At 46.0% G+C, this 288,358-nt stretch overlaps 2 protein-coding genes, 1 long non-coding RNA gene and 1 pseudogene across 4 annotated transcripts; 1 reads left to right on the forward strand and 3 right to left on the reverse strand.

The window, feature by feature from the left end:
* Positions 1-49,905: 49,905 nt before the first annotated feature.
* On the reverse strand, positions 49,906-219,093 carry LOC120837630 (annotated as a pseudogene).
* LOC121836145 lies at positions 150,687-156,389 on the forward strand. Of its 2 annotated transcripts, none has more exons than XR_006077803.1 (3): positions 150,687-150,812; positions 153,631-153,792; positions 156,263-156,389. It is a non-coding gene; the product is annotated as an uncharacterized LOC121836145 (long non-coding RNA). The 2 variants fall into 2 exon arrangements; XR_006077804.1 differs by having other exon boundaries at positions 153,649-153,792.
* A 25,004-nt stretch (positions 219,094-244,097) lies between the features above and the next one.
* On the reverse strand, positions 244,098-245,069 carry LOC120837632. The gene has a single exon (XM_040207138.1). It carries the CDS (start codon positions 245,067-245,069, stop codon positions 244,098-244,100), a length of 972 nt encoding a protein of 323 aa, XP_040063072.1.
* Positions 245,070-256,615: 11,546 nt separating this feature from the next.
* LOC115331829 lies at positions 256,616-257,587 on the reverse strand. Its single transcript, XM_029994084.2, has one exon. The coding sequence runs from the start codon at positions 257,585-257,587 to the stop codon at positions 256,616-256,618; it is 972 nt and encodes a 323-aa protein (XP_029849944.2).
* Between the last annotated feature and the right edge of the window lie 30,771 nt (positions 257,588-288,358).

Below are 288,358 nucleotides of genomic sequence, written 5' to 3' on the forward strand. Positions count from 1 at the left end.
TCTCAGGTTGTGAGGTACTTGCTTGATATTATTTTTTTATGTTTAATGCCATGCTCGCCTTACTGGCGATTTGGTTGACGTATGCTTCCCAAGAACAGGTACTGGAATAAAATGCACGTAAATATTTAACTTTAGACTTCTCAGAGAGTAGCTCGGCGACGAAGAAATCGAGGAGAGACGAGTTTCTGTCCACGGGAAAAGCGTAAATAAACAACATATTTTTTATATTAAAAGCCAGTCCCCAAAGAGTACAGCAATGAGATGCCGAGTTAGGCCAGTTAGTTTATTGCACGAAAAGAAAAGCGCCAAAAACTGGGACAGAGTAAAGAAGACGACAACACAAAACACCTTGTGTTGTCGTCTTCTTTACTCAGTCCCAGTTTTTGGCGCTTTTCTTTACGTACACCAATGCTCCATTTTCGCGGGGTCGGATATCAGACAGTGTGCGTCCTGGTCAGAACAAATGCTTCTGTATAGTACGCAATCATCAGCATACAGCCTGACACGAGAGAAGATTTGCTGTATAATACCGTTTATAGATATGAGAAAGAAACACGGACCCAGCACTGACCCCTAGGGGGCTCCCGATGTGGTATACTTAGATCTGACGCGATTTAACACCAGACATTGTTTTTTTTTTTTTTGTTATTAAGATACTCTTGAATCCATAAAATATTTGAGCGCTCAATATCAAAAGATTTTAGTTTCCTACTTATTCTGTCGTTGCATATTGAATCAGACACTTTTTTGATATCCAAAAATAGGAAGCCAACTTGCTCTTTGTTGTCTATGGCTCTAGTCACATCCTGAAAAAATTGAACTAACTGGGTTTCACAAGAACATCCTTACTTAAAACCGTGCTTGGCGAAGGATAAGGCGTTTTGATTGTTCAGAAAATGCTTAATATTAATAACTTGATATGCTCAAATATTTTACTACGCATGCTGGTTATGGATATAAGTTTATAATTCTCAACAAGAGACTTTGAACCAGTTTTATAAACGGCAACTACGGTGACCACCTTCCAGTCCTCAAGCAGAGAGCTAATTGACAGTGAATGTTGAAATATATCGCAGAAATAAGCAAGTATTATACCTAGACAGCGTTTTAACACCCTGGAGGATATACCATCAGGTCCGATCGCAGATGGCTCATCCAGTTGGGTAAAAAGCTTTTGTGTTCCAGATCCACTAATCCCAATAGGCGGCATCTCTCCACCAATAAAGTTACTAGCTGCAGCCGTTACTCTTTGTTTCGTCGAAAATATTGATTTAAAAAGAGCGAAATCATTCTGCTTTTTTGTTTGAAGCTATGTAAGTTACATTGTTACAAGTCACTGTTGGCGGTCCGTGTGTGCTAGATTTACCCCTGCCACATCTTTTCAAAGACTGCCAGAACTCCTTTTTATTGGTCGTCATTCGCGCTACCATTAAAAAAATGTGTTTCTTAGAAGAGCATAGCAAATATTTGTTTGCCGCAGTTGTGCGTTCTAACTTTCTAGAATTTTCGTCGCCACTAATTTTCTTGTATTTGGCATAAGCACGCCCCTTCTCTTCATGAGCTGCTTGCTATAAGTCATTATTAACCCAAGGTTTGTTAAATTCTTGTTTGCTCCGGTTCGTCCTCGACAGAATGTACACATTCAAGGCACTGAGCGGTCTGTCTGAAAATTAACCGCAAAGTGTTTGTGTCTGTCTCATGCATCCGATCAGTGGAGAAGGGGTAGAAGCTTTCTAGACAACAAGTAATGCTTTCGTAATCACCGTTTTCTTACAAAAAAACCTTTTCGTGCAGTGTCATCAACGTAATTTTGACAAAAGGGGCAAAGAATTCCAGCAATGACCATATTGTGTCACAATTAATAGTGATCACTCATTCCAAGTACCACACAAACGCTGTCAACGACATCAGGGCAGTTAGATAGCTGTAAAGCAAGTATATTATCACCTTGTTTGTCGACGTTTAGCGCACTTTCAAAACTGTCATTCAAGCGTTCACACACCCAAAAAACACTCATTCCACACAGCTGTGTGAAAGGAGTGTTCTTTGGGTTTGTGAATGCTTCAATGACAGTTTTTTAAGTGCGCTAAACGTCGACAAACATGAACAACCAACTCGCCCAATCTCAAGCTCTCACATATTATCACCACGTGGTGGGACTGTAAAACATCGCAGAAAACCAAAAGTGTGAAGAATATAAAAAAGAACGATTCACAGCTTACTGATCAAACGTTTTGCACAAGCCAGCGACCCACTTTAAACCAGAGAGGTGAAAATCCCCTCCAATATTGATGACGTCACCATCAAAACTCGACACCATGTCGCCAAGGGCAGCTATTGCCCTGCTTCCATCAGAAGGTGGCCGGTAGAACACTATAATTGTGATATTAGTTGACACCGTCAGCTGCATTCCGTAACATACAGCCTCAGCTTCGTCCGTCACCTCAGCCAAGGCAGAGCTATGAAATGAGTTGTCTACCAGCAAAAAGAAACCACCACCACGGGATATCCGGTCCTTTCCATAAAGTGTGTAGCTGGGACGAAACGCTTTCTCGTTACTGATTGAGGGATCGAGCCTGGACTTGGTTTCGAAAACGATACTTGGTTTATAGCCGGTTAGGACACCCCCAACTCATCTATTTTTTTATACTTCGGCGATTCATTATTAGAAGAAGGCTATTCTGTTCAAGCTCATAGTGATGTTGCGCGCTAAATGCAGTGATGTATTCTTTAAACAGTCACTTATTACGTGACGCTACGATTTTATCGATTTCTGAATTCTAAACACAGGTCTTGCCATTAATGATGAGCTTGTCGAACGCCATATTAAACTTATTTTCTATACTTACCGTTTTGGTTTTAGCTGGCGCCCGCAGGTATCTTTTTTCCCCACAACTGCTGAGTAATCTCGGCAAATACTATAAATTGTTCTGTTTAGCCTCCTTCATTTGAGAGTAGACGTTCTTTGTATCCCAAATGCGTAGCGAGCGATTACAGGTCTTTTTTTTTTTTCAAGTTGGTAACGACCTATTTCGTGTGTTCTGAATGGTTTGGACCTCAACATTTTGTTTTTTCTTGCAAAATTCGGCAACCAATCGCTCAGACTCATCCCTCCACTCAGATGCCATTATGCAGGCCAAAAATAAAAGGTTGCTTCTTCCTTAGCTATTTTCAAGCTCGTCTACCGATTTGAGCGAATTCGAATAAGCCATGATAAAAGCGTTCACGCTGAAGGTTGCCCGTGCTCATATTTTGATGCCATATCCTCGAAATGTTTCATGCCGATTTTTACTCCGACCAGTCTTCCCTCCAAAACTGCAACCGAGCCTTCCAATTTGTCTTGGTTTCGGTCGATGGCGGCCAGTTTAGCTAGAATTTGACCTTACCCCTCCCTCAACATTTCGAAACAAATCTGCAATGCTTGGCCCGCGACCTTGGCTCGAAAAAAAATTAATTGACCTTACCTCTTTCGGCTTCGACCCCTTGGGGGGACCACCATTAGTCTCTACGTTCCGAGCTAACAATAGAAGAAGCAAAGGTAAAGGGCAACCCAACCAAACATGCGGAATTTTCGAGGAACATGGGCCCACGGTCGTTGCTTATACTTGGTTAATGCAACCAGAATGACCTTTGCCTTGGAAGCCGGCATGGTATACAGTGGTTTGACACTAACACAAGGGTGGCCAGGCTGACCCGGCTTAAGAGCCGCAAACAGGACCGCGAAACTTCCAAGAGCCGCGGGGGGGAGGGGGGGGGGGGGGGAGGGGGCGACCAAACCGCAACCTGTCTTTCGATCTAAAACGCGTTACATTTTTCTTTTCGGGGAAGTGCTCGTGTGACCGGGAGGGAGGTGGGAAAATGTGTGTGTGTGTGTGGGGGGGGGGGGGCGCAGCTTGGCCTCGCCGGCCCTAGCAGGAGAAAACAACGAAGCAGCCTGCAAGCCGAGCGACAAAGATGTAAGCCCTGGTGACGACAAAGTGCCTGGTCCACCTTCGGTGAATCCTAACCCGGCTCCGATTAAGTTGTCCGGACTATCTTCAGAATCTTGCACAAACTAGTTGGTACAATGATTAACTTAAAAGGTGAATGGCCGTTCTCGCAAATCGTACGCCTGATAGCTGGTTGACGGAACCGACGGCGCTTGGCCGCACATCTGCCATCAGAGCAGCAAAGGTGTGCTCCGGTCGTTAAGGCTGCAGTTGTGCCTTCAAAATTCGCTTTCAGCTGCTACCAAAGGCACACAAATTTCTCTTGGGAAAATAGCTGCTCTACCCTCTAGATATTCAACGGCGATATTGCATTCCATCCGGGACATTGGGACATTGGGACATGCCATCTTGGGAAACGGTACACCGCTGTTTTCCGAAGTCCAGACAATACACAGGCCAAAACTATTGCCTGCCACGCAAAGAATGGTCACCGAAGGAGTCCGGGATACCAATCAAATCTTACAGTTCACAGAGATGACAGTGGATTGATCAGTGTGAGCTACGGAGGCTGTTATGGGAGCGGCTGCCGCCCCGTTGCCACTCAGTGTTATGAGTGCTCCGTGGCGTGTGTATTTGCGATATCTGCGTATGTGCGCAAGGTAAGTCGCGAATTAATTTTTTCAAGAACGTATCGCGAGAAAACTAAAAGTAGTATTTAGAATTTAAATCTTTCGCGAAGTGCTGATTTGTTATTATTACCAAGGAAAACAAACGTTGCTAAAATTTCCATCTGTTTCTATACACTTTTTATACAATTTATATCCAACCTTCAGACACTAACTTCTATAGAAAGTCCACAAAAAAGGCCCAAAAGCTGCATACATTGGATAGAAAAATGAATACATTTCTTTAAACTATCTACTGCCTCTATACACTATTTCCTGTTAAAAGTATGCAGAAAGTGAATAAATATTTTTGTAAAAGCAGGCCCTCTCTAATCTCGTCGGCGCCTGTGGGACTTCTTTTTTCGCGTAACAAGCAGAGTTTGTGCGACTTCTGAGGGCCTGCATTTCACGGTCCAATTACCAGCTGAATTCTCCGTGGAGGTAAGTTTATGAAAGAAACCAGTCTATGCATTCAGAGACAGCATTCAGAAGCTGTGGAAACCGAATACAGATGCTGATATCTCAAGTAAAAAAATAAAATTATTGGTTGTTTTATAAGTTATGCATCTATACTTTGCAAGCCACATATGTCAAGAAGGTGTCATGCTATTTCAGCTAGGTTGCTCAAATCACTGAAAAGTTACCTGTTGCAGACCACCTTGCCGAGAAAAATCAAGCTTTTGTATCTAATAATAAATAAAGGTTAGTTTTCAATTTGTGAGCTTGACACTTCACTGTAACAGTATGAGCTTCGTCCAGTATCTACCAGCAACCCAAGGGATGACAAAAACCAAAGCTATATCTCCCGAAACCCAGAAGTATAAGGAAAAAAAGGGCAAGCATGGTAATCTCAGTATTTTGAAAGGTGTCCTCGAGGTTTCCAGTTTTTAAATTGCGGCATTGTGAGTGGGTTTTAAGTTCAGGGAGTCTCAAAAGAGCAAAGACAGGAAAGGTCTTTGCATCGATTTGTGTCCCTTGGATATTTGAAGGTGTTCAGTACAAAGGGAATGAGATAGACATCTTAAATCATCCGCTCTGTTGAGTAAAGCATAGGGTTGCACTATTTTGTTTAAAATTAATTTCCAGTTGGTAATGGCATTGGAGAAAAACTACGAAGCTCAAGTATGTAAACGAATTCTTCGACTACCTGGACGACTCTTTTAAAGGACGCGACATCCTGTCCAGCACCGGCTTCACCATCTGGGACCAAGTGCACCAGGGGATCGCACTGCAAGCACACGGAAGGAGGGCACCGTGACCTCGAAGTCAAGCTTGTACATCTTCCAGCACGGAGTATTAAAGGGGTGACCTGACCTGCTAATTGGTACTGTTGACCTCATGAAGGTAAAAAGTTCATGGATCTAAAGCAGGAGTCTCCACATATTTTCGATGAGCGGCCGGAAAATAAAGGGATATAAGAAAGTGAAAAAAACAACAACTAAATAAATGATCCTAAATAACCAGTTATTAAATACAAACTTTCAAGTCAGAGAAAAAAAGCAAAAAAAAAAAGAAGAATGTAAGGTATATAAATGTGACTAGTTTATTTTAAAACCTAGTATTTAACTAAAAACTATGAAATTGCACAATATGGAGACTCAGAAAATTCACCAGGGGATAAGTCAAAGCTCATAGAAACTTTGGCATGATCTACCATGGCAGAAGACTAATTAGAATGGCAGAACTGATGCTGGCAGCATGCAATATATGTACGACATAGGACTCTAGGTACGGTATACATGGGAAATCACAGGGAGTTTCACATTTGAAGTTGCACAGGTAAGAAACACGGGACTAAGTGTGGTGATGTCCAGTGTCCAGTGAATAATATTGCCGCGCGCGCAGCTGGCCAAGTAGGCAGCCCGTGCGTGGCCCAAAGGTTATCGCGCCTGCCTCCCACGCGAAAGGCTAGGGTTCAAATCCTGGGAGCGACGTGTCTTTTGTTTATTCCTGCAATTTAGTGTTCTGGAGAATTCGAGAATCATGTTGCTTGTTCCAGGCCCGAATGTTCTACGCGTCGAAGTTTCTACGCCGATTATTCCAGAAGACCACGCGTGTACATAGGGGCTCCGCGTGGCGAGCCACAGTCAGTTTCGCCTCAGCGTTCGATCCTGCTGCTTCGCCGCCTTTGACGCCCGCGACGCTCTGTCGTTATCTTTCTTTCTCCTTTTATTTTTGGGCACAAGTTCGCCCCATTAAACGTTTCAGTTTCCCCAGTTATTCTTCCTTTCATTTTGTTTATTCCTGAAAATATGACGAGAGGACACTCCTACGATAAGCAATTTTTTCAAGTTTTTGCTTTTTTCTGGTACCAGCTTTCGCTGTTGGTGCACGTTGCATGGCGGTTTCTTTAGACCCGCTTATTTTTTCGCAGGTTGTATTGGGCCTACAGGAGGCGTGCCGGGGCCGGGCTTCCTTGGAATGATAGCAGCCTGCCCCGGGAGGGTCGAAAGAGCTTTACAGGCCGGATTCGGCCCGCGGGCCGGGGTTTAGAGACCCTTGATATAAAGGAATCACCTGACTAAAAGTGCACTAAAGTAGTTCCTGACTTCATCATTTTATCACTTCAAAGTAGCCAGCCGACTTCATGAAGTTTGAAAATGCAGACTCTGTTTCTGTAACTGTCCCACGTCAACATAATTTAGAGATGCTCTTTTTTTCTGTATTCTGGCGAGAAAAGATAGCCAAAGAATATCTCACATCCTCGTCGCAATGGAGGGAAAGGGTGCGAGACTGATTTCATTTTTATATACGCAATCAGTTTCATAAGTGTATAAAATAAGAACAGAATACATATACACAAATCATTTGTAAATCTTTAAACTTGTTAAAGTGGGTAGTTTATGCTTGAGGCAGGCAAATATGAAGCGAGAACCTGGAATGGTGCACCTGTAAGAAATCTTTTGGACCTGAGACTTCGGCTTTGACCCAGCAGCCCACAACTCACCTCTATTATTTTTAGAGTTTGTTTCAGTTTTTTATTCGAGCGAAGCCGAAGCTATAACACCGCGGCATTTTGTCTGACCAGTTACTGAACTGCCTTGAAATCGATAAAGTTCCTAGCTGTCGAAAATATCTACAGATGGTAATCGAAAGACTGGCGTTTTCGCTGCACACACATATTTACCAATGTATGCGGCAGTCCCCATTCATAAAATCTAGCAAGTCTCAACATTAACATATTATATTCGTTGTATCACACAATGGTGCGTTAGCCAAACGGGCTTATTTTGAGAAACATCTAAACAATACAGCATGTTTAGTCAACTGTGCTCACGGGTCACTTCACGGCGATCAGCCGGCAACCTTTTTCTCTTTTACCTTCCTTGAACGCTGAGCAGAAATGTTTGAGTAATAAGCTCTAGGGCTTTGATGCCTTGTTCTCACAGTGAAAGGTAACGCTAAAGAATATGCATTATGAATAGTGAAAATAATGTGACAACTGCCAAGAAAGACCGGAAAAGTCGGTAGGCACAAGCCTGGTGGAGAGAGACAGTAAGCTAGTTTCCACAGCTCAAGATAATGGCAGAAATATTCGAGTTGCTAAGGTATGCGATAGTCACACTTGGAAGCTTTTCGGAGCAGTAGTGTCCTTACTTTCTTTCTAGCTTGCATATTAAAGTGATATAATGCTTACTGATTCATATATGTTCACAAACCTTTTTGGGATTGCAATGGTTCATGTTCACAGTACATTTTTTGGCCATCTCAGCAAGGAATCATTTAGAGACAGATGTTGGTGTTCAGGCCTGATGATTTTATTTTCATGAAGTGCAAGAATGGAAAACATTAGATTATGATCTGGAAACTGCTTTCATATACTCGAAATTTTTACCACTGCTACACTGCTTTATACAAAGAAGAGCAAGCAAAAATATAAAGGCCACTGCTGCGAGAGTGGCTATATCTGTCATTGAGCTCGTTTTATAACGTGCTCAGGTAAAACACTAGACTAGGTTGCGTGGCCGGGCAAGCGGCTTTGCCTGCACATTATATTATGCATGAAACAGAGTTTATTTTACTGAATGTTTCTTTTCTCATTAGTAAAACTTGGTTCAATTGACTTATTGCATTTCATAATTGGCGTAGACATGAAAGACTAAGGAATGTAAGGTCGACCACAAATGCTTGAGAGCAGTCCAGGCAGTTTCCAAGTGGTCCATTCAGAGAAGCTGACATGGTAGCAACCCCCATGAAAGAAATGAGACACATCCTTGACGAATCTACTCTAGACTCAGAGCACACCAAAATAAATATTGCCATTCCTAGGAACGTGGAATTACGTGTATTTTGGAACAAAATTGAAATACAATATTCTAGTTTATTCTATTCTATTCTAACGAAATATTTCCATGGAGAGGCACACCACCAACAGCCTTCGTGTGAGAGTGAGCCCTATCTACAGCGACAGTGCAAAAGCCTCACATGCCACCGTCACTAACACTGGCGAGTAGTCAGTCATTGGCTGGCATACTTAAGTATTGATGAAGCAAGAATGAATTATCAAAGAATGGACTAGAAATGTGGATCAAAATGGGAGAGTGCCTTGACATTCTTCACGATAGCTGAATGACCCCCATCTTTTTTACTGTTTTTCCAGGTGTCAACATCCCATCTGGGAAGTAGACGTGACGATTGATGTTAGAAAGTCAGAAAGTTCTTCCCTTGCGCTCTGGCTTTTGTTTGGTCTAGTCTGTAGTTTGAGCAAAACAAAAATACAAGCATGTTAGTCATTGTTTACTCCTGTGTAAATTTAATGGGGCGAACATTAGCTGAGCTTGGACAGTGTGCAGAAGGACGGCATCGGTACTTCTTTGGAAATTCACTCGTACTGGTTAATGTGAAGCGCCATTTGTTTACTGTGAGAGTTGGTTCACTGCATAACACGTAATAGCCGTTCAAATAAAATTCTTGATATGAAAAAAAAAAAAAAACACGATCGCTTTTGTGGTAATTTTATAGCTCTGTGCCTTTCTTTCTAGTGCCATGATTGCAACTCTGGACTGCAACTACTATACTAAATACAATACTGCGTCTCACCTAAGTGCGAGCGAAGCGAAAATTACAAACGCGAGGATCTTCTGAACAGCGCTTGCACTACATAAACGCACAAGCATTTCAGCTATGATCAAAGCTTGGGACTCGCCCATGTAACTTTAACTTGATCGCATTTAAAATAATGCGGAGTATAGTCTATACATCCTCCGTGCAGTTTGAAATGGAGAGTATCTAATCTTACATATCACCCAAGTATATCGGTTTCGGAGAATCGCGAGACGCTACTTTTAAAGCTGCTTTTCACGTAATAGCCTATCGACTCCTCGACGCAAGATTTGCAAGGAGCTGCTACAGGGCGAAATTCGCGTTGCTTGAACACGAAGCCGAAGATAAAAAGCAACTTACCGGCACAACTGGATGGCGTTCTCGTAGAGACGGGCGTTTGACTCGCGAGGCTGGGCAAGCGCCTTCCTTTTCATGCTCTTCTTCGTCTTTATCCTGGGATCTTCGAAAGGCCTCGAGCAGGTGACGGAGTAATCGTAAGTTGCACAAAGTTGCTCCATCTTGCGAACTCGGCAAATTTTGACAGGGCTACAATAAACGAAGGACTCATGGTCGCCGCGGCACGGACTCCATTATCGGCATAGATGTTTGTTTACCCCACACCACCCTCGTGGCAGGTGCGAGGGCGGAGCTTAGTCGGAATCTTCATCAACATCCTCTCCTCCCTTCGCACCTTCTTTCCCATGCGCAGAACACGAAAATAAGACCACTGGCGAGGCGCACATTTTGCTTCATATGGCTTGATTTCTTCATTTGGGCGGGTTGATTCTGAATTAAGGTGATGGTTCCCGTAAAAGCGGCCCCACTGCTCTGTGAATTGTGCAACCGGCGTGATTGCGACCATGGTGTCAATACGGAGAAGATACCTACAGAGGAAAGAATTTACAAGTCATTTGGTCGGAGGCAATTTCGTGGTCGCCTTGGATCGAGGAGCATCTCGTGCACTGCTAGACATTATTAGAGACGTTACTAGTGCTCTTTATTCTATGTACAAGTATTTACACGAGATGTGCTCTTGGTACAGACCGGGAATCGGCAGCTAGTTGGGGTAGGCCATCAGTTCCATGATTGCTTGCGAGTTGTTCTCGAGGCTGTCTGTTGGTTGTCGTCATCGTTAGTGCGACACCAGACGCACACGAGGGAACCAGATGATGTCTGAGATGCAGCAGTCCTCCCTCCTTAAGGTGAATATCGGTCAACAGGTTTCTTGGGTCTTGTCGACCGCCGAAGAGCTGGGACGGCCTCGTCTTCCGCTGCATCAGACTGCGCTGGTAAGGCTGCATCTTGATCGGGTGTTTCAGGCGTCTTGCTCACCGGTGGTGCAGGTGCCGTTTCAGTTCTCCTGCTGACGTCTTGACCGTGGTTTCTTTATCTGTCCCTGGAAGCCACTTTTCCCCTTCACCAAAGTTGCGTGCCCAGACGGAGTCGCCAGGGCAAAGCTTACTCGCAGTATCTCCCTCTGAACAGAGAGGAGAAGAGACAGGAGGCGGAAGGAAGGTATCCAGGCGTGAGCGGATTTGGTATCCTAAAAGCCGCTGGGACGGAGATCTTGCGTCCTCTAATGGCGTCCCACGGTAGTTGAATAGCACCTTTGCGAGGCGCATAGACAAACTAGCGGTCTGAAGTTCTTCGAGGCCTTCCTTGATGGTGCGTACGGCCCTCTCCGCGAGGCCGTTCGATTGTGGGTGGTACGGAGCTGTGCGCAAGTGTTTCACGTTGTTGTCGGACCAAAACATGGCAAACGCTTCGGATGTAAACTGAGTGCCATTGTCACTCACGATGGTTCTCGGTATGCCAAGCCGGCTGAAAATGTCACGTAGTGCCGTGATTGTGGACTCGATCGTGGCATGTTGCATAGCAGTTGCCTCTATCCACTTCGAGTGCGAATCCACCGCATCAAAAATCATCGCACCATTCGCACGCTAGTGATGGTCGACGTTCTTCCTTGCGGTACTGGCGTGAAGGTCCCGGTCACCAGTTTGTGCAGTTCCGGCTCTGACTTCACGTCTGAAGGCTTCATGAGCTTGCCACTTTGTCTCGCCGCCTCCACCGCCAGCACGATGTTCTCAGTTTCCTGCAATGTCACCTTGGGCCTGGAAAATAGTGGCTTCTGAACGTCGATATTTCGAATTCCGCAGATTATCTTGTCTCGTAGCATGCGGTCTAACATGTCGCCGAAGTTGCAGTTATCGGCCAACTGCCGAAGTTCCACGATGAATTCTTGAGCCGACTCTTCCCCTTTCTGAACCCTCGTGAAAAATTTGAGGCTTTCAGCTATCTCTTTCGGTCTCGGTGCGTAAAATTCCTCGAGAATTTCAATCGCTTGAGAGTAGGTTAACTCTTTAACCTCCCTTGGCGCGCAACGCCCACTCAAAATGACGATTGCTCTTGAGTTCAGTGCCGAAACGAGAAGCGCTCTCTTCACGTCGTTCACGATGCCGGTTCCCTCGAAGTAGGACTCAATCTGGATAATATACGAAGTCCACTTATCGTTCGTCTCGTCGATGCGTCAGGCCGCCCTTATGATTCATCCGTATAGAGTTCAGTTGGCCTCGCTTGTAAGCAACCTTTTGGGATTTTTCGGAAATAGAGGCACGCTGCGTCCGAAGGAGGATAAGTTGCACCCAATAACGGAGTACCCACCCTTTAATGACGTCAAAAACCTGAAGAGGTATCTCGGGATGGTTTCGTTGTATACAGATTTCATTCCGCAATGTGTTGAGGTAACAAAACCTGTGAACAAATTACTGTAGAATAAAACGAAGTGGTAATAGGGGAAACAACAACAAACCACATTTGGGTGTATTTCAAGGGCTGTGTATGCAAACACGTGCCACACTTCAATCGTCCGAATCGCTTTACAGACCGGCCCAAGCGTTTACAGACTAGGTGCGGTTTCTTTGCAGGAATGTGACAGCGTTCTTTGTCCCGTAGCCTTCGCCAGCGTACGCTCACGAGATCGGAGCGAAACTACTCAAAAAGCAAAAAAGACTGTCTGCTAATAATCTTTGTGCTTAATAAATGTCATATGTACCTTGACAGCACTTCGTTTTTGTATTCAAGCTTACCACATGATTTTCTTCTTACTCAAAGTGTTCAAAACGCTGCAGGACGACTCGCTCGACTGGCATTTTCGCTGCTGCGCTACAAGTACACTATCATGTACAAGCGTGGAGTGACTATAAGTTTCAGATGTTTTGTCCCGCGATCCACTTCTAGGGCAGGAAATGCAGGTGAATTTCGACTTGGTGGCACTGGCCAATGCTTAGACCATCACACCGGATTCGCGGTGGGGACTCCTTGTGAGGAGAGAGGTATTCTGAGCGGCACAGCTCTCCGATGTACTTTATCAGAAAATGACACACATGGCAGAAGGCGAAACCGCGTGATGGGCAACCACCAAGTTTAATGCAGTCGGTCTAAAGCAAGTACACCTGCGAGTGCATTGCTTGTGACGTTGTTTGTCCTTTTCCCTTTAGTCGCTACGGCGATCAATATTTGCTAATAGCAACCGACCACTTCACTACGTGGGTTGAGAGGTTTTGTTTGCTCGATCTGAACTCTTGGAAAATCTGGGACTGTCGTCTTGAGACGTTTGCGCACTTTGACCGAAGCTCATTACTGACAACGCGTCCTATTCTTTGGCAAGGTGTTCCTGCATGCGTGTAAGGCACTGGGGATAGGAAACAAACAAACTTTGCCGTAGCATCCACAGGCGAATATTACGGAATCAACCGCAACCTGAAGCTAATGCTTGTAGCGCATTCAGAGCGACACTAAACGAGGACGGAAAAATTGCAGAAATGGCATTCGCTATCGGTGTTTTAGATTATGCGATATGGTAGTAGGTAACGAGAGGAAAAGTAGGTAAAGGAGCGCAGAACCACGAGATCATGAACGGCACGAGAGAAAGATAAACCGACACCATTGTGACGGACGTGCCCGGGTTCTCTTCATTAACACTGGTGCCGAAACCCGGGAAACGTGATTGACCGCAACCGAAGAACCCGGGGCATCGTCCGCTCAGCCGTCACCCGAACGCTAACTGAAATAGACCATCTTCTCCATGACGAGAACACGACAGAGCTTGACCTCCGACTACAACTGGACTACCTGCATCAGAAAGAAAGCTACCTAATCCACCTCGACCGTGGCATCCAGACGTCCACCTCAGATGACGATCATGAGGACGAGCTTGTGGGAGCAGAGGAGTACCGTCTTCGCATCAGTCATAGCCTCACGAGCGTCCGACACGCCCTCGACTCTCGATTATCCATGCCACAACCCACGAATATCATGGCCAACGTCCCTGACGACAAAACCCAGCCCGGCGGCATTGTTCCAACTCCGACCCCAAGGAACCATCGAACGGTCACCCTACCGAAACTGCAAGTACCGACTTTTGCCGGGAGCTGTCGCGACTGGCAGGGGTTCTGGGATCATTTCAATTGCACGATCCACACAAATTCCGAACTCCCGCCAATCGAGAAGTTTAGATACCTACTCACGTATCTCACAGATGATACGAAGCGAGCCGTGGTAGGAATCTGACTCTCAGAACAAAATTATGACCTCGCGGTACAGACACTACGAGACCGATTTGGACGCCGGGACATCCTAATTGATGACCGCATTGATTAGTGTGCCTACATGTCTGTCTGTCTCAATGTGCCAGAGCGTGACGCTCTCGCGCACTTGGTGCGTGACATGGGTGGTAAAATGGCGTCTGTGCATTAGCCAAAGCTACGCGCTTGAGCTTAGTGACACCGGATTGCGCGCACTTCAAAGTGCATAAAAAACGATTGGGAGGAAAAATGGTCGAGATGTCACCACTCAAGCAAAAGCGTGCGCGTGTTTGAAGGCACTCTAACACTGATCGGCTTCTGAGCTTGCCTGTGGTCAACACTTCAACCAACGCAGTACAGCTTCGTAGACCCTACAATTCGATACGCTTCCCAAACACATCCCTTCAAGGTGTTTTGGATGTCCCGCCATGCAACTACACTGTCGTCCTACATCGTGCTCTCATGCGGTGCCTTCCTGCTGACATGGCTATACTATATCGACAGAAGTTGAGAGGCAGCACTGACACCGTCAGCCGACACACTTGATATGTGACCGGAAGAGCAGGTCCGCGTCATCATGTTATTTCTACAGACTCAAGTGGAGGTTCGTGAAGATGTCCAAATGGAACACCCAAGTTACTCACCCCGGTATCAGTCATCGCCGATACCATGTCAAGATTCCGTACAGGCGAGCCACCCTTCAGCACTCGCGCTCTCGACTGAGGCTATTGGCTACCGAGTGGCCACGTGCCCTCTTTGTGATATCACCCAGCACGCGTTGCAAAACTACCAGGCTAGGCTTTCAAACACAAGAAAAACGAACCAAGCTTGCGCGAGCACGCCGCTGCTTCAAATGCTGCAAGCGAAATCGCATCGCTCGTGTTTGCCGTTCGTGCAAGAACTTGGCATGCACCACGTGTGGATGTCACCACGTGTCTATACTCTGCGATCTATCACGCTCCACATCAGCTGCATCGTACAACCCACACCCATGAGGACTTCTTGAAGGTACCGCAACAGTCGCGAGCGCCGAACCACCAATTTTCGCTCTTCTGCTGTCTTGCGGCAAACTGCTGGAACGCGGGCCATAGGGACACCGAGATGCCTCCTACTGAGGCAGTTACTGGACAGTGGGAGTCAGCGCACGTTTATCCGGCAGGACATTTCTGAAAAACTGGGCTGTGAAGTCGTTGGCCAGAAGGAGCTTAACTTATACACATCTGAAAACACAGCCACCAAACGGTCCTGTCGACAAGTGGTTGTGACCCTCCATAGCCATCAAAGCAACCAGAAAACATCACTTGACTTGAAGCACTAGAAGTCCCATACCTGTGCACAGTATCACACCAGCAGCTAGATTACAATCTACTGAGGCAACTTCATTCCAGCGGACTTCAAGCCGCACATATCATTCCCGCTGGGGCTTAAGAGGGCATAGTACCTCCAAGCCCATGGAGAATACATGTAGATTTTTGAGGTTTTCAAAACATTCCTAAATGAGAACCGCTCTTTGTATTTGCTTGAAACTTTTACGACAAAGAGATTAATACTTAATTGGTTCATTGGTGCAGATCATATCTCTCAGTATGTAGTACAAATATATATTTTTAAATCGTGAAATCGACTCAAAACGGGAGTTTTGACATTTTTGGGTTTAATGACGTTTTACATAATCATCCATTTTTAGAAAACAGTTCTGTTCGCGCAAGTGCCTCTAACGTTTAATACGGAATCGATTGGTATCAAAATAATTAGTGTAGGTTAATCCGTTTCGGAACTACATCGATATTTCCGAAAACGAGTTTTTTTCTTTCGGAAAAGAAAAAAAAAAAAAAAATGTTGTTGTGTTTTGCACTTTTTTTCTTTTCCCGGTAGATGGCGGTCTCCGTCCGTAGTTTGTGTAGTTCGGTGCACACATTTTTTTTTTGTATTTTGTATTCATACGCGATCTTCTTTCGTTCGAGCGATAGCGAACGCGGTTCAGTTCAACGCTGCGGCGCTTGGCGTCCTGTGCGTTCAAATTTTCGCCGTTCGGAAGTGTTGCGTTCGCCTCTGGTGTCATGGGTCGAAAGCAGGCTTCCTACGGCGAGCGAAAGCTAAAGAAGTCCCTAATTGAGAATACTCGTAAGCGACAGTGCGAGGAAGCTTCGCACGTTGAGGTTCCTGGTGAGATCGAGCCATCGTGTTTCAGCCCGGATGGTTTTGTTAGCGAGAGGAGCGAAGGTGGTCCTCAAGCCCCTACCGTGCGAGGCTCGCCGTAAGGTGTTCTTCTGCAGCCGTATTCCGCGCCCGTATCTGTTTCATTGTGCACGCCGAGGCGTCAGTGTGAGTGTCTCGCTTTCCTGATTCTCGGTGTATAGGTCTCTGTGTTTTCGCACGTGGCAAATTCACCTTGGAGCTTGTGGGATTCGACTTGCCTTACTGCACCACGAGGTCGATCCCACTCCGTAGCTCGATGTTGAGGACTGATACGGCCGGGTCCGTCCGGAGGCTGCCGTGGACTCCGAGGAGAGGATTCACTCCAAAACACAAAGATACTGAAGAAGCGGGTTTATTTGGCTCCTGTGCCACCACGCTGTGCCCGTCGGCAAAACTAATAAAAGAAAAGAACGGAAAAAGAGTCGGCGCTGTCGCATTAGAGAGATTCACCTGGAGGGGGCCCACGCTGCCGCATTAGGCAGATTCGTGGAAAGGGGAAAGCTCCAAAAAGAACGAGGCTCCGTGGCCCAGAGCCTTCCCCGGACGAGAGTCAGGGCCGCCGTTCGCGGCCGCTTATCTAGCCAGCGGAAAGTGGACGCGCCCGGGGTAGGTAGTGTGGCTTATCCCGCAGATGGGCCGCGTCCACAATCATTTCCGAAAGGAAGGGGCTCCTAGGGGAGGGTGATAACTCACTGTTCTTCTGGAAATTCACAAATTGCCCAAAATGGTGACATGGGTAATAATTAGGGTATGTTTTTTCCGGTGTTTATTTTTGAGCAAAAAGTCGAGGCATGTTTTTCGGTGCTTATTTTTTAAACACCAGTTTATTATAATTGAACGTCTCGTGATGACTTAATAAGCGTTGATAACCGAGGAAGAAAAAAGCGATTAGACAAGAACATTTAAAATTTCCAATTCTATTCCCATATCTCATACGCTCTTCTCGTGGGAGCATCTATTCCTACGAAAAATGCCTAAGTCATGTAGCTGTGAACGCATAATCAGTGTACAATATTTTGTCCTAGAGAGAGCTATTGCACACGCTCGAACGTGCTTCACAGTCCAGTAGACGAAGTTGGTGGCACCCAGAAGGCGAGTTTTTTAATGGTCTGTAGTAGGCCAAAGAAACAAATAACAATCAACGCATCTCGGTTCCCCAAGCGAAGAGACGCGTTTCTAAGGACAATGGTTCCGGACGACACTAATGTTGTTGGCGTTGTCTTCTAAGAACCACACCGACCCATGAATAGGCACTGGAAGGATGGAGGATTGACGAGATAAAATGTTTCACAAACTTCTACAGAGGAGGCGTTTCAAAGAAACTAGCCGTCGCTAGGGCGGAAACAGTCACCGACTGGAGAGTTTTGGTTTTACCCACGCCGAATAGAATATTTCGAATCACCTGAGTTTTTCGGTTCTAACCAATTTATTATTTTCGTCACCGGCGGATGTTTATCAACTCAGAATGATAAAGCTTGTCCTGAAAATTATGTTTTTCTTTTTTTTTCTTGGTGAATAGAGGTGATTTGTTGAGTTCAAAACTTCGCATTATCAAAATAACAAACATCGAAACTCTGAACACCGGATAATGAAGTTGCTAAAAGGCCAAAACGCCGGAAGGCAACCTTGAACGGTAACAATATATTTTTGTAAGGCAAACGGACGAGGGCAAGAAAGAAGAGAGAATGAAAGGGCCGGGGAGGGGAAAGATAGTTCGGAAGAATAGAGTGAGGAGCAGGTTTGTAAAGTACCTAGGTACAAGTAACTGGAAATCGGTATCTAGGTACTTTTGTTGTATCTGAGGTACAAACCTAGGTACTTTAATTTCTCACTATCTGTATTTGTATCTTAGGTAAATTTTCCAATAACTTGTAGCTAAGTGAAGATACATTTTTACAGTTACTTTTCTATTCACTTTGTCAAAATGGTAGAAACTATACTTCTTAAAGTATTAACACACTACCATCTGCCATGATTGACGTTGAGTTGGGTACGACATCGGAGGCACGGACTTGATCGAACGACGTTTTAGCGAACGAAGCCCCGCCTACGATGTTTCATCGAACGACACACTTCAGTGAATGTAGGTGTTCATTTGAGATAACGGTGGATTAGCGATGCCGTTCTAGCGACACCAGTTTATTCAATCGCTTCGGAACTCCGTTTAGGGGAAATAGCGACCTGCTTCCATCATCTCAAAATTAAATCGACTTCAATGCGTGTTTGAAGTTCCTCTGACAGCTATACAAGGAAGAAAACTTGAACGACGTGCGCTGTTTATGCTGCCCGTATCCTGTCCTGGTGGTGGCACTGTTCTACCATAAATACAATCTATAATTGCAAATAAATTATAATTAGAATCGTAAAGCAATGTAACATCGCGTATATAATACAATTTCCGCTCAATAAATCGGACTCAAATTTGGCAGTTATGAAAACTGAAAAAGTCCCGAAAGAAAAAAAAACTCATTTTTCTTCTGACTAACTAAAGAAAAAATAAAACGAAGAAGCTTGAAGCCTTTCGCTCGTCGTCGCGAAGGTTAGGTGCATATGCACTAGACTCATGGGTTTCTTCATGCGGCCGACGTCTTCTGGGCCCGTCGGCGTCAGCACCGGCTCTGAGGGCAAGAACTTCAATAAGCGAGCTTCGGCGGTTTTAGTGTGACATGGTAAACAGTGGAAGCTGTGGCCTCAGTGAACCAATTGGAGCGTGGGGAAAGGCACGTGAGGACTCAACACCGATGTCGACATCGCATTGACACCAATAAAGCACATTTATCGAACTCGTTTTTGAGTGTATCCTTATTATAAAAAGCTTTACTTCCAATATGTTTTGACAAACTTGGGGAAATTATATAAAGACAGTATCTTTAAAGTAACTGTACCTGTACCTAGGTACTATCGTGGACACTGTTAGCTATAACACGGGAGCGGCGGCCGTCCCGTACCCCCAGCGCCCCATAGCAGGCGCCGTCCGAAACTCCGCGCATGCGCCGTGCGGCGGACTCGCTCTTCCCTTTTGCGAGCACACCCTCGCTTTACCCTCTGCTAGGCGCAGAGCAGGCGATGCTACACTGCTGCTCGTGTGGTACCCTCGCTATAGCAAACTGGTCTCAAACTCATTTTCAACAGGCGATTTCTATTGGGGCAGATTGCAGAGTCATTAGGGCGTAACCCCTGTTTCTTGCTTTGTCAGAAACAGCATTTTTACCGATATGCGTTCGCAAACCAGTATGAGCGCAGCAGGTGTGATACAGAAATAGACTGTTGTACTCCATTTCACCTTAAGTCCGACCGCTGCGTACGCATCAAAACGACAGAACCAATCAAATAGCAGCAAAGGTGCAACGTCACGGAGTGCCTCCCCGGGGGACCCAATAAAGTGCAAAAAGTGCTTTTGTCGCTGCTTGGTGGGTCATATCGTCCCGTAGCGTCCGCAGCACTTAGACCTAAAGTGAAACGGATGATAACTGTAAGTTTGTCTCATAAAAAAATTTAATCTGCCGTGATGTTACATTTAGTATACGATGATTATCCTTAGCCAGCGGAGTCAGGGAATCAACCGTGGGCACCTCATACGCGGTGGTTCGCTGAACCATGTTCAGCGAAAATTGGCGAGTGCTGTGGCATCGTCTGCTCTGTTCCTAGCAGACGACAAAGCGAGGGTGTGCTCGCAGGCGGGAAGAGCGAGTACGCCACATGGCGCATGCGCGGAGTTTCGGACGGCGCCTGCTATGGGGCGCTGGGGGTACGGGGCGGCCGCCGCTGCCGTGTTATAGCTAACAGTGTCCACGATAGTACATCTTTAAGCAAGTATCTTGGTGTGTACCTAAGTACCTTTTAGTATGAGTAGCTGTAACTGTATCTTAGGTACATTTTTAAAGTAACTCTTACAACCCTGGTGAGGAGAATAGGGAGTTTCAGCAGATCGTTTCCGCAACCCGCTAAGCGCCAGTTAAGCTCTGCGTCATCCGCCACGAGACCTTGAACTATGCAGAAAAGATTGGAGGCGTGCATGCTCAGTTGCGGCGCCTTCTTTGGGGATACCAATGCGGAGGAGAAAAACGGCCAGCTAAATCTCGCTATCTCCAATGCTGATTGGTAACGTCACACAGAGGAAACAGCGGCCAAACGTTCCGGGCGTTGAAAATCAACCTCCTTTCGAGATATGCTCATGAAGGTGGTGCATATGTTAGGTTTGCAGCGACGCATAGCAAACGCCTCAACGATCGCGATTCCTTTCAAACCCTGGCCCACGCAAATGATAATCTACAACGCGGTCAAAAGCGATTTCTTGGGCACCCTGATAAGTCGTTTTTGTTCGCACTGCGGATTATCGGTTTCCCGAAACTAGCGAATAAAAAAAAAAAAAAAAGGAAGAAAAAACTGTGTCAGAGTGGCCGGTCGCTCCGGTGAAAAGTAAATCCGGTTGCTGTAGCTATTTTACTATACGAAGTTCGTACTGGTGTAGGCCTTTAGCGAGAATGAATGGAAGTCTGGAATAATAAATAAAAACGTGCTCTCCTGGCTTGGTTGAGTTGCCGGCTGACTCCACTGCTATAGGTATTCACTGGACGCCATATTTGAGGTAACTGTTCACAGCGCATGCCGGGTTGCCCGTGAGCTGACGGGAAACTCTTCCCGGGCATGATGCCCTAAAAGAGTTTCCCGTCAGCTCTCGGGCAAGCGCAAGAGAAGATCGGAAGGAGAAATTCTCTTATCACCGGGACTCTCCTTTGTAGCTTGCAGGCTTCCCCAAATGTCGCTATTCTCCCTTTAGAAGATTATAGAAGATAAACTTGCCACTCAAAATTCACACAAAAGCATCTTTCCCCTTTCTCTCTTCCCCGGTGGTAAGAAAGCAGCAGCGAGCTCAGCTATGACGGCCAGTGAATACTCCTTATTGAAATAACGGAACAAAGATACGATATTCGATTATTTACTGAAATAAAACAACAGAGCGCTAAAGACTGATTTTAGAGTAGCCAGAAATATTCTAAGAACGCGAACCACTTCATAACGGCAGCCACGAGCTAGAGTTTGATGTTTGGTAGAGTCTAAAGATGGAGAACGGCGACCTCCGGGTTTGTTGTCTGCTAGCAGAGTTGGGCGCGTGCCCTTTCTCTCGTTTTACACCGCCAAACCTGCTGAACTTCCCGGATGTGTGGAGAGGGTGCTGCGGTCTAACAAAATGGCGCCGTCTGAGAGCTGTAAATGGAATGGTCTATATATATGGCCTCGTAGGACCGCCGAGCTCGTCAAATAGCCCCAGCGAAGCACGAGGGATCGCTCTCTTGCGGCAACACAAAAATATTCCGTAATATAATTTTTACATTCGTTACTTTCACAACACCATGGTGCCTTGTATTTTATCCTTTCCTCGTTCATATTTCTTTCTGCGCATTATGGTTGTTATGGCGACAGGAGCGACATCACTCTTGATTTTGAACGTTAGCTGAGAGCATGCAGATACCCATAAATTGGGGTGGGTAATGGCTCAGGATATTGCAGTGCGTCCCGGGAGTTATGTTTTTATATAGTAAATATATTTGTTTTGTGGAGTTAGCAACCCACCGCAGTTCTCCAGCCGTGATGCATTTGGAAGGCTGCCAGGCAGTGAGGGAAAAATGTGACTTCGGTTACCGCGTCTAGTTCGAGGTCAGCGGGGCCAAGACAGCAGCGGAGAGTGGGGAATTGCGGGCGCTGACATCGTCCGTCCTGAGATACAGAACGAGGCGAAGCGCGCTCGCTTTACATCTACGCTTTGCCTTTGTTCAAATGTTCGTCAGGGTGAGTTGCTTCTGATGCAGTGACTTTCGCTGGCTGTTTCTGCGGAAATAAAGCAAAAGGACACTAAATATTGTCATTGCAAATGATGTCTTACCAGCTTTTGCGTTTATGACAGAGAAACCTTGCTATTTTGTCTCACCGGGACCGACAATGTCTGCTTCTGTGCATTGCCATTTCGAGGCGACTGCAAAGCATGGGAAGATGCTGGGCCTTTTCCTCCATATTATTATATTATCTCTATGTTCGATGTAGACCATCGCGATGCTCGTAAGAGCCATCCATGCAAAGTCCTACTTTTGTCCCCCGCCTGGCTCTGTACAACCACAGAGCTCGTCAAGCACCACAAACAAATTGGGAGCGTTCGCGCTTTCGCAGCAGCATCAGTTCTTCTGAAAAATCTCCTTCAATAGATCTAGAAGCCTTGTCTATGCTTTATTATTTTCAACCGCATATAAACGCGACGTTCCACTTGTAAAACGTCCAACAAGTGAAAAATGTTCGATGGCATCCGTTGTATTGCCGCGCGCGCAGCTGGCCGAGCAGGCAGCGCGCGCGTGGCCTAACGGTTATCGCGCTTGCTTTCCAAGCTGAAAGCCAGGGTTCGATTCCTGGCTGCGGAGGCACATTTTTTGTTGACTCTGTAAAGTAATGTTCTGGTAAATTCGTGAACCGTGTTGCTTGTTCGAGGTCGGAATGTTCTACACGCCGAACATTCCACGCCGATTATTCCAGAAGCCCAGACGTGTACATAAGGGGCTCCGCGTGGCGATCTGCAGTCAGTCTCGCCCCAGCGCTCGATCCTGCGGTTTCGCCGACTTCGACGCCCGCGACACTTTGTTATTATCTTTTGTACTCTTTTATTTTTGGCACAAGTTCGCCACATTAAACGTTTATTTCTTCCTGTTCATCATCTATTCAAAGTGATGCCGTTCGGACTTTGTACAGCACCAGCAACCTTTCAGCGCGTCATGGACACCGTGCTGGCAGGTCTGAAATGGCAGAGCTGCCTCGTCTACCTGGACGATGTCGTGGTATTCTCACGAGATTTCGACGACCACCTCAGACGACTTCGAGCCGTGCTTCAAGCCATCAAGACCGCCGGCCTGTCACTCAAGCCAACAAAGTGTCGGTTCGCCTATGGGGAACTAAAGTTCCTCGGCCACGTCGTGAACAACAAAGGTGTTCTACCTGACCCCGAGAAAACCCGCGCCGTAGCTGCATTTGCGCCGCCGTCTGACAAAAAGGCAGTAAGAAGATTTCTCGGACTCTGTGCCTATTACAGGCGCTTTGTTCGAGACTTCGCCAAACTATCCGCACCGCTGACACACCTCACGAAGGACGCCGTAAAGTTCGGGTGGACAGAAGAACACCAAAGGTCATTCGACGAGCTCAAACGAAGACTCCAGACGCCCCCGATTCTTGGCCATTTCGACCAGTTTGCTGAAACCGAGATCCACACTGACGCCAGTAACACCGGACTGGGTGCGGTACTAGTCCAAGTGCAGGACGGTGCAGAGCGAGTTATCGCATACGCAAGTCGGACGCTGTCTAACGCGGAGACGAACTATTCAACGACTGAAAAGGAGTGCCTTGCTGTCGTCTGGGAAATAACAAAGTTTCGCCCATATTTTTATGGAAGTCCGTTTCGCGTGGTCACAGACCACCGCTCGCTCTGCTGGCTGGCGAATCTGAAAGACCCCTCCGGACGCCTCGCTCGGTGGAGCCTACGACTGCAGGAGTTCGACATGACCGTGGTGTACAAGTCCGGCCGGAAGCACAATGATGCCGACTGCCTGTCGAGGGCCCCAGTCGAGGCCGGTCCTTCCTGCACCAAAGAGGACGACGATGAGTGTTTCCTCGGCGCTCTGGATGTCAACGACATGGCAGCACTCCAGCGAGACGACCCTGAGCTGCGAGCACTCATCGAGCACCTAGAGGGACAAGGAAGCGCCGTTCCGCGCGGTTTTGTACGAACACTGCCAACCTTCTCCATCCGACAAGGTGTGCTCTACAAGGAGAACTTTAGCGACAACAGCACGGCGTGGCTGTTGGTGGTCCCTTCCAGTCTTCAAGAAGAAATTTTTCAAGCCTGCCACGATGACCCGACGGCGGGACACCTTGGTTACAGCAGGACTCTTGCCAGGATACGCGAAAAGTACTACTGGCCCAAGCTTGCGAAGACTGTGCACCACTACACCCGATCTTGCCACGAGTGTCAACGACGGAAGACGCCACCGACGAGACCGGCAGGACTTCTTCAGCCTATTGCGCCGCCATCTGCCCCATTCCAGCAAATCGGTATGGATTTACTCGGACCTTTCCCACCGTCGACGGAAGGAAACCGATGGATCATCGTCGCAACGGATTATCTCACGCGGTACGCCGAGACCAAAGCCCTTCCATCAGGAACGGCTGTTGAAGTCGCGAAGTTTTTCATCGAGTCCATCGTCCTCCGGCACGGCGCTCCCGAAGTACTGATCTCAGACCGTGGATCATCATTCATGGCCCAGCTGACGCAGGAAGTCCTTCGTCTCAGCTACACCAGCCATCGTCGCACCACGGCGTACCACCCGCAGACCAACGGGCTAACGGAAAGACTCAAAAAAACCATCGCCGACATGATCTCCATGTACGTCGACGTGGAGCACAAGACATGGGACGAGGTGTTGCCGTACGTCACATTTGCCTTTAACACGGACGTACAAGAGACCACCGGAGTGACACCCTTTCAACTGGTGCATGGGCGCAAGGTAACGACAATGCTGGACGCTATGTTACCCCACGAACCGGCAGTCAACGCAAGCGGCGACGCCCAGGTGGTTGCCCAAAGGGCAGAAGAAGTCCGTCAGCTCGCCAGACTCCGGATTAAGGCTCAACAACGTGTCGACACTGGCCGCTACAACCTTCGTCGTCGGGACGTCCACTTCCAGCCCGGAGAGAGGGTGTGGGTATGGACACCGATCCGCCGCCGTGGTCTCAGCGAGAAACTCCTGAAGCGCTACTTTGGACCCTACAAAGTGCTTCGTCGACTCGGGGATCTGAACTACGAGGTGATGCCCGACGGAACACGGACTTCCTCACGCCGCCCTCCACGACCGGAAGTCGTCCACGTCGTGCGACTGAAGCCGTACTACGCTCGATAGGACTGTGGACCCTAGGTGTTCCAAATGACACTTTAGTTTACCGTCCTTTTTATTTGCTTTGTTTTGTTTTTGGGTTGCATCGGGACGATGCACTTTTTTAAAGGGGGGAGTAATGCCGCGCGCGCAGCTGGCCGAGTAGGCAGCGCGCGCGTGGCCTAACGGTTATCGCGCTTGCTTTCCAAGCTGAAAGCCAGGGTTCGATTCCTGGCCGCGGAGGCACATTTCTTGTTGACTCTGTAAAGTAATGTTCTGGTAAATTCGAGAACCGTGTTGCTTGTTCGAGGTCGGAATGTTCTACACGCCGAACCTTCCACGCCGATTATTCCAGAAGCCCACACGTGTACATAAGGGGCTCCGCGTGGCGATCTGCAGTCAGTCTCGCCCCAGCGCTCGATCCTGCGGTTTCGCCGACTTCGACGCCCGCGACGCTTTGTTATCATCTTTTGTACTCTTTTATTTTTGGCACATGTTCGCCACATTAAACGTTTATTTCTTCCTGTTCATCTATTGTTTTTGGTCACCACCCGTGACAGTATATTCATTACCTCCATAACATCGTGGTACCTCGTATCCTAATCTCCACCTGACATCACGGTACACCTCACCCAATCAGGGCGCGGCGACCGCAGCGACGCTTGTGTTCGCTCTCGGGGCTAATACTTGTGTGCAAATATAGACCATTCCATTTAGCGCTCTCTGGGCGGCACCATTTTGTTCGACGCAGCGCCCTCTCCATACATCTGGGAAGTTCAGCGGGTTCGGCGGGGTAAAACGAGAGAGAGGGCACACGCCCAACTCCGCTAGCAGACGACAAACCGGGAGGTTCCCGTTCTCCCTCTTTGGGCTGTATCGGCGGGCTCTACCGAACATCGAACTCTCTCTCGTGGCTGCCGTTGTGAAGTGGTTCGCGTTTTTAGAATAGTTATGGCCACTCCAAAATCAGCCTAGAGCTCTCTGTTGTTCTATTTTGCTAAATGATCAACTAGCATATCTTTTTTCCGTTACTTAAATAGCAGTTGGGTCAGCCGGCAGAACTACCCTCAACTTCTCCGTGTATTGCGGCAGGAGAGCACGGTTTATTTATTATTTCAGACTTCCACTCATGGTCGCTAAAGGCCTCCACCAGTACCAACTTTGTATAGTAAAAAAAGATACAGCAACCGGATTTACTTTTCGCCAAAGAAACCGGCCAATCTGACACAGTTTTTCCTTTTTTTTATTTGCACGCTGGTAACAGCGTAATTGGACCCTGTGAGTCTTTATCTAGCATAATATTACACGACAACTGGCATACCGAAATCTGCGCATCTGCGCTTGAAAGATCAAAAATTACGCGATTTTAAACAGAGTTTTCACGCCAGCCGGACGCTAGCTACAGCCCACTCGGCGCAGCGGACGACATCCGGGGTGAGAGGGGGAGTGCATTTTTTTTCTCTTTTACCCTCTCTGCTATGACCCTAATGGAACGGTCTATACGTGTAACAGTTTTGCAACGTTGGAAAGCATCGGAATGACTCAAGATAACTGCGGAGTTGATACTCAGGGAAGATAAGACGGGGACTTTGGTACCTGGAAGAAACTAGGGTGCCTACATGTTTCCGCGGAGCGGCGGAAACATGTAGGCACCCTAGGGGAAACAGACCGTGGCATTTCAGACAGGGGAACAGCCGGGGGACAAACGTGCTACAATCGCATACCCTTCCAAGGTCATCGCTTGGGCGACCACGGGCTCCCAAAAAACCTTTCTTTTCTTCTTTTTTTTTTTAGGGGGGTGGAGGGGGGGAGAAAGGGGGTGGTTTAGGCGCTGATTGTCTTCCTCCTTTGTGGCTTTTGACAGACGCAAAACGAGACTGGCGGAAGAAGCGCATGATTCATTTCTTTCGATGGAGGCGTTCTGTCTGTGTATGCAAACATGATTTTTTTTTCCCCTTCAGTAGTTATTTTCTCTTGACTCGGGTCCCAGTCAGGGTTGCTAGTTTGGGCTATTAATAGCCGAATCGGGCTACTTTGTCATGCATTTGGCGTCGAAATTTGGCGGTTGGCTATGTGGCTATTTTTGGGATATTTCAAATCCTAACACGGCACTTTTTTTTTCGCTTGGTTTAGTGTACCGGGTGAAACAAGGAGACGGTAGGCTCTTTAAATCGACCGGAAAATTCGCTTTCTTCACCTATCGCGCTACGACTTTGTACAGCGTTGCCCACAGATGGTGCATTTTTTTTTTGTAAAATTTGCAAAGAGCGAACTTACCTGAGGAAAAAGTAAAGAAAGAAAAAGGCTTAGCACCTATGGAAACACAGCGACGCCACCGGTCTGCAATCAACACGGCGCCGTTTTGCATGGTAGACAAGAGATGGCGCAACGAACGCCGCCAACGAACGAGCATACGGGCGCCGAGAGCCGGCCGAGGTATTCCTCAAAGGCTCCTTAGCAGACGATCTTTTAGACACAAAAACGGCGCGCGTTCCGCAGGCGGTGACAGTCGCAGAAACAAAAAAGACAGGCGCGGTAACAACAAAGAACTGCAGTTCCTTGTCTGCTAATTACGCCGGCTCTCGGCGTCGTCTGCTCGTTCGTTGGCGGCAGTTGGCGTCGCGACCGCTTGCCCCATCTCTTGTCTACCGTGCAAAACGGCACCGTGTTGATTGCAGACCGGTGGCGTCACTGTGTTTCCATAGGAGCTAAGCCTTTTTCTCTCTTTACTTTTTCCTCAGGTAAGTCCGCTCTTTGCAAATTTTGCGAAAAAAATGCACCATGTGTGGGCAACGCTCCACAAAGTCGTAGCGCGATAGGTTAAGAAACCGAATTTTCCGTTCAATTTAAAGAGCCTACCGTCTCTTTGTTTCACCCGGTAGATGTACCAAATACATTTCAGCATAAACACAAAGCGACAATCCACCCTTTCTGGATTCCCGCTTTCAGGGATTTCCTGCCTGATGTTTGGTGGGCGTCATGTCAGAACCTATTAGCTCAAGTGAGCTATCGTGACCTAGATTCAGCCCCGACGACATCGCTTTTGTATTAATTGTTGCTTAGTTTATGCTCCCAAGTTCTTTCTGCTTCCTACTGGCGTCTCTTATTTCCTCGAGTTTCCCGCCATTTTCCTACAGAATGCACCTCATCCGAGGAAAATTGATACTAAAGGCAACTCAAGACATCCTGCAGAATTTGATGTCACCCGATAACGCTTGCTATACCGGATTTAACAAAAGGAGGCATTTCCGCGAAACATGGAAGTTTCTTAAAGCACAGTGAACCACAACAAAAAACAGATTTGGGACAATGAATATTTCGACCAATGCCAAGATCAATGCGCAGGAGCAGCCCTGTTTCCGTTGCGATCCGAGCTTGCCATCGGGCTCCCGACTCTGCCCATGTCGAATGCCGCCGTGGAGAGAGTATTCAATCACGAATCCCTCACAAAGTCAGGCCTAAGGAAGAACACGTCCCTTTTAACTCTTCAAAATATCCTCTATGTAAAGGTTGCTGTCCTTAGGAAGAACGAGTTCTGTTAGGACATCAACCGTATTGAAGAAGTTTTTGCCTCTTTTAACACGGAAATCATATATGTGGCGAATAAGCCGGGCACGAGCGAGTGCTTCATAACTACGTGACTAGAAACGCGTGTGGAAAATAACGTACTTTTTTCTGTTTGAAATAAAACGTTCAATACAGTTCAAGCTGTCGTAGATCTTGCAAGCTGCTCCTAAACCCTAGATATACGGACGCAGTGCCTTCGAATTGATGTCGCACATTCAAGCGCAAAATTGTTTGGGCTCTGCCGAATATGGCTACTTTTGGGCTACATAAATATCTTGCATTTTTCTACTTTTGGGCTACACCATCTGGCTTTTGGCGGTTTTAGTAGAAACTACCTGACAACCCTGGTCCCAGTGGGTGCTTTGTCGTTGTATGTCCAGTATCTTTTTATTTTTTTATCAGTTTATGTTAGTTTTTGCGCTGATGGGGTATCAAGGTAGACGAAAATAAAAAAAAAAAGAAATTGTGCCTCGACAAAAAAAAAAAGAAGTTGTTGTTGCAATCAGGAGCGTTTTCAAAGCCCGGAGCACCTCGCCTTCGTTCCCGTGACATGTCGCTGGCTTTCGCGTAGTACCCCTCAATTCTGAAGGCCACTGTGTCCTTCAGGCAAGACGAATTTAGGAGCCTGCAGTGTTACCACAGGCGCAGGATTGAGAGCGTAACCAATGCACTTGAAGAGAATGGGAAGGGGAAGCTCTCTTCTTATCGGGACTCTCTTTTATGGGTTTCCACGTCGCGATTGTCCTACAAAATAAACTGCCACTTATTTCTCGCTTGTGGCTTCTAAGCACTGCGCGCAACTAGTGAGATTTGCTATAGCCATAGCTGATTAACACGATGCATATCTCTAACGCACAATGGTTTTGCGAAATCAAGGTTTCGCTGAAATGGATAACACACACGTACAGTTCGACGCGCAATACCTTTGACGTATTGACTTGCGAGCGATGCCCCCGACACGGCTAATCTCTCGCGGTATTCGAGACCTAACATATAAATTTTGTTGCCTTAGCTGTTACTATTTCGCGCGCATTTTGCACCATATCGAAATAAAAGCGCATGATGAAAGTGACGCTCGCTTTGAGCTCGATGGAAATTTCACGCCACTCGTTGTCTTTGCTGGTACGTTGAGCGTTTTCCAGCGATGAGGAGCGTTCATGAAGAAAAAAAGAAAAAAGTACGATTTCATCCTTCGTGCACTCATTACTTCTATACAGACTTGTACACGTTACTGAAAAATAGTAAGGAATTACATTTACAATTACTCAAGGCTAAATTGTAATTTATTACAATTACAATTACCCTCTCATAAAAGTAACTAACCGTTACTCCAAAAAAGTAATCCGTTACTTTCGTGGCGTTACTTTTGACATTATTGTCCTCAAGTAAGAAACAAAGGGAAGAAGGTTATTGAAGTTCTTATTGTTGCAACATGTTCCATTTAATGACCTTTAGTATTTTGAGCAACTGCTGGCTCTTGAAAGTCTCGTCAGACATTTTGTGTTATTTCTTACTCAATATGCCGACTGCTACGCTGAACACCATTTGAGCTGAGGCACTGGATGGGAGTGCCATCTTGTTCCTCACGAATGCTTCATGCTCTGCTTTGAGCTTTTTCAGCGAAGCAAGGGAAGTACTATTTACCTCGAATGTAGAGCAAAGCTTCGTCGTTGCAGCCGTTGCTTGCTATTCGAGAGATTCAGCAGATCCCTCCGATACCCGCGATAACGGTACCCGATAACGATATGATGCATACGCAAAGACGGCGGCGAAGTATCGGATATCGTTATCGGAGTCATCGGACCGATCTACTAGAATTCTCCATTGTCTAAATCGCGAAGCTGTGGAAGTCATCAATAGCAAAACATAGTTGTAACAGTAAGGTGATAATTAAATAATAAATAAGGTTTGGTTCGATATTCTTCTTCCTTTGGTTCTGAACAGTCCGAGCGTCACTTGAGACGTTGGTGAATAAAAAGAAGTTTCCAGTATACAAATATAAGCGGCGCCTCACGAATTTCACTCTCTCCTCAAGCCCAGAATATCAAGTCTACATTAGCCACCAATATGTTTTATTTGTAAAAATATCTGCTTGAGATAAGACGCGTCCTGCTGGGGCAAAGCAGGACGAAGAAGAAAGGAAGACTATTTCCATTTTCTAAGTGCTCGCAAAAAGCTGACTTACAAAAAGGGTAGGGCAGACGGAGCGTTGTCTCGTGTTGTGGCATTATGAAAATGCTCGTAGTCACTATAACCGAGAAGGACAATGTTAATTCTTTTCAGTGCACTTAGCGCCTCGAGCTTCTCGAAGAGGCGCACAATCACTTGGTGTCCTCCTCTCCCCGTCTTTGACCGCAAAGAAAAAAAACAAAGGGACTAAAAAAAACCGGAAATAACTTTCCCCCCCCCCCCCCCCCCCCCTTAAAAGGCTTTGCGGAACTGAAGAGTGTCAAGCCTCACTTTGCGCTGGTCAATTCGTGCGACAGTGTCATTGCGCTCGACTTTACAAAAATGAAAAAAAAAACTATTTAGAATTGGGCGGGGGGAGGGCGTGTCCTGACAAAAAAAAATGTAACGGATTACAAGGAATCCGTTACGTCAAAAATGCAAGGGAATTACTTTAAAATTACTCTTGAAAATATGTAATTATTCCGTTACTATATTACTGATAAATGTAAGGGATTACAAGTAATTTCGTTACTTGTAACGGATTACGTACAAGTCTGCTTCTATAACACCGAGCCGCCTCGTATTCTTTTGTTTTTCTTTCATGGTACTAATTCATTTCTGCGCATTACGGCTGTTACGACGCTAAGTCTGTCTGTACCTTTGAATTTCAACTTAGGCTCAGATCAGGGACGAACCAGTTTAAATCAGGAAAATATAATTAACACGGTAATAAAGTAAATCCATCATATCGATCGGAAATACGATTTGACACATTCCATCTGAACACATATTGTGCGCAGCGAACGCAATAGCGAGTCAGCGTGCAAAACGCCGCCACACTACGCTACCATAACATCTCAGCGATTTTTGCATAGCAGCGAGCACGGAAAAGAGAAAAAAGTTATTCATTCAGATAAACGAAGCAAATTTATTTAAAGCCCGGACACTCCGTACGTCCAATCAAGTTAAGGTTATCAAGACTCGACCATGTCATTTATCGAAACAGGTAAAAGACGTTAGCAAAAATGGTTAGACTGAATAAGTGAATCTAACGCACGTATTTTACCAACCGACGGTCGCGCGCCTTCAATACCATTTCCAATTGTTATTGCGCACCTTGGGGAGCAATACATATTTACATTGCCGCCCGAGGTCTTCATTGAACGTGTAGTGCTGACCAAAATAAAAATGCTAACCTGACTCTCAATCGCTCACCGCAAAGGACGATTTCGAAGAGGTGGTACTGTAGGTCACTTCAAATTAAAAAAAACAAAAAACAAAAAAAAAACAGCAACCAATCTTTAGAAACGAGCGTCGTAAAAAGGGGACCGACATTTTTATTCCTACCTCCGAACAGAAACGAGCGCCACCCACTGCATCACACAGCGCAGAGGCCGGACTCGGCCACCGCGCGTATTATCACTGACGTCCGATGCAATGCACACTGAGCTGACTGACCAGACATACCAAGCGCGCGCGAGGGAGGAAGAAACTTCCTCCGCCGGGGAGAAGGCCGCTAGGGAGCCGGACGGAGCGAACGAGCTTCATGTGGCCTACTGCGTCGATACCTATTTTCCATTGAAAAACCTGAACGAAACTACAAACGCACCATACCAGCGATCTCCGCTAGTCAAGTGGACCCTGTGGACACCCGAATTTCAATCGTAAGTCCAAAATTCACCATTTTCTGGCGGTCTGAAACCCCGAAGCGGAGAACACCCCGCTAGGCCTAACGCGCTAAACCAGGCGTTGTTGGGCCGCCGGCCTGGAGATAACCGTTCCGGCACAAGGCCGATGCGAAGCGACTGAGATGGCAGCCGGTACAGCTGCAATGGAATTACAAGACGACGGAGGGACCGCGGCCACGGTATTCAGTCAAGAACACGGGAAAGGATGGCTCAGAGTTGTTCGAGACCGGGGCAAGCTTCGCTACCGCGACGAGGAAGCAGACGCAACGGGCATGCACGGAGCGAGGAAACCCGAGACGACACCACGCTACCGCACCACGAAACGTGCCGTAAAGCAAGAACCGCTACCAAAGAACGACTACAAGATCATTATGAAGCCGAGAGAAGGCCTGAACTTTGCGAAATGGAGCAACATTGCCATCGCCCGCAACCTGAGTCAAGCCAGCGAGCTCCCAATTGAGGCCATGCGCGGCCGTGTGATCTTCAGGGTGCAACATGATCAGAATACAGTCATCATTAGCACCGCAGACATCGAACTCGCCACGCGACTGTGTGACATCGACCAAATACGTCTGGGGGACCACGACTATGCGGTCCACACGTATTCGGTGACACCCCAGGACTCTGCCAAAGGGGTAATTCATGACCTGAAACCTGAAGTCACCCAGGAAATACTCCTAAAGGAACTATGGAGCAGAACCCACGAAATCATATACGCCAGACACATGGGAAAAACCGACAAAGCTATCACCATCTTCAAGGGAACCACGATCCCCCGGGCAGTGTACCTATATGGAGGTGAATACTGCTGCAAACCCTACCGACCGACCAAACAAGTGTGCCGCATCTGTCTCAAACAGGGACATCAAGCGGACGTGTGCCCAACGCCGGACATACACATCTGCGTCACCTGCGGACAGCCAGAACCCACCGAGGCACATCAGTGCACACCCAAGTGCGGCATCTGTCAAGGCGAACATATAACGGGCAGCACGGAGTGTACCGAGCGATGGCAGCCGACCAAGATACCAAGATACGGAAGACCCAACGCGTCGAGGGTCCAGCATCAGGGACCCCAGCGTCAACCAATTCCAGAACACCAGCCCGGCAAGCAAAACGCAGAAACCAGCGCCAGAACAAAACAGACAACGAGCCATCAAGGGCAAAAGAGCCAAGCACGAACCCCAACGGTACCATCTCCCAATGCGGGATCTCCTACTAAATCTTGGGCTGACGCTGTCATACCAGGACCTAAATCGGAGCACACCACGTCAAACGCCACACCAAGCCGACCCACGACGGGACAGCATACCAGAGAGCCACCTACGAGGCAACACACCAGGGAGTCAACCACGGGGACCAGATCCCCCGAGAGCGACGAACCCCTTTCATCAACGAGTAAACGACCGCTCACTGAAGCACGTGGGGACGGGGAGCCGGACCTAATAGAAGAATTGACTCCGGGGCCCGCAGGGGGAGCTGTCGTCCAGCAGACGGGTGACAAGGGCCATCTGACTGAGCAGCTGAGCTGGGCAGCACGGTCCCTACCCCCCTTTACCCCCCCGACTGAACACACACATGAACCCGTGAAGCTCACAGGCAAAACAGAGAAAAGTACGACCCTTAGAATTGCGAAACTCCGAGCGGATTTTTCCAGACTAGAGCTAAGCTTCGAGACTAGAGTAAGCGAATTCGAGGAAAGACTCAACAAAATCTTAGAGCAGAACAATACCTTCACGGAGATGATTAATAGCCTGACAAACTCGGCAATCGCCCCGCTACATCAGCAGCTACAACAGATGCAGCAGCGAAACCAACAGATGCAGATGCAGATGCAGCAGCAGAACCAACAGCAACAGCTGCTTCACCTCAGAATAGAGGAGATCTTCGAGATACTCCAGAAACACGTCGCCCCTGAAACCGTCAGGCAACAACAGCAACAACAACATGGCGGGACAGCCTAAACAATGAAATGCGGAAACGATAATCTGGCAGTGGAATTGTCGATCATTCAAGAAAAAACAAGGGCTATTTAGACAATATATACAGCACTCTCAAAAATCACCGGACGTGATCGCGCTGCAAGAAACTGGAACCACTCCCGTTCTCACAGGGTACAACACTTACACAACACCAGGAAGATCGCAGATAGCCATCCTAGTAAGTAAATCTCTCACAGTCCTCCAACACGACCTTCTGGACACAGGAATTACCGCGATACTCATATAAATCCTACCGCTACGAAGAGGCGCACTCAGCACCTTCGTATTAAACGTCTATAGCTCGCCCGCCGACCGCAACGCCAGATTCGAAGCCCTCTTCAACTGGGCCCTCAAAACGGCGAAAGGCCGGCTCATCATAGTCGGAGACTTTAATGCTCGTCACCCGGCATGGGGCTATCAAAAATCACAACCGAAAGGAGCTAAACTGCACGATACTATCAATCAAAACAGGCTTACGATCTTGACAGACCCCAGTCAACCCACGCGGATAGGCAACAGCGTATCACGGGACACGTGCCCTGACCTCACGCTCACCTCCCGAATGCCATTGGCCGAATGGGAAAACTTAGAAGAAACACTAGGTAGCGACCACTGTATCATATCTACCACAATACCCAGCGGAAAACACAGAAAGACTCTCCGAACGATAGCACTTACGGATTGGACAGCGTCTAGAAGTGCGCGAGAAAACCACGAACAGGCACCAATACGCGACTTGGATCAATGGGTGCGTAAGCTACAACACGACATCGACCAACACACGAAACGGATCACGCTCACGGACCAAACACCCGTGGTCGACGCACGTCTACTACACATGTGGGACGCCAGGCGCGGTCTCATCAAACGGTGGCGCCGTCAGAAGCTCAACCGGAAACTACAACTTCGAATAGCCAACCTCACCGCTGAAGCGGCAGAATACGCGGAGGAGCTCACTCGTAGCAATCGGGGACAAAGGTGCAACATGATGCAAGGCACACTCAGCACAGCAAAAACATGGAGCCTCCTGAAACACCTACTCGACCCCATGAAAACCAAAGCAGCCTCCCAACATACCGCGCGGAAGATCATACACCAGTACAACGGAACCGACGCCCAATTACTCGAGGAACTCAAGCGTACATACATACCAGGAACGAACCCCCCGGCGATCACAACTGAATACACAGGCACCGACAACCCCGAGCTGGACCGAGAGATAACACCGCAAGAAACCGCCAAAGCCGTCCAAGAGCTCACCAGAAATACGACTCCAGGGAGAGATAAGGTTCAGAATCGCCTGCTCAGAAACCTAGATGAACCCTCAATAATAGCCCTGACCGACTATATCAACTCTCACAGGGAACGGCGGGACGTACTCAAGGAGTGGAAGCACGCGGAGATAATATTGTAGGGAAAAAAGTTCCCTACCTATCTTTATTTACAAAATTATATACACGTCCAGTCCGGTCGGGAGCTGCCGGTGTTCTGAGCTCGGCGTCTCAGCTCGTTCTGCCTTGTCCACCTCTTCTTCCTTCGTCCAAACAACCGGTTGCTACAGGTACTCCCCCTCCAACAAGGAGGTCGTTGGAAAACGCCGAGTTGTGGTGGTAGAGGTGCCCACGTGACATGGCGTTTTGGCTGGTCAGGATGCCTCTGTGGCTTGTTACCGGAAACCATTCGCGGTAGTAGTAGGGGTAAGTGTTCGTTTATGTCCTTCGAAATTCCCGGTGTGCATGTCCTTGATTCAAGTGAGGTGGTTGGAGGTGTAGAAGCAACAGGAGTGTCAAGGTAGGCTGGCTTGAGGCGATCGATTGACACGGTGTCTTTTCGCCCCTTTAGATCAAGAAGAAAATATTTGTCCCGACGATCAATTACTCTGAATGGGCCGTCGTACGGATGTTGTAGAGACTGGCGACTTGCATCGTGGCGGACGAATACGTGAGTGCAGTGGGCGAGCTCAGTCGAAACGTATATCGATTTACGCTGTTGTGGACGAGGAGGAGTCGCGCGGAGGGCCCGCATAGCCGTCGTGAGTTGCGTGGCGTAGCTGGCGGGATCGCTATTGGTGCCGTGATCAGCCGGGATGATCAATTCCCCTGGAAGGCGAAGGGGTGCGCCATATACGAGCTGCGCAGCACTACAACCGATATCTTCTTTGAAAGCGGTCCGGAGTCCCAAAAGCACCAATGGGAGGTGGACGCTCCAATGAACACGGTCATCGTGTGCTATTAGAGAAGCCTTGAGCGTGCGATGGAAGCGCTCTACGATGCCGTTAGCCATGGGATGGTATGACGTGGTCCAAATACGCGAGCACCCTAGTAGTCTCATGAGCTCTCGGAATAAAGCGGACTCGAACTGTCTCCCTCGGTCGGTGGTAACCGACCGAAGGGGACAGTTCGTTTCACTGGACGCTGAAAGTTGGTAGGGCGAGTGATAGACCCGAACTCTCGTAGCAAACTTTCGTACGGCGAAGTTGGACTGGAGCAGTTAGGCCTGTCCGGAGGTCGTGCAGGCATACACGCGAGGTGTGTAACAATATTTGTAGTAGCATCTACGAGGCGCTTACGTTGCATATCAACCAGTAGGTTAAAATGACGTAAAATATCGGCACCGATAATAGGATAAGACACGTCCGCGACGAGAAAAACCCAGCGGAATACTCGACGCAGTCCGATGTTGAGGGACAAAGCGTGCTCACCGTAAGTAGCGATTGGAGTCTTATTGGCTGCTTGTAGAGTGGTAAGTGTCTGCCTGCATTTTGTTTCAACCGCAGAAACTGGTAGTACGCTCACCTCCGCGCCGGTGTCAACCTAGAATCGCAAACTGGAGCCGCGATCTGTTATGAAGAACAAGCGGCTGAGCTGCGTACCCCCCACCACTCGCCGCCTCTAGTGGTGGGTGCGGGCATTTCCCGAAGCAGAGCATGGTCCTACGCAGTTTCGGGCGCGGTCGCCGAAGGTCCGATGGTACCAACAAATATCTGAATGTCTTGATACTGCTCGGGTTTGGGAGGGCGAACTGTATCGGGGGCGGGACGTGGATCGCTGGCGATGTTCCGATTGTGAACGTGAAGGGAGCGCGGCTACTTGGGCGGTGAGGGCCTTGATCGCTTGTTGGATATCCGTGCGAAAAGAATCCTCCGTTGTTTCAGCCGCAGAGATGTTTGCCGGTGCACCGAGCAGATGCGATTGCGTGGCCGCAGTAGGAGCGACTTGCGGGGCAGCGTCTTGCGGTGCAGCGACTTCCATCACGGTGTCCGCCAACTGGGCGAGCTGAACTAATGCGAGTCCTGATGCAGAAGTAAGAACTATTCTTACGTTGTTAGGGAGTCTTTGCAAGAAGAGCTCCCGCAACAGGGCGGGGTCGAATGTCGCTGCCCGCTCTCCAAGAAGTTGTTGAAGACGTCTCAGTAGCTGGGATGGTGTGCGGTCGCCCAGCTCTTTAGATGTTAGTAGCCGCTGGAGTCGTTGATGCTCGGATGCCGAGGTGCGTTTGATGAGCTCAGCCTTCAAATTGTCGTACGGGTTAGTTTTGGTGGTTCGAGGATGATGTCTCGAATTTCAACGGCAGTTTCGGGAGGCAACGCCGCTACCACATGGTGGAACCTCTATGCTTGCGAGGTGATGTGGCTGGTTGTAAATTGGCTCTCGAGTTGCGCGAACCAAAGTTGTGGGTCCGCTGTCCAGAATCGGGGAAGCCTGAGCGTGCGGACGACGGTGATGTCCAGCGGTGTTGCCTCATCGGTAGCCATGACGGAGGTGGCTTGCGGATCACGTCCGGGTCACCAATTGTAGGGAAAGAAGTTCCCTACCTATTTTTATTTACAAAATTATATACACGTCGAGTCCGGTCGGGAGCTGCCGGTGTTCTGAGCTCGGCCTCTCAGTTCGTTCTCCCTTGTCCACCTCTTCTTCCTTCGTCCGAACAGCCGGTTGCTACAATACTAATACCCAGACCTGGCAAGCCTCTAAGCCTCAGCAGATTAAGACCGATATCACTGACATCGTGCTTGGGTAAGCTCTATGAACACATTGTGCTCAATCGCCTGCAGCCACACCTCGAGAGCGCAGGGGCTTACCCTCACACAATGTTTGGATTTTGAACACACCTTTCAACACAAGACGTCCTACTCCAACTGAAGGAGGAGCTGTTAGATACATTATCTGCACACGCACCGGAAGCCATCTTAGCACTCGATCTCAAGAGCGCTTTTGATAACGTCGGCCACAAACTGATCCTAGAAAACCTCGCCCACACGAACTGCGGCGAACGGATATACAACTATGTTAGAAGCTACCTCAGCCATCGCACCGCCACAATCGGTATTGGGTCACTGCGTACCGACACCGTCGACACCCCGAACCAAGGAACACCCCAAGGGTCCGTCCTGTCGCCGACCATATTCAATTTGGCCATGAACAAGCTCCCAGACAGACTCAATGCAATACCCGGCATACGCCACGCCATATTCGCAGACGATCTTACTATTTGGACAACCAGGGGCTCAGAAGGAGAAAAGCAGGAGGCACTCCAAAGCGCTCTGGAAGCTGTACAGGCATACGCGCAGCTCGGCAACCTAACAATCTCACCGACCAAATCCGAACTCATGATCTTACAGAAGAAAACACCCGGGCGCAGCAAACCCAGCACTCATATAGAACTATATCTCGACGAACACACAATACCCTATGTGGATAGCATGCGCATTCTAGGGCTCCACATGCAGAAGGATGGCAGTGCCACAACGGCCATCGACCACCTCACGAGATCCACAGGTCAAGTGATCAGGATGTTGTGCAGAATCACCAACCGCCATCGAGGCCCCAAAGAGGAGGACACACTCCGACTGGTCCGCGCACTGATTGTGAGCCGGGTCACGTACTCCAGCCCATACCTACCCCTGAAACCGTTGGAAATAGAGAAGATCGACATACTACTCAGACGAGCCTACAAAGTGGCACTGGGTCTCCCACCGACAACAGCTACCGAGAAGCTACACGCCACAGGAGTTACCAATACGACACGTGAACTTATCGAGGCCCACCTGACGGGACAACAGTATCGACTTCGGCGATCCGTTACCGGCAGACACCTGCTGTGCAAACTCGGATTTCTAGGCAACACAGATGGTGACCCGACACTGCCCCTACCGGCAGCGGTCTGCGACCTCACAGAAGTCGCACCGATACCGAAGAACATGCACCCTGACCACCACAAAGGAAGACGCGAAGCCGGGGCAAGGGCACACGCCAGAATCTACGCAGACCACCCAGCGGTTAGATATACGGACGCCGCAGACTACCCCCAGAAACAAGCAGCGGCTATCAGCGTGATCAATCAAGACCTCGAAACCGTCGTCACTGCGACAATCAAAACTGAACCGACCAACAGAAGCCGAAGAGGCAGCCATCGCACTAGCCATCATCAACAGCGACCCATACACTACAATTATAACGGAATCCCAAACAGCTTGCCGAGCCTAACGGACGGGCTATGTATCTAAATCGGCGCACGTTGTACTCTCGAACCACCAAGATAAGCTCTCCCCGGTCAAATTGGTCTGGACCTCTGGACACGAGTCTGCACCCGGCAACCAGCGCGCCCACGCTGTTGCTCGAGCAAATACCTTCCGAGCACCGGACTGCAGGCAAACAGAAGAGAGCAAGAGCGACGGACACCCACTGACCCAGTACGCGGAAATCACAGAGTACTATCGCCTAGAACGCCAAAAGCTCCCCCCGCCGCACAAGGAGCTCACACGAGAGGAGGCTGTTGTCTGGCGGCAACTACAAACCAACACATATCGACACCTAAGTCTACTTCACCGATGGTACCCTGAACAATACAACAAAGAATCCATATTCTGCGGCACATACGCCAACCTATGCGGAGGGCAAGTTCGTCTGCTTCTCGCGCAGGGGGTAGCGGTGACGTCAGAACGCCGAGCCCTGATTGGCTGACCGCGCCCCCCTATCTGAGCGTCGTCTGCTCCTTTGCAACGTCGTCTGCGTCTGTCTTACCTTTCCTGCGACTTTCGGAAGTGCAGAGGCCAGATTCACGAAACGATCTTACGCCAAAAATGTGCGTAAGACAAAACTTAAGAACAAATTTGTATTCACGAAACGAAATTTTCGTAAGTTTTGCGCAGGTTACGACAAAATCCTACGACAGCTCCGAAGCTGTCTTACGCACTTCTTACGATGAAATCAGCATGGCCGACAACGTCGCAGTCGCGACGACCCACGGACATTTATTTTTTACGTGCGGTTCTGACGCGTCCCGACTTCAAGCAGCAAGAAAAAAGTAAAAAGTACTTGAAACAGACCACGACGAACAAGAACGCTGGATCCACAAACACCCGGGAAAAGCTCCCACGGCCACGATCCCACCGAACGCGACCAAACGAGCTGGGCAGTTAGGCCTAGCAGGCTCTCCGCGACTCGGCGGCCGTCTGCCCACGACCGGCTGGCGTGCTGAGTGGAATATGCCCGCGCGACCCTTGTGAACCCTTCCCGTATAATATTTTGATTGCTGACCTCAATTTTAGATTAAGGGGTCAATTTCTTCCTCTTGTTATCTCCTTGTTTCCCGAGGCAACGGTGACTCTCGCCGATGAAAAAGCGGTGAATCTCCGACAGACGCAGCAAAGGTAAAGCAGCCATCGCTTTGACCGCTTTGACTAGCAGACGTAAAGCAGACGACGTTAACTGCGCCAACCCGCCGACGCCGTTAAAGAGTGAGGGGTCTCGCCGCACACGAATGGAGGGAAAAAGTATTTGGGAGGGAACTTGCGGACACTAACACGCTCACTCTCGGTTCTAAGCAAACAAACCTCGGCGCCCCGGGACACCTCGCCAGTGAGTCCTTTGACTTCCCTCCTTGATGCGCGTCTGCTAGTTTTAGACAAAACCAACGTACCGCTCGAGTTATTTCGTCTGCCCTCTCTTAAAGGCGAGGTCGAGTTCACTCCGAAAGTCGCAGGAAAGGTAAGACAGACGCAGACGATGTTGCGAGCAGACGATGTTGCAAAAGAGCAGACGACGCTGAGATAGGGGGTCGCGATCAGCCAATCAGAGTTCGGCGTTCTGGCGTCACCGCTACTTCCTTTCTTATGCGCAGAAGACGAAAATGAGCCCACTTGCAAGGCGTATACCACACTGTATGGGCATGCCAACGAAACCCCGCGATTCCCCCTATCCCACACCCCACCCCTTCCCAATGGGAGGCCGTGCTGCTCAGCTCCAGCCTGGATGACCAGCGTAAGCTGGTGGACCGGGCCCGCTCGGCGGCTAAGGCCACAGGAGCCCTGGACTAAGGGCCCCTCCCCCCCTTCAAAAAACTGAATAAATAAAGTTTATTCTCTCTCTCTCTCCTCCGCCGGGAGAACACGGCACATTTTGGGGATCTATTTCACGCAGCGGATAACGCGGGCCTTTTCACACTTCGATACTGGCGCCATCTAGAAGTCGCGCGTTCAACCACGTTACGAGCCGCGCGCCATCTGGTGGCTGAAACGGACGAATAAATAGAGGTACCGCGCCCCCTTAAGCATCTGTTAACATCGGCTACGTGACCTCACACCTATACGTGACCTCACACCACGTACGTGACTCGAGGGCGGGACGTCGATGAGCTCCCATTGGTCACTGGCTAATGCCCTGTGGGCGGGACCGTCCATGCCCGCGGCCTGTCATTGGTCACTCGGATAGGAGAAGAAGAAGGGGCCCCGCCCAACTGCTCTGTGATTGGACGGGTTGGGCCCGCCCTGCTGCGATGTGATTGGTCGGATTCGGTTTGGCTCCCCCTCCTGGGCTTTCAGTGACAGCTGTGTTAGCTGGTGCACATTTACTACTACTTTAGCAGGTGCCGAAACCGGCGCATGATATCGTTTAGTCGCTTCACAACTTCGTAGGGGCCTTCCGAATTCGGTTGTAGTTTCGGGCAGCGACCTTTTGTGCGGCGTGGCTGCTGCAGCCACACCTTGTCCCCAGGCTGGTGTATGCGACCCGAGCGGGTTCTTGCACTTTCACTACTTAGGTGCAAATGTCTTCGTGGAAAATCGTGCACACAGTTCAGTTTCGTCCATAGGTGGCGGGAGTAGTCTGAGTGGAGAGATCTGCGTGTTGTGTCACGCGATGGAAGCACTGGCGTGCCAAAAGTGATTTCCGTAGGCAGCCTTAGTTCCCGGCCCATTTACAACATTGCCGGTGCCGGCATGTAGCTTGTCGCAGAGTGAACGGCTGACCGGTAGGAAAGTAGAAAGAATGGAAATAGAGTGTCCCAGTTGTCCTGGTGCTCGTCAACGAAGAACGAAATGTATTGCTTGAGTAAGCGGTTGAGCCTTTCTAACATGTCATTCGACTGAGAATGTAAGGGCATGGTTATCGTCTTCCTTACTCCGAGTATCTCACACATGCTCTTGAACACTTGCGACCCGAAAGTCCGACCCTGATCAAAATGAATTTCCAGTGGTATCTTGGAACGATGTCTTCCGTAAAGATCCTGGTTACAGTGTCTGCGTCGTAGATTCGTACTGGAAATGTTTCTGGCCATCTGGTAAAGTAGTCAGCAATGACTATGACGTACCGATTTCCATTTGTCGTTTTCGGTAGTGGACCTACAACATCAATGGCCACTCTTTCAAACGGAACACCGACGTTGTTGGTTACCATCCTCCCTCGGCTTCGTGATGGTGGTCCTTTACGCGACGCACAGTGGTCGCACTTTTTACACCATTTGCGCACATCTCGAGTTGATCCGACCCAATACAACCTTTCTTGAACTCGTTGCAAAGTCTTGTATATCCCAAGATGTCCGCCAGCAGGGCTGTCATAAAGTTCACGCAAGACGGTGTCCACACGGACTAGAGGTAAAATGAGCTGAAGCGTGCTGTTTGTTCCGTCTTTGCTCTCCCAGCAACGATACAGCAATGCATCCTATAGAATCAGGGAATCCCATTGTGCCCAGTATGCTTTCACCACGCTGTTGTATGGTGCAACCACGTTCCAGTTGGGTACTGCAAATTGCTGTCGTTTTCATGAAGCACGCGGAGAACACCTGCAGTCCAGTTTGTCGGCTCTTGGTCATCTTGCTGGCGTTCTACCATCGCAGGGCTCGTAGTCGTTTGGGAAGACGACAACGGTCGGCAGTCTAATGGAAGGCATTCTGCTTCTTGCGCTCGCACCGCACAGACGTAGAATGGCTGGCTCCGATGGAGCAGTGATAACGGCCAACTCTGGCCGCGGCTTATCTGTTTTTTCGTCGACGGATGATTACCGTGTAGTTCTTCCTGCCCTGCCATCAGGAATCTTCGCTGCCAACACAGTCTTCCTTCACTGCGACGTGACCGGTCGCCCTTACCGGGTGGAACATTTCAGGGCCGAACTCGAACGCATGGGCGTCATGAAGGAGACCGCAGCGATAGGTGCCTACCAGATGAATCATCTGTGGATGCTGTCACTTCACTCGGCGGCGGCCAAGAAGAGGCTGGTCGAAGCGCGAGAGCTTACGGTGAAAGACAAAAGATGTCTTGTGATCGACCCGGACAAGACCGAAGTCCGTCTGAAAGTGCACTGGGTGCCTTTCCCAGTCCCCGACGACGCCCTGCGCAGGGTCTTCGAACCATACGGGAAAGTACAGGAAATATCCCGAGACACGTGGAGGGCAGAAGGCTTTCAAGGAATACAGTCATCTACCAGGGTGGTTCGCCTCGACATGAAGCAGGGTGTCACCATCCACAGCCTTCCACACCAGCTCAAGGTATGCGGCGGTAACGTCTTGATTGTGGCTCCCGGGCGCGCACCGCTGTGCTTACGGTGCAAAAGAACTGGCCACATCCGGAAAGATTGCAGAACACCCCGGTGCCAGCAGTGACGCAGATTCGGACACGTGACCGAAGACTGCGTCCGCACGTATGCCGCCGTCACGGATGTTACCATTCGAGACGAACCGCATGACTTCGAGATGGATGAAGACGAGGCAGAGGCCACAGCACGTAGCGAAGGGCGCGAAGAACTACAAGCTCCGACTGGTGACGTCCAGGAGAGCTTAGAAGCCCACCCTGCCACCGAGCCGGCCGAGGCCAAGATTTTGTACGAGGTCCTCCCGGACATCTCGGAGCGAGGAACCCAGGGCACGGAACTCGTTGCAGCTGTTGACTCCACAGAAGGAGCGGCGGCGAACTCCGACACCCTACTTGCGAACCAGGCTCCTCCACAAGAAGCAACTGCCGCCGACACCGTCGACCTGTCAAAGATGGACGACCTCCCAGAATTCCCACCCCTTGGCCCCTATCCTCCGACGGACCCTCAAGACAAGCCACGCAAGGCTGACCAGAAGTGGAAGGGAGGACTCTCCAAAATAGGACGCTTTAGTCCTATGCCCCGCATTCCCCCGGACGACCGGCGGCGCCCAGACCCCTCATAGGCGACAACCGGAGGAAGCACTCCGGGAAGGCCAAGTCTCGCTCGCAACACGGTGAACTTGACTTCATTGTACTTTCTGGTTCTATTTCATGTTCTAAACTATGAAGCAAGCTAAAGTTGCAACGTTCAACTCGGTTAGCTTAATTTCGAGAATAAGGAAACAGTGGCTGTTAAATTTGCTTCTGAAAGAGAACGCTGACATAGTTTGCTTGCAGGAGACCAAACTTTCTTCCGATGCCCATGTAGATGACATGACGCTTTTCTTTGATAGACACTTCTTTTCTTATCACGCGAGGGCGGTTGGGCACAGCGGCGGTAGCACTATCATGATACGTAAAGACAGAGGCTTCATAGTGTACCCCGAGTGGGAATCTGACAAGAACGGGCGGGTTTGCTTGGTGGAAGTTATCTGGCGGCATGAGTCGTTAAAAGTGATATCAGTATACGCCCCCAACGAAGCGTCGGATCGAAAAATTTTTTTCGACAATCTCCGGCAATATTTGGACACGCCGCTCAAAACAATTGTTGCGGGGGACTTTAACTGCGTTTTAAATGCACAGGATTGTTCGCGCGGCTTACAATCAGACTCAAGCCTTGCGGAACTCAGGAAATTATTACGCGACTTTGATCTCGTCGATGCAACCGACGGGTGTAAAGGCCCTCTTCCTGGATACACGCACTGGCAAGGCGATTGTCACGCACGACTAGACCGGGTATATATGTCCAGTGAGCTTACAAGTTCGGTCACTGCATACAAGGTGTCCCCAGTAGCCTTTTCTGACCACGCAATGGTCACGATGCGAATAGGAAAGGCGGACCGGCGAACGAGAAAGCCGCTCTGGTGGAGCTCTTGGAAACTTAACGAAAGTCTTCTTGACGACGAGAATCTGTCCTCTCAGATAAGAAATATTTTATCAGAAGCAACTGCGGAAAGGAAAGTTGACGCGGTAGTGTGGGAAGAGGTCAAGGAAAGAATTAAACTGCTCTGTCTCGAACACGGACAAACACGGGCAAAAAAAGGGCGCGAAACAAAGTATGTGCTAGTACAAGCCCTTGAAATGCTAATTGCTGAAGAAAACAAAACCCCTGGAGTCTTCAGGGAAGATATACGTGATTGCAAAGAGCGTTTGCTTCACCTAATGGAAAGCGAATACAAAGGCGCAATGATCAGATGCCGACTCCGAGCACAAGAAAGGGAGGAAGATCCTTGCAAAATTTTTAAAACCATAGAAAGAACGCGAGCGAAGCGTAGCAGGATAGACGCACTCAGTGTCGACGACAAAGTGCTAACAGAACAAGAAGACATTGAGAAGGAACTCGTAAGAGTTTTCCAACAACTATTTACTAGGAAAGACGAGGCGGCAGACATCCCGCTGGATGAGTGGTTCAAAGAGCTCCCAAAGATCCCCTCAAGTGTAAGGAAACGCATGAACAAAAAGATCACGAAAGCTGAAATCGAGAGGGCTATAAAAGAGCTACCAACGCAAAAATCCCCCGGGGTGGATGGTCTAGGCTCAGCCTTCTATAAAATGTTCGCTGATATTTTAGCTCCAATGCTATGTGACGTGTTTGCTGACATCCTTCAAAGAAATTTACTTCCACCTTCTATGCGACAGGCACTAACGGTCCTTATTAAAAAGAAAAACACGAACTCTGACTCTCTCACATCGAGCAATTTAAGGCCAATCAGTCTCCTCACCACTGATTACAAACTACTGGCGAGAATACTAGCAAAACGCTTGGAGATGGGTCTTAAGTTTGTTGTAGGTGACCACCAGGCCTATGGCTTTAAAGGGAGATCCATCACCTCCAACGTTCACACTATGCGTATACTTACCGAAACCGCTGAAGCGACAGGCTTATCCGCAGCAGTGCTACAAATTGATTTAAGTAAAGCCTTCGACAGGGTTTCGCATTCTTTTCTGTTCAGTGTACTCGAGGCCTCTGGTGTCGGGAGAACTATAGCCAAATATATTAAGCTGTGCTATAAAGATATATCCACGCGATTATTGATCAATGGAATAGTAACTGAAAAGATAGCAGTGCAAGCCTCTGTTAGACAAGGCTGCCCGCTCTCGCCAATACTTTTCTCACTTTATCTTGAGCCTGTGTGTAGAAAGATTATTAACGATAATAGAATTCAGGGAGTCTCCCTTGCCAGAAATGCAACGAAAATATTAGCATACGCAGATGACGTTACTGTTGTTGCTGCATCTAGACATGAGGTTGTCCTCGCCGTACAACACCTCCTTGATTTTTGTGAAGTGTCTGGGGCTGAAATGAATCACGAGAAATCTACAGGCACGTGGCTAGGAAATTTTGATGTAAAGCCAGAGCGTTTTATAAATATTACCTGGAGCTCAAGTATCCAAAACTACCTTGGTGTTAGTCTAGAACCTCACTGCTTAAGTACAGGCAAGGGAGGAATTCATCTCAACAGTTTGAGGGCCAAAGTGCTGGACTGGCGCGGCCGAAACCTTTCTATGCTAAACCGTGCCTTTGTTTGCAACTCCGTTTTTTTTCCCTACCGTATGGTATGCGGCTCAGGTTGTGCCGTGTCATGCAAGCGAAGTCCATAAGATGCATCGTTTTTGTGCTACCTTAGTCTGGAATTCTAGTTTTGAACGCATGAGACGCGCAAACATTTTTATCAGTCAAGCCAAAGGAGGTTTCGGAGTCGTGAATCTTGAGATCAAGCTAAAAGTTCAAAGGTTTTTATTTTTTCGTGACCAGCGTAACTCGGTCATAGTAAGATCATTCGTAAAACTTGGCGGACGCTTTTTAGCCCCCTGGCTTGTTGTAACCCTGGAAGGAGCGACGTCAAGGGCAGTACTGAGGTCCTATAAAGAAATCGCTGATGCCATTAAATTTTTTGAAGCGCGCTTCTCTCGGCAATACCTGAGCAAAGTGAAAAGAAAAGCGCTATATTGGGACACCATAGACACTGTCTTTCCACCGCCACTTTATCGCTCCTTCCAAGGGACCAGTGAGAAATCCACAGTCTTTAAGCGCCTCCGAAATTATCCCGTCCGAAAAGCTGCAATGGACTTCTTTATTTGCTTTCACACCGAAGTACTGCCAGTGAAGACGTGGCAGGAGAAAAAAAGGATTTTTTGTTCCGTGGAATTTGAACTGCGCACTGTGTCCAACGCCAGAGACTCTGCAGCATGTCTTCGTCTTCTGCCCAAATGCAGAACTGTTCTGGGCGGACTTACGCTCTAAACTGCAAGTTGATTTGTACATGGACTGGCACAGTGCAAAATACCTCGAATTCGGCACTGGCCCCGACTGTAAATGTTATGAAGTACTTGCTTTGCTCGGGTTGCATGCAATATGGAAATCCCGCACAGATCACCTCTTGATTCTTGAAGGGGGCAAGCCGGCGTGGCGCCACTTTGAAGAAAGCTTCATGAGTACGACCAGCCTCGTTGAGGCAGCGAAAAGCTGTGAATTAGATGGATGGTCTGATTTGGCAGCGCGTCTCAAAGCGCCAAGGTCACTTCGAAGCCAGAGGTGATGGGTGCTGTTTTGTCAAACTGGAACGCTGAGCACTCCCTACGTCAATATGTGTTTTTAACCATGTACATAGTGCCCATTTTATGTAAATAAAAAAAAAAAAAAGTTTAATGGAAGGCGCAGCTTGCTCTTCAGGCATGGGGGACAGTTGCCAGACAAGCAAGGTCACCGCGAAAGTACTTCGCCGTTTGCATGTCCCTTGCCGTTGTCTAAAATTGCACGTTGGCTATACAAGATGACGTGTTCGTGACTTACGCCCAATGTAACATTTTAGACAATTGGTATCAGAAGTGGGATTCGAACCCACGAATGTGGGCGTGGGTTCAGATCCCCCTTCTGATACCAATTGTTAAGAAAATCAATACTTTTTTTTTAAATCCCAGTGTTCGGCGGTCAACGTTCACCGCCATCCGTCCTTTTTGCTCGCGCCTTTTTTCTGTCCTCGTTTTTGTTGTCTTCTCATTCGCAGCACCGCCACAACAATATGTTTAGACCGAAAAGCGACGCCTGCGATGTATCATTAAGCATTGCAAAACTTCACGCTTGCATTGCTTATTTCTGCATCGTAGACTTCGCTTTTTGGTCGAAACATAGGTTTCCACATAAATATATGCTGAGCTGTTTCCACAAACAGCAGTGATTGGCTGTCCGCGTGTTCTGCGGGAAAGAACACGCACAAACGTTTTTGAGAGTGTAGGTGTCGCGGATCATTCAGTAGAAGGGTGTGCACTTGGGCTAGTTGCTGATCCTTGTTTTTGAGGGTAAAAGCGCTAAAAACAATGGACAAGTAAAAGAAGTAAAAGCGGTCTGTGTTGTTCGTTTCTTTTACTTGTCCGTTGTTTTTAGCGCTTTTACCCTCAAAACCAAAGATCATTCAGTACTTTGGAGTACTGATCTCGGAATTGCACTTACTCTCTACACCGCTCTTTCTAAAAACGGAAAAAAAATTCCGAAAGAAAATTTTTTTTCCTTTTACGCTTCTACGCAAGACACTTTGAAATAAAATAAAATATAAAAATGGAACGAAGCCAGCGGTGAAACCAATATACAAATCAATAAAAAGTTTTATTTTATTTTAGACAAAAAGGATATATATACGCTGAATATTACAACTTGATAGGATATTAATATTTAGCCAAAGCCTAGGACGTTAATTCAGTTGGTGTCTTAAACCCTGCATATAACTACGATTCTTGCCTCCAGAAGAGATGCCACCGCTCCTTTATTCGTTTTAGTCCTCTTCAGGCAATGTGAACGACTCTCTTCCTTTGAAGGGGTCACACTGCTTGACGCACTTGTTTCTGAAGCACATCTGAAGAACAAAAAAAAAAATCATATTAAATGGGAGTTGAATGTTTTATGGAGCATTCTCCCTTTCTGAATTATATAGTTAACATTCGCCCGTCGTTGATGACTTGGTTCATTCGGAGATGACCAATGCAATCAAACAACTGATTAATTATTGCGTGCATTTTTAATTATGTCAACGTATGCAAAATATGGATTTGATCATTATGGGCTCCCGGTTTTAGCGCTGTGTGATTTTAGTTTAGCGAGGTAAGCTTGGGCGAAAAGGTCACTTTTTAAAGTTAAGCATAAATAACATAGCAGTTATTTTTCAGATCTAAAAGGTTTTGAGTCGTAACTCGTGGTTAAACCTAAATGTATATCGTTATCATTTTTTATCATTTGACTGCTAGGCATGTCCTGCGTAGCGGAGAAGTTAAAGGTTATCTTCGGCGAAATATTGATGATAATTGATTTTTATTACCGTGTTCTAGATATCCGCCCGTGAGTATGTCCAAAAAATATTTAATCAAGATATTAATTTTCTTTTGAGAAAATGAATTTTGAATTCACACCTCCGAATCACTTGCTGCGGCTCCCCTGTGAGCAACGAGCGAAATCGTTCGTGACGCCAAATGTTGTTCCCGAGAAACGCCGCTCCCTACTCCATGACGTTGTGCGTTCTACTGGTAGTGAGCGTCTGTGGTTGCGAGGTGCGTCTAGTTGAGGCATTTTTTCTGCATGCGATGGAGCGAAATAGGGATTGGCTGTGTGGTGGTAACAGCGCCTCGAAGAAATGCAGCAAAGTGACATCTTATGGGCTTCCGAATTCGAAGACTTTGCGACAAAAGTGCATCCAAGCTGCAGTCCCACGCGAACGATGGCTCCTAGTGTTCACGTCAGTCTAGAAAGTAGTTCCCACCTTGCTGGCAAATAAAACCTTCGATGCCATTCTGCTTAGAAGCGGCATTTCCTTCCACATGTCGGGAAATCGCGAATGCAGACCCCACGGGTGCTCCCCTCGGAGTCAATGCCGGCGGATCGAAAGCAAAAGGTAAATCGTCCGAAATCTCGAGCTGGAAATCTTAGAACATTTGCCAGTTTGTGCTTGACTAAGACAAGCTCAATGAATCGTAGTCCAATATTTTGCATAGACGATCGCGACGGCTTTTATTTCCCACGAGCGATCGGGACTGCTTCTGACGCTGGGCAAAAACAGGCTCATGCTGCCTATGTGCTCATGTTTATACATCTAACGTCACAACAACTTGGCAGAACAGTAATTGTGCAGGTTATGCCAGGTTTCAATTATATCTTATAGCTACGATTAAAAATTATATCGAAATCTGACTTGGGGGAAACGACTTGCTGCTTTAGACTCAGTTTCTTTTTTACTTTCAGAAAATATGTTTAGTTGAAAACATTCAACGTGACGTCGGAGCTTCCGCTAAAACTGGCTCTAAGATAACCCTAACTAACAGCACAAACTCTCTTCCAGTGGATTGCGACGTGCTCCGTTTTGTCTTCAGTTCTACCGCCAGTGACAGTTTCAAAAACTCAGTGTCCGGCTTATTACGTTACTCTAATGTTTTGATCAGCTTATCCCGCCACCACATAAGCCGAGGAGCCATTATAAAATGCTGGGAACTTCATGCGCCTTCTGTCTGTAGATCAAGCCCTTAAACTGAACTGTTGCTTCTCAGACTACGTAAAACTCTTGCACACCTAATGGTGACAGACGGGCGGAGGTAGGTACGGAAGGCCCCTCACTCCTGCCGGCATTTACTGGTCTTCTGTGCGATAACTTTTAAAATCAACCTACCGCTAAGATCGCGAAAATATTTTGAATTAACGTAGAAGCTTCTTGACGCTTTTTTTTGGTTTCACTCAGCGAAGGAATTAATGGATGCCTACTCCGTTAACTTTGTTAGCTAGATCCCCAGGGCAAATCTGCGCCTAAAAAAAGCCGATAAATTTTTAAATACTTTTCTAAATTTTGTTGATGTATCATTCTCTATCTTCACAATATATGACACGTGACATGTGTCTTTTTCATTTTTAACTAAACGGACTAACCGTCATAAAAAACAGTGACAGAAATGGAGATGAATTAAGATGCCTTCTAAGAAAAATATGGAACGTCCAGTTGCCCGCAAAGCACTTGAGAGAGTCGATCGCGGCAGTCTACGTAGCAAGACCGGTGAGTGACAACAGCTGAAAATGTATTTTTTTACTAAAAATCAGTGCGCTGCACTACTGAGATCAGTAGATACAGCGCCAAAAAACGACAGGAAAAAGAGAGGACTAATCGGGCAAGAGAGAAGCCAAAAACGAGACCGGTAATTATTCCGTACTTGCATGCCATGTCCCATAATTTAAAGAAAGTTGCACAGCTGTTTAAAGTACCCGTAGTATTTTCAGCTCCGGAAAAGATGGCACGCTTGTGCCGTAGAATCAATGATCCCCAGACAGACATGGAGCAGTGCGGCACAAAACACAAAACCAAATATGCTGAGTGTGCCGTCGGAGTGGTTTACGAAATTCCGCTGACTTTCGGCTCCGTGTACATCGGCCAGACTGGTAGATGTGTCAATGATCGTGCACGGGAACATGCGGCAGCTATGAGAGCAAGCCCGTCTGGTAATCTAGCTGTTCATCGTAGTCGCTGCCCGTGCTGACCAGTTTTGCATGATGTGAAGGTTCTGGCGAAATATAAAGATAAAATATGCAGAAAAGTGCACGAGGCGTTTGAGATTAGAGCAAAGGGAGATGAATGCATTAGCGAGCCTTCCCTTGCCCTCTCAGGCAAAGAGTTTGATTATATCAAGAGGTCTTCTGGATTGATGGGATGAATAGGCATTTTTAAAGGCCTATATAAAATGTGTTTTTTCCTAAACAGCACCTCGTCCTGTTTAATCTCCTCTTTGTCCTGTCGTTTTTTGGCGCTGTATCTACTGATCATGAACCAACTAGCCCGAATTTCTACTTTACACTGAGATTCACGTTTAACCCCGCCCAACGCCAAAAAACAATTTGTTTTTAGTTTTTGTTTTCTTTGGGGGGAGGGGGGGGGAAGGGGCGGGTTTTTATATATAATTTTTGCCTCGTCATTCGCAGAACGCCCTCCTTGGATTTCAGCAATCGACTCTCCCAAGTGCATTGCAGAGAAGTACAGAAAGTTTCCGAAAAAAGAGAACCAGGCTTTTCCGCCATCGTAAAAACATTATACATAAACAAAACTGAAACTTCGTGAGATTGGAACGTTAGCGGCTGGGATAGAACAGGAAAGTTGAAGAGCGTGATTTTACTCGGATAACGAGACAAATGATAAAAAACGAAATTGTTCCATGAGCCGATATTCGCCTAAGCCTAATATTTTCAAAACAAGAAATGACATTGTGAGCGTCAGTATTATTTATTTCAGTGGAAACAAAACTTTTCGACATTATATATATATATATATATATATATATATATATATATATATATATATATATATATATATATATATATATATATTCTTTCTTGCTGATAACTGTTTATCAATCACATAAATTCTACAAGCGTCCACAATTCAGCAATGTCATTTCCTGTTATAACGATATTAATCATAGGTGGACGTCGGCTAAGAATACAATTCATTTTCTCTCAAATATACTTTTTATTTAGGTAACATCATGTGCTCAACATTTCGCGTTTTATTCCAACCTCTAGCGTCGCGATTTCACGGAGTTAGAGTCTTCTGTAGGGCGTAAGTTGCTTACCTAGACAAAAAATAAGCAAAAAACAGTTTTTTCTCGAGAATTCTGTGTAGGTTTTCCTGATTCCGAAGTGCGAAAGAAAAAAATGAAAAAGATAGGTTTGATTTTTATTTATCAGATGTTCCGTAATGGAAGATAAAATACTCCGCTCATAGAGGCAGGCAACAAAGCAGAAACATGGTTTTCGGGGTGGAAATTTGAATTATCCGTAACAGGGCGTGAAAGAAAAAATGAGCAAGTGCCTGGTGTTTAATGATTATGACTTATTCAGTTTCATTAATGTATGTCGAAGTCAAGAGAGAGAAAAAAACACGTTTCTTGGTTTCTGTAACATATCAAAACATAGCCAATTGAGCAACGTCCTTTCGCGGTTCAGTCGGCTGTGTAACAGTAACTGACACAGGCTAAGTGTAATGTCAAATAAAAAATCATTGCCGTAAGTTCGAAAGACTGACCAATTACGAGACGCAAACGTTGACAGCGATTGATATGTCTTAAATTTTAATAAAAAAACTACCGCGTTTTTTTTGTTTTTGTTTTTACCGCGTGCACCGTACTTACCATTCCATCCCCACAGGACATTCCATCTACTGCGGTTTCCTCAAAACACTTGAAATTTCCGCCAGGCAGCAATTGAATTTGCAGTTGATACCGGAATTTATATCCTGTTGTTTCAAAAATTAAACAGGCATATTGAAAAATCACGAAATAAAGGGGGATTCATTTAGAGTATCATCTTACAAAATGACGATACGCTAATCAACAAACCCTCAAAGGGGCCATGAAACGATTTTTCGACTTTCACTAAATCCAACTCAGGATCAGTCCGTAGCGTTAATAACCGTATAAACTTGCCTTAGTATTCCTTTCAAAACAATGGCAGACGCCAAATAAATTCGAGAAATATGAGCATCGTTCATCAACTCAACTCGGAGCCAGGACCAGCGGCCACGTAACATTGTGCATATCACATGCCACCAACGTTATTCATTGCGATGCGCTGGGGTAGGCACAATAGGAAACCCGTGCTGAGCTCCAGGCACTGTTAGAGTTGGACTATTCTCATCACCGCAGAGGTTGGACACGAGCCACTATCCGAGTGTCCTCCGAGGAATCGATTGTTACGAGCCGAGGTCGAGTACTCACGCAGTCCTTGCGTCTAATCCACGAGCCGCGCTCGACTGTCGTTACGCGGGTGGTTTCGATCCACAATTACGTCATCAAGCTTTGCGAATTAAAGACTGAAAGAAATAGTCTGCTTTTGCCTTCGCGATTTCACTGCGACTAAGAAGCTTCTGAATCAGAGGCGTTCCCGTGCGAGTATACTTTGGCCAGGCTGGCACCAGTACGGCCCTGTAAAGTTAGGAACAATCCAACCCGATGTTGTTCCATGACCTTTTTAAGGTTGTTTTCTTCGAGATAATTATTGGGTCACATAGGAATGTCTAAAATCAGACAGGGTTTTGTTATAAATTATTTTATCACTATGGATTGTAAGCTCTTGCGACATTTTAGGAGTCAGATGTTGGATCGTTTCACTTTTATTTGAAGTGCCCTAAGGCAGTGTTGGAGAAAATACTCGATAAAAAGTATTCAAGTTAAATTAATAAATACCTGGTTCATAAAGTATTTAAAATACTACTCAACTTACTTTCGCTGTAAAGTATCTTGGGTAGAGTACAAATACTTAGAACTGTAATTCAATTACTTTTGGTGATACTTCCGCATTCCGTAATTTGTATCGACGTCAGTCACGGCGACAATTATATAGCTGAGAAAATCTGGGTTACCAGAATTGTTCATTAGCACGCAACAACACAAAACGGAAAAAGAAAAAAAAAGTATCGTAGGGCTATTTTATGCAGTCCAACTATAAGGAGAAGGGTATTGTTACGAATGGCAAATCATAAGGCGGCGAATAACTGAAGAAACTAAACGTTTAATGGGGCGAACTTGTGCCCAAAACAAAATAGAGAAAGGCTAACGTCGCAGGCGTCGATGTGGGCGTAACAGCAGGATCGAGCGCTGGGCGTGACTGACTCCGGACCGCCACTCGGAGTATACCGCGTGGGCTTCTGGAACATTCGGCGTAAGAAGTTCTGCACGTACAACATTCGTAACTCGATCAGACGACAAGGTTCTCGAACTTGCAAGAATATCAAGTTGAAACAATAACTAAAAGAGGAGTCCGCTCCCTAAAATTGAACCCGCAGCCTCCACGCGAGAGCCAAGCGCGGTAACCATTCGGCCACGCGCTCGCTGGGCAACGCGCGTGGCAATATCATTGATAGACGTTACAAAACATTTCTGGGACAACAAGAAAGAGACCGCATTTATTGGGGAGAAGATCAGACTGTGGCGCCTCAAGCGGTTAACTTTAGAACTACATGAATGGGGACGACAAATACAATGACTTACCGCTCGGCTGACTTAACCGAACGCGGTGTCTGCGTTCGGCTGGAGTTCGGGTTCTCCGGTGAGGGGTGGGAGGGCCTTGTTTCTTACCGCTCCGGTAAGCTCGCATCCTCTGATGACTGTTTTCAGGAGAGATCCGGCGCTTAACGTCACTTTACCAATTGTTGGTACTTTTACATTACACTTTGCCCCGCGCTTTATTAAAAAAGATAAGATGAACATGCCCACAAAGCCTTTGGACGTGTGCACAGGCCTTGTGTTGGGTAAACACCGTGGTGTGGGGGTGACAAACGGGTCAGGGCGCCTCGCCAATAGTGACATCGCGGAGTATCACATCCTGCGGCGTACCTTAGACGCATCGTTTAACTACAATCAATATTCCCTATATGCGGAGTTCACAATAGCCGGAGTAGAAATACGAATATGCGGGAATGGATAACAAAGAGAACCCTGCATAATAGCCACGGCACTGGTCGCACCTTCTTCAATTAGATTGCGTTCAGAAAGGCACTCAACTTTTGGTGACACTTTGTTGGCATTTTGAGAGGTCATCTAGCTCGTAGTTCGTTTCGGTATGGATGCTCGCTTACAAACAGTGTTCGCGAGAGGAATAGGTGACGGACTGACAACAAAACAAAAAAGAAACAAAAAAAAACCTCGACGTTTTGCCCTAGCCGGTTCATATATACAAAAAGCAAAACAAAAATGTATTTTGTGTGTGTGTGTGCGTGTGTCCACTTCTCATTTTCTTCTATTTGTTATTTTCTTGACACTCAAGTTGTACATTGTTGTCGCAGGTAGTTTCCCGGTCTGCGTTGCGCCTGAGGGTGGCATCTTTATTTCCGTAAAACCACACCTTTTGTTTGAGGATTTTTTTGGGGGGCAAATCTATGAAAACAAAAAGCGCCTTTAGGAAGGCGGGGGGAAAAGCTTCATTGTACGAACTTTGGGCTTAAATATGAGTCACAATCGGCAAAAAAGCGATGTTTTCACGAGCTCAACCAAAGTCACCGTAGCTAAGCGGAGCTAGCAAAAGGATTTGGTAGCTCAAAAGAATGTTCACGTTTGCTCGTGCCACGCCCACGCCACTTCGTACTGAAAAACTCGGAAATTGGTGGAATGTCAAAAATGTATTTGAGATAATGAGTACAAGATACTCGGAATTGTAATTAAAATAGAATATCAAATACTCTCGATCAAAAGTATTTGCAAGAAACCAAGATACTTCAAGAAGTACTTGAAATACAGTATCTTGAGTAGAGTATTTGAGGTAGGCACAAGTCTGCTCTAAGGAGAAAAAATGTCGCCATATTGCGTCATGAAGGGAGAGTCTGCCAGCGGCCTCGGTCCGTATTCGGTTTTTGAGCTCGGAAGAGATATCTAGCGGCCATGGCTAAGTAAATTCATCGACTCTGTTAGCCCAATCAAGCCGCCACTTTTTTTTAGGTTTTTTCACAGTATTTCAGGGCTGTCAAAAATTAGTATAGTGGTGGAACGTGCTCAGCTGCCAAACTATCCTAAGTGGTAAATGTTGATGGCCGTGGGTAGCCTTTGGAACTAAAATACAAAAAAAAAATGCCAAGTCCGGTTCGCGCTACAAGTATAAAACTGCCTACACCACTTGAAGACATGTCTCATGTGCAGCCGTGCGTACTTTATGAGCGTTTTGTTTGGACAAAAGTACCATTAAATATAAAGCTAGGTGGTGCCGTGTTCATTCACTAGCTTAAAAGCGCCAGCTTTCAACTAGTGCATCAATCCGGGCATGCCTTCTGCGTGCCCGGATTGTTTAGAATTTACAGTAAACTCAATAAACCTAAAAAAAATCCGTATTTGAACAGAGCATCCCAATACGCTACGAGGGGATCGGTATTGGGCGATAATATAGAATATCGTTTATTTTATCCTCTTTGCCTATTCTACTGTGCGTATAGTATTGTTCGACAAGAATAACTCTCACATTAAATAAAGGTCGTTTTACACCCATGAGTTTGCTTGCAACTGAGTTCGTTGCGCAGCCCTGTGCTCCCTTGGAAACTGGAACGCTGGCGCAAATTAAGAGGTAGTCATCTGGAACTGAATTGAACTAGAGCGAAGGTTTTGCAGTACTTCCGAATCAAACATAGAAAGGGTCTATTATAAAAAGCCGGTCTCGTTTGGATACAGACAGTGGGTGTCTCAGCTCTCAACCGTGCCTCAGCTCTAAAATGACCACTGACGCAGCATTTGCCTATGTCAGAAAAAAAGCTACGTTAGAAAGAGAAAAAAAAAAAAAACTAAATTATACTTGTTCCACCGTACAGAGATAAAATAAATTAGTAGAGACGCAAAAACACGTCTTTACAGCTTGCAAGTAGTTGGTAAACTAATATACACATATCACGGTGAATCCAGTATTCTCAACATCTGCTCAAAAATGACCACCAGACTCCAGATTCTGCAAGGCAGAATATCCTCCTCACCATGGGGAAGGACAAAACAGGCAACGGTGGACAGAGTAGAAGGGGGGAGAGGAGGAAGCGCGGGAAAAGTTGAGACTGTGAACTGATCGTCGGTTTTTAAAGAGGTCATGAAACGATTTTTCAACTTTTTCCTGTTTAGCTTTCCTCCTCAAATCATAAATCGCGCATTGTACCAAACAGTTCAAGAAGACGTAAAGGGGGAAGTTCCCTTTTGCACGAACTCTCGTTTGTGTACCCGGAAACCGCCATTCTTCCCCTAGAAGTTTAGCCCGCCGCTCAAAACTCGAGCAAAAGTTGCTTTCCCCATTCTGTTCACACCGAAGCTGACAGTGCTGTGGAAGCTACATGCTCCTTGGGCCAGCCACAGTTTTACCACGTGATCACGCTCCCTCTCGCCTCCTCACGCGGAGAAAATGAGGTCCGGTGACGAAAAGGAGGCGGCTGATTGGTCCGGCAAGCGCGTAGCTTCCACCGCACTGTCAGCTTAGTGGTAAAGGGAACAAGTGAGGTCCCGTGTCGTGTGACGTGCTTTGGGGACGGGTGTCGCGCTTTGGGTACAGTGGATCTAACACAGTGAAAAGGCAGAGAGCTTTCGAATGCAAGGAGGTGCGACATAGCCCTCTGTGTTTTCAAATTTTCGTACTGAAAGTCAGGAATTTTGACTTTCTACCTTCTTTTTTTTTTTGCCCACTAAACGATAAGCTATTAGTAAAATACCAATATAAATTCATTAGTCCCAACCCAAAATTGGTTTACAGACCCTTTAAAAGGGCCATAAAACAAATTTCCTCTTGTTTTGAATAGTACTCAGAATCACTCCTTAACGTTAGTAACCGAATAAAATTGCCTCAGTTTTTTTCTCTAAGCAATGGCAGTCGTCAAATAAATTCGAGATATATAAGCATCGCTCATTCCCTCAACTTGGAGTAAGAAAAAGCATCAACGTGGCCTAGTGCCTCTCCTCTGCCGCCAACGTAAATCGTAGCCACGCGCTGGGGTAAGTAAAACAGAAAACGCGTGCTGAGCTCCAGGCATTGTAAGAGTTCAGTTATTATCATAACCGCAGTGGTTAGGAATGAGCCACTACCCGAGTGTCCGCCGAGGCATTGATTGTTATTAGCCGAACTTGAGTGCTCACGCAGTTCTCGCGTCCAATTCATGACCCGCGCTTGACTGTCGTCAGGACGGTTGTTTCGATCCCAAACTTACGTCATAAAGATGTATGGATAGTTGGGTGAGTTGGTGGGTATTCATCGTAGAAAACAGCGCGAAAAGCAGACGAGGATGAAGAAGAAACACGGGACGAGCGCGGACTATCATCTAAAATATGCTAATAGGAAAACACATGAAAACGACCATTCATTTTTAATAGTATGCTCCCCCACCCCTCCTCACCTCTTGGCCTGCGTATCACGAGAAAATTCAAAGGCGCCTGATGGTACGTGATAAACGCGATAAAAATTTATATGATTCTAGCACAAATCCAGAAACACCACCTCACTATCCAGCAGTGCCAAAGACGGTTGGCTGACACAGGAGGCTCCCGCCCTTTTTATTTGGAATTTAGACACTTGGTCCGTGCGCTTGAACAATACTTGGGTGTCACTCAATCTTGGCTCGCACTTACAGTCGCGGCAATGCATCACAAGATGACAGTATATCCCCATCTTCAATGAACTCAGGTGCTCTCTTAAACGGATGTTCAAACAGCCCCCGTTTGACCAATATACACTCGCCCGCATGAGAAAGTTATCTTATGCACTGGTCCAACGGTGCGTGATACCAACTGTCAGCTATGTTTTATGGTGCAACCCTGACTATTCGGTTTCTCCCACTGATCTCTATGTATATATTTTGGATCGCATTTTAAAAGCTCCACCTGTGGACGGGAATGCGGCCACGGTGGGCCATCTTTTTTATAGAGTTATATTATCTCTAGCCAACTTAGGTAATATGGTGGACAGCGCAATGGCGACAGGCTGCCATAAAATAGCCGTGGATCTAGTACACTGTACCGTGGGTGATATTTCGTGCTTGATTGAAGTAGTTCGACGAAGCAGATTCTCGAAACCCGGCGTGAACAGTAGCCGCATCTATTAGGACCCGGTGAAAGCTCTACGAAAGCGCAGCACCGAGGGAAAGCAGCGCAGCTCGCATCGAAAGCAGACTAAGTACTTGCGTCTGCTTTCCATGCTTCTTTCTATGCGACTTTCGATGTGTGCTGTGCTGCTTTTCCTGGGTGCTGCGATTTCGTGAAACTTTCACCGGGTCCTCTAAAACCGGGCTACCGTTCACGCCAGGTTTTAAGAACATGTTTCGTCAACAATTTCAATCAAGCACGAAATAGCACCCACGCTATTTTGATGGCAGCCTGCCACCACAACTCCCACAACGCTGTCTGCTATGAATGGATGATAGTGGCTGCACCAGCTGTACATTAGCTGGAGGTAATATAACTCTACCAAAAAGATGGCCGCCAGTGGCCGTATTCGCGGAGCGGGCAGACGCGATCCATCAATAATCATAGATATCAGTGGTTTTTCAACTTACACGCCTTTCTATGACGGGGGGCAAATCTGGCTCAGCTTGTTTTTGGCCGAAAAAAAGGACACTCACTCCGTATCTTGCCGCGATCCCCTTTAACCCGTGTGAAGCGTGGTGAACGTAAGCGATGGTTGCCGCCACCCTTTCTGTTATTCGCTTCCCACTTAGCGCAGTTTGTTGCTGCATTAGCCCTTATACTCTTTTTTACTTTTTCGAAGGCTGCGTCTTTGGCATTGCTGGATAGTGAGGTGGCGTTTTAAGACTTGGGCTGGGATCGTATCACTTTTTATCGCGTTTAACGCGTGCCGTCAGGCTGCTATGAATTTTCTCGGGATACGCAGACGGGGGGCGTACTAGCAAAGATGAATGGTCGTTTTCATGTTTTCCTGTTAAAATATTTTAGTCGACAGTCAGCGCTCGTCCCGTGTGTTTCTTCTTCGTCCTCGTTTGTTTTTCGCGTTCTTTCCTACGGGGACGTCATAAAGCTCTACTAAGACAACACTGAAAAGAATAGTCCCCGTTTATGCTCGCAATTTTTGCGCGACCAAGAAGCTTCTGAATCAGTGGCGGTCCGTGCGAGTATACTTGGGCCCGACTAGGACCAGTAAGCCTCTGTGAAGTTATGAACATTCCAACCCAACATCATTTCATGACCCCTTTAATAAAGCAAAGCTCTTTTTTTTACTTAACCGAGTGTACGACAACAAATAATCCTGGCTGATTATACTGGAGCGACGTAATGTACACAAAAGGTTCGACAACAGTCTGTTTGTCCAAAAGTAACATAGAACTCTTGTTGATCGCTGCATGAACCGTACTGACCCGTGCTTGACTGCATGACTGTGAATCTTCAGGTTGGTTTTTAAAGCACTTAACTCTGCCTCTGGGGCAGCATTCAAATTTACACTGTTTTATATTGTTCTGTTTGAAAAGAAAATATCCATATATTTTAGAATTAAGCATACATTGCTCAAGTTTCATATTTTACCATTGTATGCACCACGGCGCAAATGAAACAAGCGTATAATTATTAGGAAATCTTAGGGTTATAGGCCTCCTGCGCTGAAGCTTTGAACAAACTTTTGTGCCCTCTTTTTGCATTGTACGAGCTGGCCTGATTGGGCCTAGCACTAGTTATGGCGCGTTGAGTGAGCAATTTGTTTTTTGCGGGCTGCTGAGGAACGGAGAGCCATTTTTGGATTTCCAAAATCCGCGTATTGTCTTGCGGAGTTAAACTCCGCAAGACAATACGAAATGCCATATTCATGTTACTACCGCTAGCTTATGCTCTCTTATTTTTGAATGGTGACGAGACAATATTTGCTGTCCCGACGCTTTTTTTTATTTTTAATTTGGAACGCGTTAAACGTAGTGTCTTGGCTCACCTTCGTAGCTTCTTAGTTTTGACCTGTGCTTTGACGACATTGGAATCGGTGTTGTTTTTTTCTGTTTTTTTTTAGACCACAGCTCTTAGCCGCCCGCTTCCGGGTTGAGCGGCGTCGGCGTCGGGCACGGTGTAGGCGCGTAACCCCGTGCGTTACATTATGGCACGTCTTAGTTTCACCGTAAAATTTAGCGGGCTAATTTTTCCGCTAAATTTAGCAGGGAAATTGACGTTGCGTGATCTCAGCACCACATCAATTTACCTTCCAAATTGAACTGGGAAAATGGCGTCACGACTTCGTGTCACGTCACCCATGACCAAATTCAGCGGCTGAAGAAGAGACGAGGAAAGGAGGAGAAGGAATGAAGGATGAGTAGGGGAGGAAGAGGAGCAGGAGGAGGAGGAGAGGGTACGGAGGAGGAAGAGGAGAGGAGGAGGACGGGAGAGGAGGAGAGGGTATGGAGGAGGAGGAGGGGCATAACCTCCCCTCCTTCTCCTCAAGAGCTGCGCTATAGACCTATTTCTCAAGGGCGCCGCCATCTTGAAATATCGTCACTTCCAGTATGGGCGAAAACATTGTTTTGCCGTCGCCACGCCAATGTAAGATATTTAGGGTATAAGCGTAACCGTCACCCATTCTCGTTTTGTCTTCCTTTTAATTTTGTACTAGTTGCAGCTTGAAATGCTTTAATATTTTTTCGTCACCCATACCAGATATGCCTACCAGGTGGTGGGGGACGAGAGTATGCAAAAAATGTCTATACTTTCGCATTACAGAGATTTGTAAACATCTTCCATTTTTCTATGCAAGCTCGCGTTCAACACCAGAGCAGGTACGTTTCTACATGTGACAGTTGAGATGCTCACGTTTGTACTACGCGAAACAGGTCCTAAGTTTTGCGCTATATAGCTTCTAAGGAGCTGAGTAACGCAATCCTTAGATCCACGTGTTTTGCCGACCACATGGCCGACAGAGCATCTTGGCGCGAGTCACGTGGTACTCAGGGTTCCAGGAGGCGCCCGCCGTACGGAGGAATACATGGAGATGGAAGCTACACGACTGAGTAAAAAATAAAAGCCGAGTTCACACTTTTCGAAAGTAGTCTGTCGTGAAGTTGTTAAAGCACGAGACACTTTATCAAAGTTTTCATAAGATTCTATGCGTGTGAAGATTTTGAGAAGGCGATTTCCAGGGCAATGACGTTCGAACCAGGTGATTTTTCTCACGCGGCGGAGATAGAATTTTCGGGTTGGACGGAGCGGGTCACGTGAACGGGATGACGTCGCCGTGTCGTCTGCTGCATAATGTCGCTCAGAAAATTTAGAAAAAAAAAATTACTTTCTTATGTGGCTGACAACTTAGCGCGAATTATTGTAAAATATTTCTTTATTATGTCAAAAACAATTGTCGTTGCGTACGTTCCCAAAATATTAAACTAAAACGATTTTTTCACGTTCCCCATGCATTTGTAACCGGAGTTGAAACCTCTGGGCGTTCGCTGCTCGTCGCTGAGAGATGGTGTTATTAATTGCACTACTCTGCTCCGAAGGATCTTTAGTCCCAAGAAATCCCCTTTCGCAGCGTCCCCTGGTCAACGCAGGAGGCGTATATGTGCTCATAAATGTTTTCGGTTTAAAACAAAAAGCATTACATTGGCTGTAAATTAAGTTATGGGTTTGAATAGTGGGCTCTTGGAACTTACCAAAACTTTAAAATTCAGTTGCTGAATTTTACACCTAAAGTGTTCGCAAGATAGGTTCAACGTATAAGATAAAATTTGGTGCGATATCAAACGGGTGCGGTTCGAAGTCAGCTTTACAGCTTCGAACAGAAAGTTGAGTCATGTAGAAGTGAGGTTTGGCTTTCTTGGTTGCATCGTCGTTATATCGAAATGTATTAGACTGTCCAATAAATATGTAACTCGTTGTGGTGCAGCTTATGGAAAAAACAGATATTCCTCTTTGAGGAGTGACATCGATCAAGCAGATGCACCTGCATCCTAATAGACACTGACCTACTAGAGTATTCCAAGTTATTTAAATAACGGGAGCATAGACTTCCATTTAAGTTATTTTTGATGGAGTTGCCTTACAAATGCCATAAACCTAAGAGTTCAATATTAAGCCGAATTTCAGCTTAAACTGCAGTAATTTACGCGCAATCTCGGAGTGCCTATATTTTTATGAAGCGTCCTTAAAGTTCTAAATCTATCCTGTGAGTACCGTAAGATGTACAGGTTGCTCCAATATGAGTTTGACAGCGGTGTTCAGGCTCGAGCTGCTCAAAAGTGGCACAGAGAGTCCCGGAGACACACGTTAAGCTATTAAAATGTCTGGGAAAGAGCGCAAGGGACATTTTCTATCGTCCCGATTGGGCGGTCGGTTTCAGGATTAGCATGCCGGAGGCACCTCTTGCGGCATTTAACTCGTTTAGCTTGCACTTCCGTGGGTGGTCCAGCTCACAATAGAGAGTTTTACTAGACCTTTTCCATACTTTTGTTTACTGTACCTCCGCCAACGCATCTTCGGACGCATTGTATCGTTATCGGATACCGTTAACGTAGGAATCAGAGTTGTCTACTAAGACTCACTAACACCAAGACAGTACCATTACGGCCGGTTCTATTGTCTTATTTTCTGATGTATGCAATAGTAGGCCTATATAGTTCAAGAAAAGGGACCAAATACACATAATAAAATAAAAAGTACAAAAGGTTTCATTCATTCAAACAAAATGTCTAAACCGAAGGTCCAAGGGCGTAGGCTTGCGACGACAAGCGTTGATGAGATTAGTGATTTATTACCGCGGGATATCTGGTGTGCCGCACCTATTAGATCGTGATATGGACTATAGTTCATCAGGGTCAGCAATATATTTGGGTCTCTGCGCCACACAATAGTGATGCATGCGTAAAAGTTGTTTCACTTGGTCTGATTTTCATATCGAGTCGAAGATAGATTAACCTCTACTTCACAGTCTAGAGCTTGTTTCTCTCTTACTTGTGTCATAAGGTCATTTAGGTTAACAATTGTTTAATAACATATACGATCTGATTTTACGGTGTAGTTGTAATAAGGATTCATACCTGCCGTACGGTGATGTTACAAAAGCTTGGATGTTTATGCTCGCAGTAACTAGTCATATTTAAATTCGTCCCAGGAAGCACAGCTGCATTTGGCATTGTAGGTTTCGGAGTTGATTTAATTTTGCGGCAATCTTCGCTTAATGTTCTGAAAACAACAACAACAAAAAACCTTGCACATGAAGAGAACTCTCCACACAACTTAAAGTATTTTAGACTTAGAGCATTCATAAATACCGGAAAGTTGATAATGGCGGCTGTTGGCATAGTATTGTAGTGAACGGCCAGCCCGAAGCGGACGAAGAACAGCAGATTTTGAGACTGAAGGTATAGGAACCAATCTCGTCGAAGCTGGTTGGTCTTACCGAAGTATTTTAAAATAAAGTATTAAATATTTATGTACAGTTGAGGCCACATAAATATTTAATACATGATTTTTAAAATACTTCAGTCAGAACAAGCAGACCTGACGAGATCAGGTCCTAAAATCTCCTCTTCTACGTCCGCTTCGGGCTGGTCGTTCACTACAATATATTGATTTGAGCGTACAATACTTAATTGAAAAAAAATTATTACACTACAAATAAGAAAATGTCCAAAATCGCGCTTAAAAACAACACCATAAACCCATTTTGGATAAAATTTGTTTTATGCCTTAGTAAAGTATTTGAAGACATCGCTTCTTGCGCCATCTCTCGGCGAGTACACCCAAACAGTAAATAAATAAATAAATAAATATCTTTGACAAGATTCGAATAATGCAGAGTTCTCCCAGAAATTCGAAGATAAGTTATAATTATGAGTCCAGTAAAAATCTCAGTACCATATAACTGCTTTTATAGGATCCTGCTAAAAAATTGCGATTTCCTACAATGACTTCTATGAAAATCACCATTCCGTTTTTAGTTCTATCACAGTTATAAAACAAACATTCTATTATTTTTACCTTACCGCGGAAATATATAGTAGGAACTGTGCTCTATGGAATTTCAAATGCATCTTACCTATAGGTGAATTCTCATAGCTTCTATGAGAGATGATTAATTAAATCTTATCTCTCGCTCTGTATCCGTATCTTTCCTGCAGCATGACAAATGCTGCCCAGAAGTGCACTTTACACTTGAGTGATTTCGTTTATGTAGATGACGTTTTCACGAGCTCATGATTTTTCCACTCTGGTACACTCTCGTGTATAGAAATATTTATCGGGCTCACTAGTCCTCCAGGGGGAAACCTGGAAGACCTCACAGCCCCTCCGCAAACGTGTCAGCAAGCATATTGTCAACTTCCTCGTTATAAGTATCGATCGGAGAAGTAAAAAAAAAAAAAAAGAAAGAAACAAGTTGGCCCTATTGCGTTTGACTAGAGCCGTTTGTGGGCTCATTTCACAAAAAAAAAAAAAAATTGTCTACGTTCATTGAGTGATCAAGCTTCGTAGTTAAGAGAGTTTAATAAAATAAAATTTCCCAGCGCGTCAAATCCACTGTCGCCATGGTCAGACAAAAAATTTGAAGTCAGTCAGTTCCGTCCCAATTTGGCACGTTTGAAGCCTGCCTCCTAAGGTTTCTTCCCTCTGTATATTTAACAAGTGGCAAGAAGGCGTTCTACCTTCATCATAACTGCGTGATATACAGGACTTATATACCCAAAGGAAAAACAGGCGCGCTTTCCGTGAGCTAATGAAAGTGTGGTTGAAGATTTTACCAACGACGCCACCGCCAAAGCGTTCAGGCAGAATAGACTACGGGAACATTTTGAGAGGACTTGACACTGAAGTTGAGTGAAATCCCGTTGGCGCGTATTCCTAAGTGCTTACTCTATTTCAGTTACACTCATTTTCCCTATTGGCCATGCAAACCAATGAATGTGTGCTTGACAATTTAGTGTCATGTGACTTACTTGAGTTCAAGAAAATACATAAACGAGGGGCAAGTGCAAGATAGGAGATTTTCAAAATTCGCTCTCGTTGTTGAGATAAGAGGCTCTTAAGGGAGTTGTTTCTAAAAATCTTGTTAAGAAAAAGCGAATCTGCCTGTGCTTTCGGGGGATGTGCGGTTCCAGCAGAAACCTGCAGCGCCCAACCCTTATAGTTTAAAATTGATTGAAAGTCTACTGAAAGTTTTGTGCTGCATCATTCCTTGAGAAAAACCTGGCATTGGGCAGGGGCGTTGAGATGATAGGCGTCGAAGGTGACATTCGCAAGAATCTTGTTCAGAAAGAGCGAACCTACCAGTTTCTTGGCCGAAATGTGCCTCCGCCAGGAACCTTGAGAATTTGGCGTATTCAATCTATAGTGATTGAACGATGCACTCAAATAAGTGTATTAAAAGATTATCCGGAACATTCTTAGATTAGCCCTGGTTGTTTAAATAAGAGACGTTGAAGATGTCTACTTCGAGAGATCGACCTTCCGAGACCTTCCGAGAGACCTTCCGAAAGAGCGAAGCTACGAGTTTTTAGGGGGAAGTGCGCTTCCGCCAAGAACCTTCAGAAGTCCACGTATTCGGCCTACTACATTGCAATCATGCACCGCAATATGCTTATTATATGGTTCCCGAAGTTAGCGACACTGACTTTGTAGGGCTAAGAGGCGTTGTATGTGTCCACTTCGGAAGAATCCAGTTCCAAAAGAGCGAACCTGCGATTATGTTGGGGCAAGTGGCCCTCCGGGAGAACCCTGCAAAATTCACGCTTTTCGGTTACGATATTTGAGTTATTTACCCAAGCAGTTTTATTTCATGATTATTCCGGGAACATTGTGAGATTCACCCCAGTTTTTGAAATAAAAGTCCCTAAATTTCGGTACTTCGAGAAAATCCCTTTCCGAAGGAGCGAACTAGCGATTGTTTTTGGAAACTATACTTGGTCTTGGAACTTGAAGGAATCAATGTATTCGGGTTGGAAAAATTGGAGACGAAGTCAATAATTTCACAGCCTGATTTCCAGGGAGCTTTGCCATATTGTACATGGCCTGTGAGTAAACAGCCAATAAATTGAACTTGTTTTACAAAGCCTCAGCAGAAAGACAGAAGAGTGATCTTTAACCATGTACTTGCTCAACGCAAAGCAACCTAAAGTAATATCTCGGGTTGAATGCAATGTAAAATAAATAAAACGGAAAGGGCTGCTCAGACTCCAGTTTAGTCACCCATGTAACGGCATGTCCGCCGTGTCGGGAGTGCGGGGAAACAAACGGCTCAGAATATGAAGACGATGGAAATGCGGTATGCTTGCATATCGGCTCAAAATACTTACAATAACGTATGTACAAGGGCTAGTACTAATATGAATGGTGATCAAGCGTCTCGATCGAAAGACCGTGAGCGCTTCTTCGACTGGAAATGTATGTACAGATGTGGTGAACTTCGATACATTTTTTTTTTTTTTGATGAAGGTTTACTGTGTGTCAACGGGGAGGAAACGTTCGAAGTTTCGCACACCGTTTCAGGAAGGAGTCAAGAGGTCATAACATACAAAGGAATAAACAGCTGGCGCATCGTAGTACGGGTCGGAAAACCCGAGACTGCCGTTGCGAGAAGTGCACACTGGCGGGCTTGGAGGCCAAGATACCAGGCATATTGGTTGTATTCGAACGATGTGTGGGCTATTTTGTTGTACGTACATCTGGGTGGCTCTGAATCCTACTAGCCACCAAACAACCTAAGCGTCCGGTGAGTTCACGTAAATCATGTGATGCCGTCGTTCGCTGAAGCCCGGCCGCATTCGTGCACGTGTTGTCCTGAATTGCTGGCGTCATTGTTGATTGGGGTAACTTTTAATGCCCAGCTCTTAGGCGCCCGTTTCCGGGTTCAGCGGCGTCGCCGTCGGCTTCGGTGTCGGTGTCGGCGGCGGCGTCGGCATTGGCGTCGGCGTATCTGCGCACGTTGCATTATAAAAACACTTCCCGCTAAATTTAGCGGAAAGAAATTTCCGCTAATTTTAATGGGTGAATTTTTCTGCTAAATTTAGCGAACATATTTCCAGGCTAAATTTAGTGGGAAACTTTCCCCTACATTCCCCTCTAAATTTGGCGGGAATATTTGTCTGCTAATATTAGCGGAGAAATTTAGCGAAAATTTCCCACTAAATGGGAGAGCAGCAGGTGAGGAGGAGGGGAGGGTATGGAGGGGGAGGAGGGGCATACCGTCCCCTCCTCCTCCTCCTCCGCAATAGCTGCGCTCTAATTCGACATTACAGAGAATTCTAAACGTCTTTTATTTTTTTTAGGCACGAGATTTCTTGATGGTCTGGCGCCAAGTCAGTTAATTAGCCAGTTAAATCACGTGACGCGCCGGCTGGTGGCGTCAGGTCGGATGCGGCTATTTTTTCGACGCCTCCATCCATTCATGTGTTTGTTTTTTCACTAAAAAAAAAAAAACAAAAAAAAACGAGACTGATAAGGAAGTAACTGAGGTCTCGATAGACGCTTGCAAGGCGGCCTCTGGGCTCCGCCTTGTTGATGCCTGTGTGGGTAGATCGATTGACCGACAAGCATTGATGAGGCGTACTCACGGCCTCAGCAATGGTTGACTGTCAGTCAATCTACCCACACCAACAGCAAGACCACGGCGCGAAGAGGCCGTACTAGCCAATGTCTACAGGACGTTGGCAAGTACGGCCGGTTGTTATAAATGTGTCGTCAGTCGCTGTTTTCCCTGCCGTTTTTCGCTGAGTCAACTGTGACTTTGCGCTACCAAATATTGAACTATACGAATCGCCTGAGCCATTTCTGCTAAGACTGACTTCGCTGATCCACCGCTGCTGATCTCGGCTCGGACGTACGCATCGCATCCATTGGCTGCTTCACGGTACCGCGCCTCGCTTCTGCGCGTTAAGAAGAGGAACTGTAGCAGCACACGTTACTTAGCAGCTGCGTCGGCACTCGGCTCGTCTTTCTAAGACTGCGCTCCTTTGCCAAGTTGGTTCCTTCTCCTTACATAAACTATTTGAGCCTTTCGGCTAAATCGCCGTCGCTGCTGCCAATTGGAATTGCACTTCCATTTTTTTTTGTGTGTGTGTGATAAGGTGCGATTTACCAACTATGTCAAAAGACCTTACAAACCGGGATAAAATGATGACTGAATGGAAATTGATGAGAGAAGCCCTAGAGAGAGACTTTCGTAGTGAAATACGGGATCTTCGTACTGATATAAGAGAAATGAAGCCCAGCATGGACTTCGTCAATGCTTATTACAAGTATACTAAGGAAAAGCTTGAAAGCGGAACTACAGTCAACAAGAAACTAAAGAAAGAAAACGAAGAACTGCGAGCAAGATGCCTCGCGCTTGAAAGAGATATGAGAGCAAACCAAGCGAGCATCGTACGATGTGAAAAACTTTCTCGCGCCTACAATGTTGAAGTTAAAGGTATTCCGGTGGCCGAGAACGAAAATCTTAATTCGAGAATGCGTAAGCCAGGGGAGGTAATCGGCGAATCGATTGGTAAATCGGAGGTTGAAATCTGCCACCGTGTCCGCACTCGATAACGCGGCAAACAAAGCATTATCGTGCAGTTCATCCGTAAGGAAAAGCGTGACAGGGTACTTGCAAGCGCCCGAGTAAAACGGTTAACGAATGAAGACTTGGGCCTTTCTGAAAACAGGCCTGTCTTTGTGAACGAGCATCTGTGCCCGGCTTTGAAGAAATGGCTTGGTCAGGCTATCGCTAGGAAACGCAATGTCGACTGGAAATTCGTGTAGGTACGAAATGTTAAGATTTTAGCCCGTCAAGCAGAAAACGCGCATATCATATCGATTGGACACTGCGATGATCTTTTTTAAGATCTGCTAAGGAGGAACTGCACGGTGGTAATTTGATTAGATTTGACTCATACATTAGTACTCAAACATGGCAGTACCCAATTTCTTTCTACCACAAGATATCTGTAAGGACGCAGGTATAACTGTGTGTAAGTTTTTGAAGCTCTTTCATCTAAATGTTAGATCACCTACAACTAAGTTGGACGATCTTATGATCCTGTTAAAATCATTTAACTGTTCATTCGACGTGGCAATGCTTTCCGAAACTTGGTACTGAGATGAGACGGACTTTTTTATTATACCTCAATATCAACATTTTTATCAAAATTTTTTATCTGGGCGTGGGGGTGGTGTCGCTATGCTAGTGACGAGTGATGACTTTGAAATTGTTGGAGAGTACACAACCGTTACAAAAGATTACGAAAAATTATACGTAAAGCAAAACGTTTACATGTTTTCTGTTGTATATCGCCCACAAAGCGGCAATGTAGCCCAATGTTTTTTTACGTTTCTAGATAAACTGCTGTGTTATGCGAACGAATGAAAATATTCTCGTTTCCTTGGTGGAGATTTCAATATAAACTTATTAGAAGACACCACAAGCGCTACTGACCTGTTGTTATTATTAATGGCATTTTCAATGGTATTATGCTTCCCACTCGCACTACGTCGACCACATCAACGTTAATTGATTTATTTGTTGCTAATTATGACAAGGAAAAGGTCAAGGCCGGCGTAATAAGTTCAGACATTAGTTACCATTTGCCCATATTTATGTTAGTCGACACAATACGAGAACCACGCAAACATGAAACTACAATAACCATTCAGGACATTACACCAGCCACACTAGATATGTTTAGACAGAGGCTAGTTAACACGGATTGGAAGCATATATTCGGCCGTGCTGACGTTGATGGTGCGTATAACAAGTTCATTGAAAAATTTAAACAGGCTTATTCCGAATGCTTTCCGGTCAAGGCCGTAAAGCTCGCCACAAAGGGAAGGATACCTTGGATGACATCAACACTTAAAAAAAAATACACGCAAGAAATACAAGCTTTAGCAATCATTTCTGACAACTCGAGATAAAACTGTATTAGAAGAGTTGAGAAAGTACAGAAATAAATTAACTACAGATATTAGAAGAGCAAAAAGATGTATTACTTTAGTTTATTCGATGCTGAGTGCCTGAGAAAAGCTGATCTGTTGTGGAAACGTTTAGTGTTTTTAATACGTCATATAGCTCAAATAAGCTTGAAAGCCTAGACCGGAATGGACAAGTTTTAAGTGGCCAGCACTTGGCGAACGAATTTAATAATTTCTTCGTGACCATAGGTTGTAGCACTTACAACTCTTATGCGTCACAAAGTGTTTTATCAACAACACAGTCACTATTTTTTCCCCCTACGGACGAAGCTGAGGTCTATTCCTCTGTCATGTGTCTTAGCAACAGTCGCATTCGTGATGCGGATGATTTACAAATTCTACCTGTAAAATATATGATCGATATTATCGCCCCACGCCTAACGTATATCTACAGTTTTGCCATGTCATCCGGTACATTCCCCCAACAAATTCCAATTGCGAAAGTTTTAGGTTTGTTTAAAGGCGGAAACAAAAATGAATGAGGAAATTACCGACCTATATTCATTTTACCAGTGTTTTCAAGGGGGTTCGAAAAAATAATTAACTCTCGATTTGTAAATTTTTGTGATAAACACTCCCTTATAGCAGAATGTCAATTTGTCTTTCGGAAAAAAAACGATCAACAGACACAGCGTTATGAGTTCATAAAGAAGAAATACTCAGAAACTTCGAAGAAAAAAAATGAACGCTTGGAATATTTTTAGAATTTAGTAAAGGTTTTGACTGTATTAACCACTCAATTTTACTATAAAAATTGTTTGGTTATCGTATTCATGATCTTCCACTCGTCTTAATAAAATCGTAACTAAAATATCGCTCTCAGTTTGTGCTAATCAATGACCAACGCTCAACCCTTTTAAACATTTCATCAGGAGTACCGCAAGGCAGTATTCTGGGACTACTTCCTTTTTTTATTGTATGTCAGCCACATAGTGAACATTGACTCAGGATGTAAATATATAATCTATGCGGATAATACAAGCATACTTTTTTGAGACATATGCGAAGCGGGTCTGATGGATAAAACTAATGCGTTTCTTTAAAGTTGAAAACTTGGGCAGAAGTAAACCGTTTGCATAATAATATATCCCAAACAAAAGGCCGTGATGTTCCGCCCACGAGGTCCGAGTAATGAACTGTACGATCCTTTTAATTTTGATTCTTTAATTATTGAATTTGTAAGCCGTATTGTTTTGGAATTGTTTTTTCGGGAAACATGCTTTGGACTAATCATGTTATTATATCTGTGCTAAACTGGGAAAATGGTGGGAATTAATAATAAACACAGACATATTTTTCCAGCAAGTGTAAAGAAGGTTCTATCTAATTCATAATTTTATTCTCATCTGTGTTATTGTAATCTAGTCTGGGGAAACACATATCTTTCTCAAAATTAAACACACTACATTTACTGCAAAAAAAAGTGATTAGAATAATTGCAAATGTTCCCTACATACATCCAACACAATCATTGTTTAAATCATAAAAAATTCTGATATAAACAACAGGTCTATGATTATCGATTAACCATCGCACATAAATATGCGGCATTGGGGCGCTCAGATATTGTTTTTAAACTTTCTGATTCAAAAGAAAAATTAGACTTTTATTCATGTAGACATCACCAGCCTTGGCAGATTCCGAAGTGTAGGACCAATTATGGTAAACAGAGAATAAGTTTCACATTGCCTGTTTTATTGAATAGCTACTTTGATAGACATATTGATATTGTACATCTGTCCAAAGGCACTATCCTTGAACTGTTCATTTAGTCTTGCCTCTTGCCCATTATATGTCATACTTACACACTTTGTAAATAGATCTTTCTGTGCTCTGTCGTAGCTGCTGAATGGGGGGACCGGAGCTTAGTTAAGCTGCATTTCTGCAGCTTTTTTTTCCGGCCTCCCATTCACCACATGTATCTGTGGTGAAAAATAAACTTGTATTGTATTGCATCTCTGCTGATATAACCAGGACGCCCAGTCGTTTTTTCAACGTTTAGGGGCGTGCTGCTTACTTCGCACGATAAGCAAGAACATTTTTTTAGGGGCGAAGCTCCTTAGGGTTTAGACTTGTCCGTCCGTCCGTCCGTCCGTCCGTGCTCACATAAAACAAAAAATGTTTGCGCAGTCGAGAGGATTCGAGCCTCTGCGGGGAGACCAGGATGGATTTCTAGTCTATCGCCTTAACCACTCGGCCACGACTGCGGGACGAGTCGTGGCCGAGTGGTTAAGGCCGTGGCCGAGTGGTAGTAACTCAAGAGCTGGGGTTTCTGTCATGGATGAAACGTTGCATGTAGCCGCTCAATATCTATACAGGACAGGGGGCTGCGGTCAAATGCGTATGTAATCGCGTTAAACTTTGCATGCATTGGCTCCACGTTTATAGACGAGAGGGCACTGCGGTCGAATGCGTATATAATCGCGTTAAACTTTGCATGCACTGGCTCCACCTTTATAGACAAGAGGGCACTGCAGTCAAAATCTCAAATGCGTATATAACCACGTTCCATACCACACATTTTCTTTCTGACGTGAACCGATGACTTAAGCGGTGGAGATGCGTTCCCATGCCTTCTAGCGGATCCAAGCTGATCCGCTAGAAGAACCACTGGCTCTGCGTTTCACCGACCATAAAACAGTAATAATGAAGTAGAAACGCAACCAGGAACTCAGCACTACCTATGAGAAATAAAAAAATTAGCACCATCAGCACTACCTATGAACAATAAAATCAGTATCATCAGCAGCACCAGAGCTTCGCCCCAATCAACATCATTCGCCACGTGGAGATGCGGTCATTTTATTTTATCGTTTCGCTATTCTCGAAAAAAAAAATGGAATGAAAGAAACTGAGAGGCGCTATCTTTTACGACGTATAGGGAGTACACAGGTGTCTATCAAAATTACCGTCATCTGGATGATCGTCGCAGAACAGCAGTACGAGGCTGGGTCTGCGGCGCGTAAGTCATTCTAGATTTTGCTACATACGAGCAGTATTAGAAACCTTGTTTTCTCACGTCAGGAAGATTTAGGCCAGAGCCTTTATAGTGAAGCCGATCATGCAAAAGGGGACGGGATTCTCACGCCGCGGTAACACCATCACTGAAAGATGCGAATACGGAAAGCAAGAGCGTCTTCGGCGCCATGAAACACAAGCGCAGGCGTGCCAGTCAAAAAGCGACACCCAAAACGCCAAGAGAACTTGCGATGACAAGGCAGCCAAGCGAGCGCAGTAAATGGTTAATATCGCGATAAATAAAAGCCCATGGAAGCATGCGGATTCTGAAAAAACGCACGAGGTGCCTGTAGCGTCAATTGGTGTCCAAACAGGGCACTACAAAACGCACGACTCCGACAAATCGTGAAAATTGAAGCGGGCGCGGTTGCTTCAATTTTCACGATTTGTCGGAGTCGTGCGTTTCGTAGTGTCCTGTTTGGACACCCCTTTAGGCCGCTGCTCGGGCCTCCGACGCCAAGAAAGACCGAGTCCCGCTCCCCAGGGCCAAACCAGAAAAAAAACCCAATTTATTCGTCTTCCTTACATATATATATATACAGCCGGGAGCCTGGCAACAGTCTGCGATATTTCTAGAACATTGCGTAATCTTTAGTCGACCCGGCGTAGCCTTGACCGTGGCCTTCGACTCCGACTCAGCGGCACTTCCGGCCGCCGGCTAACACAAAACCCCGTGAGTCTCGAAATGACCGCGCCCGCTCGGTAACTCGAGCCGGCCGCATCTGCTGGTAACACCACATTTCCCTTTCTTTTTTTTTCTTTTTCTTTTGCATATTTGATACACAAAGAAAACACAAGGTAATGTCATGCACTCGCGTAACTCAACAAAAGTACAAAAGAAAGTGACAGGACATTTGACAATCGCTATGTACAGTTTTGAAAGGTTAACAAGCAACCGCATAGCGGTGCGGTTTTCGCACTTCGGGTCCCGAGCGTGTCACATTAATGGAAGGTGAACCACGGGGCAACGAGCTATGTGACTTGATACCCTCATCAGAATTGCCACCCTGCTCTTCTTGCAACCCAGAGAAACTAGAGCCCGTGGTAGGCGAGTCAACGCCGCCGGGAATATCGTAACTGCCCTCGTTTGGTTTGAGGTACACGAGAAATCTCCGGTTTCGTTCTAATTCCGATCCTGAGGGCATCCTAAGAACGTACGACCTTGGCCCATTTGCAGGCCGTAGGACTGTGGCTGCTTCTTTGCAGAGTTCCACCCACACTTGGCCACTTGACCGCAGTGGAGGTAGCCCCCTAGCCGCGTGACGGCGATCGAAATTTTGTTTTTGCTTTGCTCTTGCGGCACGGTCTTTTTGGCGAACACGGTTATGGTTCACAATCTTAGGCTTCAGCTTGCTGGGATGCAGCGGAATCGTAGTCCGCAGCCGTCGGCCCATAAGCAGTTCGGCCGGACTTTTCCCTAGGGGTCCCGGGGTGTCCCTGTAATCTAACAAGGCGAGGTAGGGGTCACTAGACTTTTTGATAAGGCTCTTTATGGTTTGAACCATCCCCTTTACCTCCCCGTTAGTCTGCGGGTACCTCGGGCTCGACGTGACGTGCTGGAATCCATACTCCCGCGCAAAACACTGGAATTCTGAGGAGACACATTGCGTTCCATTGTCCGAGAAAACTACATCGGGTACTCCGTGCCGTGCAAAAATACTTTTTCAAGTGGGTGATTACAATGCCATTGGTGATTCTGGTGGGGCGGGCTAGCTCTAGGTATCGGGACAGATAGTCGACAACCACCAAGTAGTCAGCACCGTCGATTTGGCACAAATCGACACAACCCTTCTGCCAAGGCAGTTTTGGCGTTTCGGTCTGAATCATAGGTTCCGCGTTCTGTTCGCGGGATTCCGCGCACACCCGGCAGTTGTTTACCAAAGCGGAAAGGTCCAAGTCCAAACCCGACCACCACACAGACTCACGTGCCCTCGATCGACATTTTACAATTCCTTGATGGCCGTCGTGCAGGTGACGCAGAACCTCGGCCCTTTGGCACCGAGGAATGATGAGCCGTGTGTCCTTCATCAGCACTCCATTACAAATGGTGATTGTCGCTCTTGCTTGCGAGTACGATTGTAAGAGAACCGGCAGCGACTGATAGCTGGGCCACCCTTTCCGGCAGAAGCGAACTAAAGTTTGACAGATTTCATCTGCCGCCTGGCCTTGCTTTACTTTTGCGATATGGCTAACTTCGGCCACGCTAGCGATGCAGCCCTCCACGAACTTTGTGAGATCCGATGACGACATTCCGCTCGAATCTGTTCGCCTCTCTCGGAGGGGTAATCTCGATAAAGCATCCGCAGTGACAAGGTTCTTTCCAGGCACGTAGACGACGCTAAAACTGAAGCGCATGAGCCTCATTCGAAACCGCTGAACTCGCGGAGGAAGCAAGTCAATTGGAGGTTTCCCCAGCAAGGTCACCAACTGCTTGTGATCCGTTTCAAACTGCACTTCGAGCCCTCTCACCTCTCCGCCGCCCAAGTCAAGGCAAGAGCCTCCTTCTCAATCTGAGCAGAACGCGACTCAGCCGGTGTTAAAGACCTTGAGGCAAACGCCACTGAACGGCGTTCATTCTTTTCTTGCTCTTGGAGCAATGCTGCGCCTAGACCAAATGCAGAGGCGTCTGCGGAGAATATTGTGGGATACCGCGGGTCGTATTTAGCCATGCAACGGTTTGAACATATTATTTCTTTTATGCTAGCAAGTGCATCTTCCTGGGCTGGACCCCAGGTCCTATCGCGACCCTTTTGCAGTAGTTGCCGCAAGGGAGCACTCGTTTCCGACAGATGCGGGAGAAATCGTGCGAGGTGATTAGCCATGCCAAGAAACCTACGCACATCAGCTACTGTTCGGGGCGTTTCTAAGTTTTTGATAGCAGTTACCTTTTCCGGGTCGGGTTTTATTCCATCCCCGCTAACGAGGCAACCCAAAAACGAAATCTCGGTGACCCCGAAACAACATTTGGATTTGTTCAAATTTACGCCCGCCTGTGCAAGTGTTTCAAGCGTCTGCTGGAGAAGCTTGTCATGCTCAGCCTTTGTGGCAACATAAACCAAGATATCATCCATGAGGTTAACAACGCCCGGTGCACCCGCCAACATTTCTGACATTCTTTTTTGAAAATATTCGAGGGCCGAAGTAATTCCGAAAGGTAGACGTTCGAAGCAGTACCTTCCGTAGGGAGTTATAAAAGTGGTTAAGAGCTGGCAGTCTTTTGACAGTTTAACTTAATAGAACCCTGAGTTGGCGTCTAGTTTTTAGAAAACAGCTGCCCCACTCAATAGAACCAGAGTGTCATCGACGGTGGGCAGTACATAACGCTCCCTGAGGACATATCGATTCAGCTGAGTTAGATCGACACAAATGCGAACATCGCCCGAGGGTTTCAATACTGGGACTATTCCAGCGCACCACTCTGTAGGTCCTTCTACCCTTCTTATCACCCCCTAACGTTCCATGTTTTCGAGTTCGCGCTTGACCGCGTCCCTCATCGAAATGGGAACTCGACGTGCCACATGGACTGAGTGCGGAACAGAGCCCGGCTTAAAGCGGATAGTGTACTCTCCGGTGAAAGTTCCTAGACCCTGGAACAGCTGAGGGTAGCGAGACTCATAAGCTTCGCGAGATCCCACTCCATTCACAAATTTTACTACTCCTAGTTCCTCCACCGCGGAAGTCCCAAGAGTACTATGCGCAACGACTCAACGACGTATATTGTCTGCCTTATCGTTGCCTGTTTCCAGTAGATGTTCGCGGTGAACTTTCCCAGAACCTTTAGGCGTTCGTCGCTAGGACCGGTCAAGACAACACCTGTTCTATTTAGTCTCGACGGGATGCCAGGAAATGTAGATGGCACCACGAATACCTCTGCGCCCGTGTCTACCTTCGCGAAAACAGGGTTCTCAGTAATGGAAACCTGAATGAACCTGGCTTTCGCCAAATCATTTCCAACAGACCCGAGGAAATGCACCCCGTTGTCCGTTTGAAGCGATGAAACTCCTACCTTCCTAGGAGTGACAGCTTTCTTGCGGCAGACCACACTGAAGTGTCCTTTCACGTTGCAGTGGTGACACTTCGCTGACTTGGCTGGACAGGCCGACCTTGGATGCCACGCTTTTCGACAGAACAAACACCGCAGGCCACTGCCTTGTCGAGGCGTCGCGACGCCCCGACGGGTTGAGTCTTGCGTCTTGTACCGACCCTGTGCCGAGCTGGACTTCTTGGCGAAGTCCAATTCCGTTTCCGCTGCCGATATGACTGCGTTGTCACCGGCCCCCGGTCGAAGTTCCTGCTGTTGCTGGTGGACAGTTTCCTTGAGTCACGCTTTGGCAAGCGCGGTCGCCAGCGTGAGGTCTGCATCCATCTGGAGGGTTTCGGAGAGTTCCGCGTCCCGAAGTCCGATGACGAAGCGGTCGCGAATCATCCGCTCCTTGAAGTTTTGGAAGTCGCACCTCTCTGCCAGAGTGTGCAGAGCCGTGACAAACTGGTCAACGGTCTCGCCTGGCTTCTGACTGCGGCGGTGGAAGCAAGCGCTTTCGCACACAATGTTGCGGGCCGCGACGAAGTGACTGTCGAATCGTTCTTTGACGACCTGGTAGTTCTTCTCGTCGTCGGCTGACGAGCCAAAGGTTTTGAAAATTGCCCTTGCCTGTCGCCCCATTGTGTACAGCAAAGTTCGTACTTGGGCTTCCTCGCAGCGCTCATTCAAGCCAGACTCAAACCGGTAGTCGTCGAAAGCTTGCGACCATGTGGGCCATTCCGCCGTCTTGTCGAAATCGAAGGCTGGTGGCTGCTGGACGGCGAACATGCCCGATGAATGTGGCTTCCGCTCGTCGCCTTCCATGCCTGCTGAAGTGCGAAATTAACTGGCCACTTCTGACACCATGTAGCGTTAGGCCGCTCCTCGGGCCTCCGACGCCATGAAAGACCGAGTTCCGCTCCCAAGGCCAAACCAGAAAAAACCCCTTTATTCGTCTTCCTTACACATATATATACAGCCGGGAGCCTGGCAACAGGCTGCGATCTTTCTAGAACATTGCGTCATCTTTAGTCGACCCGGCGTAGCCTTGGCCGTGGCCTTGGACTCCGACTCTGCGGCACCTCCGGCCGCCGGCTAACTCGAAACCCCGTTGAGGTCTCGAAACGGCCGCGCCCGCTCGGTAACTCGAGCCGGCCGCATCTGCTGGTAACACCACAACGGCCGAAGAAGGACTCACTTGCACGCCGTATTGACTCAAGTCGAGAGAGGTATATTCCCGGTGAATCCTGCGCAATTAACCTTCTGAACTCAGTGTTGACTAAGAAAAAAATGTTCGGCCCTACAGGGATAAACAGCAACTCCTGAGACTCGTTTGTCTCAATAGTTGATTTTTTTTTTTTTTTTTTTTTTTAAAAAGGACAGGTTTGACCTTCATTGCGAGGCAGTCGTCGGAAAAATAAATATAGAAAAGTAATAGCTAAGAAGTTGAAAAGCTAAGTGGTATTGTCCGAATGTTTTGTGTTATGAAAGCTTAGAAACAAGTACATTGATACCGTCAATTACTGAGTCGAACTGAACGCCAACGAAAGCAGACGTGAGCGAAATGATATTTTTTCCATAAATAATACAGAGGCACTCCTTACTATGCTATTAGAAAATTAATCAAACATCTCTCGTTGGTTATTTATCCTTAGTTCTAGCGTAGAAAATCGCGTAACCGTTTGTGTGCATTCACTGGCGCTAATAATTTCGACAAATCTATGAGTTTGCGCTGTGGCGAAAGTGCAGAGGAAGAGATAAACTGATACGCGCAATTGCGCGCCGAAGCGATAGCCAATTCTGCCAGTTCCACCGCGGTTTTATTTTCATGTTTCGGCGAGTGTTTTATTACCAACGAAGTTCCCAGGCTGAAAGGTTTTCAACCCGTGTTTCATGGCAATGACCCAAAATCTCAGGTCAAATTAAACAATCGACAGACTTAGACACACACAGAAAAAAATAACAACTTTGCTTTGGCGCTTTGATTGACTGGATTAGCTGGGATGTTGCGAGGGCACAATGGGAGCTTGTGGAATTTTGGTTTGACCCTGTAGCGAGGAGCGTGCGATTTGGCACCCTGTCAACCTTTTACTGTCTCCGCAGTGAGAACAATAGAGGAATTTTTTTTTGTTTTTTTTATCGAATACAGATAAGAATAAAACAAAAGCCGTGAAAGCTACACCAATGCGGTCCTTCTAAGTGAGTTATACCGCCAGGCGGACAGTATCTTCAAGTGGAATGAAACAAAAAATGAGTAATAACGAACATTCGCTATTACTTTTTTTTAATTTTTATATGTTATTAGCCCCGAGAGCGAACACAAGCGCCGCTGCGGTCGCCGTGCCTTGATTGGGTGAGGTGTACCGTGACGTCAGGGGGAGGACTCCGCTCCGCGATCTCGCATCGGTTCGCTTCCCAGCACCGGTTTCCTGGTTTGGCGTTGTGCGCCGCAAGCTCCTCGAGGAGTTAGACTTCATTTACCCGGTGTACAAGATGCTGAGTTAGGCCGATATTGGCGTGCTTCCGTACATTTTATTAGCCTGCTTGTCACTTTTACCTTTATAATTGGGTTACAAATCCCGAAAGCTATCGGCGGAGGCAATTCCGCCGATGAACCTCCCCGTCCGTCAACACGACAAAAGAGAATGTTGCGAGGCGTCGGTGAAGCGGTGGTGTGTTTCAGACGCTGGAATTCTGTACCTTGCATGTTCATGATGTAGGACGATATTACATCCCGCTTTCAAGGCATTTGAAGTGGCATTTATATCATGGGCCTTTGGGTAGTCGGCAAATTAGCTCGCGACCCCGACTCTGCGCTGCCACTCTGCATGTGCTGGTTCGCAGGCGTTTTAAAGGCCCCGTGTCTGTTTATCTTTGAAGTGCTCGTGGAACAGGGTTGGTTTACATAAATGTAGTTTCTTTATGAATTAATTATATAGTTTATATACGTATGCAGGCATATTCCTTAGAAGATGCCCAATTACTGGAAATTCTTTTGTATGGTAGCAGCAAAAACGGCCAAATCGCCCCCAGTTGCCTGTATGATATGTATTGAACTGCCCAAAATATGCACAGCAATAGTGCCGTAATTTGAAATGCTTATACTTTTTTCCTAACATTCTTTATTCCAGTCTTGGGTATCCGGAAAATACACCGTTTAGTCTGAATCGTCATTTCCAATTAAAAGAGACACTGCTACAGGTCCCCAAAAGCTTCCTCAGCCTCCAAACTCCCTACAGCTGGACTCTCTGACAAGAGAGGAAAACAGGAGTAAAAGCAAGCATTCGAACGTTTGACCAGTGGTAGATGCAGCACTAGTAGCAGAAAATGTGGAACCTGTGAAGGGCGACAGTCCGCGTGAGAAAAGCTTCTGGTATTTTAGCTTCAGGACAATTCGATTTAAGTAAAATATCAATTTTAGAGCCCAAGGGACTAATAACGAGCTAGACACCTTCGCTTACGTTTGTTATACGTTAGTTGAGGGTTGATATAAGCAAGTCCACACATACCACCCGTGTAGTCCATTGAAATACTATCCGAATCCAGCAAAGGTCAAATGCGAGCAATGTATATACTAAATGTTCCTTGTTTTTTTGTTTTTTTTACTTTTTCACTGCACTTGGGCTGTCTTACTTGTGATTCTCTCCCCATGGCCCAGCTTGGGCTGTCTTACTTGTGATTCTCTCCCCATGGCCCAGACTGTATTTAGCATGTGTGTCGAGCAGCATGCAGCTTTCTGCTACGGCGATCTTGTTTAAAAACAGAGATACAAAAACAATAGTATACATAACATGCCAATTCATTCAGACCATCAGCAGCATTTATTGTGCGAGATGTCAATCTATAGTGATGTTCCTGCAATTGTGGCCATGTTTTATTATTATATACCAGCTGTGATTCATGCGTTGCCTGCCTTGTCCACCATGCTTAAAATGTTCCTTGAAGTTTCGCCTGTAGCTACAAGCCATACCTCAATAAAGGCACATAAAAAAATTTACACTTCCTGCGAAAACACGCCAAAAAAAGATTAAATAGAAATGAGCGCGCCGACAGCTAGCGTCGTCACAGCCTCCACAGGGCGAGCGGGGCGAGTTGGGGAAAATTTTCTCCTCGCCGTGACGTCACCCCGGTTCGCCGTAAGGGGGCGCCACGCGAACTTCTCGGGGCTAATAGGGCAGATGTTTATACCGAACAAATGAAGAAACGGAATGTTGAAGGGCAGCAAAGTTTTAAAATTCCTGGATTGAGCACGCACTTCAAGGTATTCATCGTGAAATCTGTTCTGGAAATCTGTCGGTACCGAAACAAAACACGCGATGCCCACCGAAAGGACAACCCTCATTCGACGCCGGGTGTGCACGTGTAAATGACGAAATTTGCATCATTGTTTTACGCCACAGCGCCGTAGTTGATTTGCACAGGGTGCTCTCCGGCTGCTGAACTTAATCAATAAGCGATCTTAACTGCACCGACAAGTTGGTTTCTTTTCTTGCGCTATATCAATGAAACACATTTTTTTCCCCTTCGACTAATATGAAGACGTCAAACACTATCTATCTGAGACGCAAGCGAATAATCTTGAGGTGACGAATTCATTTGCCTGTTAAAGGGACACTAGAGACTCATCAGTATTGTTCGTATCATTAGTCAGTTTATTCGAACGAAAAACATACAAATTCGTATGTGATCTGGGCCGTTCATGGTCATGGCAGAGTCGTGAATTGTGCTCCTCAGGACGGGTGCAACGTTTTGGCTTTGCTCTTGCTGCTTTTGAAAGGAACGCACGGGCGGCATTGCTAGCTCAGCTGTCCTGTCTTCAGTGTTCCACAAAGCAGTTCTGAAATGGCTTCTCCGGTGTGCTTCAAGTATTCAGTCACAAAAAAAGAGGACATGGCCCTGGCATGAGCTGAGATGAACGGCAATTCCCGACTGGCCACACGGCTGTATGCAGCTCGTTTCCTGCATCATCAAGATGCCAACGTGCCCAGTTTGCAAGCGTCTTCACAAAGTTTCGGAAGGCTGGTTGTGTACATCATGGAAGGCACAGAAAGGCCGCTGTTGTAAGTGAAAATGATAAAACTGACGTCCTCGCCTGCGTGAGAGTCCACCATCAGAACCCGCGAGATTGCGGCTTAGTACGGCAGGAGCGTCACTTCCGTCTGAACGTGCTCCGTAAGCAAAACCTCCATCCGTGCCGTCGTTGGCTACACCAGCACCTCACTGATGCGGACTTTGAAAAGCGGCTTGAGTTATGCAAATGGGGCTATAATTAAAGCGACTAAAGTCAAAATATTTTCAACGAAGTAATATGAACCGATGGAGCGAAATTCTTCCGCGACAAAACTGAACCTTCATAATGCTCATTACTTGTAAGACGAATACCGTAGTTGGTTAGGAGAAGATAGCCATCAGGCTCATTGCTCTCTCAAGTCCTGGTGCTGCAAACTCGGCAACAAGCTTATTGGACTTTACTTCCTGGAAGGTGATATTATTGAGAGAAAGTAGACATTGGATGTCGTTAATGAATTTGTCGATGAGTTTACCTGCGCCCTGCCACTGCGAGACCTGCGACACGCGTGGTTTCAGCACGACGGAGCATAACTGCATTTTTCGTCTGGCGCTAGAACTTGGGGTGACAAAAAAGTTCCAGATCGGTAACTTGAACGAGCATGGACAATGCTTGGCCTCCCAGATCGCCCAATTAGACACCATTTGACATTTGTCTTTGGGTAGTTAAAGCCCAGGTTTCCGAACCTCGGGGCATTATGGGCTCGAAGAAAATAATCGCCGATGCCTGTCACAGTTTCTATCCCGAACTAATACAGCGAGGTGCGGGTTCAGTTGAAAAGCATTTAATGGTTTGCGTTGGAGCTGAACGCAGACACTGCGAGAATTTTCTGTGACTTCACCTTTCGGACAGACGTCATTTATTTATTGTGACTGAAAAAAATGTGCCTGTCTTACCCGTGGCATTTTTTAGTTTGGATGTTTTCGCTTCGAAGATAATAGCCACCAGGCGTCAATATAGACGTGTAAATTCACACGGTAGTACAACAGTAAAACAAGCAAATAGAAGGGAAGAGCTTAACATGTTTCAAACAGTATACGTTATCATCAACACTTATAGAATATTAGAAAAACACTGGGCGCATTCCAACGTTCATGACATTTTTACAATAACTTCTGCGACTGAGATCAAAATTTGATTAGAAATATTTTTAACTAGAAGGTTACTAGACGTACAGCTCCTAGTTGCTAGGAGGTGTTACTAAGCGTGACACCTCCTAGCAACCTGCACAGGACTACAGTAATCTAGATATCCTGTTTCAGCCATTGACTTTTTATGCGTGGCTGCACGCTATGGGAATGCCTTCCCGCCACTTTTTCACCTATTTTTTGTTGGCTTCTTTTTCGGCGCTTTTTTAACCAGGATCTTTGTTTATTACTGAGAGCTGTCCACTCTGTAGCAGTAGGTAAATCAGCGCGTCAAATTATCATTCACTTCTTCATTATCCACTCTACGCGCAATTATTTTTCTGCCGATAATGCTCGTCGCCTTCTCGTTCTGAAATTCACGTCGAATCATTAACTTTTTACTGAGGAGTTCTTTTTTTAACCTTATTGTAACAATGATTTATACGACTTTAGTGATATTGGCAGCAAAGCGAGGCAACTTGTCGCGACAAATAAGGTAGCTTATCGTTTTAGTTCTCCAGCCACAGAACACCGATTGCAATCTGCTCTTGCGCGCTGTGACGCAATATTGACACGCGTGTCGCCGAACATTCGCTTGCGTGGCAGGATGGTTAACGCATGCGAGAGTGCTAGATACAGAATGTTAAGTCACTCAGAATCTTTGTCTATTAGCGAGAGTTTAAGGTAAGAAGGAAGTAAAAAAAAACTAAAAATAACTCATTATCTATACTCCTAATGCGGAAACCCGCGCCAAGAAATCCAAACACAAAAACTGTCGTCGTAGTCGTCGATGCTGGATCGACAGCAAATTCGAGCAAATGGCGGACGATGGACTCGATGCCGCGTTAATATTTTCATCAGACGCATCGGCTAGAAGGAAGGAAACCAATATTAGTTGGAGCGAATGCATAAACCCCACCGAGATGAATTTTGTGTTTACTTGACTTTACAAGCAGGCTGCCAGGCAACTGGCGGGCCTTGCCGGTTTAGTTTTGGTTTGAAGCCCAAACGAGGATGAGATTTCTCGCCCCGTCGCAAACACTGCGGCTATTTTAGTCCAACTTTTATGTTATGGCTAAGCTCTAATAAATTTGAAATGAAATTCTGAAACTACGTTGAACTCAGTCCTGAATTTAAACGTTCATTTGATATGTAGTCAATTAATTATGCAATAAAATAATTATTGTTCTAGTGTACCTATCATCCCTAGAAACTTTGTCCCGTGGCAAAAAGTAAAATTTGGGGGTTTTAGGTGCCAAACCAACGACGGGCATAAGCTACGCCCCAGCGGAGGACTGAGGATTAATTTGGTTGACCTTTCAACGTGGAACTGAAATCTCGGTTACACGGCACCTTCTCCGCAATAAGCCTCCGTCAGATTGCGAGCACCTTGGCCGGGATTTGAACAATGTCCCGTGGCTAAAATAACCCTGACTTATGGTACATATCCAAATCCAGTACCACAAAAAAAAACAAAAAAAAAAGTATCTAACACACTATATATTGTCCCGAATAACAAATGATGAGGCGGCGAATAACTAGGGCAACTAAACGTTTAATAGGACAAACTTGTGCCCCAAACAAAACAGAAGAAGGTTAACGTCGCAGGCGTCGATATCGGCAAAACAGCAGGATCGAGCGCTTGGCCGAGACTGACTCCGGCTCGCCACTTGGAGTCAGTCTCGCCCCAACGTTCGATACTGCTGTTTTGCCGACATCGACGCCTGCGAGTCTAACCATCTTCTATTTTGTTTTAAGCACAAGTTTCTGCCATTAAACGTTTAGTTTCTCTGATTATTCGCCGCCACATTATTTGACGCTCGTGACATTTTGGTGGAGGTACGGGGTATTGCATTCTATGCCCGTAAAGCGTTCCCCTCCGGAGGCACCCCAGCCGAGTGAAGTGCTCAGCCCCGGAAGGCTACCATGGCCGATGTCGTCTAAGCCCAAACAAGCCGTCGTACCAGGGGTCAGCCCCACGAATTTGGTCTCTTTCCCGAGAACCGGAAGAAGGAGATACCCTACGATGACCACCCGCCCTTCGTCGTCCTGTCCGTTGCCCCGCGAACACCTACTACCTTTCTTGGCGAGATCAACGAGGACGTCAAAGACTGGATCAACCAGTGCGACTGCGTGGCCTGCCACAACGGGTGGAGTGACGAACAGCGCTTGCAGAACTTTTATTTCTCTCTTGTAGGTTCTGCAATGCGCTGGTTTGAAAACCGCAAAGCACCCTCACTTCGTGGGACCTTTGCAAAAATGAGCTGACGCGTACGTTATCCAGTCAACACCGACGCGAGAGGGCCGAAGATCTGCTGCAATCGAGGACCTAGGGTTCCAATGAGAGCGACAGGAGCTTCGTGGAAGACCTTCTGCGCCTGAGCTCCCGCGTCGACCTTCAAGGAACCGAAGAAAAGAAGCGGCGTATTGTGATGCGTGGAGTGATTGTCGACATCTTCGGTGGACTCGTACGCAACTATAACCGTTCAAGGATTTGTTACCGAGGCGACGAACATGGAGCGCGCCATCCATGAAAGGGCAACCCACTACCTGCGGCACTTTGGCGTAGTTGCCCCCTCGCCAGTGGGATTGGACGACGGCTCCAGCCTGACTGGAATTTGAGAGATCATTCGCGATGTCGTACGTGAAGAGCTAAAGAAGCTGCAGCCTACTGCTGGACGCCCGGCCTCACTGTTGCTCACCGTGGTCGTCCAAGAGGAGGTTTACCGAGCCTTCCAAGCTGAAGTTCCCATCCACACGACGCCACCAGAGGAACCGACGTTCAGCTACGCCGCCATAGTCCGACGAACGCCGCAAGCTAACCGCCAGGCCACGGCACCTCCCGACAAGGCCCTGCGATGCCGCAGTATCCTCGACGTTAAGAATGAAAAGTACAATACGTCCGCCTGGAGCGATCCTTGCCAAGGAAGACAGACGTGTGGAGGACGACCGATCGACGCCCGTCGTGCTACCACTTTGGGGAAGCCGACCATATCTATCGCCCTTGCCCAATGCCTACTAGAACTTCAAAGCGTGAGCGCTGGCTTTTTTCCATGCTCTGACGTCACCGCACCTTGCCCGACGATTTCGCGACGTTAGTTTGCCGCCTGCCCAGCAGATGCGGCTAGCGGCGCCGTCGCTGCTTTCGCTCGCCCGGCCGGTCGGGCAGCGGCAATACCACCTAGAACACAAGGGCTGCGCGTTTCCTCCTCTAAACGTCATCACTAGTAGATCCCCTCAGCGCTCCCTAGCTAGCCCGGATGAGCAACATCGTCTGCTACATTGTCTGCAACATCGTCTGCTACATTGACTGCTTCAGTGGTTTGTGTAGCAGATAATGAAACACATGCTCATGTCGAGTGTCTTTTGCTATAGCATACGATGAAGTTAGACGTTCACGTGCAGCGTCAAATGCATGAGTGAAAGTGCCTTACTGCTGTGCGAAGGGCCGCAAAGCCCTCCGCTGGGCGCTGGACGCTGGCACTGGACGCCATTTTTGAGGGCGCTGTTCATACTCCGTTCATTCCTAAGCAGAGAACGCAGCCAAAGCCATAAGCACGAGAGTTCGAGGTGGTTGCTTTGAAGCTTTCTTCGGCAGAACGAGCGCACACTCGAGAAATGCTCGTCCCGAAGCCAGGAGCGCGTGCTAGCCGGCGCTTCTGGCCGAGGAAGTGTTCGCATGCACGTTACAAATGGCCTGCAAGCTCTCTATCAGCTCGCGCTCAGCAGACGCGCACGCAGCTGTGGCCGCAAGTGAATGCGACGTAGTTGGCCGTGTCCCAAAATTTACTCGATCTTACTCCAGGATAAAGTGTTTATACCTTGGCGTTCTAAAACCTACCCGCGTCCAGCGTTTTTCAATATCTGTCTTGTCACGTGACACGACCCGTCCGAGTAACTCGGATCCGTTTGGGTAAGATTTGGAACGCAGCCGTAGTTCTGAAGCGGCCGATATATACTCTCGCCAAGCTTCGGTGTGTTTGCCGCTTGGGGCGGGTCGGGGATCTACTAACGAAGCGTCATGCGCAGGCCTTGTCTTCTAGGTGGTATTGGCAGCGGCGTCAACGGTCACAACTGTCAACTTCAAGCATTCTTTTGTTCGGTGCGCGTTCGGTCGCTGTTTACGTGAAACCGTGTGCACTGTGGTTCCGATGTGAGCGAACAGTTGTGACCGTGTCGGCTCTGTGCACTGGCTGGTTTACGAAACAAGATGGGCCGTTGCTGTGTTCCCAACTGTCGCGGGAATTGCGACACCGAGCCGAAGGTTCGTGTCTTCTCCTTTCCGAAAAACGACGACAGAAGAACTAAGTGGCAACGTGCGGTACGTCGTGACGACATTGCGATCGCCACCTTGCGTGATCCCAAGGTAAGATTTTGTGTTTAAGAGAATTCAAGCTTTTAGTAGCAACGGGGGGAGGGAAGGGGGGGGGGGGGGCGATTTAGTCGTGCGTCTATTTTAACGTGCCTGTCATGCCGCTTTGGAAACAACAGCGTAGAGGAATTTTTGTTTCTCACTTGCGCGAGGCAGTGCATCGTCGGTAGTGACCATCGCTTCGACCGTCAATAGTCCCTAAAACTGTTTTAGCATTTTCCTTTGATCTAAAAAGTTCATAAGCTGCAAAACAGATGGTTTTATTTTATAACATGCCGCTTTCGTGTGCTTCGAAGTTATGGCGTGGTTGCAGTGCAAAATCTTTTCAGCATGCGGTGCTAACCGGCATCGCAAACCCGCTTTTGGTTATATGATTGCATTTAAAGAAAAATGTGTTACTAAATAAGCGTCAATGTTTCTTTAAGTCATCGGGCCTTTTCACGCCACCCTTTGTCTTGTTCGGTGTGAAATCGCCTAACTGCTTGCTACATGGTCTAGAGCATGCCACTCGCCAGTCAGGCAGCCTCCTAGATACTAAATGCTAAAAAGAAAATTCGGTTTTAAGAAGTTCGACTGCACCCTCTTCAAAACCACTGCGGAATAAAGCAGATTGCTCAAGGCTTTCTCATATGCATTAGAGAACATGCACCATATGAATTTCAGTTGTCTGTCGCTCCTTTAAAGGGGTACTCCGCCGATTTTTGAGCTACCTCAACTAACTATATTTTCTGACTCCCCGGCCTTTGCCCTTTCTGGTATGCTATTTTGTATCGTGAAATTCATATTAGTTATTGCGAAATCGGCAAATGAAAATGATGCAAAAACAAACATTCAAATATACCCGCCCTTTTCAGGGCCGTGACGTCACTGGAAGTTTAGCTTGCCAGTCGGGCGAGCAGTCTAAAAAATAGAATATGCCAATCATTTGTTCCGTGCTGGAGCGCGGGGACTGGAGCGAGCTTCCAAAGCATTCATTTGACACCATGAAACTGCTTCGAATCAGTTGGGAACAAATTCTACAGTCCAAAGAGTGAACCCCTGCACTTCCAATGACGTCACTTTTTCAATGTTGCCAGTAGAGACTTTCAGTTTGAAAAACACGGTGAGGACTAAAATTGTAAATTCAATAACTTCGTGAAAAAAAATTAGTTTGACCTAATATTTGGGATACTATTTTGGCGATGTTGTCTGGCGAGTTTAGCAAAATTTCAAGCAAATCGGGGATCATGAAGAAATCGGCGGAGTACCCCTTTAAACAGTCCTGTCCCTCCTGCCGTTATTTGAAGGTTTGTGAGCTACATTTCAAGAAAGAGTGCCTGAAAGATACCACTTCGCATACTAACTCGGATGGAAGAACTATAGAAGCTCCCATGAGCCTTACACGGTTGACACCAGATTCAGTGCCCACAATATTTCCCAATAGCCCTGCTTACTTGTCTGACTGTGCGCCAGTTCGAAAAAAGCCGGAAGTCAATAGGAAGCGTGTTGAGGCAACGCGGCTACAAGAAGCCATCCAGCACTCACTATCAGCACACAAGGAAGCGGAGCAAAAGAACAGAGTGTCGTCCTACGACCAGTTACTTTCACGGCTTCCAGAACTTCACGTCGCAGACTTCTGGCTGATACAGGAAGCTAAAAGTGCGGTTCTGTTTGTGCACATAGATGACAGCATGGGACACTCGGAAGTCGAACGCTCCGTCGTTGTTACGGACATCCCCAAAGTGACTCCCTCTTGGCGACGAGTGAGGTTGTGCTTTGAGGAAGTCGCCATTCCCGAAAGATTGGACGACATGCGACAACTTCAAAGTGTTGTAGACAGTGGAAGAGCTTAAAGCCCCAGACGTGTGCGAAAACTACGAAAAACGGAAAGCTTGCATCGAGTTAATTTTTTCGCTTCTGGACGACCTCGCCAGCAACGAACTTTTGCCACAAGAGAAAACGGAAGCGCTAGCATTCCTGATGGAGCAACTGCACCTGCTGCTTAAAGGAGCAGCTTTCAGGTATTCTACGAAATGTCTCGTATTCTCAAGCATATGTTACACTATCTCACCTCATGCATACAAATTTGTTTGTAGGAGTCAGAAGCTAACATTGCCTCACAGGTCCACAATGATGAAGCTTTGTAGCAAATACGATGCAACCCCAGCAAATGAGCATAATGATGAAGGATTCCTGCGTTACATAAAGAGGGCAGGCCTCCTAAAGCCACATGAGAAAGTAGTAACATTGATGATGGATGAAATCCACATTAAAGAGTATTTTAAGTAAAAAGGAGGCTCTCTTGCCGGAACCGCATCAAACACTTCCGAAGCTGCGAAAACTGCGCATGTCTTCATGACTCAGTCCTTACTTTCAGCGTACAAAGATGTGGTCCACATTTTGCCAGTCTCTAGGATTGATGCGAGACGGTTGCGCGAAGTATTACAAAAGGTTATTCTAAAACTTGAGGAAGCGGGGCTCACTGTGATTGCGGTGATCATTGACAATAATACAATAATCAGAAAGGTGATGTCCTTGTTTAAAAAAAAGAAGACGCTAGGTATACTTTACCCAGATCCACCAGATGGTTCACGGCCATTGTTCTACATTGTAGACGCTGTACACCTGTTGAAGTTTATCCGGAAGAACTGGATCAATAAAAAAATACGGACACCTGCTTTTTCTATCCAGAGTTCTCAAGCACAAAGTCGCGGGTGGAGATAAAAGGAGCCTCATTTAAGACGCTTCGTGATCTACATGCTTCTGAGCAACAAGATTTGTCAAAATCTCGCTATGGGCTGACGTACAAAGTGTTACATCCATCGAACATTGAACGCCAGAATGTAAAACTTGCCCTGAAGGTGATGAGTTCATTCGTTGCGGAAGCCCTGAGAACACGTGGAAGGCAACTTGGTTTGCCGTTTGCTTCAAAATCCGCAGACCTTATTGATGTGGTACATCGGCATTGTCAATGTGCGAACTCCTTGCAAGGGCAGGCGCCTTCGGGACCCCAGTCAAGAACCAGTCAGAGCTTTGAAAGACATGCAGTTGGAGTTCCTCAATGCTTTCATTAACTGTCTTGACATATGGGGCAGTGTCAAAATGGATAGTGGTGCATTAACAACAGACACACACGACGCTCCGACTGACATATCGTACTCACTTGTTGAAGTCACGAGTGCTGCCTTCAGGAGCTAAACTTTGAGTATGTTTCACTAGTCAAATTCCAGACGGACAGTCTAGAGGACAGTTTTGGTTGCTATCGTCACCTCTCTGGGACCAATTACCACATCTCGGTCCAGCAGATATTCGAATCCGAGACAAAACTGAGGCTTCAGGACTCGCTGGTCTTCCCAGACATGCAAGAATTGTGCAAGCTATCCGGTGTGTCATGAGATGCACACAAACTGATGAAAGACTACAACATAAAAAAACAGAAAATGACTTAAAATAAAAGTAACCCAGTTTGCCAGCTATAAAATACATAGCAGGTTTTTGTGCGCATGCAGCGCTCAAGTAAATTCCCTGTGAGGCATGTGCGCTGAACCTCCTAACGGAGGAAAGGGAACTGCAACTGGACAAGAGCGTTCTCATCGAAAACCTCACGAGAGCTGGCCTCAAGTTTCCACAGTCGGTTGTCCTCAACGCTATTTTGTACACGCAGCTTGTGCTAGAAAATCTCACTTCACACCCTTTCATGCTGAAGGAAACCAAAGAGAGGCACTTCTAAGTTTGTCAAGGCACCTGCTTTTGGACAGCGAAGACCTAGACATTTGCAAGAATGGGCACCACTCTTACACAGTGCTTAGCAACATCCTGCGGGCAGCCGCCAAAAAATTACTCAAGATTTATGTGCAAATGAAGACTGACCAGTTGAGGTCTAAAAAAGCTGCAGTACATCTGAAGAAATTGCAAACTCTGAAGTGAATCAGTGCACGCAGGGACAAAGATAAAGACGTGCGTTACGAAATGTATATTGTATCACCTTTTAATCTTTATGCCACAGATATTTGCCCCTGCCAGATGGCTAGGATGAGAGAAAGCACACTGAAGGTAAGTTACGAGACAACGTGTCTTCAGGCTTCAATTACCATTAAAAACTATTTTTATGCTCTGCAAACTAGTCAAGGTTTCTAAATTAAACGAAAAACACGAGAAAAAATTTACGCAAACTGCATATATATATCTTTTTTTACACTGCAACTTTAGCCGTCAGCAGCAGCCGCTTTCCCAAACACTCGGTCAAAGTGCGTAACGTCACGGATGGGACGCGCAGGCCATGAAATTCTAGCAGGCATTGCCTTGCCCCTACACTCTAAAAAAAGGGAGGAGTAATGGAGGAAAAAACGAAGTTCTTCCTTGTCGCTAACGTAAGGAAGGAAATTGCACCCGTTCCTCCATTTCACCGATTTAGATGCAGCGCAACGTGGTGGCGCTTTAAAAAAGGACGAAAATTTCTCCCCCATTTTCGCGGCGGCAGCGGCGGTCGAACCACCTCGAACATGTTCAATAGCGGTGACGGCAACTTGAGGGCTTGGTTACCGTCACCTAGACCAATCCCACTACTGCCCATGCGCGGTGCTAGGAGAGAAAAAGCGGAACTGCGGGGGTTAGCAAAAATAAACTAGTTTAACAAAAAAAAAAAAAAAAAGCGAAACGCGTAGCGCGGCGTGTATCTCGCGAGAATCATGCCGTATGTGCCCACTTCGAGATCGCGCTTGTTCATGGCGGATGAAACCTTGCTGCTGCGATAATTACAGGTGGCGACTTATCACTGGTGTGGCAAGTACGACCGTTTTCGTCGCGTTACTTGCTACATGACAACTACATGTAGAAACCCTGGAACGAGGGAACAAAAAAAGGACGGGCAGACACGAAATGATGTCTATTTATTCCTAACCAGATCGCCTGCCTATCTGCTTTTACTTTAATAACAAGTAGGACACTCAAAAAATAAATTGTTTAATCTTAATTTTTTGTGTGATCGCCGCTTTATTTGACTCGACACGTATCTATGTTCCTAGCTCCATCGCTCCCCCTGAAACACATAATCTTGAAATAAAGCGTACGTACCATACAGAGAGAGGTAATCTGTGCGACGTTTATTTCAGTTCTGTGTAAAACAACAGCATACCCAGTCGATAGAATCGAGCACTGCGTTGCGGCGAGCGACTGCGTCCGACACAGGGAGGCTCGTAAACGCCGGAGCAGACGACTTCGACTTGAGTGGGAGGCGGTTGTGGTACCGTCAACAACGGTACCACAACCGGCTTGCGGGAATACGCTTTTTTTTTGTTTGCCATGTAAGGCAATGGTTTGTTAAACCATACCCTTGTACAAGAAATGTCACTAAAACGACGATTCGGCGAAGGAGCGAAGCGACGAATCCGGGAAACAAGGATAACTATTCATTCGGGAAGAGTCCACTTCGAAGAAAGGGTAGTACAGACATTCCATCCTCGTTGTGGGGCGTAGGGGGGGAGGGAGGCCGGATCCGCGGTCTTAAAGGAACGGATGATTCACCACAGCAGGCGGTTCACCGCCACTCTTTTAGTCTGTACGGCATCTCGTGCTACTGTGTGCTACATATCAAATAACGCACTCGCAAAAGAAAGATAAAACATAATAATAAAGTGAAAGAAAAACCCCGTCACATTTTTGTTTTCTTTTATTCCGCCGACTTAGTCCATTATCGTGCGGTTCGTCTCGTGTCACGAAACGAGCGCTGCTGTAGTAAACGACCAAACGAGCCGGCGCCAACAACGTGGATCTCAAGTCTACTCGTCGCAAATGTACTGAGCGTACTTTTAAAAGAAGCAAGCATGAACTTAAGCTTACTCGATAAAAAATTAACGTTCTATTTAGATGGCGACATGAATGGAAGATTAAACACAATTGATGTACAAACTTTTATTTTAGCTTTAGTGTAACTTGCATTGCGTTAACTCTCGTAACGCTATATTCTGCAACGGGTTGCAAACGTTCTCTAAAACACAAAAACGCGGCTGCGCTACGGTATATATAGCGGAGGCCATACCCATAACGGATTGCTTATAGAGTAGCGGAAGTGAATGAACAATCCAAAACTCTCAACACGGGCTTTTTAGTTTTGTGACTTGGGGAACTTGATGTTTTCAAGCGGTTGCATTATATCACCAAAGACAGTTTCATTTTAGTTGTCTGCTGCGATACCAAGGTCATAGTTCGTGGGTCCTTATCACTTCGGCACTTACTTTTTATAGGAAAAACGCTCCAGGTTAGAAAATCTAAAGATTATTAAATTTCTCTAATACGGATGACAATGCATGACCCAAGGTATGTTCTCTTCTGCCGCAATGTGTCTTTTTAAAACCAGCATTATTTTTGTTTGAAAGTGTATTGAAGTACTTGGGCAACAATTAAAATTAATTATTACCCCACCAAAACTGAAAATAGATTACACTGGCACTGAACACTCCAATCAACCAATAGCTTGGTTGCAAATTTCAGCGCCAGTGTACTGCATTTCAACACTACATTGCCAAGATGAATCTTTGAACTTATTAAAAATATAATTATTACATTTTAGTTAATTAGCCTAATGATCTACATTTGCTTTGATCAGGGTCTTGAATTAAGAGATGGAGGCTATTCCAAGAGACAATTGAAATAATGTATCCAGTACGAGTAATATTTGCTCCATCTTTCCGTGTTTATGCGACAAATGATGGCAGTCACCGGCCAAGTCGGATTCAAAAATAAGTCTGCCATATATATAGAGAGAGGGCGAACTCGGCGCACGTGGAGAGGGGGAGAGGAGGGCGTTCGGTGTCGCTGCGTTGTTGCTTTTGTAGGGTGGTCTGCTTGTGTTTAGTGTACTCTGTGTGTTTTGTATTCTGTGTATTTTGTGTGTTCAGTGATGTATTTACCATGTGGCGTTCAAGAGTCGGGGAACATTGGAAAACAAATTAGCGCTTCACCAACATTTTTTTTTCTGTTTTGAGCGCCATCTGATGGAAGCTATTTGATTTACACGAGGGGAAAAAGTTTCCTCCATTGGGCGAAAAAAGGTGGCTATTTTTCTCCCTTTTTAGGAGAGGAACGTTTTCTCCACGAGCAAAAATAGTGGCAACTTTCCTCCTGTTTTGTAGGTGAAATTTCCTCCCATTGTAGAGCAATATATGATACACGCGAGTTCCTCCCTACCGAAAAATCCGGTATAACTTTTTGCTATACGGATTATGGAACCGGAAATCTATTTGGATTCTATCCGGATTCTATCTGGAATTTAGGTTTTCAGAAATTATTCCTTTGTCTGCAATCTGGATTCCGGGTTTCCAGAAACAAATTTCCGGTTTCATAATCCGGATAGTGAAAAGTTATACCGGAATTTTCGGTAGGGCTCCTTTAAGAGAAGAACTACCACCCCCTTTTTTTAGTGTGTGCCGGCAAATACAGCTGCGCCGCTTCCACCCAAGTGACCAACGCCCACGGTACGGTGAGCGGCCGCAGGAGATTGAAAAGCCGTGGCGTCACAAGAGGTGGGGGGGGGGGGGGGGAGGGGGGAGTCCTCCCCGGGCGCAGCGCTCAGGGGGGTGTCGCGGCGGGCCATTAAAGCAGGGGGGGGGGGGGGGTGCCGCGGCGGCTGCCGTTCCGGGTGCCGCAGACCCTAGTGACGCCACTGTTGAAGCGTATCTTCTACGACCTCATTCTTCCCCGTTGCCTGCTCCTCGCCGTAAATCCCGGTCGCCGTCACCAAAACGCCCAGCTTCGCCGATGCACCTACCCCGTCGTGAGAGCCCGTCGCCCTTGTCGCGCTGGGAAAACTAAGCGAGACAACCCCTGGAGATGGAGTTGCCGTGGAACGACGACATAAAGAGCCTCCGAAAGCGCCTGAGGCCTCCCACTTGACCGACGACGCGCATCGGAGCAACGCTTCTGCAACGGTGCCCAACAGCCTCAACGTGACTATCGACGGCCGCGACGCTTCGGCCCTCCTGAACGCCAGAGCAGAGGGCTCCGACTTGAGTGGGAGGCTTTCACGCCGTCTTCGGAAAGTGATGACACCGTGAATTGGCCTTGAAATATGAACCGCCGGTGGGAATCTCATCACACAAGTCGGGAGATGCACTTCTCGCGTCGAGATCCACGGCGAGACGTGCCCTGTGAAGCTGGTCGTTCTGCAAGAATATGCGAGGATGTTATCCTCGGAATGGACATTCTATGCGAGTATGGCGCCGTCATCGACCTCGGAACCGGCTGACGCTACGAAAACCTGTTCCACCACAGGAGGAAGACAAGCGACGCCATCCGAGGTCCGAGTCCTCGCAAACCACGTAAACTTACCGCCGAGGTCGAGTGTTTTCGTACCAGTCGAGATCAAGAAAGCTTCCTGCGGCAACGTTCTGCCTGAGAGAAGTTTTCAGTTGCTTCTGGAAAGAGGAATTTGTGTCGTACGAGGAGAAACAGAACTTCAAGAACCTGCTATGGTCCTGGTTACTAGTTTCCGAGAAGATCTGCAGTACCTTACGAAACGTATCGCCGCGGGCCACATCGACGAACTAATGAACTCAGCCGCAATCGCTGCACTTTCCGAAGAGCCGACTTCATCGCAGCACGAGAGTACACCACACTCGGCACATGACATTGACCCGAAGCTTCCAGGTACTGAACGAGGACGGCAGCATGACCTACTGAGCAAATTTGGCGAGTGTTTTGCAGCTAGTTAAGTGTGCGAAAGAGAACGGTAGTGAAGCACCGCATCGATACCGACAACGGCGCGCTCCCTGTCCACCAGTCGCCGTACCGACTCTCCTTAAAGGAAAGGAAGGTGATTTTAGATCAAGTCTAGGAAATGCTCGACGACATCATTTAACCCTCAAAAAGTCCGTGGGCGTCACCAGTCGTCCTTGTAAAGAAAAAGGACGGAACCGTGAGGTTCTGCGTGGACTATCATTGACTAAACGCTGTGACTAAGGACGTCTATCCGCTCCCCCTCATCAAGAATACGTGAGACTGACTGCGCCATTCCCGATTCTTTCCGTCGATGGACCTGATGAGTGGCTACTGGCAGATTAAAGTCGACAAACGCGACCGCGAGAAAAATGCCTTCGACACTCCCGACGCACTGTACGAGTTCAAAGTCATGCAGTTCGCGCTGTGTACAGCACCAGCCGCCTTCCAACGTGCGATGGACACTGTGCTGGCAGGTGTGAAATGGCAGAGCTGCCTACTTGGTCAGCTGTGCGCGCGGCAATATTTGTAGGGTTGCATTTCGCGAATTATGTTTCAAATTCAATTATGAACCATTCAATTGTCGCAGGGATTGGCTTAGCTAACCCTTTCCCCTACTTGTGTTCCAGGGAAATATGCAATGGGCTTAACTAAAAGGCACGGTAAATGCACGCGGTTAAGCAAAGAGCGTTAGTAAACCTCGCGCTCTTAAGTGGCCTAATCAGCGTATAAACTGTAAGTTTCCACAATGTCCTCACTTGATAAATGCCCTCATTTGCATTAGAGAGCAATTAGAGAAGTGTCCGCTGTTGCTTCCGTGAGCTCTGGGCGCCATGATGTACCCTTCTTGTGCGTCGCATCTGTGTTGTGGCATTCCGGGTATTGTCGTATAAGAGGGATCCCCGTCGTGAACAGCTCCAAGCCTGTAAGGTATTGAAATGTCCAGGAATAATACCAAAGCATAATGCCTTCGTCGATGCTCCAGAGGTTTTATTTCCGGGAAATTTTCTCTTTTATTTGTGAATGGCGAATTTTCAGACCTTTCTGGAAGATCCAATGAAAGACTAGAACAACGTCCCCTACTTCTCCCACGTCACCTCTCTCTCTCTCTCATAAAACACCGGAATTCCCCTGCATTGCCCTGAGCGATGTGGACGTGGTATTGTCGCGCAAGGTGGACAGAGATTGTCGCACATGGGATTGTAGTAATATGTCCAGGATACAATGGAGGAGCCACATATGTACGGAATGGTCTATTGCCAAAATTTAGGTTATCCTCGGGAGCAACTATAAGCGGCATTGAAGCCAATGTGCTAAAACAACAGTGCTTCCAAGCGCCTGCTATTCTGCCAGCAGTTCCCCACGAAATAGTCTTGATTTTTGTTTTGTTCTGTGAACAAATCATCTGTCTACACTCGGTAAATCAACGTACAGTCGGGGACAAAAGTCCCCAGGACGCGCGAGCTGCGACTGAAACGAATCGCTCTGCCATCTGCCGCGGGTCGCCTGGTTTCGAGATCACAGAAAAGCGCATGCGCGTCCTACTGTGCCTGCAAGCATGTGTGTTTTCCCGCTTTTCTGCGTCGCGGCGCCTAACTCGGAATCGGGCGCGTGGTACCGCCTCGGAGATAGCGCTTAACGACATGGCACCTATGCTTTGTTTCACCTTCGGTCCGAGCGTGGCCGATGTTATGAGCCGAAGGGCCAATCTAACGGCGAAAAAGGCGCACCGTCACGGCGTGCTCTCCGCAGTTGATAGGACCAGAGGTGCTCGTCGTCTTTCAGTGCATGCTGCTCTTCCGCCGGCTCGTCCTATCAAGAGCGGAGAACGCCATGACGTTGCGCTTTTTTCGCTCTTTGACTGGACCTTCGGCTCATAACAACGGCCACGCTCGGACCAAAGCTGAAACCAACGAGGTAGAGGGGCTTAGAGTGATAAACCGGAAGTTCGGAAGTGGCACCCCCCCGGTTGTCGCCATATTTTACGCAAATGTGACCACTCGTCATGTGACCTCCCAAGAGCCGTGACGTCACAGGTTAGATGGCAGCGCCCAGAGCTGGCGGATGCGAGTTTGTTCGGTGAGCGGTAGCCGTGATGTGCAGCTGCTTTCCGACGACGTCGGGCTTCTTCGTGCTCGCTGACGCAGGTATAATGTGAAAATATGAAGGAATGAGACTTTATACCGTTTTTGCGCAAGATCGCTCTGGATCATCTGGATATTAACGCCTGTGAGACAGCATCGTCGTACCGGTGCTCGGATTCCGGGATGCGTCCGAGGACCGATAGAACTTTGAGTGCTTTTAACATGAAATTTTCGCATTCTCTTAGCTTTGAACGTTGAAATATCTGAGAATCTACGCGAAATGTATACGTCGCGTTAGGGCCTAAGGGAAGTTGTTTCAGCCCTCCGTCACCGAACAACCATAGCAACTTTTAGCGAGGAAGCTCCTGCGATTCTTTTGTGCTAATCCACGATTCTACATTCGATCGCTTTTCTTCCTTTTTTTTTTTTTTGTGTGTGTGTGTGTGTGTGTGAGTGCGAAGTGCACCCTTATTTTCAGCTACGAGGATGGCGTTTTACTGAGTATGGGGAGGAATAAATCGTTGCAGGCACCTGCTTCAAAGCTATTCGACTTGCTATAAGAACAACTGTTTTGGTGCATGCATAGATTAACTGCGCATTTTTTCTGTTTTGTAGGATTTATTGCAGCTATACTCTTTTTCATCAAGAGTGCATTGTATTAGTCGGTCAATTATTTAATTGTTCTAATTACCTGGGTAAGATGATTCATATTTGTGTTCATCCCTTGCCTGGAGAGCAGTCTTGTTGAAAAATGTTGACTACCATTCCTTTCGGTCTCTTCAATAGACTCTTTTTAAAAGTGTGGGCTCTCTATACTTCGCATCACCGTAACTTGGAAAAGGCCAACCGCCACAGCCCCCTCGAGCCAATCAGAGAGACGGAGCGAAGGTGTGTGACAAATCTGTGCAGACAAGCACTCTGGTGATATGCTGTCATGTGCCTCTCTCCAATGTGTGTATTGACTCACCGAGACCGTAGCCTCTGCCGTCTGCCAAATTCTGGTAAAACAAATTACAGTAGCTACTACTGTAATTACCCCAAGCTTTCAGACTTTGGGCATTTGTTCGACAAGAATGTTATGTCCGCCATCCCTGTGAATTCGGCTCAGCACGTATTGGACTCAAATGCTGCATTAGCGTTCGACGTGAACTGGGGCCCATTCGTGGGCTTTGCGCCGAAAAAAATGGTGACAGTTGTGTTGCTTGATAAGGTTCTGCAAAGGGTCTATTGTGTCATACATATAGGAAGTGTCATGCTATATAACAATGCATCAACACATACTATTAAACTATATGCTCAGAGGTGTGTTTGTTTTTCCATTTAACAAGTTACAGCAGTGTGCTTTAATGCTATTATCATGTGTGTAGTTTTAAGTATCCTCTCTGCAATGCCTACGAAGGCCCCTGGAAGGAATAAATTAATAAATAACATTTTCACATCACTGGAGTTGGTTTTCGAATGCACCACATGTTCAGGAAAGGTTGAACGAGTGCAGCCCCTTGCAAGGAGTCTGCCAGTCTGGTATGACCCCTTAAATAATATTGAAGGGTCAGAGATGCGAGTGTCCTCGTAAGGTCCAGGGCGTGCAGTGGACACAATTCTCGGTGTGTAGACGCGAAAATATGTTTATCTGGTTAGTGTATCAAATATGTTTATTTCCACTTGATTACATAATTATTGATTCTTAGGAAATGGTTCCATAACGAGTTCTTTCTGCGACAGTCTCGTGTCAGGCGTTCAGTCGTAGTACCTGTGGACCTTGTTGTCGGATGACGCTCCTGGCACGTCGGTGTTCAGTTTGGTCGAGTGGCAACTTTGACCGACTGATGCTGTCTTGTAATCATACGTCATGTGCGGCCACTGACGTCTGATGCACTGAAGCTGCAGGGCTGGCTTCTAATCCGAAAATGTTCCTGGCAGTTTTCGGCATCAATGCAGCAAGCTCGGGCATGTATTACTTACGTGGCTGTGCCTTTTGCTGTACCGTTGACTTGATAGCTGGCAACAATTTGTGTTTGCTATCCAAGTCTGGTGATGCTTGCAGTTCACTTTTGAGAGCAACCAACCATTCTATTCCTTCAAGTCACTCAAGGGCATTCTCCCTCAAAGTTGGAAATTGTGTGCTTCGTGGAGTGGACACAGAAAATTGATGTCAGCAAATTTTTAGGTATTGTCCTTGGACGACAACCAACACCAAATCCACTGTCACTGCATCGCCGCTCACCTGCTTTGTCGTTCTTACCTCTTGTTGAGGTGATGGACATGAGGAGCTTCGGGGTAATCAGGAATTCAGAATCTTCGATTCAGCACCTTCGGCATCAGGGACAAAGGTCGCCGAAGGTAATCCTTAATCTCCCGTGGTTGCTCCTCGAGACGTAATCGAGGGTCGTTTCGCACGAACCATCGCAGACCAATTCATTGGTACGGGCTGCTTTGGTAGACATGGTCGGCTTCATGCAGTGGTAGCAAAGTGGTTTTCGGTCGCACATTCGCATCACCTACGTTTTCCTTTGTGTACTTTGTTGAGCACAAACCTACACACGATGTCGGGAATGCTTCGGCGTTAGAGTGTCTCATTGAATTGGCATTGAATACTAAGAGGCAGCCGGTGGCGGTCGTCGTGCCATTGTGGCGTAAGTTGCCCTTGGTTTGTCAGATGCCGCTTCGCTCGCAGAAGTCTCGGTTGAAATACCTGTCTAACTTGTTCCGAAACAATCTCGGCAATCAAAATAAAAGCCAGGCAACTGATGGCAGGAAGTAGCTTCCTGATCTCCTCCCAGACAACGTCGTGGATGATGTCGTGGATGCCTGGGAGGCTGGCGTCGAAGTAGTAGCTGGACAACTCGAGTGTCGAGACGCCGGGAAGTTGTTCATAGTGACAGGCTCGGGCATGCAGTGCACATTCCATGTTGGAAGCCTCGGTGATATGAACACTTCGACTGTTGTTGGGGGTTGCGGACAAGGCTGCCGAAGGTGTTGTCCCTCACTTGAGGGGCATGGGATCTTTAGGTTCTTGTCTTCTGTAGCATCAAGGTCGGCGTGGGCGTGGGCGTGGGCGCTCGATCAAGCGCAAAACATCCTCCACGAGTGCAATGGCGCTCTCGTTGGGGCAGTGTCCTGGACAGAATCAAGAATGCGGCTCTCTCTCGTTGATGTTGGCTGACAAATGCGTGCTTCAGCTCGATCTTGCAAACTTCCCATGACGTTAAGGAGGATCCATGGTTCTCAGACCAGCGCCGGCAGTCTCTTCCACGAGAAGTATAGGTTCTGCAGGAGCTGGTTGTCTGTCCACCCAATGTGGCGGGCGACACTGTCATATTGTTCAATCCAGTCCTTGACGTCTTCATACACCTTGCGTGAAAAAGCGTCGGAGTGTGATTTGCGACGGGCATGCAAACAATGGTGGGAGGGGACACGGTTTGCTGCTACAAGTTTGTCATTGTTGGCTTAGTCAGCTTCAGATTTTCTGACAGGAGACCGAATTCTGGTGGTTTTTCCTGGTAGCAGCAACTGGCTCGGATTTCAGGTGCTTCGTGGTGTATTTCCGAGATTACTTTTTGTGGTATTCGGTCGTCTTGCGGTTGTTCTGCCAGGCTCGGGTCAGGACTTTGCTTACGGCTCGACGGGGGTGAAAGACGCAGGATAGTCCGCCAGCCGTGTCCCATTATCGAGTAACTCGGCTGAAGAGCCGCCGGGTTCACACAGAGTGAAGGGCTATGGGTGCCCAGCACCTCCACCAGAACATACGCTTACAGCTGAGCATGACCTGCAGTGTCCCAGAATAGTGAATATTGATAGAAGATAGAACTGGAACAAGGATCCGTGACAGTATAACAAAACTCACAGAAGAGAATCTATCCTGACCACTGAAGAAGCTGCATTGCTTTAGTGGCATTCTGTCCGAATAAATCCTCTCCTTCGGGGTTTGGCGACTGCCGTAGACGAACTGAACTGAAATGGATGTGGGACCACTTTTCTGGTAATGAGCCACTGCAGACTGTTGCCACAAAGCGGCGTGAGCTGGGTACGTAACACGCTCGATGAAATGTCCGGACAGCTTGCAATTCGCGTAACGAGTGTGGATGAAACGTTTGTGTTGACGAAACTTGCGACAGACCAGCGGGATCAATACCAACTGCAACGCCTGTGCTCCGTGAAAGTGCACGTCTACCCCGGAACAATTTCGGAAGCAGCACAGCATCACCTAAAGCATGGCACAGGAACTACCAGCTTGAAGGCAGCTCTTCGGTGCGCCGCACACCTGTGCTCCGTGAAAGTGCACTTCTACGCCGGAACAATTTGTAAGCAGCACAGCATCATTCAGCACGGCACCGGAACTACCAGCTTCAAGGCAGCCTTCCGGTGCGCCGCACAACCAAAGTAAGCCATCGGTCATTTGATCGAAGCTGCACCACGATTGCACACCGCCAAGCACTACTCACGCAATTTCCGTCGCTAAACTGTGTATCCAAATATATTGCACACGCTTCACTGCAAACCTCGAAGATTCCGATGGTCAACGAGAGCACAGAAACGTCGCCTTAAATTTTATCCTAGCGGTATCCGGATCAATCCGAGGTCCGAGCAACGTAGGTCAGATTGTCTCTTCCGTGGCAATATCCCGGTCGGTCACCAGCGAAATGCACACCGTTCCTCCGTATTTTCACGTTATACCTACGTCAAACACCACGCTGAACTCTGAACTCGCTTTCGACCGGCCTCATATGACGGCTTCCGCGTCTGAAATCAACTCGCCGAGACGAACGACAACCAACAAAGTATCCGACAAGCTCCGGCCCAGCTGGGGCCAGCCGCTGCATGGGCGCTGCCATCTTTCCTGTGACGTCACGTATTTGGTTTGGTCATGTGACGTGTGGTCAAATTTGCGTACAATGGCAGCCGCTTTATGGGGGTCACTTTCGAGTGCAGACCGGAACCCCGGTTTATCGCTCTAAGCCCCTCTACCTCGTTGGCTGAAACCAAGTATATGAAGCAAGGAGTCACGGCTGCTCAACTGAGCGACACGCTCAGCTGGTCATAAAGCAAGATGCGCTGACACGGCGAAATGCGGCGCAATGCCGCAGGCGGTATCTCCAGTTTCGGAATGCGTAGCAGATGCTCGTCAGCCGCAAGCGCTATCTCCGAGGCGGTACCACGCGCCCGATTCCTAGTTAGACGCCGCGCCGCAGAAAAGCGGAAAAACACACATGCTTGCAGTCACAGTAGGACGCGCATGCGCTTTTGTGTGATCTCGAATCCAGGCGACCCGCCGGCAGATGGCAGAGCAATGCGTTTCAGTCGCAGCTCGCGCGTCCTGGGGACTTTTGTCCCCGAATGTACCTAGTGAACTTGAAAGGTCGTCGTGAAAAAAGTTGTTTTAACATTTTACGGTACAAGTGTAAGCGGGAGAGCAACCTCGCAGTGGTGCAGAATATATCTGCCTAGATGTGACCGAACCGACGTTTAAATAAAGCACTAAATCAATCCTGTCCTAATTTACTTAAGCGATTCAGATAACAAAATACCTTCCACTCTATAAACTGAACTGGAAATAACAGCAAGAAGATAAACAAGAGAGAACTGTCCTATTTTTGCCTTTTTAGATCGTAACAGCAAAGTCGAAACGAAGTATGTCGTTTTTTTTTTGTTTTTTTTTGGCGCCGGCAAAGTTAGTTTTGAACCATTCTTGCTGAGCAGGACTTGCATTGTATAGTTTAGAATGGTTCATAGTTACAAAATAAGAACCAGCAAAACATTTTAGTGAACTGTATTATGTCGCAAAGTCATATAACGCTTCTGCTCAGTAGCTTTAACTACACTGCCACGGAACGTTGGGCCGGGTATAGTTCGTGGGATTCATTAAATTAATTCATATTGAATGCTCAATGATACTCGAATTCGTAGTATCTAATATTTGTAGTCAGAAGATTGTTTTATACTTATGTATGAGCCAGTTCGTGTGCAATAAGTTGAATGAAAGAGTATGTGTGTGGTTGATCCTCCACCATTGCAACGCGTTCTCTCATGCTGCAGAAACCATTAGACATCGCCAATCCTAAAAAAAAATCAAATTTAGTGACTTCAGTTTGCACCACATTTTAGGTGTGCAGCCAAGCTATTCGTCACTCTGCCATTGTATTACCTCAAATTTTAATCTATTTATACGCCTAAAAATCATGTCCAGGAAGAAGTCTAAATAATTGTCATTGGACAGGCGCAGTTTTTTATAGAGTGAAATTTTGGGAAACAAATCTTGTAAATTCTGCGAATGTTAGAACGCGGCCTCAAGGTAATTGTAATATGTTCGATGTAGTCTTTATCACAAACATCGAACACAAAAATGAGTTAAATTACGGCTTGCGTGCGGCAGTCGTGGCTATCCACGACTGCCGCACGCAGTCGTGGATAGCATGGCATGAGTGTGTACACGTGGCGGTGAATGTTTCTAACGAACGCTTGAACACCTTTCACCTATATGTTTCACAAGGTTGGGAATGCATCAGGTAATGTTTTTTTTTTTTTTTTTTCTGACCCACCTCGAGTGGTTTATTGCAAGAAAATCATCTCATGGAAGTCCTCGTTAAATTAAAAAAAGAACTATGCTAATAATGACTGACCTGCGCGGGATGTCGGTTCCGGCAATGACTATTGTACGCGAAAAACACGTGTTATCTCCGTGAAAGCCACGACTTTTTTATAGAAGGCCACTTGCTGGACGTTTTTTCTAGCTAGTGCTGCGTAGGACAGACACCGGGAGGCCGCCAGTGACGCGGTGTACTTGCCCAACTGATAACAGTGATAACTATTTTCGGTGGAAGTTCTGCAGCGTTTCGTCTCAAGACCGAACATACGCGTAGCCTTCTTATTAAGCCTGATTGAGCTCTTTTCACTCGATTCAAAGTCGCAATAATGAAGTGCAAATTAGGAGAAAACCTTGTTGTCCTTTTCGTAGGGAAGGACATTATTTCCTTCCTAAAGAAAAACAGGACATATATACGGTTCTCTATTGTTGAAGAAAAAATATGGATATTTTTTTAGTAAGAGTTCCCCATTTTACTCATATGGTGGAAGACGAGCGCGACGTCTTTAAAGCTCAAATTGAACCTGTCAGCCGCACTCATACAGGAGGGAGTGAGTGCTACCCGTGGTCTAGGCATACTTCGTTTCACCTTAAGTCTGGACACAGCCGGCGCTACAAAAGTCATGATTTGGGGGGAAAAAAAGGAAGAAAGAGAAGTAAAGAAAAAGAAGAACGCTAGTGTTGGTGCGAGAGGCACTTGAAGCTGAACAAAGAGCCGCGACGGTCGGCCGCTTGAGCGGTGCGCTACCCGGCTTCGTCCCGGCTTCAGCACAGTGACCATCAGCGCAACCGGCTCCGTCCCGGGATCAAGGCACCCGTACCCGAGATAACCAACCCCCTCCCGACATCGCGGAACGCACTACTTCACCAGCGATCAAGGGGCGAACATTCAAGGGCACCAGCGACCCGAGCTAAGACCCCAGGGGTGACTAGACTGCCTACCGAACGTGCTTGAACGGTCGAATGGTTTCTTTTCTTTTGCCTTTCTAACGTTTCTTCTTTCTCAATATTTACTTCCTGACTTGAACATATCTTTTACTCATTCATTTGTCTCAACCTCCCGAACGAAACTGACAACGAGCTGATGCGACCGATCAAACAGCGTTAAAAGGCAAGATTTTGACGTTGTTTTATGGGTCAGTGATAAATATAGGCTTAGCGATCATAGAACACGTACACAAATACGACGAGCACAAGGCTGTTTCATTGGTTCCACCAGCTCGTAGCGTCGGGGGTGTCCGGACTTGGGGTGAAACCAAGTATATACCTCCCCTACAGGGAACCAAGGGAGGCGGCTTCGAATGGCTGTGGCCGGAAGATAAAGGTTATTTGTCTTGAAAATACTAGTCTGTCGGGGCCCTTAAAAAAGTTTTTTCTTGCTAATATTGCCGACAACGTTGTTTTCTTAGCAGACTCCGGCTAATAGTAAATGTGTACATGAGGCTTGTTTGTTATGTTTACAACATACTGCAAGAGCACGTTAACATCAGAACGTATAAAAAGTGTTCATAACCAAAGGACCTGTCGATTGAAAGTATTGGGCGGAGGAGGGAAATGACACAGTTTAATTTCCTGTCGAAACACATCAATAATAAACAAAACATGGATTCTGTCAAATAGTAAAAACTAACGCTCACCCATTACGTTATTTTTAATAGATTTATATACTTTATCCGCCATGTCCCTTCTGAAAGTAAAACACGTATTGCACTTGCTTACATGTTGTATTATACACAGCGCGAGACTGTTTGAGCAAACACGATATTGGCGCTTTTTTGCAGTATATGTTTAAGGGTATTTCAACGTTTTATTACGTATATTAGGCCTAAGTAGTACTTCCCTTCACAGTAATAGTTCTCATGACAGCCTTCATACTCTGTTAGAGTTTTTTTTTTTTTAATTTTTAAGAGCTGCTTAGAATAACCTAATTTCGTGACGCTAAAAACGGCGTCACTGGAGCACCGCGTGACCCCCGGTTGATGCTGTGCAATTAGCAACTCCCGAACCAACTGCAAGACCGCCTGAGCTATCTCTTTGTGGCGCGGGAGAGCAGTCTTACTGGTTGACCCGCCGGTGAATCATGACGCATAAGAATCAAGAATGCAAAAAAAAAAAAAAAAGAACCTGACGTAGGTAACGTCTCAATAAGAGACAAGACATTGAGTAACATTCAGATTGCCCTTACGATGTGACAAGGACGACAATATCTTCTGGACCTCTTCCATAAATTGAAGCCATCCAATTCAATGTTTCCTCTGGGTTTAAGTATTTTTTTGGGGAACAGGAGGGACAGTCAACATCATGTCCAAGAAACACATAAAAAATATCGTCCAACTGGAAACAAATTCAAATAAACATTTTCAAGCCATTGGCTATACTTAGTACACAGTATGAGAGCACCTACCGCTACTTCAACAGTTGTCAGTAGAAACTGAACCGTTGGTTCCGTCGTGTCTTCGTATCGCAAGTTAACCTCCACAATTTATATAGAAAAGCAAAGTGAAAAGTTAAGCTTCTGCCAGAATGAAACAGTACGTACCTTGTGTACTCTGCCTGCCGTTAGTGTAAACAAACTAATGTCTAACAAAATTGTGCAGGAGTTCCCGAAGAACGAGAACCGTGTTTTTCGGCACGATTAAATAATCCTTTCATCGCAAAAAGCTCCAACCCCGCGAGAATGTGACTGTAGTGGTAGAACGCGAAAGTTTGAGAGCAAGACGTTACCTGGATAAAGAAAAAATGACCGCATCTCCACGTGGTGAATGATGTTGGTTGGGGCGAAGCTCTGATGGTGCTGATGATACTGATTTTACGGAACGTGGTTATATACGCATTTGAGCATTCGACCGCAACGCCCTCTAGTCTATAAACGTTGAGCCAATGCAGGCAAAGTTTAACGCGATTATATACGCATTTGACCGCAGCGCCCTCTCCTGTATAGACGTTGAACGGCTACATGCAACGTTTCATCCACGACATCCCCAGCTTTTGAGTTACTACCACATCTCAGAGCCCCCTACTCGTCCCGCAGTCATGGCTGAGTGGTTAAGGCGATGGACAAGAAATCCATTGGGGACTCCCCGCACAGGTTTGAATCCTATCGACTGCACAAACATTTTTTTAAAATTTTTTTTTTTAAGAAGACAGATGTAATGGCAATCGATGTGAGCACGGACGCCGGACAAGGTCGGACCCTAAGGAGCTTCGCCCCTAAAAGATAATTAAAAAATGAAGACTCCAGTTCATGCTGTGGAGGTGGTTAGAAGTAACTGCGCTGTGCCTTTGTTTTTGTATATGAAACACTTCGTAAGCTACCGTCGCCACGGCAGCTTATGCAGCCGCAGTCATTACCGTGACGTCGTTCCACACTCTGTACTCTGCCGTTTCCGCAGTAGCTTGTGCAATCGCAATCATTACCGACAAACGCATGCGGGGTTCGCTACGTGCTTATCACTGTTCACGCGCGTCTTATCTTCTATCATGTGTTTTTACACTTGTGGTTTTCTTATTGAAACAAGTGTCAAAACAACTTTATAGATGATAAGGCGCACGGAATGGTTTGATGTCGACGGACACAAAAAAGCGACCTACGAGTCATGTGCAGCTTCGCTGTGAAATTCTCCAGGAACCGACGTCCACCTAAACCTAACATTGCCAATACAAAACTCGACATTGTGGATGATTGTGGAATTTATATCAGTGGAAAACACTTTTCGGAAAGAAAAGGGATGTTTTCTTTCTAAATGGCAAGTTATTTTTTAATTGAAATAGATGCTCCAGCCCCCCACAGTGAAATTTCTCGTTTTGACAATTTAAAGTTTAGATTAACGTCGACTCACAAAGAAGTTTTTTTTTTTTTTTTTTCTGAATTACCATCTGATTTAGGTAAGGTAATCTTGTCAAATTTTCGCGTTCTATCGCAACCCCTAGCGTCACATTCTCACAACGTTCGAGCTTTCTGCAATGCATAGCCAAAAAAAACCATGTTATATTTTCTTGAGAATTCCCTGTACATTTTGTGCACCAACTCTTCGAAGCCAGCTTGGGCGGTCCGCAAAAATGTGTTCCTTCGGGTATTTTCATTGAGACTACGTGGTGGAAGCTTGGAGTGAAAATATAAACGGTTGAACTTAACCCATTTTCGGGGAGTCTACTGCAGCATCCGCAATGTCTTTTCTCGCCCAGCTGTACTTTAAGCTGTGCGTGCCACCGACAGATGTAAGAAGCGTCGAGCGCGCAGGTGCCGAACTTAGCAGGCCTTACGATACTTTTTTCTACGCCGGCGCGCGTCTCTCAACTATGCAATTCTGTAAACGGGATAATTTATTTGTAAACAGAAATAGAAAACCAGAAATCAAAGTGAATCATGACTTCTTATTTTTGATACAGAGATGATGGGTCAAGGCGCCGCACACTCCCGCCATCTCTCGGCGGCGCACACAACCAGGCGAGCATGGTCATGACATCGTCTGCGAATGCTCTTTACAGTTTAAGCAATACTTTTTTTTTACGAGGTAGGTTTATTTGTTATTCATTCACCACCTAGCCGCATCTCTGTAATTAATCGCAACGCGATACGTCGAGAAACCGATTTTTGTGGACTCTCTCAAAAGGGGTTCGCTTTGATGGTAAAGCCTGCAATTGGTCGAAAGTTGGCTTGATTCTTCCGCAACGAATTGGAACATTACGAGCGAGAATGCATTTAGAATGCACTAAATTCAAGGTCCCGAAGTCAAGAATAAAACCAAAGAATTGAAATTTTTCTAACCGTAAAATAGAAAGTATATCTTTTGAATAATCTTTCCAATCTTTTGTATTTTTAGCATTAATAACATCTTATCACGAGACACGATATTTCTGGCGTATTGTTTGTGTTTGAAAAGTTACCAGGTTCGATATTTTTAAATATAATTTCTCTAACCCAGCTCCAAATTCCGTGTATCGAGCAAAGAACACCGAAATATGAGGATATTTGATGGCCTGTTTTGTAAATAAGACTGAAGGATATAAAGCCGCTGTGAAGCAGAATTAGGCGTAATATGGGTTTGAACCCCGGGTCTTCTTAATATTGTCACGGGTAGTGACCAAAAATAACAAATAAACAGGAAGAAATAAACGTTTAATGTGGCGAACTTGTGCCAAAAATAAGAGTACAAAAGATAATAATAGAGCGTCGCGGGCGTCGAAGTCGGCGTGGCAGCAGAGTCGAACGCTGGGGCGAGACTGAATTCTGCTTGCCAGGCGGAGCCGCTTTTGTACACGCGTTGGCTTCTGGAGCGTTCGATGTAGAAGGTTCGACGCGGAGAACATTCTAACCTCGAATCAGCTAGACGGTTCTCGAATTCACTAGAACATCACATTACAGTGTAAACAAAAATGAGTAGCCGCGGCCAGGAATCAACCCTGGCCCTTCGCGTGGGAGGTAAGCGCGATAACCGTTGTGCAACGGCCGCGGTGCCTACTTGGCGCGCGGCATTACTCCCCCCCTTAAAAAGTGCATCGCCTCGATGCAACACAAAACAAAGCACATAAAGAGAACGGCAAACTAAAGAGTCATTTGAAACACATAAGATCCACAGTCCTATCGAGCGTAGTAAGGCTTCAGGCGCACGACGTGGACGACTTCAGGTCGTGGTGGGCGGCGTGATGATGTTCTTGTTCCGTCAGGCATCACCTCGTAGTTCAGCTCGCCGAGGCGACGAAGTACCTTGTATGGTCCAAAGTACCGTTTCAGCAGTTTCTCACTGAGGCCGCAGCGACGGATGGGCGTCCACACCCACACCGTGTCTCCGGGCTGGAAGTGAACGTCCCTGCGACGAAGGTTGTAGCCGCCCGCGTCGACGCGTTGCTGGTCTTGAATCATGAGTCGGGCGAGCTGGCGGGCTTCTTCGGCGCTTTGAGCAACCGCCTGGGCGTCGTCACTCTCATTTACGGATGGCTCATGGGGCAGCATTGCGTCCAGCATGGTCGTGACCTTCCGACCATGTACCAGCTGGAAAGGGGTGAATCCAGTGGTCTCCTGAACCGCCGTATTGTAGGAGAACGTGACGTAGGGCAACACCTCGTCCCACGTCTTGTGTTCTACGTCGACGTACATAGAGATCATATCGGCGATTGTCCTGTTGAGTCGCTCGGTCAGTCCGTTGGTCTCTGGGTGGTATGCAGTGGTTCGACGATGGCCGGTGCCACTGAGACGAAGGATCTCTTGAGTCAGCTGGGCCATGAACGAAGATCCACGGTCTGTGATGAGGACTTCAGGGGCGCCGTGCCGGAGGACAATGGACTCGATGAAAAACTTGGCGACTTCAACAGCCGTGCCTGCTGGAAGGGCTTTCGTCTCGGCGTACCGTGTGAGATAATCGGTGGCGACGATAATCCAGCGGTTTCCCGACGTTGACGATGGGAAAGGGCCAAGTAAATCCATTCCGATCTGCTGGAATGGCATAGACGGGGGAGAAATCGGATGCAGAAGTCCTGACGGCTTCGTTGGCGGTTTCTTGCGTCGCTGACACTCGTGGCATGATTGAATGTATAGGTGAACGGTCTTCGGTAGCCTCGGCCAGTAGTACTTTTCTCGAATCCTGGCGAGCGTCCTGCTGTAGCCAAGGTGTCCAGCCGTTGGGTCGTCATGGCATCCTTGGAATATTTCGTCTCGAAGGCTGGCAGGAACAACCAACAGCCATGCTGTGTTGTTGTTGACGAAGTTCTTCTTGTACAGCACCCCTCGCCGCATGGAAAATGTATGCAGGATTCTTAAGAAAGCACGGGGAACCGAACTCGCTCGTCCCTCTAAGTGATCGATGAGCGCTCGCAGTTCAGGGTCGTCTCGTTGGAGTGCTGCCATGTCGCTGACGTCCAAAGCGCCGAGGAAACACTCATCGTCGTCGTCTTCGATACAGGCAGGACCGGCCTCGACAGGAGCTCTTGACAGGCAGTCGGCGTCATGATGCTTCCGGCTGGACTTGTACACAACGGTCATGTCGAACTCCTGCAGTCGTAGGCTCCACCGGGCGAGGCGTCCGGAGGGGTCTTTCAGATTCGCGAGCCAGCAGAGCGAGTGGTGGTCCGTGACCACGCGAAAAGGACTTCCATACAGATATAGGCGAAACTTCGTTATTGCCCAGACGACAGCAAGGCACTCCTTTTCAGTTGTAGAGTAGTTCCTCTCCGCCTTAGACAGCGTCCGACTCGCGTATGCGATGACTCGCTCTGCCCCGTCCTGCCTTTGAACTAGCACTGCGCCAAGTCCGGTGTTACTGGCGTCCGTGTGGATCTCTGTATCAGCGAACTGGTCGAAATGGCCAAGAATCGGGGGCGTCTGGAGTCTTCGTTTGCTCATCGAATGACTGCTGGTGTTCGTCTGTCCATTCGAACTTTACGGTGTCCTTCGTGAGGTGCGTCACCGGTGCGGACAGCTTGGCGAAGTCCCGAACAAATCGTCTGTAGTAGGCACAAAGTCCGAGGAATCTTCTCACGGCCTTCTTGTCAGACGGCGGCGTAAATGCAGCCACAGCGCGGGTCTTCTCAGGGTCAGGGAAAACACCTTTGTTGCTCACGACGTGGCCAAGGAACTTAAGTTCACCATAGGCGAATCGACAATTTGTTGGCTTGAGTGACAGGCCGGCGGTCCTGATGGCTTGAAGCACGGCTCGAAGTCGTTTCAGGTGCTCGTCGAAATCTCGTGAAAATACCACGACGTCGTCGAGGTAGACGAGGCAGCTCTGCCATTTCAGACCTGCCAGCACGGTGTCCATGACACGCTGGAAGGTGGCTGGCGCAGTACAAAGCCCGAACGGCATCACTTTGAATTCGTACAGTCCGTCGGGAGTGACGAAGGCAGTTTTCTCCCGGTCGCGTTCGTCGACTTCAATCTGCCAGTAGCCACTCTTCAGATCCATCGACGAAAAATATCGGGAGTGGCGCAGTCGGTCTAACGTATCGTCGATGCGGGGGAGCGGATAGACGTCCTTCTTCGTCAGAGCGTTCAGTCGACGATAGTCCACGCAGAACCGCAGGGTTCCGTCCTTCTTCTTTACAAGGACGACTGGGGACGCCCATGGGCTTCTTGAGGGTTGAATGATGTGGTCGTCGAGCATCTCCCGGACTTGATCTTGAATCACTTTCCTTTCCTTTAAGGAGACTCGATACGGCGACTGGTGGACAGGAAGTGCGTCGTCGTCGGTAACAATGCGATGTTTCGCCATTGGTATTTGGCGAATCTTCGATGTCGTGGCAAAACAGTCGCTGTATTCGGTAAGGAGATCAACCATTTGCCGGCGCTTCGTAGCTGGGAGCTCGGGGTCGATGTCGAGCGGCGGCGGCGTGCTGTTCTGCTGTGACGACGAGGTTTCTACGGAGATTGCGGTGACCACGACTGGCGCCTGAAGCTCCTCAATGTGGCCCACTGTGGTACCCTTCGTTAGGTGCTGCGGCTCCTCTCGGAAGTTCGTTACAAGAACAGTTGTACGTCCTTCTTGGAGATCCGTTACGCCTCGTGCAACGCCAATTCCTTTCTCAAGGAGCGGTTGGACGTTGCCTTCCAGAAGAGCTTCACCGTGCATGGCTGCGTCGGTTATGACGGGGACGAAGAGACTCGACCGCGGCGGTAAGTTCATATGGTCGGCGATAACTCGGATCGCGGTTGACGTCGTGTTGGTCTCCACCGACGGTAAAACAGACTTTCGCAGCGTCAGCTGGTTTGCCCCGAGATCGATGACGGCGCCATACTCGCAGAGAAAGTCCATTCCGAGGATAACGTCTCTTGAACAGTCTTGCAGAATGACGAACTTAACAGGGCACGTCTCACCGTGGATCTCGACGCGAGCAGTGCATCTCCCGACTGGTGTGATGAGGTGCCCTCCGGCGGTTCGTATTTGTGGTCCATCCCACGGCGTGGTGACTTTTCGAAGGCGGCGGGAGAGCCTCCCACTCAAGACTGAGTAGTCTGCTCCGGTGTCCACGAGCGCTGATGCGTCGTGGCCGTCGATGACGACGTTTAGGTTATTGGACACCGTTGCAGGGGCGTCGTTTCGATTTCTGGTAGCGTTTGAGTGGGGGCCCTCTGACGTTCGTGGAGGATCTTGGCGTCGATCGTCTTCGGCAACTCCACCTCCAGGGGTTGCCGCGCCTAGTTTCCCCGGCGAGGAGCGAGGGGTGGCAGGCTTTCACGTCGGGGTCGGTGCATCGGTGAAGCTGGACGTCGAGGTGACGGCGACCGGAACTCTCGGCGTGACGCAGGCTCGGGGGACTGGGGTCGTCGCAGGTACTCGTCGATCTCCCGAGGGCGTTCACCGTACCGGGGCGCGGGTCGCTTGGGTGGAATCCGCGCAGCCCGAGTCGTCGGTATGGGCATCGGCGGTACACATGGTCAGCTTCCCCGCAGTGGTAACACAGCGGGCGTCGGTCGGCCGTCCTCCAGACGTCTGTCTTCCTCGGCGCAGGTCGCTCTGGGGGAACGTGCGCCTGATCTTCCTGCCGTCGGGGGTACTGCGGCGTTGGGGCGTCTCTTCGGGGTGGCGCCGTGGCTTGGCGGGAAGCTTGCGGCGGTCGTCGGGCCATGGCGGCGTAGCTCAACGTCGGTTCCTCTGGTGCCACCCTGGTGACGGGAACCTCTGGTTGGAGCGCGCGATGCACTTCTTCTCGGACAGCCTCGGCGATGGAAATGGTTGGCGGACGGCTGGTGGTTGGCAGCAACCTTCGCAGTTCCTCCCAGACAACATCCCGGATAATTTCGCGGATGTCCGTACCAGGCACGTTTTCACCGCTAAGAAGCGCGGTTGCAGTGACGCTTGGCTGCCGCTGGTAGTGGGAAGCGCGCGCTTGGAGGGCGCGCTCGATGTTTGTCGCCTCGCTGACGATGGCGTCGACGGTTGCCGGCGGGTTGCGGACGAGGCATCCGAAGATGTCGTCCTTCACGCCCCGCCTCAAAATGCGCAGCTTCTTTCCCTCGGTGGCCTGAGGGTCGGCGCGGGAGCACAGGCGGAGCACGTCTTCCACAAAGCTCGTGACGCTTTCATTGGGGCCCTGGGTCCTGGTTCGCAGTAGGTCCTCGGCTCTCTCTCGGCGGTGGTGGTTGATGAACGTAGCCTTCAGGTCGGTCTTGAAGATGTCCCACGACGTCAACGAGGACTCATGGTTCTCGTACCAGTGCTTGGCGGTTCCCTCAAGCGAGAAGTAGACGTTGTGCAGGCGTTGCTCGTCGGTCCAGCCATTGTGGCGGGCAACGCGTTCATACTGGTCAATCCAGTCTTCGACGTCTTCGTAGAGTTCACCGTGGAAGGGGGCAGCCGTCCGCGGTGCGACGGGCATGTAGACGACGGGAGAAGCGGCGGGGGCTTGCGACTGTTTGGCCATCGTCGTCTTCTGCGGCTTGGGCTTGTATGCTAATCATGCCAATCACGGCCGCAATCCGCCATGTCTTTCGGAGGCACCGAGACAGGATGTATTCGAAACGGGGTGTTTTGGTGGCAATGGTAGGTGTTGTTCCCACGTGGAACGCGGTAGGACATTGTCGCAAACGTGTTAAACCCTCTTTGTGCTCTAAAGGTACTCTTATTGTTTGTCCCGAGTCACGTACATGCATGGTTCTTTGTATTTGTACTTCAAAAACACGGTTAATCAATCGTTCTAGATAAATGAAATAAAGGCTAGAAAACCGCCTAAAAACATTTAACATCACGCCGCATTTTTATAGCATTTTTATTGCACAGATTGAAACGCTGGCAACCTGGCTACGACAGCAATAATAAAATGTGTCCAAAACATTTTACAAAATTTAAGAGAGTGGCAAAACGCCCGCTTAAGAATTTTTGAAAATTACAAAAAAATCTTTTGATATTTCCTTCTGTGCAACATGTAGTGTTTTTAAAGGCATCGAATTGTAGCCCATTTCTCGATGTCCGACATTTGGGAGTGTTCCGTCAACAATATTGATGTGCGCGAAGTTTTCGACAAATTACGGCAACTTATATTTTTCCTTTCAATCATAACTGTATGGTTTATCCCACGAGGTAAATGGGCTTAGTAAAATAAACCGGGATCCAGGTCCGCAGACAAAAGTAGCCCCAACAGCCCCCGAACACCAAAGGGGGCCGACGCTATTTTATGAAAATGTGAGTAATCGCCACGTGACCTAACCACGTGACGTAAGAGGTAAAATGGCAGGGCCCAGGCAGTGTGGGTCCCATCTGGGTTGGAGCCTGTCGCATGCGTTGTTCGTTGTCCTTGGTCTGAGCAAGTTGATTTCAGATGCGGAAGCATTCATCTGAAGTCGGTCGAAAGTGATTTCAGAGTTCAGTGTGATCTCTCATGTAGGTATACCGCGGAAATACGGAGCGATAAAACTTTAGGGAGCCTTTCGCCGGCAAGAGGCGGGGATGCTTCCACATAAGAGTCAGACGTGACCCTCCGTTGCACGGACTTAGGATTGGTTCGGATATCGCTAGGATATATTTTAATGCGACTTTTTTTTATTCTCGTTTGACTATCTGAATGTCCAATGTCTGCAGTGAAGCACGTGCGATGTAGCTGGATACACAGTTTAGCTGTGGCAAGTGCGTAATTCGTGCTCGGCAGTGCACAGTCGTGCTCTACATTGAAGCTTATAGTTACCCTGCAGTGCTAGATGATGCTGTGATGCTATTTGAATTGTTCTGCCGTAGACATTAACTTTTACAAAGAACAGGTGGTGCAGTTCAATGCCGGGAAGGCGGTCCCACATTTGTCTCTTCGTCCGCGGCAGTGGTAGAAATAACGAAAAAGAGGATTCGCCACTAAAGCAATTCAGCTTTTTTACTGGTCAGGATAATTTCTTTCCAGTAAGATTTTTTTTTACCACGTTATTTAACGGAACATTAAGGTCAAATATTAACCCCAATGCAGAATGTATGCTCCTCACCCTAGCTCACCTCATGCCAATTTTATCCAGAAGTTGGAACGAATTGTAAGCCAGAAAATCCTGCTAAATGGTGCATTCAGAACTATGAAATTAATATTTCGGCCAGCTTCGGGCAACAAAAAGAATAAGTGACCGACCACGTAGAAGTTCTGTAGCACCTGAAATAAAAGGTTGCAGTGCAGAGGCAAAGCGCCCATTCTTGTTGGTTTTATTTTTTGATGGGTGTTACAGAGGCACGCGTTTCTGTAATGCACATTAAAGATTCAAAATGAACACCCCATCCCCCCCCCCCCCAAACCACCAAAAGGGACGCGATATGACGTTACAATGTCAACTGATTTCGCAAACTTGGAAACAGCGAGAAAAAAAGAAGGGACCAGAACGAGAAGTGAACGAACACAACGCTGAATGCAACTGATGTTTCTTCCTGCGAGGAACAGAGAGGAAAACATAAAAGATGCAAGATAGATAAAATATGATCCATCCCCTTGAGGCTTGCCCGAGCACTTAAACAAATCTGCCGAATTTCTTAATGAAAGACACTTTGTCATCCGCCAAAGCCACGAACGGGGCACTAACACACGTGTCCGCTCCGTAGGTAGAAATAAAAAACGCCTCATCAATTTCTCTAGTCACTTTGTTGTGGTGACGAGCCAGCATCTTAATCTCTGTGAGAACCGGAGAACACGAACACCTATCACAGTGAACTGCAAAGTGTCCCGTCGGTAAAGATCGAAGGGAAAGCGAATGCTCCCTGGCCCTAACATTGGCACACCTCCCCCTCTGACCTATGTACACCTTACCACACGACAAAGTGATCAGATACACGACACCCGTAGCGGATGTAACATACCGGGTTCGGTGACTAACCACACACCGAGGCTCAGATAACCCAACACAATTAACTGCGGCGCAAAGAGAGGAGGATTTTGAAGGAGCTGACAACACAAACAGGTACGTCAAACTTCTCATCCACCTGCTTGATTCTATGGGAAAATCTGTGTACATACGGCAGAACAACCGTCGTGGAGGACATCCTGCTCCTTTCCCTCAAACTCAAAAGACCTCTAAACACTTTGAGAAGTAATTCTGCAACACCTACGACCACAACCAGCGGGAAGCCAGCAGAATGCAACTTGCTGGTCTGAGAAGAAAAAAGCTTTTCTCGCAGCTATGGTGACAAGATTTCACCGAAGAGGAGCGTAGACAGGACACAGAAATAGCCCTTTTACAAGTTTTGAATGGGCAGATTCATACCTCAATAGCCCCTTCTTTGACCGGGGTTCATACGACCAGCAAATATGCACGGCCTGATCTTAAGAGACATGTCCGAAAATTGAATGGCACCCTCAGAAGGTCTCTTTAGGTCCATGTTAGGACCGGGGAGCATTCACTTTCCCTTCGATCTTCACCGTCGGGACACTTTGCAGTTCACTGTGATAGGTGTTCGTGTTCTCCGGTTTTCACAGAGATTAAGATTCTGGCTCGTCACTACAACAAAGTGACTAGAGAAATTGATGAGGCGTTTTTTTATTTCTACCTACGGAGCGGGCACGTGTGTTAGTGCCCCGTCCGTGGCTTTGGCGGATGATGAAGTGTCTCTCATCAAGAAAATCGGCAGAGTTGTTTAAGTGCGCAGGCGTGCCTCAAGGGGGTGGATTATGTTTTATCTATCTTGCAATAAACTTCGGCTGCCAGTCAGCGCTGTCTTCGTTCACTTCTCGTTCTTGTCTCTTTTTTTTCGCGCTGTTTCCAAGTATGCGATATGAACCAACAGCCCAACTTCACGCCTTGTTGCCGAACTGATTTTCCACCGTCGAAGCATCTGTGAGCAAGCTCTGCGTATTTGGCAACTCGAATCACGTCCACGCATAGGCTGCACATCTGAAGTTTAATCATGTGACACTTCACCATATTTTCCCTTTATTGCGCGACCGAACTGGAATCTAGCCTGCATTGAGAACTTTTTGATATCTGGAAATAACACGCTACGGCTCAATTCGTGATACGAGTCGGTTGTGAATTGTTTAAGATATAATGATTTATTTTGGTAATTTCAAGTTAATATAAATGTAATACTTCTTGTTAACATAAAATATGTGTCATGTTGTGAAGCCATAAACGTAAGCACTGGCCGCCGTTGATTTGGCGCAATCGTCCGGATTCCCAGGATCAACAACAAAAGAAAGTAGCGACCACGCCTTAATCACGGGCACCAACAACGAAAACTAAGCGGAACCGGAGGTAACCACGACACATGATTCTACCCGGTGCCATCCTACTGAAAGAACCATTTGGCGCCTCTATGAAAGTAAACGGGTTTATACCGGTGACAGTTTAGCTACACCGGTCACCAGTTTGTCAAAGGGGTCGCCCGTATGGCTCAAAGGGGTAACCCGTATGAGCCATGACTGTCCCCCATTTGGGCAAACAGGTCACACTTTTTGGCAAACGGATCACTCGTCTGGGCAAATGAGCGTTTCGTTTCGGCAATGTTGTCACACGTTTGCTCAAGCCGGTGAAAATGTTGCACAAACGAGTGACGGGTGACCGGAAAACTGTACCGGTTTAATCAAACAGCTCTCCGGAGCCCGTTTGATACTGAACGTACGGATCGGCGGCATGAGCACGCTTGTTTCAGCCGTTGCAGCCTATGTTTCCCCGGCAGCGCCCGGCAGCGCCGATTCATCGATTTCAAATCGTGCGCGTAATGCAAGTAAATATATTTATAGTTCAATTCCGCTGATGTTCACTTATACTGGAACTGCAAAAAGCGAGATTTTGTTTCTTTTTTTTAAAGTAACTTCGCGATGTTTGCGAGCCAATATTTTTGACAGAACTTTAAAACTTTGACGTTCTTTGTTGTCTCAATTCCCTCATTCAGCTCATATCTCTCTCGCAGAAGACGCGACCGCGTGAAAGAATATACTTCTAGACTCTGTTTCGCCTCAATTGAAGACGCAGTGAAGGCAGCGCGCGAACACATGACAGCAAGAACATCGAGCATTGCGAGAGTACGCCCGCCGTTGCAGCAGTCAATCTACGACCTCGCGCTGAGTGTTTTCTTCACTCGGGCGCAAGCCGAGCTTCTGACGGGCTCCCTTTCCAGCGGTCGAGCGTGCTGAAATGAGCGCGATTCGCCTCCTCTCCGAGTCTGCAAACACATCGTGCTGGAGTACCTGAGGAGAGAGTGCGAGGTGTCCCGGTGTCCTGCGCCTTGACAGCGCCCCCTCCCTTTTCTCTGGTCACTTCTGTCACGTGACTCGACGGGGAGAAGGGCGCCAGCCGCGCGCACCTGTTGCGCCTGCTAACACTACACGCTATTAAGCATAGCCTCCGAGATTCGGAAGCGCGCGCGCTGGCAGCCGGTTTTTTCTTTGTCTACTTGTTGTCCGCTGCAATTCGAACTTCGTTCGTCCTACCTCCTTCGACCTGCCGCCTTACTTTGCAGTCTTATTAGAATGTCTCTCCACAACGTATGGGATGTGCACCAAAGTTATCAGTGTTCGAAAAGTCCTACGCGTATATCGGCTACAAGCGATTCTTTGAAGAAGCCACGAATTCTTGCGGTTTGGCTGGGTTAGGCAAGTGACAGCTTGTGCTCCGCATCGTGTTGAAACTTCAACGAGCCCTTCCTTCTCGTTTTTGTGTTCGTGTGGATGTCCTGCTGTGACCGTGTCGACATATATCTTGGTTTACATCTTTTAAGTCCGCTATATTATGATAAGTACACTGCAGCCTATATGTTGGCAACGATTGACCGTACTTCTACGCGTCCTCTTCTAGATTATCTATAGACTTATGCAGCATCTATTCTCGCGGCAGCCGGGAGAATAGACGCCATATTAAACTGATTGTAAATACTTACAGGTCCCGACTTCTTGTGGTGTACAGAAGACTACGCAGTTTAAAAATAAAGTTTTTGAGGAGTTATGTAACCTAGTCCTTTTCACTTCCTCATATCAACTCCGCCCTAAAGAAAAATGGTTTGTTTCACCATCACATACATTTACTATAACCACACACTAAATTACCAATTAAGTACTTTATTAAATGAATTATTTTTAAAAGGTGTTGATATTCATGCAATGCCGCTGGCAGAGGTACGAGCATTATTTTAGGGTTGTTTTTTTTTAGTTACAGCTAAGGCATTGAAATCACTGTAAAATTGTACTTCACTGTACTACAATGAATCTGTTAATTTCATTTTTTTTCTCTGGCTTTTGTTTGATCTGTGGTCTGCACATTTAAATTGTGTCCTTTCTCTCAATGTAGCTATTTTGTTCGTTTTTGAAATGGCTTGGGAATCGCTTCCTGTAAAGGGGGCCAGGACCTCCATCAAGCTGCCGCAGCAGCTTTTTGTCTTAGTCGACCGTTTCAGTGATGAAACAAAATAAATACTTTATTATTTTATTATTATAATTTCCCCTAGAGTCAACGATTGCAGTTTAGAATAACTTCGGTTATTGTTTGCTTTTCCATCTTTTCAAATGTATAAAAGCTTAGAGTGCCTCTTCACAACTCACAGGTCGCTTGCACGTTTGTACTTGTCTACGGAATAAGTTTTAATAAACTTCTAGGAGAATTAAAAAAACATATTTTGTGTCTGTTTCCTTCCCATTTGGAAGCACCTGAGCGAGCACATTTTTTCTACAGGTCTCCTCCATGTTATAAATTGGTTTATCAGTTTCGGGACGTCTTTAATTACCTTAAGATAACCAACCTTTAAAACAATACCCATTTAGGGCTAGCGAATAAGTCGCCTGACTAACCGAAGGGCGCGTTCAAATGTGGGGTCACGTGCCAGGTCAAACGGGCACCTGTATTAATTCGAAAGCATTAACTGTCTCATGCAGCGAGCCGACTTCATCAGCTTTGAAACCAGCAAAACGGCACCTTAGTGAAACCACGCGGAAAGCTACCAGTGGGTCCTCTTACACTTCGGTCCCATTGGCTAGCGCGCGTCGACGAGGCTATCATTGGCCGCTGCGCGTCAGTTTGTGTGGTGTCATCCTGACTGTGTTATCAGACTGTTGCGTTATCGCTGATCACAGCGTTCGCTCGCCTCTTATCGGTTGTATGACGAGCGGCAATATATACGGCGCGTTGAATAAACCAAGCGGTTCGTTCTGATGGGAACTACGTTTCCGTCTGTTCCTTCCTCCTCCGCAAGGAAGTCGACAAGTTTTAGCATCGCTTACCTGATGGCGCTGCGTGTCCGCGAGGTAGCGGCTCCACTGTTCCACGTCCAAGGTCAGCCCGTTGTACGCCGCAGAATAAAGAAGAGCGGCGTGCGTGCTTTTGCCTTCAAAACGCATAAGTGTTCAGGTATACCTCGAGACTTTTAAACAAGCACCCGTATTAAATGGGCACCGTATCAAACGGGTATTGTTTCAAATAGACGCCGTCTCAAACGGGTACCTTTTCAAACGGGTACCCGTATCCCATATTCACGTTTCATCCGAAAGAATCGACAAGTTTGCCACCCATTTGGTTCAAACGGGTCGACCAGTTTGCCACCCGTCTGGATTTCAAATAGTTTTTTTTTTTTTTTTTCAGTAGGGAAACAAAGCAGGTGAGCGACAATGCAAAGCCAGTCTATTTAGTGTCGTTCGTCGTCCAACTATAATAAGGAATTTTAGCAAGTCTTGTTTGGAGCGCACGGTTCCTAAATTATGAACGGTACAGTTGCTCCGTTCTGTCAAAACGTATATAAAATTTAACGCGTTTTAACGAACCGTAAAAGTCGCGCAACGCTTTAAATGACGATCATGATTGTGTCTGACCGACATCGCCATCTTTTAATAAACATCTGAAGCGGTAGTAAAGTACTACCGAATCGCCGGTGTGGCGATATGTTCTGCTAAGAACTGAAGAGCCAGGACAGTAAACGTCTTTACTTCATGATGGCGGACCCCGAACCCCGCTCGCGCGCTCGGCTCCAGAAGAGTGTGCGTTGTCGTCGTCGTCTGGTCTCAGTTCCCATCACATCTTCCCCCTTAAAAGGAAGACTGGAAGGGCTGAACCTTTTTCCTATCTCGAGTCGGGCGCCGTGGAAGTGGCACAGGAGTTGAGAGGGGCTGGTTCTGGTTTGTTGAGGGACTTTTAGATGAACTTGGGTTTGCGGGAATTGAGTCAGTGGGATTCTGGCCCGGTAATGGGTCCAGCCCTCGTTCAGCTAGAGCTCCGTCGCAGGGAACCTTGCCCTCTGATGTTGTAGGTGTGAGTGGCGCCTCTGGGTCAGTCCATTCCGGAAACCCAAGTGGGTCTTCTTTGTGCCACTGGCGAACTTGGTCAAGATGGCGACGCACCAGGTCCGAATCGGCTTGTATCGTCACCATGCGTGAGCCTTCGGCGCTCTTGACGATTCCCGGCAGCCACTTTGGGCCCTTACCGAAGTTTCGGAAGAATATCTTTCTGCCCGGTTTAAAAAATGGCGGAGGAGGCTGACTCCCGTCCTGTGCAGTCAGCTCCGACCTCTTGTCCGGAAAGCACGTGTCCAAACGTGACCGGATGGGGTAACCCAAAAGTAACTGGGATGGAGTCTTGCCCGAAGCCACAGGCGTGCGCCGATAATTGAGAAGCAGTCGGCACAACTTGACGTCCAGTATGGACCCGCTTGTCTTCTTCAAGGCATCCTTAACAGTACGTACGGCTCGTTCGGCGAAGCCGTTCGATTGTGGATGATAGGGGGCCGTGCGGTAGTACACCACGTGGTTCCTCTTTAGGAACTGAGGGAACTCTTCACTTGTAAATGATGTACCCTTATCCGTGACGACAGTCTGTGGAATTCCAAAGCGGCTGAACAGCTCCCGAAGTTGTCGGATTGTGGATTCCGACGTTGCATGATTGGTAGCTGTAGCTTCAATCCACTTCGAGTATGCGTCGATGACAATCAGGATCATCTTTCCGTCGACGGGCCCGGCATAATCCAAGTGCAACCTCGACCAGGGTTCACCGGTCACCGGCCAATTGACAGGTTTCTGTGCTGCTGGCATAGAAGCCGCTTGAATACATGTCTCACATCTCCGGGTGAGGTCTACGATAGCCGAGTCCAATGAGGGCCACCAGAACTTTGAGCGAGCAACCGTCTTCATGGCCGACGCACCTTGGTGGGTCTCGTGGAGGAGCTTGAGGACAGCTTCGCGAGCCTTTTTTGGAACGACGACTCGGTTTCCCTAGTACAGCAAGCTGTGATGCACCGAAAGCTCGTCTTTCCTGCTCCAGAAAGGTCGAAGCCCCTCTTGCTCCATAAATACCTTCCGCGGCAATCCGCGCTGAACATAACTGATGACGCTACGCAACGTCTTGTCTTCCACGGTCATCTGTGCCATCTGTTTCGCTGACACCAAGCCGTTATCCAGCTCCTCCAAGGAAGCAATTATTTCAAGAAGATCCTCCTCTTGTAGTTCCTGCGAATCAGCTTGAAGGGGAAGTCTTCTCATGGCATCGGCATTGGCGTTGCTTGTCCCTGGCCGGTACTTGATGCGATAGCTGTATCCACCCAGGATGATGGCCCACCGTTGAATTCTAGCCGCAGCCGTCGTCGGCACGGCCTTGTTATGATGAAAGAGACCTACCAAGGGCTTGTGATCTGTAACCAGAGTGAACTCCCTACCCAACAAGTAGTTCTTAAACTTCGTGACAGCTAACACCAATGCCAAGGCTTCTCGTTCCAGTTAGGAGTAGTTCTTCTCAGCACTCGTCAGTGTCCGAGAACGAAAACCGACAGGCTTCACTTGGCTTCCACAACGGTGGGAAAGGACGGCGCCAATTCCCTGTGGTGAAGCGTCACATTCAAGAAGCAAGGGCTTCGTAGGGTCATAGTGAGCGAACATGTTGGACTCACTCAGGATCGTTTTTGCTCGTTGAAACGCCTTGTCTTCATCTTTTCCCTAATGCCATTTTACTCCCTTCTGCAACAGTGTGTACAAGGGGGACAACAATGGCCATGTTTTGCACAAACCGGTTATAATAAGTTATGAGGCCCAGGAACGAGCGAAGCTCGCTGACGTTCGTTGGTGCTCGGGCATGCTGGAGGGCCTCCAGGTTCTTGCCGGTTGGATGCAGCCCTTTTGTGTCAATCCTGTGTCCGAGGTAGATAACTTCTGCTTTCCGGAAGCAACATTTCTCCTTATTCAGTTTCACTCCGTTATCACGGAGCACTTGCAGTACTCGACGTAGCCTTTCACCGCTGTCCCCGTTTTTTTCCGCTACCAGGACATCATCCAGGTACACTTGAACTCCAGAAATGCCTTGTAACAAGGTCTCCATTCTCCTCTGGAAGATTGAAGGGGCCGACACAACACCAAAAGGTAGCCGGTTGTAGCAATATAGGCCCTTGTGCGTGTTGATGACCGTCAACTCCTTGGACTCCTCGTCTAATGGAATTTGGTTATAGGCTTCCCGAAGGTCCAGCGTACTGAAAAGGTCACCGCCATTCAGTGATGCGAAAATGTCCTCAATCAGTGGTAACGGGTACTGCTCCATCGGACAAGCCTTGTTCAAGGTGAGTTTAAAATCCCCGCAGAGCCTGATACAGCCGTTTTTCTTTACGACCGGCACGACTGGGGTTGCCCATTCAGAATGGGTAACAGTAGAGAGGATACCGTTCTCCACCAGGCGGTGGATCTCGTCGGTAACCTTCTGTCGTAGCCCGTACGCCACAGGTCTGGCCTTCCAGAACTTTGGTGTTGCTCCTGGGCTCACGTGCAAATGTACTTCCGGTCCTTTGATGAGACCCAAACCCGGTTGAAAAAGTTCTTGGTATTCTGCCAATACCTGATTCAAGTCTCCATGTTGCTCAGTCTTCATGGACGACAGCTGAGTTGGAAAAAGGCAGAAGGCTCGAATCACGTCGCGGCCAACCAGACTTGGTCCGTTAGATCTTATTAAAACCGTTAACTCGGCTTTTACTTGACGTCCTTCATAACTGACCGTCAAGCTCAACTTCCCGATGATTGGCACCCTACCGAGGTAGCATGACAGACTTAACGTTTAAAAGTCCCTCAACAAACCAGAACCAGCCCCTCTCAACTCCTGTGCCACTTCCACGGTGCTCGACTCGAGATAGGAAAAAGGTTCAGCCGTTCCAGACTTTTTTTTAAGGGGGAAGATATGATGGGAACTGAGACCAGACGACGACGACAACGCACACTCTTCTGGAGCAGAGCGCGCGAGCGGGGTTCGGGATCCGCCATCATGAAGTAAAGACGTTTACTGCCCTGGCTCTTTAGTTCTTAGCAGAACATATCGCCACACTAGCGATTCGGTAGTACTTTACTACAGAAGCGTTCTGCAGCGTGCAGACGTGTGGCTCACGTTTCACGGTGCGCACGCGCACACTGTTGTGAACAAGACGGCCGAGGTAAAATCTACCAATCAAAATTTCAAGAAGTCTAAAATTAGATTGAGTAAAATGTGCCGGAACGACCGCAAAGGTATAGATTTCGTCTGTTCGCGGTCGCCACGGCAGCTCGTTAGTCCAGAAGACGAAAATCAAATCACACACGTAGTTTAAAATATTCACAATACCTTGCCATTATGAATAGTCTTAGAAAATATTTCGTTCAATCAGAGGTCGGCATTTGTGGTTGAACTTACTCCCACTCATAACTAGCTCAAAATAAAAACAGTAAAAAAAAACTCACTTACCCTCATGGCCGCACTCACATTCAAGTCCTCACTCACAAACTGCAGAACTCATGAACTCAACCAACTCATGAATTCACCCAACTCATGAACTCACGCCTTTCACCGAACTCACCCCTTCAACGTAGTCGCGGCGCAGGCGCTCGTGTTGCTCGCGGGTTGCGCGACCCTTACGACCACGCCACGGTCGCTGCCGCCTCCCGCCGCTCCGGCGCCAGCCATCAGGTCACCAAGTGAAGAAATGCTTTGTCATTTTATTAGTTTCGCCTCGACTCCTTCCACGCCCTTGCCAAGTGTTGAGATCGGCGCGCTTTTTTGGAGAATTAATGGCGCACTAATGCGAGCTTTCTGAAGTATTCTTTACGGTGTGCACTGTTTGTTTCAAGCATTCGCGACAACTTCGTGCAAGAATGGAGTGAGCATCTGGATCGTTCTTAATTCAGGTGTGAGCTTCTGTTACGCAAACATCCACTATTGCGGGTGTGTATTTTGTTTTTGCGTAGAATATTGCGAATTTCTCCTAAATGGTAGGAAGGTTTAATCGGCAATTCTTTGGCGAGTGGAATTATTTCGGAACGGTCGGCCTTTATTAGTGACAAGCCGAACTTTTCCCGAATCGAAGATTCGGCGACAAATCCATAGCCAAAGTTTCGCCGATTTTTCTAAAGGTTCGGCAAAAGTAAGGAAAAATACATTGTTTTCAGACTTAAAAGTAGTTATTTCTCTTATTTTTCGGCCGAAAAAAGGCTTTTTAATTGCATATTGACACAATTATTAAATAAAGCGATATTCTACAAGGTAACAGTGTCGGTGTGATGTTTGTGCGTTTACTGGCAATTTTACAGTGATGTTTTGCAGAAATGGTGTAAAAAAAGATTGGGCAGTATCGGGCACTGTCACGATACGCATGATTCGGTTTTGAGGCCTCGTCAGCGCAAGCCTCCAAAACGCATTGTTGAAATGAAGGCGGTAACGCTGTGCTCTTACTTTCTCTGCAAGCCACCACTTTGTGCTTGGAGACGAATGCAAAGGCTGCTGAGACTTCACCAGAAGAGATAGTTATAATATTGTAAATCACTTGAAGCCAGCTTTTCATGAAAGTGTGTGTCCCATATTCGCAACATATCGTTTTTAACTTTTAAAATGCCGGTTTCTAACGCTGCGACACTCGCGGAAGTTTAGGAAGATGGGAAGAGTTAGAAATGTCGCATGTGCAACGTCGAGCATGATAGTTATGTGTTTAGGTTTAGACGGATAGATAAAAATAACAAAATAACTCTAATTAAAAAATGTTTTTTTGTTTTGTTTTGTCCCGAACTATTTGTCATCCGAAAACAAGATTGGACTGCTTAAAACCATTGTTTTGGGCCCAGAGGCCAAGCCCTTTTAGGGTCAGTTGGACCTTTTCGCACCCGTAGATAAGCAGCGCGACCTGAATTATGTTCGGAAGTCGTCAACGCAAATACTCTGAAACATGTCTCCGGGAAGACACTTAGATATTTAATTAACGTTTATGCAGTAGAGGGTTACGCTAAGTGCACTTCTATGGGGTACCTCGATTTGTTTGGGCTATACATTGAAGAGGGTATTCACTATTTTCACACAAAAAGCCTGTTTCTTAAGAAATTTCTAATAAATATGACATCCAACCGCTATTTCTTAAGACTACCAGATATTTCAAAGTGCTGTGTCTCCGAGTCGGGTCGAATGCTTTTCATGTCCTAAAATAGTCAGATGAGGCGTTTTCAACCAAAACAAAAAATCTTATTTACCTCTCCAGTTAAACGAGATTATCCTACCAAAAGTAAAAGCGCTGTAAGCCACTTTGCCTGCCTTCAGTCAGGTCCCATTCCTTACGAAAATGGCATATCTAGACCTATATAAAGCACACCAGTTTATACAAGGTGTGTGGCGAGATATGCCCAACTTTTATATATCGACTTCTGGGTCTGCCAAATAGGGGCATATCTGCCTCCTATATAAGGCCAGATATGTCCTAATCAAATGAAGCAACCTTTATATATATTCTTGTTTTCTAGAAACTTCTACCAAAAGTGACTTCTGGTTTGTATAAGAAAAATACAAATTGGATATTGAGCATGTACCCACTTTTAATATTTTTTGCATGAGCTGCGCTTTACGCCACTCCTGATTTCGCTCAACTTAATTCCCAGGAAAAGCAGGATTATTGACATTCGCGTAACGAATGTCGATAAAACGTTAATGTTGACAAAACGCCTTTCCATGAAACGTGTATCCACGAAAAGGTGGCCGTGGAACCTGTTATCACGACACGCAGGGAGAATAAAAATACAGTATTCCACCTGCAGTTGTGACATGATTTCAGACGGCCAAAGGCAGGTGACTGCTAGTAGAATTTCGGAGAGATTATTCTCCCGGCTGCCAGCAGATAGACAAGGCCTAATTCTAGAGGTAATCTGGAAGAGCACTTGTAGAAAAGCGATAAATTGTCGCGAAGTAGGTTGCAACGCACTACGTTGACGATACGGGACTAGAAAGATGTAATCCGAGATATATGTTCACACGGGCATGACAACCACTCAAGCACAAATATGAGAGGGAAGGTGCCCGTGAAGATTCAACACGATGTAGCACAAGCTGTCATTCGTAAAACCGAACGCTACACGCATCAAAAAATATTCTTGGGCTTCTTTGAAGAAATCGCTTGTTGCCGATACACGGGTAGGACTTTTCGAATTTACTGTAGAAACAAAATCCGCAGCAGCCACGCAGGGCGCAACACACGCCAAACTAGGTCCGGCAGCAGGCATTCCAAATCGCCAACGGCTGATGCGGCATACGTCACACCACGTGACCACGCTTCTGCCATTTGCCGCGCCCAGAGAGCGGAGTCGAGCGATAAACAATCTACGGCTGATTGGTTCGGCAAGGGCGCACGTTTTACCACGCTTTCAGTTTACGAGAGAGAGCAACAGACAGAAGGAAAGGCCAAAACGGGAGTGCACACACTATCAACCTTGGGTCACTTGTACCTAAGGTTGATAGTGCAGTGAATGCTATGTGTGGGCCTTGGGCTTGAGGCAGGTGCCGGGTTCTGCCCTATCACCAGCTTCTAGACTGTAGGCACGTGAACCTAACTGGAGACACGATTGGCTTAAAACACACTTAGCGTCTACCCTGCTGTCAATACTGAGTGAACAGGACAGCTCTATGAAGTCCAGCTTTTGAGCTTCCAAAGAAACTGTCCAGCCCAAAATATAATTTTAACTGAAAACCAAGCGCGACTATTTATCGTTCATGATGTCCACAAATAAACAGATATGTATATATATATATATTACCAATAAATTTAATATTATTCGTACACTGTTAGGTTCGCGTTTTTAAACTTCAAATATTTTTACGAAAAAGTCACACATAAAAGACACCACGGATAGCACATCTTCCGACTTTCAACACACGATGAATCGCCGACGCTCTCAAACGGAAGGTTGCGATTCTGCGCGAAAGGCAACACCTTAAGGCGTACAATCTTTGTAGTATTGAAAGTATGGGGAGCTGGGGGGGCTCGAGTACGCCGGGTGTTTGCCTCTGCATGAAAAAAGCTATAGCACTATTATTCGAATGCAATTAAATGCAAAGCTGCAAGCGAGCTGGACAAGAATGATGAAAATAATCCCCGGAGAAGGGGAACAAGAGGGATAAAGGACAAACACAAATCTGTGTTTGTCCTTTGTCCCTCTTGTTCCCCTTCTCCAGGGATTATTTTCATCGTTAGAGCACTATTTCGCATATTCGTCCTTGCTGGATGGCTTTGCAAAACATCGCGAACTCGACATGATGCAGTTTGGTTGCCGTATTTGCACTTGAAATATCTGAGTGGGTTCGGGATATATGCGCGAATCTCACATCTTAGGAAGCCGACCTTAATGTGTGAAGGTGAGTCAGGTGCTTTGGACGTAAGTATTACGTCTGTAGGGTGCAACGCACCCACAGATCCATTCTTCTCATGAAAATAAAAGAGATGGCTCGAGGCGCAGTACGCGCACGCGCCTCGGAGAGCGCGTGCAAGGGAATGCTCTGAAGCCGCCATCACAGGCAGTCACGTCGTTCGCTTGTCTCGTTCTATGTCCTCACTTTAAATAACGTGGCAGGGCCTCGCGGCCCCCCACATATTTGTTGACCCGGTCGAGGACCATGGACAACGGCGAACCCCAAAGAGCAGCGGCCGGATCCCCGGCTTCCATCTCATCGGTTGCAGTCCGACTTCCGCCGTACTATGACAAACCCGAGGGTCTGGTTCCTGCAGGCTGAATCCCAGTTTCATCTCAGCGGGGTGACAAGCCAGGAGAGCAAGTATCATCATGTCGTCTCGGCGCTGTCGCTGGCAGCAGCCGACGAAGTATACTACACCCTTGCGCAACCGTCGGCCACAGCTTCCTACGACCAGCTGAAGGCGGCTCTCCTGCAGAGAACCGAGGCATCAGATCGCTCCCGCCTTCAAGAACTTCTTTAGGCGGAAGAACTCGGCGATCGACGTCCGTCTCAGCTGCTAAGGCAAATGACTCAGCTCCTTAGAGATCGCGCCAACACGATCGGCGACGCTCTGCTGCGGGAGCTATTTATTCAGCGCCTCCCAACCAACGTCCAGAGGGTGTTGGCCACCGCTACGGCTCTCGACCTCACAGGCCTCGCAGCCCTGGCAGACGCCGTTATTGAAGTTGCCACTCCACCCGTCGCCAGCGTTACATCGACGGCAGAAGACGGAAGTGAAGCTATGCCTGCCCCGCCAGGCACTCCATCGTTTGACGGCAACCTCGAGCGGCTTTGCCAGCGGTTGGAAGAGAGTGTTACCGCGGCAACTCACCGGCGAGATCGTCCACGCACTCAACAACAACGTGGACATTCAACATCTCGTTGCAGAAATGCTGACCGTTCCCGCTCCGCAAGTTCAGCGGACGGCTGCGTATACCATCGTCGCTTTGGCTCCGACGCCCGGCACTGCCTTCGTCCCTGCTCCTGGAGCAAACAACCGATAGAGGCAACGAGTAGTCAGAACCTACCAGGAAGTCGCCTATTTTACATCGCCGACAGGACTACGGGAACCCGTTATCTCGTCGATAACGGGGCCGAGGTAAGCGCTGTTCCTACAAAACGCGCGGATCGATCACAGACGCCCATCTACTACCTTCGGGCTGTGAACAACTCGTCGATCCCCGTCTACAAGGAACGGTCCATCACCATAAATCTTGGCCTCAGACGAGTCTACCGATGGGTATTCCTGGTCGCAGACGTAGGCAACGCGATCATCGGCGCTGACTTCCTACAACACCACAGCCTCCTTGTAGACGTCAAGGAGAGACGTCTGCTCGACTCCACAACGCGACTCTCCGTGCAAGGCGTCTCAACAACTGACACCGCAGGATTTGCGTCAGTCTGCTCTAACAACGACGGGCCATTCCGACCTCCTCTCCAGGATTTTCCAAGCCTCATGCGAGCTCCTGACTGGACCAGACCGGTTTCGCACGATGTCCACCATCACATCGAAACAACGGGCGCACCGGTTCACTTCCGACCCCGTCGTCTGGCTCCAGAGAAACTCCGCATCGCTCGCGAAGAATTTGAGCACATGATCGAGCTTGGAATTATCCGACCTTCGTCAAGCAGCTGGGCGTCTCCCCTACACATGGTGTCCAAGAAGAACGGAGATTGGAGACCGTGTGGCGACTATCGCGCACTGAACAAGAGCACAGTGCCCGATAGATACCCCCTCCCAAACATTCAGGACTTTACTGTCAACCTCCAAGGCGCGACCATTTTTTCGAAGGTTGACCTTACCCGCGCGTACCACCAGATCCCCGTCGCTGACGAAGATATCCCAAAGACAGCTATTACAACTCCGTTTGGTCTGTTTGAGTTTCTCCGCATGCCCTTTGGCCTCAATAATGCGGCTCAAACATTCCAGAGATTCATCGACGCTGTCACGCGCGGGCTTCCCTTCGTATTTGCCTACGCTGACGACTTGTTGGGCGCTAGCTCGACAACGGAGGAGCACACCAACCACCTCCGTCTTCTTTTCCAAAGACTCTCAGACTACGGCATCATCATCAACGCCGCAAAAAGTGAGTTTGGGAGATCAGAACTCGAGTTTCTGGGACATCGACTGGACCGACACGGCACCAGACCTTTGCCGTCGAAAGTGCAAGTGATCAGGGACTTTCCAAGACCTAGCTCGATCACAAAGCTTCGCCAGTTCCTCGGCCTGGTAAATTTTTACCGCCGGTTCATTCCGGACTGCGCGAGGCTACTCCAGCCTCTTGATTTTTTACTAGCCAAGACTGCACGTGCCACTACCAACCTGCCTTAGAGTGAAGACGCGGAGCAAGCCTTCTGCGAAGTAAAGACTGTACTTGCAGACGCTGTACTTCTGCGACATCCACAACACGATGCCAGAACCTCGATCATGACGGATGCTTCAGCTACGGCTGTTGGGGCGGTCGTACAACAACAGGTGGACGGTGAATGGCAGCCCCTAGCTTTCTTTTCCAAGAAGTTAAAGCCCGCCCAGACCCGCTACAGCGTCTTTGGAAGAGAACTCCTGGCAGCGTACTTGGCCGTCCGGCACTTTCGACACTTTGTCGAAGGTCGCCCCTTCGTCATCTGGACGGACCATAAACCACTCACCTACGCCATCCGCAACTCAAGCTCTGTCTATACCCCTCGAGAAATCCGCCAGCTGGCCTTCTTGTCGGAGTTTACGACGGACATCCGGCATATCAAAGGGAAATCAAACGTCCCCGCTGATGTAGTGACCCGAATTGACGCCGTACCTTCGCCTGCTTCGCAACTCGACATCACGTTGCTGGCTCGTCATCAGGCATCCGACGAGGAGCTACAGCAGCTCCGCACATCAAACAACTCTCTCCAGCTAGAGGATGTTGAGTTCCCAGGAGGCATCACCATCGTCTGCGACACGTCCACAGGAACGCATCGCCCATTCGTTCCGATGGCGCTACGAAGGCCGCTTTTTGATGCCATTCATTCGTTGTCGCATCCCGGCGTGAAGGCAACACAGAAGCTAGTGGCCAATCGCTACGTTTGGCCTCGGCTGAAGTCCGAAGTGCGTGACTGGGTGCGGACCTGCTTGGCATGTCAACGAGCCAAGGTTCACCGTCATTCCGTGCCTTCATCCACGAGCTTCCTGCCACCAGATGCCCGTTTCGACAAGGTCCACATCGACCTGGTTGGGCCCCTTCCGACATCTCAAGGGCAACGATACATCCTGACCTGTATCGACCGCTTCACAAGGTGGCCGGAAGCTACACCATTGCCCGACATGACTGCAGCCACCGTCGCCGAGGCATTCGTCTCGTCCTGGGTGGCGCGCTTCGGATGCCCATCTGAAATCGTCACCGACAGAGGGCGTCAATTCGAATCCACCTTGTTCACCGAGTTGTCCCGAATCCTAGGCATGACGAGATCTCGGACAACTGCATACCATCCGCAGTCTAACGGCCTGGTGGAACGTTTCCACCGACACCTCAAGTCCGCGCTCATGGCCCACGCGAACTCCAAGGAATGGGTACAACAGCTTCCACTCGTCTTACTCGGAGTTCGAACGGCGTTGAAGCAGGACCTCGGCTGTGCAACCTCTGAACTCGTCTATGGGACGACCCTCCGATTACCATCGGACTTTTTCGAGGTCGACCCGTCTCCAAACACGAGGCCAGAAGACTACGCCACAAAGCTGAAGGAGGTTTTTGCAGACCTACGACCAGTTCCTACGCGCGCTGTATCTGCCAAGACTCCTTACGTCTCTCAGGACTTGTACAGTGCAACGCATGTGTTCGTGCGCCAAACAGCCAGACGGAAACCGCTCCAACCACACTATATGGGACCGTTCCCGGTTCTGGAAAAGAAGCCAAGTGGCTTCGTTGTACAGATCAATGGACGACGAGACACCATCGCTCTCGAGCGTCTAAAGCCAGCCCATCTCGAGCACGCACCCGTGAACCTCATCACATGTGAGACGCGCGAGGAAAGTCCGAAGTCTCGCAGGAAGTCTGCTCAAGTTCATTGGACAAACTCATGGCCAGAGCTAGCGCCCTAATTGTGAGTTGTCGTTGTTCTTTTCGTTTTCTTTAATCGCTCGTTGGGGCTCCTCGCTAAGGGGGGACATATCTGTAGGGTGCAACACACCCACAGATCCATTCTTCTCATGAAAATAAAAGAGATGGCTCGAGGCGCAGTACGCGCACGCGCCTCGGAGAGCGCGTGCAAGGGAATGCTCTGAAGCCGCCATCACAGGCAGACACGTCGTTCGCTTGTCTCGTTCTATGTCCTCACTTTAAATAACGTGGCAGGGCCTCGCGGCCCCCCACACGTGCTTCAATGTAATTTGTTTGTGACTTTTCCATTTCTGAATCCCTCAAGAATTTTGTTCACTGGGACGTCTAGCACGTCGTCCACAGAGATGACCCCCTTTTGACGAGTGTAGATTGCGGTGAGGCGCAAAAGTGACTGGACTATTTCCGAGAGCTTTTGCTTCGAGGCTCGTCTTGCTTGCACTCTCAGTAGATGTTTTATAAAGAACATCAACCGAGACAATTATCTTACTGTTTGAAACAGTCGTAGTGGCGTTAATTTTAAAGCGCAGCTCTTAGGCGCCCGTTTCCGGCTTGAGCGGCGTCGTCGTCGCCGTCGCCGTCGGCGTAACCGCGCGGTGCATTATGAGTAAATTTTCCCGAAGGAACCCGAGGTCCTTCGGGACGATCTCGGAAGGACCTCGGGTTCCTTCGGGAGGGCCTCGGGAGGACCTCGGGCTCCTTCGGGAGGACCTCGGGAGGACCTCGGGTTCCTTCGGGAGGACCTAGGGGGGGGTCACGTGACGATGACGTCATCAGTGATGATGACGATGACGATGCGGATGCCGATGACGTCACCAGTGACGTCACTGATGACGTCATCAGTTACGATGACGATGGCGATGCGGATGCCGATGAAGTCATTGGCATCCGCATCGCCATCGTCATCATCACTAATAACGTCATCGTCACGTGACCCCCCCAGGACCTCGGGTTCCTTCGGGAGGACCTCGGAAGCACCTCGGGTTTCTTCGGAAGGACCTCGGAAGGACCTCGGGTTCCTTCGGGAGGACCTCGGAAGGACCTCAGGTTCCTTCGGGAGGACCTCGGGCTCCTTCGGGAGGACCTCGGGAGGACCTCGAGTTCCTTCAAGAGGACCTAGGGGGGGGGGGGGGTCACGTGATCTCCCAGGTCACGTGACCCCCGAGGTCACGTGACCCCCCCCCCCCCCTTCCGAAGTCAACTGATCCCCCCAGTACCCTTCCCTCCTCCTCCTCAAGAGCTGCGCTCAAATTCGGCGTTACAGGGAGTTGTAAACGGCTTTCATTTTTTTTTTCTTTCAATAAAGGATGACGAGGCTTTACTTAGTGGGAGACCAGGATCGGTGCCTGACATCATTAAAACTTTGTCCACGTTTCTATCTTATGTTCAACTATTTCGCTTTCTGCGGTCTGAAGCCGTTTCTGTCTTCGATCAGGATTGTTTGGCGTGCGGTTCCCATTAAACGAGAGTTTAGTTTACCCCTCTACCATGAAGCCCAACAAGGGGACATCTCGAGTGTACCTAGCAAAGAGTAGGCGATAGCCGGAGAATACAATGCCAAAGACAAAAGTTGAACCAAGTACACTGCCGCCAGAAAGAAATGATGGTATCGCTGCACGAGTTTAGCCTTTTCCGCCTAGCGGCGAAGAGGAAGTAAGAGAGGAAAGGTAAATTTAGAAAAAAACGAACAAAAAAGAGGATTACCTTCCGAATACCGCCTTGCTGGGCCAGCCAGGGCCACCGTCTACGGGTAGCGTGGAGTCAAGTGGAGCATTCCCTTCCTCGAGGGCTCCCCGAGGGTCCAAATAACGTTGGAACGAGCTCAGCCGCCAGTATGACCCTTTCCCCGCATTGTCGCAATACCACGCACGGAATGTGTGGCCGAGTTCTGCCACTCATCTTTTTCCCGGCCCCTATCCGCCAGTCTGCCCGGCGTCGATGACCCTTGCGGTCATAAACTCCGAAGGAAATTTCTCACGCAAACTTCACAAACAAAACAAGGTGGCGCTCCCCGGGGGATAAGAAAGTAGCTGTGTACCATTGAAAACAACTAGACAGTCAAGTTTAGGAAGAGTGAACGCAGTGGAAGAGCAGTATTATGCTAGTTTACGTCTTGTGGGACAAGCGCAAGGCTGGCAGTGTGAAAACGCAGAATATAAGAGACAAAAAACAACCGTGCAGACATTTTAGGACCCAGTAAAACAAAGCACGCGCTCCAAGTAGTTCTAAAATTTTCTGACTTAGTGGTTTTCTATGACACTCAGCAGGATTTTTAGTAAAAACCATGTGTTGATTGTCACTAAGTAAATGCCAATTAGCGAATTATATGCCATTATCTTACTTAACCTGACAATTAGTTCGCCATATCATGTTCCTCTGGCCGAATAACTCAGCTGCACAGAATGTAAAAGCGTAGATTTCACGGCTTTTTTTTAAAGATATCGATAAGTCATAAAAACTCTTTGTATAGTAACTATATACCCATCAGAACCTTGAACTAGAAAACATTGCCCTTATCTGGAATCAGGGAAAGAGGGTGTCATACCAATACCATACAGATTCCTAAGTAGACAGCTAAATCATCATTGGTCTTGAAAGCCTTTCTGTGCTCTTGGTCAACCAAAATTTTTAGTTCCGCAAAAAAGATGCTTCCGTTGGTTTTTACTCCTGGTCCAGCTGTAAACAGACAAAACTGTAATTTTAATAACATATTGATTTACATTGAAATAAACACGATTGTCTAGCTACAAAAAGGTTTAAGACTAATTGTATATATAGTTGTCTGGTTGTAAACGATTCGCATTATACATGGCAAGTTTATGCGATTATAAGACTGAGATTGTGTATTATCAAGTAGCAGTACAGCAGGCATTTGGAAGCAGTAACAGTAACGTGATGAAATTTCACGTAATCGACAAAAAATATTATGTCTAATGCTTATACGAAAAAAAAAAAAAAAATTTTAATGTATCTTCAAAGATGAATAGCGTATGGAACATAGTTTTGAAGAAACGATCACTTAGATTTGTAGAAAAAAAACCTGAAGAGAACTACTGAGGAACGAAGAAGAATATAATGTTTAATAAAAATCACCACCCTTCCCTGTAACATCACCACGCACTAGAGAGCACTCGAGAGTGTCTGTAGTAGTAGGTCAAAGAGCCTAGGTGGTAGACATTGAAAATATTCTAACTGGCGCAGACATGCAGCATTGGTCAGCGGAACAAGTGGTCTTGTGTTTGGATCTCTGTGGAGGATGAGTATACAGGGTTGCTGGAAAATATATTTATGCAGATTTTATGACTAATATCAACACAAAAGAGGTAGAAAGGTGAGGTTTGAAGCACCACGTTAAAAAATACCTAAAGGTTTATTTAAGCTGCCTAACGTGGTGTTATCTCCTTTTGAGGATGCGGAAATTTGTTTTGTTTTTGATGCGGACATGCTGGATCGGGCCTGGGCGGAAGTGGAGTATCGATATATCCTGAGGGCTACTACAGGAGCATACATTCAACTCTGTTTTCTACAATACATCTTTGGGTGTTGCTTAATATTTTCTGCAATCCATTTTTTTTGTTTACAACATATGAGTGCCTAAATTTTGAAATATATTTTGTAGCCAGCTGCACATCAATTTAATTCTTATTGAGTGCTTGTGCACAATGTCTTATTTATGTTGCCGTAGAAACAAAAAGGTATGCGCATGGCAAGAAAATTGTATGCCCGGACATGTGAAAGGACAAATTTCTGGGGCTAGGATGTTAGTTATAAAGTGTCCGATGTTTTAATAACACATTTCGGGATCCCAACTGGATGGCTGACCGCCTGAGTGATTGCCTACGCGATGCCGTGACACAATTGAGCGGTACCACTCGCTGATTGTGCTAAAGCGTCCTGTAAGCGCTGTCAATTTGCCCGAAAGCATGTCCACGAGAACGAAGTGATAGTCCCTGACGATCTACTACTACAAAAAAACTTAAGTGACATGTAACAAAGTGCGTACTCAAACTTGGCAATTAAACAAGCCAGAAATCATGAGCTTAAAGGACACATACAAAGAAAAACAAATTAATCAGGCTGTATGGAAAAAGAATATTATAAAACGAATTTAGAACGAAGAAAAGAATTAGAGCTATATTTACGGCGCAAACCAAATTTGTAGTTGGCGTCCGCGGGAGCCGCCTATGGTCACGTGGTAGGCCTGTGCGCCGCCGCGCTGTGTCGCCGTCGCCGCAAAGTCACGCCGCCGCCGCGCGCCGAGTGCTGTGCGACGCCGCTTCAACGCGTTTCTCCACGCCGCCGTCGCCGCCCCGCAAAAGTTCGTCTGCTTCTGCGCTTCTGTCATCTGACAGGCGCACAGGTCTATCACGTCTGCTTGCGTTTTTCCAGCAGTTTACTTTGGGCTCTAAAAGTTAACTATTAATCTTTATTATTTGTTATACTTCAAACAAAGATGAACAAGTTACTCTTAGAGGCAATAGGAAACTTCCGAAAGAGCGCATGCACCACGTGACAAATATGTACCAGTCACGTGACAAATAGAGACCACTTTTCCGCGGCACCCACGGACGCTATCTGCGAATTCGTATCGCGCCGTAAATATAGCTCTAAAAATTTTTGTTTTCTTTTGTAAATTCGTTTTATGACTTCCTCTCCCAACCAGGATGTTTAATAAATTGTTTATTTCCTTTGCATGCGTCCTTTAAGGGACGCTGGCGAGAGCTACGGTATTTAGAGCGACCTTCGTCCAGATACCCGAGTTGGTCAAAGAGAGAGCGAACGACCGACAGAAGTCTCATGCAAAGTTGCTAAAACTTGTTACTATTACAGACTCAAGAGACGTTTTGGTGCCGCGCGAATAAAGCAACCGCGGCGTCAATGGCCGAATTTTGAGAGTTCCGGTTCTGGTTCTACCCGCAAAGGAAAGATTACGTCCATGTGTTTTTCTTTGGTGACATACCTATAGGTCAAAGCGCTGTTTAGAAGCAAGTCTACGTTTCCCACACTTGGTGTGAGCACTGTGGGAATTCAGAATCGAGAACCGGTGAAGATGTAGCGCATGCGCCATGGCGGAGTCGCTTGTTAGTCATCATGTAATACTCGCAAGAAACAAAGACTCTGTGCGGTCCTACTTTGGCCGCCATCGGTGTATGCCTGAAGTGTGCACTGAAGCATACAGAAAAGCATTCCAAACGGCCGTTCGTGCAGGGTGCGAGGTGATGTCCTTGTAACTCATTTTGCTCTCGTGTTTCTGAGTCAACAGATGGTCACTGGACGTCTTGTAATGTTCATGCACTGGATTGACCGAGCGTTCGTGTGAACGGTTGTTCGAAGTGCACAAGCTTTGCCTGTGCACTTCTGCTCGTCCTCCGTCCGTCTTTAAGCTGTTTTAAAGCGCAGCTCTTAGCCGCACGTTCTCGTGTTTTGCGGCGTCGGCGTCGGCGTCGGCATCGCCGTCGCCGTCGGCGTAACCACCGCGCTAATTTCAGTGGGACATCGAATTGGCTTGAAAGTAAACATATTCGACAGATATCTGCCTGGTTGGGTGAGAGTTAAAGTCTGAAAATGTATCTCCAGCCAAAAAATGAAAGGCAACCCGACGTTTCAAAACCAACACGGTTTCTTCTTCAGGGGTCGCGCGTTGCCATTTTGCCCGCTAATTATAGCGAGAAATCTGAATTGGTGTTGAGGTCCCGTGACATCAATTTTCCCACTAAATTTAGCGGGTAACTTAACCCGCTCAATTAAGCGGGAAACTTGTTTCGCTAAACTTAGCGGGGCAATTTAAGACGCTAAATTCAGCGGGAAACATTCCGCGCTAATTTTAGAGAAAAATTTATCGAGGAAATTCAACGGGAGGAGAAGAGGAGGAAGAGAGATGGAGGATTAGGGGAGGAGAAGGGAGGTGGAGGATGAAAGAAGGAGGAGGGGAGGGGCATACACTCTACTCCGTACCCTCCCCTCCTCTCCTCAAGAGCTGCGTTGTAATTTCGCATTACAGAGATTTGTGAACGTCCTTCACGTTTTCGCTTCTTAATGCACAACCAACTCGGCCACATTTTAGCAGTACTAAATCCTTCAAAAACTTCGTAGTGAACAAGAGCCGGACGCGCTTGCACGGAGAGTAGAAAAACTTAACTTGAAGCTCAATGAGAAATCGAAGGAAGGGTAAAATGTAAAGAACAAGTACCCCAGGCATGTGACAAGTGCGAACATATACAAATCCTGTCACCGACAGCTGTCCCCGTTGGTGGTGATAATATGAACAGAACTAAAGATAAGTGCTGATTATAATCACGCCCTATACGCAGCGCAGCCTATCTTAAGATTGAGATTATGATACATGATTGAATTGTGTATGTACCCGCGTTGACAAAGGTAGAAGGAAGCTTATAATCGCGCCATATGAAATGCGTATTAATTTCCCATGTACGTCACAGAATTCAGCTGTCCTAGTTTTATACCAAGCTTGTGAGCTATTACGTAAAGGGCTAGCCATGTATCTAATAAAAAGTTTATTTGCAAGAAAAAACAAGAAACAATGGCGCTTGGAAGCACCGACCAGTAACTTTCACCGACATCGCTCCGGCCGATTGGTTGAAGTCGAAGGGTGAGCGAATGAAAAATATTTTTCTATTTTTCGCACGCACTTACGAAAAAAAATCCGGTTAACCCAAGGTGTCCCCATTATTGTATCGTTTTCGAAACACCAACGGGGCTGTTAATAACACACAGAAAACAGCTTCCCCAAATCACGGTTTTCACCACGATGATTGTGTCCAGGACCGATATCTGATTCCGTGGTGCACGGTTTCAAGGTGAGTGATGTTGAAGTTTTCTGTATGTGATCTACCTTGCTAAAACCTCTATAGGGTGCTAGACGTTTGTAAGGTGTTATATCGTCTTTTTGTCCTTGCGAACCATACAATGCCAAATAAGCGCAAATAGAAATACGAAGGCACTATACACATTCGCAAAGCTCGACGTCCCGGCTTGTGCCCCATCCATGAAAAAAAGGCTCCATAAACACCTAAGCACTTCTTATGAGTTCTGAATGCGAAAGCATGCGTGCCGTTCTTCCACTCCCGTGTTTCGTTTGCGGCGTATTTGCGTCGCCCGTGGGGGCGAGCGGTCTCCCAGCTCTCCTCGCAGCTCTGATCTTCGACGCTTCTTGTTACAGGCGTGCTCGCGGCACGGACACGCAGCGCAACGGGGCGGTGGTCGTTGAAACTGACGCGGGCAGAGACCAATTTGGAGGCTCGTCAACGCGCGCCAGCCAATGGGTCCGAAGGCGAAATCCATCACCATTACTCCGCTCTTTTGGGATCGGGGAAACTAGGTGCCGTTGTCTAGGCTTTTCGCGTTTTTTCATAGCTGGGAGCTGGCTTCACTTGGAAAAAAGATTCCCAGGCAGCACAAGACATTGTGCCGACATTGGTCTCAGCATGGTTAAGGTGGCCCCATATGGGCCCAGCTTGACCAGTCTAGAGCCAGCATTCATGATGCCGGCACTAAACTGGCTACATGGCGGCTACATTGGCCGTTTCTGCCAGCGTCCAACCAATATTGCGGCATCCCGGCTACATGACGGCAACATTGGCCGTTTCTGCCAGGTTACAAAAGATATTGCTGCGTCCCGGCTACATGACGGCAACATTGGCCGTTTCTGCCAGCTTCCAAAAGATATTGCTGCATCCTGGCTACATGACGGCAACATTGACCGTTTCTGCCAGCTTCCAAAAGATATTGCTGCATCCCGGCTACATGACGGCCACATGACGGCAACATTTGGCGTTTCTGCCAGCTTCCAAAATGTAGTGCTGAAAATATATGAAGTTCTATATCGGGCTCTGTTTTGCAACCACCGAATGACGGCACTGCACCAGCCAAGTCGCGGCAACATCGCCGGGATTCTTTCATATGTACTAGGAATATTTAGACACATAAGCATTTTTGCCTATAAAACCTTAACCACCAGACTTTAAAACCTGAATTGATTGATGTTTCTTTCATCTTCAAGCGCTGCTCTTAGGCGTCCGTTTCTGGCTTGAGCGGCGTTGCCGTCGGCGTAGCAGTAAAGCGTTGGCGTAACACATTTTCGTGACGCGCCACAAAAAGGCGTTACGCCGACGTGTTACGTAACCCGTCACGAAAAAGTGTTACGCGACGCCGACGCGTCACGAAAAAGCGTTACGTGGAAACGTTACGCGACGCCGAGGCGTCACGAAAAAGCGTTACGCGACGCCGAGGTGTCACGAAAAAGCGTTACGCATACGCGTTACGTGACGCCGAGGCGTCACGAAAAAGCGTTACGCTTATGCGTTACGCAACGCCGAGGCGTCACGAAAAAGCGTTACGCTGACGCCGAGGCGTCGTGGAACGCATCGTCATAACGTTTTTTTGGGACGCCCCGGCCTCGGCGTCGCGTAACGCTTTTTCGTAACACCTTGGCGTCGCGTAAGGCGTCCGCATAACGCTTTTTCGTGACGCGTCGGCGTGATGCTTCTTCGTGACGCCTCGGCGTCGCGTAACACTTTTTTGTGACGCGTCGGCGTAACGCTTGTTTGTGACACCTCGGCGTCGTGTAACGCGTCGGCATAACGCTTTTTCGTGATGCGTCGGCGTAGCGCTTTTTCGTGACACGTCAGCGTCGCGTAACGCTTTTTCGTCACGCCTTTGCGTCGCGTAACGAAAAAGCGTTACGCCGACGGCGACCGTAACGGTAGCCGTAACGCGTCGGCGTGACGCGTCGCCGTTGGCGTAACCGCGCGGTGCATTATGGGAAACGTGCCATAATGCACCGCGGTGCCGCGTGTGCTGCATTATGGGACGTCTCCCGCAAAGCACCAAGCGAGAGGGAGGAGGAGGAGAAGGGGGAGGAGGGAGGAGGAGGAGGGACAAGGATGAAAAAGAGGCAGGAGGAAGAGGGCTCCCCCCTGACAGCTCCCCCTCCTCCCCTCTACCTACGTCACTGGTGTATGAAAATCTCAAAATAACCCGCTGTTACTGAGCCCCGCAACTCGACCAAAGCTTCAGACAAAAAAAAAAGATGGAAATACAAATAATTTTTAAGCAAAACATAAAAACTCAAAACAAATACCCACTAATTAATTAAGATATTGCATATCCTCACATATAAAAAAAAAGTCAAGTTAAATTAAGATGTCGAACACCCTGCTCCTTTTTTTTTCTTTTTTGCACATAAGTTGACGTAGATTTCAGTCAGCAAACAAAGGTTATCATGGAACGTATAGCAGGAGAGGAAGCTGGGACATTATGTCTGCTCGCCCAAAAAATTTACTTCAAACTGCGTAGAGAACAAGATAACTCTAGTAATGGCTAGGGAGGCTCAAGTGAGGGTGGGTGCAACTGCTAGATCGGCGATCACGGGAGATGGACGCCATTTAATTGCTAAATTTTGCTGGGAGTCTATGGGCCAAAGGGTCGTTTTCTTTCCTAACTCAGGTCATAAAAGCCCATTAAGGTGCTTGAATAATTTACACAAGGTATAAATGATTACTTTTCCATAGCCACCAGTTTTGTTGCGATAGGTTAAGTATTTTTTTAACGCGAAAAATGGTAAATTCCGCCATCTTGGACGTTTCTGCTTGTCTGGCAACCTTGCTTTCTCCGCTCGGCGTTTGCAATTTTCGGAGCGAGAAGGAAGCGAGAGAGGCTGCGCCAAGGCGTTCGTTGCTTGCAATGGGAGGCGAGAGGAGGAAAGGCGCATGGAGCAACAGAGTTGCAACAGAGCGGGCGCCTGCTCTCGTGCAGGCAACACTGGCGCATATCCTTTCTCAAATCCTCTCCCTCATGCGCCGCCATTAAATTGCAAACGCTCTCCATGTTTTGAGTTGCGCCCACCCTCACTAGAGCCTCCCTAGTAATGGCTGGCCACGCTAGCGACACCGGCCACCGAAATATAAACTGCAGTAGAGTTGGGTCGAAACCGAAACTATATGCCGCAGTCATATACTTCTCCGATCCAAAGCCACAGCCAATTCAAAGTCTAATCCAAAGCCACAAGCAGCTTCTGGAGTCTGGATTCTTTTCCGTCCCGTCCGTGCAGACAAAGGCCTGTTTGAACCTTCAACGTGCGTGGGTCAAATGGTAAGTTTTCTCGACTTGATATTCATAATGCATGCCCGAAAAGTATCATCTACATGTGCTGGATGATCTTCCGAGCACCGTAGCTTACGTTGCCACCGTAATTCGGATGATATTTAACTTTTTTCGACGCTTGAGCGGTCTCCGCGATTTCGTGTCGCGTCGCAGTTCTGAGGGATGCTGGCTGCCTTCGGGAAACGATCGCTATCGCTTGTGGAGGCTGTTCGTTCAAGCCTTGCGTAAATGCAAGCCGCTATCTCGAGAATCCCGTGAATGTTCTGCGATACCGGAGCACTGCAGAGACGCTGATCAGATTGTTTCGAAAGTTCGCGTTGCTATCGGCGAGCCCTTCGGACACGCTGTAAGTGCCAGGCGCGCTAAACTGAGCTGTGCTGTCAAACGCGTGGATACGGATCTTAGAACGAACGCCTTGAATGTGTTCGGGACGGCGACACGCGTGAAGAATTGGATGGTTTTTACTTTGACGTGTCGTCTCGTCCTTTCTCACGCTTGCGACAGCGTATCTCGGTCAGCGCGCGCTGGCTTTTTGAGCTGCGTCCAGCGGGATGGCGCGGTTGGGGTGCTGGCGTTTAGCGGGTTTCAGAGGGTTGTTAGAACACGCTCCAAGCTGGGCGTCGTCGTAGCGCTCGCGTGCGGCGTGTGCCCCGCGCCGGCCTGCTCTGCGTGTCGTCGGTGTTCAGGCGCGCGGGCCTAGAGTTGCTGAAAAGTGTTGACAGGACCCTGTTAAGCTCGTCACTTCCGTTGTTTTCTCCCTTACGGGCCCTCCATATATGTCTAGCCTTGCGAGCCACCCAGAGTACTACTACTGTAGCTAATGAAGATTATTATTGTTTGCCTTAATGGCGTTTTAGTTTACCCCGGTCGTATTCGTGACTTCTAGAACCCGGGGGTGCACACATACTTTACATGGCTGAGGAAAGAGGTTATATGTAAGCAGTGATAGAGTGCAGGCGAGCTGGTAATTAATCAACGTCTTGTAAACCCTGATATGTTCATTCTTTTTTTTAGCGTTCCCCATATCAGGGTTTACAAGATATAGGTTATACGATTTGATTAAAATGCTCAAGAAAGTTGCAGTGTAAAAATCGCACACCTGGCAGGTGCTCTCGCTTCTATAGTGGACAGCTCGCAATGAAAACTCGCACGTCTGTCCCTTTTCGCACTCCGAAAACGGAAGCTTTGCCATGGTCAGCACATTAACATTCTGTGGTGCTTAGCTGGTGGGGGCAGTAATGTAGGAAGGGGAAGGGGGGCTGCAAGCAAACAATTTTCAAGGTGCAATTGCTTTCCCCCCCCCCCCCCCCCCCCCCCCCCCACACGCACACAGACACAGATGTTCAAAACTTCCGCTGCTGCCGCACCCAAAACAGCCATGACATCTATCGTCTACTTACAAACGTGCACATCATTCTATAAAAAAAAAATATCTACAGTAACAAATGGCTGGGGACCAGTGGCATACCAACTTGTTCTTGAGTGAGGAAGCAAACGACACCCCCCCCCCCCCCCTCCCCCCTCGAGCCGGGGGTGCGGTGCCCTTGGTATTCCTTCGGTGCCGCCGGCCAGTGTTTGCCCTGCCCAGTGGTGACTGTTTAAGGGGGGGGGGGGGGGGGGGGCTGCAAAACACATTCCTTGCCCCCCCGGTTGGTACGCCCATGCCAGGGACTTTTCAAGCATTCCCTCATCTATTAGTGTTGAAAATCTTCAGAAGACGTGTATATTCTTGTGTTGAGGTCATGGGGGCAGTGGCATAGGAAAGGGGGGTTCTTTTTTTTAATAATATTGTGTACTGGAAATGACTGATTTTCCTGCAGCCCCCCCCCCTTTTCCTATGCCACTGCCCCATCACCTAAGCACAAGACAATACACGTCAGAAATTGCACGCTGCTCTAGTTTCTTTTTTTTTTCTTTCGTCAATAAAAATATTTAACCCTACCAAAAAAATTATCGCCAGAACTTTTTTTCTTTTCTTTCCTTTTTTTTTTTTGGGGGGGGGGAGGTGGGGTGACGTGTTTGGGATTCCCTAAGTTTTGGAGTGGGTACAAGATACCCACCCCTTTCCCCTAACCCCTCCCTCCCCCTGCGACAAACACATACACATACATGGATTGCCTGTGTCCGATCCCCGTGGCGTCAGTACCGTTTAATCTGAAGTGCACCACCCAATGCTAATTAATTTTGTTTTAATAGAAGCAAAAACATTTGCTTGAAATTATTATAATTCTGAAAACAGAACCACCAATATTTTTATAAACTCGTCGAGGCTCAAAGCCAGTGTCATTCACAACACAAAATTGAGAACTTCTAAACCACTCTGTTCATAGCGCGACAAAATCGCACCACACGCGAAGTGCAGATAAATAAAATCCAACACACTGAACGGCTTCGTGCCAACGCCTTCGTACCCTAATCTCCTAGTACCCCCCGTACAGCGTCCGCGCCTCCACACGCAATCCGCACTCCCACTAGAGTCTACTCACACACTTTGAGTGCGGATAAGAATCCAACACAATCCGCACTCGGAGTGCGGATAAGAATCCAAAATTATTCACACTCGGAGTGCGGATTAGAATCCACCACTATCCACACTCGGTGTGCGAATAGGGACAGCCACAAGCCAACTCCCACACCTGCCAGGCGCTCTCGCTTGTACAGTGGAGACACATCCAAATCAAGGAGATCCAGCTTTGAATGTGAAGGGAGTCTCTTAAAGCATTTTTGGAACCATGTCCAAAACCCAGTGCTGGGTACAATTTTAGTCTAAAAGGCTGGTCCAGACTGTTGCTACCCGCTACGACTGAGTCTGATAAAACCAGTCTTCAAGCCTCTTGTGACAGCTTATGATCGTGCTGCGCAGCAGCAATGTTATTCGTAAGCAACTTAAAACCCTGTTTTGTTCAACTTGGTCATAGTCGGTTGCAACAGTGTGAACCAGCTTTAACACCTTAGGTGAATGTAATCAACAGTAGCTTCAGGATAAACTTGCGCATTGTACTACCCCAAAGTATTTTGACAACATCTCCGGTGTTGATTCTTGATTTCTATCTCAGCACTACAGAACACGTCAAAAGGCTTGTTGAATGCTGTGCATGTGCCTATCAAGCGAGCTGTGCTATTTCTAGGTGGTGTTTAATTTGTTTTGAAGTTTCCTGGATCTTTTAAGGGACCAGTAGGTATCTAAGCTCCATATGCACACTGTTCTTAATACAATTACTTCATGCAGAAGTTAATCTTTCTTATTTGTTTGAGTTTAATGGTGGTGTCGTCATGGTCTTTGCACTGTCGACGACAAGAGAAGCGTCATGTTGCACTTGTTCTTTTGTTGATCCGTGAAGCAAGTTCTGGTTTCTTTTTTGTTCCAGAATGTCAGTCTGAGTCTTATTCATGATGTTGCAGGAAGTCTGTATGATGACGAAAAAACTGCAGGTGACTAGAAGCTGCCGATGAGCTGGCAGTCCGGATGGCAGCTATCAACACGGCAAGGGCCTGCAGGCGCATCAGCCCTCCCCCCGTTCCTCTACTGCCATTGGAGACAGGATGCTTTGTAAAAGGTGAAACAGGGCCCTTGCACTGCTTCCCCAGCACCTTGCTGGATTTATCTCAGATTTTGATTTTCAAAACAAACAACATTACAAACTGTAAAATACCGAACAAGCGCCCACTCTAAATTGGAGATAATCATAGAGAGCTGGGGGTTGAGCACTTGGTAGGTACGATAGTTGGTAAGTGTTCATGGTCCCTTGCTTGGTCTGTGCACGGAATTACGAATAGCTGCATTTGCGGAGCTAGTTAATTATGCAAACACAAAAAAACAAAGCGTGACCTTTTTTTTTTTTCTTTTTTTACAAAAATGCATTCTGAAAAGTGTTCGATTAGCATTGGCTGTTACTAAAGCCTTCAATTTACTCTTCCGAGTTAGAACAAAAGAGCAACCCATCTTTTCTTGTACACCACTTTCTGTGGCAATAAAAAGAAAGCTGGGGGGGGGGGGGGGGGGGGGCAGGGCAGGCAGGTGCAAATGGCTCTGTGTTAGCGCACCACGTAGTTCTGAACTTCTTTTGGTCTCGGTTTGAGTTCGGGTTTTGGCATGTCAACCACGCAGTTGCTAGAGTGCATCTTTTTTGTACGAGAATTGCAGTTGAGGGAGTTGAATTGGGATTGCCGAGCATGGCAGGCACATTCACATCTCTTCACTTTCGGGTTACCCTGCACTGCCCGAAGGCATTATTGCAGGGGGGGGGGGGAGGGGAGGGGAGGTATGTAGTCAGTCGTGAAGGTAGAAATACGCCCGTGCATATGTACAAAAAAAGAAAGAAAGAAAGAAATGCAGGCACACAGGTAAACACATTCAAAAACAAAAGCGAGCCCAGAATAAGTTAAAAGCCACATTGGTTGCTCACATTCTATAGTCGGTGACAGGTCAATAAGGAAGTGGAAGCTGCTCCCACCTTTTTCCACTATAGCAGACTGAACCCTGGAGAGGAGGCGCCCTCCTTTCCAGCGTTTGCTCTGCTAAAGGGGAAAGAGGTGGGAGGAGCTTTCACTTCACTCTTGACCTGTCACCGACTATAGGTACCTGCCAACGTTCCATGTTTTTGGACGTAAGCCAACACTTTGACCAGTAGGATGAATTGGGCTGTTGTATATTGGGTGTATCAGGGAGGGGCCAGGCTCTTTAAATCGACTGCAAAATTCGGTTTCTTAACCTATGCACTACGACTTTGTGCAGCGTTGCTCAGGGATGGTCCATTTTTTTTTGTAAAATTTGCAAAGAGCGAACTTACCTGAGGAAAAAGTAAAGAAAGAAAAAAGCTTAGCTCCTATGGAAATGCGAAGAAGCCGAAGTTCTTCAAACAATATGGCGCCGTTTCACTAGAGAGACAAAAGATGGCGCAAGAGGTCACGACGCCAACTGCGCCAACGTACGAGCATACGGCGCCGAAAGCTGGTGTCTTTAGCAGACAATCTTTTCGACTCAAAAGTGGCACAAGCTTTTCTGATATCAGTTGCCAATGCATTATTTTATTATCCTTACTGATAAAACATATTGAATGGACACATAATCGATTAGAAAAGTGGTTTGTTGGGATATTTTGGCTGTTTTTTTTCGGAGTACCGATGTCATCTGCTTTGCAGTTCCTTGTTGTTACCGCGCCTGTTTTTGTTTCTGCGACTGTCGCCGCCTGCGGAATGCACTCTACTTTTGAGTTGAAAAGATTGTCTGCTAAAGACGCCAGCTTTCGGTGCCGTATGCTCGTTCGTTGGCGCAGTTGGCATTGTGGCCGCTTGCGCCATCTCTTGTCTCCGGTGCGAAATGGTGCCGTATTGTTCGAAAACCTTTGCCTTCGCCGCATTTCCATAGGTGCTAAGCCTTATTCTTTCTTTACTTTTTCCTCAGGTAAGTTTGCTCTTTGCAAATTTTACAAAAAAGTGCACCATCTGTGGGCAGCGCTGCAGAAGTCATAGCGCGATAGGTTAAGAAACCGAATTTTCCGGTCAATTCAAGGAGCCTGGCCACTCCTTGATACACCCAGTAGTTACCAGATATGTGTGCAGGTCACTCATGCAGTTGTTAATGACCATTGGTACCCAACTCAACCTCGTGCAGGGTGTCTATGAACTGGAAAAATGGTAATGTTGAGGAAGTTGGCGATTGCAAAAGCCTGAAGGTTTCCACCCTAATCACCATCGATCAGGGATATTCAGCCTTTCTTTGTCTGAATGTCAGCAAAAGACACGTGTGGTGTGACACATAAACCTTCCTACTCAGGAACGCAGCCAGCTTGCCAATGTAAATCTCTGCTTGGAAACTATAGAGTCTTGGGAGAATCCAGAGATACAATTTAATCTCGAAATGTATGAAAAACACAAACTTCTGTACTCTAAATGAAGTGCTGCTGCTTATGACAGTGCTGCTTATGGCAGATTTGTGGAATGGTTTCATAGTGCGACACGTTGTCTCTAGAGCTACCCATTTGCTCCTGAATGGACTTTCCATGGGATTTTTTTACAGGCTGTGAACATCATGGCTATTGAGGTAGTTTCTGCTGCGGGGAAGGGAATATCCCTCAGCTTGACAGTCCACAGAAGCTTTAGCAGCCAGGATTTTGGATGTTGCGAGAGCAATGACGTTTGCCTTTAGCTCATATTTTTTGCCACAAGTTGTCAACCAACCGCCAGGGTTGTCTCATCCGACAGCAGGACATGCCGGCTACTGTGGCTTCATTTAATGCTGTTGCTTAGAGACCACCTTTAATAAGTGGGTGGTATAGAATGCTAGAACGCAGAGGTGCATTCCAGACACCATGCTGTAGCATCTGCTGCTGGGATGTTCTGATTGTTTCTCATTGCAGTCATTACAATTTTCAGATTGTTTCTTTTCTTCAGTGGGAGCTCATGAAGGTGGCACTGTGCACTGAGGGACAGAGTGGCTGACAGTGAACTGCCCAAGACAACCTGCTGGCTCTCGTGACCATCTCCGAAAGCCTTTGGATGGGCTAATTGACAGGCATGCCTGGACATTTATAAACGGTAAACACAATCAAGACTACCTTTGAATTACGCCTTGGTCTAACTGCTGTTGCCAGGATACCGTGTTCGGCTGCTAGAATTGAACTGGATATGCTAAGCGCAACATGTTGCCAAGTAGGGACACGCTGGGACGCTTGTCCACAAACTCTGCTTCCCAGTCCATGAGCCACCAAAGACCCAGCCAAAGAGATCCCAAGTCAAGTCAAAGTTTTCTGTTAATCTTGCTAGTAGCAGCGTCGTAGTCGTTAATTAAAATGTCGGCGTTGCCCCGCTCATTGCGGCACACCGAGCAAAGCAGAGCGAAAGAACGGAGATAAAGACTACCAAAAGTGACGTCATTAGCAGGGTCAAACAACCCTTGCTTGCCAATAGGCTGACTTGGGGATGCCAACGATGATGTCACAAAGCTTTGGACAGGTTACATGTGGAAGAAAGGCTCAGTGCATGCCCTGCTATAATTGCTGCACATATTCAAAATAAATGCAGTTTACAATGTCTTTTGCCCAAGTTTAGTGCGATTACTGAATTAACGAGCCAAAATGCTATGTAAGTCTGCTCCTAACTCAGATTTCTTACAAAGTGCTTCAAGCTCCCTTTAATGCTAGTTTGACTTATTTGCACAAGCCTGTGCCAGTGCACAAACTAGAGCCTATACATTGCTGTACTATTTTACATTTAATGCACTGCCAAAGGAAAAGGTTCAGATACAATTAAGTCCAAGCAGCTAAACCACCAATTTGAATGTGACATACAGTAGACTCTCATTATTTCAAACTCAAGGAAGCCACGAATTTTGCATGAATTATCAAAAGCTCAAAATATCAGAAGTTCATCTAAATATGTTGCAAGATAAATTATGATTTTCTATATGGATGGCTACACATACAAAACAGATATTTCATGATTTCCTCTGCACAGGCCCATTAATCATAAATTCATAAGCTGGTATGCCATTCATGAAACATTGGTAAAATTTATGACACAAGTTTATTCAACCCTCAAAAAAGTTGTTTATCAGGGACTGTTTAGACAGCTCATGACACCTTAAAACAAAATTAAGTTTGTTCAACCAGAAAAAAGTTGTCTATTAGGGACTGTTAAGCAGGGACCCATGAGTAATGGAAACGGGCATTGTGCTGCAGTTTCTATAGCAACTTGCGTGAACACTGCGATATAAATCCATGCCGCCACATCACAGCATCCTTGCAAATTGATATGGAAACTGCCGCGCGGCGCCCGTTTTTGCCGCTCATGTGTCCTCTGCTTCAGAGACGTATATAGAGATAGTTTAACCATTCATATGGATGTATAGAAGGCAAATGAGGAGGCGCCTTTCGCTTAAGGTGGGCTGGGCATGTTCCAGAGCATTTTCACAAATTCGTATGTGGCCAACCAGCAGCCGCGCATAATATCCTGGCAGTGGTTGTGAGAAACAAAATTAATGAGCTCGTCGGAGTAACTCTCGGTGACTGGGGTGCAGTGATGTTTTGATCGTGGTCATGCAAAATCACGGTGGAAGATATAGAAAATATCAAAAACGTGCGCAACCTGCTGAACGATTGACGTATTCCGTACACCAGGCGTTGAAGCGATCAGACTCCATTTGAGCAAAACAGAAATCAAGCGGAACATTAGTTTCCTACATCTACTTGCATAACCATAATCGATACAGTGCATGCACCATACTTTCAACCATGGAGAGTTACTACATTTAACTCCAATGCACTTATCAAAACCGTTTCTCGCTACCATAGCTAGGGGATTATTTTCAGCTTCTGGTTTGCCAAGAGAGATTGTCGAACCCTCTATCTGCGTCTGATGCAGGCCTTGGCTCTGCTTGCTCCTTTCATATACCAAGATCTATCTGTACGGCTCTGCTCTGCTTTAGCCCTGTAGAGTGTGCTTTTTACTGAGCACCAGTGCACCGCAGGAAAACAAAGCCTGTGAAAGCAAGCTTCACAGGTGCTGCTTCTCCGCAGTGCACCGGTGCTCGGAAAGAAGTGAGCTCAACGGGGCCGCGAGAACAAAAAGTATGAATTACACGAAAACGTCGTTCAAATTAAGCGGCTAATGAATACATTGAAAACGTAGCGGGACAGCCCAAGTTTTGAAATTTGTTTGACTTAACCAGAGGTATTAAATCTCCGAGTTTGAATTATCGTGAGCCTACTGTATACTCTAAAGGAGATATGGCTCACTTGATTGTGCTTAATATCACTGAATGGTTGTGCAAATTTTAATTTGCTAGTTTTATTTCTCAAGCACTTGTTGTGTTGGGTATTCAAATCAATGCAAATTTTTACTTTGGTTCAATTTACGGGAGTTTTGTTTTATATATCATGTGCAGTAGAAAGGTGGGGAGCTGGGCTAGGTAGTAAACACGTTGCTTGCTGATGTTAACCATGTATGTCATATACAGCTTGTTGTGATTGTGTATTGATTTTGAATCCTCTTCTGCTCTTTATTTCAGGCTGCTCTTATATGCACCATGAAGACATCGAAGAGGTCTCCAATTGAAGGACAACTATAAGCACAAGCATGGAGGGGCATCTAGATGGCGAGCGCAAGGACAACTGTAATGTAAAATTTCTCCCAACTTCAAGCAAGGCATGCCTTCTTCCAATAAAGGCATTGTGGCAAAACTTCTTAATTGGTTCGTTTGTTCAGCTGTCATCTCTACGAACAGCTGATCTCACACAAACAAAATCCTGGCAATGAGTAGTAGAGGTTGTGTGCTCTGTTTCTTGTTGAACTCTTGTTGTTTTGTGTAAGGATAAAAAATTCTACAGGTTAGTATATTGATTGACAGAGCCTATGAACTCTCCATACCAATCCATACCTCAAAAGTTTCATGTGACTTCGGCTTGCTTGAACATGGAAGCTGTTTGCACTAAATAACGGAGCACTAGACCTTTCTGTCTTCTTGAAGCCCATAGCTACGAGCCATCCGCACCAATCCTGCACCTCCGATACGTCAGGTGACACCCCTGGCAAAGGTATAGCCCTTCCAGGGGAGTCGCCTGATGTATCGGAGGTGCGGGTGGTACGGATGGCTCGTAACTTCGGCTTTATCTAAGGCCGAAAGGTATAGTGCTTCATTATTTAGTGCCGACAGCTTTCATGATACCTACGGATAGCCCTCCGTAGTGAGCTACAGACATTCCGTCATTTTACGAAATTATGTGCCTTATTTTTACAGTCTGTCCAGTTTCTAGATTACGGGAAATCTTGCCGGCACTATGGAACACGGAACTTTTACCCATAAAATTGAGTGAAATTTTTTTGCAGTGCTCCCATACCCCTTGTCCAAGTCGAAGATGGTCAAACATCTCCGATTCCCTCTAAAATGAAGCATCCGTTTCCATTGAAAATAAAGACTTTCACATTTGATGTCGTAGTACGTCATTCGCATTCTTACGTATTTCAAGAAGACATTTAAATCACAAAATGGTTCAACGATAACGGCCACAAAACATTTTGAAAGACGGCTGTAAAACGGTTTCGAAAGACGGCCCGAAAATCGGTTGACGACATCGGTCACAAAACGATTGGCGATATCGGTCTCAAAACTTTCCCCGTTATCGGTTCAAGTTATTGGACCGATCTGGAGCCGGGGTTCAAATCATTATTGGACCGTTCTTTCCTAAAACTTTGACCGATATTTCTCCGTTATTGGTCCAATATTTTTGTGCTGCCTGGGTTAACATGCCGTTTGGCGCGCTCCAAACTGATGACGTCGGCTCGCTCCACGGGACATTTAATGCTCTCGCATTAATAAGCACTGTATCCGCTGAAAACTAATTTTGCGACCTTGCCATTGCATACGCTCTTCATCTCGAGAATATAATAGCGGCTACCAGTGGAAGTGGTGAGGTCATATTTTTCTGAGCTCACTTGGAGAGCAAGAAGCGCAAGTCTTCTTTTTCAAATAGCCAGCCTCAATTTATAGCGCAAGTTGGCGTGTATCGCTCTTTGACTTCGCGTGCGCGCTTAATGCCCAGGAGACGTTGATATGTTAACAATGATAAAGATTTGTTACAGGATCGGTACAACTAAAATGTCTCCGGAAGCATACTGGGCTTGCGCACACAAGCGGTGCATCCGCTGGCGCCTCCAACAAAATATTGTGGGAGAATATCTAAAAGAAACGACGTTACCCACATGTATACATCGCCGCCTATTTTTAGTCGTTCACATTTTATTTTTTTCTAAAGACAGGTCGAGTGCGTGTATGTACAGACCCAGCAATTTTCTGGTGTATTAATCGTCCAATAATTTAGTAACAGGTGTATCCATTGTACTGAGTGACAACGTTCAATAGCAGTGAACGACAAATGACGAAAGCATGGTCTCAGCTTTGATGGGTGCTCAAGGACCACGGCCACACAAGAGCCTATGACTTCGAGTTCATTGCCTCAGAATTTTTTTCGCGACTGCGGCTCAGTCTAGATGCCGGTTTGTGTAGAAGACGAGAGGCTACTTTTTCTCTCATTTACGGTAGGTGAGAAATTGTAATTCTAAATCTTTTTGACAAAAGTCTGACGAAGGTTCGGTTCCTACGTAACCTTTGTTTCATGACTAAATATATGATGATGAATGAATGTATTTTACATCTATTTCCCAAATATACCTTGTGGCTGTCGTGGTCGAGACTATAATGGTGGAACTGCGTTGTTACCTTCTAGCATACAATTGCAGGTGTGAGTCGTGCCGTGTCTGGTCGCGATCTGGTAGAGAAAGAGAGCAATCGCTTGTGCATATGGCGGGCGGAGTCTAGGGCCACTCGGTGGCGATGGCGATGATGATGGTGGCGGTCTAGCTGATGATGATCTCCCATCACCTTTCCCACTTTGGAGAAACAACACTCACACTTCCCCAAAACGGCCAGGTGGACAGCGCACTCGTCCAATCTTCGTGAAGTTAAATGCCAGCGCCGGTTCCAGGTGTCCTCTTGTTCGCCGTGTAGTGCCGGTCGTCGTCTGCACCACGTAGGAACGGGGTTGAGGCGCTAGCTCTATAATGTGACCGTGAGATGCTGCTCCCATCAGAATTCTGACCGCAGTTCCAGACGGATGGGTGTTGAGCTCACGTGTCCTGAGGTGCTCGTCATAGTGTTGGCGCATCTTCTCTTTGTGCAAGGCATTTCTGGAGCGGAAGTCGGTGGTGTGCCAGCGAGGTTGGAGAGATTCGAGCTTTACTGGCACGTTTGCGCACAATCTTGGTCCCATGAATAGCTCTGCTGGCGCGTAATTTTCGATTCCCGGGGTCGCACGCTGGGCTAGCAATTCCTTGTGGATGTCTGTCGATTTTCTGAGGAGTTGCTTAGCCGTTTGAACTGTCCTCTTGGCCGCCCCGTTGCTCTGGGGGTAGTACGGGCTTGACGTTAATCGGGTCACTCCCCATTCCTTCAAAACACCGTAGATTCGCATATGGCGAATGTCGGCCCATTGTCTTTTCGGAGAATTTCCGGCGCTCCATATTGTGCAAACATTGGGTTGAGGACGGCAACGATATCCGTGGTCGTCGTCCTTATGAAAGGTTGCAGCTCGAAGAATTTTGACTAGTAATTGACAGTAATCAAGTAAAAACTGCCTTCGTGGATGAAAAAGTTCATGCCGACGACTTCCTATGGTTATTTTGGCAGTGGCATCACCAAAAATGGAGGTTGACTTGGTTTCCGGTGTTCTTAACAAATCTGTCGATGTAGAGTCCAATACCTGGCCACCAGACAGATTCTCGTGCTCTGGTGCGGCATTTGGGCACACCCTGGTGACGTGTGTAAAACCTCTCAAGGATTTCAAAGCTTAGGGCTTCCGGTATGACGAGTTGATTGCCCTTGAACATCACACCATCTAGTATGGCTAGTTCGCCGGCGACTTCGTAGAACCGGCAGACTCCTTGTGGAAGCATTATTTCATTCGTCCATGTTTGGAGGGTGTACTCAATTACCCTCTTTGTTACTGAACCTGTCTGTAGCTTGTTCTTGATGCGGTCGAGCATTTCTTGGGAAGCTGGGAGTTTGAAGCGTCCGAACGGCGTCACAAATGCCGTGTATTTCTGCGATTCCTCCGCCAGATGTGCTTGCCAGTAACCAGCTCGAGCGTCGAGTTTTCTGAAGACGGTGCCACCGGAGAGCTTCGCTAGATATTCGTCTAAGGTGGGCATGATTACGCACTCTTGGGCGAGCTACCTGTTGAGGTCGGTATAGTCTACGCAAACTAGCAGTTTGGCATTTGCTTTTTCTGTGACGACCATTGGAGCGCACGAATCTGTGGCCTCGGTGACACGCTCTATAACACGGTGCTCTAGCATCTTGGAAAGCTCATTTTTCACAAGCGCTTGCACCACTACTGGCACGCGCCTTGGGTATGTAAGAGCAAACGGCCTCGCGTCTGGTCGAAGATCTACCTTGTACTCGGCGTTCATGTGACTGAGCCTTGAAGTCAGCTGAGGATACTTGCCAAGTAGTTCGGAGACGTCCTTTTTACGGTTTTTCCTACCACTGAGGTTGAGGAGCTATGGGAGAACTCCAAGAGATCGTATGGAAGGCCTTCCGAAGAGTGCTCCCTGTAGGCCTTCAACTGCGAAAAAATCCTCTTGAACTTGTTGACTGCCCCATTGCACTGAAGCTTAAAAGTGTCCAGCGGCCGAAAGCCTCTGATGACCTGGACCGAGGAGTGGTGTGTCTGGCTTTCGCGGAGGGTCCATCTATTCGCGATTGTAGTCGCACGGCGCAATGGCAGTGGAATCGGCGCCCATATCGACCTTGAATGTGATCGAGATGCCGTTCACTGACAGGGTGATATGCTCCAAGCGTCATCAGCTGAAGTGTATTTAAGTTCGCCGGGGTCCACCTCTTCAACTTCCACTGTGCGGCGAGTTGTGTGAGCTGTCGTGAAAGTACCTTGTCTCTTGATGTTTCGAAGACAAGCAAACGGAAGCGTAGTGGCATAATTTTCCACCCGGCCTGAATAATTGACCTGACGCCGGACAGGTCGTCTTGGTGTGAACTGAAGCACTGCCACATCATCTGCATAGCTGGCGGATACCATCGTTGTCTTTTTTCGGACGAGGCGTTGGCTTTATTTTCTTGCTCCAATATTTCTTTCTGCTTCCGGGGCTCAGTTTGTCGACAGCGCCGTGTTGACCTTGCGTACCTCGCATTTATTTGTGCTGTTGCTTGATGGCTTTGGAGTTTCACGCGGCAGCCACCGCGGTCTCGACGGTAAGCGCGGAGTCGAGTGGCAGCTTCTCGCTGAGAGTCGTATCGAGGAGGCCTATCTCGACTCGCTCCTATATTAGCTCGTCTTTCAAGGCGCCCCATTGGCATCTGCCTGCGTCAATGGGTCGGTAACGAAACTTTCGACTGTCTCGTGACTCTGTTGCTTGCGGCGGTTAAATGTAGCGCGTTCGTATATGATGTTCCGCAGCGGAGAAGAAATGTGTTTCAAAGGCATTCGTCACGCAGTCGTAGTCCAGCTTTTGTTCGTCACTGAGCTTGAGAAACGCTAGAACGTCATCCGCCTTGCGTCCCTTGGCGCACAGGAAAGTATTTACCTGAGCAGCGCTGCCTTGCTTGCTGAGTCCTGAGATGACTCGGTAGCGATCCCATCGCGTGATCTAGGACTGCCAGTCGTCTGGACGGCGGAAGTCGAGCTTAGCGTTAGAGCCGTTGCTTCTGGTTGCTGCTGACTGGGCTATGGCTTCGATTTGGATGCGTGGGGAACTGTAGACGCTGAGTTGCTACGCTAGAACCGCTCCACCATGTCCTGGTCAAGACAAGACTGATTGAACTGTGTAGGTTTCTTCTCGCATAGCAACGCAGGTGTGAGTCGTACCGCGTCTGGTCGCAATCCGGTGGAGAAAGGCTCTGAGCGCGGAAACGGCGGGCAGAGCCACCCCGGAGTGGTGGCGATGATGATGGCCGCAGTGGAGACGATGATGATCTCGTATACTCGGCTTTTAACTTTGAACACGCGAACACTTACCTTACTCATAGACATATTTTCTAGATAATATCAAACCTTTCTTTTATATGAATCCACTAACAAATATACCTTGATTGCTAGCCAGTTTTCCTAATATACTATACCTTTATTATCATTATCCTCATCGAAACGAGACGTAACCTTGAATATTTTACGTATGAGGAATACGCCCATCTTCTGATCGGGCTGTGATACTAAGAGGTGTAATTCTCAGTTCATCATTCAGAATTCCTTTCTGAAACGAAACATTTGAACACTGAATTAATGAAAAATTAAAAAAAATGCATATACTCAAAAGAAGACAACTTAAGGTATAAACAGGGTTTCCTAATTTCTATCACGATCGAAAAATAGGTGGTAATATCTACGAGATCTAGAAATTTTCAACAATACATGACTTACTGAGATATTTTTAGCAAAAAACTGCCAACTTATGTTCTAATCTGTAAAGAATCTGAACAACGGCAGCGATGGTAAGAGGTCAATTGATCAAACTTTTATTGTTGGAAAACTTATAAAGCTGATCATAAAAGTGTGATGAAAATAAATGGCAAATATCGCTGTATCCTTGAGTCACAAAAAACAATAGAATTATATCTAAATAAGTGATTGAACTAGTATTTCAAACAAATTAAAGTTGAGACCACCGTTTCAAATTCTTGTTTCTAGGTTAAAAAGGAGGTAACATCTTCATCACGACAAGAAAGAACATAAATATTTTAGTAAATATGCATTATTATTAGAATTTCTTATGTATTTCAATTGTCAGTTTCTAGATATAATTATTATGTAGACTTTGAGATGTCACGAAAATCATATGTAACAAAGCTCTAAAGTGTAACCAAAATAAAACTTGAAAACGGCTCTAAAATTGAAGCCATAATAAACTTCAAAATAAAAAAAAAAACATTTTTTTTTAACAGAAGCATAATGAAACCAATAAAATATAAAAATAAATTGATAAACGTTTGAGTGTTATCATTATGGCTTTTTATTCTTCATAAAATTTAATTCTTAAAAGCGTTAGTTCGCAAAATGCATGACATGTTTTTTTAAACTTTTAACAACTATTTTACACTTCAAAAGAAAGTATTTTCGTAGCGAAATTAAATTACTAAGATTGATTTACTAAAGATATCAGGGGAATTCTACGATAAGCTGTATTGAAACACAGTTATTATTATATAGCACTCTAAAGTGTTCTTAAAAGAATATCGCTTATTAAACATAGAATTGGGGCCTATAAGACCTTGTTTTTAGGGAACGACACATATATTTGATGGTTTCATATACGAAATAACGTACACATCTATAAAATATTCAGTTTGCTTATGTACTTCAATGGGCATCACGAAAAGTGTAGAGCGCGTCAGGAAACTAACATCTTAGATGAAAACTTTTAATCATAAAGGAAGCAAGAGCAGCAGCTTTCAGCGTGGTCCCCGTTTCTTTAAACTAAAATAATACCAGTAAAACAACAATGGTATTGAATTACGGTTGATTCGCACAAAAACAAAATAACAGAGGAAAAGCTAATACAGGATGCATGCAATTGCAGAGATTCTGCTTAATATTTCTAAGATCGCCAAGTATTCAGGTTCCACAAATAGTTTCAGTATAATCTTAATTAAACAATTTAAAATAAAATTACTTTGAATTTAGGACAAATATAAAGGTACTGAAAAATGTTGCAAGTTTGTCGAAAACAGATTTGGGTAAACATGCGCAGAAAGATGAGAATAAATGTTTTTTTTTTTTATTGTGCACTATACTATTTTGTTTTGCTATCATTTACACACATCCGAAACCTATGTACACATCAAATCTGTGACTTTAAAAATATTCTCCACGTCTTTTAAAATTTGGGATTTACGTATTTGTTTTGTTTTCCATTTTTTGGCGCAGTTGGGAATGTATCAGTAAATATTAAGGTCATCTTGAGCTCACATGTATTGATTTAAGTTTTATAATATAGCCGATTTTTACTTACTAATAAGACGTCAGTATTTTTAAGTAGTGTTTATATTAGTAATCAGCTCTATAAGCACCGGTATATTTCAATTGCATCCTCTTGTGGTTTTGCGTCCGTGACGTCCCGAACAGGATTTGCCTCGCGGTAAAACCGGCGATTGGAAATGCTTTATGAATATACAAAAAACTTGGTTTGGGACAATTGCGAATTTTGACCGCAGAAGCGCTTTTGATTGCGTACGTCGCTAATAGTACTATATTTGCAAGATTCGTTCGAGGATTTGATTTCGCGTACGTTTTTGATGTTTTAGTTTCTAAATTAGCTTCTACTAAGACGTCTTTGTCTGGGGCAGAGCGCCTAATTATTACAGCGTAACCTCTAAGTTTTTCATATGAGGAACTTAATGTTTCTTCTTGTTCACTTCAAGTGGCATATCTAGAGGTAAAGAAAGTGTATACCACTTCAACTGTGCCGTTTTTGTCATCGAAGGCAACTGATGCCATTTGATTTCTGTCATGATACATGTTTGCTCCAAGCTTCTTTCCGTCCATCTGTTAAAAAATATGAAACAAATTACACCATTTGTCGAGAACCTATATCTTCTAAGTTTTTAGATCGAATGATCTTAAAATATTTGCTTTATAAAAAAACACTTGAGGTGGGGTGGAGGTGCGGCGTACCGCAGCCCATGAAGCGTACCCCCCGATACCGCGTAGCGCAAGCCTTTTTCCCGGCTCAACAAGACCGTCCGGGGAAACGACCGAGGCCCGAGGAAGTCGCCGTGTTCAAGGTTTGTTCCCGGAATTGGGTGCACTGCCGGAGGACCCACTAGTCGCCGAAGCCGACGATGAGCAACCAATCGTCTACCTGTCCGTTGCCCATCGGAGAGCTGCGTTATTTCGCGACGATATTGGCGAAGACGTTGACGACTGGATCCAGCAGTTGGAACTAGTGGCTCGCCATAATGGATAGACGCCGGCCCAGTGCCCGCAGGGCATCAATTTTTCCCTGGAGGGATGGGCGGGACATTGGTACGAAAACCCCGAAACTACGATCACCTCCTGGGAACTGCTCAAAGAGGGTCTCCAACGGACGTAACGGCTGACAGATTTGTCACCTGGGAAACCAACATTAAGCGAGTGCCTGTGGCACGAGCCCGCCACTACAACCGGCATAGAGAAGCCTCAACCCTCGCACTGCCACACTCCGTGCTCAGCGCTAAATGTGACAACCTTCGGGACATCATCCGAGAAGTCGTTTGAGAGGAGCTCCGAAAGCTGCTGCCTGCCGCTGGTCGTCCAGCATTTCTCTCCATCGTCGGCACTGTCTGCGAAAAGGACCAATGGCAATTCAGCCAGAAGTCCCTGTTGACTCCGCACAGGTAGCACCGGCCCTGACATACGCCGCCGTGGCTCGTCGTCAGCAGACTCCCGTCGCTCAACACTACGAGGCGCCTTCCCGAGGCGACCCTCCATCGCTGCAGCACTGCCGACGCTCGCCCGGAGCGACCTGCACCCTGGAAGACGGACGTGTGGAGAACGGCTGACCACCGCCCAATCTCCTTTCACTGTAGGGGAGTCGATCACATCTGCCGGCGATAATAATATATCTTGATGGCACGAAAATATTTACATCGTTACAAACAGGTCCGCAAAAGCACGCAAGTGCTTGTAGGCGGGACCTAACAACCAGCAGAGAAACTACTAACAATATAAAATAATGCAAAGCACAAAATAAACAGAAAAATGCAGTACACTTCACCTGCACGAAACTTTGAAAATCGCATTTACAACACCAATTTTCGCGCTCTTTTTTGATCACTCCAAACGACTCTAGATGTAAAAGTTCGTTAGGAAACAAAAAATAAATTAATGAGCAACATAAAAAGGCTGAACTTGCTTTCCGTAATTTGTGTATACCCTAAGGAGGGCGAACCGCTCTATTTCTCAAAACCCCATTTTTTACAGGTTTCTTTAACGTACTATTATAATAATTCTTAAGTAGTATTTCATAGATATATAATCTTTTGAGTTGTCAAAAGCTGTAGCGAACGCATTTTTGGCTCTGTTCTTAACTCATCCAAGTTTGTTCCATATGCTAAATGTCTACAAACCTTACGCAAAATATTATCTAATTTAATTTTTCTGCAGTTCGAACAAAAATCATAAAGTGTTATACCACACCGAAGCACCGACTCTCCAAAAGCTTGAAAAACCCTCGCTGACAAAGTCAGGTTGGTTATAATTTGCAAAGAATATAAAAACGCGGATACTGCGCGAAGTCGTTTCTCAAAATACTCAATCTGACTATTCCAAAAAAAAACAATTTTCATAAAATAAAATATCCAGATATTTCATGAAAGATACATATTGAAGCGGCATAGAATTACATTTCTCGCAGTTAGGTCGATGTAGAACCAGCGGTATATTAAATGGTATCGTTTTATGTGGATTGCGGAATCACATTAATTTCATTTTATCGATGTTAACATATACAGGACTGTTTTGAACCATGCTATTAACTCGTATATATCGGCTTGAAGGGATGATAGAGCTTCCGATTCGTTGTTTCTCGGGAATACAAGACCGGTATCATCGTCGTATTGAAGAACGCGTCAAAAAAGTTCAACTTACGTATTTCATTAACGTAAATATTAAGAGAAAGGAGCCAAAATAGATCCTTGGAGGACACCTGAAGGAATTATCAGTAAATTACTTTTAAAATCACCAACTTTTAATAATTGATTCTGTTCTGAGAGGTAGTTGGTTAAAATTTTATACATAGGACCGTAAAGTTCAGGTGCTCTAGTTTGTATGAGTAACTTCAGATGCCCCTACCCGCAACTCGGGCTGCGCGTGTTTCACACGAACAACCCCCGCCCACATCACGGCGAGCGTCTTCGAGAATTCGAGGAGTACATTCGTCGTCAGCCGTCTCCAGCTGCCGCTTTTCAACGAGGTTCCCACTCGCCTTCATCCCGACGTTTTGCATCACCTGTCTATAGGTCTTCCCAAGAAAGCTTTCCCCCCTGTCCCGCCATAAAAACTAAGTGGAACATCTCCTGCAAGATGGGTTGACGTAGATCGACGACGTAAACAGCCTCCAAGAATGCCGGACACCTCTCATTCGACCGACGCCATACATCGGAGCGACAATTCAGCAACAATGTCCAAAAACTTCAACGTTGTTATCGACGGCCCCGACGAGTCGCCACTCGTGAACACTAATGCAGACTACTGCCTTGTGCAGGAAGCTTTTTCGCCGCATTCGGAGAGTGGTGACACCATAGGACGTAGCAAATACAAACCGCGGGATGCCACCTGATAACGCCAGTTGGAAGGTGCACTGTACGAGTCGACATTTATGCTAATACCAGCCCTGTGAAGTTCGCCGTTCCCCAAGACTGTGCGAGATGCATTATTCTCGAAATGTATTTCTTGTGCGAATAGGGCGCCGCCATCAATCTGGGAGCAAATCGGTTGACGCCACCAAAACCTGTCCTACTGCCGCAGGAACCCAACGCCACGTCATCTGCGGTCCAAGTCATCACCAACCATGTGAGCCTGGCGTCACGATCGTGTGTGTGTTTACCCGTCGGGATTGATGACGCTACTTGCGGCGAAGTTCTGCTCGAGGGAAGTGCTCAGTTGCATCGACGAAAAGAAATCGGCTACGCAACAGGTGTAACGAAGCTGCAAATCGAGGATACCACGGTCCTCGTTACTAACTTCCGACATGAGCCGCAATACCTTACGAAAGGTGTTGCCGTGTGCCCATGTTGAAGAAATCCACAACTCAGCCGGCATCACCGCGCTCTCAAAAGACCCCAGCTGATTGCAGCAACTCAGAACGCCGTCCTCAGAGCATGACATCGACCCAAAGCCTTCTCCTTCTGAACGACAACATCTACTCGAGCTTATCAGCGAGCTCAGCAAAAGTGCTTCTCCACGTCCTCAAGGGTGTGACGAGCAGGGCACTGTTACCAACGACCATGCGCTTCCTTTCCACCAATCCTCTTACCGAGTCTCTTTAAAAGGGAGAGATGTCAATCAAGAGCAAGTTCGGGAAATGCTGAACGACGACATCAATCAAACTTCGAGAGCCTTCGGGCCTCTCCAGTTGGGCTTGTCACGAAGAAGGACGGAACCCTAAGGCTCTGCGTGGACTATAGTGGACTGAACGCCGTGACGAAAACAGAAGTCTATCTACCTCCCCGCATTGACGAAACATTGGACGCGTTGCGCCACACCCGATATATGTCGTGGATAGGCATAAAGAGTTGCCATTGGAAGATTGAAGACGACAAACCTGACCATGAGAAAACTGCCTTGGTCACGCCTGACAGACCGCACGAGTTCAAAGTGATGCTTTTTGGACTTCGTACAGCACGAGCTACCTTCCAGCGTGTCATGGGCACCCTGCTGGCAGGTCTGAAATGGCAGAGGTGTCTCGTCTAGCTGGACGACGTCGTTGTATTTTCACGCGATTTTGATGAGCACTTGAGACGCCTTCGAGCCGTGCTCCAGGCAATCAAGATAGTCGGACTCACCTTCAAGCTGACGAAATTCCGTTTCGCCTATAACGAACTGAAGTTCTTAGAACACGACGCGAACAAGGAGTGTGTTCGTCCTGACCCCGAGAAGACGCGAGCCGAACCCGCCTTTCCTCCGCCTTCGGACAGAATGGCAGTACGTACAAAGGTTCTTGGGCCTCTGCGCCTACTATGGACGCTCCATTCGAGACTTCGCCCAGTTTTCTGCGGACCTACCTCATCTCAAAATGGACGCTGTGAAGTTCCAATGAAGAGACGAACAGCAGCGGCCATTCGACGAACTCAAGCAGAGACTCCGGACATCACCGATCCTCGGCCATCTTGACCCTTCTGCAGAAAAAGAAATCCACACCGACGCGAGTAATACCGGACTGGTCCAAAGGCAGGAGGATAAAGACCGAGGGATCAGTTACGCAAGTCGGACGTCGTCTAAGGCGGACGGGAACTACTCAACGACAAAAAAGGAGTGCATTGCTGTAGTCTGACGATAACAAAGTTTCGACCGTACTTATACGAAAGTCCATTCCGCGTGGTCACAGATCGCAACCCGTTCTTCTGGCTTACCAATCTGAAGGACCCATCAGGACGCCTTGCTCGGTGGAGTTTACGCCTGCAGAAGTTCGACATGACCGTGGTGTACAAGTCCGGCCGGAAGCACAGTGACGCCGACTGTCTGTCAAAGGCCGCCGTCGAAGCTGAACCCACCTACACCAACGACGATGACTACGAATGTTTTCTCGGCGAAGTAACTGTCAGTGACATGACAGCACTTCAGCGACCTGATCCTGTTCTGCAAGCACTCATCAAGCCCCTAGAGGGACGAGACACTACAGTTCACCGAGTTTTTTTACGAGCCCTGCCAACCTTCGCCATTAGGTTTAAAAAGAACTTCGGTCGGAACGACGACAGGAACAAAGCGTGGCTGTTGGTAGTTTTTACCAAGCTTCGCGAAGAAGCCTCCCGAGGATGCCATGACGACGCGACGGCTGGGCGCTTTGGCTGTAGTAGGACACTTGCCAGGATTCGTGAGAAGTTGTAGTGGCCCAGGGTTCCTAAGATTGTACATAACTACACGAGGTCGTGCCACGTATGCGAACGACGGAAGAAACCGCCGACGAAGCCGGCAGGGCTCCTGCTCGCGATTGTGCCGCCGACCAACCCGTTCGACCAGATTGGAATGGATTTGCTCGGCTCATTCCCGCCATCAACGCAAGGCAACCGGTAGATCATTCTCGCAATCGATTACCTAACACGATACGCCGAGACGAAAGTCCTTCCATTGAGAACTGCCCTAAAAGTCGCCACGTTTTTGTTCAATGCATCGTTCTCTGACACGGCGCCCTCGAGATCCTGATTACAAACCGAGTATCATCATTCAAGGCACAGATGACGCAAGACATCCTTCGTCTGAGCCATAGCAGCCACCGTCGAACCACGGCGTACCATTTCCAGACCTATGGGCTGACGGAACAGCTAAACAAGACCATCACCGACATGGTGTCAATGTAGGTTGACGTGGAACACAAGACTTGGGACAAAATTTTCTGTCACATTCGCATATAACTCCGCGGCTCGAGACCACTGGAGCTACACTATTTGAACTGGTTCACGGTCGCAACTTAACAACGACACTGGATGCGATGCTGCCCCACGAGCCAACTGCCGGTGGGAGTGACGACGCTCAGATGGTTCCTGAAAGAGCTGAAGTCCGCTAGCTTACCCAGCTCAGGATCCAAGACAAGCAACCTGTCCGACGCTGGCGGCTACAATCTCAGTCGTCGGGACGTCCGCTTTCAGCCCGTAGGCAGAGTGTGGGTGTGAACACCGATCCCTCGTCGCTGCCTAAGTCAGAAAATGTTAAAACGGTACTTCGGACCCTACAAGGTTGTCCTCCGCCTAAGGGATTTGAACTACGAAGTGGCGCCTGTCGAAACTCGGCTTTGTTCACACGGACGGCCGCGACCCGAGGTGGGTGATGTCGTTCGTCTCAATCCGTTCAACGCTCGATAGGATTGTGGATATTTCGTGTTCCAGGTTACTGTTCAGTGCACCATTACTTTTGTTTTGCTCTGTTTAGTTGTGGGTTGCATCGTCGCGAAGCTATTCTTTAAGGGGGGAGTGATGCCGCGCGCGGAACTAGCCGAGTAAGCAGAGTGCCTGTGGCCGAATAGTTATTGTGCTTGGCTCCCACGCAAAGAGCCGAATTTTAACGCCTGGGCGTGGACACGCCTTTTCGTTATTTCTTTACATGTCGCTTTCTGGTGTTTTCGATAATTCTTTGATTATTCGAGGTCAGAATGTTCTACGCCGAACCTTCTATGCCGACAGTTGCACAAGCCCACGCGTGTACATAAAGAGCTCCGTGGGACGAACTGGATCGAGTCGCCCTTTCGCCTGCACTCAATCCTGCCGTTACGCCGTCATCGACGCCTGTTATTCGTCATTCATTTTTATTTTGTTTTGGCATCCAAGTTGGGGATCAATAAACGTTTCGTTTCTCCAGTTATTCGCCGCCTCATCGCTCGTCATTCGTGAAATAGTAAGTTTTAAGTACACAAATTTCAGCCGTCAGATTACTGTTTCAACTTCAGATATGCATTCGCCTCACTCTAGGCACCTGTCTTACATTAATTTAGATCGCTCCTACTTTGATAGTTAACAGAACCCAGACGTTATCTGTAACATTCTGCCAAAGGAAAATAAAAACAACCCTTGGAGCATTTTAGATGTCTACCGCAGAACAATGCCATGATTTGCAATTTCTATGAAATGTTGTAATTAATGCCTTTAATATAATTATATTGCACCATTCGTCAATAAAATAAGCCATTACTTAAGACTTAAAACAATTCAATGACAACTTTTATCCTTTAGTAGGAAGAAGGCATCAAGGGCACCCTCACCCAAATGTAACTCTTTTATAAGCTTGTATGATAAAGCCCATCCCGGGCAATAGTCAATAGAATCGCGAAATCATGTATTGTCAGGGATTATGAGTGACAAATAGTTAAGTACGGGTAACAAAACGGCTAAGGATGCGAAATTATGTTCATAAATAAAATAATGAAGGAGTGATTGGTAGAGTGGCAAGCCGACACGAGAGCTAACGTAAAAGCTGCCACAGAAAGAATTTTACATCTGAAATAAACAAAACAATCTAAGACGTACAAAAAGATTTATAAGACCTTAATTATTACGTGGTTCCAGTGATAAAAAGTACGTGAATGGTGTGATATGTTCTCAAAAGATTCATTGTTACTTCACTGCGGTCATTCTTTTATAACGTAATTTGTTTTGTTTATTCTCTTTTTGCTAACAATACTCTATAGTGGTGAATAGTGCTTTGGTGCCCCTTTGGTTCAAAATACAAACATTTTGCTTCCGAGGACCAGCTAATTTCAATGTGTATTCTTGTGTCAAATAAAATTATTACTTTTATTATTAAAGGGAGTCTGAAAGTTGTACGGGACGGTCGTGTTTTTCAAAGCTCCCCGAGAGACGCACGACGATATGAGCATCAACGGAGCGGCTGCTTTGGATGGGACTGGCCAGCCGGGAGGGGAATACAGGATGTCCCTCCCGGCTCTCCCATCGGGCAAGCGACTTGCAACCACCGTCTTCCTGCACGGCGACCCTAGGGTCAAACCTTACAAGATAGGAGACTTTGCCAGATCTCTGGACGCCGCAATCGGGATGAAGAATGTGGCGGCTCTTGGCGCCTTTCAGCTGAATCACGTATGGGTATGCACGCTTCACGACGTGGAAACACGGGATCGTCTTACTTCTCTCGGGGAACTGACTGTGAAGGAAAGGAGATGCGTCGTCGTCGACCCTAATGTGACCGAGGCATCGCTTCGGGTGCACTGGCTGCCAACCTACGTGAACGACGAAGAGGTGAGCGCCGTTTTCCGATCCTTCGGCAGGATCAAAGACATTCGACGAGAGATGTGGCGGGCGCCGGGTGGCGAGTACGAGATTGAAACTTCTACCAGGATCGTTACTCTCTCGCTTCGCGACGGGCTGACCAGGGATGAGCTGCCGCACCAGGCGACAGTTTCCGGCTACCCGGTCCTTGTGTCAGTGGCTGGCCGGCCGCCTCTTTGCCTGCGCTGCAGGCAGGTGGGCCACATGGGACGACAATGCAGGGCTCCTTGGTGTAGGCTGTGCCGGGAAGTCGGACACACGGAGGACGACTGTGCTCCAACCTACGCATCCAGGGCAAGAAAGCAGGTGACCACCCCGGCAAACATCCAACTAATGGACCACGATGAGACGGAAGAGACCAACGAGCAAAACCCGACGGCGGTGACGGCGGCGGTAGCGGCTGAGCCGACAGTGGCCGCAGAGGCGGTGGTGGGTCCCGGGGCCGAGAAGTCGGAGCCACACGTTCGTGACGAATCGGAGGCTGGTGAACAAGGGAAACCCGACACACCAAAGCCGATGCTTCGGAGGACACAGCCACTCCGACGCAGTCAGCAGCGGAGGCGACCGCTTCGCCAGCGGGGGCAGCCGCTCCGGTGGTTAGCTCCAAGCTTGGTCCTACACCAGAAACCTGTTCCAAGGAAACGAGGGGGCCGATCAGGCAAAGTTCCAGGCAACAAAGAACCAAGGACAAATAGGCCCCCGAGCATCGGCTCCCTCTCCTACTCGTCTTTCTCCGTACTGTCCTGCCGTCGATGGGGATTAGGGAAGACCGGTCCTGGTTCGCTTGGTGAGTGTCATGTCTCGGTCTCCGTTCATCAACCTGTTTTTACTGGTCTTTATTTGCTTGCTGCTTTTTTTGTTTTTCTTTTTTGGTCTGCGATGTTCCTGTTTGTCAGAGCCTACCTTTTTCACATGTCTGCCATTCACCAATCGATGTATTTTAAACCCGAATCGAGACAATGTCCTTTTGCCATTATAACATGAACAAAAAAGTGTACCCACTGCCCAACGAAGTAGGGCGAAAATTCAGCGCCCTCTCTACTACTCCCCTTTCTCTGTTTCATTTAAACATTCAATCAGCACGGAACAAGTTTGATGAGTTGAATATTTTTTTAGACGATTTTGGTTTCTCTTTTGATTTGCTTATGTTAACCGAGATTGGTGCCGTTCTGATGAGACGATGGACCCTTTGGATGGATCGCGGTTTAAAGCGCGGGGGTGGTGTTTGTATTTACGCAAAAACAGCTTTCGAATGTACGGTCATTGATCAGTTGACTACTGTTACAAATGATTTTGAAATTCTGACTTTAGAAAGTTCAAAATCTATATTATCTGTTATGTATCGTCCACCAAATGGTGATATAGACTTGTTTTTGGAATTCATTGAAAAACTCTTTATGTTCATGGGTGAAAACAATGTCACCTTCTACTTGGGCGGAGATTTTAATATTGATATGATGACGTCATCTCCGCGACAATTGCGGTTTTTGTCATTGTGTAATTCCTACGGTTTCTTTTGTCCAATATCCCAACCAACTCGGGCAAATAATACGAATGCAACGCTTCTAGACTTGTTCATAACAAATATTGATGATTCACGCCTAACTGCTGGTGTCATTGGGGCCACAATCAGTGACCACCTGCCAATTTATTTGTTTGCCGATCTAAAAATTCGGTCAAAAAAGTCTTCGAACACAAATTACACTTTTCACAGAGATATAAGTTCAAGAAGACTAAACTATTTTGAAGAGGAAATACAACTTACAAACTGGAGTGCGGTTTTTTCCTGTGACTCAGCTGACCAGGCATATGATCTCTTTCTTGAAACGTTTACAAATATCTATGACCGGTGCTTTCCCTACAAGAAGTGTCGAGTGCATAAGAAATCACGCAAGCCGTGGGTTACTTCGGAGATAATTAGAATGATGAATCGAAAGAATGCGCTCTATAATAAATTTCTGCACACTAGAGATTTGGGCGTCCTCCGCGAATTTAAAATTCAAAGGAACATGGTGACTAGCGCTATTCGCAAGTCAAAGCGTACATACCATTACGATATGTTTCAGGGTGAATCTAGAACGGATGTCATGTGGAAAAAAGTGAACATGTTAGTAAAACCTCACTCTCGTAGTGACTCAATTAAAACGATTACTGTAAACGGCGAGTGCATAACTGGCGCCGCGTTGGCTGACAGGTTCAATAATCATTTTGTGGACTTAGTTGACAGCGCTCACTCTGTCAATGCTTGTGACCTAGTCGATAAGATTTTGGAGAGTGTTTTTCTTCTGCCTACTGACGACAGTGAATTGATATCAGTATATAACAATTTTAGAAACAGTAAAAGTAACGACGTGCATGGCATTCAGATCGGGCCTGTAAAGCGTGTAATTCATTCTATCGCCCCTTGTTTGACCCACATTTATAACCTCGCCCTTCAGGATGGGGTGTTTCCTAAAAGAATGCAAGTGGCCAAGGTGTCCGTCCTCCACAAGGCAGGGGATAAGAACAACGTGGGTAATTACAGGCCTGTGTCTGTATGGCCGGTATTCTCCAAAGGACTAGAAAAAATTATGCACATGAGGCTATATGCTTTCTGTGAAAAACACTCAATTATTACCCCTTGTCAACTCGGTTTCCGAAAGGGGTACTCGACAGAGTTGGCGCTACTAAAACAGAAAGAAATGATACTTACAAACATCGAAAACGAACTGCTAACATTAAGCATATTTATCGATTTTTCGAAGGCATTCGATCGCCTTAATCATAAAACTTTACTGCAGAAACTGGACCTTTGTGGCATCAGGGGTGTTGCCCTGACCCTAATCGAAAGCTATTTGCGAGACCGTTATCAGTACGTTGAAATTGACGGGGAGCGTTCAAACATGCGCCAAATAAAGACAGGTGTACCGCAAGGGAGTATTCTCGGGCCCTTCTCTTCAATCTTTTTATAAATTACATAGTGAACTTAGATGATAGCGTCAACTACATAATATACGCAGATGATACAAGTTTGTTTTTCTCTGGAACTAACATTGACGTCATTATAAGAAAAGCAAATCAATTCTTGCAGAGTCTAAACGTTTGGACCACCGCAAATTCATTAACAATAAATGTTTCAAAAACTAAGTCAATTATTTTCCGCGCAAAAAATACAAGCTGCACCAGCAGCCTGCCGGGAGGGCTCTCTTTTGCCTCACGAGATGTGAAAATTGTAAAAAATGCTAAGGTGCTTGGCGTAACTTTTAATGAACATATGCTGTGGGATGAGACGGTGCAGGACACAACCATAAAGCTCTCGAAGGTTGTAGGCGTTTTATATAAATACAGTAATATCTTACCCCCCTCGATAATGCTGCTTTTATATCACTCCCTGTTCTGCTCATATTTCGATTATTGTTTCCTGGTTTGGGGTACCACTACGAAAACGAACGTTCAGAGACTTTTTATAATGCAAAAGAGGGCAATACGAATAATATGTAATGTAGCGTATGATCACTCCACAAAATCTTTGTTTAAAAAGCTTGACACGTTAAAAATCACCAATTACTATAGTTACAAGCTTTTGATGTAATATAAAAGATCATTAAACAACCCTATTAGCGTTTTTAATTCAGTCTCAGGTTTGGAGTCGCGAGACGCAACATACAGCACTCGTCATTCGCAAAACTGGGCCGCACCGCGCTCCAGAACTACTTATGGTGACCAGAGACTGGCTTTTACTCTCCCAAGAAGTTTAAACAACCTTGAGGCAAAGGGAATTTCCGTGGCCAACACAAGCAAAAAGGAAATTCGTGACCTATTTGAGTGATCTATTGAATAGGTGTTGTCATGTTTTGAAGGTGCAGAGGCAGTTGCGTATATATTTTTCAAAGTCAATGTGCATTGTAGTGCATGTGCTCATTACTAAACTCTTGGAGCAAGCGTGTGCTACTCTGAATTATGTTTACCTTGTTTAACTCTTTCGCGCTGTATATAATTGACACTACTGTCCTGTGTAAGCGCTCGATTATCTGTTTTTATATATGTTGCATTGTTTTTTCACTCATATGTTGTGTTTCTTCTGCGGATGTAAAGGGGAGGCGGGGGCTTCGTCAAGTAGCGACATGCTGCTTTTTTCCCTGCCTTCCCCTCTCAGATGGAGAGGAAATAAATCGATTGATTGATATACGGCTGATTGTATGCGTACTCCATGATCTCAAACATTGCAGACAAGGACCAACCATAAGTTTTGAAAATCACAACCTTTTTTTTTAAAGGAAAACATCCAAATTAATAGAACTCGACAGATAGGGATTAGACCCTGTGCCTTCACGTGACAGTAAGTGCGGTGATAATTGGGACTGGAAGGTTAAGAAAACAACAACAAACGGTAAATTAAGGAAGCATAGATGCAGTGATGAAAATCTCTTCTTTGTGTGGAAGACAAATGCGCTTTTTTTCTTCCTCTTTTTTTTAGACTCGGTCGTGCAAGTGGCAGTGCCATATCAGCTATTTATAAGTGCACCCTGTTTGCAGAAGTCCGTTTCTATGCTTGTTCTGCCTAGTTAAAAAACTTAAACCCAAAAAGGAGAAAACATTTGCTATTCCGAAAAAGCCTTCGGCAGATTTTTGTATTTACTTTCCGTTCTGCAATGTTAATGAATCTTAGACCCGAAACTATATTGCTGACTGTATGCATTGCTGCTTTACCATTCTACAATATTTATTTAAAAAATCGCACTTACGGCTGGATTGTGCTTACTTTGTATACACAAAGTAAGCACATATATTCTTCGGTATAAAATAGTAGCTCCGGGCTCCACTAAATTACGGTCACAGAAAACTTTATTTTGTGCAACAAAACCCGCTCATGTTGGATAGTGCTACTTAGGCTCTGGAATGAAAAGAAACAAATCGCTGGCACTAGAAAAGCCATCGTATACATCATCTAAAAATACTAGTTTTACGGACACCATGTTGACATGCTGTATGTACTTCTCTTGATCAAATTTTTTAGCGTTTTACTCCAGCGCTTGGTGGTGAGTAACGCAGCTATACGTATATATATGAAAATGTAGATATGACCCTGAAAAAAATACTAGATCTTAGCTTAATTTATATAGACGTAGTATATTTTATAAAAGATGAAACTCACAAATGTGTCGACTGTTGTTCCATCAATGGTTTCGCGAAATATTAAGTTGTCTGCGAGCACTGAACTTTTCTCCATCCTGAGAATTATGTTCTCTTGAATGTAGAGCAACTTTTCACCGTTCAGTCCTCTTGCCTCAAGAAGCCTTGGATACACGACGTAGTCAGGAAAAGGGGCTGCGCATATAAGAAATGAAAATTAATTGGCTCGTTATAATTTTAGTCGTAGTGGCTTCTTCATAATTCAGCTGTTGCAATTACTTTGAAAACAGGATTTGTGCACCCTGTCGATCTTCTGAAAATGGCGAGGGCCTTGATATTTTTTATGCGTTAGGGGTTTGTAGAAGTCGATTTTATTTTCATTTATTCGTACAGTTAGGACCAGGTGAAAATATAATCTAACATCTAAATTTAAACACCTTCCAAAGTATAAATACTTTCAAAATAACCTGGAATATTCACATTTTAATTTTTATTGCATCGAGGAAGACGCAGTAATAAATTAAAAGTAATGCAATATGGTTCAGTCATTTTGTTAACTACGCTAAGTAGATAAAATATAACTGGAGCGCAGTGAATACATATTGCTCTCTTATTTTCCCAAAAATTAAATAGGCACAGAATGTAGCTGCAAAGCCCAAACATTATTATTTAAACGGAATTCCACACGCACCACGGATAATTAGGCACAAACCTTAGTAGCATAAAAATACGAAAAGGGAGCCAAAGTAAGCGGAATTCATTTCTGGAGGGTGGGACGTTCGTAGTACCAGCTTCCGCCGCTAGCAGCGCTTCGTGGCACCCCATAAGATTCAGTTTGCCAACCGGCTTCGTATGCTAAGGTTATAGCGGCATGTTGCAAATTTTTCCCTAAGCGCTTTAAAATCTTTTCTCGTTTTTGAAATGTATATTTCGAAGGGCATTCCACACTCAAAGAAATGTTTGGGGAATTGATAGGCAATTCTGCTGGATACGTGGAGCGTTCTAGCATCACAAGCGCTTCGAGACAGCGGCAGCTCGTGGCGCAATGTAGACACCCCGCAACATTTTGCGGGGAAGCTGAATTTGTGTATACGTCACGTGACGTCAATTTCCTCGCTAAATTTAGCGGGGAAACATCATTTGTGTAGGTCATGCGACGTCAGTATATCCGTTAAATCTAGCGAGGAAATTGAATTGGCGTTGAAATCACGTAATGTCAATTTTGCCGTTAAATCTAGCGGGTAAACTGCATTTATGTTTTGTTCACGTGACATCATGTCACCTGATATCAATTTATCTGCTAAAGTTAGCGGGGAAACTGAATTTGTTTATAGGTTATGTGACACGAAGTGATGTGGCATCATTTTTCCTGCTAAATTTAGCGAGGAAACTAAAGTTATGACGCCAGTTTTTCCGCTAAATTTAGCGGGAAACCAAATTTGTGTATACGTCACGTGAAACGAAGTCGTGACGTAACTTTCCCGCTCAATTTAACGGGGAAACTGCATTTATGATGTGTCACATGACGTCAATTTTCCCGTTAAATCTATCAGGGAAACTTAATCCTGCTTCACTCAAACCGGCTTCACGAGGTCAGCAACAACAAACCACGTGACATGAAGGCATATGACATCAATTTCCACACTGAATTTAACGTGGAAATCGAAATGGTTTAAACGTCACGTGATGTCAATTTTTCCGCTAAAGCTAGCGGGGAAATTGATTTTGTGTTGAGGACACGAGAAATCGTATGTCGTGACGTCAATTTCCCTACCGAATTCAGCAGGGAAACTGAACTTCTTTAGATCACGAGACGTCAGTATTCCCACTAAACCTAGCGGGGACACTGAATTTGTGTATAGGTCCCTGACATTTATGTCGCATGATGTCAATTATTGCGCTGAGTTAAGAAGGACACTGAATTTGTGTGTAGGCGACGTAACACAACGTCATGTTTCATAAATTTCCAAGCTAAATTTAGCGGGGACCCTTTATTTTTGTGGTCACGTAAAGTCAATTTGCTACTAAATCTAGCGGGGAAACTAAATTTCTGCGGAGGCCACGTGACAGCCGTGACGTCAGTCGTGACATCATTTTTCTTTTACATTTAGCGGCGAAACTGAATTGGTGTTGAGGCCAGGTTACGTCAATTTTCCCGTTAAAGCTAACGGGGAAACTTTATCCGGCTTCACTTAATCTGGCTTTACGAAATCCGAACAACGAGCCAAACATCCTTTCACGTTAAAACGTTCTCCTTTTCGGACGCTTTTCATATGGGCGAATAAAAAAAAAGTCACACGGGCCGAGATCCGATGCATGCGAAGGGGGGAGGGAGGGACGGTGGCATTTAATTTTTCAAAACATTGTTGAACTGACAAGGCAGTGTGTGGCGGGGCATTGTTCGTGATGGTCCCACCACTTCCTCCTCCCCCTTGAAACAGGGCATTTCTGCCTCGCCAAGTAGTGCACGTTTCGCAAACTCCCAGGTAAGACACCTGGTAACAGTTTCACCAGTAGCAACAAACTCGTAGGGAACAATTCCCAAATTTTTCGATGTTTCGATTAGTTGAGGAGGTAGAGGGTCTCACTGAACGAGCTTGGTCATTGATCAATATTCACCCGCCTTGAACCGACAAAAACCACTCGTAGACTTGCGATATCTTAATAGCACCTTTTCTGTAAGCTGTATGAAATATTACAAAAGTCTCGCCACCGTTTTCCCTAAAAAAAAAAATATTGTGGTTGCGCGCTGGTCCTTCATATCAGATATTGTTAAAAAAAAGTAATGAAACGAGAAATGGTTTTTAAGTGCTAAAGGGAACATTTTAGCAGACAAAGCCGGTCAGAAAACTGACCCTGAAGCGTTACGCTTAGCGTTGCTAGTGGCGGAAGCTGGCACTACGAACGGCCCGCCGTCCAGAAAATTATTCCGGTTACTTTTGGGTTCCCCATGTAGATACGTCCTAAAAGGCAGAGATATCCTGGTGAACTTTTTAAAAGTAATCTTGATGCCCCATCAAATACTTTCGACACGTATAATATAAAATAAGGATAGCCTATTTTACAGTAAAACTTCTGGTGCGCACAATTACTGGTAAACATAATATACACACCATATCTACTAAACAAAACCAATTCAGTGTCACCGTTAATATTACGTCAGATGACTTCGTGTCACGTCACGGGTAAACAAATTCAGTTTCGCCGCTAGATTTAGCGGGTAAATTGACGTCACGTTACCTCAACACCAATTGAATTTCCCGCTAAGTTCAACGGGGCGGTTACGCCGACTGCGACGCCGTGAAACGCAAAAACGGGCGCCTAAGAGTTGCGCTCTAAAAGAGATAACAGATAAGCTCTACCTACGCCCTATCTGCTAACCGCGCACCCTCTGTCTGACTGGTGCAATAATCGACAGACGGCGGCAGCGGCCCCGGTGGCTTACGGCAGCTCAGTAGCCCCCCGTCCCGCCTAAGCGTACGGGAGTTTCGAATGATAAGCGGTGTGCGATTTTTCGGTTCTATAATGGCCAGTGCAGAATTTCTGTTTTGTTTCTAATGGCATACAAAAAATGCACGCTGAAAAAAATGAAGCCGATGGTTGGTCGAGTAGTTTCAGCTACATGCCGGCTGCTTTTGGCACGACCGGGCGGTTACTGAGCTGCCGCGTGAGCTGCAAGGGCTGATGCTGCCATTTGTCGGTTATTGCGCCAGTCCAAGTGCGTTCTTTGCAGACAGGCGCCGTAGATAAAGAATACCAGTTGCTGTTTTTCTTTTTACTTTTCTGTCAGGTAAGCCTGTTCTCTAAAATTTTTAGATGCGGAGAATCTCTTGCTCGGGTCTATGTCCCGCGGCGTCGTAGTCCGCACTCACACTACGCATGCGCCACTCTCCTCCTTCCCTCTTTAAAACAGCTGCGCGTTACTCTCTCCGCTCTCTCTCTCTCTACCAGCTGCGTGCACTTCTTGTGCGTTCGCTTCTACTCACACCGCGCGCGCATGCGCAACTCTCCTCCTCTAGTCTCCTCTCCTTCAAGTGTGAATATAATAAGCGGTAGCGCGCTCCGCGCGTTCAGTTCACCGCTGTTGACTCCACTTCACTCCGTCCTTCCGATGAAGTGTGATGGAAGCAACAGTCCCGTCAGTTAGTGGGTTGGCGCAAGCAAGCGTCAGCACCAGCCCACAAACTAACAGCAGCGCTACGTCCACTGAAGACAAAGCTGCGCAGCAAAGGGCACGCGACGCTGAGCGCAAACGCTTGAAGCGAGCGGCAGACCCTGAACTACGGCAACGAGAAGCGGCGTCCATTCGTCAACGTCGAGTGGCGGATGCTGAACTACGACAACGTGAAGCAGCGGCGGTTCGAGAACGTCGAGCAGCAGAACCTGAGCTTCGGGACCGTGAAGTTCAACGTAAACGTACGAAGCGAGCGGCGGAACCCGACCTTCAAGAACGGGAAGCCGCGTGTAAACGTCAACAAATGACTAGAATATTGACACCTAGTTGTGACGCTATAGTTTTTTAAACTCTTATATTTATACTACATTTTCCCTTTTTGGGCTGCAAACAATAATTCTGCATTATCACTGACTATGACAAAGGTTGATTTCTAAGCAATCGGAGATAACTAGATTACTGATGTGCTTTTCAAAATTTTCTAATTAGTGTATTCCCTTTCCTTTATAACTAGTATCTCCTTTCTATCTTTGAGAACGTTGAGACCCTTGGGGGGCGGTTTTATTGTTGTGCCATTCTATGTTGTTGCTAAATGAAACATGTCCTGTTCCCGTCCTCGTCCTCCCTGTTTTATACTTTCAAGTTTTGTAGGAAGATGTATCTTGTAATATGCGACGAGTTGGGATAGCAGACATTTCAGCTTGCTTTGTTCGGGAGTTCCCATTTCCACGAGAATATTTAATTGGCCTTCGTTGTAGCGCGCCAAAGATGCACACAGAACGTTGGATTCACATCGCACAGGTTTGCTAGTCATGAGCATTGAGTTTGTTGATAAAGTATAGAGAGCTTCACGAGGAAGATGCATGTGAGAAAAATTTTGAGGCAGTACAGAACACTGATGCAGCCAAGAAAAATACAAACATGCCCATGTTTCCTACTCTCGTGTCAGTCAATTTGAGACTCAATGAACCTGATAGTGGCAAGTCTTTCCAAAGCGAACGGCATCGGCGCCACCACGTCAGTTTTCTGTACATTTTGCACGACAGCGCTGCTGATTCATAGGACACTCTTGATGCTTTTGCCTCTTTTTTTACATCTAGCATATCTGGGCCTATTAGATCAATCTCACGATTCATTTGGTGCATTTATTGCGCTGCTATAGCTTTTGTTCTCAGGAGGAAGGAAGCGGTGAACAAGACATGTTGTGCTATCTCAAGCACTGCGTGCACAGGCCCACAGCAATGTTGTACGTACAGAAAGACTGAAGTTCACATAATAAAAATCGTTTTATCGGTGGCTTAGCAAAACTAGATGGTGGGGTCGGGCCTACTGTTAAACGAGGGAGACACCAATTTCTCGGGTTGCATTTTTACTCAAAGCGATGCATATGACGTCGCTTATCCTGGCGTGCAACTTGTGCCAAGACATTGCAAATAATTTAGTAGTACATTGTTTCTGCCTAGTGGTTTTTATTTTTATTGCTGGGAGCCAGGAGGTTGAGGTGACACCACAGGTCAGTTAAACATATTATTATGGCGGCCAGATGGGTTCCTAAAGTATTGACATAGCAGTTGCTTTGTCTGCCCTCATTTTAGCACATGGTTACATCTATGAAGAGTGCTACGTCTAAACCACACAACCGGTAATCTGAGAATGTCAAGGTGGATGTCACAAACGCCTCAGAGACTGCACTTTGACGTGGACATCTCAATGAAAGGCATTACGTAAGAATGCGACTTCTAAAAGGCAGGGCTGATGAACTGGAAACGCTGACGGAGATGTTGCTAAGGCATCAATGCGAAAGTTCGTTCAGGCAGACACTTGGCACCTGGCACACAACTAGTCCTAGACACTACACACCGTTGATGGTGCTGCTTCTACAACTCTGGTGTCTTAGGGATGTGCGCCTGTTTTGTGATATGTACACTCAATGTGCTGCAACCGTGAATGCCTCTGCCTCTGCATCCAAATCTTTTAGGCCCGGACTGATCTGTGACATCATCCCAAGATCCTGCCTCCCAGCAATAGAAATTGAGACCATTGGGTACAATTAATGCAGTTACAAATTATTTACTGTGTCTTGGGAAGTTCTAAGTTATATGTCATTAATTGTGATGCAGTGTGCACATTTCTTAGTAAACAAGATACGACCCATAGCGTCTATACTCCTTTAAGAAATATTTAAATCGAGGGCATGCTTATATTGTAAATGGTTAACTATTTTGATGGAAGCAATCTTGCCACTTCATTTCATGTATCTAGGATCATGTACGTCATCATCCAAGATGACCCTGGAACGTCCAGAGCTCCGTCCATAGAATCGTCGGAGTACAAGCTTCCTCCCGTGCCACTTGACATCACGCAGGCAATGCAGAAGCATACTAAAGGCCACTATGTGGCTTGCAGAAGCAGACTTATTCAGTGGATCTACCACGATCTGTGTCTGTATGATATGTAAGTAAAAGTTGGTCTAAATTTACTCCTACTTTATAACAACTCAAATCAGCAAATATGCATGTTTTGGTTTGCTTGTTACATTTACATATTCAGACAGCTGTTCAAAAAACCGAAATTAATATGCTTTCAATATTCTTGTTTATTCTTTTGAGGTGTGGAGGGACAGGGGGTTTTTCTTTGTACGCTTACATTTATTGAAGCTGTGGGGGCGTGAGTACATATTTATGGCAGTGAAAATGTAAGTCCACTTTGAGTGATGGGTCAAAGTCTGAGAACTCCTAGAAGGCTCACGATAGGTGGCTTGAACTGCTAAGCACGTTGCTGAAGCCAGTTGCCAATCTTTAACCTTTTGAGGTCATGTGGGATTTTACTTTGTTGGTCCGTCAGGTTCGACTTAGTTGATGCAAAAAAATGACCCAATCAACGAGTAAACTTGAATTTAACTACTTAGTTTAAAATGAGTGATACATTCAATGAGAAATATCTTTGCATTCTCCTGAATACGGGAGAGATGTGAAACATCCAGAAAGTTTGGAGAAATTTCGTAAAATTTAAAATCGAGGTACCATTCTTTGGAGAAGTTCCTTCACATAGGGTTCTTTGTTCAATGCTCGATGTTCAATGTTCAATGATCTATGGTGCCCCCGGTGGATTGATTCGAGCGGGAAGCCACTGCAATCACGCATGCTGCAGCTGCATGTGCTTCGCTTGTGCCATCAAATTTTTATGGCTACAAATCTTGGGAAAACTGGTTTTACCCAAAACGATGGCGGTTGGCTAGGTGATATGCAAGGATGTATATACATCTTTTACTGTAAGTCACTGCTGTGGACATAAAGAACAGTTTCCAGTTTCCCTCCCTGAATACATTTCTTGGCAAGACAAGTAGGCAGAGTGGCAATGTCCAAAACATCTCTCTCGCCCAGAACAGAGTAGCGAACCGGGACTGAGTACTCGAGGTTAACTTCTCCGTCTTGTCTTCCTTTTTGTCTTATCTGTCTCTCTCCACATGTCCATATAGTGAATGGGCTGTTGTAGATCCAGTTGCTTTGAAGTAGAAGAAATCTGGAGGGAGTGATACCTAAAATCAGGGAGCAATACTCAGATGCATTGAACAACATATATTGCTTTATTTTCAAGATCGGTTTATGTAGTATGTGTTTAAACATAATATTTTTACCTCTAATGTCTATTTACATGGTCTTTTTTTACATCTAGTACATGGTCACAGATAGGTCTCCAGCTTGACACAACCTTGGGGGTTATTGTAATTGAAAATTTTGAACTCATTTCCAGTAGGCGTTTGGAAGACCTTCTGGTGTCTTTGGAATCTTTTTTGAAAGGTCTTGCCATGCTCATAAGTTATATTTGTAGTAGTAGCAGAAATACAATTTTTGTCAGTTATATAAATCCCTCATAGTGAATTGTAATTAGTGCAAGTTTGCATTGAGATTTTTTTTGATTGTATGTATGTACTTTTTTATTTGGCAGGTACTCAGATAAACTGTATGAGAAGGCTGCAAAGTGCCTTGTGGATACGTTCCCAACGCTTGCAGACACCACAGAAAGTGGACATGTGAGTAACTAGCTGCAGTTTTATTCGAACGCTTGTCTCCTGTTAGGCAAATCTGTAGCCCTTTAAACAAATGGTGTGCAAAGCAGTGTTGAGGAGTTCCCACTCCTGAGTTGGAATGATGCCGGGATCATTCCGCGTTTTCGTGACCCCGGAACGGAATGGGAATGGAATTAGATGCCTTTTGCCCGGAATGGAGTGGAATGAAAATAGAATAAACCCAACTCTCCCTTTCTTTCTTTCTTTTTTTTTTTTTGTTTAGGGTTTATGGTCAGCTAAACTGAGCCAGTCAGCTGGTCAGTTTCTCAGAAATAAAATGGGCGGGAAACTGCCAGCCCGCGTGGAGTCTTAACAGACTTAGAGGCAAAAATGCAATACAAAAAACAAGCATCAAAGCAAAGAGCAGAGGGGGGGGGGGTCTTTTACAGACGCGCAGGCGACCACGAGCTTCACTGGCCACTGGCGTTACATGAGAGCGAAACAAGAAACCAAGCACCAAGGAAAAGAAACGAAAGAAACGGCAATGAAAGAAACAGCCATGCATGGCTCCTTATCGTCCTTTTTCTTTTTTGCAACGGCATGGAGAGTGCACGCGCGCAGATGTACTGAGATTTGGGAGCGGGGCTGACTTATAACTCGCAGAACTATCATAACTCGTTGACTGACGCGCCGCCGAAAGATGATCGTTTATTGTTTTCTTATAGTTTGAGGAGTGTTGTTTAGCGGGCGGCCAACCCGCTAAACAACACACCATGTTCAATTGCGCGCACTCCTTCGAAGTGCGAAAGGTGGGTTTACTTCGGCATTAAAACAAAGGTAGATTCACTTCTCTCTTCTCTTGCGCTTTGCTCCGACGCTTGTTTTTTTATACTGCTATTTTACGTGCAAGTCCGCCGTTGGTTTTTGTTCCGATGCTTGTTTTATGTTTTACATTCAAGTGGGTTAGGGTTACAAGCAAACGAGCAGATTCCCGCTCATTTCCTTTGACTTTAGTCTCTACATACTTTGTTTCACCTTGTGATGGACCGCTACGGACGCTACGAGTCACCCCAGGCAATCCTGAGCAGGACTACACGCACGGCGCGTTGCCCCAGGGTCATGCGACACTCAGAAGGCACTGGATTTATTTCGACGGCTCTCGTTCTCTCTGTTGTGGTCCATCGTAAGGTGAAGTAGACTATTGTGACCGCTCTTGGCACATGACCGAACTGACTAGACTTGCAAAAAGACAGTCCCGCGCCAGACGAGGTACAACTGTTGCTGTGATGGCCACCGAGAAGGAGAGCTGGGTGCTAGCTGCTACTTAGGTTTTGGCTTCTGCACGTCTCAGCTGTCTGGTCTGTTATGGAGGTCGCCGACGCGCCGACGCTAGCGAGCTCCAAAGTACAAGGCGACCGAGAAGAACCGTTCGCGCGCAGCCCGAGATCTAAACATCCGTTCGTCCGCTTCGCGCGTAACCTGAGCGCCCCGTACCAGAGGCGCCTTTCTTTTATTTCGTTTTAGATTTAATAAACGAGACGTCAGTCTTCAGTCTGACTCCGGCACGAAAGGTTGTCCATGTGTGCCCTTCGTAAAAGAACGTAAAACGAAATATGGTGTCAGAAGTGGGATCGATCCGCGAGTCTGCTAATGATTGGTAAAGCGCAGGATCGCTCCGCGAGTCTACTAATAATTAGTAAAGCGCAGGATCGACTACAAACGAAGGAACAATGGACAATCCCTCAACTTCTGCCGACAATGGTGCTACCGAACAAACGGTAACGGCAACTTTTCGCATCTCGCCACCCGAAGCCTTCAGCTTTACAACACCTAACGAATGGCCGGCGTGGAAGAAGAGATTCAAGCGCTTCCACAGTGCATCAGGACTGGCATCTCAACCATCATCACACCAAGTCGACGCTCTCATTTACATCATGGGACCACAAGCTGAAGACGTCTTACAGACCTTCAAGCTGTCCGACACCGAGGCTCAAGACTTCGACAAGGTGATGGAGAACTTCGAACGTTACTTCATTCCTCGTCGAAACGTGGTGTACGAGAGAGCCATGTTCAACACAAGATCGCAACTGGAGACGGAAACCGTCGAGGAGTACGTCACTGCTCTCCATGGATTAGCCACTACGTGCAACTATGGACCACTGAAGGAAGAATTGATCCGCGACAGGCTGATTGTTGGTCTTCGGGACAGCAGGACTTCAGAAAAACTTCAACTGGATCCTGATCTGGACCTTCAGAAGGCCATCGCTGCTGCGCGACAATCGGAAGTGATTAAGAAGCAACAAGTGGAACTCCGACCGACAAAAGAAAAGGATGCCAACGTTGACCGTATAGCAGCCAAAAATAGTACAGCAGCAGGACCTGCTCAGCGTGGAATTGAACGTTTAAATGTTCGAACTCCTACTAAGAAGACCGCGACACCCAAACCAAAAGGCAAACCGTGCCGTTGGTGTGGTCGAGAAGCTCACCCGAGGAGTGTGTGTCCGGCGAAGAACGCAGGCTGCAACAGGTGTAAGAAAAAGGGACATTTTGCAACAGTCTGCAAATCTACAACTACCGTGAACTCCCTCGTACACGAACAAGGATTCGTAGGAGCTGCAGCTTCTCCTCAAACAGCAAAATGGGACATCGAGATATTCGTCGACGAAACTCCTGTTGTTTTCCGAATAGACACTGGAGCAGATGAAACGGTGTTACCAGCTGCCATCTTTCAAAAGGTCTTCGCAAAGTGCCACAAGCTCTCCGAGCCCCAACGCCGACTTCATGGTCCAGACGGACGACCCCTTAAAGTCATGGGATCAGCTCGGATGAAGCTCAACTGCCGTGGGCAACAAGCACTCGAAGAAGTTTACATCGTGAAAGGACTTCGCAAACCTCTCTTGGGTAAGCCAGCTATCGAAAAATTTCGGCTTTGCCCTCAAATCTGCATGACTGCGAACAAAGCTTGCGAACCGAAGAAAGAGTTCTCTCACCTGTTTCAAGGACTGGGATCTCTCGAAGGTGCTCACGTTCTGAAGCTGAAACCTAACGCGACGCAGTTCTTTTTGGTCGGGTAGCTTTGGTAACGAGACGTCAGTCTTCAGTCTGACTCCGGCACGAAAGGTTGTCCATGTGTGCCCTTCGTAAAAGAACGTAAAACGAAACATGGTCTGTATTCGTGCTCCTTGTCCTGGACCCTGTTTGAGGCGGTGAGAGGTCGGTTGGACGGTGGTTTTGAGGAGAGACGGAGAATGTCAATTTGAACGGTTCGCTATTACCCCGTTAATTGTATTTTGATGCGAAGTTAGCTTTGTCGACGCCGAATGCGAAGCTTACGAACCAGTGTGCAAACGACGAACATCCAGTATAGGACAAAGAAATTGCAAGGCCGCCATTTTTGCACTATTTTTATTATTTCACCACCTCCCACTTGAGCTCTCTAAAAAAAAGAGAAGTGACATAAAACATTTTGTAAAACTGCGTTCGCATGCCCAGTTTGAGGTATGTTCGATTGGAATTCGAATTTTGCAAGGCTTACCCAATGTATTGGTCCTTACGGCATCACCGGTACATACAACCTCATTTCTGTTAAAGCCAGGCACCTCCGTCACCGCAGAACACCGGCAACTGAGGGCTCGCGGAGTGCATCTTGAATGTCCTTGTAAGTAAATACTTCGGACGCGCACTCGGTAAAAAGCGTTGGCTCATGTCCGAATTATGAGCAAGATGATCAGCAAATGACAGGTTATAAACCCATTACGTCCGTATAATGAACGAACCGCATTGAACAAATGTATATTTGAGCCCAGCAGACGTTCTATTGATCGCCTGGAAAACACTTAAAGAATTGAATTGAATATGATCAGAAATATCGAGATTTGTAAAAGAAGCGTGACCTTGTGCATTTTAAAGCAGGTTTCATGACATGATCTCTACAATCCCTCGTGCTGCACCATGGAGGCTGCGCTTTGTCGGGATGCTTTCTTGCCGCTGTGCATGGAGTCACTTCCAGCAGCATACTAGCCGTGTTGTTGCGCAGTTTTTTGAAGAATACAGTAATATAGGTTATTTATAGCACCACGCACAAACTATATTTTTATGGTATTACCAAACAAACACGCTGGCCACGTATGTCCTAAAAACCAAATTCAGAACCAGTTTGCAAAAAAAAAAAAGGAAATGAGTGGATTTATGTTTTGCTGCATGTTGCGTTCACGTGTTCCCGAGACCAATGTCTTAAACAAGCATACACATATCAAGGGGCTTTCTCAGTGTTTGCAGCACAATGAAAATAAACACTTTGTGCCACCAGCGCTCCGCTTAGTAAAATGAGTGCTTTTTTGAGGCATTTAGCTTTTTTCTTTTTTTGGGATGGAGCTTTTTGAGTAAGGAGCGCCGTCTGGGGAGTTGTCTGCTAACTACAAATCAAGAGCAGCCTAACATGCCTCCGCCCGTCAGAACACATTGGCATCGTGCCGTTGTGTAAGTTTGGAGTACTTTTTATACCCCCTACTACCGATAACACAAAACAAAGCGTCAAAATAGACTAAATACGGGCGAAGATAGATGCTGACAATATTGCTGTCGCCATTTTCGCAGGGCACCACGTCCCGGTGTCCCGCGAAAATGGCGACTGCAGGAGTGAACGCATGCGCAGAAGGTTACTGGAAGAGGGTCCATTGTCTGTGCGTTTGATAATTTCAGCTTTAGGCTACTTATGCCGGCAACACAATGTAGCTGTCAAGTGCCAATGTTTACATTTAGGAATTAGAGGAATGGAATGGAACCATTCAGCCATTCCAGGAGTGGGAATGGGCTTATAGTGTCCCCATTCCTAGGAGTTGAAAGGAATTAAATTATTGAAACCTCTAATTCCCCGGAATGGAATTGGAATGGAATAACGGTGCCCATTCCCCAACACGGGCAAAGCATCTTAGCCGAGGGTGTGCCCCCTGTCCCAAAATGAAATCCTAGCTGCATGCCTGCTAAACTCTTTGCACTCCACAAGGAATGCATGACCAAGTTTTTCCAGAATTAGTCCCAAATCAAGTTGCACTTTATTGAGCTATTCGACGACTGCACATAAGGAGCTGCTTGAGTGTTTTTTTCTTTTCTCTGTGTTTACTTTGTCGCCACCGAGAGCATGAGTGGAATATTAAATGTATTTCCGGGGCTGTATTTGAACATATCGCCGCTCCCATGGCCAGTGGAGTAGCCAGGATTTACAAAATGGGAAAGGAAAAGGAGAAGGGGGGGCGGGGGCTGAACATTGCAGTTAAGATTTTATGCAATCATCTGAGCTACAAGGAAATATGCATGCATTCACACAAGTGGTTTCGAGCAGCACACACAAAGTACTGTATTTCCTCGATTATAGCGCAACCACTCAACCACTGAAAAGATAAAACCTTGATTATAGCATGAGGCTGATAGAGCAATGAAATGGTACCTTTATTTTGCTAGATATTGCTTCTGAAGCAATTCCTAACAACTGGGAACTCTATTACGCACAGAGCCGGTTGAGTTTCTCAGCTCTTGCGTCTCTCTCACAAGTTAAAACGGGCATTGCACTGGGCCAGCCACATTGTTATTGGCTCCCTAAAAAACGGCCAGCAGGAATGGGAGCTGCTAAAGTTTTAAAGTTTTAATTTTCCCGCTGACCAGGACAGCAATTTTTCTCGCCAAGACTAACCAAATACAGGGCAACACGCTGGCAAGGTTGGAAAGCCCCAGCTTGTATAGATGCAAAGGAAAAGAAATAATAAACTTTAGGCAGTATTGCGCAATGTACCGTATTCGCGATTTTTTTATATCAGAATACTGATCGCCATAATCCGTGATAAATACTTTGATACTACCTATCTGTAATTATTGTGTCAATAAATATTTCTAGGCCTGCAGCCTCAACAGATTTTTGGGGAGAGCTGGCTGAAAATCCCACCTTGTGTTTTCCTCAGAAAACACTCCGGACTGAACAGGTGTTTCTAAATTTTTTTCTTGGGGACAAATTTTTTTTCTCAAGGTTTTATTCTCTGCAGCATTAAGGCAACAATATATATTTTTCTACTCAAAATTAAAAATGAGCACCGGGCATATTCTGTTGTTATCTGAAAACGTCCTGCTTACTTGGAGGTAGTAGTTGTATTGAGTTTTGCTCATATACTTTTGAATCATTGTTTCTTACAATCTCTCTCGTGTGTGCACCTAGGACTCCTGGCGCTTCGCACTTCGCTTCAAAGCGAAGCGTGAACGTGTGAAGCTTCGGCAGATGACGGAAGAAGGTTACGGCGAAGATGGGGCTCCACCACGGAAGCAGCAGAAGCAGGCAAGAGTGCCAAGGGACTCGAAGCCATAGTGGGTGACAAGGCCTGGGACCGTACGACAATATCGTTCAAAAAATAATCTTTAACATTTATGGGTTTTGATATTAATTCTTTACTTTCTTGTAATGTATTGCAGAATATCGGGCTGCCAGCCGATGGAGAAGACGAGGAGAGTCTCCAGGGCCTCGTCCTTGGCATGGACAAGGAGATGCGAAAGACGAGCCCTAATGCTGCCTGCACCGCGGACTCCTTGACAAGGACATTTCCCACACGGACTTTGTGGGTGACAAGCCAAAACCCGAGTGTGGCGGAAATCGTGGAGAAATATCCTGCTTTTAAGTGCGGCACCTTTGTAAGTATTCTTGAGGTGTGAATCTGGAGCGTTGCAAAAGGAATGTTTAAATGTATGTTGACATGTTTCTTTCTTTTTTTTGTCTTTGTTCATTCAGCTTCAACAGGAGTTCACGACAGCAACAGGCTGCACAATAGAAGACAAGCTGGTGGTGGGGCTGTCCAACAGCAGCCTATGCATCTTGGAGGCTGCCAGAAAGAAACGGCACCTTGCCGCCTTCTTCGACGACCTCGACGGTCGTGCTGCAGGAGTGGACGCTGGTCCCGAAAATGGTACGGCATAGTGCACAAATAGGTTTAGGTTCATTCTTGAGCGAAATTGGGGGGTATTTTCTAGAGCTTTCACTCATTGCCTTTGTCCTTAATCCATTTTATGCCTAGAATAGGCAGTTTGCTGTAATGCCATGATGACTTTTGTTATTTTAGATGTCTTGATCATGGCTGCATTCTATGTTTTGCCATCTCTGGTAAAGGAAAGAAGTTTGACCTTCCTCCACCCAGATGTAAGTTCTAGATAGAGACCAACCTCTTTCTCGACAGCTGGCGACGTAATTGCAACTGTTTTAATGGTTATCTATGCAATCATGCCTCATTATTATGTATTATCTATGCAATCATGCCTCATTATTATGTATCTCATCACCATACAGTAACTAACTCATGTTTAGAAACAAACCAGTGTTTAGTGAAGCCAAAAAATGCCACACATGCGATTTGGGTGTGGGTAAGGAGCTTAGAGCCTGGGTTTTTCTGCCCCCATGAGCCATACAAAAGTTAAAAGATTCCTGTAATTATCCGCCTCATCGTGCGGGCAGACTTATTTCTATTGTCTGCCGAGCATGGAAAGCAAATAGCAAAATTAGTTGTCCTAACGCAAGCTCTCTTTTGTTAAAAATTCTGGACCGTTTAAATAAATCGATTAGCTGCAGTCGTGTCTCATTAATATGAATACACCCACAATATGAACAAAATTTTCATAGACGGCTCCCTGGGCATGCAATTCTGCCCCGACAAAAGGGTACCGTGCCAGTCTTTTTGAGCTACTGAACCTAACTATATTTTTTTTTAATATGCTGTTTTTGCCCATCTGAACGTGCTATTTAGTTTTTTTTTTCTAAATTCAGAACAGTTATTGAGAAGACAACGAAAGAAAAATGAAAAGTTCAAAATTTCCCGTGCGTTCCAGTGGCGTGAGGTCACAAGAGAGGGAGACGTGCGGCCCAAGAGGGCAGTCGCATGCCCCAAATTTGTTTGGAGCTGGCCTTTAATATAGAAACCTGCAGTTCAGATTATAGACACACCTTTTCGGGAAATTGGCATTTTAGCCTCATTATACACGAACTCAACTCCCCTACGTCACGCCGCGGTGGTGGCGCGCCGGACGCACTTCCGATCTGGGGCGGTGGGCAGAAGTCGCCCTGCCAGACATGCATTCCTGTGTTCCTTTGGAAGAAACGAGACAAAAAAAGCCTGCCTTCTCGTCAAAATGCTGCGGTGTGTGGCTGTACCAAGAGGGTCTGGAAAGGTGTGAAGATCAGTTTTCATGTGTTTTTGCTTCCTCCGTTCGTCCGAGAACGTAGATAGTAGCCGTGAAAAGGCCAAACCAGACGCTGTCGAACTACGATTGCGTGTGAGGGCAACACTTTGTGGTCGCCAGATGTATTTGCTTTGTTCCAACCTAAACGACAGAAAACCACCAAGTTGTCCGGACCACCCACGAGTTCAGTGCGTCTTCAAATTCACACGGCCGCCTGATCGTTCGAACTTTCGTCTGCTCTTTCAAACTCGTCTGCTTTTCGTCGTCTGCTCGTTCAAACAAAAGCGGCCCGTAGACCAAGCTTTGACGCGGGGATTGCAATGAGAAGTAATTGCAGGCCTCAAAAGACTTAACTAGGCTTGGTGTAAACAGTAGATACAAGATGTTGATCATTGGTACCGGTGGCCATCACCGACTTGTTACGCTTGGTCTGTTCACGCTTGCGATCTTCAGTATCGACGTCGATCATCGCCGCTTCCTTCTACACTTTTGCAGCACGAGCGACGTCGCGACCCAAAATAGCTAGAAGAATCTCATCATGGTGTTGGCGTCAATTCTGCGGCGTTCATGCGAATGAATCGCCGCACGTCAAATTATTTACCGAAAGTTTAGCGGCGTAACGAGCCTTGATAATTTCGCTCAGGCGATTAAAGTGGTAAGACATTGCGATGAGGACGTAGAATCGACAATTCCAAGGCGAAAAAGAGTATGCAGACTCACACAGACGCCGACAACGTGACATTCGAGTGGTTTCTTGACGCGGGACGTGGTGCTTCTTGCTCGCACTCCCTTGCGCATCCGTTCGAACTGTCGTCTGCTCTTTCAAACTTGGCTGCTTTTTGTCGTCAGCTCGTTCAAACGACAGCGGCCCGTAAACGAAACCTTGACCCGGTAACTGTGATAAGAACTACGTGCAGGCAGGCCTCAAAACACTTTTGAAGGTTGGTTGGGGTAAGTAGGCTAAGTGTAAACATATACAAGAAGATGGTGATCATTGTTACCAGTGGCCATCACCGACTTGTAATGCCCGATTCTACTTGCGGTTTTCAATATCGACATCCACCATCTCAGATAGGGTCCACGCTTCTGCAGTCCGAGCGACGTCGCGACTGAAAATAGCGAGCAGAATCTCATCGTGGGAGTCAGGCTTTAGCGCCCATTCTGCGGCGTCCACGTGAAATGAATCGCCGCACGTCACATTATTCACGCAAAGTCTTGCCTCGTTAGTTTTGCTCAAGCCGCTCAAGTAGTCAGACAATGTTAGGAGGACGTAGAATCAACGATTCCAACGCGAAAAAGAGCACGGGGACTCCCACCGACGCCGACAACAACGCAATTCAATGGTTTGTTTATGGGCGACGGCGAGCTTCTTGCCCACCATCCACCGCGCATGCGCGGCGCCGGTGGCGTCGACCAGGGGCGCTTCGGTTTGTTTGTAAAAAGGAGTTGGTGTATAGACTCCGGTCCATAAACATGCACACAAAAGAGACTACCACAAAGGTTGTATGTGTATCCAGAATTCGCTATCGCCCAGTTCGTTGCCCGTCCCATTATTTTGGATGCGACTCTCCAACATGAAGAGAGATTAGTGGACCGCATAGGTCATACAGTGTACCGGCAGTTCACCACTGTCGCCATTGCACCTCTTGAGAAAACGTGTGCACCTAAAGTTGTAGGGTTCTTAGGACTTGCAAGCCAAAGGTCATTTGCCCCTTCCAGGTAGTAGGAAAGTATGACTCAAAGTATTAGTTCAAACCCCTGTCTTATGTTTTGGGTTACTAAACTGTTTTGTTCGCAAGGCTTGTCACTGAATGTTTGTGTTTTTAACCTTCATTCAATATTATTATGGACGACTCGCATTATGAACGATTTTTCTGGGGAATGGAGGTGTCCATATTACCAAGACATGGCTTATATGTAGGGTGTGTACTTTCCAGTGTTTATTTGTGACAAAAATCGGCGGATGTTTTTCGGTGTTTATTTATTTTAAAAACTCCGGTGTATTTCGATGGAACGTCTCACGACGAGGCTAAAAACGGTGATTATCGGTGAAAAAAAAAAAGCGGTTGATCACAGACAGAGAGTTCCAATTTTATTCACATAGTTCATACACTTCTTCTCTAGGAAGCAACTATTTCTCACACTTGGTTATTATAGTAGATGCAAGCATACTTTCATGCTTACATCTACACGCCAGGAACGTGGTGCCGTCATGGCAGCACGTTTCTTGCGGTTCGCAATCCGCAATTATGAAAACGCACGCTCCTGTACGACACGGACGTTGGCAGTGTCTTCCAGGAACCACAGCAACCTCTGAATACATGGCTTGAACCAACATCACTTGGCCAGACACAATAAGGAAAAGGCACGAGAGAGCCTGCCCTCCACTAGTGTTAATTTTTCCACAGAAGGGGGCCATGGGAGACAAAATAGGGGAAAGGCGTATGAGAGCTGAGCTTTCACTGCTTTCACTAGACGCTTTTGACCCCCAGAAAGGAGGGCGGACTGGCGCCACCTGCAAGCCATGTATAAACACTGGAAGAATGCAGGATCCACGAGATAACACGTTTGACGAACCTCTACGGGGAAAGGGTTTCGCTAGGTCGGAAACTAGCAACGACCGGTGTTCTTCGGTTTTAACCAGGGCGAAAATATCCAACCACCGGTGTTTTTCGGTTTTAACCGATTTTATAATTTCGTCAGCGACGGATGTTTATCGGTGTTTTTCGGTTAAAACCGGAGAATGCACACCCTGCTTATATGTAGGGTTCTGCATTTTCTGGTCAATCCAAAATACATTTGCCAGCAAAAATTTGGCCAATTCGGATTTTTCTGAAAAATTTAAAATTTCGGGGTCTGCCAATAATAAACACAACCGGTCTTAAATTGTCTCTGGATACTCGAAGAGGTTTCACATTTATCTTCTTTTTTCAGTCCCAACTGTTGATCACAAGCGTCAAAGAATTGTTTTTGGCCCCTTATCAGAAAAACAAGGTACAGTCATGTCTCGTTAGTATGGGCACCTCCGTTCCCCAGAAAAATCGGCCATAATAACGAATTAAGGTCACAACAAACATTAAGTAACAAGCTTAGCGGATAAACGTAGCTCCGTCCCCTTGTGCTTTATCATCCTCTTTTCCGCCTTCGAGCTGACCAGAGAAGCATCCTCCAGCATTGCCATTTATCCACAACGAATGTGATTTATCCGTCATGTTATGCCGAAGTGGATAACATACCTTCCGATTTTAAAGGCGGAAAAAACTCCACCATCTTTAGGTGCCCAGGTTTTATCTCAAGACGGGCAACGGACAATAGTGAATTCAGGGGAGACTCTGTGATTCACTAACCTTTCTTTTCTTTTAGGTTTGTAAACCCGCGTTCAAAATAAATGCACGGGCAACAAACAACAGAAATTAGTGATCTCCGTGTATGCATGATGAGACTTTGGCGGTTCCCTAACTTTTTTTTCTTTCTTTTCTGTTAAAGTAACGAACGGGCAAGGAATGGCAGAGAATGGTGAATTCTGGGTACGGACGGCGACCTCTGCAGGTCACTAGTCTTTTCTCTTTTTTATTTTTTTGTTTAATGGCCTCGTGTCCATAACGACAAGACAAAAAATGCCTGTATTTTCCCATTTCGTCCCCAAAACAGCCATCCATAGTTTGGACTGCGGGTTTCTGTAATAACGAGGCAGAATTGCGTGGTGAGAGACTGGTCGCCGAAAATTTCGTCCTGCAGCGGGGTGTCCATATTAACGGGGTAATGAGACATAACTAGCATCCGTACGACAATACCCGTATAAGCCTCTTTTTTGAATAGGCTACTTCTCTAAATTCCGAACTACTGTCTTATATTTTTCATATGCGTTCACAAAAAACTTTGAAACTCGAATTTGTGTTAAAAAGAAACTCAGAAAAACATCCTTCAGTTTTGCAGAAAATAAACTAAGGAAATGCAGAACCCTACTTTATGGCTTGCAGTGATGTAATCTGATATGCTAAAAATATCGTGGACATCTGGTAACTGACCTTCCATGGCATTCATAAAATAAGTTAGGGTGCTAGCAGATCTGTGTGATCCACACCTAGACTGCATTGGTGCAATACTGAGCACTTCTGTATAGCGGCTAGATTAACACAAAGTGTAAGACAGCTTGTACATTTATTTTCCGAAAACTTGGCTGTAACTTATGCTTGTGGCTTATTCTCATGGTTCTTTACTACAGAGAAAAATTTAGCAATGAAGATTTTTGTTCAATCATTTCTTGAAATATATTTTTTGTATTCCTACATTTCCTTAGGACCCAGCAGAACTTCCACCATACCCGACGGTGGGTTACGAGGGAGATTTTTACCAGGTGGCGTCGTTCATCGTTTCGGTTGACGAACTGCGCGTTGAGGAAGCGAAACTGCTGGGTGCGATCAGTACAATGATGGGCATGTACTGGGTATTTAATATGGAGTTTTTACCAAAATCATCAAAGACGCTCCAGCTGCTATCGCACATGGTTGGTGTAGATTGTGCCCTTGCAGCTAGCCCACTTGTGCTGTTGGCGAAAGGAATAATTGATGGCTAGGGTAGCGCATGCTCTGAAGTTGTAGAGGACACCAGCGCAAAAGAGAGGTAGGAGAACCAGGACAGGACACACCGCTACTATCAACTGGCATTTTTTAAAGTAGAAAAAAAAAACAGCAACTGAACAAGCTTTTTTTTGTGATAGAAAAGGGAGAGGAGGTTGCTGTAAAAACAAAAACAAAAAAAAAACTAAAGGATTTTTTTATGAAAAGCTATAAAGGAAAACGACTGGGGAAATGAGACTAGGGAAAGAAAATAAGGAAAAAAACAATTAGGAACAAAAATTAGATGTTTAAAGAAAAATCTAAAGGAGAAATAAAAAATTGAAAAATTGTAGCATTTTAAGGAAACAAATTGACGTATTGAAGCTCTATCTCATTTAGGGCTACTGGCGGTGCGCTAATGCAAGCGGCCCCCCTCTGGCTCTGATGATTTGAGCCGCTTAGATCTCCATGGCTCTCGGGCTGTTGCTTGAGGATTCTGATTCTAGGAAACCCAGGGGTGCATTTGCACTCTCGGATATGTAAAGCGTGTTCACATAGTCTGATGTTAACACACCACCAGATTGGCCCACATGCACTTTCCCACAGGAGAGCGGTATCTCATAGACTACCCCTATACGGCAGGTGACATACTTGTGCATATGTTGAATTTTGCATTGGTTTTGTAGATGTTTCTCAGAATTGATCTTGGGGCACAGCCTCTTGAGTTTGTGTTAACATCCTCTCGGGTTGTGTTAACATCAGACTACGTGAACACGCCCTACATATCTGAGACTGCAAATGCAACCCTGGGTTTCCTAAAACCAAAATCCTCAAGCAAGAACGCAACCCGAGAGTCAGGATGATCTATGAGGCTCGAATCGTTAGACCCAGAGGGGACACTTGCATTACCGCACCGTCAGTAGCCTTATCTGACAGAGGACTCCATTACCTCAATTTGTTTTCTTAAAATGCTAGAATTTTTTTCATTTTTTATTTCTCCTTTAGATTGTTCTTTAAACTTCTTTCTTTTTCTCTAATTTTTGTTCCTAGTTATTTTTTCTTTTTTTTTCTATTCTCATTTCCCTAGTCCTGTTTTTCTTTAACTTTTAAGTAAAAAAACATGCATTTTTTTCTCTTCTTTTTGCTTTGACAGCAAGCTCCTCTTCCTTTTCCATCACAAAAAAAAACAACTCCAGGCTTGTTTTTCTTTTTCAAATTAAAAAAGAAATGCCAGTTGATTGTAGTGCTTTGTCGTGTTCTGTACTTATAGGGGAAAGGGCCTAGTGGGCTAAAGCGCACACCCAGCTGAACGCGCGTGGAGCGATAGCTCGTGCTGCAGAAACCAGGGATCTTGGGTTCGAACCCCACCCCTGGCCGTTTCAATCTGGTTAAGCATCGTACCGGCGTGCGGTCGTGTATCACTACTGCGTGATGCATGTTAAAGACCTCAGGCTAGCAGTCGTACTGCACTGGCAAAATTGCTCATCTGCAGTGTAAACCAGTGTTACCCCATCCTGGCGGACCGACCTGACGATAAACGTCCAATTTGACTGACTTTGTTCTTCTACTTGTCCGTGTCTTTTGCGCTCTTGTCCTCTATGTTGCATTACCAACTAGCCAAGCAGTTCATTCTGATACATGCTCTGAAGCTGTGGCTGGACTTGTTTCTTGAGGGACACTCAAGAAGCAAGTCGAGACTTTTAAGGCAGCGCAGTAAATACATTTTTTAGTGCGTTCCCACAGGCGGTAAGCTTTTGTGGCCAGTAGTAAGTGTCAATATGTTGAAGAGTGCCTGTTGTTTTAGCTCTGCTGATGTTTGGTCCACCACATGTTTAATGTCCCACATGCTGCAAATGGAGTTAATCTAAGGACGAATTGTGTTCTACTTTTTTTTCCACTCTCTATATGTGCAATGCTTTCCATGTAGTGTTTGAGAGAATGGCTTACACCAATGCAATAGCATGCATCTTTCTGTGTTTTGCTCAATGTATGTGCAATGTTTCAAATGTAGAGGCCAAAGAAACAGCCTGGATCAATAGAATAAGTTATTTTGTTTTGTGCGGTTTTGCTCACAGTGTTGCAGTGTTATTTGTATAGAGGTCAAAAGAACAGCCTAAACCGTCAGAGCAATTAATAGGTTTGTTATTTTTGTGTTATGCTCACCGTATGTGCAATATTGTTTGTGTAGAGGTCATCAAGGGACCACTGTGACCGATAGAATAAATCATTCATGCCTTGTTATATTTTTGTTTTTTATACTGACGTTTTTCGTATAGACGTCAAAATGTTCTCAAGAGGGCTTTGTTACGTCTTGTGCAGAGGTTAAAGAAACTGAACCATGCAATACTGTGCTTCGTCGCACCCTGTGATATACTTGTCCTCTTCTCAAGCATCTTAGTGAAGAGCGATAGTTTCTCATGTAAAGTTACATATTTTCCTCTTGTATGTGGTTTATGAGATGCTTTAAAGCATTTAAGATCGTTGGTTATTTTGTCAATGTATGCATTTCAAATACAAAAATGTCTTCTGGATTTAGCTTTTCAGCTCAATGCTCTTTTTAGTGATTTTGCCCAACATTTTCTTGTAGGCTTTAAATGAGTGTTCCCATCTCGCATGTCACATGCATTGGATATCGCAGAGATTGTTCAACTTTCATGAAGTAATAAAAGTGTATGACTTGAGCTCCATCTTTTCCTTTTACGATTTGATCTTTTTTCCTTACACTCTTTTCTCAGCTAAGGTGACAAGTCGATGCAAGTGACAAGCTTGCTGGATTAGTCAATCACCTGACTGCTCTCTGCGGGAAACTGATTGTTGACTGGTCTAGTCAGCAAGTATAGCATCATCCCGTCAGCTTAGCAGTGAATGGAATATAGGGGACGAATACAGGACTAAATACAAGGAATCAAATTTACTCCTATAGGACTAAATACAAAGGATAATATTTACTCCTGCGAGACTAAGTGCTAGGGATAAACATTTCCTCCCTTGGGATTATATGCTAGGGATAAACATTTCCTCCCTTGGGACTAAAAGCTAGGGATAAACATTTCGTCCCTTGGGACTAAATTCTAGGGATACACATTTCCTCCCTTGGGACTAAATGGTAAGGATAAACATTTAGTCCTTTGGGACTAAATGCAGGAGATGAACATTTAGTCCTAGGGGTCTAAGTATAGGGGTGCAACTGTTACTCTTTTGGGTTCAAATGAAGGGGTTAAACACTTAGTCCTTGAGGGAGACTAACGGGTGGGGTGCAATAGTTACTCCTGTCCCCGTTAGCCCCCAAGGGGACTAATGGTAGTGGCAGCGCATTTACTCCCCGGAGGGACAAAGTCACGCTCCCTTTTTCTGTACAGTGTACTTATTCTGTTTATATCGTTCCTTTCTTTGTGTGTAACTTGAGTCTTCAACCAGGGGGCAGTACAGTCACATTCATGAATATGTTTTGCGATTTCCGAGTTTTGTGCATTGTTCTTTACTTTTCTTTTAGGTTCGTTTAAAGTCATGCATACAGCGTGATGTCTGTCAGACATACTTAAAGCCACACTCCAACGGTATTTCATGAACAACACCAGTCTCGCAACAAACCGATTTTTCCCGATGGGCCATTTTGCACCCACTCACGCCTGTTTGAAATGGCGTCAATTAGCCTAAAATCTGAACTCAAAACCGTGTCCACTTGTAACTGCCTTGCAGATCAGGCTCTGAGAAATCTGATGAAAATATGGGATTACAGGAAAGCGGTTCCTTGTTTCTGTTCCGTTTCTCTCCTGCCTTTGATAAACAATTATAACTGTCGTTTTGATAAAACATTCATCCCATTCTACACTAATCAACTATTCACTGCCTTTTTTTCGATTCAGTGATATGATGGACGCACGACCTTTCCAATGCGGTCTTCGTACGGCAACTCATTCTTGGCATAACAAGTTTCGAATTTCCTTTTCCGTATTCGCAACAAAACCTTCCATACACGTGAATACGTAAATCCATACTGTAAAAAAAAAGGTGTATCTTTTACACCCCATGTCACATATTTGACACTCCGAAACTTCAGTTCGACATTCAGCGCACTGAGGTTGAACCGAAGGTACCAACTGTCACGAGCGGCTTGATAGCCGAGTTGTACAACTTATTAAAATATCTAATGCACGTATGACTGAATGCAGAAAAAGTTATCGGGGTTCTCTTGGCCCTACTGCGAAAACCTCAGTGATTTTCTTTTGAAGTCTTTGATAAGTACTTCATCTGTTGAATATGTTATATCCAACCGTCATCAAGCCTTTCGTAAACGTTGCTGCCGTCATTTCGATGTTATTGCTCTGTACGTCGAACTGAAGTTTTGGGGTGTCAAATTTGTGACAAGGAGTGTAAAAGCTACACCTTTTTTTAGGGTGTAGATACTGCACTACATCTTCTTCCGGTTTTTCCACTGTAAACTTCTATTCTGGCGCCGTTGATCTTATCACATCTCTGTTTTCTGATAGATCTTCCGTAAATTTACATACTAGGAGGTCATCTACATATCTTCTCACTATTGCCACACCCGGTGATAACCCGTGGGGATTATCGTGCACTACATGATCCGAATCTTTCTAAAAAGGTATTGTCAAGAGCAAGACCTTTTTTTGTAGCGTGAACTACACTGGCCGAGGTTGAGCAGTTTCGCGTGGCTTTCAAAGAGCCGTGCTGCGCAAGCGTAAGGAGCAGTGACGTCACACGGTGCACAGCTGGTGCGCCGGAGCCGCCGCCACCGCGTGCTCCGCCGCCGCCGCCCGCGCCTCGCCGGTCTGCGCATGCGCGAGGAGCAGTGACGTCACACGGCGCACAGCTGGCGCGCCGGAGCCGCCACCGATGCGCGCTCTGCCGCCACCGATGCGCGCTCCGCCGCCACTCCGCATTCCAGAGTGACGTCATAGCCGCGGCAGACGCACTAGCACCGCCGCGTGCCCAGCTGTGCGCCTCCGTTGCGCAGTAGCCAACGTTATTGATTACCTCAGTTGTGGAACTCCTACAAAGGGGGGTACACCCCTCACTAACTTCAATCCGCCAAGCGTCGTTCGAAGCGCCATCTATATTTTTGTTTCCTAACTATGCATTCCAAAGAGCCCAGCTGAAGCGCCAAATGGCGATCACAACGCCGCCATTTACCCTGCAGCGGTCACTCGAGGAACTGCACCTAACATCTAATTTGGCTTCAATGGGCCATTTCGGAGCCGAAACAGATACAGTGGAAAGGGTTACAGGGATGCCACCCCCGTCTCCCCAGTGGACGCGCCGCGAATTCACCCAGAGGTTAAGATGAGCCTAGGCCGGGACGCGCTACCTGAAATCACCGCTGAGGCATAGTTGTATGAAAAATATATTATTGTGCCGCAAAACCTTGCAAACTAAAGATCTTAGAAAACATCACGCGCCCCCCATTTTGTACTAAACTCCAATAAAAGTAACTACAAAAAGAGTTTTTTCCGTTGGTTTTTACGTTTCTAGTAACGTTGAAACGTGTTGAAACGTACGTATCGTGATTCAGTTACCAAAGCAGCCGTCCGGCGGCGCGTCGAGCGACGGTTGGCGAGTGGTGGTGAGTGAGGAAGGTACTGTTCGTGCGTGCGGCGTCTATGAGCAGTTCCGTAACTGAGGTAATCTAATAACGTTGGCAGTAGCCAAGGCTGACGCTGCACCGCAGCCGCTTGATAGCGCCTCTCGTTTTGTGCGCATAAGCTCACGCTACGTATATCCTGGCATAACCGAGCTAAGCCACCACAATTTTTCTGGAGTGCTACCTGGGGTGTTTGAAGTGTGACTTTGACTGTGATCGTCTAAAAGAACTGTAAAACACAATTTGTTGTTGTTGTTGTTTTCTTTTTTTTTTTTTTACGTGCGCTGACCCGTAAAACCGTTTCGGTGCAAATAGTTTTTTAGTAGTAGGTGGAGCGGGCGTTTTTTGAGTCAGAAGTTCAAACTCGTCTTAGAATAGAAGATATTCCATTGGTCAAGTTTGAAGGTGGTTGGACGTTGCCTTATCGCGCCCACCTGTGTGGTTGTCCGCATGCTTGCATTGTGTGATGGAAACTGCGGCGCTTGAACTGTATAAATTTCGTCCCTTTGTGTTTTATTACTTTTTTTTTTATTTGGTTGGCGGAATTTTCCGCCCACGGGGCAGAGACAAATATGTGAATCCTGTTACAGTCTTTGCCCCCAAGTGTTCAATAGTCCACAGTGCAATGAATACATTCAGTAAAACATGGCATACTCGGTAAAAAATAGAAACAAAAAAGAAGGCACAGTGCAGCAGCGAGTTAAACATTCAGCAGTGTGAAATGTAAATTGAAATAAAAGGGCACAATAGAAAAACTAGCAAAATCACATGTTACACAACAAGCATGATTCGTAACGTATAACAAATACGAAACGTCTTAAGACACAAAAGCCTTATATCGGTAATATGAACATAAAAAATCTTATGCGAGAAAAAGAGAGAGAGAGAGAGAGAAAGAAGAAGGACACAGCATGAAATAGGACTGATGGCCGCCATTCCGCTTAGCAATGAAGAATGATGGAACATATGTCCAGAGCCACATTTGCAGTTAAACATAAGTACTTCATAAAAATAACAATTTAAAATATATTACACAACTAAGAAGCTGATACCACTGCCCACTAGAAAGCTCCGGCACTGATTCTTGAAAGCATCAAATGTTTTACTGTAATCTATAGTCATATCTGTTCTGTTTAGCTTCTTGGTTATCTTAAATGGCAAAGTTTGGTGGCCGTAATTAATTTAAAAGCTTAAAAAGAGCAAACTAAGGACAATGAAAGCACAAAGACGACAGGACGGGCGCCCGTCCTGTCGTCTTTGTGTCTTCTTTGTCCTTGCTTTGTTTGCGCTTTTTAATCTTTTAAATCACTATGAACCAACTCGCCCAAAAAAAAGTTTTAAGGACATAATTAGTCTTATTGAAGGCATCCTTCGCTTTGGGTCTCGTAGTTGGGACGGACTGAAACTCGCTCTTGGTCTGGGTATATTCTGTGTTTGTGAATCCATTGTAAGAGCTTAAAATTGTATGCTTGGTCTGCCTGAAGCATATTCTATTTGACGAAGAGTGGTTTGTTCTTATGTTTCTGATATCTTCTTTATAATTTTCGCACATGCGAAGAATCCTCTTCTGCAAGGTGATAAGTTTGACATAGTTCGAACTGATCGTCGTCTTCCAAACTAAGATGCCGTAACTGATTTTAGAGTAGAACAAAGAGTAGTACAACGCCTGTTTTAGCCTGGTGGGCAGCAAGTTTCGTAGTTTCTATATACGCCCGGTAGCATGATGTACTTCACTTTTGAGTTTATTCGTGTGAGTGTTCCTTGAAAGGTCGTCAGTAAACCATACGCCGAGAAATTTTTGTTCCGACACTTGCTGAGGCACAATGTCTTCAAATTTTACGGTTACGGGGCCGCAATCAAGTATATATACTGGCTTAAAATATTATAGTTAGTTTTGTTTGTAATTAGTTTCCAACAATTTTTTTTGTAACCAATTGGATAGCCTCAATGGGTAGACATTTGCAGCATTTTCTAGGCATTTATTTGACACTCTAAAAAAGAACACGTCGGTATCGCCTGCATGCATTATTAGATCGGGGGAACCGGATATAGTAGTTATATGGTTAACATCTAAGAGAAAACGATTGGACCTAAAATTGACCCCTGAGGAACACTATACTGTAGGTTAGGTCCATTTGACGATTCGCAGTTTATTGGTACACATTGGTAAGGATCTGCAAGATACGTTTCAATTAATTTTATATATACTTGCGGTAACACGAGATAGTTCACTTTTGAGTTTATTGGCGTGAGTGTTCAGCGAAATTTCCTCAGTAAACCATACACCGTAAGTGTGAAGCTTTCTAACTAAAATATTGTGATGCGCAGTACCAATGGTTTATTTAAATCCAAGAAAAGTCCACGATTAATAATTTGTTCTCAATATTTTTAACTATTGTGTTTTTTAATGTTAAGCAGCGCTAGCTCAGCCGATTTTTGCTTTGAATGGCCGTATTGGGACTGCGTTATTATATTACACTTCTAACAAAAGGTGTTAATCTATCAGCAATCACAGGCTCCAATATTTTAGAAAAAACTGAGTGAACTGAAATAGGTCTGCAGTTATTAAAGTTTGTCTCACACTGCCTTTATGCACTCGAGTGGCCCTGGCTATGTTTAGCTCTTCAGGGAAATCACCAGACTGAAGCATCCTCTTTACTATATTTGATAGAACTGGACTAATACAAGTCACAGTGACCTTAATAAGTAGAGTTTTTTTTTTTATTCCAGTGGCGACGTCACTTTTTAGGTTTTAGGCTCCTGATTATATTATGAATTTCAAAGGGTCTCGTTGGAGTAAGCATAATCGACCCAATTTAGTTTCCTGCGTTAATACAGTCATCCGTGTTAGAAGCCTTCCCAGTGTACCCACTCATGCTAATGACATGCCTATGCATTTCGTTGCCAAGTTCTTTCCCAGCGACACGTTTATAAATGTATTAGTACTTCTTTTAAGAGTACACCTTTCCTGCTTTCTGTTCGTAAGTTTGTTTATGGTGTCCCGGAATTTTTATGCCCATCGTGTATACCTAAAAGTTATTTCTGATAGTATTCGCATTTCGCTTTTTTTAGGTTGGCAGTCAGTTTGTTTCTGCATTTTTTAAACTCGAGAATCAACCGCGTATCACGATGCCGAACAAAAGCATGGTACTTGGCATTTTTTCTGCCTTACTTTTTATACAGGTCTGTAGTCACCCAAGGATTTTCTTTTTTTTTTTTCTTTTTACATTTACTTTTCCAGAATAGGACACGTTCCATTATAGTACTGTCTGACTTTTATCTGAAGAATTTTATAGGTATTTATAGACTTGCATTTAAAGTAAACATCATTTCACGTTTCTTCTTTCATAAAGCAGCCGATATTTCTTAGCGTTTCCTCATTAACAGTGCAATGCCAAAGCGTCTCTATGTCTGTTGTTTTCTCTAGCACAGGAGGACTCTAGGCAGAAGACTGGAAGATGGTCACTAATATCACACATAATGGCACCTGCTGTACTATGACGAGTGCCAGTATTCGTTATGCATACGTCAAGGTACGTGGCAGTGTCTGCAGTTATTCGAGGGGGCAATGTTATCAAATTGCTGCAGGCATACTGGTTGACAATATCGCAAAAAGTTTGAGCGTTAGATAGATAGATAGATAGATAGTTTATTTAGTGTCGGTCAACAGCCGTGAGGCCTACAGGACAGTACACTTTGTCATGTTTCGCACAGTGGCGTTAACAATAAAAAGGATATTACATAGGACAGTGTGGTTGCCGAGGAGCACAATAGAAATCAGTCTGATGCGTCATCAAATCCTACTTAGTTAAAAATAAGAGTGGTTGCCACGGGCACACTAAGATAAAGTCAAGTGAATATGTCATCTTGTAAAAACATTGAATTGTATGTATCTTGTAACCGAGTCATTGGACACTTTAAATGAATATCTGTATAAAAAGTGTGAATACATTTACACGCCTTCCCAGATGGGACACGGAAGCACAATGATGACAACAACTCGTCGCAATCAAGAGTGCCATGCACAACTTTTCTCAAAAAGTTCAAATCATGTGCAAGCCTCCGGTCGTGAAGAGACTGGAGGCCTCCCAAGCAGCACGGATTTTGGCCAAGCGATGGCCAATGTCTAGCAATGGTCTTTTGGCCAGTGGCCAGAGAGTGGCCATTCATTGGATAATGCTTGGCCGATGGCTGATGGCCAGTGGCCATTGGCCAATGGCCGGATAAAGGCCAGTCACCGGCCAGGCTCTGGCCACTGTCTGGCCACTTGGCCAAGGACCATTGCCAGCCATTGGCCGATGACTGGCCAACTCTGTGCTGCTTGGGAATTCTGCTAATACCGAGCTATAGCTGTAAAAACGCCGACGACCCATGGGCCTATCGTATACAGTACGAATAAGTTTCCGCTGTACCTCTTCGATTACATTGCTGTAGCCGAGAGAAACAGAGTTCCATATTACGGATGCGAACTCTAAACGCGGCCGGACAAGTGAACAATATAAAGAAAGAACACAATGAGGGCTTCTAAATTTTCTAGTTATCCGTGACACCGCACCAAGACATCGCAGGCCTTGATTAACTATCTGTGACACATGCTGATGAAAAAACAGCCTGGAGTCCACTTGAACACCAAGATCCCGTACAAGAGATACACGCTTTATGTGCCCTCCGAAAAGGTTGTAGCTGAACACTATGCTCTCGAGTTTCCTGCTGATTGACATGACTGAAGTCTTCTTGAGATTAAGTTGTAGTCTATTTGTTATGCACCACTGCTCAATTGAACAGACGTCGTTTTGTAACAACAGACAATCCTGTACATTCTCTACCCTCCTGAACAGCTTCAAGTCATCTGCGTACAATAATGCTTTGGAGTGCAGCACCTGCGACGGCAAGTCGTTGATGAACACTAAAAATAACAACGGCCCAAGGTTAGAGCCCTGGGGCACACCAGATAATGATAAAAACGGCCCGGACAAACAATCTTAGAAACTGACTTGATTCTGGCGGTTTCCCAGGTAGCTGGAAAACCATGAACAGTGAGTAGGGCATAAGCCATATTTTTTTTTTTAAAATTTTGACAAAAGTATGTTGTGCGAAACCCTGTCGAAAGCCTTTGAAATGTCAAAATAGATAGTGTCTACTTGACCACGGTTGGCTACTAAAGGGCCGGTATATCCAAGGAAGACACTCATATTAGTCTCGGTCGATCTACCTCTTAGGAAGCCATGCTGTAATGGTGATATTTTTCGTTTAAAATAAAAATAGAGACGTTCATAAATAACCATTTCGAAAACTTTTGAAAAACCACTCAACAGTGACACTGGGCGAAAGTTGTTGACATCGCAGGGGTCGCCAGATTTGAATATTGGTACGACCACAGACATCTTCCATCGAGAAGGAAACTCCGCGCGCCGTAGCGACAAATTGAATACATGAGTTAAAGCGGGAACAAGGTATTCAGCGCATCCCTTGATAATAAAATTTGGAATACCATCACAACCTGTGGAAAGTTTTGACTTGAGCCTACGTACAGAAAGTAATACCTCATCTTCTGTTATACTTTCATAAGCTAAACCATCAAAACTTTCTTCGATGTCAAAAACCGGAGGCGTGCTATCCGGCTGCAGAAAAGTGGAACTGAAATGCCGAGCGAACAGCCCGGATACTTCTTGCGGTGTGCAACAAAGCTTGCCGTCCGCTTTTAGCACCGATGCGCTGACATTGTCTTTACTTGTTCGCACGTAACGCCAAAAACGATGCGGTTGTCTTTTGAAGTCATGTTGCAGACGATCCTGGTGAAGCCTTTCGTCTCGAGCAAGGAGTTTTTTAACTATTGCTCTACAGATTGAGAATCTGTAGTACTAATTCTCGCAATTTAGTTTCTTATAGAGATTATGGTAACGTCGCTTCTTGCTTATGTAATATTTCAAATCTGCAGAAAACCAATTAGGGAATTTTGACCTTTTTGGGCAACTTTTTGGTATAAATTCATTCATAGCATCCTGGACAATCGCGGTCAGCATGTCGGCGCAAGAGTCGACGTTCGTAATGCTGAAGAAGCCAGACCAGTCATGGCTGAGCAGACAACCGTATAACCCCTCATAATCACCATAAGCATATCTGAACTTCGCCACTGGTTGTGTGTTGTGCACTTGGAATGACAGGAAAAAATGAAGGGAAAACGGTGGGTGAAACTTGTCGACTGGCAAAAGCGTGTCGCATGCCTGATCGATATCGAACACAGGAGCATTTGTTATTATCAAATCTAAAATGTTTCCGGACACATTTTTTATCGTATTATGCTGAAAGAGTTGGTTGAAATTGATAAACTCAAATAGGCGTTGTGCCTTATCATGAGTGCCAGTACAGTCACTCTGGATTAAGTCAGCTGACCAATCGACCTTCGGAAGATTGAAGTCGCCATAAATATGTACTGCACCTTGTAGTTAGAAAAGTCAACCTTGCTGTCAAGATCTGTCAAGTGCTCTACAAAAACGCGAGTATCAGAATTAGGCGGGAAGTAGTGACAGCCAAGAAGGCAATTTGAGCCATCAGACGCTGGAACCTCAACCCAGACACACTCTTTATACGTTTCAAGTGTTCAAGGTCTCCCCTTCTGGCCGCCCGAAATGAAGATCTACACGCTATGAGGACACCGCCTCCATTTTTAATATTGTCTGTGTAACTCCGGTCCTTCCTGAAAACGGAATACTGATTTGAGAAGTATGACTGATTGGTGCAGGAGGCATTTAACGAGGTTTCAGTCAAGCAGATCACATCATATTCGGATTCGCAAACATTAGCAAAGAACGCCTCACTTTTCGTTCTGAGGCCCCTCGTGTTTTGGTAATAAAGGTTAGTTTTCCGCGACATCATTGGTAGTGGTTAGGGTGACGTCAGACTCTTCGAAAGACCGCGAGGGCGACAGGCTACCGTAAAAGGGACGGAAGACGCAGCCGGAAAGCCACACCTCGGGTTTGTTAACAATATCAAGCAGTCCTTCGTCTAGGGCAACGTGGAATGAATTGTACGAGTGATGCCTTGTCTTCAGTCTCGTACACGTCACCGTTCTGTCCCCAACGAGCCCCGCCAGCAGTTCCTGCACGTCGGACGCCTCGGTGCTGGGAGCCAGACGAGAAATGAAAAGGCCTCTGGCCGCCAGCGATTTTGGCGCGACCTGGAGCGTGCAATGTTTAGCAGTACCGAACGTGGCTGGGGGCCTCGCTGGATTGCTCACCGGATTTGCTGAGGGGTGGGTGACCTTGCGCAGAGGACGAGCAGTAGATGGCTGGGACCGCGTCCCGTCACCCGAGAAACCCGGACCCGTCGCAGCGACGCAGGCGAAGCTTTGCGCTGGCGGTGCCAGCGCTGCCGGCTCTTTGGCGTAGCGGAGCGGCGGAAAATCCGTTTGCCCCACCACACACTCGCGCAAATCGCGTATTTCCACACAGAGGGTCACATTTTCGGCCCGTAGCTGTCGCACTTCAAACGTCAGAGCGTCTATCTGAGTTGCCATCTTCTGCATTAACGTCATGACGTTCGGAGGTACGGAGCCGCAGGCACTGCCTGCAAGCTCCGAGAAAGCCTCGGGTCCCTCGGTTGGTGTGTCCGCAGTGTCGACAGCGGAAGCAAGCTGGACTGTCGACGGGTCGGGCCGTTTCACACACTTCACACATTTGTAGCTGCTGGACCCAGACTGCATGAGGAAATTGTATTCCTCGGACCGTATGCCCAAGCATTTGCAGTGGAACCGCTGCCCACAGGACACGCACGGCAAAAATTGATGTCTGCGACGAATAGGCTCGGAGCAGCGCACACAGGCGGCCGCCTGCGCCGCCATATTGAAGGCACTCTCTTCTTGAAGGGTCATCGGGAGTTGTGTATATATTTACGTCGCCGAGAATGAAAAATGGCACATATAACAATTCAAGGAAAGACAATGCATTCTTAGAAAAGGTCATGAATTTATATATATTGCCCGAAGGTGGCCTTAACAAAGAAAGGACAACAGTATTTGATACCTTAACCCACGAGCTTTCAATGTTTTCATCAAATTTGATGTGATACTTTTACCACCTTCACGCATATCTGTGGTAAATCGTAGCACTTTTAATGCTTCACCCAGATTCGGGACACCTCGGTGGATCAGCGCTATTAATCATTGTTTGGAATAGTGCTGACCTTGCTAATCGAGTGCTGTTTTGGGACCTTGCTAGCGATACGACGCTGATACATTGCTGCAACAATGCTAAGTAAATATCAAGTCAGCGGTGTTTTAGTGGTAATTTCATTATGTTCGCATCAGTGAACCATCCTTTGTAGACATTTTTATGGGAAATGAACAACTCTCAGATGCAACTCCAGCTTTATTTTGATCTCAGCATGCCTGCAATTCACATTATTATGATGAGAATTAAATAATAGTTTTGGCTTTTTTCACCCAGTTGTTGTGTGAGGTCCAAGAAACGCATAGTTTTTCGAAGTAACTTGCTTCGAAATGTGTGTATTGATTTGTATTTGTTAAGCTTACATACGGCGATTGAAGTGCGTTGCAGCTTTCTCCATAGGCCGTTTGATTTTATCTGACTCCTCACGAAACTTGCAATAAGTTGTCACTTTTTTGAGGCACCGATATTTTGCGCATGCTTCATCACACAAACGCTTTTGTGCGACTGTCACACACTCCATAGAGTTACTGTAAGCAAGGAATGATCTGGAGTTTGATTTCTGCTAGCTGCATGCCTCGAACCAAAAGGAAACTAGAACACAAAGGTAGGAAGTTATAAACGCAATCTTTAATGTGAACTTTCTCGGCTCCCTGGTGGCTCCTCAGCCGAGTTGTGCGACTATAGGACGCAGGTGGCGGACATTCACGCATGGCGGCGGAGACGAGGCGGCCACGCGCACATGGCGCTCGCCGACTTTAGAAGGCTGATTAGAGGCCCCGCGCTGGCAGTCGATGCCTGGACGGAACAACCGACGGAGACAAGCTTGACCGACCGTTGTCAATCGTCTCGTTGTTGTGCAACCAAATGTACAGTATTTTCCGTGCTATCACTCAAGGTCTCTAGAGGTATAAAAGTTGAAAACTTGGGCTCTGCGGACTATCTACGCGTGCAGACTATACCGGAAAATATTTTTTTTTAAATCGTTCATTATGACGGGACGTGACGATTATTTTGAATGAAATGATTTATATGTATAGTACAACCTTCTTTGTGGGCTAAGAAAGCAGACATTTGTCAAGGTGTGTCGTGTATGCGAAGATTGTCGTGTCGACTAAGCATCAAGTGAGGACTATGGACGGCTTGCGGACTATGCACCGGGTGCCAACCATAGCCCGGAAAATACGATAGTTTCTTATTGTTGAAACAGTTTGCTTCGTGTTTTTCCTCCGGGTCGGGTATGCTGCAAGGAAAACCGCCTCAATTTTTTTTTTAAATCAAAAGGTACACTGTGTTCTTTTTTCTTTGCTTTAGGCATCGTTTAGCTCTTTTTACGCGTTTACAATGTCTTTATTGGAATTTCTTTGAAAAAACTGTCGTTTCATTTTTGGAAAGAAGTCGGCCACTTCCCAAAAGGTTGATAGGGTGCATCATAGAGTCCGAAACATATGCCGTGTTGATAGTTGGCAAAGTTTTACTAAGTCTCATGCTTTTTTGGTTACAGTTTCCTGGTAGCACTACGCAGGGCGGAGAGACGGCGGTGTGGCGGGATAAGGTGCGCACTTGGGCTCTTTCGCCGTGCTTTCAATGTGTGGAACGTGAACACAAAGAGATCAACAGGAGGCCTTGAAACAGATGGCTGATTTTCTCCCCCACCTAATATTTTGACGAGACTTACAAAAAAAGCATGTTGTTTAAGCCATCCGACGGCTGTTTCTTTTTTTTTTTTTTTCAGCTGGCACATCAGAGTACTATCAAACTTGTAAGAGAGCTAAGTGCGAAACACGCGTTGACACTTTGTTTCATTAAGGTATTTATTAAAATAGTTTTAACGAGTTGAATAAAACATTCAATCACGAGAAATCTAGGACCGATGCCAGCAGCAAACGTTTACGGAACTCGGATAAACAGTTTTCCTATTTCTAACACCTTAAAATCAAAATAGCTGAACTTCCCAGTGACAGCTTCGGAGAAAGATAGGCTGTCATGTTTTGAAATCGCACCGCTATCAAATGGGGAGCATTTCAAAATGAATAGAAGCGACACAAAACAAAATCCAGCATGTTTTTTTTTGTTTTTTTTTCGTCGTATTTTTATACGCACACTCTCCGGCAATATGAAAGACCCACTGGGAGCGCGTGGCAGAGGCAGTGGCTGAGGGGGGCGCTGCGCGCGCTTTGGGCAATTCCATGTCGCTCGGAGGGGAGGCCCCACTCGGTGCTCAGCTGCTTCAGCCGCGTCGAGACGTGCTTAGCAGATTTCGATTTCGGTTTGGCGGGAGAGCGCTGCTTACGCGGCACGCCTAGGAGTATTCTAAAGGAGGCTGGCATGAAGTCTCCTTATCACGGGCGCTTTTATCAATTTTTTTGTGTGCAAATTATGAAATCAAGCACTGCGAAAAAAACAAAGTTTACAGTCATGCTGATGCCCTGTACTGCACAAATAAAGTGTGTTGAAGAGTGCGTTTGTTCCTTAGTTTGTTCGAAGAATGCCGCGGGTATCGCAGTTTGACCGACCACGAACCGAAATCAAAAATTAAGCACGTCTCGACGCGGCTCGCCAGCTGGCGCGGCTGAGCACCGTGTGAGGCCTCCCCTCCGAGCGACATGGAATTGCCCAAAGCGCGAGCAGCGCCCCCCTCAGCCACCGCCTCTGCCACGCGCTCCGATTGGGTCTTTCATATCGCCGGAGAGTGTACGTACTATCGCGGACAATATGAGCTGAAACAGCGCTCCGGCCTGTGCACGGTACTACCTGCGCCGCCTGTCGCATCGCTCCCTAAACACGGCGCACCCTGAGGCCGAGATAAATTCTCACTTGCGCTCACTGCGCCGCTGCGCTCTTCCGGCCGTCTGCTAGCAAAAATATTGGCCGACGGAACCACCATCACGATGCGTGTGCCGTGTAGCCTAATGCTCACATTTTCAGCTGCCATGCATTTCAGTGCATTTCAAGAAAGCGCCGAAGTGGAAAATGCGTTGTCACGCTCCTATCTCTTCGAGGAGCGCTGCCTGACGAAGCAGCCTTGGCCCCCAAAAGGAGCCGATCTTAACATCATCGTAAGCATTTGGAGGCGCATCAAGGTAGCGATGTCACGGCGTCCCCCTCCGCCACGCCACTGCCCTCAAATTTCGGAAAGCAATGAGGTGAATGGGAGTGGCTTCGGGCTGAGCCAGACCAGACAGGATGGAAGCCGTGGTTGTGGGTCAGGGGATAATGACGCGGTATTAAATTATTTTGTAAGTTTTACTGCGCCTCAGGACCCCTGAGGTGCAGTAAAACTTACAAAATAATTTCGCCCATCCCTGCTAGGAGCAGGGATGGGCAAAATACATGCAAATATGTATCGAAATACAAATAAAAAATACTTCGTCAATAATGTATTTAATTACAAATCTAATTACATTTCCAAAAAAGCATTTAAGTACAAGATACAAATACAAACAAATGTATTTGGTCTCCTCCAAATACTTTTCCAAATACATTCCTCAAAGTTTGCGTCAGCGACTTCAGGGCACCTGCGACGGGTTTCTGGGCATCTCATTTTAATTTTGCATCGCACACTCGGGAGTTAGTGTGCGAGGCTCTAGTAACGTAAAAGAAATATAATAAAAAAAATGCAATCAGCTTGGACGTAATAGGTGAAAAAAGTAGAGCTTCAAGCCGATTTTTGTCGATTACATTTTGGTATAGACCAACAAAGAACCGAGACGACCAAGACGCGCAGCACTAGCTACAGAATTTTTTATTGTTGCAACTCGCACCATGCAGTTACGAAAATCTGGACGACCCGCGCATTTAGAATGTTCCAGGCAAAAATATGAATAGAAATCGGGCTGGAAAGCATCACAAGTTTCACAAGCACTTATTTAGCCAGTCTTCCTGTGAACGTCGATTTCGTCACTATTCTTGCCCTGTTCTAGCATCGTAATCACAAAGTCACTAAACGCTTGTGCTTGATTGAGCGACACTGCATGCGGTGCAGAACGTAGTTTTTGTCCTGCTCTGGACAGTGACAATATATTTGAGGGATGTATTTTCGCCCACAAAATTGTATTTAATTACAATTGTATTTGAAATACCCACGTTTTAGAATTTAAATACACAGGTCAAATACATTACCCAGTTTGTAATTAAATGCAAATGCAAAATACACAAAGCATTTGAAATACGTGTTTCAAATACTTGTATTTGAAATACTGTCCATCCCTGGCTAGGAGTAATTTGTAAACAAAAAAAAACAAAAAAAACTGCTGTCTTGTCAGCAACTTGTTTTGTTTGAAATAAACACGTGGCGCAGTAATAAAGAAATAATACTTTTGACCATTTTCATACCAATCAAGCTTACAAAACCTTCTCAGTAACATGTATACGCTTACCATTTTTTTAAACATCTGTGATCAATGAAAAAGAAAGGAAAAGTAAATACCTTGGAGCCGGATTAAATCCGGCATAAAAATTTTGGCCAATATTTTTGCGATGTCCTACTTTGTGCATGCACCTATAATCAAACAAAAACAACCTGCAACTTCTTTTGATGTGACTTTCAAAAACAATGATCGCAGCTGAAATTTAAGATACTTCAATATTTTTTCTTTACCAGTCAGTGCTTTTTCTACAAGATTCTGCGCGATAGAGTAAAGTAAATCAATTCCAAACGAGAAACGACAAGTGTAATATTTTGTTCCCCCCGCCGCCCTACCCCACACATTCCCGCTGTCGCATCCGCCGTCTCGCTTGCAGACGGCCGGAAGAGCGCAGTGGCGCAACGAGCGCAAGTGAGAATTTATCTCGGACTCAGGGTGCGCCATGTGTGCGGAGCAAGGCGACAGGCGGCGCAGGTAGTACCGTGTGGCGGCCGGAGCGCTGTTGCAGCTCATATTGTCCGCGATAGTACTTCAACGACCTTTCTTAGTTCGTCCGTTATTACATAATAAAAATACGAGTACAATCTTCCAAGAAACACCAAGAAAGTACGGAGGTACATATTTATTGTGTTCGTTAAGGAGGTTTGGGGGGGGGGGGGGGGGGGAGGGGGTCAATGAACGATAATGTCACGCGAAGCCCTTGTATATAAACATTTGATTTCTACTGTGACCCACACGGCTACTGCCCAGCGTTATATGCTTTCGTAAAATGTATTTGTCTATTTCTGTAATTTTAAGTGTATTAAAAAAAAAACTAAAAAAAAAACTGACTGTCTGTTTTGAAGGCTACGTAATAGCACACACTGGCAGAACTTCGCGGTCCCTCCTGTTGCAGCCATCTCCGTATTCACAAGATGGTGCATTGTAACCTTGATCACTCCCTTAACGCAAGTGGCTCGTCCCAAGTATGGCGACCGCACACGGATGCTTATAAAGTTCGCTCATTTTTAGAAGTTGAGATCATATTTTCGTTGCCACGAATGTTGTGCTTGATCGTGGTTGGGAAGGGCTGCGAGGCAGAAGGATGAATTAAAGGCAGTAACGCTCTTCTATCAAATTGTGCTTCGATGTGCCTGTTGCGGTCGTCGCCAGGATGAGGGGACAGGGACGACCTTCAGTTGTCCCGCCTCCAATGCGAGCATCCTATCTTCGAATGAACTTCCGCTTCTTGTGAGCTCTTAGCGTCTGCACGCACCCAAAGCACGGCGCCCTAAAGACACACACTACAGTTCTCATCATGTGAATGACCCTATTATTCGGTACTTCCCAGGAGCGGTGAACACTAAGGACTCTATCAGAAAAGCACTTCGGCCAAACCGGACGCCTACAGCGTATGAATTGGGATTTTCTCACTATCTTGATCGTGCATTTGACTTAACAGATGTCAGAGATTGTGCATTACGTATATACAGGGTACTTCTGCGCTAGTTTTCTAAAATCCCTAAAAATATGCGGTTCGAGCTAAAAATAAACTTTTTTGCGGGAACGAGTCACCAGTCTCGGTGGACGTCAATTTATTATCAATAGCATGATAATAAACTACGTTTACTAATTATTTTAATAAGTGAAAATAAACTTATGGTTTTAGTAAAAAACTTACTAGGCATCATAAAACAACTAAATCAACTTTTTTTTTTTAGACAGATATAAGCCAGGGGCTGCATTCTACGGCGTTCAGAAAAAGAATGCTCAGTTTGGACGCGTTTCTAAGTTTCGGTTCCTTATCGGGACACGTCTTCGCGCCCGCGGTTCTGCTCCCCGATGTTCGCGGCGCAAAGCCACCGCCTCGCTTTTCTCATAGGATGGAGGGAAGTATGGCACACATGGTGTTGCGTGTCTCAGCCACCGAGGGCAGGCCCGTGGCCGCAATGATGCGCCCCAATAAGGAACCGAAACCTAGAAACGCGTCCAAACTGGGCGTCGCTACGGAACGCCTTAAATTGCTGCGCCTGCCTTATATCTTTCTAGAAAAAGTATATTTAGTTGTTTTTGATGATCGTAAACAAGCATCTCATTGAAACTATCGGCTGGTTCAAGGAGCGGCCAAGCTCTTTAAATCGACCGCAAAAAGACTTTTTCTTTGTTTACTTTTTCCTCAGGTAAATTCGCTCTTTGCAAATTTTACAAAAAAAAAAAAAATGCACCATATCTGCGGGCAGCGCTGCACAAAGTCGTAGCGCGATAAGTTAAGAAACCGAATTTCGCGGTCGATTTAAAGAGCCTGGCCGCCCCTTGAATCACCCATAATATGTATATTTTCACTAATCAAAAAATCACGTACTAATTTTAAGTTGATCATTTCGCCAATTTTAATATTTTTGCAATCCTCGATGTCCGCCAAAGCTAACAGTTTGCTCCGGAAAACAGTTTAGTCTCATTTCGAACAGCATTTTTTGGGGGGATTTGGAAAGCTTTCGCAGGAACACCTTGTACATTACCACGCCCAGACATCAGGCTGTTCAAGCTACCTGAAAGACATAGTGCAAGCATTAACTCGCACATAGCTTCTATAATACATTTAGGCATATGCGCCTATCACACAACTCACCGGAATCGACGGCACGCAGGAGCAGTCCTGAGAAGAGTGCGCACTTGAAGATAAGAAGCATGATGATTCAGTGGATGCCGAAAAGAGAAACGTTCTTCCTTTTAAAAATCTGATTGACAGACACCGCTGGAGTTCACCCCTCTTAAAGAAAATCTAATATGTTTGCGTTGATATAAGTCAGGAACTCTTCATAAAGTTATGACGTCAGAACAAAAATATTGGAATGTCAGACAGGTCATCAAACTGATGATGTGTCTGAAATGTTGAATGCTCAATACCCCATTTATTGTTTGTTTAAATCTCCCTGCCAACAAGTTATTCGTTTTTTTTAGAAAACCCTTTTTGTTTTTGTTTTTGTTTTATAAGTCTCAGCCTTTTCCAGCTCTCTGAATCAACAATGGTGGGCAGTGCGCTGGTATCTTGATAGATAATGTGATTAAACTCTGCTCAATACCGCATAAGAAAACATTCACAGGGCACAGCTGCACTTTTTTTTTCTGTCATTGGCCTCATAGGCGTTAAAAAACATATTACAAAGCGCGTTGGATACGCGAAACGTTCCTGCGTCAACAAATATTTAGAGATACTCAGAATTTCCAGACGCCTTCAAGGCGCTTGTCATCAGATAGCTTGACGCGTACCGTGGTGTACACTTGATAGTTGTTCCCGGAGGAAGCGATGCTACCGCTAATAAAGCTGACAAACTTGGCGATCTTCCAGAGACTTCCATACTCGCGAGGTCCGCAGTGCGCACAGCTGGTCGAGCTTCTTCTCGCCTACACCTCTCGTCACATAAACCCCTCCACCTCCGTTACCTAAACAGCGTTGAGCGCCTCACCCCTCCTCTCCCACCTATGAACCAATCAGCGTCGAGCCACGGTTTCATTTGGGCTTCACGAAAGTCCGGACAACTTTAGCCAAAGAATATTTTACATGAATAATAGCACCTAAACTCACGACGACGTGCCGTGACTTGTTGGAAAGACACCGCGTGAGTCTTTCTTTTTCTTGTGCTTGTGCCCTAAGTGTGTCTCCATATCGTGTGTTTTGTATCCCAAGGAGCATCTTAATTGAAACAATACAATTAAGCGGAGCTGGTATCTTTCGATTTCCTTGTATTCATTTTTCCGTACACCATCTTCACGAGTTCAAAGGAACGAATGAGCCCAATTATACGGGAATCGTGATTATGCTTTTTTACTATTTCTCCTAGCTGCAGTAATCACTTGTAAAAGGGAGCACTGCAGCTAGTATACCCTTCTAAAAAGGTGTACTGTAAAACCCCACTCTTTTTAAGGGTGTAAGGAATTATTACTCGAGGGGCGTTTTACCATACCAATAATGGTGGTAGCCATTGCAAAAACCATTGCATTAAAAAGCGTGTCCCGTCGCTCCACTCACTACCTCGAAGTCACAAGGTTTTTAGCTCACGTTTGTCTCATGCTTTAGTATGAACTCCGAGGAGCAGGAAGCTTCTTGAACCTTCGGACATTTTTTGCGCCCCATAGACTCGTGTATTCGAGTCTATCTAAAAGTACCTGTATGCAACACTGCGGGTATTGCATTCTGAAGGGCGGATCTAAGGGGGGGGGGGGGGGGGGCGACGGGGGCGGCCGCCCCCCCTCCCCCAAACAAAGTCGACCCCTCCCCTCTCCCCCCTTCTCAGTAGGCAATTTGACATGGGTGGACCTCCCGGTGCAAAAGGAAGGATGGGAGAATGGTATCCTTACAAATGTTCCGCCCCCCCTCCCAAACGGGGTTCTGGATCCGCCCCTTCTTCCGTGACCTATTTGGCGATGGAGGGGAGGGGCATGGCTTTAAAGGTTTGGTGCAACAGTTTGCGGACTTTGGCTAATTAATTGCGGGAATTGATCCCGGCCACATATGAAACGAAGGACCGAAAACCATTGTTTCCTACTTGCCCTAGTTTTCATTAAAAAAAAAGAAAAAAATTGGTATCTCCGGCACCCCTCAACTCAACATTGAAGCGGCACGAGCTTCGCCTGTGACGTCATTCGGAGTGGCGTTGGTTTCCGGTTGGGTTCTTCTGGCTTCCGTTTCCCCAGCGCTCGCCGGCTCGCCAGGCTCGCCGCTCTCCCGCCGATTCCCGACCAACATGGCGGCATGGGCGGACAGCCTGAGCGACGTCGAGCGCAAGATGCTTGCGACGCGGCGGGCAGTCGAAGTCGAAGTCGAGGTCGAGACACCAGGAACAATAACGATACCACGATACTACAGACCACGACCAACGCACTCCGTCGAGCGAGGGAAAGACAAAACGTCCGGGTTGCTCGTGTAGCCGCCGTAGGCGCCTCGGGCGTCGACGGATGACGGCGACGGCCGGTTTGGTTGACTTGCGGTAGATGGCGCCACAAATAATTCATACCCTTTTAACGGATATATTAGGCTTTTGAAGCGTTTCTGCATGCCTAAACAGCAAGATTTTTTAAAACTTAACCTTAAATCAAGCTTAGAAATGCCTAACACTATCAATAAACAAAAACGACTCCGAATGACGTCACACCACAGGTTCCATTTGCGGTCACCATCTGACCGCAGGTTGGGAAAAAAAGCGTTTTTTATTTTGCGATTACGCAGCGAAATAGAGGTATTTTTGGGTATGGTGGCACTTTTTCTCTTACTTATGCCGAAGTAAAAAATATAAAAAATACAAGCTGCACATTCGTTCAGTGTTAAAATCATTGCACCGCCCCTTTAATATCGATTGCCCCTTTGTGGAAGTTGCTTGAAAATAAAGCACGCGTTGATCTTCGTGAGAGCCCCCACCGAAGCAGGAACCTCTAGTGGCCGTAAGCACTTGCCTAGGCTTAGCAAGGAGTAGGAATGCTGCCGGCCGCGTCCCATACCTTTCTGGAGGCGTGAGTACACCGCTTCAGAGTGCAGCATGACCCTGCCGGCTTAGGGATAATAAGAAGCTCATTGAGGAAAAGATGGAACAGGATGACCGGCCCAATCTACTCGTTCAATGAGCCTTTGTAGTCTTGTGTACATGCGCACAAACTCTGGAACGTCCAGCGTTCTAACGCATTCTAACGGTGCAGTGAAGTCAAAAGCTGCTTTTGCTTCCACTGCACTCGTCGAACACGTTCATGCCCAGAACGCCGGCGTCCGGCGTTTCGCGTCGCAGTTCGAACGCGTTCGTCGACTGCAGCGGAAACCAAGGACGCAATTTTGGCATCTATCCACTAATAGTTCCAACCAGGGCTCTGCGTTCTGACGTCCTCGCACGCTCTCGTCTGTCCTCTCCTTCACTTTCTGCCTGACTAGCTCCGAATCCAGTGATATTTCGGCAACCGATTGGAACACCGATAATCGAAGCACGAAGCGTAAAAGCACGGAATCGCGTATTGCATTTAGAGCGCAGCTCTAAAGGCATGACCACACTGGCATCGAGGAGGCTTTCCGCACGACGCTGGGCGACGGGGTGTTCCCGACAAAAACCAGTTTTCCCCTTCAGTGGCGTGACGTACAGCGCCGTAGAGCCAACCGCTCTTTGAGCGGTTCAGAGCTCGCCGACCTCGACACAGAAGAGAGGAGCTAATGGGAGGTGGAGTAGATAGTGACGTTGTGATGCCATGGCAACGCACAAGCCGGTTCTCCGCGCGTCTTGCACGCTCCCAAGGAAGGTAGCGTCGCTTCGTTTCGTCTGCTATTCCTATTTCCCTCAATGCCTTTCTCAACAGAGCGGCTCCTCGAAACTGTGCAACTGTTTACCTTTTTATATGACGAGACGCAGCCACAGTACCTAGATGAGGACGCTAAGAAAAACCGCCGGGAAATTATAGGCGAGGAATTCGGAATTACATGTGAGTTTCTCCGTGGCACTTGTTGCATGCCGTCTGTGTTCTGACCAGAGTGTAAGATAGACAGGTGGGGAAACGAGAGCCAAATGAGTGACCGCATTGTGTCCCCCTCGGTCTTCTCTTTTTCTGTGGCGCCATCTATGTGGAGCGCCGCGAACTCTCACTCCGGGGTGGCCGACCGGTGGCGACCGGCTAAACTGGCAGAGATGGTTTCTCGTGGATTTTTGATGAAGGACTGTCGTGCTCTCGGTTTATTTTGCGCACTCTCCCACAGAGCTCCACGCAAATTCAATTCCGATATTTTCTTCTCGCCGCAGCGCCATCTGTCGTAAGTCGGGGGTACCCGCAAGCAGACGAGTACACAATACGGTCACGGCGCTGCGGTAGGCTTCTATGGGCCGTTTCCCCACCTGTCTATCTTACACCCTGGTTCTGACGGATGTCGTGTTTATTTGGTGACTCTCGAAAGCAGCGTTCATCTCACGAGCGCCGGCGGGGCAGCAAAGCACTGACCTGCCCTTCGATGTTGCGGTAGAACAAGCTCGGCCGGACCCAAAACCTGCGCCCTCTTGCCTTCGGAGCGCGGCGACGTCGCAAGATCAACGAGCGTGCTAGGATAATCACATTCACGCTGATCCCCAGGTCTTCATGAACACGTATTATGTAGGCAGCGAATGCGGTTTCGATGCTGATATATGCTAAAGATGAGAGCCGAACCGGAAGAATCTAACGAAGAGCAGACGACGAAAGAGCGGGAAATCCGGCGCGAGGAGCGCGCGCGATCGCGAGAATCTGTGTTGCCACTTGACGCACTCGCGTTGGGACGTTGACCGGCGGCGCCGTTCACGCTAGTGTGGTCATCCTTACAAAAATGAACAATGAGTTTCAATTGAGCTTCTAATGTGTTTTTATAGAGTCAAATCAAACTCAAAAGAAACTCAAAGTTAAATGAGTTTTATCATTACAAAACTAATATTTCTTATTTTGAATTTACTCATCACACATTCAAATGAGAGTTATCATTACCCACTCAATATTTATTGTTTTGAATTTACTCATTAAAATTCATGTGCTTTGTGAAGAGCAAACAGTATTTATCATCGAATTATCTAAATGGCATTATAAACAACTCCTACAAACAAAAATGCTTATACCCAAATAAACAAATCAACTCCAAAATAACACAAAAGGCTTGCATTTTAAGTTAATTATGGCAGGGTTGCAGACGAGCTGCATAAGAATAATCGATTTATAAACCATAAACAAGCTCGCTAATTGACAACTCAAAGAAGAAAAGAGAAACTAATGTTTTGCAGGGACTATATATCTGACTGTGGGTGTTTTTAGGTACTCTATCCTAAGATATAAACACGAAGCCGTCAAATTAACTGAAGACTGCTCTGACAGCAACTTACGTGGAGGAACCAGTCCTTCCAGCAACGGATTCGTAACAAGAACGGTGAGGCACTCGTTTTTCAGCAAACGAATCATCCTACAGCTTGCAAACGCGGTAGCGCCGGTGTGCTCGCTGCAGAAACGACGCTGACGCAACTTGCTCATCGGCAGGTTTCCGAAATCCTGGCGATTTGCATACACAATCCATTTCGATGCTGCAATAGAAAGGTTAAGAAAGATCATATATTTCAATGATTCTAGTTTTGAACGCTGACAAAAAGGTTTGGTATAGAGCTTCACCTGTCGTCTGTCGGAACCGCAAGAGTGAGCACTCCGAGTTTTTGTTTTTTAGAACTCTTACACCACTTCACCGCGCAGTAGACTGCGCAATACGCCGTCATGGGGCACGCAACAAACTCGGCAGAATCTCTGTAAAACTAGAGACGTCTCTAATCCCTCTAATCTTTTTCTGTGCGCAAACGCGCAGCGATCCGTACTCCGTAAAATCTACGCTTTCGATTTCAGCACGCGCGGAACGGTTTGAAAGCTTGGAGTATCGAGCGCCAGAGAAAGAAAAAAAAAAAAAAAACGGTCGTCTGTGCCCTCACACTGAAAGTTGGTGATTGGTCGGAAGTGCCCAGAGTGCTTCGGTTTCGGTAGCGACGATGATATACATGACGCCAGCGCTCAAATGCACAGCGGCAAAACAGTCTGGTCTGAGACGGTTGGGTAGACCCGTAGAATTATTATAATGTAAGCTAGAGGTTCAACTGGCGCTAGTGTCAATGCGACTTCTGTGACTCAAATTGAAGCAGACAGCAACCAGTCCACTTTTGCGGTGCTCCTGTGCATTCCTATGAGAAAATGCGCGTGCATTTTGTCTCTTCGCCGGAAAACAACACTGAACGTTTTTCGTACCGAATAGTATCTACCTTGATTAACATTCTAAAAAGTAATTGCTTTAGTTAGCGCACTTTTCTTTATCGGTGAGCGATGTTTAACTTCGCTACATTTCAGTCCGAAACGTGTACTCCGCAGCAGGTGTCTAAAAACACGTGACAATTCAAAGCAAAATAACAATCGAAAGGAATTAGAGTGTGTTCAAGGCTCGGCAGCATCCCGGTGACGGTTATATATTGCTAATATGCCGGTCCTCTCACTATATGAAAATGATCCCTTCGTGCGTGAGCGGATAAAGACATTCAAAACGTAAACAATAAAGTACGTGGGCCGTGAAAAGTGTCTCTTTTTATTGTTTAAGCTGCCGGGCTCCTTTAAGCATGCATGCAGACACTTGTTCTCAACGATTTCGAGCATGCGGGTGATATTTTAAACGTAGAACAAGCATCTTCTCGCAGAGTTAGCAGAAAGAATAAAGCGGTACTTACTTACTTAAAATCGGAATATATTACGTGGCCTTCAATTTATTTTGATCGTGCGTGCACTGGTAGTTACTAATCCAGTGTTACTGGGTAGTTCTTGCCGTCTCTTTTGGCTTTCCAGATATCCTTCATTCGTTTGGCACGTATATCCTTCATGCTGAAAAGCGCCGACGTCGTGTTCGCGCTAACAGTGTCCGACAGTCCACATAAATACACGTTCGAAGCCGTTTAGCACCGTTTTTAATGCAACGAATTTTAAAGAAAAACGCAGAAACTGACCAATTATTTCATCTGCGTGACTGAGAAATGTTCCAATGCACCTAGTACGCACGAATTATCCATGATATTTACTCTTATAATCGAGCGCAGAGAGAAAATGCACTCGTTTTTTTCCCCATAGAGATGCATTACCGGAAGTCAATTTCGGACTGGTTGCTGTCTGCTTCAATTTGCGTCAGCCCACAAGCGCCACTTGAACCTCTAGCGTACATTACAAGAACTCTATGGGTAGACCAACGAATCTGCTGTTTGGATGGACGTACGAAAGAGAAGCCAGCGACGCGACGCCCCTATCGGCCCAACCGGGAACTCCGTTAGCTGCATTCGGCTGGCATGGTCGCACACTCTAAAAAAAAAAGGTAGTCATAGGTGACTACCTTTGGGGTGGTAAAAAGTTGTCCCAAATATAACGACCCCTAGGGTAAAAATGACGACTCCACATGTAGTCAAAAAGCAGGTAGTGAAATTTGACTACCCCCAAAAGCAACATGGCGGACGGTTAGCGAGGCTCGGATTCCCCGGTATGGCCTAGCGAACAGCACGGCTTTTCGGCCGAGTTAGAGAATAGGGCGCATACGCCTATTCGACGTCTTCCAGGCGCCACCAGACACTCTAAACATTCGTCCTTAGACACCGGTACCGTACCTATTAGCGGGGAGGACGGCAGCGTGTTTGCCGGAATCGTCGCGATCGCACCCGACGGCATCTCGCTAGATTGACTGTATTTTTACCGCCGGCGGAGAACGCTCACAAAAGAAATCGTAACGCGAGGAATGGGTATGCTGACTTTATTGAAGACAACGTATGCTTGTCGTTTGCGGCGATGAATCGCTGGGCACCTTCGTCGACACGACGGGAGGCGTTCAACTCGCACCAACGCCCCGCATTCTTTCTTTTTTTTTTTCCCTATCTCTTCTTGTTTGGGCCTACCTCAACCGACGTGGTTATCCATTGCTGCCTGCACTTCGCAGCTCTTCGACACAGAACAATAATTTAGGTGGCCGAGTGAAACAATTATTATGATTGTTTTCAATCTGAGAGGCACGTAGGGAGCCCAGTGGACCGCAGAGCCTGGACGGCTGGACCGTAGCCAGCTGTTTGCAGTCAATAGCTACAGGACTTCACAACACTTAGCTTATTGAATCAGGCGGCAGCTTCCGCCACCTAGGAGGTGTAGTAGTAACCGCTAGATGCACTAAAAAAAATGCTCTTCATTCACTAACTCTCCTGAGGCTCTTGAACTACGTACGTACTGCACCTATGACAACTCATGCGCCAACACACACCAACCACGATACCGAACACTGTTACGGGCACAAGCAACTACAACACACCGCCACCGCGACCCTCTACTCTGACCATCCAACCGACCCGATTCGTATATATGCCCTACCCGGTTCTGACAAGGATTAGGCAGGTGACTGCCGCTGTTTAGTTGATGAATACAAAAAGTATCTGCAAGTATTATTAGTATACAGTTGTTCTGAGTATTTAGATTGGCCGGCTAGACACCTCTCTTAATCTAACGCTTTGAAAGGCAACATGATATGAAAGTAATCGGCTAAAGTAACACCACATGGCATGCTCCCGATCAGTTTCGGTTTCAGATTCACGCAGTGATAAGCTTACTAATGCCATGTTGCCCCATGCTCGTTCCGCGCGTGTAATAGCAGCAAAGGTTACAATAATATCTGCATTCCTAGTCAGTAATCGGCTAGAGGTAACATAATTCTTAGTCTTGTGTTGTTAAATACCCCACAAAGCCCAGCGTATCATATTTGCTACATGGAGTTTGATAACTCAAAAAGTGACAATAAATTGCTTGAAGCTGAGACCATAGCGTTATTATTGTAATAACTCTATGGCTAAGACCAAAGCCTGCAGTATCGGTTTTGATACGCTGACAGAGTTTTCCGATTTGGGTAGTTCAGCAAGGCCAAGCCAGGCTGCCGCTGGCAGCTAGAGCAAGATGGCCGCACGCAGCTGCTCGCTCGAAGGCATACCGTCGGCGTCATTTTACTCGAAAAACAGTAAGCCGTCCTAAATTCGGCACTTTCTTTCTTTTTTTTTTTTTTTTTTTGCTCAGAAATTGTTGCGCAACCATATTATTCCGTTCGCTGTTGTTTTTGAGTCCCGTCCGCTTAGTAACGTTGCTTCAAATTTCTGCCTATCATTTTCGATAGAGTGGGTCGTAATTGATGGCACAATTTTTGTACCAATTCTGATACGTTTTCTTGGTAAAGCTTTGAATGGTACACGTTTTAACCGTTTTTCTCATTGATTTTTTCCTTCTAATTTTAGGTTCCTAAGTTAGGAACATATTGAACAACATCGTCGCTGGCGAAGATGTCAGCGATTTCAGTGATCTGTCGAAAAGTGACGAAAATTAGTCCCCCCGCCGCGGCTGAGCCCTCTGAGACAAGTGATGATGAAGAAACCGTAGAAAATTCCTTCGGATCATCTGTAGCTTCGTCTTCTCGTCCATACAACAAATGGCGAAAGGAATTGCTCCAAAACAGTCATGCTGAATTTTCCAAAGTATTCTTTGAGCCGGATGCCATAGATTCACCATTGTTCCTTTTCCGCCAGTTTCGAAGGACTGATATGCTCACTATGCTAGTGGAGCAAACAAATGTGTACGGTACGCAGACATACGGCAGCTCCGTGACACAACTCTGCAAGAGCTGGAGCAGTATATTAGAATATACCTGAAAATGGGGCTTACAAGATGCCGAACGTCATATGCTACTGCGAGAATGGGACAAGGTATTCTCCTATCGCTGACAAGAGGTCGAGAAATCGTTTCTTGAATCTGATTCAATGCATGCATGTTGTAAACAACATGGAAACCACCAAAGAAGCGAAGGAGGACAAGTTGTGGAAGATTCGTCCTTGGATTTTATTATTCCAGCGCAACCTCTAGAGCATTGAACAAGAAGAGTTCGATGCGGTGGATGTGATAATGGTGTTATTTACAGGAAGGAGCTCGCTAAAACAGTACATCCCAAACAAACCGACGCCGTGGGGTTTCACGCTTTGGGGACGGGCAGGCACAACCGGTGTCCTTTACCAGTTCGAGGTATACCAAGGCCACTCCAAAGAAAATTACATTTTTGGACTTGGGGTGATACTGTCCTGAGCATCTGCTCTGAAATACGTTCAAATGAAGACTTCAAGGTTGAAGCTGACAATTTTTTTAGCTCTTTGAACCTTGTTGAAGGGCTAACGAGAGGAATACAGTACGTTGGAACTCTGAGGCAAAATCAGCTGAGAGACTGCAAACTCCAGGATGAGAAGACTCTGAGAAAAGTTGGCCAAGGCTCACATGATTACAGAGTTGACAATGACAAATGAATTGTGGTAGTTCGCTGGTTTGACAGGAAAGCTGTCACCCTAGTTTCAAACTTCGTCTCTGTTGAGTCAATTCAGCAAGTCAAATGGTATGACCGGGAGACCAAACTCCACATTGACATCACACGCCCGGCAATTGTTGGTATCTACAACAGTTTTGGGGGGGGGGGGGGGGGGGATCGACCAGCATAATTATCATGTGTCGCCGTACAAATACACTATTCGATCGAGGCGCTGGTACACGTACCTCATATATCATGCTACCTTCATCTGTGTCGTGAATGCCTGGAATATTCACAGGCGCCAAAGTCATCAGCTGAAGGAGCGGCCACTCAAGCTGAGAACCTTCATTGCCAGTTTATCAGAAAGCCCAATCTCTACTGGAAATGCGCCAAGAGGACGGCCGGTCAGTCTGCCTTCGCCTTCGATGAAGAAGAGGAAGTTCACGCCAAGTCATCCCCAAGATGACATTAGAAAAGACGGGGTTGGGCATCTTCCAACTATGGCGAGCAACCGACTTCGATGCAGGAACTGTGTGCCCAGTGTGAACACATTTAGCACGGTTGTGTGCGCGAAATGCATTGTAACTCCGAGTCTGAGCAAGCGACGCAACTGTTTCTTTGAATACCACGAGACTGCAGCTGGCAAGGACGTAGCAGAAAAGCCCAGTGTAGCATATTTGATATGTTCAATAATTTTTTACTGGTTTGAAATTTCATTGTTCTTTTTGTATGATTGTACTTACCTTAGCCATAAATAAAGGCACACAAGTTTCTGCAATTTTAATTTGCCTAGAAATATGTTTGGGCTTAAATTTCTCAAGCACTTAAATTTGATTATAATGCAATTAAATGCAAATGTGCAAGCGAGCTGGACAAGAATGACGAATTTAATTGCATTGAATTGCATTATAATCATAACCTTAAAATTGCAAGCTTCACCCTTGTTGGTGTTAAACTGGTGGCGGCTGATAAAACCCGTTTGCTCTACTGATGTCTAACCCCTGGTTAGATCAAATGGTAGAGCGCTCCACCTGTAATGGAGAGGTCCCGGGTTCGACACCCGGACCAGGCGGATCATTTCGGTCGCGCACCAGTCACCTATTTGTGTTTGTCCTTTGTCCCTCTTGTTCCCCTTCTCCAGGGATTATTTTCGTCACTTAAATTTAGTGCTTGAGAATAGGTGACAATTGTAGCGGGCAAACGCTGGCGGCACGCTTTCCCGTGTTGATCGTGTGACCGATGAGTCGCTCTACTCGCTCCACTTTAGAATCCCCTAAATTATACTCGTGTGAAAAAAAAAAGGATTGGGGTACCTGTAAAAGAAACAAAAACAACTAGCATAGCCAAGGTTTCTTCTTTTTTTGTGTGCTACTTTTGGGGAACATGTACACCGATATCAAATTATTTTAAATTTTTCAGTTTTCTGTTGACAGCAAAAGGTTGGCACTTTTCAAGTATGGGGACACTTGATATAAACAGTGTATTAAGCTCAAAACATTAGGACATTACAACCAAAACTATACTGTGTATGTATATATATATATATATATATAAAGTGGCTATAATGAAGACAAAGTGCTCAGGTGGCAATTGTTTCTATTCTTTTATTTTCCAAACCTGATTATACAATTTTATATTGAAAATATTTTCCTCTGAAAAATAAATGAAACTCCTAAAACAACCTTATAGGTATTTATGACACATTGTGGAAATGGAAATCTGAAAAGGAGTCTTTTTCCAGCACCGGACTATCGAACTATAATAGTTATAGTAATGATACTTTCAAAAGCCAGAAACACCCTTTGAATATGAAACAAACCAGAAAACTTACATGGAAACAGGGAACGTTTAACCAAAAAACAATGTTATGTATGCATTACAAACATATTAAGTCATCAAAATATGCAACATCACAGTCACTTCACCATCCAAAAAAAAATACCTGAAAATATGTATAACACAAAAAGGGATATGGTTTACACCAAGCAAGATACTGCGCCATAAACCCAAAGTTTCAACAATAAAAGAAAGTATGAGTGGGTACCCGAAAATGACCGGAATGAATTTCAGGAGGCCGGGCATTCGTAGTACCAGCATCCACCTCTTGCAGCACCCTTCCCAAGTTAGTTTGCCGACCGGCGGCGTCTGCTAAGGATCTAGCGGCATGTTGTGAATTTCCCCCAGCGCTTCAAAATCATTCCTTGTTTTTTGCAATGTCTGACTTGAAGGACCTTCCACACCCATAAAATGATTTCCTTTCAAGACTTTTTATACGGGTGAACAGAAAAAAGTCACACGGGGCGAGGTCCTGAGAATATGGGAGGTTGAGAAGCGGTGTCATGCCAGGACAGTGTCTGCTGAGGCATTGTTGTGATGGAACTATCATTCCCCCTTTCCCTCCTATCGGCACATTTTTGCCTTACTGAGTTTCGCAAGTGTCGCGAAATTCTCCGGTAAAACACCTGGTTAACGGATTCACCAAGAGGAACAAACTCTGAGTGATCAATGCCCAAATATTTTTGTGTTCTTCAGTTGAGGAGGTTAAAGGTCGCCCAGAACGAGGTTGCTCATCAATCAAAAAATCACCAGTCTTAAAGCGAGAAAACCACTTGCAATTTCTTATTAGCATCTTCCTTGTAAGCTCTCTGAAGCATTACAAGAGTTTCTGGCACAGTTTTACCTAAAGCAATAATTTACAGCCCCATGTTGTTCTTTCATATCAGACATTGAAAAAAAAAGATTTTGAAGTGCTTGGAAAACTATTTGCAGCAGACAATGCCAGTCGGCAAACTCGCTCGGAAGAGGTGCTGCAAAGCGCTGCTAGCGGCGGAAACTGGTACTACAAACAGCCCGCCTTTCAGAAATTCATTCCGGTTGCTTTTGCATCCAACCTGCAACGAATCACTGCACCAAAAGCTTTCGATATATGCCATGTTTAAAAAAAAAGATGGCAACCAGTCAAAGAGGCTCAATAGACCTTATGAAAAATTGTTTGGTGATCTAACAACACTGAGAGCGTCGCCATTTTAATGTTGGCAAGCGTCGTCGGTACCAAAGCACGGTGGAGGCATCAGAGAGAGCCGTACGGGCAGTGTACGATGGCGCAGCAGCTGTTTTCCGCCTTCTGACCATGAAATGTGGACAAACAGTTTAAGCAACCTACCGCAATTGTTTGATGAAGCTCTAGGAGGCCTGTGCACGCTGGCAACAACCTCGTCGAAGCAGCGGAGCAAGTCCTTCGCCTTTGCTGTACAAGCTTACACACTGCGGGTTGTCACCAGTGTGTGCACAGGCCTCCGAAAGTTTCATCAGACAGTTGCGGTAGGTTGTTAAAACTGTTCGTCCCCGTTCCATGGTCAGAAGGCGGAAAACACAGCTGCCGCGCCATCACACACTGCCCTCCACCGTGCTTCAGTACCGAAAACGCTTGCTAACATTAAAACAGTGACGCTCTCAGTGTTGTCAGACTACCAAGCAATTTCGCATAAGCTTAATTGAGATGAGGAAATTTTCTCTGTAACATCAAGCAGCATCAGCCACAGTCTGTGCCCAAATAATGGCAGACTTCGATAATTGGTGCTGCAGCTACCATACTCCATTCACCTCTAAGCTGAGACTGTGGTGGAAGCTACGTCTTCGTTAGATTAGTCATACGCCTCTCTTTTGCCACATCATCACGCTCCCGGCCATACCCACGCGCAAAGAGTTGGGTCAGGTGATAAAAGCAGTGATGTGATTGGTCATAGCCATTTTGGAGCAGCTGTTTGAGCAGCCAAAAGTTCATTTTGGAGAAGCAAAAAGAGCTCTTGGAGCACAACCGCAAACTTCATTTTCATTTATATCACTGCAAATGTGAAGAGAGATGGCAAATATTAGGAGAACAAACACCAGCTGTTTAGTTGCTTGTGGAAGCACCAGACACGGTAACAAGACAACGACTGATGAAGAACAGCGCAAACGGCTGTGGATGATTATTTTAGGTACGAAATCCCACTGAAAAAATGTTAAAATACAATCATTTTGAGCACCTAGATTTATTTGTCCTTCAAGTTCTAAGGGGGGTTGTAACAAAAAAGCAACTCCTAATTCAGACAAAAAAAAAACATAAAAAATAAACCTACAAGAGTCCATATATACCTTCTTGCACCCCGTCTCGCTCTGGAGGAGTACCTTTCCCCTTAGTATGCAGGTGTGCTGCGGCGAAGCAAGACACGCAACATAGCGACGCCTAATTTGCAATTGTTGCTTCACTGCATTACACCACGCGGTGAGAAGCATACTCAACAAAGCTAACTAACCCACCAGAACAGACCACGAACACGAGACTTGTTGTGAAACTTCTAAGCACTGTCAGTGCTTGCAATGGTGCGAAATCAAATCGAATAGTGTGTTATTTGAGACGATTATCGAAAGTCCTGAAAACCCGCACGAGCCTACACTAACGATTCGCCCCGGCAGCGAGGCCTGCAGCTGTTATATTTTCAGTATTATTTAATTGAACTTAAGTTCTGGTGCAATGTTGGTGCAAATTCCTCACATTTTGATCAAATGTAGCAAGTGTAGCAGAATAAGCACCTAGGCACAGTTTGGCACAATTGGCGCAGCAATCACATCACTGGGTGATAAGAGGGAGGCGGCTGATTGGTCCGGCAGGGTGAACATAGTATAGCTGGTGCACACTTTTGAAAAGGGTCTATTCAAGGGTAGATGACAAGCTGTTGTTGGCTGCAATACAAATAGCAGAAGCGCATACTGCAATGTTCACTCGTCTCCTATGATTTTGATATTCGCGACTCCTACTAACTATAGGTGGCGCCACTCATTCTCCGAAATGGCGGTTATAGTGAGGGTCGGAGATGCGTGCCGGCTGTTGAGCCTGTCTAGTGTGCTGGCTTTACTAAGCGACACAAATTATTTCTGGTAATACGAGGAAGCTAGGGTGTGATGAGCGCAGGTCACCTCTTTACCCTGAAAACAAGAACGATGTTTAGCGGAATATTTACGCAAGGATGAGCGTTTTAATTCTGGAGCGAAACCGAAACTAACCTCTATTTTGGATTTAATTTCTCAGTACAGGCCTTAATTTCGGATTCTTTCATACCTCAAGATGTGTCTCACATCGTAATTATTTAGTTAAGGGCAGTTGTTCGCGGAAACTTTATTTTGTGACATACATGTCCGATCCAGGCTGATATTTGTAGTTGTTGAAAAAATCAGTGCTGATATTTGTGCGTTCTCGCTGCCTTTTCTTGCTCAGGTAATTCTCATGGGGAATATTGAGCTGTGGGCCTTTTAATGGGAAAATTTTACAAATGTCCACAAAACGTATAAATTAATAAACGCTGTTTTTACTGCAACAACCCAAAGACGGAATCCGAGTCGGACAGCTGAAGTTTGTGTTTCATAGCAAAGCGTGACGCATAGGACTTTATATTACATCCAGTGTTTGGCTGTTTGTCTATCTTGATAACGATGTCAACGTTTTTCATATGCTAAAAAGAAAAAAAAATTATACCTTTCTGGATAGACTAATATGGTTAAATGGCGTATTTTCGTGATCTTGGCGTTAATTGGGGGCATACATTGCCGCGATTGGTATTAATAACAATATTAAAACTCAGCTATTGTAATACGTAATTTTTCAAGCGTTGCTTATGATCTACTTTCAAACGCGCAAACAAATATGACAACCAAACGTGTGCTAATAATTATCATCACTGATGCGAATTGCAGCATTTTCAATTACCAAGTAATAAAATAAAAATAGTCTAAAGTCAATGAAAACATACTAGCTATTGTGAGAAATCCCTGTAAAGATTACATTAATTGTGGTTAAAGTATATTTTTCTTTCAAAGTCGCGACTTTTGACAATCAGCAAAACGGAATTCGCCGCCAATATTTTTCCAAACCAAATGCCCAAAAGATTTAAAAAATTAAATTATTATTTTTTTTTATAACATTCAGTTGCTTTCATTTTTACGCTCCGTCGTTCTTTCCAAGCTCAGCCTTTCCAGTTCGAAGGAACGTCTACTTGCTTGCATGCCTGATAACTGCAGCACGTTTCGTTGGCGTTGGAAGCCGGTGAAACAGTAGTGAGTTTTAATATTGCGTATGCGAGCGAACGCAAGTGCTGTGTGTTTGCGTTAGCTTTGCGTGTTCCTCACTGCGCGTGCGCGGAGCCCAAAATTGCGGTCTTGGATGGCGCATGGCGATGAGGCGCACGCACAACGTGAGACTTGCAACTCTAACGCACACCGCTCGCGTTTGCTTCTGTGCACAATACTAAAACTCTCCAGTAAAGTAAAAACCCATACCGACAGCAGCACTACGTTGGGACAGTAAAGAGCGTTGTTTGCATTCGGAAATGACATTTCGCGAGCCATGATCGCGAGCAGTTCCGCCATGCCCGCTGAGCAGGGGAATCGGGGGACCCTCACTATAGAGCGCTTCCCGTTTTCGCCGCGGGAGGGCAAGCGTCGAGCTGGAGACGCGAATAGCTAACACATACAAGTAAACGAGTCCTGCACCCCCTCCTGTCCCCTTTTCCCTTCTCCCAAATATCAGCAGCAGTGAATACACACTATGACACCTAACTCGCGTTAGCGTCACTGCCAGCGCGTCTTGCTACGGCTCCTGATGACGTGGGGAGGAGAGGGGGTGGAGCAGGGCTTGTTTTCCAGGTGGTATGGCGCTCGCACAAGCCATACATGCTTTCGTCGAGTTTTAGTCTGTTTGCCGCTTGGAGCGGATGGAGATACACTAACGATGATGTCATGCCCAGGAGGCCATCCCTTATAAATCGTAACGCTGTGGCAGCCTATCGTGGAGCGTCAAGTTGATTACGATGAGGCTCTGTGAGGGGAACGTCTACAACACAACTCTTAGGAGCAAAACGTAATTCAGAATTTTCTTTCGCCTGTCAACCGCTGATCAACGGAAATACTATTTTTTCTTGTAACATCCCAAATTACGACTGGGGGCGTTTCATGGCGTCAGTCTATATCTGTGATCACTAGAAGCAGCTGCTTCTAACAGTTTGCTTGAATTTATTTTTTATTGCTTAGCTAACGTGTAATTGGCTTCCATCAACGAAGGATATTAGAAATATAGAAATATGCGTGTCGATGAGCTGAAGCAATAACCAAAAAAGATGACATGCTGTGAGCAGTATTTAGAAGTAGATAGACAAAACTCAACTAGAATATCTTATGGCGCAAGATCATCTTACGGGAAAACAGGCAGCAGAAAGGATGTCTATATTTATTGCATTTAACGACAAGTAACAAAAATCCAGTAGATCAATCTGTTGTAAGTTTTATGACACTATATAGTGAACATTCACATGGGATACAAATATCGACCCCTGCAAGGGTAAGATGCGAATAATCACACGAATGCACGAATGACCGAGGTCTACATCAGGGCACACTAAAAACAGCCGCCATTACAAAAAAAACATTGCAAAAATGTAACCTCGAGAGAACACGTTGAGTCTAATGTGCAAAATGTTGACACACGCGAAGAGTATGCTTAAAGGAGCTGTGCAACAATTTCAGGGCTTTGCTTAAAGGGATGCTGAATCGAAATTTGAATTTCGCAAAATAAGGCTTTAGAAGCGTTGAGCGGGACTCTACGAACTCCGAAACATTGCTCGTACATCGATATCTCAAACGGATGGCCGCACTTTTCGAAAAGAAGGGCGCGATCAAGCGAGGCCTCTGAGATCACTGTCCTCCGGGAGAATTTGAGAATAAGGGGGAGCGCCCTCGCTTCTCTCCTCCTCGCTTCGGTTCACCAGCTCGACACGGGACGTAGTGAGGAGGAGAGGGAATAAGAATCGTGACGTGCCTTGCCTTGTCGGCCTCGTCGGCCGGGTTTAGTCGCGCGCTTCTTTTCTAAAAATATGGCGATCCGTTAGAGATATCGCTGTATGAGTGATGTTTTCGGGTTTTGCATTGTCCCGGCTATCTGTCCATCCTTGTTTTGTAAGTTCGAAATTTCGGTTCAGTATCCCTTTAAGTAATTGTCGAAGATGATGCCTGACACTTCTGAAGTGAACTATAGAAAACAGATTTGGCCTGGATACCCTAGTTTTTATTTAAAACAATGAAAAAGATCCAGGTTTTTGCCACCTCTCGACTCGTACGTCGTCTTCCGGTTCACGTGTGCAGTGACGTTGAAGCAGTAGGCGCGTGGTTCCGGTAAAGTTTTCTCTTTAGAGCCATCATGCGTCTGCTCCCATTCAGCGCTGCGCTCTGAATGGGAGCAGACGCATGCTCACGCGCTCGCTTGCTATCATGGCCCAGCCGCTGAAAGATGTTTCCGTGGGTTTGTCTGATAAGGTGCCACACAAAGATTTGTGTGGCTCGTGCTCCAACCGCTTCTACGCAAAACAGCAATACCTAAAATGCTCGGCCGGCTGTAACCGCCGTTTTCATTGTAAATGCATCGACGTGCGTGCCGAAGACTACAACGTACTTATGGAGACTGGTTTCAGCACCTACAAGTGTACATCCTGCATTCGACGGTCATCAAAGCCTAATGATTCCGGAGACGAGGAGGACTCGGCAAGCGTTGAAAAGACACCGGCAGTTCCGTCGATTGTGAACGGTGAGTCGCTCTCTTCGGAGGCGGTCCACATGTTCACAACTATTCTGAACAAGCTGGACTTGCTCGTGACTGAAGTGAAGTGCCTGAAGGCAGAAAACAACAGCCTTCGGTCTGAGCTGTCACAAATCCGGAAATGCCTCCCGAGCTCGAGACCGATGCAGGCTGGGCCACGAATGCCTTACGCTGCTGTCATGTCGGCGAACGCGAGTGCTGCTCCACCTACCACGAATGCGTCTGGGACCCTCGATCGACAGTCTTCGTCGGCTTGGACTGCCCCTGACATCGGCAGTCACAAGACGGATTTGAACTACGATACCGCTACATCGGCTGCGTGTGCTTCGACGGTCGCGGGCCGTGCGGGCCAACCTGTTCCGGGGGTCAACTCCCCAACGAACGTTACCGAGGACGGTTTTGTGCCGTGGAAGTCTCGACGCCAAGCAAAGGCCTCCAGTGGAACGTCCAAGAACTGCAAGGTAAAATCTGTCCCGCGCAAGGCGCTGTCGAAGGCCCTGTTTGTGTCTAGGCTAGATCCGGACACATCGGTTACAGAGGTGCTCGATATTATCAAGCCTGTTCTGAAGGCAAAGATCGCCTCTTGTGCTAAACTTAGGACAAAATACACCTCGTATTCTTCTTTTCATATGTCTGTGGAAGACGAGACGTTCGAGGCCTTAAATAACCCTGAAGTCTGGCCGGAAGGGTGCCTGTTTCATCAGTTTTTCGGGAAACTGGACGCGTCGCGGGTGTCTGAATCAATAGACCAAAATGGCAGCGTCGAAGAACACAATTAAGGTATACTATCAAAACGTCCGCGGATTACGAACGAAGGCAGATGAATTTTCGTCCAACCTAGCGCTTTCCTCTTTTGACATAATCTGTCTTACTGAAACTTGGTTATGTGCCGAAATACATGATTCACAATATTTTGCGAATGACTACGCTGTGTTTCGCCGCGATCGTGATTATAGCGCCACTGGTCAACGTTTCGGCGGTGGGGTGTTAATTGCAGTCTCGAGCAAGTTAAAATCGTGCCGTAGACAAGACCTTGAGACTTGTGACGAGTGCGTATGGCTCGAAATTTTATTGCGTGACCGTAGTAAATACCTCATCGGAAACTATTACTTCCCACCTAAATTTGAATGCTCAACTTTTATTTCACACTTCGACACTTTAACAAGTCTAATCAATTTTAGCGAATACAAAGTGCAAATTTTTGGAGATTTTAACCTTCCAGGCGTAGACTGGGCCCTTGGCAGACTTGATTGTTGTGATTACCTGACAGAGAGCAAAGCTTCTTGGTTTTTGCCACTTATCAACTTTTATGGTCTTTCACAGCACAATAATCTAACGAATGCTTCTGGCAATACACTTGACTTGCTTTTATCAAACTTCCCTGTTGGCGCGATAGCGTCTTCGTCACACCCCTTAGTGAGGGTCGATGCTTATCATCCGCCCTTTGAAGCCGAATTTTACTTGCCATGTTTATCGCGAGAACTATCGAAATTCATTTACTGTTACGAAAAGAGAGATTACTTCAGCATTTACAGGCATGTAGAATCACACGCGTGGTCTGAGCTATATGATTCCAATGACTCAGATTTTGCAGCACAAAAATTGACTTCGGTATTGAAGGAAGCTATCGAAGAGTATGTGCCTAAAAGGCTCGTTAAACCGAGGAAATTTCCGAGCTGGTTTTCGAGGGAATTGAAGACTGCTCTGCGTAAAAAGACTCGTTTTCATGGTCTATACAAGAGAACGTGTAAACAAGTATGGTACCAAAAGTTTTCCAACTTTCGTTCCTTAGCTAAAATATTGCTTGCACGTGACAAATACGTCCACGAAAGACATGTTGAAAATAGTCTATATTCTGATCCCAAATCTTTCTGGAAACACGTAATCACCAAACCGCATTCGTTTTCACAACATTCATCTCTGCGCTCTCCTAGTAACGATGATACTCATTATGTTACATCGCCAAAAGACATCGCTGATGAGTTTGCCTCGTTTTTTAGCAGCTGCTACTTACCGCCCATACATTCGGTGAAGTCAGATCTAATCAATGATCCCAGTGATGGGGACTCGCTCTCCCTGTTCAGTGTTGCTACACGGGACGTTGAAAAGGCGATTAAAAAGCTCAAGCCGAAATCGTCAGTGGGCACTGATGACATTCCACCATTTATTATTAAAGGATGCTGTGGGCTTCTAGCGCCAATTTTAGCCCATATTTTTAATGTATCTTTGCGTACCAGTATGTTTCCAGCGATATGGAAGGAAGCCATAGTTGTGCCCATTCATAAAGCTGGTGATGCTGGTATTGTATCAAATTACCGTCCTGTGTCACTACTGTGTGGTTTTGCTAAAGTATTTGAAACCATTATGCAAGAATGTCTTTTCTCTCATTTATCTAAGTATCTGACGCTGCAACAACATGGTTTTATTAAAGGGCGCTCTGTCGAAACTAACCTTTGTACTTTTCTACACAACGCAGCCCCGGTCGTTTCAAACCGAGGGCAGGTTGACTCGGTATATTTCGATCTTACAAAGGCTTTCGACAAGGTTGACCATGCTTTGCTTGTACATAAATTGAAACAATATGGTTTCGCCCCTAAACTTTGTGAATGGGTTTATAGTTACTTGTCATCGAGGAAAAATTTTGTTCGAGTTGATACTGTTTTATCTAATCCGTTTTTCCCAACTTCAGGCGTACCCCAGGGGTCAGTGTTGGGGCCACTGTTGTTCCTGGTATTTATAAACGATATTTTAAAGTGTGTAAAGTTTGCTAAAGTGCTTTTATTGCCGATGACATTAAGTTATTCTGAAGTATTTGTTCTGAAAAAGATTGTGATGCGTTACAGTCTGATGTTTCGAGTATTTTGCAATGGTGCTCATCCAACCGTTTGCCTTTGAATATAAACAAAACTAAAGTCATCTCGCTAACTAGACGTAAAAATCCCTTACATTTTAAGTACACGTTGGGAAACTGTATTATTACTCGAACTGATATGATCAGGGACCTCGGGGTGTTAGTCGATTGCAAACTGACGTTCAGTTCTCATGTAACTACTATTTGTGGTACCGGGTTCAAAATGCTTGGTATGATCTCCCGTTTGACTCGGCACTTCCAAGCACCTGAGGCCATATTACGTTTATTTTGTGCTCTGGTCAGGCCCAGGCTCGAATTCGCTTCTGTCGTGTGGAACCATTTAACGGAGACTGAATCTAGACGTATTGAAGCGGTGCAAAGGCGTTTGGTTCGCATAGTCTATGATCGATACTTCCACAGGAGACTTTACTTCGACCACCATTCTCTGCTTAAGATTTTGAATCTCAGCACTTTGGATGACCGAAGGCATTGCCGAGATGCGGCTTTTCTACAAAAGCTTATCCAGGGTGTAATTGACGTACCTGACCTTTTGGACAGCATAAAGTTACGTGTGCCAACGAAATTCACGCGACAGTGCGACATGTTCTACCCCGACATGCGATTAAAGGAGTCACCAATCTATCGTATTCAGACATCATGCAACCTCCTTGTCCAGCACGATTTTTTTTTTCATGCCTTATTTTACCTTTAACACCTGATGTGTATTTTATGTACTTTGTTACGACTGTTTTATTATGCTGACTGTTCTAATATGACTATTGTGGTTTCCATGTTTGCATGTTTCATAGGAATCTGACTTCTTTCTGTGCACCAATGTCAAAACCGTTATGGTGTTTTTGGGCACGCAGTAAATAAATATCAATCAATCAATCAATCAATCAGTGAACAGCGAGAACTCATCCGCTCGCGACCGCGTGACCACGTGCTGGCGGGCGCCGCGCAAACAATATGGTGAAAGGAGGAAAGCCTCATCCGTGTCCGGCCATACCCGTCCGGCCCTGTCCCCTTCCCCCTCCGGCTTCTGGCGGCTGTTCGCAGTAGCAGATAGAGCTGACGGTTTTGTGGACCTGGAATAGATGGCGCCACTAAAACTCCGTATAATAAAAGTTTTGTCGGTGATACTAGGTGTTTGACGCATTTATATATATATATATATATATATATGTGTGTGTGTGTGTGTTGGAACGACAAGATTTATAGAAAAGTTGTCTCCCATCAAGCAGGTATTCGCACAACTTGCTATCTTTCTACAAGATTCCCCGTTGACTTCATGCCGCGCGTTTCTCATGGCCGCCGCTCGCGGCTGCAGGTCGGAGAATATTCTAACTTTTGCCTCGCTATTACGCGGCAGAATCGCAACATTTCGATGAAAGGAGGTGTGTTTTCTGTCATTTGTGACAAGGTGAACAATGTCAAAAGCTGAAGATGCCAATTCTTTCAACGTTAAAATCGCTGCACAGCTCCTTTAAATGAAGAGGGGCCCCTACGCAGATAAATGTGTTCCCAAACGAGAAAAGCGTCCCCTTAGACATAACAAAAAAAAACTAAATTGTGCTTAAGAACAAGACAAAAAGAGGAACATAACTAACACAACAGTCTTTTTTGTTGTTTTCTTGTGAGCAGTGGCATTTAGATTGTATGCGACATATATTTTAATTAAACGTTAAATTTTCAACGAATGTTCATTCGATGGATTTGGTTAAAATGAATAAGAGCAAGGCATCCACTCCCTTTGCGCCAAGACTCAAGCTGGTAAACTTGGGAAGAAATAGTCTCAACTGAAATTCCGAAAGTATAAAGTTTCAGCGTCCAATTTGTTTCGAGCCATTTAAAGTATGCTTATTTTATAGATAAGCAATAACTCAAAATGGTCAACGAACATAAAACTCCAACTTCCATCGTAAACCGGAGACACGGAAAAATAAAAAAAGGACAAAACAACAACAAGTCTCAACAAGTCTTTTGTCCGTTTTTTTTTTTATTTTTCCGTCTCTCCGGTTTACGATGGAAGTTCTTCACCAGCTCGCCTGTGCTTTTACCCTTTCTTCGATAAAACTCCAAGCAAGCTGATAGGTTCTAAAGGTGACCTACCATGTTCGTTCCTTATCTTCCTTCTCTTGTGAAAATAAGTGTTTCGCCGATCTTAATTATGCATGTTCCCCAAACACCTCACGAATATTAAAGCGGTATGCTTTCCATTGAATATTTTTATTAGTCGAAAACCTGAGGGGTGCGGGGCACTGATGAGGTACCAAGATATTACGCTTCGTCGATTGCTGTTTGGTGTTGGATTACAGTGCGGTATGCAGGCAGTACCTGAAAAATGTGGCGTTATGTGCAAATCACTGCAGTTTTAAAAGTGGAAATGTTACAAACACACTGCTGGTTCGTTGCCCAAGCCATTAAAATTAGATCATTGCGATGGTGTACTTGCCCCGGCGGCGTATTTGTAAACGGTAGGCGATACCCGGCATGGCTACGCCGCTCGCGTCAAACGGGCTGCTCCCCCTTTCCCCCCCCCCCCCCCCTTTCGCGTTGACAGTCTGTGGAGGCTCATTCACGCGCCCTACGTTCAACCGGGGATGGAAGTGGGGATGTTAAGACGCGTCCCAGTGATATACGAGCAACGCCGAAGCGAAGCGACGCGAAATTGAGGCCCAGCCAATCCGGTGTGAGGGGCGTTGCCATGCCGCATATCGACTACCATTTACATGCACACGTCCCGACGTCAACTCAACTCAGGGTGCACTTAACACACTGCAACCCGCCGCCAAACCTTATCTCATCTCTTCAAAATAATATGCGAGGATGATGGCTTCATGGCACAAGATGTTACGTTATAATTTGGGACTTCTTTTCACCTGTCACAAGAAAAATACTTCAAGAATTTCTTGAATGTTCATTCTTGCACGACATTTTGTCTGCACTCTCAGAAAAAAAAGAGTATATTCTTTCACCCCTTATCCCATGTAAGAGACCCCGAAACTTCGGTTAGCTATTCAACGCACTGACGTCGTGACGACGGAAGCAACCTCCATAAGTGCCTTGATAGCCGAGCGGTACAACTAATTAAAATACCTAATGTACGTGTCACAGACTACCGAAAAGAATCGGGGCTTTCCCTACTGCAAAAACCTCAAGTTTTTGTTTCTTTTTTTTTTTTAGTTCTTGATACGTTGTTTAGATGATTAATAAGTCATCTCGCTCAAGCCCCTCGTAAAAGTTGGGACCGTGTGTTGAACTCCAGTGGGCGGTACGACGAACTGAAGTTTTAATACGTATTATATGTGACCAAAAGGGTGTAACACTACACCGTTTCTTTTTAAGAGTGTGGGTATCAACCATGAAGAACCCTACGCCTACTCCTAGGTAAGGCGAGGCCTTGACTTATCTCTACTATCTTCTCAATGATAAAAACTGTACTAGAAAGTATGATTCCACCCACCCACAGAACGAAACATGGACGAAGATCGCTCACTGTGATTGGTTCTTCGTCAGTCAGAGCTCTAGGCATCTTGAATTCACGTGTCCCAAACCGTTTATGATTGGCAAGTGATACAAAGTGTTTAAAAATGCCAGCTTCAAACGCTCGCGAAAAAAGATTACTTGTGGCGTTTCGGCAAGGAGAGTAAGTCCATGTTTGAGGTCCAGTAAGAACCTCATCCCAAACAGACTCTATGTAGTTCTTGCCGAGAAGTTGATCTTCGAAGTAGTCGGCGTCTTCGTATCCAGAGCCATAGATCAGATAGGCGTCCTTGCCGTCCTTTGCTGTCTTGATTCTGCCGGATGGTTCGAAACACTCTTTGTACCTCACGGTTGGATCACCTTCAACCTCTTGGAATAAAAGTCCGCCGACTCCATAAAGCCTAGAACCAGTATCTTGGATCTTATATGTTGTAGCTGTGATTGCCTCACCCGTAAGAGGGACATTTGAGAAAAGTGAAACAAGAGCCCCTTTGTATCCCGTGGCAAGTACAGTCGCAGAAAGAGCGCATGTTCCAAGAATAAATCGCAGCGAAAGAAACCTTTCAATCTCTCGAGAAGTGGGCGGCCCCTGCTGCAACAGCAAGGCTGCAAAGGGTAAAGCCAGAACATGAACATTTGCTTGTTTCTTATTTAGAAGCTTGGTAATTATGTAGCCAGTAATAAATAAAAACGAAAAAGAAGCCAACATTGCAAGCCAGACGAGCCAATCGAACGGCAAAAAGAGAACAGCTTCTTTCAACACGGGCTCACTGTCTCTTCCGTAAAAGTACACATTGGCGTTGTCATACGGGAAAGTAGTGGGCAATGACGGAAACAAATTCATTCCTGTGTATAGAAAGGGAAAGTAAAAAAGAGAACATGGATCACTATAACTTTCCATAAAACGCAGTAAAAATTCGTCAAGAGTATTTATCTTTGTGACATGAAACGAAGCGTTCTTTTGTTTGACTATGCTATCCAAAGCTTCCAATTTCGCTTTATCGCAAAAGTTAGGGTACTGGCAATTCATTTTGACTGCGATACCGTGGATAGAGCCATATTTAAGAAAGTTAATAAAACTTACAATCTGTGAGATTTTTAAGCAGTTTAGACACTGACGTTCTAAATTTTTGACAGCGATGATACGTTCCTTGTACACAGCAAAAACGAAAGCAACTCCATTCCGAATCATTAAAAATTCATCTTGCATTACTTCGCTTAAATGTCTTAAATCAGTGTAGTTATGTTCGTATCCCCAAATGTTATCAGCAATGACGTATAAATGCATTACGTGGGAATTCAAAAAAATTAAGTTATGAATATCCCACGCTGTTGATTTACAAAACACAAGCACAAGGGCGCGGTGGTCCTCATTCACGGTGCTGGTGTATTGATGTTGATGAAGCACTGATGCTCCTCTCAAAACACGAACACTAATTGGCACCTTCCTCAGCAATCGGACCAAGACAAGTCTTTCGTCCACGCCGAACTCCGGTGGCAAACCAATGTCTAGATGAGCCAGTTCACTTGCTGTGACTATGTGCTGCTGGAAACCTTCAGAAGACGCAATGTCTTTCCATAAGGGACACTCTTCAGGATTCACCTGATGCCCGCCCAGGGACATCAGCGTCAGGCTTAATAGCGACACCAACCTAACGAATGACGGCTTCCTGGTCGCCATGTGCAGAAACAAATATTGATCAGCACTTCTACCTCCAAATATTAATCGGCATTGCAGTTTACTTCGTCTCCCGAAAAAGCGTTCCGGTCATCAAGAAATCTGTTGGACGCGTTTCTGTCTTTGTGGCACCTTCGTTTGTACATGACACCCCAGAAAGCAGCATGTTTTTTGTGGAACAAGAAAAAAAAAAACTGCGCCTTAATGAAATAAAGTCGCCGTCACTCTCTTGAATTGGCAAAATGTTGATCGCATTTTGTGTTTGAATAATATGCACCATCTTTTTTTTTCGGAAAGATATGTTTTCTCGTTTTTGAGACATCGAGTTGGAGCACGTAATTGAATACCGTACACAGTTCAGAAGTGCGACATTGATTTTTGTCCAGTAGCGTGTCTCATTCAGGCACTCTGCCGAGAAACCTTGATTAATGTTTTGAAATGGAACTCAGGGTGTGTCCCAAAACACGTGAAGCGTTTACCGTAAAGATTGTCTTGATATTTGAAGAGAAAAAATACTAGGAAAACATTGTGTCGCAAATCGCTCTGTAATTGTGTTGCTACGTAAAACTTTTCTCGGTTCGGCGCTAGTGGTGCTAAACAACTAGCTTTAAACCCAGTGTTTACTGGAGTTTGAGGAGTCTGTACTGAGTTTGTGTTACAGTAAGAGTTAGAGCTAGAGTTAGAGTTATACTCAGAGTTAGTTAGAGTTAGATTTAGACTCAAAGTCAGGGTTAGAGTTAGAGTTAGTAATAGTTGGTTTAAGAATTAGTTAGTTATTTAGAGCTAGTATTAGTATTTGTTGAGTTGCCTGTGCCAAATCCACTTTTCGCGTGTCAATTTTCGCGATAAATGTAGCGCGTAAGTTGAATCTATGTGTAGATCACGTGACGTCAACTCCACCGCTAAATCTAACGGGAAAAATGAATTTGCGTATATTTCACGTGACGCCATGGCTCGGGACGTCAATTCTTTCGTTATATATAGTGAGACCTTAAGTCAACTTTCCGAGGGAGAGGAAGCCGGTCAGGATGGTGACGACCGATGATGGTTTTCGCCCGATGGAAGTCCCCCGCGAAGTCGAATAAGAAAAAAAAAACACAAAACGTTGTTCGATCCCGCTGGACACATTACGACGTTGGTAGGTTTATAATGGCCAGTGTGGCCACGTTTATTTTCAAAGCAAAACGCACAGAGCAGTTTTCGAACATGAAAACCTGCATCAGTAACAGTGACATGAGCTGCATGTCGGCACGCTTGCCTACGTGCAGCTCATGTCACTGTTACTGATGCAGGTTTTCTTCGTGCTCGGAACGACTGTCTTGCTCGGCGTGGGCAACGAAACAACAGCAGCCCCGTACCTTCCCGATGCTTCTACGAGTACGACAACTGGATGGCACGTGTCGACGGGCATCAGCGTTATCGGATTGCCAGTCATCACCGATTGCAAGCTCCCCTTGGATAAGCCGTTCGACGATGGCGCTCTGCCGGTCTTCGAGGAACCATGTGACCACAACGGAGGCTATATAGACGCGCGGCACAATGGCTTCGTGGGATTCGGAGCCGGCACGCTTGCCGACATGCAGCTCATGTCACTGTTACTGATGCAGGTTAGTTACTACTACCCTATTCATGTTCGAAAACTGCTCTGTGCGTTTCCGGCTCCTCCCATGCCAAGTGTCGGTACCGATTGTTGTAGGCGAACCAATGTGCAATTGTCGCGCAGACGATTTCGCGTCTTCGCAAACCGCGTACTATACCTGATTATTTTGTTGTTGCTACCCGGGGATATGGAACTAAATCCGGGTCTTCTTACTTCTGTAGAAGTAGATTTACTGAAAAGTCTACAGAGTGGTCAGGCAGACATTATGAAAAAACTTGACTCTATAGAAAACAGGTTCACCAAGCACGAAACTATGACAGCCGAAATAAACAATAAACTTGGAGTCGCAGAGGGACAGGTCGAAGCCGTTAACAAACTGGTATCTGAACAAGCTAATTCTATCAAATATTTAGCCCAACAAGTTAAGGACTTGAAAGACAAGGGCGTAGACTTGGAAAATAGAAGTCGCCGACAAAATCTTGTTTTCTATGGTGTAGAGGACAACCACTCAGAAACGTGGGATCAATCCGAAAAAATAATCGAGCACATTTGTAAAACCAGCCTGGGTATCGAATTGACATCGGTACAAAGGGCGCATCGAATAGGTCGTTACAGTCAAGAGAAAAAAAGGCCGATTATTGTAAATTTTGCGTCTTACAAAGAAAAGCAGGACATTATGTCGAACGCCAAAAAGTTTAAGGGTACAACCAACATCGTAGACCATGACTACTCACCCGAAACTCGAGACATCCACAGGCGACTGTGGGAATTTGCAAAAATTAAAAAGGCAGATAGAGACCATCAGGTAAAATTAAATTTTGACAAACTAATTGTTAATGGTAAGGTGTTCACTTGGGACAAAAAAAAAATAGGAAGTTGTTCCTGTCCCAAAACATTGACGCCCCACTAAAAAAAAAGGAAACAGTTCGTCGTGAATTAGTTGCTATTCTTGTAAATTGCAGAAGTGTAGCAAATAAAGTCGATGAATTTGCAGGATTAATCCCGTCCGTCAAGGCTGATATTGTGCTTGGGACTGAATCTTGGCTGAATCCCTCTATCTGCGATAGTGAAGTATTTCCGAAGGAATTTATTGCTTATCGGAAGGATAGGCCCCGCCTCGGTGGAGGGGTGTTTTTGCTAATTCATTCTTCACTAACGTCGTCTGTACTCGATCTTGGTCACGACGCCGTCGAGTCAATCTGGTGCAGAGTCACTGTAACTAATCATTCTTCATGTGTTGTTGGGGCGTTTTACCGACCACCAAACTCGGATGTCGGCACATTGCAGCAACTGTACGACATTGTCTCCGAGGCCTCTGACCAAACTATTTTGCTAGCGGGAGATTTTAACTTGCCAGACCTTGACTGGCAAGACGGCACTTGTGCAAACAAGGTTAATAGCCGCGTCAACCTTGAAATGAAAAGTATAGCAGACACTTTCGGATTGTTACAGTGCGTGAAAGAGCCAACTCGGGATAATCATATTTTAGATCTCTTTTTCTTTTTTTTTGTAGCTCACCAAATCTCGTTAGTTCGGTAGACGTCATTCCGGGTATTAGTGATCATCTCGCGGTCGTTGCAAGCCTAAACACTAAAACTAATCGGTCGAAGTCGTGTGCATCAAGAAGAGTCTTTTTCTTTGAGAAAGGTGATTACAGTAATATTTCCAGTGAACTTCTTGACCACTTACCTGTTTTTAAGTGTCTCTCTGAGGATTATGATATCCACGCAATATGGTCGGTTTTTAAAAAGAAGTTACTTGAACTTACGAATAAGTATATTCCAAGCATAGATTCGGCAATGCTTAAAAGACGAAAAAAACCATGGGTGACTTCACATGTCCTTGGAATAATTAAAAAACGTAGGCGAGCGTTTGTTAGATTAAAAAAAAAAAAAAGTAACAACCACTTAGAGAAACTTGCTGAGGTAACTCGGGAATACAAGTTGAATATAAAAAGTGCCAAGGAAAATTATTTTTGTAGACTAAATGATAGGATGAAAACGAATTCTAAATTGTTTTGGCAATACTTAAAGGGATGCGGCACCAATTTTGCAGGAATAAACGAAATTACCTACAATCAGCAGGTAATTGTAGATGATGCAGAAAGAGCTTCGTGTCTAAATAATTACTTTCAATCTGTTTTCTTAGCCAAATACGACTGTAATTGTTTTTCACCCGTGAGCACTGTCCCAATAATGTAGCCAGTGGAACTAAGCGTGAGTGGTATTGAAGTGCTACTAAAGAGTATCGACGAAACTAAGGCTAATGGCCCAGATGGCATATCTCCTCGTGTGCTTAAGCACTGTGCTCATCCGATTTCAGTCTATCTTTATTTAATTTATGCGAAGTCGTTATCTGTGGGTCTCTTGCCAAAGGACTGGAAGACCGCTCACATAGTCCCTATTCACAAAAGTGGTTCTAGGAAAGATGTCGAAAACTACAGGCCTATTTCATTAACCTCCATCTCATGCGAGGTCATAGAACATATTTTACACACGGAAATAATAGATCATATGACAAAAAACAATCTATTATCTAAACAACAGCACGGTTTCCATAAAGGCTTATCTTGCACCACGCAACTTGTCGAATTTTATCATGACTTGTCATCTGATGTTGATGAGGGAGGCCAAACAGATTGTATATTCCTAGATTTTCGCAAGGCTTTCGATATTGTTTCGCATTCACTTCTGCTAAATAAACTATAATAAACTTAACGGTATTAAGATGGATTGAAAATTATTTGCTAGAGCGTTGTGAGTGTGTATTAGTGAATGGTAAAAGTTCGACATACGTTAATGTTACATCGGAAGTCCCACAAGGCTCTGTCTTAGGGCCGCTTTTGTTCCTAATATATATCAATGATATTTCCTTGGGTATTTCATCTTGTGTTCGGTTGTTTGCCGATGACTGTGTGTTGTACAGAAAAATTAGTAACAAAGATGATGCCACCCAGTTACACATAGATTTAAAATGCATTACTACGTGGTGCTCTACTTGGAAAATTACTTTAAATCCCAAAAAGTGTGTGCATTTATGTTTTACTAAAAAGAAGAAGAAAATTGAAACCCAATATTGTATAAATAACAATATAGTAAACAAGGACTCCAAGTATAAATACTTAGGTGTCACGTTATCAACTGACTGTTCGTGGAATTCACATGTGGATGACGTGATTGTAAAAGCTGGCAGGGCGCTGAACTTTATTCAACGAAGCCTGAAATGTTCAATCCCTAACTTAAAGGAAACCGCGTATTTAACATGTGTTAAGCCAATTTTGGAACATGCCTGTGCCGTCTGGGACCCGGAACAAAAAATATTAATAGACAAACTTGAAAAAATACAAAATAGAGCTGCTAGGTTTGTTCTGGGACGGTACGGGCGGAGAGAGAGCTGTACTCAAATGAAGACTGAACTGAATTGGGAACCTCTCACAGCCCGCCGTAAAAAATTGTGTTTAAAGTTTGTTTTTGATATTTAAAAATAAAACTGGAATTAACAGTGAAACTTACTTAAAAGAACCATATTATATTTCTAAACGGAACGATCATGCTTTCAAAATTAGAGAGTTCCGCGCCAGGCCGAGCATGTACGCCAACTCTTTTTTTGTTAAAACGATACGAGAGTGGAATGGGCTGTCGGAGCTGCCAGTGTGCAGTGAAAGTGAAGATGTGTTTTTTTTCAGCATTGTAACGCCCCTGCTGTAACGCCCTCGGGCACTGCAGGGTAATCTCTGAATAAATAAAGAAATTTATATTACAAAACTCCCAAAATTAAAACCCATACTTTAGTCCCCCAGTCTCAAGAGCGGAATCTGCCTGATCTCAAAAGCCCAATCTCCGAGAATCCTCTCGGCAGCCCTAGCTTTTCTAGACTCGTAGGGGACGCCTTTCCCTCCAGAGATGCAGCAATCCCTTCAGATTTCACCACTCCCACGTGGTACACTGTCGCCCAATGGTCAGCGAGCTGTCAGCCTGACGCTCCTTCCGCCAAATCCAAATTCCTTATAGAATCGGTCCCTGCTTTTTTTTCAGTCTGGCTGGCACCAACAGCTAAATGATTACATTGGGCAAAAAGCGACATTTTTACACTAAGCTGCGAAACCCTCTATATACAGGCACACTCAGTTAAAAGCGGCAACAGCTCCAAGCACGGGTTCTCTCCGCACCGCCTGTCGAAACCCGAGATGTTTCTTAACGACCGCGGGGGAGGTTCTCCCGCCTCGGCCCTGAGGCTGCTCGAAGCCCCCCGCGCGTGGGGGGCAGAAGACACCCAAATATGCAGACACAAGCATATGCAAATAAGAAAAACAAAGCAATGCCGACGCAACTGTAGAAGACATACTTTTCTAAAACAAATCTTACTTATTTCTAACAGAATCCTTCGTTACTTAACACCTTAATTTGAGTATAATTCACGAGACACGAAGTCATATGGCATCATTTTTCACGAAAACGCTAGCGGGAAAATGGGTCCATATCACATGAGCGAATGACGCTTTAGTGAACAGCGGTCACTTGAGTGAATCTACGCTTCAGTGAATGACAAGGGCGCGCGTTAAGCACTCCAGCAAAGAAAAAAAAATTATGCCATTCTGGATTAGCTAATATGGTTAAATGCCGTATTTTCGTGATCTTGGCGTTAATTGGGGGCATACATTGCCGCGATTGGTATTAATAATAATATTAAAACTCAGTTATTGTAATACGTAATTTTTCAAGCGTTGCTTATGATCTACTTTCAAACGCGCAAACAAATATTACAACCAAACGTGTGCTAATTATCATCACTGGTGCGAATTGCAGCATTTTTAATTACCAAGTAATAAAATAAAAATAGTCTAAAGTCAATGAAAACATACCAGCTATCGTGAGAAATCCCTGTAAAATTACATTAATTGTGGTTAAAGTATATTTTTCTTTCAAAGTCGCGACTTTTGACAATCAGCAAAACGTAATTCGCCGCCAATATTCTTTCAAACCAAATGCCCAAAAGATTTAAAAAAAAATTAAATTATTAATCTTTTTATAACATTCAGTTGCTATCATTTTTACGCTCCGTCATTCTTTCCAATCTCTGCCTTTCCAGTTCGAAGCAACGCCTACTTGCTAGCACGCCTGATAACTGCAGCACGTTTCGTTGGCGTTGGAAGCCGGTGAAACAGTAGTGAGTATTAGTATTGCGTGTACGAGCGAACGCAAGAGCTGTGTGTTTGCGTTAGCTTTGCGTGTTCCTCACTGCGCGTGTGCGGAGCCCAAAATTGCGGTCTTGGATGGCGCATGGCCATGAGGCCCACGCACAACGTGGGACTTGCAACTCTAACGCACACCGCTCGCGTTTGCTTCTGTGCGCAATACTAAAACTCTCCAGTAAAGTAAAAACCCATACCGACAGCAGCACTACGTTGGGACAGTGAAGAGCTGTTTGCATTCGGAAATGACATTTCGCGAGCCATGATCGCGAGCAGTTCCGCCATGCCCGCTGAGCAGGAGAATCGGGGGACCCTCACTATAGAGCGCTTCCCGTTTCCGCCGCGGGAGGGCAAGCGTCGAACTGGAGACGCGAATAGCTAACACATACAAGTAAACGAGGCCTACACCCCCTCCTGTCCCCTTTCCCCAACATCAGCAGCAGTGAATACACACAACGACACCTAACTCGCGTTAGCGTCACATCCAGCGCGTCTTGCAACGGCTCCCGATGACGTAGGGAGGAGAGGGGGTGGAGCCGGACTTGTTTTCCAGGTGGTATGGCGCTCTCACAAGCCATACATGCTTTCGTCGAGTTTTAGTCTGTTTGCCGCTTGGAGCGGATGGAGATGCACTAACGATGATGTCATGCCCAGGAGGCCATCCCTTATAAATCGTAACGCTGTGGCAGCCTATCATGGAGTGTCAAGCTGATTACGATGAGACATCCGTGAGGGGAACTTCTACAACACAACTCTTAGGAGCAAAACGTAATTCAGAATGTTCCTTCGCCTGTCAACCCCTGATCAACGGAAATACTATTTTTTCTTGTAACATCCCAAATTACGACTGGGGGCGTTTCATGGCGTCAGTCTATATCTGCGATCACTAGAAGCCGCTGCTTCTAACAGTTTGCTTGAATTTATTTTTTATTGCTTAGCTAACGTGTAATTGGCTTCCATCAACGAAGGATATTAGAAATATAGAAATATGCGTGTCTATGAGCTGAAGCAATAACCAAAAAAGATGACATGTTGTGAGCAGTATTTAGAAGTAGATAGACAAAACTCAACTAGAATATCTTATGGCGCAAGATCATCTTTCGGGAAACCAGACAGCAGAAAGGATGTGTATATTTATTGCATTAAACGACAAGTAACAAACATCCAGTAAATCAATCTGTTGTAAGTTTCACGACACTATATAGTGAAAATTCACGTGGGATACAAATATCGACCCCTGCAAAGGTAAGATGCGAATAATCACACGAGTGCACGAATGACCAAGGTCTACATCATGGCACACTAAAAACAGCCGCCATTACAAATAACATCGCAAAAATGTAACCTCGAGAGAACACGTTGAGTCTATTGTGCAAAATGTTGACACACACGAAGAGTATGCTTAAAGGAGCTGTGCAAAAATTTCAGGGCTTTGCTTAAATAATTGTGGAAGTTGATGCCTTACACTTCTGAAGTGAACCACAGAAAACAGATTTTGCCTGGGTACCCTAGTTTTTATTTAAAACAATGAAAAAATCCAGGTTTTTGCCACCTCTCAAGTCGTACGTCGTCTTCCGGTTTACGCGCGCAGTGACGTTGATGGAGTAGGCACGGGGTTCCGGAAAAGTTCTCTCTTTAGAGCCATCAGTAAGCAGTGAGAACCGATCCGCTCCCGACCGCGTGACCACGTGCAGGCGGGCGCCGCGCGAACAATATGGTGAAAGGAGGAAAGTCTCATCCGGGTCCGGCTATACCCGTCCGGCCCTGTCCCCTTCCCCCTCCGGCTTCTGGCGGCTGTTCGCAGTAGCAGATAGAGCTGACGGTCTTGTGGACCTAGAATAGATGGCCCCACTAAAACTCCGTATAATAAAAGTTTTGTCGGTGATACTAGGCTTTTGACGTATTTATATATATATATATATGTTGGAGCAACAAGATTTATAGAAAATTTATCTCCCATCAAGCAGGTATTCGCAGAACTTGCTATCTTTCTACAATTTTCCCTGTTGGCGTCATGCCGCGCGTTTCTCATGGCCGCCGCTCGTGGCTGCAGGTCGGAGAATATTCTAAGTTTTGCCTCGCTATTACGCGGCAGAATTGCAACATTTCGATGAAAGGAGGTGTGTTTTCTGTCATTTGTGACAAGGTGAACAATGTCAAAAGCTGAAGATGCCAATTCTTTCAACGTTAAAATCGCTGCACAGCTCCTTTAAATGAAGAGGGCCCCTACGCAGATAAATGTGTTCCCAAACGAGAAAAGCGTCCCCTTAGACATAACAAAGAAAAACTAAATTGTGCTTAAGAACAAGACAAAAAGAGGAACATAACTAACACAACAGTCTTTTTTGTTGTTTTCTTGTGAGCAGTGGCATTTAGATTGTATGCGACATATATTTTAATTAAACGTTAAATTTTCAACGAATGTTCATTCGATGGATTTGGTTAAAATGAATAAGAGCAAGGCATCCACTCCCTTTGCGCCAAGACTCAAGCTGGTAAACTTGGGAAAAAATAGTCTCAACTGAAATTCCGAAAGTATAAATTTTCAGCGTCCAATTTGTTTCGAGCCACTTAAAGTATGCTTATTCTATAGATAAGCAATAACTCAAAATGGTCAACGAACATAAAACTCCAAGCAAGCTGATAGGTTCTAAAGGTGACCTACCATGTTCGTGCCTTATCTTCCTTCTCTTGTGAAAATAAGTGTTTCGCCGATCTTAATTATGCATATTCCCCAAACACCTCACGAATATTAAAGCGGTATGCTTTCCATTGAATATTTTTATTAGTCGAAAACCTGAGGGGTGCGGGGCACCGGTGAGGTACCAAGATATTGCGCTTCGTCGATTGCTGTTTGGTGTTAGATTAAAGAGCGGCATACAGGCACTACCTGAAAAATGTGGCGTTATGTGCAAAATCACTGCAGCTTTAAAAGTGGAAATGTTACAAACACACTGCTGGTTCGTTGCCCAAGCCGTTGAAATTAGATCATTGCGATGGTGTACTTGCCCCGGCGGCGTATTTGTAAACGGTAGGCGATACCCGGCATGGCTACGCCGCTCGCGTCAAACGGGCTGCTCCCCCTTTCCCCCCCCCCCCCCCCCCCCCTTTCGCGTTGACAGTCTGTGGAGGCTCATTCACGCGCCCTACGTTCAACCGGGGATGGAAGTGGGGATGTTAAGACGCGTCCCAGTGATATACGAGCAACGCCGAAGCGAAGCGACGCGAAATTGAGGCCCAGCCAATCCGGTGTGAGCGGCGTTGCCATGCCGCATATCGACTACCATTTACATGCTCACGTCCCGACATCAACTCAACTCAGGGTGCACTTAACACACTGCAACCCGCCGCCAAACCTTATCTCATCTCTTCAAAATAATATGCGAGGATGACGGCTTCATGGCACAAGATGTTACGTTATAATTTGGGACTTCTTTTCACCTGTCACAAGAAAAATACTTCAAGAATTTCTTGAATGTTCATTCTTGGACGACATTTTGTCTGCACTCTCAGAAAAAAAAGAGTATATTCTTTCACCTCTTATCCCATGTAAGAGACCCCGAAACTTCGGTTCGCTATTCAACGCACTGACGCCGTGACGACGGAAGCAACCTCCATAAGTGCCTTGATAGCCGAGCGGTACAACTAATTAAAATACCTAATGTACGTGTCACAGACTACCGAAAAGAATCGGGGCTTTCCCTACTGCAAAAATCTCAAGTTCTTGTTTCTTTTTTTTTTTTTTTTTAGTTCTTGATACGTTGTTTAGATGATTAATAAGTCATCTCGCTCAAGCCCCTCGTAAAAGTTGGGACCGTATGTTGAACTCCAGTGGGCGGTACGTCGAACTGAAGTTTTCATACGTATTATATGTGACCAAAAGGGTGTAAGACTACACCGTTTTTTTTAAGAGTGTGGGTATCAACCATGAAGAACCCTACGCCTACTCCTAGGTAAGGCGAGGCCTTGACTTATCTCTAGTATCTTCTCAATGATAAAAACTGTACTAGAAAGAATGATTCCACCCACCCATAGAACGAAACATGGACGAAGATCGCTCACTGTGATTGGTTCTTCGTCAGTCAGAGCTCTAGGCATCTTGAATTCACGTGTCCCAAACCGTTTATGATTGGCAAGTGATACAAAGTGTTTAAAAATGCCAGCTTCAAACGCTCGCGAAAAAAGATTACTTGTGGCGTTTCGGCAAGGAGAGTAAGTCCATGTTTGAGGTCCAGTAAGAACCTCATCCCAAACAGACTCTATGTAGTTCCTGCCGAGAAGTTGATCCTTGAAGTAGTCGGCGTCTTCGTATCCAGAGCCATAGATCAGATAGGCGTCATTGCCGTCCTTTGCTGTCTTGATTCTGCCGGATGGTTCGAAACACTCTTTGTACCTCATGGTTGGATCACCTTCAACCTCTTGGAATAAAATTGCACCGACAAAACAAAGCCTAAAACCAGTATCTTGGATCTTATATGTTGTAGCTGTGATTGCCTCACCCGTAAGAGGGACATTTGAGAAAAGTGAAACAAGAACCCCTTTGTATCCCGTGGCAGGTACAGTCGCAAAAAGAGCGCATGTTCCAAGAATAAATCGCAGCGAAAGAAACCTTTCAATCTCTCGAGAAGTGGGAGGACCCTGCTGCAACAGCAAAGCTGCAAAGGGTAAAGCCAGAACATGAACATTTGCTTGTTTCTTATTTAGAAGCTTGGTAATTATGTAGCCAGTAATAAATAAAAACGAAAAAGAAGCCAACATTGCAAGCCAGACGAGCCAATCGAACGGCAAAAAGAGAACAGCTTCTTTCAACACGGGCTCACTGTCTCTTCCGTAAAAATACACATTGGCGTCGTCATACGGGAAAGTAGTGGGCAATGACGGAAACAAATTCATTCCTGTGTATAGAAAGGGAAAGTAAAAAAGAGAACATGGATCACTATAACTTTCCATAAAACGCAGTAAAAATTCGTCAAGAGTATTTATCTTTGTGACATGAAACGAAGCGTTCTTTTGTTTGACTATGCTATCCAAAGCTTCCAATTTCGCTTTCTCGCAAAAGTTAGGGTACTGGCAATTAATTTTGACTGCGATTCCGTGGATAGAGCCATCTTTAAGAAAGTTAATAAAACTTACATTCTGTGAGGTTTTTGAGCAGTTTAGACACTGACGTTCTAAATTTTTGACAGCGATGAGACGTTCCTTGTACACAGCAAAAACGAAAGCAACTCCATCCCGAATCATTAAAAAGTCATCGTGCATTACTTCGCTTAAATGTCTTAAATCAGTGTAGTTATGTTCGTACCCCCATATGTTATCAGCAATGACGTATAAATGCATTACGTGGGGATTCATAAAAATTAAGTTATGAATATCCCACGCTGTTGATTTACAAAACACAAGCACAAGGGCGCGGTGGTCCTCATTCACGGTGCTGGTGTATTGATGTTGATGAAGCACTGATGCTCCTCTCAAAACACGAACACTAATTGGCACCTTCCTCAGCAATCGGACCAAGAAAAGTCTTTCGTCCACGCCGAACTCCGGTGGCAAACCAATGTCTAGATGAGCCAGTTCACTTGCTGTGACTATGTGCTGCTGGAAACCTTCAGAAGACGCAATGTCTTTCCATAAGGGACACTCTTCAGGATTCACCTGATGCCCGCCCAGGGACATCAGCGTCAGGCTTAATAGCCACACCAACCTAACGAATGACGGCTTCCTGGTCACCATGTGCAAAAACAAATATTGATCAGCACTTCTACCTCCAAATATTAATCGGCATTGTAGTTTACTTCGTCTCCCGAGAAAGCGTTCCCGTCATCAAGAAATCTGTTGGACGCGTTTCTGTCTTTGTGGCACCTTCGGTTGTACTTGACACCCCAGAAAGCAGCATGTTTTTTGTGGAACAAGAAAAAAAAAACTGCGCCTAAATGAAATAAAGTCGCCGTCACTCTCTTGAATTGGCAAAATGTTGATCGCATTTTGTGTTTGAATATTATGCACCATCTTACTTTTCGGAAAGATATGTTTTCTCGTTTTTGAGACAGAGATGGAGCATGTAATTGAATACCGACCACAGTTCAGAAGTGCGACATTGATTTTTGTCCAGTAGCGTGTCTCATTCAGGCACTCTGCCGAGAAACCTTGGTTAATGTTTTGAAATGGAACTCAGGGTGTGTCCCAAAACACGTGAAGCGTTTACCGTAAAGATTGTCTTGATATTTGAAGAGAAAAAATACTAGGAAAACATTGTGTCGCAAATTGCTCTGTAATTGTGTTGCTACGTAAAACTTTTCTCGGTTCGGCGCTAGTGGTGCTAAACAACTAGCTTTAAACCCAGTGTTTACTGGAGTTAGAGGAGTCTGTACTGAGTTTGTGTTACAGTAAGAGTTAGAGCTAGAGTTAGAGTTATAGTCAGAGTTAGTTAGAGTTAGATTTAGACTCAAAGTCAGGGTTAGAGTTAGAGTTAGTAATAGTTGGTTTAAGAATTAGTTAGTTATTTAGAGCTAGTATTAGTATTTGTTGAGTTGCCTGTGCCAAATCCACTTTTCGCGTGTCAATTTTCGCGATAAATGTAGCGCGTAAGTTGAATCTATATGTAGATCACGTGACGTCAACTCCACCGCTAAATCTAACGGGAAAAATGAATTTGCGTATATTTCACGTGACGCCATGGCTCGGGACGTCAATTCTTTCGTTATATATAGTGAGACCTTAAGTCAACTTTCCGAGGGAGAGGAAGCCGGTCAGGATGGTGACGACCGATGATGGTTTTCGCCCGATGGAAGTCCCCCGCGAAGTCGAATAAGAAAAAAAAAACACAAAACGTTGTTCGATCCCGCTGGACACATTACGACGTTGGTAGGTTTATAATGGCCAGTGTGGCCACGTTTATTTTCAAAGCAAAACGCACAGAGCAGTTTTCGAACATAAAAACCTGCATCAGTAACAGTGACATGAGCTGCATGTCGGCACGCTTGCCTACGTGCAGCTCATGTCACTGTTACTGATGCAGGTTTTCTTCGTGCTCGGAACGACTGTCTTGCTCGGCGTGGGCAACGAAACAACAGCAGCCCCGTACCTTCCCGATGCTTCTACGAGTACGACAACTGGATGGCACGTGTCGACGGGCATCAGCGTTATCGGATTGCCAGTCATCACCGATTGCAAGCTCCCCTTGGATAAGCCGTTCGACGATGGCGCTCTGCCGGTCTTCGAGGAACCATGTGACCACAACGGAGGCTATATAGACGCGCGGCACAATGGCTTCGTGGGATTCGGAGCCGGCACGCTTGCCGACATGCAGCTCATGTCACTGTTACTGATGCAGGTTAGTTACTACTACCCTATTCATGTTCGAAAACTGCTCTGTGCGTTTCCGGCTCCTCCCATGCCAAGTGTCGGTACCGATTGTTGTAGGCGAACCAATGTGCAATTGTCGCGCAGACGATTTCGCGTCTTCGCAAACCGCGTACTATACCTGATTATTTTGTTGTTGCTACCCGGGGATATGAAACTAAATCCGGGTCCTCTTACTTCTGTAGAAGTAGATTTACTGAAAAGTCTACAGAGTGGTCAGGCAGAGAGTATGAAAAAACTTGACTCTATAGAAAACAGGTTCACCAAGCACGAAACTATGATAGCCGAAATAAACAATAAACTTGGAGTCGCAGAGGGACAGGTCGAAGCCGTTAATAAACTGGTATCTGAACAAGCTAATTCTATCAAATATTTAGCCCAACAAGTTAAGGACTTGAAAGACAAGGGCGTAGACTTGGAAAATAGAAGTCGCCAACAAAATCTTGTTTTCTATGGTGTAGAGGACAACCACTCAGAAACGTGGGATCAATCCGAAAAAATAATCGAGCACATTTGTAAAACCAGCCTGGGTATCGAATTGACATCGGTACAAAGGGCGCATCGAATAGGTCGTTACAGTCAAGAGAAAAAAAGGCCGATTATTGTAAATTTTGCGTCTTACAATGAAAAGCAGGACATTATGTCGAACGCCAAAAAGTTTAAGGGTACAACCTACATCGTAGACCAGGACTACTCACCCGAAACTCGAGACATCCACAGGCGACTGTGGGAATTTGCAAAAATTAAAAAGGCAGATAGAGACCATCAGGTAAAATTAAATTTTAACAAACTAATTGTTAATGGTAAGGTGTTCACTTGGGACAAAAAAAAGAGGAAGTTGTTCCTGTCCAAAGACATTGACGCCCCACTAAAAAAAAGGAAACAGTTCGTCGTGAATTAGTTGCTATTCTTGTAAATTGCAGAAGTGTAGTAAATAAAGTCGATGAATTTGCAGGATTAATCGCGTCCGTCAAGGCCGATATTGTGCTTGGGACTGAATCTTGGCTGAATCCCTCTATCTGCGATAGTGAAGTATTTCCGAAGGAATTTATTGCTTATCGGAAGGATAGGCCCCGCCTCGGTGGAGGGGTGTTTTTGCTAATTCATTCTTCACTAACGTCATCTGTACTCGATCTTGGTCACGACGCCGTCGAGTCAATCTGGTGCAGAGTCACTGTAACTAATCATTCTTCATGTGTTGTTGGGGCGTTTTACCGACCACCAAACTCGGATGTCGGCACATTGCAGCTACTGTACGACATTGTCTCCGAGGCCTCTGACCAAACTATTTTGCTAGCGGAAGATTTTAACTTGCCAGACCTTGACTGGCAAGACGGCACTTGTGTAAACAAGGTTAATAGCCGCGTCAACCTTGAAATGAAAAGTATAGCAGACACTTTCGGATTGTTACAGTACGTGAAAGAGCCAACTCGGGATAATCATATTTTAGACCTCTTTTTTTTTTTTTTGTAGCTCACCAAATCTCGTTAGTTCGGTAGACGTCATTCCGGGTATTAGTGATCATCTCGCGGTCGTTGCAAGCCTAAACACTAAAACTAAGCGGTCGAAGTCGTGTGCATCAAGAAGAGTCTTTTTCTTTGAGAAAGGTGATTACAGTAGTATTTCCAGTGAACTTCTTGACCACTTACCTGTTTTTAACTATCTCTCTGAGGATTATGATATCCACGCAATATGGTCGGTTTTTAAAAAGAAGTTACTTGAACTTACGAATAAGTATATCCCAAGCATAGATTCGGCAATGCTTAAAAGACAAAAAAAAACCATGGGTGACTTCACATGTCCTTGGAATAATTAAAAAACGTAAACGAGCGTTTGTTAGATTTAAAAAAAAAAAGTAACAACCACTTAGAGAAACGTGCTGAGGTAACTCGGGAATACAAGTTGAATATAAAAAGTGCCAAGGAAAATTATTTTTGTAGAGTAAATGATAGGATTAAAACGAATTCTAAATTGTTTTGGCAATACTTAAAGGGATGCGGCACCAATTTTGCAGGAATAAACGAAATTACCTACAATCAGCAGGTAATTGTAGATGATGCAGAAAGAGCTTCGTGTCTAAATAATTACTTTCAATCTGTTTTCTTAACCCAAATACGACTGTAATTGTTTTTCACCCGTCAGCACTGTCCCAATAATGCAGCCAGTGGAACTAAGCTTGAGTGGTATTGAAGTGTTACTAAAGAGTATCGACGAAACTAAGGCTAATGGCCCAAATGGCATATCTCCTTGTGTGCTTAAGCGCTGTGCTCATCCAATTTCAGTCTATCTTTATTTAATTTATGCGAAGTCGCTATATGTGGGTCTCTTGCCAAACGACTGGAAGACCGCTCACATAGTCCCTATTCACAAAGGTGGTTCTAGGAAAGATGTTGAAAACTACAGGCCTATTTCATTGACCTCCATCTCATGCAAGGTCATAGAACATATTTTATACACTGAAATAATAAATCATATGACAAAAAACAGTCTATTATCTAAACAGCACGGTTTCTGTAAATGCTTATCTTGCACCACGCAACTTGTCGAATTTTATCATGACTTGTCATCTAATGTTGATGAGGGAGGCCAAACAGATTGTATATTCCTAGATTTTCGCAAGGCTTTCGATATTGTTTCGCATTCACTTCTGCTAAATAAACTATAATAAACTTAACGGTATTAAGATGGATTGAAAATTATTTGCTAGAGCGTTGTCAGTGTGTATAAGTGAATGGTAAAAGTTCGACATACGTTAATGTTACATCGGGAGTCCCACAAGGCTCTGTCTTAGGGCCGCTTTTGTTCCTAATATATATCAATGATATTTCCTTGGGTATTTCATCTTGTGTTCGGTTGTTTGCCGATGATTGTGTGTTGTACAAAAAAATTAGTAACAAAGATGATGCCACCCAGTTACAAATAGATTTAAAATGCATTACTACGTGGTGCTCTACTTGGAAAATGACTTTATATCCCAAAAGTGTGTGCATTTATGTTTTACTAAAAAGAAGTAGAAAATTGAAACCCAATATTGTATAAATAACAATATAGTAAACAAGGACTCCAAGTATAAATACTTAGGTGTCACGTTATCAACTGACTGTTCGTGGAATTCACATGTGGATGACGTGATTGTAAAAGCTGGCAGGGCGCTGAACTTTATTCAACGAAGCCTGAAATGTTCCATCCCTAACTTAAAGGAAACCGCGCCTTTAACATGTGTTAGGCCAATTTTGGAATATGCCTGTGCCGTCTGGGACCCGGAGCAAAAAACATTAATAGACAAACTTAAAAAAATGCAAAATAGAGCTGCTAGGTTTGTTCTGGGACGGTACGGGCGGAGAGAGAGCTGTACTCAAATGAAGACTGAACTGAATTGGGAACCTCTCTCAGCCCGCCGTAAAAAATTGTGTTTAAAGTTTCTGTTTTTGATATTTAAAAATAAAACTGGAATTAACAGTGAAACTTACTTAAAAGAACCATATTATATTTCTAAACGGAACGATCATGCTTTCAGAATTAGAGAGTTCCGCGCCAGGACGAGCATGTACGCCAACTTTTTTTTTGTTAAAACGATACGAGAGTGGAATGGGCTGTCGGAGCTGCAAGGGTGCAGTGAAAGTGAAGATGTGTTTTTTTCAGCATTGTAACCCCCCTGCTGTAACGCCCTCGGGCACTGCGGGGTAATCTCTGAATAAATAAAGAAATTTATATTACAAAACTCCCAAAATTAAAACCCATACTTTAGTCCCCCAGTCTCAAGCGCGGAATCTGCCTGATCTCAAAAGCCCAATCTCCGAGAATCCTCTCGGCAGCCCTTTTCTAGACTCGTAGGGGACTCCTTTCCCTCCAGAGATGGACCAATCCCTTCGAATTTCACCACTCCCACGTGGTACACTGTCGCCCAATGGTCAGCGAGCTGTCAGCCTGACGCTCCAACCGCCAAATCCAAATTCTTTATAGAATCGGTCCCTGCTTTTTTTTTCAGTCTGGCTGGCACCAACAGCTAAATGATTACATTGGGCAAAAAGCGACATTTTTACACTAAGCTGCGGAAACCTCTATATACAGGCACACTCAGTTAAAAGCGGCAACAGCTCCAAGCACGGGTTCTCTCCGCAGCGCCTCTCGAAACCCGAGACGTTTCTTAACGACCGCGGGGGAGGTTCTCCCGCCTCGGCCCTGAGGCTGCTCGAAGCCCCCCGCGCGTGGGGGGCAGAAGACACCCAAATATGCAGACACAAGCATATGCAAATAAGAAAAACAAAGCAATGCCGACGCAACTGTAGAAGACATACTTTTCTAAAACAAATCTTACTTATTTCTAACAGAATCCTTCGTTACTTAACACCTTAATTTGAGTATAATTCACGAGACACGAAGTCATATGGCATCATTTTTCACGAAAACGTTAGCGGGAAAATGGGTCCATATCACATGAGCGAATGACGTTTTAGTGAACAGCGGTCATTTGAGTGAATCTACGCTTCAGTGAATGACAAGGGCGCGCGTTAAGCACTCCAGCAAAGAAAAAAAAATTCTACCTTTCTGGATTAGCTAATATGGTTAAATGGCGTATTTTCGTGATCTTGGCGTTAATTGGGGGCATACATTGCCGCGATTGGTATTAATAATAATATTAAAACTCAGTTATTGTAATACGTAATTTTTCAAGCGTTGCTTATGATCTACTTTCAAACGCGCAAACAAATATGACAACCAAACGTGTGCTAATTGCAGCATTTTTAATAACCAAGTAATAAAATAAAAATAGTCTAAAGCCATTGAAAACATACCAGCTATCGTGAGAAATCCCTGTAAAATTACATTAATTGTGGTTAAAGTATATTTTTCTTTCAAAGTCGCGACTTTTGACAATCAGCAAAACGTAATTTGCCGCCAATATTCTTTCAAGCCAAATGCCCAAAAGATTTAAAAAAATTAAATTATTAATTTTTTTATAACATTCAGTTGCTATCATTTTTACGCTCCGTCGTTCTTTCCAATCTCAGCCTTTCCAGTTCGAAGGAACGCCTACTTGCTAGCACGCATGATAACTGCAGCACGTTTCGTTGGCGTTGGAAGCCGGTGAAACAGTAGTGAGTTTTAGTATTGCGTGTATGAGAGAACGCAAGTGTTGTGTGTTTGCGTTAGCTTTGCTTGTTCCTCACTGCGCGATTGCGGAGCCCAAAATTGCGGTCTTGGATGGCGCATGGCCATGAGGCCCACGCACAACGTGGGACTTGCAACTCTAACGCAAACGCACACCGCTTGCGTTTGCTTCTATGCGCAATACTAAAACTCCCCAGTAAGGTAAAAACCCATACCGACAGCAGCACTACGTTGGGACAGTGAAGAGCTGTTTGCATTCGGAAATGACATTTGGCAAGCCATGATCGCGAGCAGTTCCGCCGTGCCCGCTGAGCAGGAGAATCGGGGGACCCTCACTAGAGCGCTTCCCGTTTCCGCCGCGGGAGGGCGAGTGTCAAGCTGGAGACGCGAATAGCCTTTGTTCTTCTCATGGGCAACACTGGATCGCACCGCTGCCGGCATGTCGTGGTCGGGACAGGTTAACAACGACAACTGATTCATTGCATACAATACGTGGTACTGTGGGTTGTCGGGCTGGCGGCATCTATTACATGGTGGGCCTTATCTGCTAACCCTCTTTCGCATCTTTTTGCTGGTGCTTGCCACATGAGGTGCTGTGCTCGGCGGTGGGCACTGGTGTTTCCCACTACAGTTCTAAATCACTATAAAAAAACAAAACAAAAAAACAGGGTGACAAACCTGTAACAATGTAGCAAACAGGTTTGTTTTAGGCTGGTTTCACACGAAAAATCTTTTTCAACATTTTGACATTGCAAGGCGAACAGAATTCTGGAAGTTTCGCAATCTGAAGCAACAAGCACGCCCCCCAAAGGATTGAGGATCCATTCCACCGCCTGGCCATGGTCTGACGAGCAGCTGAAATCTCGTTACATCTTGAAGTAGCAATAGCTGCAATCCCAGTCTCCTCAGTTCACGAGCAGCAACCGCTGAAATAGCAACATGCTATTTCTGGTATGATCACTATCCAAAAATAAAATTAGTTCATGCTGCATAGGCCCAAACTTTCGGAGTGATCACTTGCAACTATGCCTATGTCTTTTGCTGATGCACCTAGAACCATAAATTACAAAACTAGAAAAAAATAAAGCAATCAAATTTTGTTGTCAATTAACCTTCTGATCCTGCAGTGATAATGAAATTAAACTACAAGCACATACAGGTTCATTAAACAAATATGTTTAATATCTATCTTGAGTGAATTGCTATATTTTTATTGTGAATGTCCCATTCTTGTAAGCACATCTAATGCAGTCATTGAAATGTGACAGAGACATCTTGGGACATTTGGGATACGAGTCACCTTAACACGGCCATTGCTAGCCTGGCTGCAAGCATGCCAGTTGACAGTGTCACCAAATGCTTCACCAGAAAAAATACATTTGTCTCCATTCATTTACGCCGGCGCACCCACACTGCCAAATGTTGCTCTCCTAACGGTGTAGACACCACGCATCTGAGAGAATGCATGAGGATCACACCGTCCACACTGTACAGCAGTCATGCCGCACCAAGGGAGAGGGCTGCCATGGGCACGCCGAGATACCGGGTTTGCCGAGACAGCAGAGGCAGCTGTCTCGAATAGTGCTCCAGGTGTCCACAACCACAGACGGGAACAGTCGTCTATTGTTGCCATCAACTGTCCCAATAGGCAGATCTCACTAAGCAATCCACGCATGCGTGATGCCGCTATAACTTTAGTTCACAGGAGGCAGTGCACGAGACAGCTCGTGTCGTCTCGTCACGTGCAAAGCTCCAGCGGGGTTCTCCCACATGCAGATTAAGTTTCTTTGATGCATTGTGGCAGCGGCGGCTTAATGAAACTGGCTGGTGAGATTGGTCTATTCAAAGGCAAAAACCCTGAGGCTGCTGCACATCCAGTGGTTCCAACCATGCAAAGCCTCTTTGTATCCAGGCCATTGGATTCTCATGAGGTGAGATATTTTCATAGTAAAGTATCTGGTGTCGTCATGTCACACCCTGGTGGTTTTCAACACCCATGGGCTATATAATTCCTCTTCACTTTCAAAGAATTCTGTTACATCAGAAAGATAAGAGGTTGAAAACAGGGATGGAGAAGAGCGTCAGAGGAAAGGAGTGGTGAAGCAAAGCGACTGACCGAATCGTCCTAGGCGAGCCAACGCAGGACACCTGTTTGTGCAGGGCGTGGGCTGGGGTGCTGTGTTGCCTAACCTGGGTGGCCTTTGAAGGAAACCTAGCCCGGGCTTGGCTCAACTGCCAAGACCCCAGTTTCATCAGACACGGGGACACCTAGCACAGCCAGGCTTGCAGGGGGTCTGAACCCATGCTGGGCTCGGGGCTCATGGTGATTGGTGACACCACTCACCGAACACCCACAAGCGCACAAGTCTCCTGTGGCAACGCAACCCTGTAAAAAGGCATTCAGTACATGAAGTAGATACTGATCAAGCCAAGCGAGAGATACACTTCAGCTGAAAAAAAAATGAAGGGTCAGCTCAGACATATGATAGATGCCCAAGTGCAGTTGTCTGTCAAAACCAATGTATTTTACATGCTTTAAGTGAACTAATAGTTATCATAGATAAACTCAAAGCTACAAAGCAAAATGTACCCAAAATACTGAAAGCTGAGCTGAAGTATGCACAGCTTTCTTAACCGAAATACCTAAGAATGCTTTTATTTCACTTGTCTTTCTAATTAAGTGACATCTCTTTTTCAGCTACAAATGGAATGTGCTCATGTGAAACCTATAACTCCATGCTAAATCTGGGTCATTCCTCCTCTGCAGTGTGCTGGCTTGCTCAAAATAAAATCAGGTGGCCTTATCTTGGTCTCAAGAAAAAAAAATTGTCAAGGCTAGTGCTGCCTTAGCAAAGCTTTTTGTTGAGGCTTCCTTAGATAGACCGACTGAGTTACTTTCGAACAAACCAGCCAATAAATAGATTATGGACAAACAGAATCAAGATTACACATTCCACTGAAACGAGTAGCCAAGTGAAAGCAATAATTAGCTGAATGCTGAGGCGGTTGTAACCTGCCAACTCAGTAGCCTTCAACAAAAACTCTTTTCATTGCATCAGTTGGCAAAGTAGATGTGAAACACGTGCACAACAAAGACAGGCATTGTATGATGGTTCCCACATGAATCGTAGCTGGCGTCCTATGACACTGTGACATGGCACGTCCCGATGTCGCATTGTGGGGAGCTGGCCGACGCAAGCAGAAATTGCAACCTCATATTTTGGTAATTTCACTGCAGTGTCAGGTGTATGCAGTTTGAATGTTTTTGTGTTCTGCGAAGCTATATGCAAGCACCATGAGTGACAAGGAAGGTGTTGTGATATCACCATCTCAACTACAAACAAACAAAGCATTGCAACAACGACAATGATGCCGAGAAGCGGTGCTAAAATGCTGAAAGGCAGTGCATGCTTTGGTTTTGCTGCGTAATTGGTTTTGTTTTAAAGTTCAGAAGGTGAAGAGGAATTGCAACAGTCAGGGTCCTCTGGGGTAACAACCGCTACGAAGTCACATAAGCACTGTGGAAGGTGTTAGCTGTGCCAGGGCTCACGTTTCATAATGACGCACTGTGCCTGTTGTCAGGCGCCCGTCACTATATACCTCAAGCAGTGCGAGAAAGATGTGCGTAGGTAAACAGTAACAGCCAGTCGAGCAGCACCAAAAGAGGACCTGGAAGGGTACATGGGCTCATCCAGCTTTGACACCAGAGAAGCCTGAGCCAAGCTGGGCTTTGAGTGGAACCTCAGCAGAATCCACGAAGGAGGACCAGACAAGCCTTCCTTCATGTACGTCACAAAGAGGTGCCTACCACACACTATTAAGTATATAGGAGGTCGAATTTGGGACGCACTCTTCCCTCAAAATAAGCTTTAGTCACTTTCCATGATCCCGAGTGTTGCTTGGGGTCTCGTGAAATGACAGCCCCGGCAAGTTCTTGCCCACAGGTACCACGACAAATGCCAAAAACAGCAGCAAGAATACAAGAACGCACGAGAGGCTTATTTTCATTCACATTTTCTGCCTTGTATAGGAAGGCGACACACCCTTGTAGTGATAGCTGGCAACTGGCAATTGAGCAGGCATTATCAGTATAAAGGAAGCTATGCTCCATGACGCCTATCCTGGGGCCCTATGTTGCGCTTTTCGGACTCCCACGGCGACTAGGGAGAGGGAAGTGACGTCAAACACGCAGCAAACGCAGATTGGATGTTGATTGGTGAGAGTTGCTGATGACGAATTTCCGTAGAAGAAAACAAAGAAAAAGTGAGCTTTGTTTTCTTCTGCGGAAATTCGTCATCAGCGACTTTCACCAATCAACAATTAATCTGTGCTTGCTGCGTTGTTGACGTCACTTCCTTGTTCCTAGCCGCCATGGGAGTCCACAAAGTGCGACATAGGGCCCCAGGCAGGTCAGTCATAAAGAGCTTGGCACAAACCATCTTCAGGAACCCCGGTGTTGACAAAGACATTTAAGACCATGTAAGAAGGTGCGAAACATGTGCCCAGTCCTGTTAAATGCCCCTGGTGCAGGATAGGGTCAGCTGATTGGATACCAAGCAACGATGAATATGGCTTATATTATGCCGTACAGCTGGAGAGTTACGTGATACTGATCGACACAAAGCAGAGAGAAGCATCGGCCGAGACCACAGTGGAAGCCCAGTGCGACATCTTTGATCGATTTGGACAGCCAAGGACACTTGTGTTTGACGACAACAAACCCAGATTAATAGTACTGTTTTCAAACCGTTTTTACAACAGTCATGTACATCACCACACCACCCCTTTGTATCACCCGCAGTTCATCAGGTTATCCGAGCATGCAATATGTGGAGACAAGGGGGAATTTATGAGGTTCAACCTCACAATCTTGGAACCAGGCTTGCAAGCACTTCCCCGCTGTTGTTGAAGTTCCACTGCTGCAGAACCTCAGCAAAAGATAGGAAGTATTCTTCTTAACTGTTATTTGGCTACCACATCAGATCCCCGATTTGTTTTTGTCTATATGCATTTGGACTCGTCCCCGCACATGGGAGGCAACCATCCTTTTGGTGTGGGACAGACTGTGTGGGCGCGCAGTTGAGGCCTATGGTGGATTCCTGAAAATGTCTGCTCACTTGATGGTATACGAATGACCACAGTAGGCACCTCAAGAGGACAGCACCAACACCAGGCAGATCAGCTCTGGACACAGCTTCCCCACAAGTGGGCCAGCCTACCTGTAGTAGTTTTTTTTTGGAGAGGCAACAATGTTGGAGGTTCGGTGGTTCAATCATCAGGCTGCTCCTTGGCAGCGGGAGACATCCAGAAAGCGCTGGTAGAGCGGCCAGGTGATGGGGTACCCTGATGGGAGACGAGTAGTGGCGGGTTTCATAGTCAGCGCGAACCCTGCCAACGACAAAGCAGAGGTGATTGACTTTTAGGTTTAGATTTCATTAATTATAGAGCAGAACATCAGAACTGAAGAACAAGAATGGCAAAGAGGTGCAAGCTCGGACTCGAAATTGCACTCGTAATAGTGCAAATAGTGTCTGTGACGATGTAACAAACTAGTAAAAGCCAATTATTAGATTCTCCTTTAATTAATTTTTGTTTAAACAAAACCCCAAGAAAGACATTAAGGGGGTACAGAATTAAAACTTGGAATATTTCCAGAACACTCGAAATAAGTGAAATATGATCCATGATATCCGTAAATGATAATGGCACGCTTGTATTTTTAGCAGATGGCTATATTTTTTGTTCCAACCGACAGATTCTGGCGAGCGCTTCAAAAACAGCCATCGAGTCGGCACGCAAATCTCGGGATATTTACCCGTAACGTCACGCTCGCAACGTCACGGGCCCATACGAGGCCAAGGGTATAGTAATTACGATCGCCGTCACTAGGTGGCGCCAGCTTTATCGTCAGCGCGTTACAATTCTGACAAGTCGGAATGCCCGAGGTACGGTGTACTAGACCTGATACGTGCGCCAAGCGTCGCTCGCTCCTGGACGCCTCCATCGGACACGCCACACCGTGGTGTAGCTCCTGATGGGCCCGTGACGTGAGACATTCCAACAAAGCTCAGACCTCAACTACCAGGTGGTATTAGGACATTTTTTTATTTGTTTTAAAATTGCTTTTCTTGCATTTATAGACGAAAGACTGCTGTTTGTGAGCTGCTGTCATGAAGCAGACCATGTCTACACAAAGAAGTCGCTAAAATGTTGCTTCCGTACCTCATTAAAGCAGAACGAAAAACTACTGCTCTCCCATTCTTAATATTTTTTTAACAGTAGCTATAGGAAGACTACAATAATAAAAAATACCAGAACACAACACTTATCTTCTGATACACACAAGTGATCAATGAGAAAGGATATTGGAAAAACTTCATAAGCGAGGAAAGTTTGTCATAATTCAGATAGTCGCAATCAGAGAAAAATGTTGACTTAATGGCGGCTGTTGTGGTTACAGGCATTAATGATAAAAAACTTTTCTTAGAAGAAAAATCGAAAGACAAACAATTAATTTCACAGCACTGCGATTCACCGAAAACGCCCGTCTAGAACGGAGGAGATGCTAGCTCGTCCGCGTACAGGCAGCCATCGATAAAGCTTCGTGTCGCATGCTGGTGCACGCTCGTTCTTCAGCGTATGGTTTAGAGCGAAGAGGCCAATGAAGACAGCGGCCGTATTGTAAACACCAAGTTCTTGGGAGGCCGGAGCTGGGTGGCCATCCTGCGCGCTGACTATATTCCATTCATCCCTAAGCTGAAACTGTGGTGAAAGCTACGTCTTCAATGGACCAGTCATACATCCCTCTTTCGCCACGTGACCACGCTCCCGCTCATATCCATACACCGAGGACTGGGTCAGGTGATGAAAGGGAGGCGGCTGATTAGTTCGGCGGGCAAGCAGTTCCCACTGCAGTCTCAGCTCAGAGCCGTGTTTAGAGAGTGTTTGGTCAGTGCTAGGCGCAGGCAGAGCCTGGGCGTGCACCAGAAGCAGAAAGTGGGCTTGACATTCTCTCTTGGCCAACCAGAAGCCTAAAAGAATCCCTAGCGGTAGTAGCGAGAAACTGTTTTAACCATAAGTATATGTTGGTGTATGGTTTTAATAAGCACGAAGTGTGAAATGTAGTGACCCTTCATGGTTTAAAATAGGGTGCACAGGATGTTACAATCATGATCATGCAGAAAGATGTAAGAAACAAATGTGCCACTCAACTCTGTTTTGCTCGGGGAGAGTGTGACCGCTCAGACGGTAGATTGCCGGCCTTCGGCGCACGGTTTATGTCGATCATTCCGCCAGTCGCACTCTTTCACCATAATTTTGGATGACCGTGATTGAAACCTCACATGTACCACATTTTCAGTCACCGAGAGTTACTCCGACGCACTTATGAATTTTGTTTCTCGCAACCACCGCTAGGGTATTATTTCCGGCTTATGATTGGCCACATTCGAATTTGTGAAGACGCCCTGGAACACGCCCAGCCTGCTTTCGGCCAGTGGCACTTCCTCATTTGTCTCCTATACTTCCCAACGAATGGCCAAACTTTCTACATATATGGCACTGTCTCAGCTTAAGGGTGAACGGAGTATAGGGCAGCATGTCTCAATGCAATGAAATTTCGTAAAGTCCAAAACCGGGTACAGCAGAGCGACCGGCCAAGGGGAAAAGATCAGAAGGTTTGAAAGGCCCCGTCTTGCAAGGCAGACTGGTAAACTGAACAATCACGGGCGTTGGAACACTGTGAAGAACATCAGGGGCTTATTTACTGTCCTAAAAGAACTGAAGGAACACAAGTGTTGGAACACTGCAAAGAACCTCGGAAGCTTATATACTGCCCTAAAAAAAAAAAAAAAAAAAAAAAAAAAAAAAAAAAAAAAAAAAAAAAAACTGAACGAGCACGAGCGCAAGAACGTTGTGAAAAACCGCGGGGGCTCTTTTTGTGCCCAGAAAAGGGTTAAACAGTCGAAAAAACGGGACGGGCCGACAAGCTCGGCCAACGCACCAAAATATAGCGGTAGCTGACGCGCCGAAATATAGTGGTAGCTGACGCACCAAAATGTAGTGATCCTCTGGTGGAGAGGCGACGATGATGGAGGTTCGACGATCCGGCTGTTACTTGGCAGCAGGAGACATCCAGGAAGGGCCGGTAGAGCGGCAGCGCTATGGGGTGTCCTGATGGGTAACGAGGCAGAGGCGATTGACCTTTAGATTTAGGTTTAATAAATCATAGAGCAGAACATCAAACCAGAAGAACGCAAACGGTGAAAGAGGCGCAAGTTCGGGCTCGCGTTGGCGCTTGTAAAAGCACAAATAGCGCTCGTGACGACACAACAATCTAGTAAAAGCCAATTACTACGCTGCCACTGAATCTCAACCTGCTACTGAATTGGAAAGTTCGCGCACTACGTACGTACAGCCAGGAGATACAACCACGACGGGTGCAGCTCAGACATTCAACCAGTCCGAGATTGATGAAAACAGTACGGGTGACACAGTCACATACCTCTGAGCATGTTTACCCTGCCGATCCTCGGTCTCAGTGTTCAATGGTTCAACACGATCAGATATACAACTAATAATTTTTTTTAAAATATTCTTTGCAATAAAATAGGTCAGAAAGATATCCTCACCTCAGTTCAGCAAACACCCACGCCGCTTGTTGTTGCTATGGTGCCACAGCTACACGCTACACCCCACCACGGTCCACGGCTGTCGAGACCAGTGTTGCTGCGCGCGCTGACAAAAGGTTTATTCCACCAATTTACGCGAATTGCACAACATATGTGATCTTGGCGGATCTTAAAAGATCACGAAAGCTAAGGAAGCATATCATTTATAGTCTTCCAGTAGTTATCCAAGTTACTAATATCATTTACGACTGCCTGCACGTGAATATCGGATTCGAAAGTGACTACACCCCCGTCGTCACCTGCAGAAAGGCGGTCATTTCACAGCGGTTTGGGGTCGTAACTCGCCTTTTGGGGTAGTCAAAGCCTCCAAAGCGCCATTTGACCACCCAGGGTAGTCATTTTTTCTTAGAGTGCATAGTTGAGGCCGTTGCGTTTGTCGTGCGTTGGGTACACCCGTGAGCAATATCATTGTGAACAGCCCTCTTCTCGTTTTTGACGCTCCTGCAAGTTTTAGAACAAGCTCTGTTCCAGGAGAGGGCTAGATCGCAAAGTTTAAATCCCAAGCCACGTACCATTTGAGAAGTTGAGAGTTAATATAGCTTCAAAAAGCCGTAAAACAGGCAAGAAACCAGGTAAGGTGTTCACCTTCATATTGCCGGCGGTGTACATGCAAGGAGGTGAGAAGTACTAGGAGGGGGCACGTTGCAATATTGGTGAAGCCTAGTCATAAAAAGTTCAAACGATATTGTGCCCAGCGTGACCGCAGATCTCTCTGGCGATTGGTGTGCGTGACATGTCACGTGTGAGATGGATGGTTGATTGCTGAAGGTTTCCTTGCAGGCCTGCGCGCGCTCCGTGCGGTAGGTTTTATCAGATCGAAGGCTAGACGAAGGTATAGCTATGGTCACGTGATGTGGTCATGTTGGGCTGATAAGTGAGAAGAGTAAGGAGGAAAATGAGAAAGAGGCGTGGCGTCAAGGGAGCATGGCTTGTGGAGGCTACGCGGCTGACGTCATGCTCCCTTCTACCCTTCTATCCTCCTTGGGTACATGTGTGTCACGGGATGGAAATGCCTTTAGACATGGAAATATGCTAATTTAACCAAGTTTATATATTTCTGAAGTTTTCTCTTGTGATTATGTTCGAGAAGAGCGCGGAAGACCGACGACGCGACAGAATGAGCAATTCAACGCAGTTGGTAGGCATGCTTCTTTGTTTGCATTGCAAGTAGACACGTTGAACGAGAAGTGAACATTAGGAAGTTTTAGAATAACGTCTGCAACCCCAGAGAAATAACGTCGTCGCCTGCTGTGCGTACGCAGACCCATAACAAGCATTCGGACTCGAGGTTCGGGGCCCGTTATTACTCGAGAAAAGCGTGGGTATCGCAAAAGGCGGCGCTTACGACAGCTCCGTTGATCGCGTTTGCGACGCCGTCGCCCGCTTGGGAACTGCGTGAGTCGCGCTCGGCGACCGCGGTCGGTATGGTCGAAGCGTATTGAAAACGCCACGGATCGCTGGATTCACAGCTCAAAGCTATCGAAGCGCGTGTACTTACGATCGCGGCAGACATGCAAATATGACTGGGTAGTGGATCGTCTGGGCTTCGTAAGCACAACAGAGTAGCTTGGCAGTGATCAAAACAAGACATGCGGCATTGACTATAAAACACCTATAAAAATGTTACTCTAGACAAAAAGCTTGTTTAATTTTCAAGATATAGCGTTCTAACTTCCGAATCAAAGCTGTCGCGACATCTTGGTGGCATTTTAAGCGCGAGATGCTTGCGTTTTGGGTATCCCCGGCAGAGAAACGCTATTCTAAAACTCTTCGCCGCAATTCTCGCTATTTTGCCGTTCGTAACGCGCGGTAAAGTAGAGCCCGGTATTCTAAAACTCCCTATTCTCTCGGCACACGTTTCCTTCTTAAGCTACTTTTTTTTTCGTTTTTTAGCTATTTGGGTTTGCTTTATCTCTCCTTGTGTTTGATCTGTGAGTAGCAGAATGAAAAGTTTCCACTCATTCTGTGTATGGTCCGAGTAAGTGTAGCTTATGTCAACAGAGCACTTATTGAATTCCTAATGCCACTTTCAGTCTGTTGCTTTAGAAAATGTCTTACTGGTCTAGCAGTGTACTGATGTCGCTCAACTATAAATTGATTACATTGATCATGCTTTCCCTTAGCAAAAAGAGGCCGTACTTCAAACGAAATTGAAATATATTTAGTACGAATATTCATTTTGTATTTATTCTGTATTATTTTGGCCGCATTCGAAATACGCGCGTAAGGTATTCAAAATACGTTATAAATATGAATAAAAAAATATTTGAGATCTACCAAAAATATTATCCCTTCACACTCAAGATGCCATTTGTGCATTAAAAATCGGCTACACAATTTTTTTTTATTTTCGATTTTATCAGCAAATTGTGTCCCTGTGGTATTTGAAGGCACTACTAAATACATCTCACAGAGCTACATTAGAAACAAACACAAACACAAACACCATGACGCACTGAACAGCTCATTCACAGTCCCGTTGACTGCTCTCGAGCCATATATAGCCTACATATTGAAGGTAATCATTTTTTCGGTGACCACCTCTGCGCTTATTTAGGTTCCGAGTATTCGATCTCCTCGGGAGTCTGTGAAAGTGGAAACAGCGTTTTGAAGTTCGTGGACGATATCTCTTACTAAAAGGCATTGGTACAACTAATAACAATTCGGCGCAGTCCCTAAAACAATATCCACACAAACGGCTTATAAAATACATGTTATTGCTTCTCTGCGTAGCACCACTCAGGACGAAGCGAATCAAGGCAGTTTCTTCACTTTAAAATGCTGTAAACGACTTTATTTTCGTGAGGACCTAATTCTCGCAAAGCTCGCGAATCGCCTACAATCCCGAAAAATAGGTCCCGTCAACAATTCCGGCAAAATGTAAAAACATTCAAATCTATATTGCGATCCCAGCGCGTCGCGAAAATTAGAATTTGCGAATTATTCCAAAACTCCAACTTTGACCTAAATCGCGAAATATTGAGCCCGCGAAAAATAAATATTTTACAGTAGTTGTTTTGCCTTTCCTTTTTAGTAGTTGAGTATTTAATATGGTAGTTAATGTCACTATATTAAAGTCACTATTCACGTCACGTACAATGGTGAGTATACGCGTTCAGTAAACTAACATTGTGCTAACAAAACCACGCCAAACGTATCTGTTCACAGCACCTGCTGAAGCTTTCCAGCATCAGCAAATGTTGTGGTTGTAGTTCCCGAACCCTGTTTGCGATTGGTGTGCAAGGAACTGATCAGGTGTGTTCTTGATAGAAAAAAGGAAACAATAACATAAACTGGGCTGGGCCGGGGGGGGGGGGGGGGGGGGGCGGCGGGGGGGGGGGGGAGGGGGGGGGAGGTTTGTTAGGTTCGCTAGAGAGCTATAAGAAGCCGCGAGCCGCACTTTAACAAGCAAGGAGCCGCAACTTGTCAACCTCTGATCTAGCTAGGCTGTCTTTTTCACGCTATCCGGAGAGCTAGTCGTCTGCTTCTTGCACAGGAACTGCGGTGACGTAAGAACGACACCGAGCTCTGATTGGCTTTGATTGAAAGGATACTGGGTAGAGCTCAATGCTGGATGCTTCAAAATCTATCCTCTATTTTTTTTTTTTTTCAGTGGGCCAATAAGAGCTTGGCGTTCTGACATCATCGCAACCCCTGCGCAAGAAACAGACAAACTTGCGTTAGAACGTTAACCCGTGGCGCCATCTCCCGATACACGATGCGACCAGATAACAAAGTGCGTCGTCTGCTCGCTGCTCCTATCGGGAGATGGCGCCACAAATAATAGTCGGAAAATCAACCGTCTGCGAACTGTCTTAACATAGTGTTTGAAATTATTTTTTTACTTTAATCTTTGTACAAATAAAAAACGACTCCTAGTGATTTACACGCTAATGGCGTATTCGCTGGGGCACACCGCACCCGTCTAGTGCAGTAACGTCTTTCCACTTTAGTACACGAAAGGCTGGCGGGGAGAGGAAGAACCTCCCCTCTCCCATCTAGCCTTCCGTGTATTACGAACCGCACTGCACCGGTGTGATGCGGGACCAGACGAATTGGCCGTAAGACTGACCTGCTTAGTGCACATACGGTGAAAGTTTGACCTTACTATGTGCAGGTGCCGTTCTATACTGATACGGAGGGGAAGCTGTCTGCTCTTCTGTACAGCCCGGTGCCGTGACGTCACTTCGCCGCGCTTTGACTGGACTCCGGGCGGGAGCTCGGACAGTGTTGCCGAATCGTGGGAAATGTCCCATATTGTGGGAAAAGCGTGACAGCTAAAGAAAAAGGGAATCCAGAATTGAAAGACTTGTAAAACGTGGGAAATATTTTTAATACGAAACTAAACCAAAATTTTGTAATTTTCTTATCTACAGCGAACAAGAGAAAGGAAGTGGCACTAGCCAGCAAAGTAGTTTGCTATGTGCGTGCTGCAAGCCTGCCGGTACAGTACTGCCGGTTCCCGCGCTTTTCTCACCACTAGCTACGCACACTAATCCTCCGTCAGTGCGATAGATCATGAATTGCACAGTGGTTAGGGTCCCTTTCACATCACGAAAACGAGCAGGCGATTTTAGTTTAGTTTAGTTAATGGCCCGCTTGCCTTTATTCAGTTCACCTGGTTCGTTCAACCAATGTATAGTGCGGAAACGAAGGAGAGGGGAGACCAGTTTTCCGAATGCCAACTACATTTCGTAATTTATGCATTGCAAACTTCTGCATAACAAAAACATGGGGGAAGTTTTGGTGCATTTAAATATACTTGGCATCATGCGTATCTTAAAAACGACTTCTATCACTAAAATGGTGTGGTCGGAAAAGAAGGGAGTTTTCGCCGCTTGGCGAGGGGAAAGACCGAAGTGGCAGTGCGGCAACACCGAGCTCGGAAACAAGGCGGGTAAACAAAGCGGTGTCGTTTGTTCTCTGCGACCATTTTAATTCCTTTCTTTCGCTCTCGCAACTCCACTACTAGTTGGAGAACGAGGACGCGGCATACGGAGAAACGAGGCCGGCAAAACCTAGAAGTGTACGGTACTTCGTTTGACGAGAAAAAAATTACCCTGAGAACGTACCAAGCGCCAATATCCGTCCCGGTCTTCGGCGGTCGTATGTTGGCGTGAGCCCCTCCAAAAAGAACACGGTAACGTGCCAATGAGTCTTCCCTTCTTTTGACGGAAGCCCCTTTTGCCTAGTAAGTGTCTCTCTCGGTGCTTCCGTGAAACATTGAATTGTACCTACAGCTCTTTTCGGCGAGCTGCACGGGCTGCCGCGCTGTGGAAGGCCATTCTCCCGCAGCTGTGGCACCCAGAAAACCTCGCCAAGGCGCTAGCGGGGGTGAGTCAGTGCATCGTCTTTCTTACTGTTATTTTTTTCACATTCAGTATCATTTAGAAACAGTTGCACGTTAATGGAGTATAGCAAAATAAAACAAGAAATATTACGGGAAAAAAAAACGGATGAGGCGATCGGTACGCTACAACCGAACACAGTGCTCAGTCGTCGGTTGCTCGTTTTTCCCCCGGCGACAAGTTGTACGCCACTCATCCAAACAGTTGTGGGCGTAGGATATGTGTATGTGCGTCATAAACTTCGCAGTCACGCCCCAACTTTGGTAGGTAGCCTGTCGGAGTAGTGGTTGCGCCGTGTCCGAGTGCCGTGCCATGCCACTCCACGCCAATGCCCGGGGGGGGGCGGGGGGGGGGGGGTGGAGGAGGGGGGGGGGGGGGGGCGTTCAGTCCCCCGAACACCCTAAGTAATGACCATCCATTACGCTTGAACAACCCCGCCCCCTCTCCCCCGCCGGCCCCGAAAGAAAAAATTCTCGGCTACGCCAATGCTTCACGCGCGTACACAAGCGCCTTCATAAAGTGATAAACTCAAGACGCACTGTTATTTTTACGTGGGGTGCATGAGTCACTCGTCGCCAATTTGTTTCACCATTAAACGCGAGTGAGGCAGACACTGAAGGGGCGAGCGGCATGCTTTCGTACTTGCTTAATAATTTTCTTAGTTACGTTAAATTGCAAGTGTCTGAGTTTCCCCTAACACATCATTCCAACAAACTCCACCGGCTGGCGGGCTCCTGTAAGTGCTCTTTGCTCGGAGGGCATGCTGCACCTTTACAAAAAATATTTCAGGCAGTCTATGGAAATCCTACTCATATTTGAACGACTCTTTCAACTTCCCATCCACTCACGTTCGATCTACAATTTTCAATAAATTACTTTATACTTCCTTTCAACCGAAGTCTATAGAGTGCAAACGACAGAAATGTCATTGAATTGCGGTCTCCACGTGTCAATAGGCTTTCTTTCACCATATTTCTATAAAAGTTTTATAGACTAGATTCGATGGAATAATAAGATAAAGCGCAGAAAAGGAACATCACACCCAGTTTGAGCATTCTTGTGGAGGCTGCTTTTTTTACCCTGTCAAAGGGTTATCGCATCTTGCAATGCCTTATAGTTGCAGATGCGGTTAGCCAACCCTTGTAAACCACATTTCGTCTAAACTATGTGCGAAAAAAAGCCTCATACTTGTAATAATTTAATCTTTTAGGATGGTTTTCACTCAAGTGATTGACTTTCAAGTGTCGGGAATATATAGCTGGAGCAGTCAACACTGCTTTTTATTCATTTTCAGATACCTGTGGCAGTGGGAGAAAAACAAAAACAGCATTCAATAAAAACAAAGAAGTATTGGGCAAATGGAAACAGAACAATGACTACGTGCAAATATGTGCAATCCCCAAAAGAAGAAACTTACCCACACACACAAGGAAAAAAGCCCTATCAGATTGCAGAAAGGCTCAAGGAAGTAGGAATAATGTTTGATCATTGTTTGTAGTGTTTACAATTTTGTAGGGTAAAGAGTTCCAATCACCTATTTTCTTGACAAAAAATGAGTTATTATGTAAGCCGTTGGTAAACAAGTGTTGCGTGACCAGAAACAGACGATCGAACCATGGGCATACGTAGGTGGGAGGAGAAAGATATAATGAGGCATTAATTTCAGTTTGGCTAAAACATATGTTTTAAAAAAGTTTAGACGCAACGTTTTTCTTTAAATGTTTCTGTTTTCACAACGTAAAAGGCTCTTCATTTGCATCACACTTGCACCACGAATGTAATTTTAGACAAAAGGGAACTGCCCTGTCATGTACTTTTTTTATTATTTCGCTACTTGAATATTTACAGTAGTTGTCCCACAAAACGCATGCATACTCCAAGACTGGCCGAACATGAGTAAAAATATTTTTGTAAAAGCAGGCCCTCTCTAATACCTTCGGCGCCTGCGCGTTTTTTTTCCCGCGTACCAAGCAGAGTTTGTGCGACTTCTGAAGGCCTGCATTTCACGGCCCAACTACCAGCTGAGTTCTCCGTGACAGAAAGGTGTCATGTTATCTCAGCTTGGTTGCTGAAAGCACTGAAAAGTCACCTGTTGCAGACCACCTTGCCGAGAAAAATCCAGGTTTTGTATCTAATAATAAACGCGGGTTAGTGTTCAATTTGTAAATTGAACACTTCGAAATAACAGTATGAGCTTCCTCCAGCATCTACCGGCAACCAAGCGATGACAAAAATCAAAGCTATATGTCCCAACATCCAGGATTATGAGGATGAAAAGGACAAGCATGTAATCTCAGTATTTGGAAAGGTGTCCTCGACGCTCCCAGTTTTTAAATGTTGGTATTGTTTGAGGGGGTTTAAGTTCAGGGAGTCTCAAAAGAGCAAAGACCGGAGAGGTCTTTAGCATCGATTTCTGTACCTTGAATATTTGTAGGTGTTCAGTACAAAGGGAATCAGATAGACATCTTAAATCATGTGTTCTTTTGCGTAAAGCATAGGCTTGCACTATTTTGTTTAAAATTAATTTTCAGTTGGTAATGACATTGGAGAAAAATTATGATGCTCAAGTATGTAAACGAATTGTTCGACTACTTGCACGACACTTTTAAAGGACGCGACATCCTGTTCAGCACCAGCTTCACCATCTGGGACCAAGTGCACCAGGGGGTCGCACTGCAAGCACACGGAAGGAGGGCACTGTGGCCTCAAAGACAAGCTTCTACATATTTCAGTCCGGAGTCCTGGATGAGTGACCTGACCTGCTACTTGATATTGGTGACCTCATGAAGGTAAAAAGTTCATGGATCTAAAGCAGGAGTCTCCACACTTTTTGATGAGCAGCCGGATCAGGGATCTGTCGCCTTCTCGAGGGCCGGAAAATAAAGGATTATATAAAAGTGAGAAAAAACGAAATAAAGGATCCTAAATAAGCAGTTATTAAATACAAACTTTCAAGTAAGAGACAAAAGTAAAAAAAAAGAATGTAAGCTATAAAAATGCGACTAGTTTATTTTAAAATCTAGTATTTAACTAAAAACTATGAAGTTACACAATATGGAGAATTAGAAAACTCACCAGGCATAAGTCGAAGCTTATACAACCTTTGGCATAATCTAGCAGGGCAGAAGACTAATTAGAATGGCAGAAATGATGCTGGCAGCATGCAATATATGTACGACACAGGACATTAAGTACGGTATTCATGTGAAAGCACAGGGAGTTTCACATTTGAAGTTACACAGGTAAGAAACACGGGACTAGGAGTGGTGATGCTGGTGAGGACAATGTCCAGTAAATAGTAGGACGAAAAAACACTCCTACGATACGCCATTTTCTTTAAATTTTTGCTTTTTCTGGTGCGGAAACGCAGAGCTCCGAGGTAGTTATTGGGTGTGCTGTTGTATTCATGTTTGTTGTGCCGTGTATGTGTATATGCGCTCAATGTATTTGTTCAACGGATGTTAGCGGTATGCTTAATGTATCTACATGATGGCGTGAGTAAATAAATATATTTTTGTAGCACATGAATTGGGCGGTACCTAGCGCCACCTAGCCTAGTGTAACTGATATGCGGCATATGAAACTGATATGAAATAATAAGTTCTGATATGAAAAAGGTGTCCAATAAACATATCAGAAGAAAATTCATATAATTTTTTTTCAGTAGGGACAGGCGAGCCACCCTTCAGCACTCGCGCTCTCGACTGAGGCTATTGCCTACCGAGCGCTCACAAGCCCTCTTTGTGATACCACTCAGCACGCGTTGCAAAACTGCCAGGCTAGACTTTCAACACTAGAAAAATGAACCAAGCTTGCGCGAGCACGCTCCTCCTTCAAATCCGGCAAGCGAAATCGCATCGCTCGTGTTTGCCGTTCGTGCAAGAAGTTGACATGCGCCACGTGTGGAGGTCAGCACGTGACTATACTCTGCGATCTATCACGTCCCACATCGGCGCATCGGAAAACTCACACCCAGGAGGACTTTGTGAAGGTACCGCAAAAGTCATGAGTGCTTAACCACCAATTTCCGCTCTTCGGCTGTCTTGCTACAAACTGCTAGAACGCGGGCCCTAGGGACACCAAGACACCTCCAACTGAAGCTGTTACTGGACAGTGGGAGTCAACGCACGTTTATCCGGCAGGACATTTCTGAAAAACTGGGCTGTGAAATAGTTGGCCAGGATGTGCTTTCTATGTACACATTTGAAAGCCCTGTCGACAAGTAGTTGCGACCCTCCATAGCCATAAAAGCAACCAGAAGAAATCACTTGAAGCACTGGAAGTCCCAGGCCTGTGCAGAGTATTACACCAGCAGCTAGATAACAATCTACTGAGGCAACTTAATTCCAGCGGACTTCAAGCCGCAGATATCATCCCTGCTGGGCCTCAAGGCAGAGTGGACAACGACGTTGGCGTTCTCATGGGCTCAAACTTCTACTGACAAGTCGTCACGGGACGGATCCGGCGCATGAATGACGACCTCACCGCCGTAGAAACCATATTTGGCTGGATTGTCCAAGGATCTCAAACTATCTCAACCTATCTCAAACTATCTCAAACTTGTCCTCCAATAGCGCTCCTGGGAACGATGGGATATCGGCCAAATTTCTTAAACTAATTGATCATTCAGCATCCAACATATTGAGCATACTCTTTCAACAAAGTCTGAATTCTGGTGAGGTACCATACGATTGGCGTTTCTTCCTAGTTAGACCCATCTTCAAATCGGGCAGCAAATCAAATCTATCTAACTACCGTCCCATCTCGTTGACTAGTGTACCCTGCAAGCTCATGGAACATGTACTTTACTCTCACATCATTTCATACCTGGACCATTGCGACTTTTTTTCCCCAACCAGCATGGTTTTAGAAAACATCATTCATGTATCAGCCAACTATTTGAATTTACCACGGATCTTCACTTTAATAATCATTCCTCAGCAGAAACTGACGTTATTTTTATTGAGTTTTCGAAAGCTTTCGATACCGTACCGCACCAACGACTACTTCTTAAACTTTCTCTCCTCCACATCCATTCTTCAGTCATCAGTTGGATAGCTTCGTTTCTAACAGAGAGAGAGCAGTCAGTTTCAGTCAACAGTTCTTCATCAGCATCAGTCGCAGTAACTTCCGGTGTTCCCCAAGGCAGCGTCCTCGGCCCCCTTCTTTTCCTTATCTATATTAATGATCTCCCTTCCTCAATTAACTCGACTATTCGGCTATTCGCCGATGACTGTGTTGTATACAGAAAAATTACTGACCCAACAGATAATTACATCCTTCAAAACGATCTCGACACCATAAGCTCCTGGTGCACCCATTGGCAGATGAATATTAACCCCGGAAAATGCAAACAAATGACCGTTACCACCAACTCGACCAAATCATCTCGCGAATATTCATTACTGTCACAACAATTAGAAAGTGTCTCATTATTCAAATACTTGGGTGTCCATATTTCTGAAACATTATCGTGGAATGAACATATCGACAACATAATCGCCAGCTCAACGAGATCATTACTTTCTTGAGGCGGAACCTCTATCTGGCCCCCGCTGCGACAAAATTACTCGCCTATAAAACAATAATTCGGCCCAAACTTGAATACGCAAGCGTTGTGTGGAATCCACATCAAAATTATCTAATATCAAACTTAGAATCCATTCAAAACAAAGCTACCCGGTTCATCCTAAACGATTACTCTCCACAAAGTAGTGTCTCCACCTTAAAATCGAGACTTGGTCTCGCTTCATTAGCCACACGGCGCAAAATTAAACGCATGTGTTTCTTCTATCAAGTTTACCATAGTAATTCACAGTTCAGAAATATTTATTGTCAAAAAGCCCATTATATTTCTCCTCGAAACGACAACACATGTAAACTCTTTCAATACCGCTCCCATAATAACTCATTCATGTTTTCTCCCTTAATATTATGTATTACAGAACGGAATAACTTGCCAGATCATCTTTTAACCAACTTAGATATTACAGCGTTTGAAGAAATGTGCGTGCTTTTGTTCAATGAGTAGGGAACGTCTGTTTGTGTATATGTATATATCTTGTTTTATTTTGGGGTTAGACGAGATGTGGTTGTGTTAGTGCTCTTACGTTATGTTTTATATTGTATTCCCATTTATTGCCACCCCCCTCATGTAATGCGTCCTCAAAAGACGCCCTTGAGGTAAATAAATGAAATGAAATGAAATGAACGTACTCTCAAGCCAACGGCCCCGGACGCGGTATAGGACGCCGGGCGTTCTCAGACCATTGGACTCCGAGGGCGCCGGGAACGCGGATCCTAGCGGGCAGGCACGCTCGCTATAGAGCTGCAGACGCATGAGCGGACGGCAGAGTCCTTCTCGAGCAGGGAAGCGCATCTCTGCCAACGCCGATAGCCATGAGTGGATCGCGCACCCGAGTGGACGTTAACACCAGGACCACAGAGAACGTCCCTCGTTCCAGCGGAGGCGTCCAGAGTCAGCCCTTTTCAGTCGAAGCTCAGAACGCCGAAAGCAAGAGTCTGCTTCCACCGTCCTTCCCGCCAGCCGTCGCGTCGCCCCAAGCTCTGCAGTTTGCGCGCTTTCAAAGGTCCTTTGGACCGTACCTTTGATCCCTTTCGGTCACCCGAAGGTACCGTACGGAGTCCTAACCCCATTGTACGGTCCTCCGTTCATCCCACCACGACCCAGAACATCCGAGCGAAGCCACAACCCACCTGACTCGGCTCGGCGCTACATTAAAGTCGTAAAAAAAACAAAAAAAACGCTAAGGTGATATTTGCAGGCAGGACGCTTCTCAAGCGCGCGGTTGTGCCGTTTGTGTGCGGCACCTGTTTTTCGTCGAACTCCGGTGGTCATTTGAGATCAAACAGCAACATTTCCTGGAAGAGACGGCATACCAAGAATCTGCGCTGTTTGCTTGCAAGCGGACAAGAAATTCGGCGCCCTATGCAAGGTCCTCTCCTTCTGGAGAGGACCTTGCATACGGCGCCGAATTGGCACAAAACGATGAATGTTTGCTACAAGCATTGAGTTACCATGACTTCACTGAAACTGTGTGGGAATTCGGCAGAGTGTTTATTCAACTTGTTTAGTGTATTTCTGTATCCCCCATTGACCTTTTCTGCGCTTCTCTGTACTGTCTTCAACTTCCTGATCTCGCGGTATGGAATTGCATGGTCTCATCTCCTGGCCGGTGCGGGAAGTTGTTATAGATTATGCGATCTGGTAGTAGGTAATGAGGGGAAAAGGAGGTAGAGGAGCGCAGAAACACGAGATCAGGAACGGCACGAGAGAACGATAAATCGACACCATTGAGACAGACGAACGTGCCCGGGATCTCTTCCTTAACAACCCGCATGGCAATCAACCGGTCCACGGGTTTTACTCCAGCTGAACTTTGTGAAAGAACTCGCGTTTACCCTGGGAAATGGCCTTCTTTGCACAGATCCATTAAGCATGCAGCGCACCACTGCGCAGTTAACAGAAGATCTTCTTAAGCGAAAAATTTGCGGGAAGTTCGGGAAAGCTTCGACGCTTCGAGCCTGCCGCGGGCCAACTAGTACAGCAACGGAAGGCGATATCTGCAGTTCAAGGTAGGAGATCTGCTGCTGAGGATAGCTTGTTCGCTGAGTGATGCTGCTAGAGGCTTCACGACATCTTTAAAGGGGCGATGCAACGATTTTTGTATTTTCCGCAAATATAGCTTAGAACGGATCCCTGACGTTAATGACCTGTGAAATACCCGTTCGTTTTTCACCACACGCAATCGAAGTCGCAGAAAAAAATAAAGAAAAACGAGCAGAGTTCACCCCCTAAACTCGCAGCCAGAACAAGCGGCCACGTGATCGGGAGCCGATTACATGGCGCCAATGATGATGATCATAGCCTCGCGCTGGAGTTGGCAACGCAAAGGACACGCGCTGAGTTCTAGATATTGTTATGGTTCGGTTGTTGTCGTCATTGCAGTGATTGGACACATGACACTACCCGAATGCTTCTCGAGCTATAGATTATCACGAGCCCAAATCGAGTGTCCACGCCATGCTCGGGTCCAGTCTATGAGCCGCATTCAAATGTCGTCACTGGGCGGTACTGCTACCGCCCAGCTACGTCATCAGGTTTTGCGAAGGAGAGATTGAATGAAAACACTCGGTTTTGTCCTCAAAATTACAGCGCAACAAAGAAGTTTCTTGATCAGTGGCAGTGTGTGCGAGTATCCTTGAGTCCCACTACTGCCAGTAAGCTCGAGTAAAGTGAAAAATATTTTAATTGAATATCGTTGCACCGCCCCTTTAACAAAGGGATGGGAGGGCCCATACCGCGTTAGCGAGAAACTCTCTAACCTGCTTACGATGTGGTTCATCGTGAAATGGGGTGAAATGTTCGGGTCCATTCATGTCGTCAATTGAAACTTTTTCTAAGAACCCGACGTGGTAGATGTGTCGCAGATTCCAGATAACAAACAATGTTTCGGACTACCCTTCGTAAGCTTCCGCACCGTCTCTGCCACGACACTACCCGCGACGGCGGTGAAGGCGGTGAAAGGAGCATGAGCCCTATGTGTATTATATTCATGCCCTCTTCGGTTGGTTTTCTTCTTTTTTTTGTGCTTTATTTTTTAGGGGGGAGGGGTAGGGAGAAGAAAAAGTATCCCAGCAACCATATTGCAATAGACCGTCTCACAGCTGGTTTGAGTACGCCACCGCTGCCAACATGCATCGTGGTAGCTAGAGTCACTAAATAAGCTGCGCTTAGAGTATCGGCACTCCGTTCCCCGACGTTGTTGTGGGCGCCGCCATTTTGGCTCGTATGCAGAACAGGCGCAACAGCCGATCGTCATGATTCAAAAGTGCGACTTCCTCAGCATTAGATTCGGTGTTAGGAAGGTAATGTAATATTGCTTTGCTCTGCCGGGAACGGTTTAAACATTTGTGGAGGGCGGAAAAGCATTTCCTATGATTTCAGATAAAGCTTCAGATAACTGGCAACCATGATTTTAAGCCACAATATGGCCAAGTTTCGTTACTCTGAAGCATAGCTTATTTAGTGGCACTAGGGGTAGCTGTAGTCTTTCTGCACGCGAGATAACCCCGCTGGAGCTCTCTGCGAGCAGAGCACGAGGCGGCATGAGCAATCTCGTGAATTGGCGTCT

This window comes from Ixodes scapularis, unplaced genomic scaffold, assembly GCF_016920785.2.
Source record: "Ixodes scapularis isolate PalLabHiFi unplaced genomic scaffold, ASM1692078v2 PGA_scaffold0__279_contigs__length_252992795, whole genome shotgun sequence".
Lineage (NCBI taxonomy): Eukaryota > Metazoa > Arthropoda > Arachnida > Ixodida > Ixodidae > Ixodes > Ixodes scapularis.

Bases quoted from the DNA above. Each gene is read 5' to 3' on its own strand.
- LOC120837632 (XM_040207138.1), bottom strand. From the start codon at position 245,069: ATGAATTTGTTTCCGTCATTGCCCACTACTTTCCCGTATGACAACGCC.
- LOC115331829 (XM_029994084.2), bottom strand. From the start codon at position 257,587: ATGAATTTGTTTCCGTCATTGCCCACTACTTTCCCGTATGACGACGCC.